Source organism: Thamnophis elegans, chromosome Z (assembly GCF_009769535.1).
Source record: "Thamnophis elegans isolate rThaEle1 chromosome Z, rThaEle1.pri, whole genome shotgun sequence".
In the NCBI taxonomy this organism is placed as follows: domain Eukaryota; kingdom Metazoa; phylum Chordata; class Lepidosauria; order Squamata; family Colubridae; genus Thamnophis; species Thamnophis elegans.
The window spans coordinates 106,267,759-106,556,116 of NC_045558.1; the positions used below are offsets into that span (position 1 = coordinate 106,267,759).

At 40.2% G+C, this 288,358-nt stretch overlaps 8 protein-coding genes and 1 pseudogene across 14 annotated transcripts; 3 read left to right on the forward strand and 6 right to left on the reverse strand.

Annotated features, from left to right (window-relative positions):
• The first annotated feature begins 20,577 nt into the window (after positions 1 to 20,577).
• Positions 20,578 to 48,921, forward strand: CPT1C (carnitine palmitoyltransferase 1C). The gene is made up of 18 exons (XM_032237481.1): positions 20,578 to 20,718; positions 22,822 to 22,961; positions 23,040 to 23,050; positions 23,627 to 23,784; positions 25,707 to 25,808; positions 28,177 to 28,314; positions 28,439 to 28,516; positions 28,632 to 28,739; positions 37,301 to 37,385; positions 38,635 to 38,830; positions 40,158 to 40,346; positions 40,767 to 40,872; positions 41,043 to 41,159; positions 42,418 to 42,582; positions 43,915 to 44,049; positions 47,235 to 47,387; positions 48,460 to 48,573; positions 48,766 to 48,921. Exons 1-18 carry the CDS (start codon positions 20,578 to 20,580, stop codon positions 48,871 to 48,873), a joined length of 2,244 nt encoding a protein of 747 aa, XP_032093372.1. The 3' UTR covers positions 48,874 to 48,921.
• A 3,699-nt stretch (positions 48,922 to 52,620) lies between these two features.
• LOC116522448 (testis-specific serine kinase substrate-like) lies at positions 52,621 to 65,440 on the reverse strand. Its single transcript, XM_032237360.1, has 9 exons — positions 65,274 to 65,440; positions 63,283 to 63,517; positions 61,855 to 61,950; positions 59,737 to 59,820; positions 58,496 to 58,545; positions 57,989 to 58,147; positions 56,640 to 56,777; positions 55,297 to 55,353; positions 52,621 to 54,717 (listed from the first exon to the last, which is right to left on the reverse strand). Exons 1-9 carry the CDS (start codon positions 65,438 to 65,440, stop codon positions 54,576 to 54,578), a joined length of 1,128 nt encoding a protein of 375 aa, XP_032093251.1. The 3' UTR covers positions 52,621 to 54,575.
• A 22,276-nt stretch (positions 65,441 to 87,716) lies between these two features.
• LOC116522449 (testis-specific serine kinase substrate-like) lies at positions 87,717 to 109,733 on the reverse strand. Its single transcript, XM_032237361.1, has 9 exons — positions 108,532 to 109,733; positions 105,414 to 105,648; positions 96,915 to 97,010; positions 94,630 to 94,713; positions 92,798 to 92,847; positions 92,388 to 92,546; positions 91,285 to 91,425; positions 88,510 to 89,629; positions 87,717 to 87,884 (listed from the first exon to the last, which is right to left on the reverse strand). The coding sequence occupies exons 1-8, from the start codon at positions 108,696 to 108,698 to the stop codon at positions 89,488 to 89,490; spliced, it is 1,074 nt and encodes a 357-aa protein (XP_032093252.1). The 5' UTR covers positions 108,699 to 109,733; the 3' UTR covers positions 87,717 to 87,884; positions 88,510 to 89,487.
• A 2,259-nt stretch (positions 109,734 to 111,992) lies between these two features.
• Positions 111,993 to 159,957, forward strand: LOC116522913 (AP-2 complex subunit alpha-1). 3 transcript variants are annotated; one of them, XR_004257011.1, is made up of 24 exons: positions 111,994 to 112,157; positions 120,917 to 120,985; positions 125,218 to 125,360; positions 126,952 to 127,145; positions 127,703 to 127,832; positions 128,722 to 128,823; positions 131,980 to 132,088; positions 132,717 to 132,867; positions 133,672 to 133,840; positions 136,039 to 136,176; positions 136,344 to 136,526; positions 137,115 to 137,212; positions 137,564 to 137,795; positions 138,558 to 138,722; positions 139,433 to 139,593; positions 143,944 to 144,026; positions 147,335 to 147,424; positions 147,554 to 147,677; positions 148,267 to 148,383; positions 150,461 to 150,530; positions 150,972 to 151,106; positions 151,339 to 152,255; positions 155,829 to 156,020; positions 159,930 to 159,957. XR_004257011.1 is itself a non-coding variant. In XM_032238016.1 (22 exons), exons 1-21 carry the CDS (start codon positions 112,091 to 112,093, stop codon positions 150,825 to 150,827), a joined length of 2,655 nt encoding a protein of 884 aa, XP_032093907.1. In that variant the 5' UTR covers positions 111,993 to 112,090; the 3' UTR covers positions 150,828 to 150,863; positions 150,972 to 151,062. The 3 variants fall into 3 exon arrangements, 2 of the variants coding, with proteins under 2 accessions (XP_032093907.1, XP_032093906.1); XM_032238016.1 differs by lacking the exons at positions 151,339 to 152,255; positions 155,829 to 156,020; positions 159,930 to 159,957 and adding an exon at positions 150,768 to 150,863 and having other exon boundaries at positions 111,993 to 112,157; positions 150,972 to 151,062; XM_032238015.1 differs by lacking the exons at positions 155,829 to 156,020; positions 159,930 to 159,957 and having other exon boundaries at positions 151,339 to 152,538.
• Positions 155,935 to 162,788, reverse strand: FUZ (fuzzy planar cell polarity protein). The gene is made up of 11 exons (XM_032238023.1): positions 162,434 to 162,788; positions 161,470 to 161,591; positions 159,951 to 160,035; positions 159,512 to 159,580; positions 159,004 to 159,108; positions 158,360 to 158,557; positions 158,181 to 158,276; positions 157,612 to 157,718; positions 157,373 to 157,443; positions 157,132 to 157,233; positions 155,935 to 156,159 (listed from the first exon to the last, which is right to left on the reverse strand). Exons 1-11 carry the CDS (start codon positions 162,533 to 162,535, stop codon positions 155,954 to 155,956), a joined length of 1,263 nt encoding a protein of 420 aa, XP_032093914.1. The 5' UTR covers positions 162,536 to 162,788; the 3' UTR covers positions 155,935 to 155,953.
• Positions 162,789 to 162,881: 93 nt separating this feature from the next.
• Positions 162,882 to 190,887, forward strand: MED25 (mediator complex subunit 25). 5 transcript variants are annotated; one of them, XM_032238020.1, is made up of 20 exons: positions 162,882 to 162,964; positions 163,913 to 164,058; positions 168,040 to 168,085; positions 169,530 to 169,654; positions 170,833 to 170,931; positions 172,191 to 172,311; positions 176,003 to 176,159; positions 181,077 to 181,204; positions 181,281 to 181,374; positions 181,543 to 181,739; positions 181,866 to 181,988; positions 182,083 to 182,168; positions 184,982 to 185,039; positions 186,775 to 186,882; positions 187,652 to 187,822; positions 188,419 to 188,520; positions 188,677 to 188,745; positions 189,549 to 189,722; positions 189,929 to 190,136; positions 190,631 to 190,887. In XM_032238020.1, exons 2-20 carry the CDS (start codon positions 163,922 to 163,924, stop codon positions 190,738 to 190,740), a joined length of 2,313 nt encoding a protein of 770 aa, XP_032093911.1. In that variant the 5' UTR covers positions 162,882 to 162,964; positions 163,913 to 163,921; the 3' UTR covers positions 190,741 to 190,887. The 5 variants fall into 5 exon arrangements, with proteins under 5 accessions (XP_032093911.1, XP_032093908.1, XP_032093909.1 ...); XM_032238017.1 differs by lacking the exon at positions 162,882 to 162,964 and adding an exon at positions 162,974 to 163,321; XM_032238018.1 differs by lacking the exon at positions 162,882 to 162,964 and adding an exon at positions 162,974 to 163,321 and having other exon boundaries at positions 188,422 to 188,520.
• A 787-nt stretch (positions 190,888 to 191,674) lies between these two features.
• On the reverse strand, positions 191,675 to 193,637 carry LOC116521260 (lutropin subunit beta-like; the record flags this gene model as incomplete). The annotated part of the gene is made up of 2 exons (XM_032235948.1): positions 191,675 to 192,287; positions 193,395 to 193,637. Coding segments are annotated over 2 exons (474 nt in total), but the record flags the coding sequence as incomplete, so codon positions are not given.
• A 6,830-nt stretch (positions 193,638 to 200,467) lies between these two features.
• LOC116521261 lies at positions 200,468 to 220,286 on the reverse strand (annotated as a pseudogene).
• A 20,061-nt stretch (positions 220,287 to 240,347) lies between these two features.
• Positions 240,348 to 240,860, reverse strand: NTF4 (neurotrophin 4). Its single transcript, XM_032237895.1, has one exon. The coding sequence runs from the start codon at positions 240,858 to 240,860 to the stop codon at positions 240,348 to 240,350; it is 513 nt and encodes a 170-aa protein (XP_032093786.1).
• Between the last annotated feature and the right edge of the window lie 47,498 nt (positions 240,861 to 288,358).

Here is a 288,358-nt window from a genome sequence, read left to right on the forward strand (position 1 = left end):
TGTTTCTGCTCTGGCCTGAGCTGTTCTAGTAGAGTGGAGTTACATTTGTATTTGCAGCAGATCACATCAAGAGCCCACTATCCATTGGGGCACAGAATGCACATGAATATGCTCTAATAAGCCACAGATGCAGAGAGAAAAGGGGTTTGGAATCTCCAGAAAGATACTGAAAGAGCATAACTTGTTTCTGCAAAAGAGAAATTGATATTAGCACCATGGGGTGGTGGAGGGGGGAGGGAAACAATTCCCCTGGGGCATTTCTGTCTTGTTGGATTCTGTGTTTCATCTGTGCATAATGGATTTGTTTTGAGAGGAGCTTGTAAGTAAACAGATCGATCAATTTGGAGTTGTAAATGATGCTTTTGTGCCTATCTCTATACTGTATAGCTGAAAAGAGTGGTTCAAAATCAATGCTTTTTTAGCCCTTTCCTGTCTTTAGCTAAAAACCCCATTCTTCTATAGCATAAGGTTGATTAACACTGCCAGGTTACCCCTACTGGAAGCAGTTTAGCTTTGGGTATCATGCTAAGGCTGGAAACGCAGCAGAACCTACACACTAGAAATAAATGAATATTGAATGAATGAATTCCTGTAAAGTGACAATGACCCTACAAACCTTAGTTGCTTTTCTTCTGAAGAAATCCAAAATCAGATGATCTTGAGTTTTTTAGGTTGCACACACCCAAAATCTTGGTGTTCAAATGAATTGATCAGTTGACACTTCACTAATTCTCAAGCTGTTCATTAACACTGGAAGACTCATAATACTTTAAAATAACTTACTTTTTTTTAATCAATCCATCGCTTGAAATTAATTATGAAAAGGTACTTTCCATCATTTTTGTTAGGTAACAAATACACGTATTGTGACCTAATAAAAATGATGGAAAGTATCTTTTGTAAATATATAAAATTTATGGTAAGACTACATAAAATCTTCCAAGTATGAACTTTCTGTTGCCACTTTTAACTATTGGAAAAATGAGAGCGGACCCATCCTAAGTGTCTCTCTCTGACTCGTAAGCCACTGGGCTCCTGCCTCTCTTATCTGATTATTTCTTAGGCCTTTTCCCCTCATTCCTCAAGTCACAAGGTTACCCACACATTCCATTACAGATCCTAAGCCTTAGGAGGAACCGTAACCTGAGTGAACGTCTATGGAGATTCTCAGTCATTGAGGACATGGTTGTCCCAAAGGTACTTTTTCAAGAGGCAACTGGACTTTTAAAAAAAATAGAAAGTCCAGTTGCCTATTGAAAAAGCACTTTTGGGACAACCTGAGTGAATGAACCATGCACAACATAACAAAGAATGTCAATAAAATTTACAGTGTCCTGAGTATTCCTAGTTCTTTGTCTGCCATGATAATCATATGCATTAGAAATTCAACTGTAAAAATGCTTTCACTGTATATAAGACTCTGGAAAAATTGCAGAGAAGAGCAACAATGATGATTGGGGGGGGGCTAAAATATATGAAGAAGAGTTGCAGGAATTGGGTATATGTTGCCTAGTTAAAAGAAGGACTATGGGTGACATGTTAGAAGTGTTCCAATATTTGAGGCGCTGCCATAAAGAAGAAGCAATCAACTTATTTAGATCGGCAGCAGAGCAATGGTTAGAATGCAGTACTGTAGGCTACTGCCTGCAATTTGGGAGATGGAATCTCACCAGGCTAAAGGTTGACTCAGCCTTCCATCCTTCCAGGTGGGTAAAATGGGGAGCCAGATTGTTGTGGGGCAATGTGCTGACTCTGCAAACTGCATAGAGAGGACTGTAAAAGCACTGTGAAGCAGTATATAAGTCTGAGTGCTATTGCTATTTTCCAAAGCAACAGAAGGCAGGACAAGATGCAAAGGATGGAAACTAATCAAGGAGAGAAGCAGCCTAGAACTAAGGAGAAATTTCCTGACAGAACAATTAATCAGTGGAACAGTTTGCCTTTGAAAGTTGGAGGCTTTTAAGAAAGCTGGGGTACTTGTCTGAAATAGTATAGAATCTTCTGCTTGAGCAGAGTGTTAGACTAAAAGACCCCCAAGGTCCCTTCCAATTCTGAAGTTCTATGGAACAAGAAAGAAAACAACTTTGAATAACTAAGTGCTTAAATATGAATATGTCTCAATAAATTTGACAGTATAACCTACAATCACTTTTCACCCCACTGGTTCAGGATCTCTAATTTATGAAAATGTGCTTTATGTGAGGATTTCAGGGTACATCACCTTAGCAAAAAAGAAAAGAAGCTATATAATCAAAATGCTTTGGTTTTGAAAGATTATTCAAAATATAATTCAGCAGTTGCAAGGTACAATATAGCATAGCCTGAAAAATGGCTTAGAGTTTGTGCAGATTCATGAAATATGGACAGACTTCCTTGCTCTACTATTTGCCAGTTGTTAAATGACAAACCACAGCAGGTTGGGAAAAACTGTCCCAGAATTACAGGACATTCACTCCCCCCCCCCCCATAAATGTAACTTCTTTAAATATAAAAGAGCAAGTGAACTACAAAGAGTAGCTTCAATATTTTGCCGCTAACTTACTCTGACAATGAATTTAAAGCCCCCACATGAAACTATGTCAATTAAATTCTGAAAAATGTTGTAATAATAGGGAGAAGCAACTTCATGTTGTTCCCCTCCCCATAATACAGTAACTATGAAGGCCTGAAAAAGCTATTCAAATGGCATCCTGAAGATGAAACGCAAATACTTTGGCCACCTAATGAGAAGGAAGGACTCACTGGAGAAGAGCATAACGCTGGGAAAGATTGGCAAAAGAAGAACAGGACAACAGAGAATGAGGTGGCTGGATGGAGTCACTGAAGCAGCAGGCATGAGCTTAAATGGACTCCAGAGGATGATAGAGGACAGGAAGGCCTGAAGGAACATTGTCAATGGGGTCACGATGGGTTGGATCAGTGGTGGTATTCTGCTGGTTCTTAGCAGTTTTGGTGAACCAGTAGTGGCGGCTGCTGGAGGCTCTGCCCGCCCACCCCGACATAATGCGTGATCTTCTGTGCATGTGCAGAAGGTGGTGTGCATGCTCAGAAGGTGGTGTGTAGTGAGCAAGTGCACTTACATTTGCGAACTGGTAGCCAAGGTAAGTGAATCCCACCACTGGGTCTGACATGATTTTGCAACTAACAACAAGCTATACCTACAAAGATCAAAGCCGTGCAAGCCATTGTATTCTGTCCTATTCTCTGTGGCACATTATGGGAATGAAAGTTGGATTTTGAAAAAGCAAGATAGGAAGAGTATTGACATTTTGATGTTGGGGAAGATTCCTGAGAATACTTGGACAGCCAAGAAAATAAAATAAGTGGCTCATTGAACATATCAACACAGAGTTCTCAGTCAAGGCACAGATGATCAGGCTTAAATTATTCTACTTCAGAGACCTTTAGGTAAAGATCTTTATTTCTAGAGAAGGTTCTAATACTGGGAAAAACGGAAGAAAAGAAAAGAGGATAACCCAGTTACAGTGGAAATTAGTGCATCCTTGAGACTTCAAAAAACAGGTTAGAGATAGGTCGTCATGAAGAAAATAATTCAATGTGGTTGCTAGGCATCGAAACCGACTTGATGGCATGCAATAAATCAACCGATCAATCGGCCACTTCGTGCATACAGAAAGCTGGAAATCCAGGGACTGGCTTTAACCGAGAGCAATGCAACTATCAGACATCACGCCGCGTCGAAATCCGGGAATCCAGCTGTCCATTTGCAAGCGCCATCGAATCTGCTCCGGGCGGTCTCCAAAGCCCGCCGCAGCACTGTTTAATTATTATAGGCGAACCGCTGAGCCGGCCTGCGAGTAATAAAACGGCGCGGGGGATTTCGGGAGAATTATTGGACCTCCGGAGTCGGCATGGGAAGCCGGGAGATGCTGCTGAAGGCCGAAGACCGAGCAAGGGGCGACGAGCTGAAGGACGCAGGCTAAGCGGGGTAGAGGAACACACGGGGTGTGGGGGAGGAGGAGAGAGAACCAGGGAAAGAGAGACCAGCGCAGAGGAAGCGGGGAAAAGAAAGGATGGAAAAGAGGAGGAAGAGGAGGATCAAGAAGAAGGGACCCCAGAGGGCGGGCTGGCAGTGATGGAGGCGGTCCCGAGGTTTGGGCATGGCTGGATCCAGAAGTGAGTCAGGTTGCCCTGAAGTGGAGGTCGCCCCCAAGTCGGCAAGGTGAGAACGGCCCAGGATGCATGATCTCTTGCTGGGAGGGGTCTGGTCCATTGGGCCCAAGATGTGAAGGGGGTGCGGGGGGAGGACCCAAGAACAAAGGCATGTGTGGGCGTCCTGGGTCCCGGAGGAAAAAGGGCTGAGCTAAGAGCCGAGGATGCTGCGTTCCAGAAGAAGCCCATGTATTGTATCTACAGTAAGAAAGAGAGAAGGGTGCTGGGCAGTGGGGGTGGGGGATCTCATGGATTAGGGGTCATGAAAGGCTGGTTTTCTGAATTCCTTAAAAAGAAGTGGGGAGCCTATTGAGAGCAAGTGGATGTCTGTCTCCTGGCTGCCCTGAGAGCAAGATGCTTTGTCTTGTGGTCCAAAGATAACACTCTGTTCTGACTGTTGTCCAGGATTTGCATGGCTACAGCATGCCAATGCTATAGCTGCTTGGTCAGTTTAGAGACAAATGGTGGGAATGCCAAGTGTGTTGCTGCTTCTCATGCCAAGTGAGTTGCTGCTTCTCATCACTGCTTCTTCAAGGCCTAATTACATTAAGAACTAGTTGTGGGAAGGCCTGGGTCACTGCTGAGGAAGGATGGCGGGGGGGAGACACACAGGGAAGTGGAGGGGACTAAACAGTTCTATTAAGAAGATGTTAATTTTTGGTATTATGTTTCTTAGGTTACTGCTTATCTTATTGGTGTATTGGGGGGGGGATAGAAAATGAATATAGTAACTTTTTCTGTACATTTCTCCACAAGCATATTTCATTCTGTGGTGTTTATTTCAAATAAAATAAGAAAGTCTGTAATATTGGTTGCTTTAGATATCTCTTCTCAGTGAATCCCCAGAGCAAATGATATGACCGCGGGGCACATAATGAAACCACTTGCAGAAATTAAATTGACTCAAGTCTATTCAAAGTATGGGAGGAATATCATTGCTTCCTGGCTCATTGAAGGATTTTTATATGGGGTAATCCAGACACTTCATCTTTTGTAATCACCCCCTATTTTCTTACTGCTTTGCTTTCATATGTAGTCAGAGCCAGTTTGGCGTAGCAGTGAATGTGCTGGCCTCAAAACTAGAAGTCCTAGGCCCCTCTTAGGCATGAAAGCCAGCTGGGTGACTTTAGATCAGCCACTCTCTCTCATTCCCAACCTATTTCACAGGGAGGTTTTTGTGGGGGAAATAAGAGGTAAGTGTATTAGGTACATTTGCTGCCTTGAAATGCAGGATAAAATAATAACAGTAACAATCATCATCATCATCATCATCATCATCATCATCATCATCATCTCTTCACATAAAAAGTGCATATGGAGAGAAGAAAAATAGCCATACAATGCCTGGGAGTTAAGCACCATCGGTTTGGAAACATAGTTGAGAACTCCATATTTGTCTGAAAAGTCCAGAATGAGAGAGTTATAAATCTAATGCATATGTAATTAACATTTTTCCTGCAGGAATGGTGATCTCTGCTCCTTACGACACATATTTTTACTATTTGGATTTTATGAAAATAAGAAAGTTGGGGTATACACTAAGATTACATCTTTTTTTCTGCATTAAATAACAGCATTGTCTATACAGAATTTAGTAAAAGTTACCAGTCCATAAAATATTGAGTAGTTTATCTGCTTTTAACAACTTAACTTTTTCTGGTACATCATTGAAAAGTAGAACCTCAAGTTTTCTTATGCGGTTTATAAATATTTCTGTTGAATGGTACACAGGCATACACTCTCGGTAACATATTCAGATTTCATTTTTTCTTCAGCCACAGAAGTTCATTGTATGAACCACTTGCTATTTCTTAGCTGAATCTGCTTCATAGGATTGCTGTGGGCAATAATATGAAGTAGGAATATTATATATGTTGCTTTGAGGATCTGGAAAAAAAGATGGAATATAAATCTAATAAATCTTGCAAATAACAATATGTAAGAACTATAACAAAGTTATCAATTTATTTTCCACTCATAAAGAGAAGTTAATTTAAGGCATCTATTCTGAAAGAATAAATCTAAAATATGCTTTCTGTTGGCTGTTACATACTATATACTGTATCTCTGTTGCGGCACATCTCTCTAAAACAGTCATAATTCTAATTCTAACAAATATAGTACTAGGAAAACCCGAATTAAGAAGGATAGACTTGTGCTTCTTAAATCCTTCTGAACTGATTATAGCAGTACCTGAGAGATTAGAGCAGGCCAGTAATTAGAATGGGCAGGAAATTATCTGCAAAGAATTTGTGGAATTACATTACGGGAATAAGGCATCAAATTGACAAACCTTGACTTTTTTCTTTTCTTTTTTGCACTTTCCTGCAAGTAAAGGGTCCACTATTTTTTTAAGCAATCAAACGTTAATCCATTGGTTCCAATAGGAATTGGCCAACCGACTTGTTGTCTGAGTATGACATAATGGGCTGAAAAAGACCAACTGGCTCAGTCACCCGCCTTTCATGTCTATGATGGGATTAGAACTCACAGTTTCCTAATTTCTATTTGGTCTAATGCCCAATCACTAGACCAAACTGGTTGTCTAACATTGAAATTGAAATTCAGGAACAGTGACATCAGGAAACTAAAGAAATGAGACACTGACCTAAGGAGGCATAGCGGAGATCCTACTGCTACATATATTGCCTGAAAATTTTACAAGCGGGCCCCCTGAAACCTTCAGAATGATTATGGTACCATAATGTTTAATTGAAAGATTTAGGTCACTTAAAACAGTGAAGAAATAGCTGAAAAACCTTTCCCTCTAAATATAAACAGAACAGAAAAAATGACCTCATTTTTGCAAAATCATTGACACAAACACTTAAAATATTATTGTATTAAAAATAAGGCAGATGTTGTCTTGTCCAAAAATTTCTTGCTTCTCTATTAGATAGAGATTTCTAACAAGTTTGTAAATATTACAACTCAGGAATTCTAATTAGTGGATGGCTATAGAGAATATATTAGTAATCCTGAGCAGGAGTCTAAAAACAGGGAATATTCCAAATTGATTATATAACATAAAAAGATAGCACAGAGCATTTGAAATAAAGGAATATAAGTAGACTATGGCGGGGTAAAGTATTACTGTATATTTTGGAATGGATGGGGAATAGTTAGGAGATAGGCAGCATTCCTATATTTTGAGTTGCAGATTGTTTCTTCATCTGACCCTACTTGTAACCTGTGTAGTTCAATGGTTTCATATCTGTCCTTCCTTCCTTCTTCTCTTTCCACACGTAGGGTGTGTGTGTTGAGTAGGTGTACCAGCCAATGCATCAGCTGTATCACAAGGAACAAGTCCAACTTGTTTTAAGGAGAAGATATTTGACGGAAAAGTCTGCAAGCTCATTCCCTGGAGGAGGCTGTGGGTTTTGCATCTGGCTGAAGAGATCCAATCTTCCATAGAGGTAAGAATAAGTTATCAAACCAAAGAAAACGGAACGGATGAAATAGAAATGATATTGCTGAAGAAGGACATTGAAGATGTAGGTGGTAATGTCTCTTAAATGGAATTAATGGGAGACAAGTAGCTGCAGAGGAGAAAAAGGTGGTTTTTAACTTCTTGGGTGCAGAATGGAATCTAAAAAGGAGCTGATAGTTTGACTCCACAGTTCAGAACTTGTGAGCAAATTCAGCTCTTTCCTGCCATTGCCCTGTTTTCTTTCTAATTTGATCTAGTTTTCTTTTAGAAATGTGCTTAATCTTCTTCCTAATAAAAACACAGTCTATGAGTGGGAGTATACTTCCTGATTTCAAGTAGAAGTTATTAGGGAGGTTTTTAAGTTTGCAGGGGCTGCTTATTAATTCCATGCTAAACAAAGATGTAATAGCAATGTGTTGTGTCCCTTTGCGAGAGAAAGAATAGATCCGTAGCCTTTTGCAGTCCTTCGAAAAACTTGCCCTGACCTAAGGAGGCATAGCGGAGATCCTACTGCTACATATATTGCCTGAAAGTTTTACAAGCGGCCCCCCTGAAACCTTCAGAATGATTATGGTACCATAATGTTTAATTGATGGAAGAAGACAATAATTAGATTATTAATTAAATATACTTGTTAAAGAAATGAAATCACGTTTAGCTTTTGCCCTGAATTTGCTTGCCATTTGAGTGATAATGTTTCCAACAGAGCTCCAAGATCCTGCATGCTTCTTTTTTAGAAAAAGGTATACATTTCTGCTCTAATCAATTAGCATAGTTTCTTTTCCAGAAAAATTGCATTTTTAGTTTTAGTGCACTTGATTTATTGTACACAGGGCAGAGGTTAGATTTAGTTAATGGATGAGGATTTAAGAATACAGTCCTACTTTTGATCTGGAGCACTGGTGGGAGATTCATTCCTACTGTATGAACAGCTTTACATTTACATAATTTTTTAAACTTCAAGGAGTTCCTAGAAATGATTATTATTTTGTTTAGGATTTTCAGGGGAGAGGAGCTACAGATATTTTCTATACTAAAGTCAAGCACTAGATATGATCAAAGGATTGTTTTCATTTTGTTTTTGTTTTTGGTATTTAATTTTCCTCGTAATCCAATGTTCTTTTAGGGGGAAAAAATGAATCATGCTGGGCCACAGATAATGTTTCTAATGATTACCCAGAGGAAATATGTTTTTGTCTCCATCTTTGTCTCCATTCTTTTTAGTTCTGTTTCCCTTCTCTTCTTGCATTTTTTTTAAAAATAGGAGTAGAACAGTGCAAATCAAATAGCAAATCTTTTGTTGCAAGTTCAATATTTGTGACACTTCAAACTTTATATGTGATTTTCTAGTACTGTGGCAATTTAGAGTCTTGAAGGTAGGATTTTTAAGGCTCTTTAAAAACAGATAATATTGGATTCCTTCATTAGGGTTTATAACAAGATTACTGTTATTCTCTAACATTCTCTTAGAGAATACAGGTGAAGCACTTTGAATACTTAAAAACACAATATAAAGCATAAACAATTTAGTTAATTTACTAGAGCTGAAGGAAAAGGTGTTTTTTTGTTTGGCATATCCTGTATGAGTAGGTGGGGCTGTGAGCTATGATGCTACTATCTTCTGCCTCTACTAAATGTTTTCTCAGGGTGGTTCTTCTGTTTCAAAACACACCCTCCTCTCTTCTTGGCACTGCTGACAGTAGAGGCCCCAAGGCAAAGAGTCAGAAGCTAGTAAAGTCTTGCACGTGGTCTGACATTTCACCTATATTTAGGCTCTTTTCCTTCTCATTGCTATAGAAGAAGATATATAGTATGCTGGCTATGGAAATATGAAGTTGAAGTCCGATACAGTGGCTGAATTTTCATGATTTAAGCAGGTCAGTTAAAGATGCGGTGACTGTATTTGTTCAACATTTGGTAAACTTGCTTTATGTGTTGTGGCAAGTAATCTGATATGAACTCAACTCACGTCTTAAATTATTCAATATCTTGTACAAATGCAGTTATCTAAATAAATTAATTCTGTAATCAAATTAAGTGTATTTGCAAAAGAAAATTAATGTACAGATAGTATTGAGCTGGATATAACAATAAAGTGGTTCAGTATTGCACAGATTCCTACGTTGGGAGGGGCAACTTTTTGTAGGCTGAGTATCACACATTTTTAGTTCCTTTTTTGAGATTCCCATTGGCTGTAATGGGTAAGGCAGTGAAAATCAACCTAGTTATTTGGAAAGCTTCATAGCCAAGTCAGTGGATGTGTGTGTGAGCTTAATTTCTAGGTAACATTGCAGTCTTATATTTTCCTTTATGTGATTCACAATAAATTGCCTTAACTGGGAAAGGCAATAAGGTGAGTCAAATGCTTTATTTTTGTATTGCTTAATTGCTTGAATAAGAAAATGCAGAAGAGCGACAGAACATTTTTATCCTGTTTTTCACTTAGAAGAAATATTGGACAGTGATTGTAAATATGTATGTATGTATGTATGTATGTATGTATGTATGTATGTATGTATGTATTTATTTATTTATTTATTTAGTGTCACAACCCCTGGTACGCCCAAATATGGGAGGAAGTCCACTGCTTTCATTCTCTATCTATCAGCTCGTCACAAGAGACCATCCAGACAGAAACCCAATATTTTTACTGTTGCCTTTTTTACATTTGTGTTGTATTTGTCAGCACAAATACAACATTATATATATGTATGTGTGTGTGTGTGTGTGCGTATGTACGTACTTATGTATGTATGTATGAATTTTACAACCCCCGTATGCCCAAATATGGGAGGAAGATCACTACTTCCATTCTCTGTCCTTCGGCTCATCACAAGAGACCATCCAGACAGAACCCAAAATTTTTTTACTGTTGCCTTTTTGTTACATTTGTTATATTTGTGCTGATAAATAAAGAAAGGGAGACTAGTATAGATCTATTTCAAGCTATTTAGCTCTCATCAGCTAGCCGATTCCCAGTAAGGGTATGGCTAGCTGATAAGAGCTAAATAACTTGAAATAGATCTATACTAGTCTTCCTTTATTTATTTATCAGCACAAATATAACACACACACATACACACACACACACACACACACATATATGTACATATATACATACACACACACACACACACACATATACATACATACATATACACACACACACACACTTTCATAGCATACCTTCAGAGCGCTTGGAATCATTAACTATGCAGATAAATCTAGCTGTTAGTGCAAAATAATAGCTAAGTCAGGTAAGATTTTTAAAGTATGTGTCCTTGGAAAGACAAGGCAACTTGCAAATGCAGGAAAGGACTCCCTGGTTCTCTGGCACAGGCTAAAAAACCTTTGGGTAGATAGAGGCACTCAATATTTGTTGGGGGTTTGCTCCAATAAACAGTAAATTAGTTTGAGGCATTTGTTACACATAGGCAGGAAGTGTTGCTCATTATTCCAAAGGCAAGAATGTTTATATGAAGCATAATTTAAGGATAGGAAACTAAACCATAAATTTTCAGCAATTACCGGTATGGCTGAAGGGAAGTTCTGGAAAGAACCAAAAAGGAATTAGGTGTTTGTTTTTAATGTGACTATGTGCTCATCTTCAGTAAGATTCTCTTACTGAAAGATCCTCTTTGATAATGAGGCTCTGTAAAATATTCCATGTGTTTCTCTCTGTATAGCATACATATATATTATTGGTATAAAATGACCGGTCCAAAAGCAGAAAATAGTGACAGATGATAAAGTTCTGTTAAATCCAGGAGAAATAAATGGTTTGTAACCTATCCTGGGTTGACTAACCCAAGCAACCAGGCATGTTGATATCAGTGATCTACTGTTAAGAAAAGAATTGATTGTGTTCTTTTTTGTGGCACATCCCTGCTATAAATGATGCCTGTTGACATTGCATTTTGAAACTAGAGTAAAGTCTGATACAGAGAAAAACAACTGGAAGTCAGATTTTTTTTTTTAAAAAAAGAAATAGGCCTTTGTCCATTCGTCTTCTAAAACGCAAAGTAAAGGGGGATTTTTATTTATTTGACTGCTGTATGACAGACAACCAAGTTGGTAAATAATGATCAGTTTTCTTTTCTTGTCTTATAAATTGTCATCCAGATTTTTTAACCAGCCCAAGTAAAGTAATATGAACACACAGTTAAAGACAAAAACTCAGATTCAGTTGTCTCAATCATTCCATCAACCCAGTTCAAAAATAAAACAGAACCAAAAATTGCCTGGGGCAATTCAGCACTAGTTATTGTGGACAGCACCCCAAATAAAATATTGTGTGTAACTATTTGATACCTTCTACTGGGGAAATATATCAAGTTATGCTGATGAAGCGAAAATTAAAGAAAGTTTAGCTTGGATATATCTGACATATCGGAAGCAAGACAATCTTTTTTTACGGGAACTATGAAAAGATTTAGAAAGGGTTTACACACAGGTGTCGCTTATAATCATTCAATGAGATCCCACCCTAAATTTATATATCTTCAAACTGGATGATTAGGTTTGTATACCAATAGATCACTTTAAAGTTACAAGCTTCATAAAGCTTCATTTAAAAGCATATTTATTTCCCACCAGTTCTGTTCATTGATACATTTCTCTAGTTTTATATAAGTTATTAAGAATTGGCAGTGCCTAACAATGAGTAGCTTTTAATACTTATTTAGCAGTTCTCTAAATGATTTGTAGTAAATCAAGATTGTTGAGTTCCAATTTTATTAGCAAAAACTGACATTCTCTTCATCTTCTGTTTTAAATTGAAATGAAAAATGTCTGCAAAATGTCAAGTTTTTCCTACAATGAAGAGGGTTTTTCTTACATTGAAAACAATTTTAATAGCTTTAAATTCTAAATATACTAATTTTGCCCTAGACTTTATTTAATAGATCTTGGGGTACTAGTAACGCAGAACCGGACCTGATTTAGTCCATTTCCCACTTATAGAATCAAATATTTCACTATTAAAGGAGGCTTTAAATTCTAATCCTGTAAAAAGCTAACAGTATAAAACAATATATTTATGGAATCCTTGGTCCCTCTGAATTCAGCTGTTTGCTTGCAAATGACTAGATATTTAGTTGGATAATTAAACTTTCACAAGCCAACAACCAAGGTTAAAGAGCACCAAGAACTTACAGTTCAACTCTGATATGTATATTCTCTTCATTTGGCACATATATTTATATAAATATCTTACTGATTCACTAGTACTTATTCCCAGACATAGAATCTCTTTTTTTAGCCATAAAAGTGGTTCCTGAGTGATCAGAAAATTAAAAGAGAAAATACAGGAGACCAGTTGTAGGATTTGGATTGCAGATTTAATAGTTCACATAACAAAGTCAATTTTGTATGTCAACTTACACTGATTCAGTGGGTAGTGAATTCAGTTAAGACCGTTGGACTAATATCCTGAATATTCTGCAAGTGAAGAAGATAGAGATAGGCAATTACCATGAAGCAAATGTATTTGTCTACACATGTCTTTTCCACCCTGCTAGACTCTACACCCTGCAGCAGTTATTTTTAAATCTGCTGGTGCTGCAGGCCAAGTCCAAGGCAACAATATTTGCTTATGCTGGATGGGAAAAAAGAAATCCGTTTCTTTCTTTATATATCAGCCCAGCTGCATCCGGTTCTTGGCAAGCTGTGTACAGTAGAAGTTAACCAATTAACACCCCCACTCTAAAGTACTGAACATTTTCACAACTGCTAAGATGCTGCTGCTTGAGAAGAGAAAGTTATCAATTTGTGCAAGAAAACATTATATTGGGTCTAAAGATGAGTCAGATTAGTTTAATCAGCTGTATATTGCTTGATGCCTATTTCAATAATCTTGCTAAGTAACTGCTACTCCTATTTCTCATAGGAAGTCGAATAGTAATGGAGAGATAACCTGGGATATTCTTGATTAAGGGGAAATTTAACAGTTTTAGGCTGTCATATTACACCAGGGCTAGTTCTTAAATCAAAGAAGTTCTTTTTTCCTAAATAAAAATATGGTTTATTTGGTTTGGACTTAGCAAGTCTGAGAATTCAGCCCATTGTCATTTAGGTAAGCAAATCATGGCTTTGCAGAATGAATAAACTAAGCTTGATTCACCTTCAAATATCCTGAGCAACTTCTGAGAAAAAACAGAAAGACTGATCTGCCATGGACTCTCTGCTGTAGGCATGAAATGCAGGAATATTATTTTGTGGGAAGAAGAGGGCATACAGGAATTTTTTGGCCCTTTCCCTATCTTTTTAGAATCCCCCAAAATGGGAATACGTTATAACTTGTGAAGCTAAACATTTGAGCATGACGAAGTTCTCCAGGGCTCTTTTCAACCAATCTAAGGCAAAGAGCATCAACTTTTGCCTACTTGGACTTCAGCCAAAACAGTTTGATGCACACCCTGTTGCTTGAGAAATAAATGGTTTGTTTATTTATTTATTTTTCATTCGTCATAATTATATGGCTGCACATTTCACAAACAAGCTACTCTGAAAGGTGAGCAAGAAAGACAAAAACAATACTTACAAACAAGTTGCCGGATGGCTTGAGACTCTTGATAGCATTAGAGCACTGGTCAGAATTCTGACAGAAGTAATATTATTATTAAAAGTTTAAGAATTATGAAAAGCACTAAACTAAAAAATATTGGGCAAAGAGCAGGTGTCAATTACACAGGAGCTATCTGAATGCATCAGCAGTCTCATGGGGGCTGTTGATGCAAGAAAATGTTGAGGGTCTTCTGGAAATTTAAAAGGGATGAAGTCAGCTTCACTTTGGAGGGAGAAGAATGATCCGTAAAGCAGGGACCCAGCTGAAAAGTCTCACCATCTAAGGTTCAAATGAAACTTCCTCTCTAATGTTTTTATTTGTATAGTTATAATGTACATTGAAGATGGCATTTAATGTCGTTGTACCATGTGCAATGACAATAAAGTAAAGTAAATTGAACTAGCTGATGGGACCTGTAGAATGTCCCAGTGCTGGATCTGGAGGAATGCACAGATATAATAAGGGAGATACAGCCTGTCAAATAGTTTAGCCCCATGCCATACAGGGCTTTAAAAGCCAAAATCAGCGCCTTGAATTGGATTCAGAAACAGAATGGTAACCAGTGTAGCTCCCAGAGAAGAGAGATGACACACTATCTAGAAATATATACAAGTGTTCCTGTTGCTGCCTTCTGCACTAGCTGAAGCTTCAAAATACTTTTTATGGGCAGCCCCATGTAAAACTCATTACATAATCCAACCAGAAGGTAATGAGGTCATGAATGACAGTGAGCACAGGAACAATAAAAAGTTGAGCAAAGGTTGTCCTAGCTACAACTGCTATCTACTCCTAGTGCAGGGACTCAATTACATGAGTGACAGATGAGCTCGCCCAGTGGCTTCATGTAGATGTTGAATAGGAACATCTAGAAGCACAGACCCTTGCATCACCTTGCATAAAAGGGAACAAGGACCATCCTTCCTCATCTGATTAGCTACTGATTAGAATTGACTCTGGAGAAAAGAAGTCAACCAGCCTAGTCCCATGCTACCCACCCTCAATCCTCTGAGTTGATCCAGAAGGATACTATGGTTGAGGGTATTGAAAGCTGTCAAGAGGTCAATTAGGGCAATAGATGCACAACGTCTATCTTACCCACCATCAGAGTTCATCCAAAAATTTGACTAATGCCATTTTCATTCCATACCCATGTCTGAATCCTGGCTGAAAAATTTCCAGATCTGCTCATCTAAGGTTGTCTGAAACTGTTGCACAATCATCTTCTCAACTAATTTTCCCAAAAAAGGGAAAGTTAGATTCTGGACAAAAATTGTCCAATATAAAGGAGTTGAGCGATGGCTCCTTGAGGAGGAGGTGAACCAAGGCCCCCTTAAAATGTAATAGAACACCCACTTCATTCAAATTTACCTCAGTTACAACTCATTCACAGGACATCCCACCCCAAGTCACTATTTGCAGACTCAATAATTGTGGGGAAGTTCTGATGCTTTGGCACCCTTACTGCTACAAATTAGGCCTTAATAACAGCTCTAACCCATATCCTATTTAATTCATAGAGTGCCAACTATCTTCTAGGTGTCTTTTCTCTCATTTCAATTCCCTTAACTCCTCCATGAACCACAAGGAGGGCCAGAATCTACAACAGGGGAGAAGCTGCATAGGTATGATTTGACCTAAAGGTTCAGTCACTTTCATATTCTAGGGTTTCATAAAGACTGTGCTGCATACCAGCAGGACTCCAGCTCCCTCTGAAATCTGTCGATCATCAGGATGGACAGATCTAAAGGTCTAATCTCCCTGCAGTAGATAGTGCTGGTGATTTGATCAGGACAAAGAGTACATAAAAGCTCTCCCAATTTCACATAGCACTGCTTTAATAGGAACATCAGATCCAGTTTGTGACCACTGCTCCATTTCAGGCTCTGGATGACCTGGGATAAGCCCATGGCTCTTGTGACAGCCATGAATTCCTGAGCCACCTCAAACCTTATTCCCAGAGAAGGCGGGTTAATAGTTGTTTCATATCAGTATTTCTTGTAGATAATGTGATCCTGATTTATCTAGATATTTTCTCCAAGGCTTATATCTCTCATGACTTTTATAATCTATTTTGCAATCCAACAGATGGATGGAAGATTGCAAATCTGAATTTTTCTATCCCCAAATTAATGTGCTCAACTGAACTCAACTGCTCCTATGAAGCTTATATGCCATTCTTAACTTTTGCTCAGATTCTAATAATTTCCTCTCACCAATGACATTATCACTGGTTCATTCAATCTACTGATTAGAATAAAATGAAATTGAGTACTTTGTGTTTTATGGGAATCTGAACATTGTCTTAATCAAACAGGATGTGTCACATAGTACATCATAATATTAGTTGTTTGCATGTAGCGTGTTATGTGAACCCTATAGGCATCTTATTTTATAAGCCAGGTTTAGAGTTTAGTAACCTATGTGAATATAGCAATAATAGCACAGCTGTTCTTCTTTTCGGTCCACAAACTACAGAAACCTTTTGTTTAATAGAGCCCGATGGTAGAAAGCTATTAGATTCCAACTAAGAGTTCAAAATGGAATAAAATTGAAAAAGAATAGGAAGGAATTGGAAACCAAGGTTTCTGACACACAGTTCAGTGTACTAAATCATTTACACTACATTGTTTTTTCACATGGAATTTTAATTCCTTGTTACTACTGTTATGTTAGCATTGAAATGAAAGTCCTTCCAACAACATGATTGAAATGATTTGCTTTATTCACTGCAATAATGTTTGCTAGCTTGCTATTATTTTTAAACAGAGAATACATTATCATATATTGGGCTACCATACTTGTGATCTGGATAATCACTAGACAACAACCAAGAATGAGAGTTTTCTGTATTTATTTAAAATCACATGTAGTGGGTTTATAGAGAAATCCAAAGCTGGAAAGTGATGAAGCAAAGGATTAAAGTATGGTAGGTAAAAAAATAGCATTGCAAGCAGGTAAGGTAAAATATGTAGTTGTTTACTCCAAACTGTGAAGTAAGAAGACCTGTTGAAATCTCAGTGTACAACCTTTGATCATCAAATACTTTCCACCATTAAGAAACTCTTTGATTTAAATCTCAGTTTTTGATAAATGTGTTAGGTGACTTTAGGCAACCCACTATTTCTCAGCAACCCTTCACTTAACTTGTATGTATGGGAATAACAATTCTGACCTATTATATAAAATTATATTCATTATCTAGGATATCTCAAAGCAGCCACAAAAGATAGCAGCAAAAATGCTGCAATTCTCTGAAGGGGTGCATAATGGTAGTTGGTGTGTGAATATCTTTATTTAAGTGAGGAAATTCTTCAGGATTTGCCTCACAATTCTTCATCTGAGATAAGGTGCTGTTGCAGATGAAATCTCTCCAGCAGATCCCAGTGGCTTTCACTCAGAATTTGAGAATCTTTAAGATTTTAATGCATCTCAGGAATGTCATTGATCAAAATGGTGGGAAATAATGGAGACGTGGGGTGGAAAATTGGGAAATGTTTTGTCCACTTCACAACAGAAAGCAAAAAATAAATCTAAATTAATATTTTGCCTGTTAAAATAGAAAAAACATCTAATAAAACAACAGAGTATTATGCTTCTGTGTTGGGTGTCATAACCTTTCCCTTGAACTATTGTCCCTTGACAATACTGTTCTCCTTACTGTAATCTGTTCTCATTCTGGTCTATAGAGCTACAGTATGTGGCAACTGGGTGGTTTGAATGATGACTAAACAGGACTCCAAGATGCTGTCAGCATTCCACAGTATTTGTTTGATACATTGAGTGAAATCTGTCATCTGCAGCTTATCGAAAGAATTGGATAACCAGAGAATATGGCAGTTGTAGTCCAAGTTATGTAATGGAAATGAGATTGTTATTGGTTGGGAGTGTCCCCTAAATTTTCACTTGTCATGAATTGTGTCAAATAAGTAAGCTTATTTGATCCTTTCCATCTCTTCTTTCAAACTTTCCAGACATTATATTGTGACCTCATATTGGCATAGTGCTGACATCATGGGTACTCTCACCTGTATTAGGTAAACAAAGTGACACTCCTTTCAGGGGATAGGAAAACTGACTATGTACAGCTGGTGAAGTAAGCTGGGTGGCACCTTATGACTTCAACTTATCTCCAGAGAATTTCTGATATTAGTACCAATAGTAGCTTTGAGAACTGATATTCCTAGATTTTCTTTTGTATAAGATAATGAGGTTGAATTGCAGGTGGTAACCAAGATTTTATGTTTTATTTATTGACTCCCTTTCTGTACTGTCTAGTTGTACAACTGGGCTTAGATAGAACTGAATAGGGTCTTTTCATGAAGAAAGGAGAGAATTACTGAAGCTGCAAGCAAAGATCAAGTTAAAACTACTCAAACCAATTGTATCTTTAAATTATTATACTGTTATTACTCCTCTTTTTACTTGCTATTCTCTTTTAATTTCTTGGCATAGAAAAAGGTTGCCATAGCAGCCAAATTTGCAACTGGCAGGATGTAAGTAGAAAAATAGTGTGCAGAAAACCTAAGGTTCTCTTTGGAATTTTTACTCTCTCAATGAAAGCTGGCATCTGTTGGAATAACCCAGATATTTAGGGATTACTTCTTACGCTGTATATAGTAGATCCATTTTGTAGCTATGGATCTTTTTCCTGACAGTTTTTGTGATAGGAAAGATTAGCTTTATTTTATTTTTCATCATTAAATACTTCCACAAGCAGCTTATTTAAGGAGGTACTAAGTGGTGTAATGGGCCAATGCCCACTCCAAAGGACCTCTGAATGGTAGCATATTCTTATTAAATACCTGCTATAGTATAATGGCTGTGGGTGTTTTATTGTGTCATTGGTGGCAAGGTCACAGCATCTTCTGTTCAGTGTGGACCCTATCTATTTTCTATTGATTACCCATAGGGGGGGGGGGCATGTTAAGTCCTTAAACAGCTATGAATAAGCAAATGAAATGCCCGTAGAGTTTGATTAGTTAATGCCAGGACGAAAAATAGAAAGAAGATTAGGAGACAAAATTTTGGGAACTGTATGCAGAACTATTGTCCTTTTTTATTAATGAATTTGATTTGGTGAAAAGAGGGTCTTTGTGGGTGCAGAGCTTTTTCCTTACATAAGTATAAGTATAATCTTTATTGTCATTGAACAAGATAAATACAACGAAATTGGTTTTAACCTCACTGGTGCAAAATTATAGCAGAAACGAAAAAAGAAAGAAAAAGAAAAAAAACCTAGCAGTTCATTAGTCTTGTATGCCGCCCACTCCCGGAGGACTCCGGACGGCTTACAATAAAAAGGGGAAAGGGAATAAATAAGACAAACAACAATTTAAAATACAACAACATTCATAGTTACCGTGGGGCTGGATACTTCAACAGCCCCTGGCCTGCCAGAACAGCCAGGACTTAGTGGCTTTACGGAAGGTTGGGAGGGTCGTAGGGGTACGGATCTCCACAGGGAGCTTGTGTGCATGGAGTGATTGTGGTTATATTTAAAAGTCTGACAGCCCAAGGATAGAAACTATCTTTAAATCTATTTGTTTGGCTGGCTGTATTTTGATGTCTTCTGCCCGATGGTAGAAGTGCAAAGAGGCATTGACCAAGGTGTGAATCATCTCTGAGTATCTTCCTTACTCTGCTAAAGCAGCAGGATCTGGCGATGTCATCCAGTGGTGTCAGAGGGCAACCAATGGTTTCTTGTGCTGAATTGATCACTCTCTTTAATGCCTTCCTGTCCGCAGCTGTTAAACCAGCATACCATACTGTAACGCAATATGTGAGGATACTTTCTATGGTGGACATATTGGTTACATATTGGTTTAACTGACTGTCTAATGGTTCTTTTATCAGATAAAATGGAAAGAACTATGTTTTTATTCATCTCCTTTCAGATTTAAATGTTCTTTTTCAGGGTGTTCCCTTTTCTTCTCATTAATCCATTATAATTTCTAATCTGTTGAAAATCAGTAGTTTTAACTGGTAGTTTTATTTTTGTTTGGAAGATACTGCATGCCTTCTTTGCATTGCATTATTATTATTATTATTATTATTATTATTATTATTGGCTAATGGTAAAAGCTGAGTTATAAATTCTGCAAATAAATATACATTTGGAAACAAATTTGGAGGAATATTAGGGGTGGGTTTGTATCAGCCTTGTTCAGAGTTGCTTAATTTTGTCTGAAAAAAATCTTGTTGGCTACTAGATATCAATGATGAGATACAGAAAATAATTTTTGCATCATCCAGGGGTTGCCTAAACGTTTTGTAGATCTGATAACCCATCAGTGACTGAGCAATGGTAGACGTATTTTCATCACACCTCGAATGTATTAATGAAGGCTAATTATATCACTTGTTTCTGTTTCTTTTAACTGCTTAGCCAACAACTTAATATCCTCCCACGATGGCAGAAGCTCACCAGGCTGTGGCATTTCAGTTCACTGTCTCTCCAGAGGGTATTGACCTTCAGTTGAGCCATGCAGCTATCAAGGAGATTTACCTTTCAGGCCTGCGTTCCTGGAAAAAGAAATTCAACCAACTACGGGTAATGCAGGGGGCAGTCATAATGTTAAAAATACAACTCAAATGCTACTTGAAAATCTGGCTGTGAAATCTTAATTGGGGATTCTCAGAAGGGAACAGAGTTCTGTGTACAGGTAGTCCTTGACCTACAACAATTCATTTAAGACTATTCAAAGTTACAACGACACTGAAAAAAAGTGACTTATGGCCATTTTTCACAGTTACAACCGTTGTAGCATCTCCATGGCCAGGTAATGAAAATTCAGATGCTTGGTAATTGACTCACATTTTGGCAGTGTCCCGGGGTCGTATGATCACCTTTTGCAACCTTCTGACAAGCAAAGTCACAGAGGAAGCCAGATTCACTTAAGAATTATGTTACTAACTTAACAACTGCAGTGACTCACTTAACAAATGTGATCATGATCTTTCTTGCCACATTTCAACAAATGTCTCACTTAGCAACATTTTGGGCTGAATTATGGTCGTAAGTCAAGGGCTACCTGTATTAAGGGTATTAAAGTTGGGTCTTGTTGATTCTTGCTGACACCAAAGTTGTCATCTCTAATATTTTAATAGTAAGGATTGGAGTTCAGTCAAGAATATACCAGAGGACAAAGAAAGAGTTCTTAACATGCAAAAATGAGATCTCAGTGTCAGTTCTTAAGTAGCCAAAGAGCTGTGATTGCTTGGTTCTTTATTAGAGAGTCTAAATTCATTACACTATTATCAACTGCTATACTATGCAATTAATCACATTGATTTTATGTAGAAGATTGAGTAAAATTGTATCACATTTGGCCAATTGGTGGAATAAGTGATTGGTGTTAGAGGGGATTGGAGTATTGTCTGTAGAATGTTGCTCTCTGTTGGGTTGAGGGGTTAGGGTTGGAGAATGGCTAGGGGTTCGGGAATAACGATCAAGAGAATGACAAAGGGAAACTGGTGGGAGGCAGGAACAAACCACTCCCAGAGAATGAGGTACTGAACATCAATTCCCACTTGTGGTGACATGACTTTCAGAGTGAGAGAAAAGATACAGCATCTGTAGAGGCCCTAATCTCTGTTACTGTTGAATGCCAGGTCTGTCTATAATAATTTTTCCTTCAATTTCACAGAGATTTACATTTCCAGATAGCCCAAAGACCAAGCATAATGTTGTTCCTAGTACTTATCCCATTTGGCTGCAGGCATACAAGTAGTCCTGAATTTATGACCACAATTGAGACTAGAACTTCTGCCATTAAGCAAGTCAGTCATTAAGTGAGTTGTGTTAAATTTTATGACCTTTTTTTGCTGTGACTGTTAAGTGAATCAAATGATCATTAAGGAATCCAACATTCCTCATTCACTTTACTTGTTGGAAGCCCAGCTAGGAAGGTCACAAATTGTGATCATGTAATCTCAAGACCGTTACATGTTGGTTGTCCAGTCCCTAAATTTTGGTCACATGACCGCAGGGATTCTGGAAAGGTTTTAACATCTAATGGTCAGTAAACAAATGGTTGCAAGTTGAGGACTACCTGTATTGTATTTGCTTCAATTCATATAGCAAAGCTATTAATGCATGATGTGGCAGGAGTTTTATTTTGCAGCTGGCTTGTTCCAGAGCCTGATGCTGATTAGGGCTGAGAGGAAGTGATGGGCCTCACTGAAAGAAAGCAATTGGCTTTCTTGTCTAAGGGAAAACTAGAGTCTGGGTTTCCTACTGCTAGTGCAACACCTTAACCACTACACAGACTGGCTCTCAACAAAGATCACTAATATTCGAGTAAAAATTATCCTTGAAGAAAAAAATGTAAGTGCCAGTAGATCGGCTTTTAATGCTGGAATTATTTAAATGTGTTGAAATATATTGAAATAATGTAAATTATGTAAATATTTAATATGTAGACGTTCTTGTTGCTTCTGCAAAAAAAAAAGGACAGTTTCGCCTAGGAGGAAAAGAAGTCAGAGGATAATTTGCTAATGTAGGCAAAAGTTCAACCTGTGAGTCAGAGTTCCAAGAAAAGGATTTTATTCCTTCAGAAACAGGTTAGAGTGCCAACGTAGCAGAAAATCAAAACTCTCAAATTCTTTGTTTTCCTACCTCTCACCTCCATTTCCTTATATTGCCTCCAAACAGAATGGTTTTGTGACAGGTGTGTATCCCGCCAGCCCCTCAAGTTGGTTTTTCATGGTTACAGCTATCCTAGTAACCCAGTTCTCTCGTCTTGACCCCTCCATGGGCATGATTGACAAAATAAAGGAACATCTGCCAGTCAGGTAATTAGGGGAGAAAAGGAGACAAGTCTTCATGATGAACTAGAAACTGTTAATTTTGTCAGAGTGGAAGAAGCTAAGATCCGGTCAGAGCTAATGGTTGAGTTCAGATAGCATCCTTAACCTAGCCAGGTACAAACTCACATAGTGCCTTAATTTTGGCTCTAGCAACACACAGTTTCTGTAACTGGGTAAAGAGTTAGCCTTGTGGGGAATACAGAAATCCAATGTTTCCTGATTCCTGTCTGCATTAATGCTTTATTATCCTGCATTATGGGGATAATATCGTGTTTCATCACTCCAGTTATCTTTTTCCTATTAGCAAGACAGACAATATTGTGTATTAGCTAAGCAAAAGAATTAAAAAGTCACTCTCAGCCTACCAAAATGTCTATCCTGGCATAGAAAGCTCTTATACTGAATAAGACCAATAGCCTAATATTTTCTGTACAGAGACATGCTTTTAAAATTAAAACTTTTTCAGAGATTGTACAGTTAATTGAAATGTAAACCAAACAGCTGAATTACTATAACATGTGAACATTCATCCCCCCCCAATCTTTAACAGTTCTTAAGTTAATTTGCAATCTACAAATACAGGTTAGTTTTCTTGAAATGTTGACTTTGTCTTTCTGCCATCCACTTTTTCTCCAGTGATTATCTGTCAGATCAGGGCCTGAATGTCCTCAGTGTCCTGGCCTTTTCCACAGCACTATGGCTGGCTCTCATTATGACCATGCGTAGCATTCTTAAGATGCTGCTATGCTATCATGGATGGATATATGAGGAGCATGGTCGGGTATCCAACATCACAAAGATCTGGTTGGTATGTACTTACAGGAGAAGTGTACTCTTAGAATGCAAGTTGGACATGGGGCCTATTGTTGGTAGACTCAGCATACACAATGTCCTAGTTACCATAATCCTGGGTGGAGTTGAAGCAGGCTTATAGCACAGAGCAGATAGATTTTTCTAGCTAAAAATATGGGAGTTTTCAACACATCTGCTGAGCACCATATGAGCAAGGCTATCAGAGGAGAAACTATAAATGTTGAATGCATTTATTGCAAGTATATCTTCCCTCTCCTCTATAGCACAGGTTACCATATTTATTTGTTTAATTAAACAGTTATGAGGGCAAAGATTTCACACTGGCTTTAAAAGTTAGGCACATTATTATAAAAGGCAAAAACCCTTTTTCAAGTCAAGCTTGATTTCAGGTAACTGTGTGTGTATATATTCATGCTGTTTTATTGGCAAAGTTTCATGGTGCCACTAATTTTTTTCTGGGATGCTTTTTATCTTCCCAGTCTAACTTGCAACCTAGCTATTCCCTGAAAGTTTCTCATCCAAATACTAACCTTAGCTTTTGAGCTCAGTCACATTTAATCAGATGTTGCTACCAAATGCCTGAAGAAAAGAAATGTTGCAATTAACAAAAACTAAAAATAAATGTTCCAGAATACTCCTCCGGGATGTCAGGGAAATAGTTCTGTAATAATATTTTTATAAATAGGATAGGAAAGAAAGAAGGAGGGACTTAAAGTCACCTAATGAGTAGGTTCTCCCTAACATTCTCAGTACCATGCCATCTAGGCAGTATACAATTCACCTACAGAGGGATACGTCCCTGAACTACTTACAGCAGCTATGTTCACGATTAAAGAGCAGATGAACAGGTTTAGCTAAAAAGTTAATGATGGTTTATGGTGAAAAACACCACGGAGCAGCTTTTCCCAATCCAGTGCCTTTTAGATTTGTTGTTTTATCAGAATTCTCATGGTCTGGCTGTATGGGATGATAAGATTTCCATTCAGCACATCTGAGAGGTACACATTTGGAGAAGGCTGCTGGAGAAAAATGAGATGAAATATTGGGCCATATCAGTTGAGAAGAAGCCAAACTGAGGAGCACAGGTACAAATTAAGACAGAGCAGCAGGTGTGTCTGTAATTCCCACCAAGGCATTTAGATGAAAGGGTGATTATACCTAAGAAGATCAGATTAAGATTTAGGGAAGATGTGAAAACATAAATATCCTTGGGGCTTGGTTCTCATATGATTGAGTGTTTTTGCAAACAAACATATAACCAGCTTCCAGACATGTAGTAAACTATGTCAGAAAAGAAGGAAGTTCCATCCAGAGTACAATGGTTTCACTACACCCAGTTGGCATCATTTTTCCTGGGGGGACGGGACACAGACCTACCACATGAGTCCAGAAAAAGGTGCAGTTTCATTAAGGAGGTGAAAGCCATATTCTTGCTTTTCCACTTTGGATCTAAAAATCTGCAGAACCCTTGTTATAACCTTTAGATTAAACTTCTGCGCTGTCAGTAATGAACCTCGGTGGCTGCAGTTTGTAGTAATCCAGTGTCAGAGAAATCTTAGTAATTTGTATTCTAATAAAAAAAACAAGATGGACTTTCTGCTTTCCCTTTTTTTCATAATAAAAATAATAGAACTGGCAGTTGAATTTTGCTTCAGCATAATTTATTGAAGGGTGTAGGAGGATGTAGGACAGGCTACTAAGCATAGATAGCTGTGCCCCACAATATTTTTACTAGTATCTGCTACCTGAAGCAAATATCTCACTCTGTTTTATAGCAGGATACACCATGTCCTATTCCAATATAAAACAGGCCACTTTATTGTGAATTAGGCCAAAGAAAAATGGTGGAGGAAAAAAATGAACACGTTGAAATGTGGGGGTCTTGCTCACTTCTCCCTTTATCCCCTCACCTCATAGGCTTTGGTGAAAATCTTCTCTGGTCGTAAACCCATGTTGTATAGCTATCAGGCGTCACTGCCTCGTCTGCCTGTTCCAGCTATTGCGGATACAATGAGGAAGGTGAGTCTGCAGCTTTTGTCCATATACTTCTTACTTACAATAGGGCATTCAAAGATTGTAACATTTCTTGGACACTTTGGTTTGAAAGTGAAGGAATGCATCTTTGAAGTAGTGGTGTTCGCAGGAGAAATTGAAACAGGGAAGACAGAGGCCTACATTTGCCCCCATCCTTTGTATTCCAACCGTAGATTGTGATGTTATAGTTAGGATAATACCACCATGCATTGGCTGATGCTTTGAAAGTCTGCTACTTGATAGAAACAACTATTTGTGCAAACTAACCATGATAGGTGTTCCTTTGAACTAAAGCAGGGAAGGAAAAAGATCACACATTCTCCCCATCCCTGGCTGCTGATCCTAATGATCACTAATACAGGTAGCCCTGGAATTCCAGTTTTCAGCAAAACTGCATCCATAGCAATCACTGATTTACTTACTGATTGCAGTATTTTTAATGACCCCTGCAAAGATAATAATAAAATTGATTCAGTCATGTGACTGACCGATTTTACAATCTTTGCAACATATGACTGTAATATACAGGCTCCATTATGGATATATCTCAAGAACCATCTGTAACTCCCTTTCCTCTCTCCAGAAATGCTAGAACCTATTGCCCATTGCAGCAGGACCCAAACAAAGAATATTCCATGTTGACTGATTCCACCTCCCCTCACTGGTCTTTGGATCTTCTGGAAAGGGAGGAAAATCAAAAGCTTTGCATCACAGTAGGCATCTCATTATTTTAGCATGCCTGACATTTCTGGTACTAATTTTTGGTCCTGACATTTGGCATACCCTGTGAACTCTTTTTTAGTAATTATTTCAGATGGTGTTCATTTCCTAGCTCTGATTATAGGTTCCTAATGTGGGACTCTTTGCTGATTATTGGAAAGAAAAGTTCTGGCTAGAGACAAAGGAAGAGCTGTAAAAAGGGGCCTAACATGAGAATCAGGTTTTTCCATTGCTTATTTGCTGTGGGAGTGATTCATTTGCATTCACTTAAGATAACACATTTGAGTTATTCACTGAGTTAATTAGACAGCATTTATGCATAGTTACAACAGTAAACTTCTGTAGATAGATTTCATAAATTAACAAAAACGTTAACATAGAATTCTTATTTCTATGATATGACGTAATTTATAATCCAACATTGTCAAATGTGCTTAACAGTGATCTTAAACTCTCTTAGGAAGAGAAAGCATTTTCTATTTTGACATGGGAGGATTAATCATGTCATAATCGTAAGAGATAAAAATTAGTATCTGAAGTCCTAAAATTTGCATTAAAATAAAATGATAATCTTTTTTAAAAAAAAGAAATACTGTCTAACTCCAAAAGCAACTGAAGGAATGCTAGAAAACTGTTTATAGGGTAGAAATGGGCAAAGTGAAGAAAGAATGCCATACACGAAATTAATAAATAAGGGAAGAAAGAATGAAGGAGAACACAAGGAATGGAATATCCTTGGGAAAGACAAAGCTGAGATCTTTAAAAAATGTATTTTGGAACTATTGTTGCATAAAAGCCATGGTGGCAGGGTGGTTAGAATGCAGTACTGCAGACTACTTCCTCTGACTGTTGGCAGTTCAAGTCTCACCAGCTCAAGGTTGACTCAGTCTTCCATCCTTCCAAGGTTGGTAAAATAAGGACCCAGATTGTTGGGGACAACATGATGATTCCTTAAACTGCTTAGAAAGGGCTGTAAGCACTGTGAAATGGTATATAAGTTTGTGCTCTTTCTCTTGCTATCTATAGTAATTAAACGAAAGTTTTACATGCAGGGCATCTTGAGGCTACAATGGGATTTCAACAAAAACATATAATACCAGGGTGACCTCAGATGCTGGTGAGCTGGGAAGGATACCTTGAATGTTTCATGTTCTGATAGACTGTTGATTGATAGCTGATATCTCCAAATTTTGGGGACTACAAGATCATAGAATCTCGGGAAGGGTCATGGCGTCGCAGTGGAACAGTCAGACTTTCCTGCAGTCCCAGGATCGCTGCCGAATTCTGGTCGTTTGGACGGTCCATTCGAACCTAAACCATCCTGTAGATACGGTGATAGGTAGGGGTACATCCTGTTGATCCCAGAGACACCCGCAAAGTCTCTGGTGACCCAGGAAGAAGTCCCTTTTCCAGCATCTAAGAGTCAGCCTCACGGCTGCTGAAACTGCTGACTGTCCCGAACGTAAGCGCTGGAGAGAAGCATGTCGATTTGTGAGAGTTTTAATTTTTTTTGTCTTTGGAGAGAGAATGAGGACAAATGTCATCTTGAGTTTGGAATGAGGAAGGCTTTTGGATAAAAGAATGAACTCTGCACTTGCCAAGATCTAATTCCATATTTTTCTTTCTCCCTTAGTATCTGGAATCCATACGACCGCTGATGAATGATACAGAGTTCTATCGAATGACAGGTCTTGTCCGTGACTTTGAACGGACCCTTGGACCACATCTGCAGTGGTATCTCACACTGAAATCTTGGTGGGCATCCAACTATGTGAGTGGGCCTTTTAAAGGGGAGAAGGAGCTCTTTGGGAAGAACAGTGTAGTACACTGAGAATATGCATGTGGTGCTGTCTTTTTAATTTCTTCTTTTCCACCCTCCTTCCATCTCTTGCTAGGTAAGTGATTGGTGGGAAGAGTATGTTTATCTCCGTGGGAGGAGCCCCTTGATGGTAAATAGCAACTATTATGCCATGGTGAGTTACCAACGCTAAAGAAGAATACCAACACTTGAACAGGACATTTTTTCTTCCAGCATTTCTGACCGAACCTTCTCCCCATGTTTTCATTTCTTCTGCACTCATTTTGCAGGATTTCCTTTATGTCATACCTACTCCAGTCCAATCTGCTCGTGCTGGGAATCTTGTTTATGCCATGCTGCTGTACCGACGCAAACTCATCCGAGAGGAAATCAAACCAGTGAGTGAGATCAAAATATAGGGAGGATAGGAAATATGCCTATTAGAGAATGAAAGCTTCCTCTGTCTGAATTAGTTAGTTGGAGTCAGACCGAGAACAAGATTTATTATACAGGTAGTCTTGAACTTACAACCATTAGAACTTCTGTTGCTAAGCAAGATGGCTGTTAAATGAGTCATACCCAATTTTACAAGCTTCTTTTGCTGTGGTTTCAAACAAATCACTGTGGTTGTTAAGTGGTTGTTATCATCCAATGGTTAAGCAAATTCAGTTCTCCCCACAGCCTGTGCTAGTTGGAAACCAGCTGAGAAGGTCACAAATAGCAATCACATGAACCATCATTAAATATATGCCTGTTGCCAAGCATCTGAATTTTGATCACATCACTATGGGGATGCTGCAGTGGCCATAAGTGTGAGATCTGTCATAAGCATGAGAACCAGACTATTTTTAGCATTGGTGTAATTTTGAATGGTTGCTAAACGGATGGTCGTAAGTTCGTTTTACTTTGTAAAGTAGCTGTTATGCCTTCTCCAAACTGAGACTCTCCAGATGAATTGAACTACAACCGCCCCCACCAAACCACCATACTTAGTAGGTTTTGGAAATTATAGTCTCAAACACATGATAGGTTAGAAAAGGCTGTTTTTTCTGAAAGGCAGAAAAAATACAGGCAGGGGTGGCCTGCTACAGGTTCGTCTGAGTTTGGGAGAACCGGTAGCTAACATTTTGGCCAGTTCGGAGAACCTCCAAATCCCATCCTGGCTGGCCCCTCCCATCTCTCCCCTCTCAGGAGTCTCCATAAGGGGCATTTTTGATGCGAGGTAAGTGCAGGGCCCATGCAGAGGCTCGGGGAGGGGGGGAATGGGTCTCTCATAAGCTCCAGAAAACAGCCTATTTCCAGCCTCTGTAGGGTCCCCGGAGCCTGGGGGAAGTAGTTTTCGCCCCCCCAGAGAAGCCTGGGGAAGGCGAAAACGGCCCTCCTGCCATGATGCAGAAGGCTGACTAGGCCACATCCACCATGGCCATTCCTATCCAGCAACCAGGCAGAGAACTCATTGCTGAAATTTTTGAAGCCCACTCCTGAATACAGACATGTTTCTTGTACCATTTGATAGTTTTGTCCTTATGGTCAGTTTAGTTTGCTGCTGTGCTTTCAAAAGTGGAAGAAATTATAAACTAATGTTAATGATAAACTAACCATATCATTTGTGTAGCACACATCAATGAAATTTTTTCATTTGCCTAGACTAGACAAAGGGGAAGTGGAGATGTAGAAAGAGCCAGGTCTGTGGTGCAAGCATAGTCTAGAAAATCACAACGAATCCCACATTTTCTTCCAGGACTCATGCTAAGGAACTTCTGGGGTATGTTGGTGCCCTGGAAAAAGAATAGCCATATTTGCATATTATAACATCTCATTTGCTTATGAGACTAAGTTAAAACTAAACATATACAGTACGGTTTAGTTTCACATGCTGATCAAGCCAATTATTTGCAAAGTATCTCAGTGAAATTCACAGATGAACATCAATTTTACTCCTCGCCTTGCTGATCCAAGGGCTAAAATGATAATACATTCTTATGCTACATGTTTTTCTTTAGTATCAAGACAATTGCATGATATTCCAGTTCTGATGAGGATGGTTGTTCTTTTCCTAGACCTAAACTGTTTAGTTGTTCCTCCAGAGCAAGCAATATATATGAATTTCTCCTACTATGGGGGCAGGAGCTACTCTGGATTGATATTTCTATAGTTCATTGGAAGTAAAAACAAAACAAAGGAAATCACAACCAGGAGATCAAATCCTGTATTCACCGCGTCACAACTGTTTTGAGTTTGTCTTAAGCGCAACTTAGTGTTCAAATACTGAATTGATTCTTTGCAAGTATGCAGCAAAGAAAAGATCAGAAAAGAGGCTTAAAGCAAAGCTAAAGGGGAATAAAGATGGGCCTGCCCCAATGTATTTGGGCTGAGTATTATACATGCTTAAATGCACAGGTAGCTTTGCTTTGTTTATTAAATGTAAGATAGCACAGCAAGCTATATTGTAAAGTCCAAGTCATGCTTCTTTTTCTCCAAAGTTGGGGCAGACAACGGTCATGCATGGGTTAATTCGGCCAGTAACCAATAGAACTGAGTCTACCAAAGTGATGTCATCATCTGTGAGGAGTGTCCTCCCGCTTTTGTTAGACTCAGTTCGATCAGAATTGGCTGTGCTAATTGCTCTCTCCTCAACTTATTTATTTAAAAATACTGAATTGGCTACTCTAATTGGTTTTAATTGGCCTTCCTCGAAAAATTTGGCTTCTAAATTACTGGTGGAGGGCGGATCGTCGCTGATAGCTCCTCTCGGAGTCAGGGCTCTCACTTAGCCCCAGGGCTACTGAGAGGGACTGCCAGGGTTTCTTTCAAGGCTTCAGCCTCCTGACCTTGCCTGCGGCTTACAAAGGCTTCCCTGGACGCAGCACTGCCTAGCACTGGCCATTGGAGGCTACGCTCAGTGCTGCTACCTCTACTGGTTCTCCCTTGCCACCAAACGCCGCCAAACGCCGCCGCCGGTGGGAAACTGCCGCCGCTACTGCATGCTGCCACCACTACTCACCATTCCTGCCACTGCTAGATCACCGCTGATGCTGCCATCACCTCCGCAGCCTCTCCGCAGGGCCATCAATGCCCTTATTTCTTCCGCGGCCTCGGCTACCTCATGGCGCCCCACTCATAGGCTCTGTAGCTTCAGCGGCCATTTTGTTTTGGTGCAAAAAAGCTCCAGCAGTCATTTTGATTCCCTCCTTCGGACAAGAAGACATGAGTACAAGCCACAGCTTTCTCTCCTATCCATGAGCCACAAGTGTCTCCACCTGCCTTGGCCCCTGCTCCCCACCACCAAGCCCCCTCCATCCGGAACCCACAGGTGCAGGCCTGCCCCAGAGGCTCCCCTCACTGAGCCCACTTCCAAGACTCCCAGGTCTAGTCACAGGAACACAGCCAATTCACCTTCTTGGGAGGAAGGCGATGTCACTCAGGCTCCTCCTAAAAAGGCCAGGGGCAATACCAAAAACACAGAATCCCATCTGTTCAGCCCCAGAGGTCTATTCATCCTAGTCCTCCTCCTCACCCATCTTCTGATTCAGAAGATGATCTCTCCCCTGCTGCATCTATTATCCAACCTGAAGAAGCCAGGGGCATGGGCGATCTGGCCTGCAGTGGGGATGAATCCGAGGGTGGCAGGAACGTCACTCATGATGAGGAGCCCCTTTATCAGGAGGACATCTCTCCCCCATCCCGCTGCCATTCTTACTCTCCTGGCATGGCTGATATCATTTCTGAGGCCATCGAATGAGGCGTAGCAGCGTTACTTAAACACAGGTCTTCTAACCATTCCACTCCATGCAGGTCTGCTTCTTCTTCTGGTTCCAGACGCAGAGATGGTGATCTCTTGGCTTCTTCATCGCATGAGTTACCAGTCAACCATTGGTTTTCAGAGAGGAGGAACGTCTGGCAAGAGATTCAGATATCTCGGAAGACGAGGGCCTTCCCCCCGACCATCCTACTTTTGTCAGTCTCTTTAAACCTTTCGGTCCCTTCTCTTTAAGGCCTAGAAGATCGCTGGCATCCCTTCACCCAAGATTCCTCAGGGAAGGGAAACAGACAAGACTGATACCACTGACCCCCTCTTCATCCAGCCTAAGGTGGAAAAGGAGGTGATTTTATCGCCCAGACTCTTCATAGATGTGGTCCAGAATCAATGGGCATCACCAGATACAGGCACCCTCCCCAATACCTTGGACAAGCACCTGTACAAGGTGGGACCAGAACTCACCAAGGCTCTAGAGGTATCTTCCATTGACTTACCTATAGTTAGCCTCTCCTTTCCTAACGCACGCTCAGCAGCTCCTGAGGAAGCTCTTCGCCCTGAAGACAAGAGAATAGAACAAACTCTGATCAAGGGACATCAGGCCTCGGCCTGGGCCGTCAGAGCAGTTACCTCTGCTTCTTTCTTTAGTCACTTTGCTCTCTTATGGCTAAGACAACTTCAAGGGAGACTTCTGGCCCGGAATTCTAGGCCTCACAGGGACATTAACAAATTGAAAACAGCCCTAGAATACATCGCAGATACCTCCTTAGACGCAGCTTGTTTGGCGTCCAAAGCCATAGCATCCTCTATCACCACCCTCCGGCTCCTTTGGCTGAAGCAGTGGCAGGCAGAAGCCTGAGCCAAGTGGAGGTTTGCCTCCTCTCCCTATTCTTCCTCCCTTCTCTTTGGTCCTCCTTTAGAACCTCTGCTAGTAGAGTCCAAGCGGAAGGTCTGGTAACCGGCCACTAAGAAGCAGGAGGGTCGGAATCAGTCCTTTTATCATAGGCAGCCCTTTCGTGGTCAGGACGGGGGTTCGTCCAACTCCCGTCCACAGCGTCAGGCTCCTCCCAGACAGGGCCCCTCCTTCTCCAACAGACCAGGCAGAAACAACTAGAGATTCCATCCCAGAAAGTCATTCAAGGACAATACCAACCACCCCTATAAGATGCAGAAGTGGCTGCCTGGAGGATCTTCCGATCGTGGGACGTCTGGCAAACTTTATGGATCATTGGGACGACATCACCAACGATGCGTGGGTCAGGTCCACTATCAGATTCGGCCTTCTCTTGGACTTGCTCTCCAACCCTCCGAATCACTTTGTCACGTGCCCTATTTCCAGGGATCCTCACAAGAGGCTAGTTGAGCAGGCCATCCATCATCTGCTCCTCATTTGGGCCATTCAACCTGTGCCTCCAGGCCAGGTGGGGCGGGGTTTTTACTCTCATCTCTTTATCATGCCAAAGTCTTTGGGGGGCTGGAGAGCAATCCTTGATCTCAAATTTCTAAATCGATTCATCAGGTACAGGAGATTCAAAATGCACTCTCTCCTGTCAATCCTAGAGAGTGTGCACAAACACGATCTCCTCACATCAGTGGACCTCATGGAGGCTTACCTCCACGTGCCCATTCACAAGCAACACAGACGATTCCTACGCTTTGTCTATGTGGGCCGTTCACTTTCAGTATTGGACCCTCCCCTCGAGCTGTCATCAGCCCCAAGGATTTTCACCAAATTCCTGTCAATCGTAGCAGCCCACTTGCAAGCCAGACCTATTCGGATCATATGCTACCTGGACGACATCCTCTTGTTGTCCAGGTCACACAACCAGGCTCTTCGGGACCACCAGGACACCTTACAGGTGTCTCAGGGGAGTGGGATTCTCCATCAATCAGGAGAAGAGTCACCTTGTCCCCACCTCACGTCTAGTACACTTAGGAACCCTCATTGATTCCTCCAAGGGGAAGGTCTTCCTGTCTTGGGAACGCCAGATCAGCCTCAGAGACTTGGCCAACAAGGTGCGGAGGAGATAGCTGGTCCCTCTTCTCCAGCTGTCTCAACTGCTGGGGAAGATGGTCTTATGCTTCACCATTGTTCCTTGAGTGTGGCTTCACAGCCACTGCCTTCAGTGATTTCTTCTGCCATTCCAGAAAACCAACAGCAGCTGGTTGACTTCAGAGGTAATACAATCTCTAGACTGGTGGATTTCTCCAGCCATTTCTCGGGGATTCCTCTTCAGGAACTTCCACGTCTCGTAGTCACGACGGACGTGAGCTTAACGATGGGGTGCTCACCTGGAGGATCAAGTGGCTCAGGGTCTCTGGTCCAATTCCGACCTTTCCCACAGTATGAACTGGCTAGAGTTGAGGGCCATTCATCTGGCTTTCCTTCATTTCCAATCCTCACTTTGCAACACATACGTGCTGATTCGGACAGACAACAGCCAAGCACATGTCAACCGCCAAGGGGGGATGAGGGCGGTATCTCTCATGGAGTCTGCCTTTTGCCTAGGAATCTGGGCAGAGGCTAATCTTCTCTCTCTCCATGCCGAACACATCTTGAACACTGACAACACTCGGGCAAACTGGTTGAGCCGCACAACAATCGACCTGCGGAGTGGAGCCTGAACCAGCGCATCTACAAACAGCTGTCATCCAGGTACAGGACTCGGGTGCTAGATCTATTTGCAACGGCATCCAACATGCTGTTGTCCTTGTACCTGTCTCATTACACGACACCAGATGCGAAAGGACGGACGCCTTAAGGTGCAGGTGGCCTCATGGTCTCCTATACGCTTTCCCTCCCTTTCTCTTGATACAGAGGGTGATTCAGAAAATGATAAAGGAAGAGGCCGAGCTCATCCTAATCGCCCCTCATTGGCTGCGCTGACCCTGGTATGCGGACCTGATTAATCTCTCAGTAGGCCCAGCGTGGCACCTTCCAATGATAATGTCCCTTCAGCAGGGATCCATTCACTGTCCTGGCTCCGCCTAACTGCATGGTGGCTGAGTGGGCGGTCTTGAGGGCGGCTAATCTTTCTGAGACTGTAATTCAAACTATTCAGGCTTCTCGCCGCCCAGCCACTAACAGAACCTACGAATCAATGTGGCAGATTTTCATTACTTGGTGCCTTTCTCAAGATGCCATCCCACTGGAGGCTTCGGTTCCCCAGGTTTTGGAGTTCTTGCAACAAGGGCTTGATAAAGGGCTCTCGCCAAACACCCTTTGGCGACAGGTGTTGGCTCCGTCCTTCGAGCCTCTCAGATCAGTCTCATTGCATCATCTTACACTGAAGACAGCCTTTCTGGTGGCCATCACGTTGGCATGGTGGGTCTCGGAACTGGCATCCCTCTCCATCCGATCGGATCTGTGTGTATTTCACCCAGACCATGTGGTCCTTTGTCTTGATTCCACCTTTGTTCCAAAGGTAAATTCAGCCTTTCATCAATCTCTAGACCTCACTCTTCCAAATTTCTGTCCTAATCCTTCTCACAGACTTGAACGCAAATGGCACAGGTTAGATGTAAGACGTGATCTTAAGATCTATATCGCCAAGACGGTCATCTTCAGTCACACTGAAGGTCTCTTCGTGTCTTTCCATCCCACAAATAGGGGACTAAAAGCTTCTCCCTCTATGGTTGGGCGCTGGATCCAATCTCCCATTTCAAGTGCCTACCTGGCACATCACCTCACTCCTCCATCTGACATCACAGCGCATTCCACACGCAGTGCGGTTACATCGGCAGCATGGACAAGGCAGGCCTCGGTGGAGGAGATCTGCAAGGCGGCTACCTGGACTACTACTACTCCCTTTATCTGCCATTATAAGGTGGATAGATACGCTTTGGCGGATGCGGCATTTGGTCGGCGGGTCCTTCAACAAGTTTTTCCCTCTTCAAGCTTCTAGTCCAGTTTCATTCCCACCCGGGGACAGGCCTAGCTTTGGTACATCCCATGCATGACCACTGTCTCCACCAACTTGGGACAATGAGGTGTTGGTTCTTACCTGATATGCCCCTTCTCTGGCAGGTGGAGACAGCGGCCATCCCCACCCTCTAAGGATCTGGCCTAGTTCGCAGAAGGAGTTCTGGAAGAAATGCTGGAGCATCAAGGAATTGAGAGCAATCGAAAAGTGCACAGCAGTCTTCTTATCTCTTTGTCAAGAAAGTGGGAGGACACTCCTCAGAGGCGATGACATCACTTTGGTAAACTCAGTTCTATTGGTTACTGGCTGAGTTAACCCATGCATGACAGCTGTCTCTATCTGCCCAGAGAAGGGGCGTATCAGGTAAGAATCAACGCCCCATTCTCAGTTACCTTTCTAAAGTTTGTTCATTGGGTTTTTGCTTGTTACATTTATTTATCCCTTGATTTTAAATGTTTTAGGGTCACTGAGTATATTAAAGATAACAACAATAAATCTCTTCCCTGTTTCCCCATCTAATTTCGGGGTTCCTTCTCACCTGATATCAGAGCATGGTTCCTAATTCCACCATCCCCCTCTGTTCGGCCCAGTGGCAGCGCCTTTTCAACACCACCAGGTTGCCTGGGGAGGGGCAGGGTAAGTGAACTGGAAGACCCCGAGAAATAATCTCCTTCTCACATCTGGCTATGGGAGACTTGTGCAAGATGAATCTCCTCTATGGGGTCTTTTGCTGGATTGTCTCATTCATATCTTCAGTGTTGCATTCTATGATTTCAGGACTTACCCATAATTCTCTAAATCCTTCTATCTTAACCATCCTTTGACAACTTGGTGCCTCTGTGAGTGTTGTGTCAAGAACTTTCATCATCTCCAGCAGTGCAGTGTTATTTGGCTAAGAATGATGGTAGACTATTGCAGTCTACTTCATATTGGGTGGTAGAAGTCATTCAAAGGTACCAAGTTGGCAATCAGTCCCTGGCTTTAAAGGAAATCTGGTATCTCTTCTTGCTCTTCTCAACATGGGTAACTCCCACCTATTCATGAAGTTAGAACCGGAGCTTGGCTACCTATTGAAGTTAGAACTTTTGGAGCTTGGCTACCTATTGGATTCCTTTCTTAGCAGGACTGTTCGAGTTGCTAAGAGAAATAAAAATTCTCCTTGGGTTCTTTTCTACTTCTTTCAAAGCTTCATGGCAGGCAAAGCTTCTTGATTATTCTTTCGGTCTCTCTCTTTCTCTCTATCGCTTTCTTTTTTTTCTTGCTTCCCTCTGCTTCTCAGATGCTGCTTCAAGGTTGCCTGCCAACGTGCTCAGCTCAGTTTGAACGCATATTTAATACAACTCGTGTGCCTGATCTGGAGGGAGGTAGGACGCTTCTGCATACCTTGTCCTCCTTTTCCAAAAAATGCCTGTACACTGTCATGTGGATCGTAGGGGGGATGAATGGACTCCTCCCCCCACCTGCAGCCATGTTTTGTCCTGCAGCCATGTTTTATTTTAAAGCAGGGTGGTGAACGTATGCTTCTCCAGATGTAAAGACTTAAAAGGTGAGGGATGGGTCCAAACTTCTCAAAGGTCTTTTTGATAAGACTTTTAGAGAACCAATCCTGGTTACCATACTTGAGAATAGTTCTTAATAGCTTCTTTTTGGTGTTCAAAACTTGGACACCTGAATCAGCTTTTACTGTTTCCTTAAATTAAGAGTGGGCAATTATGTTAGTAGTTGGAAGCCCCCCTTAATTGATAAAAGAAAGGCTGTTGTGGGCAGAACACAATGATGCAAAGTAAAAGAGCTTTATGAAGCAAAGTTATTCTAGTATTTCCCTTTTGTTTTTCCTTTCTGGATTTTCATTATTTATTTGTGGGCTTCTAAGATTTTTAAATTAAGCCTACTTAGTTTAAGTATTTAACTTCAACAATTGTTAGATTTGTGTATTGTTTAAATCGGACTGTTGCATCAATCGTGAACTGCTCAGAATCTTTTGACTAGAGTAGTGTAGATGTCTGAGCAAGTACATTTGCATGTATGGCAAAGTGTGGCAATGTCCAATAAGGGGGGATTGCTACCAGTTTCCAGCAACTATGTAAAGAGGGTCCAAGAATTTTTTTAAAAAACCCTCCCTGACAATATTAAAAGATTGAAGGTCTTGTGTGCACAGGTCTTGGACACAGGACGGCAAAGAGAAAAATGGGGATTAGTTTCAGCTCGTGTTCATTCTGTGTGGCCTTCTTTTACTAATCTTTGACTACTGCAGCTTTCCTTAGTTGGTGCACTTTAGAGGTATAAGAATTTCCACTCACATTTTGCTGGCTGGGAATTTTGGATATCCCAATGCAAGGTTTCACTTTGTGAAAATTTAACACCAGAGAAACTGCAAGGGTTTGCTGCAATTGCTTGAATGTAAGGTGCTTGACCTGTTACTATTTTTATTAAAATTAGAATTAATAGCTTGGGATGAGAGATAAATTTGAATTACGGTACAGGACATAACCTTTCACGGAGTTATGACTTCCTTGGGGAGCCTTGGGGAGGAGGCAAGTGGTTAGGCTGCCTATATACGTATTGAGTGAGACACAGTGGAGTTTTTATTTTGTTTATGTCCTTGCTTCCCAGATAAGATCCAACATCTACAAGACAGTGATCACATTGCAGTATACCATGCAGGACGCTTATTCCGGGTATCGTTGTATTACAAGGGGAAGCTGCTGGAGCCCTGTGAACTTCAGGCACAGTTTGAAGCTATTCTTGAGGACCCTACACCCCCTCTGCCTGGGGAGGAGAAATTGCCTTCAATGACTGCAGGTGAAAGGTAAGTTGGACCTGTGGCAGCTAATACTATAGATGGGCTGATTCACACTATGCTCTTTTTCATTCAATGAGTTTGAAGAGAGTAAGTTTAGATAGAAATTCAAGTATGTCGCGGGAGCAGAGGTGGTATTCAGCCAGTTCTGACTAGTTCTGGCGAACCAGTAGCGGAAATTTTGAGTAGTTCAGAGAACCGGCAAATAGGCTGGCCCCGCCCCCGCTGCCTCCCAGCTGATCTTCTTTTGTTGCCCTGAACAGGAGAATGGAGCTGTAAAGCAAGTTAGTAGGGTGGGAAGGGAATAGGGATTTTGCAGTGTCCTTCCCCTGCCACACCCACCAAGCCATGCCCACAGAACTGGTAGTAAAAAGAAATTAATCCCACCACTGCCCAGGAGTGTTGTGTGGTGTGACCTTCAAGGCCTCTACATCCCATTAGTCATCCTGCCTCTCCACTTAACTGTCCTGCTCTACCCTCATGCCATGCTGCCTTGCTTCCCTGCCCCTTCATGGCCCTACTATTCTCTGCCACTTCTTTATGCTGTTCTTTACTTTTGCTCCCCACTATGTGGGTATAATTATATATTTGAGTGTGCTTTTAACGTCTTTATTTCTTATTTAAGGAGTACTTTGCATACCTGGTTTGCACTCTCCCTCTTAGATGGCTCTGCCCACTTCAGGAGGGTAACTCCCATGCCTCTCAGAAGCGTCTGGGGCCCTCCATTCACTGGGAGACAGTGAAAACCCTAGCTTAAGACAAACTCATCCTTTTTCATGTTTCCCTCCTTCTGAATAAAATACTACAGGGCAGTCTCTCAGAACCCTTGCTGTGGTCCTCATTATGGTATTATGCAACCCACAGAGCTAAGGTGGCTCATGCACTTCCATAGCTGACTTGGTAGAGCGTGAGAAAGGGAATGGCAAAAAGATGGTAGAAAAGAGTGAATGAACCTCTGCTCACTTTGGAATCTCTACCATCTCCATATCTATCTTTCCTCCTTCCGGAGGAAAATGAAAATTGGACTTGGAAAGAATCTGTTGTTTCTTTCTTTAGCCCTGCCATAAGAACTGATCTTTGGAGTTCAGATAATCCTTTTTTGCATCTTTTCACTGTTGCTGCTTATGAAGCAAAAAGAGATACGAGTCCATGCAGTGACTTCGAAGGGGGTAAAAGAAGGGGTATCCACTATGTCCTTCTTTAATATGGAACAGACTATGTTAGAATTAGGAAATGATTACCCATTCTCACCAAAGTCAGTTGTTACTTTTTTGGATCAGGACATCCATAATAGCCACCTCTCCTAACTCTGATGGTTTAATGTTTTTTTTTGTAGAGATGCCTGGGCCCGGGCCCGCCAGACCTACTTCGATTCTGGGATTAACAAGCAGTCCTTGAGTATCATTGAGAAAGCTGCTTTCTTTGTCACTCTTGACACAAGTGAACAGGGCCTGCGAGGGGACAATCCAGGTCAGGCTTTGGATGTCTACGCAAAATCCTTGCTACATGGGCACTGCTGTGACAGGTAGGTATAGCCTCTCTGCAACCAACCTGCAAAGATTGTACACCAGAGGTCATAAGGATCTTGGGTCACATATCCCTTGCATTTCTTGAACAGAGAAATCGTACCATAATATCACTTCCTTCATACTTTTCCCATAAGGACTGGTTTTGTTTTCCAAATAATTTTCTGCTGGCTGTGATACTCTTCACAGAACCCTATTAAGTTCCTTGTATGCCAGTAAACATTTCCCCAGTATCAGTGGTAGAATGAACATTTTGAAGTGCAAGAGAGAGAGAGAGAGAGACGTCATGATCTGCTCTGTTGCCAGGCCTTTAAACAAATTGTTTTGTGCCCTCATGATGGAGGCATACCTGTCCATGTGTGCATCTTTGATTATGAGAAGAATAGGGAGCAGCCTATGGAAAAACTCTTTTCTCACAGGTGGTTTGACAAATCTTTCAACTTGATTGTTTACCGCAACGGGAAAACCGGAATCAATGCAGAACACTCATGGGCTGATGCACCTATTATTGGACATCTTTGGGAGGTAAATCTCCAGTTGGGTTCTCCAGCATAGGATTGGTCGGAAGGAAGGGGGTGAAGTGGAGAACACTTGGATTCCCCGGGGTGCTAGGGAATGGGGTGCTAGCTCAACATGAATGATGCCGCAGGGAATCAAAACAGTTGAGCTTTCTTTTGGCCGCCCTTTTTTTACAGTACACACTTGCCACAGATGTATTCCTGCTGGGATATGATGAAGATGGGAACTGCAAAGGCAAGATGGACCCCAGCATCCCTCCACCCCAAAAACTGGAGTGGGAAATATCATCAGAGGTAAGTTTAGGCTCTGGTGAAGACAAAAGGGTTGACACACTTACATGCACGTGCACACACACTCACACAATGGTATGTCAACTGAGTTGTGATAGGACAGTGTTTATTGATGGAAGTGGCCTCAGTGAAGGTATTACAGGAAGAATTGTAGCTGAGGCCCTTTTTAATGTCTGGGAGTGGCCTTCTTTATTTTGCTGCCTTTCTTCAACAACGCTAATTGAAAATTTATTACTTAAAAGCCTTTCAATTAAGTTTGTACAATATGCTAAACCTGGTTCTAACCCTTTGATTTTTTTTTTCTCATTTATCGTATTGTGGGTAAACCTAGCTCTTAAACAATGTACTATTTTTTTTTCTTGATACAATTTGATGGTTTGCTGCTGAATTTAATGGTGTGAAGTTTGGAGACCAAAGGATTGCAAAGAAAAAAGAAAAAAAAACAGTGAAAGAGATTTGAGATATACATGCTGCCTATGGATTGCCCATCCCTTGACTTTATTTATTTTTGATTTGAATTGAATTGAATTGGAGCTGCTCCACTCTGTAGTCACTCTAGGCCAGTGTTTCTCAACCTTGGCCACTTGAAGATGTCTGGACTTCAACTCCCAGAATTCCCCAGCCAGCATTCGCTGGCTGGGGAATTCTGGGAGCTGAAGTCCAGACATCTTCAAGTAGCCAAGGTTGAGAAACACTGCTCTAGGCAGTTAACAATACATTAAACACAATGTACAGGATATAAGCACATTGCCCATTGCTGGTTAATTTAGTTACCCCTGCTGAAGACTAAAGTTAGTAAACACTTTAGACCAGGTGTGTTAAACTCGATTTCATTGAGGGCCACATCAGGGTTGTGTTTGACCTTGGGGGGTGGTGTGGGGGTGGGGGATGGGGTAGCCAGGATAGGCATGGCTAGCTCGAGATCACTTGTGTTGGGGGTGCCTGTGGTGGCCTGAGCATTCTGCCAACAAAAACAGGCTCCTGAGTTCTGTTTTTGGCTGCAACAGCCTCTTGCAACACTCTGCCAGTGAAAACAGAGCTTGCAAGGGCCACACAAGGCCCTCCCTAGCTCCATTTTTGCTGGCAGAGGCACCACAGGCTGGTCCTTCACTGTTTCCAGGACGTCCCATGGATCAAATCTAAGTACCCCATGGGCCAGTAATGAGCTATTGCGAAGGGAATTAGAAATAAGGGAAAGCTGATTTTCCCATGACATCTGCTCTATGCTTTGTTAATCATTTCTGTTTCTTATTCTTGACAGTGCCAACAGGTGATTTTACAGTCCTTTATTGTGGCCCACGCTTTGGCCAGTGACGTTGATTTTCACGTCTTTACATTTAAGGACTTTGGCAAATGCGTCATCAAGAAATGTCGCACTAGTCCGGATGCTTTCATCCAGCTTGCCCTTCAACTAGCACATTTTCGGGTAAGACACTTGATTAACCAGTTGTAAATATGTTGTTTATTTTAAAACATTATAATTAGGAAATTATTGGAGAAGATAATTGAAGAAAAAGTCTTTTTTTCCTTATAGCAGAATAAGTAGTAACTTTGATAGCATTTATACAGAAGAAATGAATTGGAACTACCATATTTTTCAGAGTATAAGATGCACCTTTTTGCCTCAAAAAAAGGCTGAAAATCTGGATGCTTCTTATACACCGAATACAACATTTTTTTGCCTCCTGAAACCCCGCCCCTTCACCAAAATGGCCGTGCATAGCCTTATAGAGGCTTTCAGAGAGCTCCTGGGAGCTGGGGAGGGCAGAAATGAGCAAAAAACAGGCAGTTTTTGTCCCCACCCCCGGCCCCAGCAGCACTCTATAAGCATCCATAAGGCTATGCATGCAATTTGTTTGACAAAAAACAGGCCCGTTTTTGCGAAAAATGGGCTGTTTTTTGCTCATTTTTGCCCCCCCCCCCCAGCATTCTGCAAGCCCCCCCAAGGCTATTCATGCCTTTTTTTGAAAAAAACACAAGCCCATTTTCGTGACAAACGGGCTGTTTTGGGGAGGTTTGCAGAGTGCAAAAACTTTTTTCCCCCTTTTGGAAAGCTCTTTAACTGATTGATGAGAATTACATTGATCAAGTGCTGTGCCAGCAGAAACACCTACCTATCTACTGTATTTCTCTCTATCTCTATTTCGCTCTCTCTATCCCTCTACCTACCTACCTACACCACACACACACTCCTTCTCTCCCTATCTACCTACTGTAATTCTCTCTTTCTTTTTCTCTCCATTTATCTACTTACTTACCTACCTAACTACTCTCTCTCTCTCTCTCCCCCTACCTATCTACTGTATTTCTCTCTCTCTCTCTCTATTTCTCTCTCTATCCCTCTACCTACCTACCTACTCTCTCTCTCTCTCTTTATCTACCTACCTAACTACTCTCTCTCTCCGTACGAATCTACTGTATTTCTCTCTCTCTCTCCCTCTCTATCCCTCTACCTACCTACCTACTTTTTTTTAAAATTGCCTCTTCAAAACCTTGGTGCATCTTATACTCTGAAAAATACGGTATTCTGATTCAGGGTTGTTCAGTGTTCTTGTAATCTCAATTTTGTTAATGGAATACCTTGGGTTCTTGCTTCCAGAAGAACATTTTGCCTTCTCTGGTCCAAGGGGTTGTATTTTTCCATTATATTTTTCCACCTCTATGGTATCAACGTTTTACTTTGCTTAATTTTCAGAACCAATACACAAATAGAGAGCCCTTTCTTGTTAGTCTATATGTCCTCCTCTTGCTGTTCTAGGACATGAACAAGTTCTGCCTTACTTATGAAGCATCTATGACTCGTCTTTTTCGGGAAGGCAGAACAGAAACAGTTCGTTCCTGCAGTATTGAATCTTGCAACTTTGTGAAGGCAATGATGGATCCTACTCAAAGTGTGAGTTCTGATGTCTAGTAAGAATGATTTTGGAGAAAGTCAGTAAGTTATAATGATTTATAACACTATGTTGCAAATGAGAATGTTAAGTTTGATGCTTCTACAGATAGTCCTCGATTTATGACCATTTGTTCAGCGATTGTTTGATTACAGCCAGAAGAACAAAGAAGGAATGGAGATGGGAGGCAGTCCCTCATCTTATTCAAGATTAGGGTTGAGAGAAATGACTAGGATCCTCTGATAACAACTGATAAAATCTACTTAATGATGGCAATGGAGATTGCATTATAATCCAATAGCAGGAGGGTTGGAGAAAAAGAAGAAAATAATTAATGAGGGAAAAGGAAGAAAGATACCTTTAGGACTGCTCCATTGAGACCTAAGACCTGATATCTTCGAGGTCCTCTAAATTTAATAAACATATTTTTTCTTCGCTCCCTTGCTAAATATCTGTTTCTATCATCATTTCCCCATTCCTTGATCTTTCCTGTGGAGAAAAAAAGGTGGCTGAAGGTGGGAGTTCAGGTTGATGTTGGAGAATCAGAGCAATTGGACAATAAGTGGGCTACTGGAATAAATCAGATATAAACAAGACAAGAGAACCTATAATTGATGTAATACTAGACTGAATACAGTAGAATGTCAGCGTTCATGCAGGATTAAATCAGAGTCCAAGGCAGAGTCATCCTTAAAGTTCCAATTTAATAAAACAGACATGTTGGCATCATGCTATGAAATCCCAATTCTAAAACTTCCTGGGATTCCACCCAGTTTAAAGTTCATGATCTTGTCCCCACACCCACAAATCCATCACATGGTCCAATCCTCTTCTTCCTCACTAGGACTCCACCCAGCTTCTTCTGGTCAGGTGCAAAGGTGTGGAGACAAAGAATAACCTTGAGCTTCTAGAAAGGATTTTTTAATTTTGAAAACAACACATTCTACCCCTTGCTATTCCCCCCACTTAATGAGAGTGTGGCAGGCCAAAGATTCTTAAAAGAACCGCTGCAGGCCTGACATAGACCTAATGAGAGGGGAAATATAAATATATGAGGAAACTATGGATGAAGTAAGATTTTCATCCACACTAACTGAGAAATGGTTAAGCTCCAAATAGTGAAAATGAAACTTTCCAGTTGCCTTTTAAAAAGATGCTTTTCAAAAGGCAACTGGATTTCCTTGGGGGTTTTTTTCCTTGAAAACATTTCACTTTTTAGCTTCTTGGATGAGAATTGAAATGTTTTCAAGGAAAAAACAAAAAAAAAAGTCCAGTTGCCTTTTGAAAAGCACCTTTGGGACAACCATGACTTGGATGACATCCATAAAAAATGTTCTAGCAAATAAAAATGTCTTATTTTAACTTTCAAATAAGCCAACTTGATATTCCTTCCTTTTAACATTCTTAATTAAGTATTGCCACGGGATTTGATTTGTCTTCAAGTCTTTTTCATCTCATCATATAGGTTTTATCAAGGTTTAACAAGTCTCTTTTGTGGATGCTGTTAAAAACATTTCCAGGGCATTTTCTTGATTCAACATTTTTATTTCCCTTTTTATTTTTAAAAATTGAGTCATTTTCTTTTGTTGTCCAGTTGAGTAAAATTTGGCAGCTTTCATTTCCTCATTAACATATTTTAGACATAATCTAGTCATAGAAACAGAATCATTGCTGAAACTGTTGATATTATGGTTAGAATTTCTGATTCAATCTTCAAAGACTTCCCTTAATATTTCCAATTTTATAAAATATTGTTTTGTATGTCCCAGTATTAACTGACATTAATTGCAGGCTTTTTTTTCTGTTTAAAACTTATAGTTGCTTCTAGTTCCATTTTCTAAAATCATTACTTATCTTTTTAATTGCAATATCCAGAAAAACTAATCTACTTATATTTCTCATAGCAAAAGCTTATTTCACTTTTTGCTGTTTATTTAAACATCAAACATTATAATTAATTTTTCTTTTGTTCAAAGTTGAAGATAAATTCACCAATGAACACTTTGCAATATTGTCGTTCTGAAGAGCTAAAATACATTATGATGGTTGGTAGGCAATTTCTATAAAGTGAATAGAGGTTTACCATATCTTCCTTGAAAGTCTCATTTACATTTTGAAAATTAAATACATTTTTTAAAAACAGTAACTATATAATAAAAAGTAATGCAGCATAGGTTTAAGAAACACTGAAAAAGTTGGGAGAAGTAAAAAGTGTCAGAATATTCATGACTGGCAGAGACATGGTAACAAGGTCAGCCAATGAGGGCTGTTTAGAAGCTGAAACAGTATTGGCTGCAGACATCTAGGAGCCTGGGCATGGTTTAGGCTTAGCTTAACTGCCCTGTATAGAGGAGGTTCTTTTTGTCTGTATTATGCTCTGAACTGAAACGGAATACCATGTTCTCTCCTCTCCCTGTGAACCAGCTCTTGGTATTGGTATTGTGTATCTTACTTCATATGTTGATATATATATAAAGAGAAGTTAATGAATGCCACTGAATCAGTTATCTGTGTGTGCTTTCTGGATGTGATTTCTGCAACAAACTCTGACAAAAAAACCCCCTTATTTTGGCAATGGTGGGGGGGATGCAGGGGTGGGTTTCTTGCCCCGTTCCAACCGGTTCGGTTGGAACGAGGCCGGCGGCGTCCTCGCGCATGCGCGCGGTGCGCGTGTGCACGTGCGCGGCGCGTGCATGCGTACTAGCGCCTGTGCGATGCTCCAGCTGCTCCTGGAGGATCGCGCAGGCGCTGTATGCGTCCTGCGCATGCGTGGAAGCGCAGAATTCAGCAAAACCAGGTAAGGAGCGGGCGCGCGCAGGCGCGGGGGGGGCTTCGCCGTTCCCGGAAGTTACTTACTTCCGGGTTCGGCGACCAACCGGATCGCGGGGACCACCGCGAACCGGTTGAAACCCACCCCTGGGGGGATGGGACGACGACAAATAGAACAAGAAAGTAGATTCTTGATAGGGAAGCCATTCCAGATATGCAGTGCCACCACTGAAAGTTCCTTTTCCCTAATTGCCACTGGACCACCTGATAAGGTGAAGAAAAATCTAATAGTTTGGGCAGCAGATATGTGGAGTGCTGGTCCTCCAAGCTAGATTTGAAGGACTATTCAAGGGGGTGTAGAATATGAAGATCTACAGTAAAACCTGTTACATCATGCCAAATCAATTTCTCTTTCCAGGATAGTTCAAGGTTACGTCTCTTCCGAGTGGCAGCTGAGAAACACCAGAATCTTTATCGGCAAGCCATGATAGGTGATGGCATCGATAGACACCTTTTCTGCCTCTATGTTGTCTCTAAATACCTTGGCCTGGATTCTCCTTTTCTACGTGAGGTAAATTCTGCTGGCATGGTTTATGGGAAGATCCCCTAAGACAATTGTTCTCAGAAAGTGAGGTGAAGAATCAGAAAAATAAGTCACTTTTTCCTCTCAGGTTATATCTTGAATCTTGCATGTTTTTGTCCATGCATTTCTATTTCTAGGGATAGAACTTCCTATAAGTATGGTCAAGGTTGTTCCCCTTTTAAAATAGGTGTTTATATTTTTATCACTAAAGGAAGTGAACTCAGCCAGCAGTAGTCCTGAAGGCTTTGTTTTAAAGCTCAAGGTCTATGATTTGACTCATTGTGAATGCCATGTGTCAGAATATTTTATCTGCTGGATTTTTTAAAACCTAAAGCAACTCTGCTGATTTTTATTCATCTATTATTCACGATTAACTAACCAAATAAATATCATTATAGCACTCCATATGGTTGTTTGAGGTTTAAATTTCTATATTAAAATATAACTATGACATATAGTTTTTCTGCAGTGAGTGTGAAGGATTTTAACCGATTTTGCATGTTTTAGTACTTAGTTTCAGTGATTTTGAAACATGCTAGAGTTGATATTTACTGCAGGTAAATTGCTAATTTTCCTTTAAAAGTGACAACCATCAATTTGGAGATTTCCTAATGTACTGGGAGGCATGGCTTGATCTATGTATATTTTCTTAAATCAATACAATACAATAGCAGAGTTGGAAGAGACCTTGGAACTCTAAATCCATTAGAATCTGGGAACTATTTTATCTATATGTATCTAAACATCCTTTTGCAGTCTAGAACCTCCAAATCTGACAGGTTCTCCTATATTAATTTAGAACCCCTTATTCTAAATTATTTTTAAATGTTACCTTTTAATTATATATTCACAATAAATATGTATGGACTAAAACTGTTCACCTTTGGATAGAGTGTTGGTTTTTATAGAGACGTTTAAGGCTGAATATGTTTCTAAAGCATGTTTTCTCTATATTTGCATAGTTTTCTTTGAAACTCTATGCTGCACAAGTGAGGAATGGAGTACAGTCAATGATAGTAGAGCTCCCTCCTTATTCCCTGATTTCTTTCTTCTTTGTCAGGTATTATCTGAACCATGGAGACTCTCCACTAGTCAGACTCCCATTCAGCAGATAGAGCTATTTGACCTCCAGAATAATCCTGACTATATTTCTTGTGGTGGTGGATTTGGACCGGTAAGCAGTGCCAAGATTCCTGGATTTTCTTGAGGGAAAATCCATGGTTGGGTTAAAGTTGGGGGGGGATGCATATTTATAAAACCCAGGTATACTGGATTCACTAGGAATGCTGGTTTGATATGGAAAATAGTGGGGCTTTGGAAGCAAAGGTCCTGCCTCATGTTGCTTTTTCTTCTGTGCCAATGAAAGGTCGATGACAATGGATATGGAGTATCTTACATCATTGTCGGTGAAGATCTCATCAATTTCCACGTGTCATGCAAATTCTCCGGCCAAGGGACAGTGAGTCTGGACTAATAGTTTTCCTAGCAGGGGAGATGATGATGTATTGGGGAATAGGATACTTTGGTGATTTGGGTAGGGCATCAATGGTTTATGTACAGTAGGTAATGGTTATGGTCTTATGCCCCCCAGCCCTCTGCCAGTTGAGTGCCAATAGAAAATGCAGTTTAGTTTTAGACAAAAGACAGTTTAAAAAACTCTAATACACATATGCAATCATCTGTCTCAACTGTAAATGTTCATCGGGATATGCAATGGCAAATGCCAGATTTATCATGAGCTTGCTGAGCTTGCTTATTGGTGCCTAATTCCCATGCTGATTTCATGACCTGTTTCTTCCTCAGAATCAATTGTTTCATGGATTATTTTTCTATTGTTGCTTGGGTCTTCTAAAAGGCTAAAGCGGGGGGTGTCAAACTCATGTCATCACAGCATGTCACGTGACATATTGGGACTTTTATTCCCTTCGCTAAAATGTGGGTGGGGTGGCAGGGCGTGACGCATCCGGCCCACGAGCCAGGAGTTTGACAGCCCTGGGCTAAAGTGATGCATGTTAAATGTCAGGTGTTCTCAGGCCCCAAGAACAATTCGTAATTGCTTCTGAACAGTTTCCTTTATTGTTGCCAAACTAAATTTTGCCAAACTAAAGTAACTGCTTGCATCATTAAAGATATAATTTGAGAATTGCTAGGGAAGAGCCCTCTTCACTCTCTTTCTCTGGTCAAACTATCTAAACTATCTACTACCTCTTGGCCATGTGGAATGCAATCCAAAGTACATTCCCCCATAAGTGTTGAAGTATACGGGTCTTTTCTTATGACAGCAAGATGTTGGAAATAAATGGCTAGGTTCTTTCAACGCACTCTTACTTTTTGATGAACCATGAGCCATGATTTGTTGAATAAAGCAAAGTGGGGTGAGTTCATATATGTTATGCAAAGCATAAGCAAGCATCTAATTGTTTTGGTAGATATTAGGATTATATTAGATGGGGTTGATTAGCTATTAGGAGCCCATACAATTAGGGTGCATAGATAGGGATTAGCTGTCTGCTCCCAGAATTCCAAGTCAGTTTGCCTGAGGAACCACCACCACCTATCCCCAGCCGCAAAATATGAAACTGTTTGTCTGCCTTCTAATGCTCATCTCCTATTAAGATGATACAATTTGAATCTTGCATGGATGTTTTTATCTATGTAATGCTACATCTATGTTTTGAAATTTCATTGATATGCGATTCTACTTTCTTAGCTAAATTTCTTTATCTTTCTTCCTCTTTCCTACAGGATTCACACCGTTTTGGGTTTAATATCCGGAAAGCCATGAATGACATCTTGAATCTTTTCCAAGAGAACAAAATGGCCCATGCCACAGCTGGCAAGTGACTGAATAAATGCCAGCAATATTGTACAGTTAGTTATCAACGACACATGTTGAGTGTGTTTTTTTGTTCGCTAATCAGCAGGGATTTTTTGGAAAGCGGGGGAGGGGAAGCCCAAGGGCCAGTCCCGAAGGTGTCTGCAAGCACAGTGGAATTCACCTTTGGATTTAGAGGCCTGAATTCTACTGTATATCAAATCCCACAGATCTTTAGGCAAATAAGAGTTCTTATCCACCCGTCCCACATTTCTCTTATTTCCTAAAGATCTGATGGGGAAGATTGCTAACTAAGGCTTGTTTGTGGATGAAGAAGCCATCCGTTGCTGGATTAGAATGGAAAAGTTGGGAGCTTAGCTGATTGTGATTTCTGCTCCAAGCTCCCACATGGATTTTCTGAAGCTGTTTCTCCTCATCCATTTGCAACCAGCTGCTAAGAATCTCTTCTCCCTGTGCTCCAGCCACTTTAAGACCAGTGGTTGATTGCCTGCCTATTCTGTACTTCATACATGAAGGACTCAGTCCCTGTGGCTGTGATTATACTATTCCTATATAAAGTGCTTCAAATAGGTTGATGGTAGGTGATATTTTTGAGAACTGAGTTCCTCATTCTCACCCTTTAATTCCTGAGGTAATAGGAAGTCACTATAAATTCATTGTAGGGGAAAGGAATCTTAATGTAAGCCAATCAGTTGGTCTATCTCTTAGCATTATAAATGTTAATAAAACTCCAGAATGGGAGTTCTTGCCAAAAATGTCTGGTTTTGGTCAACTGAAGGGTTAGAAAGCAATAAGGAGCATGTTTAAAATCCAAGAGGTTTTGAAGAAAGCCCTCCGTTGCAGAAGTGCTTAATACTGCCTCTTTTAAATGTCCTTTTATCAGACAAGCCAGACTTCTCCCTTCCAGAGACCTTTAGTTTAGTTTACCATACTTTTGCAAAACTTCTGTCATTTGAAGACCATTTTTTTAAAATATAAGGGCTGACCTGTGGAACATACAAGAAAGAACATTAGGGAAACTATGTGAAAAATGGGGCACGCTCAGACTGCAGTTAGAAAAGTAGACAGTGTTATGACCACATATTCAGATTTTCTATTTTCATGCAACTTCCAAAAAAGCTTTTGCACTTCGTTGTCTTCTAAGGGTTGATAGCAAGATGGGGAAGTTTTTCAGCTCCTTATTGTGTTGAATGCAAACTTATTAGATTGGGACAATGCTTGACATTTGAATGGCATGCTGCAGGACATACTGGTTTAAGGTGGGTGGTCTTACAGCAGGGCTTCTGTTTGTGCATGAGCCTCCAAGGCTGTTTAAGATCCTGCTTCCATTGATCAGGGCAACTGGATGTTGGAAAAGGGAGAGAAAAGGAAGGCCTACAGAGCTCATTAACCCATTGGGGCATCAAGCCAAACAAACAGTATGTGCAATACTGGTAATCATGACACTGTAGGTCACCAAACAAACGAGTTCAGTTGATTTGATCTAAGGGAGCAAAGTACCACAGGGAAAAGCACCCTGCATTCTCCCAGGGCTGCCTCCACAGGATTCTACTGCCTCCTGATGGCTTGCATGCATTGGGTCACAAGGCATGGTCAGGCCTGTGACTGTAGCAAGTGATGGGAACAGCAAAGTCAAAGAAAAAAATACTAAGGGATAGATTTGGATCTAATGACTCAGATCACTTTCTAGAGTGGTAATGCTTGAGGCAGAGAGCTATTGGCTCCTGACAGTCCTTACATGGGAAACATCAGCTCTCCTCCCACCACCGGTCACCTGAGTTTAGTAGGTATTGTGTAAAAAAAGATAGTAACCAAGGAGAATCTAAAGCAAGTGATTACCCATATATGTAAAGCCCAGTCCTGAAAATTCAAAGGTTGTGCTATGAATTACATACTATAGAGACTGAGCAGGAAGCTCTTTAGAATATAATAGCAATAGCAGATTTATATACCACCACACAGTAGTACAGCCCTCTCTAAGTGGTTTACAGAGTTTGCATATTGCTCCCAGCAATCTGGGCTCATTTTACTGACCTCAGAAGGATGGAAGGCTGAGTTAACCTTGAGCCAGTGAGAATTGAACTGCTGAACTGCTGGCAATCAGGAGTCAGCAGCATTAGCCTGCAGTACTGCATTCTAACCACTGCACCACCAAACTATAAGATGGGTTAAAAACAAAACTATTCATAGTTTAGTTTAAATCTTAGGGCAGGGTTGAAAACAACTATTAAGCAGCTGAAAGATTCCCTTTTAGTTTATATTTTGGATGTCTTGAGAACTATCATAGACAGAGAAATGGCAAGGAATATCAAATGGGGGTGTGAGAATTGAGTTTATTTTTTAAATGACTCATACCTTTTAGCTGAACAAAAACAGCAGATACAAGTAGACTTCAACTGACAATCACAATTGGGACTGGAATCTGCATTGTTAGGTGAGGTAGTCATTAAGTAAGGTGCACCTGATTTTAAGACCTTTTATGCCCTCAACTTCCAGGAAACTGCAGCTGTCATAAATACATGCTGGTTGCAAAGCAGCCAATTTCAATCACATAACCAAACCACAGGGATGTGCAATTGTTATGTGCAAGGATCAGAATAAATCACTTTTTTTAGCACTGTCGTAACTGAATGATTGCAAAATGAACCCAAGTACCTGTAACTTACATATTTCTGACATTTGGCAATTAATTATAGCCAACAGAAGTAGCATTCTGTTCTAACAGAAGTACATGTTTATCTCTGAAGAGGGGAAATACATGGAACCACCATTTTTGTGCCTTTCCATCACTGGTCTTAACTTGTGGTTTATCAAGAGATTCATTATAGCTCAGTTTGATTTGCAATAGCTGATGTTCAGGTTTTTTTTTTTTTAAATGCTTCCGACATAAAATAACAATTTGCTGAAGACTGCTAGCCTAGTTACAAGGCTGCAGAAGGATCTGAAATGATTAAACAAATAATGCCTGCCCCAGCCAAATGCTGGGGTTCTCTTGAGAATTTCAGCTACATGACACAAAAAGCTGGAAGGGAAAGAAAGAGCAAAACTAAATTTCTCTTCACATACAATTTCATTTAGCAACTCCTCAGTGATTCTTTTTCCTTTTCTTCCACCCTACTGTTTCTCAGACTCCCCCCCCCCCCGCCTTTTCCCTTATAGAAATACCTGGGAAGAGACAGATCAATTACAAAGGATTTTTAAAATTAGGCCATGTAGAAATTGTCCTTCATAAAGCCACCAAGAGACTAAGATACTATGTCCATGGAATAAATAACAGTGCAAAAATGATGGCTTTCCATATATGCAAAATATGTGTTGATAAATAAAATAGAACAAAACTGACATTCTAAACTTGCAGTAAGCAAGTTTCGCAAGAAGAGTGAAGAGAAAACTGGAGAGACACATATGCTAATTTGCCTATTAATGAAAAGGAAAACACTGTTTCTGAGCTCATGTATCCCAACACCTGAAGCTTGAACAGGCAATCAGCTATAATTCACTATTTTTGTGAATGCCCTTAGATTTATTCAGCTGGACATGGGAAGGTTTTTTTCCACTCCCCAAAGTTAGTTCACTGTACTACACCAACCTCAGTGCTATTATCCTTCCTACAAAATACAAAAAAAATATTTATAGGAAAATAGATGGAAATGAGAAAAAGAGCAACATGGAAGTAGACAGGAAGACCACTCAGAAGCTAGTGCAAAACTATAGCTGAGCAATTTGTAGCATTATTTCCCTCTCAGTCACATTTGGACTTGCAAAAAATATATGGAGGTTGCACTTGTCAAAATCAACAGGGCCAGGACAAAACAGAATTTAATTAACACATCATTACAATTAATATTGTTCGTTATGACTTTCATTTTTAGTCACATTAAATTTACCATTCAGCACTAATGGAAGTACTCAGGAAAGTACATTAAAGGTTTTCAAAGGCTGCATTTAATTGTTGGACTATGTTCTCAGACTGTGGAATTCCCATTATTAGCCAAGATCAGAGGAAGAAAAGTTTAGTGTCAAAGCTATTGTGCTTTGCCCACTGAAGATCACAAGTTCATTTTTCAAGGTCTCAAAATATTTTTAGCAGTGTTTAGAAAAATTTCTGAAAGAAATTTTGATGAACTAATGTCCGATCAGAATGGGAATAGAACTCAGGGTAAGGCAGTTTTGAAGATTGTATATCCATAGCCAAGGTGGCCTGTCTCCAGACTTTCCAGCATATGGCCATCTCAATCTGGCCTGCATCAACTTAGGATCAGAAAATTGCTCCAGAAAGACTGCACTCTGGAAACATTTTATTGGGGGCAGGGGAGTCTGGGGTTAGTCTACTCTGTGCCTCACTGTGACATCGTCTTCTGCAAACGCTGGCAGCTGGGGCATTTGCCTTCTGATTGGCCCCGCTGCTTCAGCTCCTCCAAAATGGGTGCCATCGCATGTTCAAACATCTTTCTCAGCACCTCTGTATTCACAATGCTGTAGCTGTGGGTGGGAACCAAGAGGTGATAAAGAAGAAAATAAAAAAGATGCCGTTTGCACAGTCATTCAATGTAGAAAATATGACAGGTTTAAATCTTGAAAGAGAGAGTAACAGCCCAGGTACAGCATCAAGGAATTCCCTCCATCAATATCAGAAGAGTGCATTTTGATGCACTGAAAATAACATTAAAAAAAAGATATCTCTGGAAGTGAGCTTATTTAATAAAAATATGACAAAGAAGCACTGGTCCAACTTAATATTGCTTTAGGACAATTTCCCTTTTTTCCAGAACTAGTGAAGGGAGTTTCAAAATATCATTAGAAGAAAAGAGAGGTGGTAGACAATATATGTACAAAACATCTAAACTGGAAAGAGAGTTTTAAAAAGCATTTTAAAACCCAACTCTTCTTGATTGTTTTAAATATGCATGCCAATTATATGAGTTTTAGGAAATTGAATTTGAAAAAAGAAAACAGATGTTCTCAGGAATCTAAAGCCAATGCCAAAAACTGGATTTTGTAGAAAACTGCATTTTCAATAGCAGACAATTATCTGTTCATGTAAATAGTCAATTCACTTACTTCTGTAATACTGAACCTTCTCTTCTGTGAACTGGAAAACTGCAATTACCTGCTGGTCTATGAAAGGAAAGCTATAATATCAAGTCAGTCTTTCTAGCTGACATACTGTTCATAGATAAAGCAAAAATTATGGTTAGTCCTTGATAGAAAAATCATAAAGTTTGTAGCTGTCCTGATACATCATGGCCATCCAATAAGAGCATTTCTCAACCTTGGCAACTTTAAGCTGGATGGATTTCAACTCATGCTTGGCTTGAGAATCAGGAATTGGCTCAGGATTCTGAAATCCATACAGCTTAAAGTTGTCAAGATTTGGCTTCTTCCCCAAACATGGGATGGAAGATTTTGTGCCATTGGACTGTTTGTGGATTGGTTTTGATTAGATGAAGCTACTTTGGGAATGTTTTACCCTGTTTTAATATTGTGGTTTTTTTATCGACGTATACTGCCCAGTTCCATGTGCCAACTGGGAAGCTGTTAAATTGATATAATGAGTCTATCAGGCTAAGCCATAATATGCTATGTTTGGTTTTATCTTAGCTTTTGTGGTCCTTGGAAATTACAAACCATAGGTTATGCCAAGTCCCACATGCCAAAAACAATCCACAAATATATATTTGAGTAAAAAAAGCCAAATGACGTGGGAATTGGAACCCGACTCCCAGAGGTAAAAGATGTTGCTGCTTTTAATAATTTCATCTGTCATCAACAATCTCTCTGACACATCCCTTCCTTGGATAAGGAAGTCATTGAAAGACTTCCTGCAGTCCACCAGCAAGTTGGGAATTCAACCAGCAGTCCAGGCCCAACTATGATTTATGGCTTAATGTGTGAATGTCGTCAATAGGGGGAGTCCCTATTGGGGACTTAACAATGGCATCTCACATTTAGAATTGCTTGCTCTAAATTTTTCAAGATTTTTGCTGATTTCTGGCATTTATATCTGATTACTAGCAAAAAAAAAGCCCAAATAAATAAAATAGATTCATTTAATGACTATGGTTTCACTTAATTACCATAGCATTTCCTTAAGGACCTCTGCAAAAAAGATAAAATTGGGTACAGTTGCACAATAATCAATTTAACAGCCACTATGACTTGTAACCATAATACCAGGTTAAGTTATAGTCATAAGTTGAGGACTACCTGTAATGCTTTGTTTAATAAATTGTGATTAAACAAAACATTACTTGGAGGCTTTATGACACTGACCTGTGTGAAATCAGGGAAATCAAACCTAACTTTGGCCTAATCTCCATATCCTTCCTTAGTTTAGCCTTCTGAGTCTCATTAAAAAGTTGGACTGTATTCTTCAATTCTGACCCGGAGGTTTAACTAGGTACCTGGAACATCTAGCACAATTAGGAGGCCGGTCGGATGCTTCCATATTCTTCATTGTTGCAAGATGTCGGGATATGTCTTCCAGGAGTCCATCAAGGTCTGCCCGAAGCTGAGTGAGAGATACTGAAGTCCGTTTTGCCCTATCAAAGAAGAAAGCAGCTGTAAGTAAAAGGGAAAATTTCCAAATTCATAGCCCTGTAACAATTCAGAGAAATGTAACTTTGACTACCACATAGACTGATAGAGTTCCTTATCTCTCGATCAAGTCTTGAGATTGGAGCAATTCCATTTTACACAGTCATGGGTTGGCAGAAGATTAGTGACTTTCTGATTTGGGGGCATTTGTCTTCCAGGAGTCCCTGTTCCCCTGCATTTTATTCGCTCTTACTCTTCATTACAATGGGGCATGGGGTGGGGAGCTCGATATGGAATTTTATCTAAAATTGTAGGTCTTTATTAAAAAACATACTAGAGGACCCACCCTCTTTTATTCTGAATCTGAATTTTTGCACCTCCTGGTATTTTTTAAGCAAAGAATTTGGTAGAGTTAAGTATATATTAATGTGCAAGAAAACCTGCTGAAGAAAAAGGCCAAGAGACCATAGGCACATTCATGAAGATCGCTGTTGGAAGATTCATAAACACTAGAGAGCTTCACTTTTTAAAAGGAAAATTATAGTGATCAGGACATGTTCCAGGACAACAAGACCATAATATACTAATCTTCCCTACTGGATTACAGAGCTACAAATAATTATAACTCTTAATACAAAGTGATGATCATGGAAGTTGTAGTCAACTTTTCTAAAACCAAAACTCTAGGAGGAAAAAGTTCTACTATAAGAATGTAGGGAACAAACCCCATCACATTAGCGAAAGTTATCTAATTGAACCAGTGATAGGATTCAAATAATTTAACCACCGATTCTCTGCCCTAATGACCAGCTGGGTAGGCGGGGCTCAGTGGGCATGGCCAACTCAACATCACACAGTTGATGGGCGCTTTGCCTTAGCTGTTACAATGTAATAAGGGTTAACCGGAGAGGTAGTTTATGTAAGCAGGACAATAAAGATTAGGCTAGAAACTGGAAAGTGGGAAGAAACAAAATGAGATTTCTTCCAACAACTGGTTCTCCAAACTGCTTAGAGAGTTAACAACCGGTTTTCCCAAATAGGTGCGAACTGGCTGACTCCCAACACTGAATTGAACCTCTTGTATTTTAATCTAGGATACAATAAATAATGGGTTGCATTTACTTCATCTCTAAAATCTGGAATTTTCTTTGCTGGGAAAAAGAGGGCTCCTTGGAGGAGAGAAAGGGAAGCCTGTTTGCTCAGGAGAAGCACATACGTGGTAGAGACTTCATCCAGTTCCTCCCGCAGCATCCTGAGCTCCTGGCCTTGTTCCACCTGTGTCCTTTCCCGCTGGGGAAGAACACCCTCCAAGCGCACCCCCAGCTGAGCCAGCAGCCGCAATGCCTCCTTCTGGGCCAGGTCCAGCATACATTTCCTAGAGTGGGGAGTGATGGAAAGAGACCAGGTTGATAGGTTGGTGCCTCTAGCAAAGCCAAGGCTCTTCCACTCCCACTTCACAGTAGCTGATCTCTCCCAGCAGAGCAAGGCAAGCCGAGGTGGAAGCCATGCTTGGCTTTTCAACTATGCCCATCTTATCCCCAAAACCTGCTCGCAATTGCCCACTTCCCATTATAGGCCATTGAGGGATGCCAACCGAACAGCATTACTTTCTTCATAGATGACTGATATTGAGGGTATCATGACTATTCTGCCTATTACGTCCAAAAGTTGTTTGGAGATCCCACTTGCCACCCTTGTTCTAGCAACTGCTATGAGGTCTTACCAACGAAAGTCTTCTACTTGAACTTGTTGCTGCAAATTACGCAGTTTCTCCTAAACGGAGTGGGGGAAGTGATAGGGAAACAATAGCATTAATTTGGTATTGAACATAATTATTATAACACTCATAATTCCCGATCAGTCTAGCTGGGTTAGTTAGAAACTCTAGTTGTAATCCAGCAGATTTGGAGGAAAATACAGTGCATCCATAGAAGAAAGCAGTTTGATGTAGATCCCATCCTTTTCAATTTAATAAGATGGTAAATAATGGGGCAAACAGCTGAAGCTGTTGCAGCATTTAAAGAAGAAACAATACTATGGCGGAAATGTAGCAAGACAACAACACTGAGTTTGCAATATTATTTTATCACCATTGCACACACACACACACACACACACACACACACAGAGAGAGAGAGAGAGAGAGAGAGAGAGAGAGAGGAGAGAGAGAGAGAGAGAGAGAGAGAGAGAGAGAGAGAGACTGACAAAATGAGCTTCTACAGGTAAGAGTGGGATAAGATTTGAGCATCTTTCCCTTCAATGCCAATCCAAAGCTTAACAATGCTGGTGAGACACAATTCAAAAAGAAAATTCCAGAAAAGATAACAACGAAACACCTTCATATTGTTCCAAAAACATTATGCCAAAAGATATCAAGCATGATTGAAGAAGGTTATTTTTCTGGTGTATAGCTCTTCAAATTTCCCCTAAAACAATTATCTTGTGCTATAAGCCAGCCTGACAAAGACTAAATTATTATAGTTGCCAATGGAACTTAATTGCCGTCTTAATTTAATCCCTATGTGACAGTGGCTGTCTTTTGCTAAATGGTCCATATTTTTTAATATTTGAAAAGAATCCCTTGACGAAGATGAAAAGAGGAAAAGATTTAAAAGGGACAGACGGAGAGATGATGAGTGGCAGCGAGATGGTCAGATGACCAACCCAGCCCAGTAGTCTGACCTTTGAAAATCTGCACATAAAATTGCTTTTGTTTCTATTTTGCTACCAAAAGATGTAGAAACTTGAATCGCAGCCTCTGTTCATGCTAGAGGAAACCAGTCTTGGTTCCTTATGAGTGGTCACTCAATATAATAGTTTCTGCTCATAATCTTACTTTCTGACAACTGTTCTCCATCAATCTACTAGCTCATAGCAGCTTTGGTTACCTTTCCAAATGCTGTGAATTACTTGCACTGTTGATACCACCCCATATTCCTGCAAGTCTCAAATCTTCTCCCTCACCTCCAAGAGGGCTGAATTTTCTTCCAGCACACTGGTCTTAATTTCAGCATCCTCCACAGATTTGGTCACCTTTCGACAGCTTTCCTATAAGAGATTTTAGGGAACGAGGAAACTTAGAAGCCAAGAAGCAAATAAATGGAATCAGCTAATATGGATTTTCAACTAGTGTTGTGTTTCATTTTTTGAAAGTCTTTTCAAGAAATGGAGGCTGGGAAAAAGCTGAAAAATCTCTCTTTTTTTTTTAACTTGGTATTCTAAGGCTGATTTTAACTGCTTTACATTGGAAATGTGGTTTGTCACAGCCAAATTCCTAGGGCTGAGTGAGTGTGACATCCAAGGACACCTAGCTTGCTTTATGCATGGGTCAGGATTAGAATTCATTCCCCTGGTTTCTAGCTTGATGCCTTAGCCCAGTGATTTCAAACTTGATTTCATTGAAAGCCGCATCAGGATTGTGTTTGACCTCCGGGGAATATGGGCGGGGCATGGCCAGCTCAACATAACTTGTGTCAGGGGTGCCTGTGATGGCCCGAGTGTTCTGCCAGCGAAAACGGGCTCTGAAGCTCCATTTCCTACTGTGACAGCCTCCTGCAACCTTCTGTCAGCGAAAACAAAGCTTGTGAGAGTCACATGCAGCCCTCATGAGCACTATTTTTGCTGGCAGAGGTACTGCGGGCCGGTCATTCACTGTTTCCAGAGTGGCTGCGTGGGCCAGATCTAAGCACTCCATGGGCCGGATCTGGCCTGTGGGCCTTGAGTTTGACCACTACCTTAGCCACTACACCAATTGGCTTTCACCCTTAAGCACTACACTGGGCTGTCACCCTTGATCTACATGCCTCTTCCGTTACTTCTCTAGCGGGTTCAAAACAATCAACAAGGTTCTTCTTATCCCTCCTTCTTTGTAAGGAAGATTCAGCCAAATGAAACCGGCTGACTCGAGTGTCCTTTCATACCTGTGGGGCAGTGGAAGGATTCAAATTTTTTTACTACCAGTTCTGTGGGTGTGGTTTGGTGGCCATCCCATGGCATGGCTCGGTGGGCATGGCAACGGAAGGATACTGTAAAATCTGCATTCCCTCCGCATTCCAGGGGAAGGTTACTGCAAAATCCCCATTTCTTCCCAATCAGCTGGGATTCGGGAGGCAGAGAATAGATGGTGGTGGGGCCAGACAGAGGTGGTATTTACCAGTTCTCAAACTACTCAAAATTTCCACTACTAGTTCTCCAGAATTAGTCAGAACTTGCTGAATACCACCTCTGCTATGGGGACTTCTTTGACACAGAAGCACCTCAGCTGCAGGCTGCCTTGACTTTAGTGTAGATCAGATGGAACAAATGAAAACTCTCTTCCAATTGTCTTAGAAAATTTCTGCCACACTCATCTAGAATCTTCATAGCATTGTCCAGGGCTACTACATAGAGCCATGCTCATTTTTGGGTTTTGGGGGTTGGGCAATTCTAGAAAATGCTCTACCTCATTTCTGACAGTTACATGTGCTGCCACATTATTTGAGCAGAGACATATATATATATATAAAATCCCAAACCAGTAAGCCTAAGTGATGGCAATATCATTGAAAACTAAAATGAAAATTGTACATAATCTGACTAAAGCAAACCAGCAAATGTTAATCTTGTAGATAACATGCATAGTCTACTTTTAAATCTTTTCCCTCATTCCAACCCTGCCTTTCCCCACCCTTTCTTCTGTTTTTTCCCTATAATTCTGTCTGATTAAGAGTACTGAAAAACTCAGATGCTTGCACAATTAATGGTTCTAGGCAAAATACTGCCTAATTCTGAATTTATTTTCTTAAGGATCAACATACCTTGCTTTTCAATTTTTAGCTAGACAGTTTTTGCCAACAATATTGTTTTTAAAAAATTAAACAATAAAGCCAAGGCAAAGTCAAATCTGATTTTACAACAAGATGGACAGAATTTAGCGCCTTCTACCTCAAATTGGCCCAGTAAGTCAGGCTGAAACATTCTTGCATTGGCAGCCTTAAAAAAAACAAATTAATTCTACATTCCTGTCTATTAAAGCAGAAATAGACATGATCAATGTGTAAATCTACCTGTTCAGCTATGCAGTCTATACAAACAAAAACAGACCTGCAGATTCTGAAGATGGTGGTTGACCTTAGATGTCCTCTCCTTGAGACTGGTAATGGAGTCCTTGGCTCGCAAAAGGCCACTATTGCTCACTTCCTATTGGGAGAGAATATAAGAAGGGACCAGATCAAGCAAATCATCATCCACTTACTCGTGACTTCTTCACACTTTCCAATAATTTATTTCAGTCTCAGTGTCAACTGAAAGGTCTTTATAGAGACCTACGAAATTCAGTGGCGGATTAAGGCTCACTGGTGCCCTAAGGACTGACAAATCTTGGTGCCCCCCCCCCCCATATTTGTATATACTGTACAAATCTTCATTGTTTTTTTTTTTCTTTCTCAACGTTGAGATACCTCCTTGGATCTAGTCTCCTAAGCTTGTGCTTAGTCCGCTTAATGGTTAATACACCACTGACGAAATTCATTACTGAAAGTGACAGAAGTAGTTAGTGACATATTTGAGGGACACAAGAGACATAAAGTAGAAATTTGCTTGTTGCAATGAACCTTTTGCAACTGCGGGTCAAGGAAAATAAAGGAAGAAATACTTTGAACAATATAAATGAAACAAACAAAATGTTAAAAAATTATATTTGTGTAGTTACTTATTAAGCACATTTAAATTATATTAAAGTAATCAAAATATATTTACAATCCTCAAGGCATATCACAACTTTTGAGCGCCCTAATGTTTGGAAATTGAAAGGGGAAAAATTTGACATGCCCGAAAAGGCCATGCACAGAAAGCAAATTAGGAATGAAAAATGACAGAAACAGATCACTGCAGAAGGAGGATCTCACGAGAACAAAATCTTGTAAAAAAACGAACATAGGCTCTGTTTGAAGGGATTATGTTGGGAAATTCTTTCCTAGTCCTAAATAATCAAGTGATATGAAGATTTTTTTAAAAGGATATTTTTTCTTGAAAAGAATAATAGCAAAAAAAGCCCTTGCTATAAAAAAACCCCTTGATTTTCTTTAAATTTTGTCTAATGCAATATTATCAAAGATAAAGAAAAAGAATGAAATAAAAATAAATTCAGAATTTTATTTTTATATCAAAGATTTCATTTAGTTTTTCTTTACTCCAAATTACTCTATCATTGAAAATACATTGTTTAGTTCTGACTGCCACTCCATTTTTAAACCACATTTAGAATTTATTTTACAGCCTGATAAAAGTTTTGTTTTACAACAGGAAAGTACATTTTTGGATTACAAATTTATAAAAGATTTAAATATTTAATCTTTAAACATACTTTGCAAAAAAAGCTTGACGAGGAATGATGGATGGAAAATTTAACAACTAAGAAGGTCTAACACAAGGTTTTCTTCTTGTCTATTATTAGAACAAGACTAACCCAAGGCACGTTAATTATCTAGGAAAGCAGCAACAAATACATGAGACTGTGACTCATTGCCTCACCTGCTGGCTAGAAGTATCATCTTCATCTTCTGACCATGCTGGCTTGATGGGAAATAGAGGATCCCGTCTTTCGCCTCCTGCTCCCCCTGGTAAGCCTCCATCATCCGTTGATTCATTCTCAGTGGTAGAGTCATCACGTTCCCCATCAGTTAGATTCAGAAGAGAAACATTAGTGCAAGCAGAAGAACGCTTCAAATTCAGATTGGGACTTTCACTGGTAAAATGGGGCTCGACTCTGGTTGGGAAAAGGGGCATATGTTATCCTTAGATTCAGCTGTTGACTATTTTCTTTCCCACATAATATATGGCGGAGAGATTGCAGCATTACTTTAATATAGCACGGAGCCTTAGGATGCCTCAATGACTAATATATTATTTGACACATATTCTTTTGAAAACTAAGAGCGACCCTTGGCTGGTCTTAGTTTTATTATCATCTACTAAATTTTCTAAACTCCTTTCATGAGCAAATAAATATTGATATATGAAGATATCAAAACAATATGAAATCCTAGCTCAGCTCTCCCAAATATGATGTTTTTATGTGTGTGTTGGTCTTCAACATACTCAATTTAAGGGATTACTGTATTGAAATAGTAGAATATTGCTCTGAAAATTTTGAGAATTAAATTGCAACATATTGATAGGGTATCTACTCTTATTTATTCTATAACTTACATCCTGCCCCCAAGTCAACACATTAGCCAATAAAATCAAACAGAACAGGGGGGAGAAGGGGGCAGGCTGTTCCAAAAAGATAAGGTAATTATCAAAAAGGCTCTCATGCCCATCATTTCTTGAAGTGGGAGAGAATCTAAAGAAGCTCCTCCCAAACGCACTGTACCTATTTCAACAAGATGGGTCATAAAGCAACATAAAGGCCTCACAGATCAAAACCAGCATTTTATACAAAAAATGAATTGTTAACCAATGCAGAGCCACAGGACAATGCTATCCTATTGAAACGGATTGCACTCCCAGCCAATGAGCGCCAACTAGTTTTAGGACATCTTCAAAAGCAGCCCAACAAAGAATATACTGGAATAATCAATGTTATAAAGATGACTATTGCCAAGATCTCCCATCCCACAAGAAATTCAAATGAAACACTAGACAACATTGTCTTCTCTGATAAAAAAAATATTCCACCTGCTAATTAAATAGCAGGATCTCCATTTTCACACTAACCCCATCAAGAAATATGGTCCTCTCTAAACCCAATACAGGAGCTCAATTGTTTCCAAAGAAGCAGTAACACCCTCTTGCTTTGATTCAATTTCACCTTGTTTCCATCCATTCCATTCAATCCCTAACCTTTCACACCCTGGGAGAAAATGCATCTCCTGCTCAGTTCAAAGCTAGCTATCAGGAAGATATTGTTGAACTGCAAGCCAAGAAATGACCTTCCCCATTTAAATATTAAATAGGATAGGGGAGAGAATAAAGTCCCGAGGCACTGCATATAAAAAATGCCCAAGGTTTTCATTTCTTCTCTTGGCATTACCAAGTAGAATCACTCACTTATGAAACAGTGAACACTGCAATTAATGCCACACATCCAACCACTCACACACAAACCCATTTCACAGATAGTTTAGAAAACATCTAAATGATTTTTCACAATGCTTGGCCAGAGTTGTCAGCAATAACCACTGTTGTAGTACCTTATTTAAATCAGATGAGAATCTTATCCACTTAGCCAAGTGTTGGGCTACAAACATTCATTATTTTTGGCCAGCTTTATGCAGACTACAAGTTCTGTAGTCCAACAAAGGTGGGGTCTCATGGCAGTAGCTCTCCATGAACTTAAGGAGAAAAGGAGGGGGTGTTGCATACTCTCTTCCCAGAGGCCTTTCCAGATATCTGGAACTGAATCCGAAACCATCTATGAGCAAAGCAGAAATTCTACTCTGCATCCCCCTTTCCTGTAGGTTTTTACTTGCTACAACGATTGCACTGAATTTCACTTCTACCCTTCATAGGTTACTCACCCATGGAAAGAGACGGCTTTCTTTTTTTTGGGAAAGCCCTTGATGCTAGCAGACTTTCCAAGCTGATCCTTGCTGCTCTGGGCCCGACTTTCAATACCTGATGGTGTGTCTCCGGCCTCATTTATTTCCTTGGATTGCCAGATGGTCTTCACCACAATGTTGGCCATTATAGATTGGGAGTCGATATCTGGTATGAGCACAGATTTTCTTGCCTGTACCACACCAGGAAACCTCTACTATCTACAAGCCAACTGGCTCTCCAGGTAGGGCAAGGATCTTCTAGTTGATCTCATGACCTCACAATGGCTGCCACGGGGATGCCAATCATATGACCCCATTCTTCCATCAACAATTTGCACCACTAACATTCTATGGCATTAGTATAGCCCTCGATGGAAAGAAAACTAATCCAATGATGTAATGCTGATATTGAAATAATTGCATTGACTGAGCTGAACAAATATGCTGTACAATGAACTTCTCTTTTATACCTTGTCCAGGAAGGCAATGTCTAGATTCAACTGCTACACTAGTTTATAGGTTTTCTACGAATGATAGTTAAGCAATCAGTCATACTTATGCCACACAAAGTGAGGTTCACACAGTACAATGAACCTAAAACAAAAATACATTATGGCTTAGTTATAAGTAGACTCAAATATTATATAAACTTTCAAGCCAATGTATTAAATGAAATTGTTTTTTATGCTTTACAAATAATCTGTCTATATGACTTTTGTGTTGTTTGCTGCTTCCTACCTCTTCCACAAGCTTCAAGGATATAACATCCTTACAAACCTACAAAGATAAAGTATTCACATGCTCCATATTTTCCATGTCTACTTGGTTTTTTTTATTTCCCAATCCTACGGCCATTAGCTCATAGGTAATCACAAAGGGAATTTGGGAAATAAACTTTAAGATCATATATAATTTCATTACTTACAGCTGCAATTCAGTAAAGATTATAATCTCCTCCTCCTCCTCCTCATCCTTCTCTTTTTTTTCTTTTTTTGCATCAAGCTGATATCAGCATTTGTCAGTAAAAAGCATGAAAAAAGTCACAGCTGAGATTCTGTTGGGCTAAAAATGAAATAACACGATAGGATGCTATCAAAATGTATTATCTTTGAAAGATCTAGCTATTTGTTAAACAAAAAAGATAACTTGCAAACAATTCAAAGCATTTCACTGATTGCTCTGGCTACGAGATGGGTTAAATGCAATTCTAAACCAAAGGCTAGTATTGTCTACAGTTAATCAAAGGAAACATTCGTAATTTCTTTCTTTCTTTTTGATCATCATGAGGTGTCAACTAACCACAACTGTTGAGTTGATTAACTATTATATATTTATATATAAATAGCTTAACTATTATTTACTGAATCAACCACAACTGAATCAACCACATCTGAATGATTCACATTCCACAATATGCTCGGATCTGATTTTATCAAGTTGTTCTTTCTCAGCTTAACATATTGGACATGATTGTTGTGTTGGATATAACATGAAAAAACAGCTCCATACATGTCAACTTGTATTTCCAAAGAAAAGTAAGTATATGAATGCAATAACTATATTCATTAGTTAGTTTCCACATAACATTAAAAACCACACACCAATGTTGGTTTTATCCAAGCAAATAAAAATGAAAAATTAGCATCTGGTTCACCCAAATCGGTCCGAACCGCCAGAATCTCATTCCTGGGAACAGTCCCAAGTATGCGGGAGCTTGCTGCAGAGGGGTGCCTGTTTCGATGTTCTGGAGTAGACATAAACCTGCTCCTTTGCCTCAAGGAGGCCCAGCTCTTGAGCTGAATCCCATGCCTCCCACCCACCCAAAACAAGAAGAGGCAATGCCTCCATGGTTTGTTCTATTTGTTGATTGTAAGCTCCTTAAGGTTGAGAAGAATTGCTGCAAAACTGAGTTTCCTGAAGTGGACCACTAGACTTCTAAACATCTTAAAAAACAAACTAGTAAAAAGAAAAGTCAACCAAAAGAGCAACATGGAAACAAAAGCAAATAAAACATCCCCCAGGAACAAAACAAATTAAAGTTTAATTTGTGTGTATTGTTTAATGGACTGCTAAATTGGCGAAATGGACTGCTAAATTGGCCACACCCATCCAGTCACATGACCACCTAGTCACACCCACTGTCACATGACCACCGCCATACTACCAGCTGGTCCAGCCCCCCCAACAGTCTGAGGGATCGTGAATTGGCCCTCTGTTTAAAAAGTTTGAGGACCCCTTCAGAAGAGGAGATAATAAGGAAGATATTAGTCTGTGCAGAAATGGATAGATTAAAAATAAAAGACTAAGGAGAGACAGAATATTATGACACATGGAACAGATTCTATCAATGACTAGAAGTATGAGGTGGAAGTTGAGATATGGAAAAATTAGATTAGGTGGACTCGGAAAAAGATACTATATATGCATCTGTGTATTAGAATAAATATGATGGTCAAAATAACTGTACAATACTAGCACTGTTTATATATTGTATTTGGTTTTCACTTTGGTTTTCATGGAAAGTGAAATGCCAGGACAATCACACTATATATATGTGTGTGTGTGTGTGTGTGTGTGTGTGTGTGTGTGTGTGTGTGTGTAAAGTTTAAGGATCCCTGAGCTATATCAATGCAATTCCTTTGATGTCAGCATTAGAGTCTTGGATTAATTTTCTTTCTATTGAATGTTATGCTGTGGTTTCTCTTCAGATCGTATAAATCATTTGCCTATACTGACATCATAGAATGTTGGTGATATAAACTGTTGGTGGGAAAATGGGATCACATGATTGTCAGCCCCATAGCAACTGTTGTGAGGTCATAGCAGCAGCTGGGAGATCCCTGCCCCCACTTGGCGAGCAGACTGGATTATAACTGATAGATGTTCCCAGGTGCAGACAAGAAAATTTGTGCTCATACCAGGTATTGCCCCCCCCCCCCAAACCCAGTAATGGCCAACATGGTGAAGACCATCTGGCAATTCAAAGAAATAAATGAGGCTGGAGACACACCGACAGGAATTGAGAGTCAGGCTCAGGAGAGCAAGGATGAGTTTGGAAAGTCTACTAGCATCCCCCAAAAGAAGAAAACTATCCCTTTCCATGGGTGAGTTACCTGGGAAGGGAAAGCATGGAAGTAGAGTTCAGTGTATTTGTTGCAGCATGTGGGGATATACAGGGAAGGGTGTGAGTATGCCCAGTAACACACCTGTTTGCCTACAAATGTTTTCAGATTCAGTCCTAGGCATCTTCAGGTGAAAAGACCAAAGCAAATGATACAAAAAATATTTTTCTCCTATGGATTATGAAGAGCTGATGCCCTCAGATCCCAGCTTTGTTGGACTGTAGCTTCCAGAATTTGTAGCCTGTATGGTCAAGTTGACTGAGAATAATGAAAGTTTTACTCCGACATTAGGCTAAGTAGAATAGAATAGAATAGAATAGAATAGAATAGAATTCTTTATTGGTCAAATGTGATTGGACATACAAGGAATTTGTCTTTGGTCCATATGCTCTCAATTACATAGAAGAATAAAATACTTCCATCAAGAATAAAAAGATACAACACTTAGTCATAGGTTATCAATAAGCTATCAAATCATACTAGGAAAGAAATAAAAACAATACAAATTAAAAGTAGATAACGAATCTCATCTGATCTAGGGCAGGTTCCATAACCATAGTTATTGGTGACAATCGCGGGGTAGGTGTTGTGAGAATGAATACAGCCTGGAAGGGGGGGGGCGTATTTGGCAGCAGCAATAATTAGATTCTATCAAATCAAATTGGTTTTTGGTTCCAACAACATGAAACTCAAAAGCCAGTCAGCCCTTCTACATACATTGTGCTGATTCAATCTCAGGAGATCACACTTTAGCGACCAATTAGATCACATATATTAGGCCTCCTCCGAGTTCCATCTGCCAGTCAGTGCCGACTGGCAACTACAAGGAGGAGAGCCTTCTCAGTAGTAGCTCCGACCCTTTGGAACGATCTCCCCGTGGAGATTCGTACCCTCACCACCGTCCAGGCCTTCCGCACAGCCCTCAAGACCTGGCTAGCCCATCAGGCCTGGGGACAAAGATAATTGCCCCCACCCGAATGATGAATGAATGTGGCTTATTATTTTACTCTATGTATTGTTATGTGTTACTGTTTGTATATCCCCTTCCCTCATTTTATGTAAGCCGCCCTGAGTCCCCTCAGGGAAAAGGGCGGCCTATAAGTATTAATAAATACAAATACAAAATACAAATACTTTTCTAGTAAAGCATATGAATCATTGCTTCTTTAAAAAACTCATTTCTGATTCCTGCCCAAGCAAGTGGTGGGGGGAAAGCCCTCTTCCCATTCTTTTCTTCATTTTCTGGTCCCAGTTATAGTACTGGAGAAAAATCCAGGTTTTATATACATGGCGGTTAATTACTGCTTTCTTAAGTGACTCATTTATTCACTCAGCTAGATAAAAAATTGCACCTTGATTGTCACTGAGATCTCAGAAATCCTGGCTTTGTATGTGCCTGATTTATTTTCCCCAGTGACTTTTTCTAAATGTAGCCTTTTCTATAGAGTTTGACTCCCTATGGGTAGAATCCAGCAGAGTGGCTGAAGCAGTATCTTAAAATTTGGGCTTGGTTTGATCTTCTGAACTCTGAGGTAGCAGGCAGGAGTCTCTGTGACATTAATTTTGCGACCAGCAGCTCGAAATCCTTGTCCAATTAAACTCCTCAGTAATGTTCTGTACCACTGGCTATGAAATTTTTCTGAATTATCTAAGAGTTGGATGGATGTGATGTGAGTGCATGCGTGGGTGGATGGGTAGGTGGCATTATTTTGCAGTGGTTCCACTCTTTGGTTATATTTGTAATGTCAAGAGAAGTGACACCATAAGTCACTTGGATATGTAGTGCCCCAGGACTTGATTCTCTCTGCTGTTTATTATTTAAATGAAACCTCTGGGATAGGTCATTTGTTGGTTTGGAGGGAGAGTTCAACAGTAGGTACTATGCATAATGACACCAAACTTTATAGCCTGAACATAGCAGGAAATGCAGAGGAGATCCTCACCCAGGGTGTGAAAAGTGAGAGATTGAATGTGATGGCAAGAAACTAGGTTAAACCGAATCACAGCAAGCAGAAGTTATTGCTGGTTCAGAAACAATTGGTCTTATTTTGTGCCCCAGTATTGGCTTTAAAGATGATTGCATTCCTTGATAGAGTTAGGATAAAAATAGGGATCCTTCAGTATGATTAGCAGGTGGATTCTGTTACCAGGAAAGCCTTTCCCAAGTGTTACCTAGTGTTTCTGTTGTGTCCTTTGGGAGTGGAAGACACTGACAGTAGACACTCTTATCTTTATTACTCAACATTGTTTATTCCAATATATTATGTGTGGGCTGTATTTGAAGATTACTTAAAACTGGACTTCCGGGGGGGCGGAGCCTATCGCCGAGGAGGGCTCAACCGAGCTCCTCTCAGAGATCTGGTCTGTATATCTAAATAAGATCATAGATATCACCCCTTTTTGGCTATAAAGGGGCAGGGAGTAGCTCTGTGTGCTAGGGTCTATTCGTAATTCACAGCCTTTCTCTTTTTTTTTGGCTGTGGATAGAGATTAGATCCAGCGTGAGCGGAGCTTTTATCTCCAGCCAGTTCTTCTCAGCTGCTTTTTTTTTTGCAGCCCTAGACAGGCGATCCCCCCCCCCCAGGACAAAGCAAAGTTGTTTGAAGCTAGGATTAATATGGGCGGGTCCCACTCCTGTGAGATTTATGCTTTTATTACTATCTTAAATACCAGCACCATTTGTCTTAGAGGCTTCTTTGTTTAAACGGACTTCAAAATGGCGATTTCTCTCCGTTGGTGACTGATAGGGGATGTACGTAGCCGGTTTTACCTTCCTGCAGACCGCTCCTTAACAAAATAATTTTTTTTGTTTTTTTGGAAACAGAGGGGAGCGAAAGCGCTGTTTATTTGTTTATTTATAATGGCACCCAGGTCAAAATCGAAGCGTCTCTCTACAAATGTGCCTAAAGAATCTATGAATGAACTTAAAGAATTTACACTGGAATCGCAGCCCTTGTCTCCTACGCCCTCTACTGGAGAATTCTTAACACAGGAATTTTTTTTTCAAATGTTTAATGATTTTAAACAAGAAATTAAGGAATTTGTATTGGAGCTATATGGTGATTTAAAGTCTAAAATTGACCAAATGAAGGCGAATACGTTTGCAGCCGTGTCTGCCCTGTCAGATTATACCGCTGAAATAGAGAATAAATTGGAAAGCTTGGAGGAGGCTAATTCTAATTTGACTACTAATATTCAAATATTACAACAAAAAATTAGAGACACTCAAGAACAGCTCGTTATGATAAACTTTAACAAGAAGGCATTCGCAATAAGAGTCAGAGGATTCCGCGAAAAGGAGCGAGAGAATCTGAAACAGACCTTTGTTGAAGCCCTCAGCCATGCGGTGGGAAGCCCGGGACTTAACTTTGATTGGCAGATTCGGAAAATCTATCGCCAGAATTCGTTGGTAGCGGAACAGCGACAGCTCCCAAGGGACATAATTATATATTTCTCCACAAAAGAATCTAGAAACGCGATTATGCAAAAGTTTCATAATAATAGTTTGCGAGTTGATGGCCAGGATCTGATTGTCTTTAAAGAAATACCATTCCAGATGTTAAAGGCAAGAAGGGAGTATACTTTCCTAACTAAACTGCTTAGAAATTATCAGATTCAATATAAATGGGAGGCCCCAGCCGGTATTACTGTCACATTTGAGAATCAAAGATTTCGTCTCAATTCTGTTTCGGAGGCTCGAGACTTCTATTACAAGATCTTGAAGGCGGGGCTTCCTGATTTACTTGGAAAAGAGAAGAGACAAGTCGAAGGAGAAGGCAAGCAACGGACCACATGGCTGCAAGATGGAGGGGGTAGCTTTTCCTCCCTCGGAGAAGCAGAAAAGCGGAGATCGAGGATTTAGACATTCTAAATTACTCGCCAAAGTTGTGGATTGAATGGGGTTTTGCGACCTCTCTCCGGTAGAAAAAGCGGAACTTATTGGTGGGGTGATACTGAATGTATATATGTAAAATGAATGCAGAATGATTTATGTTGTTTAAATTCTGTTAGAAGGGAAAGTTTGAAGAGATTATTTTAAAATAGAAGGTAAACTGATTCTTGTTGAAACTATTATTTGAATATGTGGAATGATCTATGCTATTTAATTTTTATTAGAAGGGAAAGCTTGGTGAAATTATTTTGAGCTAGATTTTAAACTAATGTCTGCATAAATTTGATAGTGGCAAATATCAGAGAAGCAAGGGATGAGGGTAAAATGCATGCGGAATGATTTACGTATATTGGTGGGGTGATACTGAATGTATATATGTAAAATGAATGCAGAATGATTTATGTTGTTTAAATTCTGTCAGAAGGGAAAGCTGGATGAGATTATTTTAAAACAGAAGGTAAACTGATTCTTGTTGAAAGTATTATTTGAATATGTGGAATGATCTATGCTATTTAATTTTTATTAGAAGGGAAAGCTTGGTGAAATTATTTTGAGCTAAATTTTAAACTAATGTCTGCATAAATTTGATAGTGGTAAATATCAGAGAAGCAAGGGATGAGGGCAAAATGCATGCGGAATGATTTACGTTGTTTAAATCCTATTAGAAGGGAAAGCTGGTCGGGATCATTTTAAGATAGAATGCAAACTGATTTTTGTGTAAAGTAATATATAGCAGCAATAGCAATAGCAATAGCAGTAGACTTATATACCGCTTCATAGGCCTTTCAGGCCTCTCTAAGCGGTTTACAGAGAGTCAGCATATTGCCCCCAACAATCTGGGTCCCCATTTTACCCACCTCGGAAGGATGGAAGGCTGAGTCAACCCTGAGCCAGTGAGATTTGAACCGCTGAACTGCTGATCTAGCAGTAGCCTGCAGTGCTGCATTTAACCACTGCGCCACCTTGGCTCTTGACCAAATACTTGATCCACGCTGCTTAAACTTTACTAAGAAGAGAAAGTTTGGTCAGATTATTTTGAATTACTGTTTGAAATTAAGGTTAAGAAAGATTATTTACGCTGTTTAAATCCTATTAGAAGGGAAAGTTTGATTATTCTTCTGTAAAGTAATATTTGAATATGTGGAATGATCCACGCTGCTTAAATTTTACTAGAAGGGATTATTTTTGAGCTAGATTGTATATTGATGTCTATACAAATTTGGATAAATGTTTATCTGAATACAAGGTTAAGGAAGAGGAATGGGAGAGTCTACAGGAGGTCGGGGTAAATAACAAAGAAGCAAGAGACGAGAATAAAATATAGATAGAATGACTTATACTATTTAAGCATAGATAAAGATGGGGGGCTGAGCTTAACACAAAGAGTTTCTTTTTTTTTCTTTTTTCTTTGTTCTTTTCTTTTTTTGTTGTTTTTTTTTTCCCTTAATATATTACTTTTATTTTTAATCCATACGAACATAAGATACTTTAGATAGAAGGCAGTGCCAGGTGTGGGCCCTGGGAAGTCGGGAGGAGTAGGGATGGGGATTTATGGGGGGTGGGTGGGTGGGTGTTAACATAGTCTCAATAAGAACAAGAATGCACTTATATACGGTTGTTCTTTTTTTCCCCTTTTTTTTCTCTTTTCTTTCTTTATATTTTTTTTTCCTTGGTTTATTTTACTTTTTATCAGATTATAATAAACAACACTTGAATAAAGGAATACACCAAGGAGGGAGGTAGAGGGAAAGAGGAGGGAGGAGTAAGGAAGGAGTAAGGGGAATGTAAGGAGGGCGTGTTGGGGGTAAGGGGAGAAGGAAGGTTTGAGGGGAAAGGGAAGTAGGAGGGGAGCGTTAGAGGGAGGAAAGGAAAGTTGGAGGGGGTAGATGGGGTGTATGGAGGATGGAAGTGTCAGGTGGGGTTGTGAATGATGAGTTGTGTTTTCTTTTTTATTTTTTTTATTTTTTTTCTTATAGCAAATACCCTGTATATAAGTGATTGTAAAATGGAATGTGAAAATGAATAAAATATATTTAGAAAAAAAAAAAGATTACTTAAAACTTGTGTTGGTGCCCATAGGCTGTGAGCCGTGATATGCTTCAGCAGGGTAGCATTGGGCTGTGAACTATGAATTGGTTAACAATAAATTTCCCTGTATAAAATCCTTATTTTAATCGATAAAGCCTTCCCCCTGTTGGGCTTTATATGCTACTTTATGAGCCATCTTCTTTACATAGATATTATGGGTCCTATCTGGGAGGGGCATCTTTGGACTCTCCCCCCCACTTTCAAAAAGTGATGGGTATGGGAACCTTTTTTGATAATTGCCCTATCTCTTTGGAATAATCTGTTGTTTAAATTTATTGGTAGAGGGATATGATAGTATGTGAGTCATTCAAAATATGTTAACTTGGCTGCAGTATATAAATGATGCAATGCATAAGTAAAACCGGGTGCTCTAACAATGCATTGGATTTCAATTCTCAAAATTTCCAGGATGATATTTCAGAATTTCCATTTACTAATCCCATAAATTGAGGATATTAACAACAAACACCCAATTAGAAAGCATCATGTTTGGGACAGGCTAGAATTTTGTCATTATTTTAATATGTTCATGTATTAACATGTTTGCTCATGAAGGGAGTTTAGAAAGCATAGCAAAAAATGATAAAATACCAGCCAAGGGGTTTTGTTTTGTTTTGGTTCCCAAAAGCTTAGGTTGCCAAGAAATATGTTAGCCATTGAGGCATCACAAGGTTCTTTGATGTAGTAAATTATCAAAACTACCTCACTGTGACATATTATGTGAGAAAAAAGTCCATTACTATTATCTAAGGATAATATGTGTACTTTTTCCCAACCCAGAATTGAGCCCCATATTACCAGTGAAAGCCCTAATCTGAACTTGAAGCGTTCTTCTGCTTGTACTAATGTTTCTCTCCTGAATCTAACTGATGGGGAACATGATTCCACCAGTGAGAATGAACCCACAGATGATGAAGGCCTGCCGTGGGGAGCAGGAGATGAAAGACGGGATCCTCCGCTTCCCATCAAGCCAGCTTGGTCACAAGAGGAAGATGATACTTCTAGCCAACAGGTGAGGAAATGAGTCACAAGCCCACATACCTGTTTCTGCTTTACTAGATAATTAATTTTCTTGCCCTGAATTAGTATTGTTCTAATAATAAACAAGTAAAAATGCTCCTTTTCCCCTCCCCCCCAAAGATAACTAACTTATGGCTCTTTAAATAATAAGGTGGTTATCCCAATAGCTATTGTATACTATGATAGTTATTTAAGTGCACAAAAGACTAGTCTCCTTAGTGCTACAGTAGATTAACAAGTTCTTTTGCAAGTGTTCCCAAAAATCATTTGTACTTTTCATGTGCTTGGAGTCTGTATAACTTTTAAGTGTACAGTATATTCCACTTGGAGATGCGACTCCTCATATTTCTCTAGTGAAGGGAAAGTGTCTGTTCTATTGGAACATCTAGTCTTCTCTGTGTCTGCTACTTTAGATTTATCACATTATAACTTCCATTCTCCATATCCAGAGGAAAAGCAAGCTGATATTGAAATACAGCAGCCAAATTTTAAGTCAAACGCAGAAACCATTATGGCGTTTCTCTAACTTCAGGGATGCTTCTATGAGGCACGCTGGATGTCTGCCTAAGGTAGCATCTGATTCAAGGGCCAAAGAATCATAGTAGTATAAATGGAAGCTGTACTGTTTAGCTCCATGGTAGACTTCATGTAAGGTCCCAGAAAATAATTCCATTGTGGGCTTCCTATAATACTCATAAAATAATTCCAATGTCTTTTTGTTGGGCCTAGCATTTATTTGGGCGAGCAACCTTAGATGCTCATTCTGAGTTTGTTTTTCTTTTAATTTATTATTAACTTCATGTACTGCCCAATCCAGTCCTTCCTCCATAAGGGACATTTTGCATCTCAAACTGAGAAGATAGTCAGAAGTATTTATACATATATTTCCCAAATTTATCATTAGAAAAAAGGGAAATTGGAGAATGTTCAGCTTCCTCTGTGCCACAACTTCTTAAAAGACTTTTATAGAAAAGGAGATGTACCACATTTAATGCAAATTTCATGCTAGCTAATTCCAATTGCTTAATGCTTGGCCTCCTGAGTTTCTTCCCCACCCCTGAAATTTCTTGAAGGAAAGCTGCCAAAAGGTGTCAAGATCTGTGGAGGATGCTGAAATTAAGACAAAAGTGCTTGAAGAAAATTCAGACCTCTTGGAGGTGAGAGAGGATATCCAGTTTGCCCCTAAATATCTCTTTTTTAAGCCTCTTTTTTTAGTTAGTCCAGCTATATGGTTGGGAATTAAAAGCATTGTGATCTATAACATCTGGAGGGTGTCTGGTTGGAGAAACATATTTTGTTGCCTCTGTTGCTCCCTGTTACTTTCTTTGTGGATATGAATTCTAAACCATTTTATTCTATCGGAATGCTAATTGGAAAAGACAGCAGCACATAAATATATTCAATCCCCAAGTTAATCTTATTCTTTCCCTGTCACTTCCCCCACTCTGTTTAGGAGAAACTGTGTAACTTACAGCAACAGGTTCAAGTAGAAGACTTTCGTTGGTAAGACCTTGTGACAATTGGTAGACCAGGGGATGGTGAATAGGGTCTCCAAACAACTTTTGTACTTAATAAGTAGCATGATGGCAACATCCCCAAGGTTGCCCATCTTTGGGGAGAGGGAAGTAGTGCACTGCTGCTCTTTTGGACTTCTCTGAGGAGGGAATGGAAGGGGAGGAACATTGATTTTGATAGAGGCACAAAGATATCCCCAACCTGGTCTCTTTCTATCACACTCTAGGAAATGTATGCTGGAGTTGGCCCAGAAGGAGGTGTTGCAGCTATTGGCCCAGCTGGGGGTACGCTTGGAAGGAGTGCTTCCCCAGAATGAAAGGACACAAATGGAACAAGGCCAAACACTCAGGATGCTGCGGGAGGAACTCGATGAAGTTTCTGCCACGTATGTGCCTCGCTTGAGCTAGAAGGCTCCATTTTCTTTGACAAATTCCAGTTGTGGCTTCTTATTACAAGTGAAAGAAGTACCAGATTTAAGAGATGATGGAGAGAAGAATAATCCACTGTTTACCGCTCCCTAGAGCGAAGATCTATATGGAGAGGCAAACTTGTATCTGTCTGAGCTGTTACAGGGATTTGAATTTGGAATTTGTGGTGGAATTTGATATTTTTACTTATTGTCACTGTCATTTTCCATTCTTCTCATACCAGAGCAAAGCGGGCATCAGTATCTCTGACTCAGCTCCGTGTAGACCTGGATGGACTCTGGCAAGTGAATCCACTCCTGGAAGATGTATCCCAATATCTTGGAACACTCAAGAACATAGAAACACTTAATTGGCCTCCTCCTACTTGTGCTAGATGTTCCAGGTACCTAGTTCAAACCTCGGGGGTCAGAATTGAAGAATATAGGCCAACCTGATAATGAAAATCAAAAGGCTAGATTAAGAAAGGATGTGTAGATTGGGGCAATGTTAAGTTTGATTTCCTTGATTTCATGGAGGCTAATGTCATACAGCCTCTAAATAATGGTCTTCTTAATCACAATTTATTAAACAAAGTATAGTCCTTGATTTACTGCTTAACTAATTGAACCTGGAATTAAAGTCGTATGTCATGTTGGCTGTTAAGCAGGTCACTATCTCACCGCACCTGCTTTTACAATTTTTGTAGAAGCTATTTAGCAAACACCACAGCTGTCAAGTGGTTCAATTTTACTCAATGAGCATTTTTACCAGAATCCAGAGATAAATGACAGAAATGCAGTAAAAAACCCTCAGAAAATCATGGTCCCACAAGTGTGGAACCATGCAAGCATCCATAAACATGGGTGATGTAGTCATTAACGAGGACTATCATCATTGGCTACTTTTCATGTGTTAAGCTATAAATCAAAGGTAGGCCTGGATTACTGCTTGAATTTTCAGCCTGCTGGTGGGCTGCAGGAAATCTTCCAATGACTTCTTATTCAAGAAGGGAAGTTATAGAGGGGTTTTCTGCTGCTGCTTCTGTTAGAGGAAATTGTTAACAAATATAAATATTTCATCTTCTGGACTCAGACTCCCATTCTCATCCTATTTGCCATTTTTGGACTAAAAAATAATAATTTAGCATTCTGCATTTTAATTGTGACATTTTGTGATGTTTTGGGCATGGCAGATTGGGTGCTGGATTTGGTAATCCCCAAGTGCCACAAAAACTGAGATAAAACCAAACTCACTATATTATGGCTTAGCATGATTGACTGATTAAATCAATGTAATCACTGTCCAGTTGACATGTGAACCAGAGCAATATACACTAATTAAAAAAACAAGTAATAAAATCCTCAATATTAAAATACAATAAAATATATTCCCAAAATAACTTTATCAACTAAAATCAATCCAGAAACGGTCAACTGGGGAAAAACCTCCCTACTCAGTATCTGAGGAAGCCAGGTCTGAAAGATATTGTCTCAAAGGCCTGAAATATATTGTCAGGGCCATTTGAATCTTGGGAAGAATGCTGTAACAGGGTAGACACAGTGAAAAAGTAGTCCTGTTTGCTCCAAATAATGTAACTTAAGTGAGGGGTCTCTAAACATGCGTACCTCTGCCATAGCTTATTGTAGTGATTCTCAAACTTGACAATTTTATGCATCTTATCCAGATGAGGTGGACCGGTTGCTTTCGTGGTGTGGAAACAATAATTTGGTCCTTAACACCAATAAGACCAAGGAGCTTATAGTGGACCATAGAAGGAATAAATTAGACATCCAGTCCTTGGTTATCAGTGGAGACCGAGTGGAGCAAGTTACCAGGTTTAATTTCTGGGTGTTAGCATAATACAGGACCTGACCTGGGGCACTAACATTACAGCACTGGTCAAAAGGCCCTGCAGAGATTATACTACCTGAGACTTCTCAGGAAACAATAATTGAATGAAACACTCTGGTGACCTTCTACCTCTGCATCATAGAGACTATTTTAACTTACTGCATCTGTGTATGGTTTGCCAATTTGCCAATTGCACAAGAACAGCACTCCAGAGGGTCACGTCACTGCCCAGAGGATCAATGGTTGCCCTCTCCCCTCTTTGGAAGATCTTTATAGCTCCCGCTGCCTTAAGAAAGTTCAAAACATTCTTACAGATCCATCTCATCCTGGGCACCCTTTTTTTTAAAACTATTACCATCTGGCAGACGGTACAGGATTATAAAAACAAGGATAAATAGGCTGAAAAACAGCTTCTATCCCAGGGCAGTAACCATATTGAATTCTATGGTATAGTGCAATATCAGGTTTTCAATTTCAATTATATAGAAAGTAAAGGATGCATGTTGTGTTTTTATTTTTATAATTATAATGTACACTGAAGATGGCATTTAGTTTTGTTGAACAAGGTGCAATGATAGTAAAGTAAGGTAAACTAAGATATGGTAAACTAAACTAAGCTAAGCTAAGCTAAACTAAGCTAAGCTAAGCTAAGCTAAACTAAACTGTATGAACCTCAATTCCCAGATTTCCCTAGTTTTCATTAGCTAAAGCCTCTACAGCTTGACATTGCCAAGGGTGAGAAACACACTCTAGTTGGATGGACATGATGAAGAGAACAGTTACAAACTCTTAAATTTTTTCCATCATTACTCCCCCCCCCCAAAAAAAACCTTACTTAAGCAGTCCAAAAGCAGTATGTTAACAAATAAAACTGACTTAATATTACAGATTTCCTTTCATGGACAAGCAAGTAATTTCAATTTTCCAGTTCACAGAAGAGGAGGTTCAGTATTACAAAAGCCAGCAAATTGACTATTCACATGAACAGTTAATTGGCTGTTGCTGAACAGTGGAGTTTTCTACAAAATTGACCATCTGTCATCGGCTTTATATTTTCGAGAACATCTATTTCCATTTCTTTGAAAAAGGTCAAGTTGCTAAAGCTCATGATAATGGCATGCATGTTTAGAAGAATCAAGAGGAGCTGGATTTTAAATGACTTTTTAAAATTCTCTTTTAAGTTTAGAATTTTCATACCTTCTCTTCTCCTCTCCCCTGTGTCCCCTCCCCCTTGTTTTTCCTGCTAATAGTATTTTTAAATCCTTTTCCAATTGACTTTTTTATTTCACTTCCTGGTTCATTTCCTACCCACAGCTACAGCATTGCGAATAGAGAGGTGCTGCAAAAGATGTTTGAGCATGCAACAGCACCCATTTTGGAGGAGCTGAAGCAGCAGGCCCAATCAGAAGGTGTATGCCCCACCTGCCATCATTTGTAGAAGACTACGATACAGTGAGGCACAGAGTAGAATAAGCTCATACTTTCCTGCCCCCAATAAAAAGATTTCAGAATGCAGCTTCCTGGAGTATTCTTTTGATCCTAAATCAATGTAGGTCTGATCAAGATCTGGGAGATTTGGAGCAGATCCAGCTTCATTTTGGATGTACAAACTGCCAAGCTGCCTACCTTGAATCTTGTACCCATTGTAATATGACATCAGTTTACCAAAATTTCTGGCAGAAGTCAATTTCAAATATTTTAGTTTTAACAGACTGGAGGTGATCGTCAGTTTGCAAAGAACATTTGCTTTCTGACTGATTGGTTCCCTTCTTGCTATGTTCATAGCAGTTCAAGAGTTAAATACAGTCTCTGAAAGTCTTGAATGAGTTTTCTTAAGCTCCTCTGTTAGTGTATCTTCTCCCTTTTGGCCAGCCGCCATCTCTATCCCACCCACCCAGAATGATCTATATTTCATTCCAGTTTCTCACAAGTTTAGGACTATCCATTCTCTGTTGATCTGAAAGGCTCCATTAAGGAAATGCAACCAAAGCTCAGTGTTTCTGGAATGTTACAAAAATGACAGATATTATCAGGGTGTCTTCCTTCATCAAATGCAGAGAAAGAGGAGAATAGGAAGGGTGTGAACATAACGATTGTGCAGGCTTTTTTAGTAGAGGAAGAAAAAGGAACTTCCTTAGGCCTAAGAAAAAAGTTTTTTAGTAGAGGAAGAAAAAGGGACATCCTTAGGCCTAGGAAAAAAGTAATGAAGAGAAGCTAACTTTTATTTATTAAATTCAGGAAGCTGGCATATTCAAGTACTATCTGCGGCTTTATCAAGTATGTTTGTTACCTGGGGAAGAGTAACACCGCAGCAGCCGCAGAAGCTTGACTTGAGAGCCAAGGGACTGGCACAAAGTAATAGTCCTGGAGGTCTGTGGAGGCTGAAGAGACCTTCTGAAAGGAGATCATACAAGCAGGGCAGCCCAGAGAGCTGGTCAGAATCTCCATATCTGGTCTATCAAAAGAAACATATTCTCCAGGAGGAGGAAATGGAGGAAGCTATCTGACAGGAAGAGAAACTTTCATTAAAGGCAAAAGTTTAAGGGGAAAACTACAGAAAATCCTCCTCCACATCCTGTAGCAACTGTCCATGCTTTTAATCTACTGCTCTGCTCCCAAGTGGATACTTATTCCAAAGGAGGCAAACTCATAGCTCTGTAGAAGGAAATGATTAAGACTCCACATCTGCTTTTATGGTGTATTTCTTGGAACACTGATGCTACCTTCTTTTGTTCTTCCACCATTCAATGACAGGAGGATAAAGCCATTTATCACATCCATGACTTGGATGCTGTCCTCCCTTTCATCCACTCAAGTACTCCTCATTGCCCTCTTTTGGGTATCTAAACTCAACTTCTGTATCAGACAATCCACGGCCAACAAATAATAGAATGCATAATGGGAAAAAAGAACAGTCACTGTACTTTCTTTGGAGAATTAAGATGTCGCAGCTTTCCCAACAGGCACAAACTTTACCACAAATGTAAAAAATATATATGCTGAAACAAAACATGATGATGCAATAATACTAAAAAAAGGAAAGGATTCTTGGCTCTTCTTTCCTCACTCAATCTGCTGGATATTGCCAGAAAGACATATGTCTTGAAGTTATTGGGATTCTTCAGGCAAACAATGAGGCTGACAGCAGTTGTGACCACACCACATTTCCCCACTATAAATACTTGGCCAATGCCGAGTTATCAGTTAAGCATAAATCCCAATAAAGCACAATTGCAGTGCTCATATTATAGGGCAGTAAGGGTTAACCTTTTTTTGGCTCCTGTGCCAAAAGCTGGGGGAGGGGGGAGTGCAGTTGGGCAAGTGCAGGCGTGTCACACCTATAATGCTATGCACGTGATTCCAGCGCGCATGTGCATGCTCCCCCCCACGTGCGCATGACCAGTGCTCCCCCCCCACTTTTGGCACATATTTTTTCTCCCCAGGCTCCAGAGGCTTTCTAGAAGCCTGGGGAAGGCCAAAACAATTTCCTCCGGCCTTCCCAGAGGCCCCCCAGAAGCTTCAGGAGCTTCCCTGAAGCCTCTGGAGGGCGAAAAATGGCCTCAAAAGAAGGCTGAAGTCAGCTGCATGCATACTAGAACTGACAGGGCAACACTTCGCATGCTCTAACAAATGGCTCCTGTGCCATAGGTTCGCCATCATGGTTATAGGGTATGCCGAAATCAATAAAGAATGCTAAAACATGAAGTAGTAGTTCACCACAACCTACTGGACATAAACCACCATACTGGTTTTAGCCTAATTTACTGTGCAACGCACAATACACACACAGCTCAGGATATGTGAGCTTTCAAGATAAGGAATCAAGGATTTCGTGTCAAGATACTAAAAAGGTATATCCATACTACTTCATTCTGATTTAGTCTAGTTGTTAAGGCAGCAACCTAGAAAGCTGGAGGCCGTGAGTTCAAATCCTGTCTTAGCTATGAAAGTCAGCTAGGTGACTTTTGGGCAGTCACTCTCAGCAAAACCCATCTCATAGGATTTTTGTGGGGAAAATAGGAGGTGGAAGTTGTGTTGAATACATTTGCTGTTTTGAGCAGGACACAAACAAATACTCAAGAAACTTGTTAGAGATGTTCATTACCTTTCAGCCAGCAAGCCTCACTTCCAGCAAAATATGAAATTGGCTACCTTCACATTAGTTCTTGGTATGTACCATTTCCCCAAGCAAATACTTTCTTCTACAAAACTGCTTTTACTCATATAGGGGTAATGTTCATGACTGCCCTGTTTAGTGATCATTTGAAATTACCACAGCACTGAAAAAATGAATAGTATAACTTGTTCTCATACTTCCTGCAGCATCCCTGCAGACATGTGATCATGATTTGGACACTTGTCAAATTGGGCATTTGTGATAGTCACCCACAGTCATGCTTTCAGGATTTGTACATTTTACAGCCAACTTCCCAAAAAGGAGAGTCAATAGAGTAAAATCCAGCAATAGCATAGTTGTCATGTGTTGTCTTGTTTAATGACCACAGGTGAATCACTTAACTACTATGGCAGAAGTGATGCCATAAAGCTAGTCACATGATTGTTCACTTAATGACTGTATTGCTTAGTGACGAATGAGAGTTTTTCCTAATGGAAAGTTTCAGGTTCAATCTTTGATATTACCAATACCATACTTTATTAGTTAATAATACTTCACATCTCCAATATATATGCAGCACTTACCAAGGATCAAGCAGCTGACAATGGAGAAAATACTTGTTGCTTAGGGTATTGGAGAACCTCTTGTAGTCTTCCCCAATTTGACGTATGAGCAATTGAGATCCTGCAGGTATTGCTGAACCACAATTCCCAGAAGCTTCCATTGAGAGACACTTGGTGGTGTACTACCTCCAGATACTACAAAACATTGCTAAAGCCTGCCCTAACACAGGCCTTTTGGGTATATCTGGGCTATAATTAAGCACTGTAGGACAAACGGCATTCCTTTATTACAAGGGTATGGCTCTCCAAGTCTTGTTGCACTACAGATTTCAGCAGGTCTAACCAGTATGGAAGTGGTGAGGAATGCTGGGAGTTGTAGTTAGGAACAATTGCATTTCCCCCAATCCTGCTTCAATGAGGCAAATGGCATGTTAAGGATCTGTTTGTTCTTTAGCAGATAAGGGTTATTCAAAGGCTGGCTTGATGCCCAAAAGTGATAAGAATATGCTAGTCAAATTAATTTTGATTTCCATTCTGGAACACAAGTTTGCAGTTGCTCTTCCCCTAGCACTTTTATTAGCCTCCCCATTATTTTCCTCCAAAGAATAGGGAGTATTTTTTCCCATTCTCTTCAACTGCCAACAAGCTTGGCTACTGCTTTTAGTGAATAATACTTCTCATCTCGTCTCCAATGTATATGCAGCAATTGGGTTTTGTTAACATGTTAAAGGCATATGCAGCTATTTGTGTTTTAAGGCATAGCATGCTGCATGAACCTAGTCATTTGACTGTATCAGTGGTTGGTTATGACCGGTATGCCCCAGTACGGGCATACCAGTGCCTGCTGGGAGCACCAGGTACCATTCTGATACGGTGCTCTGGAGGACTCACCCGCCCGCCTGCACTCCTTACCGATATTTGAAGTTTTCGGGGCTTCCACGCACGGAGCGTATGGTGCCTGTGTGACACTCCCGGATCCCATCCCTCCAGCCCTCATGTTAGAGAAACCAGCGTTGGTCGCGGCCAGGTCAGGTCAGTATCTTGGGGTGGAGAGCAGGTTGCGTATCTCCCCAAGTGACCGAGGCACACTTAGCACCAACAAGGAGTGGAAGAAACTCCAGCAAGTGAGGCGCTGCAGAATCAGCCCTGGCCGCTTCTCCATCCCCCGCCATTGTCCTTACCTTTTCAGGCCAGGCAAGGAGTGAGTGGGAGGGGAGGGCGAGGGGTGGGGCCACCCAGTGGTGGGATCACCCAACAGGGAGCCACAGCAGAGGGCCCAAAGAGCCACATGTGGCTCTGGAGCCGCAGGTTGCCCACTCTGGAAATGCTCCAGAGGGCAGGTAAAACAGCAGAATCGCCCTTTTCCTAGACCCCACTGACTGGGTGGGGGGCAATCAGGGCGACATGCTTGCAACAGGACTCCTCTGCTGGTATAATCCACATTATCATATATTCTTTCATTTGTGCTTTTTTTGTTTCAAATCTCAATAATATTGTATACATTTATGTATGTTCATCATTTGTAGTTTTTTTAAATTTTGTCTTGAAACATGTTCAAGACCTGAAGATCTTTATCTACTTTAATTTTTTGTAATAATTGTACATCAAAAAACCATATATATATGTGTGTGTGTGTGTGTGTGTTATATTTGTGCTGATAAATAACACTAAATATATATGTGTGTGTGTGTACACACACACACACACACACACACACACACACACACTAGCAGAGTTGGAAAGGACTTTGGAGGTCTTCTAGTCCAACCCCCTGCCTAGGCAGGAAACCCTATACCATTTCAGACAAATGGCTATCCAACATCATCTTAAAGACTTCCAGTGTTGGGGCACTTTATTTCACATTCTCCATGAAACAATTCTACTCTCAGAGTAAGTTAACCATTTTATCTTCTGTAGAATGATTCATGTGCTGAAAGCCACAAAGATATTTTAAGACACAACTTAGAATTATATTTGGTCCATGTTCTCAATATAGCTTCTAACAACATGATTTTTAAACTCTACTTTAACCTAAATTTTGTCATAGCATAACTATCAATGCTCCCCAAATCTCAAGTGATTTTAAGACAAAAACCCTTCTGTTTCTCAGTAACTCCCATTCTTTCATCCTAACTAAACCAGCTAAAGAGTATAATCTCAAATTACGTATACCCAATCTTAATATTTCTTTTGAATCTTGAATCATCTTATATAAAGTTTTGGTGTTTTTTGTCATGCAAAGTTTAGATGAATTTTAATATTTTTCTCAGATGTTTTGCCAACTGTGGAAAAACCACTCCATTTTAATCCCCCAGCAAACAATTTTTGTTAAAAAATAGTATTAATTGCATGTCAATTGGAAAAAGAAAATACCCTTCATTATCCTCATTTAGGCTATACATTCTGAATACTAGTCTTAATCCTATTAGTTAAACTTTCACCTCAATGTTATCTACCATGTTCTTAAGTCAATACAAACTATTTTAGTTGAGGACCCAAAACTTTTTTTAGGGGTTGATAAAATAAATTCTTCATCCAAATTTTTATTAATTAAATATTAAATTAAGTTTTATATTTTTCTGCCTAATATGAGTTTCTTGCAAACAAATAGTATTTTGTTTCAGTTTTTTAAAATAAAGAAAAAAGTTGCTTTGGGAGAGCATTTGCTCGTTATATTCCACATTAGACATTTGTAATCTATGGTCAAGCCAAGAATGTAGACAAGTCAATATCTACGGCACTCAATTCAGTATCATCTCTTTAAAAATCCTTTTGCATTTGCTGTAGTGATTGTAGTGAAGTCTGCCTTGAAATCTCCAGATTCCTGTTCATCCTTGCCATCTGCCCATCTGATTCCAGATGATGTGCAGAAGTGGATCTAGACCCCATGACTTTTGAAAAGTTTTTATCAGAACTTGGTAGTAAATTGTGGGCTACAGTCTGAGACCAAGGGGTCAGATAACTCATGTAAACAGAAGATACATTGTAAAAATCGTTGCGTCTTTGATAGGGGGCAGCCCTGAGACTATGAAATGAACCATCTTTGTTAAAGTGCCCACTATCACCAAAAAGCCCCTTTCGCCCTTGTTAAATGTTATAAAGTTTAATGATACAGTAGTGGCCCAAGGATATATTGGGATGGGTGATGGCACCAAAAGCCCTCATTACTTGTCTGGTGTGTCTTTTGTTCTATGACAGGCTGAGCAAGTGGTGACATACCGCCTTGCATCATCCTGATCCATGGTAATCAAAGATCCCATAATTAAATTGTCTTGAAGAGTCCAAGGGGCCTGCAGGAAGTATGCACTAACCACCAGAATTTAAGAGCATCTACAAACATGCTGTCAATTCCGGGGTCAGTGCATACTTACATAGAATATCATGCTTTCTCTAAGATATATCTCCATGTTTCAAAAGCTTGCCTATTTGCTACTTCTACTAGTACTACCCATGGTTCCACCACAAAACCGCGGCCGACAAAATCGCGGTCGACGAAAGCGCGTATGTGACGTCATCACAGCGCGACGAAAAAGATCGAAAAATGTAAAAATAAAGCGAAAACCTTACCCTAACCCCCCCAAACCTAACCCTAAACGTAACCCTAACCCTAACCCTTAACCTAACCCTAAACCTAACCCTAAACCTTAACCTAACGAAAAACCTAACGCTAACCCTTAACCTAACGCTAAACGTAACGCTAATGCTCTAAACCTAAACCTAAGCCTAACCCTTAACCTAACCCTAACCCTAACCCTAAACCTTACCTTTATGTGAATCGGCTTGCTGTAATTTAATTTTTATTTCAATTTTTTGATCTTTTTCGTCGCGTTGTGATGACGTCACATACACGATTTCGACGACCGCGCTTTTGATGGGTCACGACTACCCATAGTCATATCTGAAGGATGGATTCTGATGCAAAAGCAGTCTTTAAAGCTCCAAAAACATGCTGTGCATCTTCATTCCAAATTAATGTTTTCCTGAGCAGTGGGCGGGGAGAGAGGTGCAGTGAGATCTACAAAAGAATGTACATATTTTCAATAGTAATTGACAAAGCCAAGCAAGTCCTGGCAGGGTATGTGATGCCCACAGTATAATACAACCCTCTCTGCAGCTTTGAGCCTTTCCTGTTTCAGTTGAGGGTAAGTACCCTGACCTGTGTGGTTTCCTCTGAAGATGCATATTCAGAGATAGGCATCGATCCACAGGGAGACCACAGGCTTGAGAATATGTTGTTGGCTTAAGATCTAATATTCCATTACTGTAAACACCCGTCAGTAGCTATAACCATGTTTCTTGTATCATTACAATTTATATGGTTTTATTTCCAATATGATTTGATTGCTTATTAGTAACCTATGACTATCACTAAGTGCCGTATCTTATAGATTCTTGATGAATATATATATATTTTTCTTTTTATGTAGAATGAGAGCATATGTACCAAAGACAAATTCCTTGTGTGTCCAATCATACTTGGTCTTCTATATGAAGACACAGCTATATTAATTCTTTCAAAAGATCTGGACATTCGGTTTTAGCTAGATCATCTAAAGTTTCATCTATCAAACCTCCTTTAAATTGATATATGCAGTATTATTTTATGTCAAATTCTTAGAAATTAGCTTAAATGTACTTACATATTCAGCCACTGCGTGGCACCCTCGTTTAAATTCCCAAATGTGGTGATTCCTGCTTTGAGTTTTTATGGGATCTATCTATATACATAGCCCCAAGCTGAGGAATGAATTTGGCACAGTTGTCCAGCAGAAGTCCAGTAATGGGGTCACAAAAACAAACAAACAAACAAAAAACATCTTTTGAGATCCCATATCTAAAAATCTGACAGAGAATATGTTGCATCACACAGAATTCACTATTTTTGAAAGGCTTTTTTCCTTCAATGGCTTTAGATTTATTGTCCAGGAGCAAACCCTGATGTTTAGCTAACATTTTTTTCACATTGTTTTACTGTGCTACACCAATCTTAATGCTATTATCCTCCCCATAAACTTTGGGAACAGTTATTCAGAGGAGAAGAAGAGCAATAGAGAAGTGCAGAGGAAAACCACTCATTGAGGACTTGGTGCAAAACTAGCTGAGTGATATGTGGCGCTAATCAGATTTGAGCCATATTTGGACTTGAAAAATAACAAGAGGTTGCACTCTCCAAAATCAATAGGACTAGGAAAAAGCACATTTTAATTTATGTTCATCTTTACAATTAATATTGTTGATTGTTCCCTATCAATGTAATGAGTTTCACTTTCAGTCACAGTGAATCTATCATTCAGCATTAACAGAAGTGCTCAGGAAAGAACATGCAGGATTTGCATTTAACTTTTGGCCTGTGGACTGAATTCCCTGTATCAGCCAAGAGGAGAGAAAGAAAAGCTTAGTGAGTTATCGTACTTTGCCCTCTGAAGATCCTGAACTTTACCTCCAGGATTTATATTTTTCTGCCAGAAATTTTGTTGAACTGATGTCCGATTAGAATGGGAATAGGATTCAGGGTCTGGCCTGCATCAACTTAGGATCAGAAAATTGCTCCAGAAAGACTGCACTCTGTAAACATTTTATTGGGGGCAGGGGGGTCTAGGGTTAGTCTACTCTGTGCCTCACTGTGACATCGTCTTCTGCAAACGCTGGCAGCCGGGGCATTTTCCTTCTGATTGGCCCCGCTGCTTCAGCTCCTCCAAAATGGGTGCCATTGCATGTTCAAACATCTTTCTCAGCACCTCTGCATTCACAATGCTGTAGCTGTGGGTGGGAACCAAGAGGTGAAAAAAGAAAAGAAAAGAAGAGATGCCATTTACATAGTCAGTCAATGTAGAAAATATGATAGATTTAAATCTTGAAAGAGAGAGAAACAGCCAGATAAAGCATCAAGGAAGCTCCCTCCATGCAATGTCAGAAGAGTGCAATTTGCTGCACTGAAAATAACATAAATATGACAGAGAAGCACTGGTCCAACTTAATATTGCTTTAGGACAAATTCCATTTTTTCCCAGAACTGATAGGATGGTCTCAAAATACTTATTAGAACAAAGGAGGGGAGGTAGGCAATATGTATGAAACATCTAAGCAGCAAAGAGAGTTTTAAAAAGCAGTCATTTTAAAACCCAACTCTTCTTGATTCTTTAAACATGCATGCCAATTACATGAGCTTTAGCAACTTGCTTTTTTAAAAAATAAATGAAAACAGATGTTCTCAGGAATCTAAAGCCAATGCCAGATACTGGATTTTGTAGAAAACTGCATTTTCAGCAGCAGCCAATTAACTGTTCATGTGAATAGTCAATTCATTTGCTTCTGTAATACTGAACCTTCTCTTCTGTGAACTGGAAAGCTGCAATTACCTGCTGGTCTATGAAAGGAAATCTATAATATCAAGTCAGTCTTTCTAGCTGACATATTGTTCATAGGCTGCTTAAGCAAAAAATTTGGATAGGCCTTGAAAGAAAAATCTTAAGAGTTTATAGCTGTTCTGATATATCAGGCCCATCCAGTAAGAAAGTATTTTTCAATCTTGGCAACATTAAGCTACATGGATTTCAACTCAGGCTCAGGAATTGTGAACTGGCTCAGGAATTTTGGGAGTTGACGTTCATACAGCTTAGTTACCAAGACCTGACTTTCTCCCCCCCCACCCCCGCCTCTCAAATCTTGGGTGTGAGATTTTTGTGCCGTTTGACTGCTTGTAGATTGGTTTTGGTTGGAAGAGATTACTTTGGGAATTTTAATGTTGAGAGTTTATTAGACATTGCTTTCTATTTGTGTACACTACCCTGTGTCAACTGGGAAGCTATTACATTGATTTAATCAGTCAATCCATCATGCTAAGTCATAATATGGTATGTTTGGTTTTATCTAGTTTTTGTGGCCCATGGAGATTATAAACCAGAGGTTATACCAAGGCCAGCATCCATCTGCCATGCCAAAAACATCCCAAAATGTACTGTCACACTTTAAACACAGAATACCAAATTTCTATGGTATAGATTTTGAATCAAAAAGGGAAAGTAAGTCTGGGAATAGAAGCCAGAGATCCATAGATGAAATAAATTTTTTCTCTTAACAATTTCAGACACAAGAGGAAATCTCTCTGGTATAGCATCTGGGATAAACAAGTCACCGGAAGACCTGTTGCACCCACTAGTAGGCTGAGAAGTCAAGCAACAGTACAGGTCCATCTGTGGTTTATGGCTTACAATAGTAAGACACAGACTAATCTAATGCTTTGTTTAATAAACTGTAATTAAGCAAATCATTGCTTAGTGGTTTTATGACACTGCCCTGAGTGAAATCAAGGAAATCAAACCTAACTCTACATCCTTCCTTAGTCTAACCTTCTGATTCTCATTATCAGGTTGGTCTGTATTCTTCAATTCTGACCTACAGGTTTAACTAGGTACCTGGAACATCTAGCACAATTAGGAGGAGGCCGGTCAGATGCTTCCATATTCTTCAATGTTGCAAGATGTCGAGATATGTCTTTCAGGAGTCCATCCAGGTCTATCCGGATCTGAGTGAGTGATACTGATGCCCGCTTTGCCCTGGCATAAAAGAAAGGGAAGGCAACAGCTGTAAGTGCAACAGCGAATTTCCACAATTTCCAAATTCATAGACCTATATCAGCTCAGAGAGACATATATTTTGCCTGCCACATGGAACAATAGGCTTTCTATCTGTGGAGCATGTCTTGAAATTGGAGCAATCTCATTTTACACAATCCTCTCACATCATAGGTTGACTGAAGAATGGTGATTTCCTGGTTTGGAATATTTGTGGAGAAGCTGCACACTCCCTGTTCCTTTACATTTTATTCTCTCTTACTCTTTATTACAATGGGGGAAGTGGGGGAGCTGGATGAGGGATTTCATCTGGAAGTGGAGACTTGTCAAAATAATGCTGGAGGATTCCCATGCACCCTATTTATTCTCAACCTGATGTTTGAATGTTTCTACCATCTGATATTTTTGAAGCAAAGAGAGGTAAAATTAAATGTACACTGTTACAGAAGAAAGATCTGCTGAAAAAAAAGGCAGAGACAAGGGATCATTGGCAAATTAATGAAGCTTGCCCTTGGAAGATCCACAAACATTAGAAAGTTTCACTTTTTAAAAGAAAAAATACAGTAATCAGGGCACTAACTACTAATATACTAATATTCCCTACAGATGTGTAGCCCATAATACTTCATCAATACAAAATGAGGATCATGGAACTTGTAGTCAACTTTCCTAAACTACACCTCTATGGGAGAAAAAACTCTAGTATAAACCCCAGCACTACAAAGACTTGTTATCATTATCTAATAATAGACCTCTAGTTGAACTGGAAAGATTATCTCTAAGCAACAGTAATCAATGGTTTGTTCTTGACTCCATCATCTCTTAAATCTGGTCCTTCTTTCACTGGGAATAAGAGGCCACAACTCAGAAGAGAACTGGAGATTGGAGGAGAGACATGGCTGTCCAGCTTCAAGGGAGCCTCTTTCCTCAAAAAAGGCACATACGCAGCAGAGACTTCATCCAGTTCTTCCCTCAGCGTGCTAAGCTCCTGGCCTTGTTCCACTTGTACCCTGTCCCTCTGGGGAAGCACTCCCTCCAAGCATAGCCCCAGCTGGGCCAATAGCCGCAACACCTCCTTCTGGGCCAACTCCAGCATGCATTTCCTAGAGTGGGATGTGATAGAGAGAGACCAGGTTGGAGGATATCTTGTTGCCTCTACCAAAAATCAAGGCTCCTCCCCTCCCATTCCCTCCTCAGAGAAGTCCCAAAAGAGCAGCAGTGCACTACTGGAGTTCCCTCTTCCCAAAGATGGGTGATCTTGGGGATGTAGCCATCATGCTACTTATCAAGTACAAAAGTTGTTTGGAGACCCCACTAGCCATCCCCTGGTCCACCAATTGTCACAAGGTCTTACCAACGAAAATCTTCTACTTGAACCTGTTGCTGTAAGTTACGCAGTTTCTCCTAAACAGAGTGGAGGACAGAATAAGTGAAAGAATAAGATTAACTTGGGGTATTGAGTTTATGTGCTGTTCTCTTTTCCAATTAGCATTCTGATAGAATAAAATGGTTTAGAATTCATATCCACATAGAAAGTAACAGGAAGCAACAAAGGCAACAAAATATCTTTCTCCAACCTGGCATCATCCAGATGTTATAGATCACAATGCTCTTAATTCCCAACCATATAGCTGAGTTAGCTAAGCAGTCCAGTTGTAGTAGTCCAATATCTGGAGAATGCCAGCCTGGGAAAGGCTAACATAGAACAAAAGTATCCTTGCTGGTGTGTGTGTGTGTGTTTGTGTGTGTGTGTGTGTGTGTGAGAGAGAGAGAGAGAGAGAGAGAGAGAGAGAGACAGAGACAGAGACAGAGAGACAGAGACAGAGAGACAGAATGAATGAATGAATGAATGAATGAATGAATGAATGAATGAATGAATGAATGACTTTAATTTCACTTGGAGGCATCTGGCAGGGCAGGGATCAAAGAAGTAATCACTTGATTAAATCCATTTTGTTATGTATATTGCAACAAGATTAAAACTGGGCCAGAACTCCAATTTGGTGATTCCAACTATCTTATTTAACAGGCTAATCTTATTTAACAGGCTGATCTATTCATCTTTTCCTTCCTGCCCAATGGGCTGCTGGAATAATTAGCCACCTTGGCTTGGCTTGGTTGCAGATTTGATACACAACTGGGATAAAGCAAGAGAAGGAACACATTGTTCATCTAAAAGTGAACCATTATAAAAGGCAACTCAGCAAATCCTGAGAAGGATGCAGTCTTGTGTTGCTTTCTTTGTGAGTGTTGGTGATGAAATCCAAATAATTCCAAACCTTTTGAATTTAATAAGAGGCTAAATGAAAGGGATAAACTGCAGGATTACTTACAGCATTTAAAAAAGGGGGACTTCATCTGCCACTAATCCGAGGATGGGCAAGATGCAGAATTTGTGCTAACTTTTCTTCCTCCTCCTTCTCTTCTCCCTTTTATTAAGAGTCTACAGAGGTCAGCAACTAATTGAATGTGGCTGTCTTGACAGAACCATATATATGCAGATAACCCACCAGGAAATGATATGACCATAAATAACTATAATGATTAATTAGATTTCTACCCCAACTTTGAATGAGAAACTCTAGATGGCAAGCTTACGTCTAACTCCTCTGGTTCCTTCCAGGGCTATTCTTTTCAGGGGACTGGGCTAATAGGGTAAAGGACTGGCCCAAAGACCCCCAGTCCCTCCTTCCCTCACCCCAGCCTCCTCAAAGGGATGTGGTTGAAGAAATCAACCATATGTGCTTCTTGGGGTAAGGAGAGGGCTAGAGCTACAATCTCTTTAATGCCAGTCCAAAATTAACCCCTATACAATGCTGGTGAGACTTTAAAAGCAAAATCTCAGAAAAGGTAACCACAAACCATTTTCATATTGCTATTTTAAAAAAAAGCTATACCACAAGAAATCAAGCATGGTTGAGGGTGCTTATTTCTCTTGTGCGCAGCCCCTTTTCCAAATTTTCCAACTATCATCTTGTGCATAGGTGAGCCTGGGAGAGCTTTGATGATTGATAGCGGACCTGAATTATAATCTCCTTGATCCCTAATAGGGAATGGTTTTCTTCTGCTAAAAGGTTTGTGCTTTGTGGTTGTTGTTGTTTTTTAAATTTGAAAGAGAATCCCTTGATAAAAATGTAAAAAAGGGGAAAGGCTTAAAAGAGACAATGGGCATCCTCTCTCTCTCACCTCCAACTGGGCTGAGTTTTCTTCCAGCACGCTGGTCTTAATTTCAGCATCCTCCACAGATTTTGTCACCTTTCGGCAGCTTTCCTTCAAGAAATTTCAAGGGAGGGGGAAAAAAACTCAAGTGGCCCAGCAAGCAAGCAAGCAAGCAAGCAAGCAAGCAAGCAAAAGGAATGAGCTAATATGGATTTGCGTTCAATGCTAGCCATCTCCTTTTCTATAAAAGTCTTACCAAGAAGTTAGGGCAAGGAGGAGATTGAAAATTCTCCCATTTCTCTCTCTTTTTTTAAATGACAAATCTGATCACTTGAACTTCTATTAAAGGACGAGTTCGATATCCATTCCATTACAGCATTGGAAACAAACATGGCACCTCAGTAATTTTCTCCCACATCCAAATCCCCATTCCTAGGGATTTCTTTTTAAGGAAAACTATTTTAATATTCCCAATTGTCCCTGCTGTTTCACTGAATACATAATAAAAGCAAAAACAAATCTTTAATTCTGCTCCTAACCTCTAAAAGCAGGCACTGTACCTGCTGCCTAGTGTGCCCTGAGCTATCTGGCAGCATTTGCCCATGTTCCATGCACTGTTTTCTTCTAGAGAAGAAATGTACTTGGCAAAGAGGTCTGTTTCAGCTATCTGGTTCTGCAAAGCTGATGTTAACTGTCTTACAATGGAGCAATGCCCTCTTACAAAGAATATCACATTATCATGAAACGTGCATTGATCCAGGTTACCGGATGAATCACTTTGACCAGTTAGGACAAGCCCATCCTACTGACATGAGGGCCTACTTCAGAACTCATCAGTCAAAGAACTCTGACTATCAGGATCCGAAAAAGACTCTTCTCCACTGCAGTGCCCATCCTTTGGAACACCTTATTGTCTAGGGTAAGTTTTATCCACAGCTTCCTATCCTTTCATAAGAGCTTGAAGACCTGGTCTGCCGGTTGGCCTTGAGACCAAATGAGGGGAATTCCACACTGGAGGTGGTTGCTGAATTGATGGCAGACTCCACCTCCCCTCCCCCCTTGCCCTCTGCTCTCCACCCACCCATTTTTGGTTATCATATTGATAACTTTTTATTCTCTTGTGCTTCTTTTTCATTGTTTATTGTATGAGTTATATTATTTTACTTCTGTTCTGTTTACATTCTTTTCATTTGTTTACATTCATTTGCATTTCATTACATTCTTTTCATTCATGTACCCTATGACTATCATTAAGTATTGTACCTTATGATTCTTGACGAATGTATCTTTTGTTTTTATGTACACTGAGAAGGATATGCACCAAAGACAAATTCCTTATATGTCCAATCACGCTTGGCCAATAAAGTATTGAATTCTATTCTATTCTATTCATTTTTATTATAGTAAGCCACCTAGAGTAGCCCCACATGAGAGAGGCAGCAAATAAATGTAATAACAAATTAAATAAATAAAATAATCATTGCATGTAGAAGCAATAGCTCTGTGACAATGCCTGCAGTGTAGACTTCAGAACCAGGATGGGGAAAAATAGACTCAGTCTGAAGCCAACCACGATAATGTTAATTCAAAAGTCAAGGAATCTTTCTTGACCTATGGCTCCTGTTGGAAGATAGCCAGGAAGGATTTTGCCTTGAGAAAATAAGTGCCTGCAAATTAGTTTGGAACAAATATATTTGGTTTGTGGATAATTGTGTTAAGACTTTGTATGAATTATTCCATTTGCTTATAATGTATTAATTGTACGCTTACTCCAATGGATTATGCAGTAGAAAACTTAAGAGTGTGATCTCAAAGGGCTCCAAGTTGGTTTCTGGAAGCCTGATATATTTTACACAAAAAGCCATATCACTGTTAAAATTCTCTCATTCTGCCTAAACAAGCAGCTGTGAGCTTGACCAACGTTTGGAGCAGGGCCTGATAGGAATCTAGTTGGGTAAATGCAAGCCCATAGCTTATACATCCAAAGCTGAATTGTTGTCAGAACTTGCTCCCACACTGCTGGGACATCAGCAACCAGCTTTTCCAAGCAGAGCTCAAAAAATAAAGCCAACCAAATGAGGCAAAATTAAATTGAATTAAAAATTAAATTAAATATGATTTCACAGGATGGACAGGATTCCCTCAAATTGGCCAAGTGAGTCAGACTGAAGCATTCTTGCATTGGTAGCCCTGGAAAAGAGACTAATTCCATTCTATATTCCTGAGTATAAAAGCAGAACGAGAATGGTGAACCTGAGAGTCTAAAACTTCATTTACATAGTAGCCTATACAAATAACCTATAGCTCCAGACCTGCAGATTCTGAAGATGGTGGGTGACCTTGGATGTCTTCTCTTTGAGGCTAGTGATAGAATCCTTGGCTCGTAAGAGGCCACTATTACTCACTTCCTGCTGGGAGAGAATGTAAGAGAGAACTGATCAAGCAAATTATAACCCACTTACTTCTGACTAATACACACTTCCAGACATTTATTTCAGTCTCAATGATTTTAAAATGGAGGGGGGGCAGCTTTCAGATATGAACACCACACCCACACAACAAGGGGTGGGATTCTACCTATTCGGACAGGTTCGGGCGAACCAGTAGCTCTGAAGATCAGCTGAGAGCAAACAGGTTCCCTCCGACCTTCAGTTTTGCTTTCAGCTGTTCTTCTGAGCTATTGGTTCACCTGAACTGGTCCGAATTGGTAGAATCCCATCAAGCTAATTCCCTGCTTGCTTACCAGCATCATCTGAAAAACATTCTCTATATCTTAAGAGACTTAAGCTGGGTCTTGTTAGGGATCTAAAAGTTAATTACTGATAGTTAGAATCTTTCAATGATAGAACAGCCAATAAAATAGAAATTAAGCTTGTATGTACAATACACTTTACATAGCTGGGGTTTGGGTCAAGGCAAAGAAATATTTGGAACAATATAAAAGGCCATGCGGGTGTAGAAAGTAAATGAAGAAAAAGGAATGGCACAAATATAGAAGTCGTACTGCAGAAGAATAAAATCTCCAAGAAAAGCCCTTTTCAGGAAAAAATATACAAATACATTGTTAAATTCAGGGTTGGTTAAGAACATGAAGTTAACAATAAAATTTAAAAAAACTAAGATAAACATCCAAATTGCTTGCCCAAACAAATGCTAATACCAACATAAAGAAATAGGAATTATTTTCTAAAATGTTGTAGGAGGCCCACAGATTGGATTTTTCTTTAAAAATACAGTGTTATGATCCTCTGGCTCTTGAATCAATTGCAACTTCTGACCAGACATTCAAGATGCCCTCAGGAAGCATTCCTGAATTTGCAAAAGCATCAGTAAGGAATTCTTTGTTTGGCTTAAACCTTGGTTGCTATATATTAATACCAAACTAATTTTCCTCTGAATCTAGAATGTGGAAGAGAGAATAGCAGACATAGACAAGACTAGAAGTTCCAACAGGATTGACCCTTTCTGTTCACTAAGGAAAGATGAGAGACTTGGAAGTAACATCTTTAAAGTAGAATGTGGACTGAAAAGATAAACTAACTCAAAGCCCATCAAAAATACAAACATTTGGGGGGGATTTGTTGAAGGAAAACCTTAGTCAATTATACCATTAAAAAGGAGTTTTATTAAATCTATTTGCTTTTTTAAATATATATTTTTGTGGCTCCTTCTGTAATTCTATTGGAAAAAGATGAATTGGCACAAAAAATTAAAAGTGCAAAACATTTTTTTTTTGAAAATGTGAATAAACTAGGAAGATGGTTGGCATATAAACTGAAACAAGAAAGGGGAAAAGTGATACATCAATTAATCAATGAGAAAGGAACTTCCATTATCAGAATGAGGAGGAAAAGAAAACCTATAATAAAAAAGTACTATGAGAAACTATATAAGGAGAAAATTCTGGAAAATAAAATACAACAATATTTGGAACAATCGGAACTCCCTCAAGTACATGAAACAGTTAAAAATATGCTTAATGGCTTCCGGGGGGGCGGAGCCTGTCGCCGAGGAGGGCTCAACCGAGCTCCTCTCAGAGATCTGGTCTGTATATCTAAATAAGATCATAGATATCACCCCTTTTTGGCTATAAAGGGGCAGGGAGTAGCTCTGTGTGCTAGGGTCTATTCGTAATTCACAGCCTTTCTCTTTTTTTTGGCTGTGGACAGAGATTAGATCCAGCGTAGCGGAGCCTTTATCTCCAGCCAGTTCTTCTCAGCTGCCTTTTTTTTGCAGCCCTAGACAGGCGATTCCCCCCCCCCCCCAGGACAAAGCAAAGTTGTTTGAAGCTAGGATTAATACGGGCGGGTCCCACCCCTGTGAGATTTATGCTTTTATTACTATCTTAAACACCAGCACCATTTGTCTTAGAGGCTTCTTTGTTTAAACGGACTTCAAAATGGCGATTTCTCTCCGTTGGTGATTGATAGGGGAAGTACTTAGCCGGTTTTACCTTCCTGCAGACCGCTCCTTAACAAAATAATTTTTTTTTTTTTTTTTTTTTTGGAAACAGAGGGGAGCGAAAGCGTTGTTTATTTGTTTATTTATAATGGCACCCAGGTCAAAATCGAAGCGTCTCTCTACAAATGTGCCTAAAGAACCTATGAATGAATTTACACTGGAATCGCAGCCCTTGTCTCCTACGCCCTCTACTGGAGAATTCTTAACACAGGAATTTTTCTTTCAAATGTTTAATGATTTTAAACAAGAAATTAAGGAATTTGTATTGGAGCTATATGGTGATTTAAAGTCTAAAATTGACCAAATGAAGGCGAATACGTTTGCAGCCGTGTCTGCCCTGTCAGATTATACCGCTGAAATAGAGAATAAATTGGAAAGCTTGGAGGAGGCTAATTCTAATTTGACTACTAATATTCAAATATTACAAGAAAAAATTAGAGACACTCAAGAACAGCTCGTTATGATAAACTTTAATAAGAAGGCATTCGCAATAAGAGTCAGAGGATTCCGTGAAAAGGAGCGAGAGAATCTGAAACAGACCTTTGTTGAAGCCCTCAGCCATGCGGTGGGAAGCCCGGGACTTAACTTTGATTGGCAGTTTCGGAAAATCTATCGCCAGAATTCGTTGGTAGCGGAACAGCGACAGCTCCCAAGGGACATAATTATATATTTCTCCACAAAAGAATCTAGAAACGCGATTATGCAAAAGTTTCATAATAATAGTTTGCGAGTTGATGGCCAGGATCTGATTGTCTTTAAAGAAATACCATTCCAGATGTTAAAGGCAAGAAGGGAGTATACTTTCCTAACTAAACTGCTTAGAAATTATCAGATTCAATATAAATGGGAGGCCCCAGCCGGTATTACTGTCACATTTGAGAATCAAAGATTTCGTCTCAATTCTGTTTCGGAGGCTCGAGACTTCTATTACAAGATCTTGAAGGCGGGGCTTCCTGATTTACTTGGAAAAGAGAAGAGACAAGTCGAAGGAGAAGGCAAGCAACGGACCACATGGCTGCAAGATGGAGGGGGTAGCTTTTCCTCCCTCGGAGAAGCAGAAAAGCGGAGATCGAGGATTTAGACATTCTAAATTACTCGCCAAAGTTGTGGATTGAATGGGGTTTTGCGACCTCTCTCCGGTAGAAAAAGCGGAACTTATTGGTGGGGTGATACTGAATGTATATATGTAAAATGAATGCAGAATGATTTATGTTGTTTAAATTCTGTTAGAAGGGAAAGTTGGATGAGATTATTTTAAAACAGAAGGTAAACTGATTCTTGTTGAAAGTATTATTTGAACAGGTGGAATGATCCATGCTAATTAATTTTTATTAGAAGGGAAAGCTTGGTGAAATTATTTTGAGCTAGATTTTAAACTAATGTCTGTATAAATTTGATAGTGGTAAATATCAGAGAAGCAAGGGATGAGGGTAAAATGCATGCGGAATGATTTACGTTGTTTAAATCCTATTAGAAGGGAAAGCTGGTTGGGATCATTTTAAGATAGAATGCAAACTGATTTTTGTGTAAAGTAATACTTGATCCACGCTGCTTAAAGTTCACTAAGAAGAGTAAGTTTGGTTAGATTATTTTGAATTACTGTTTGAAAATAAGGTTAAGAAAGATTATTTACGCTGTTTAAATCCTATTGGAAGGGAAAGTTTGATTATTCTTCTGTAAAGCAATATTTGAATATGTGGAACGATCCACGCTGCTTAAATTTTACTAGAAGGGATTATTTTTGAGCTAGATTGTATATTGATGTCTATACAAATTTGTATAAATGTTTATCTGAATACAAGGTTAAGGAAGAGGAACGGGAGAGTCTACAGGAGGTCTGGGTAAATAACTAAGAAGCAAGAGACGAGAATAAAATATAGATAGAATGACTTACACTATTTAAGCATAGATAAAGATGGGGGGCTGAGCTTAACACAAAGAGTTCTTTTTTTTTTCTTTTTTCTTTTCCTTTTTTTCTTTTTTGTTTTTCTTTCCTTTAATATATTACTTTTATTTTTAATCCATACGAACATAAGATACTTTAGATAGAAGGCAGTGCCAGGTGTGGGCCCTGGGAAGTCGGGAGGATTAGGGATGGGGATTTATGGGGGGTGGGTGGGTGGGTGTTAACATAGTCTCAATAAGAACAAGAATGCACTTATATACGGTTGTTCTTTTTTTTTCTTTTTTTTCTCTTTTCTTTCTTTATATTTTTTTTCCCCTTGGTTTATTTTACTTTTTATCAGATTATAATAAACAACACTTGAATAAAGGAATACACCAAGGAGGGAGGTAGAGGGAAAGAAGAGGGAGGAGTAAGGAAGGAGTAAGGGGAATGTAAGGAGGGTGTGTTGGGAGTAAGGAAGGTTTGAGGGGAAAGGGAAGTAGGAGGGGAGTGTTAGAGGGAGGAAAGGAAAGTTGGAGGGGGTAGATGGGGTGTATGGAGGATGGAAGTGTCAGGTGGGGTTGTGAATGATGAGTTGTGTTTTCTTTTTTATTTTGTTTAACTTTTTTTTTTCTTATAGCAAATACCCTGTATATAAGTGATTGTAAAATGGAATGTGAAAATGAATAAAATATATTTTAAAAAAAAATATGCTTAATGAAGTAATAACAATGATGGAATTGACAAAAGTGATTAAGAGACAAACGAATAATAAAATACCAGAGCCAGAGGTGGGTTCCTACCAGTTCGGCCCAGTTCGGCCAAGTAGATAGTAACTTGGCCTGGTACTGATTCTCTCAGCGGCACCATAGGCAACGCCATCTTGTTTTTTGCTTCTGCGCATAAACATTTTGTTAGTACTGCACATTCATGCATCAAACACATCAAATGTGCGCACAGTGCGTCCCTGAGTGAACTGGTAGTAGCAGCAGCCAGAACCCACCCCTGACCAGGGTCTGATGGGCTACCGGCAGAATTTTATATACAACTAGAAGAGATATTAAGCTTAGTGATGTTGGAAGTTTATAATGAAGTACTGCTAGAAGCAAAAATACCAAATTCATGGATGGAAGCAAATATTACTCTTATACCGAAAGATGACACAGACTTAACGCAGATAAAGAATTATAGGCCAATATCTTTATTGAATGTGGATCATAAAATATACGCTTTGATAATAGTAGAGAGATTTAAAAAATACTTGAATGAATGTATCCATTTAGACCAGAATGACTTTTTGCCAAAGAGACAGATTAAAAATAATATAAGAATTATTTTAAATACAGTGAAGCATTATGAAATACACCCTGGAAAGCAAAAGATGTTGATGTAAAAGATGCACAGAAAGCATGCGACAACGTTAATTGGCAATTTATACTATTACAATTAAAATATATGGACTTTGGTGAGAGATTTATTAATATGATTAAAGCAATATGTTACAAACAATCAGCTAAGGTGATGGTAAATGGGGATATGACAGAGAACTTTGGTATTAAAAAAGACACTAGACAAGGATGCCCACTGTCCCTGCTATTTATATTGACTTTAGCCAGGAATATTTGACAAGATGAAGAAATAAAAGGAATGGAAATTAAAAAAAAGAGAAATATAAGCTATAGGTGTTTGTAGATGATTTGATTTTTATATTAAAAGACCCCTTAGAAACCGGACCGAAGCTAATTAGAAAGATAGAAGAATATGGGGAAATTGCAGGACTAAAAATAAATAAAGACTTTAGTCTTGCCTTTAGAAAAGATTTTAGTTAAAAATCTTACAGATACACAAAAGAAAGTGCTGATGGAAATAATTAATAAATAGTCAAAAAAGTAAAGTACTGTATTTTTCGGAGTATAAGACACATCAAGGTTTTGAAGAGGCAAATTTTTAAAAAAGTAGGTAGGTAGATAAGAGGGATAGAGAGGGAGAGAAAGAGAGAGAAATACAGTAGGTAGGTAGGGAGAGAGAAAGAGAGAGTGAGTGTAGTTAGGTAGGTAGGTAAAGGGGGACAGAGAGAGAGAGAGGAGAGAAAGAGAAGTTAGGTAGGGAGAGCGTGTAGGTAGGTAGGTAGATAGGTAGAGGGATAGAGAGAGAGAAATAGAAAGAGAGAAAGTAATACAGTAGATAGGTAGGGATAGATAGATAGATAGATAGATAGATAGATAGATAGATAGATAGATAGAAATACAGTAGATAGATAGGGAGAGAGTGTGTGTAGGTAGATAGGTAGGCAGAGGGATAGAGAGAGAGAAATAAATAGAGAGAGAATGTGTGTGTAGGTAGGTAGGTAGGTAGGTATACATACATACATACATACATACATACATACATACATTCATTCATTCATTCATTCATTCATTCATTCAATAGGTGGGTGGGGGAGAGAGTGTGTAGGTAGGTAGGTAGGTAGATAAAGGGATAGAGAAATAGAAGGAGAGAGAGAAATACAGTAGATAGGTAGGGAGAGAGAGAGTAGGTATGTAGATGGAGGGATAGAGAGAAAGAGAGAGAAATATAGTAGGTAGGAAGGGAGCGAGTGAGTGAGTAAGTAGGTAGGTAGAAGTTTCCAGGTGTATTTATCCATGTGCTGGAGAAGGAAATGGCTGAAAATCTACAGCACCTAAGACTTTGTGTTTGCTGGCACAGCACTTGATCAATGTAATTCTCAACAATCAGCTAAAGAGCTTTCCAAAAGGGAAAAAAAAAGTTTTTGAACTCTGCAAACCTCCCCAAAACGGGTCATTTTTCGCACAAACAGGCCTGTTTTTTCTTCAAATAAAAGGCATGAATAGTCTTGTGAGGCTTGCAGAGTGTTCCTAGGAGGATGCAGGGGACCAAAAACGAGCAAAAAACAGGCCCATTTTTTGTCAAAAAAAATTGCATGCATAACCTTATAAAGTGCTGCTGGAGGCTGGGAGGGGCAAAAAATGGTCGGGTTCTTTTTGCTCGTTTCTGCACTCCCCAGACCCCAGGAGCTCTCTGAAAGCTTCGGGAGGCAAAAGATGCTGTATTAACAGCAAAATGTGTAACAATTAAAGAAGATAATTATATGAAACTGATGCGGCATATTAAACTAGATTTGGAGAAATGAAAAGATCTGCAACTATCATTAACAGGAAGAATAGCTACTATAAAAATGAATATTTTACCAAGACTATTATATTTATTTCAAACAATTCAAACACACTAGGGGAAACATTTTGAAGAATTAAATAAAATAATATCAAGATATATTTAGTTAGGAAAAAAAGCAAGAATAGGTTTGAAAATGTTGCAAGACTCCAAAAAAGAAGAGGGGGCTTTAGGCTACCAGATTGGGAATTGTATTATCATGCCTCGGTTCTTATCTGGGTGAAAGAATGGATCAACTTAAGGCATATAAGATTAATAATTTTAGAAGGTCACAACTTTCAACTAGGTTGGCATGCTTTTTTATGGTATGGGAAGAATAAGATACATAGCTACTTCTAAAAATATCACATTAGGAATGCATTGTTATCAGTACGGCTTAAAATAAAAGAACAACACTATTCGAAAATACCAGTCTGGCTTTCCACAATGGAAGCATTGGTACATCAAAATGTTATTAACATGGAAAAAATTGTATGATATAAAGATACTTTGAACAAAAGAGGGGAATTAAAAACTACTAAGTCCCTGCTTAGTTTTTAATATGTATATTAGTATCCATACATACTTAGTTGAAAAAAAAGATAAAATAATACATAGACTGGAAACCAGGGATATTTTTATTGGGCATTTTACTGGAAAAATATGATGAAGGGACTATATAATCGATTTTACATGTACTAACTGCAGCCAAAATTGTATTTGCACAACAATGGAAGAATGATGAGATCCAGGCAGATGAGCGTGTAATTAAGAAAATATTAGAATGTGCAGAAATGGATAGACTAACACTTATTGTTAAGGATAAAAAAGAAACTGAATATTTTTTAATATGGGATTTATTTTATCAATAGGTAGACAACAGAAGCAGAAGTTAGAAATGGGGAGATGTAATAAGAGGAAATGTTAATATGAAGTTGTTAAAGTAGATAATGTTAAATATTATTGTTATTATATTATCAATATTACTGTGATGAATACTATTGTAAATATTTTATTATGTTTGCTTAAAAAACAATTGTACCCAGACTACACACTGTTCATGGAAATTGAATTTTTATATGTTATATCAATAAAATAAATATGTAAAAAAGGAGTTTTGTTCATCTCAAAAACAACTATATTATGGCATAAAAGTAGCTCTAGAGACCTAATTAAGTTATTATTTAAAATGTCATAGATTCTTTTTTGTCTATTATTAGAACAATGTTTCAGGGCTGGATTCTTAATTGACAAAGCAGCACCAGGTATGTATGATTGTGACTCATTGCCTCACCTGCTGGCTGGAAGTATCATCTTCATCTTCTGACCAAGCTGGCTTGATGGGAAATAGAATATCCTGTATTTCGCACCCTGCTCCCCCTGGTGGACTCCCATCATCTGTGGATTCATTTTCCGTAGTGGAATCATCACGTTCCCCATCAGTTAGATTCAGAAGAGAAACATTAGTGCAAGCAGAAGAACGCTTCAGGTTCAGATTGAGACTTTCACTGGTAAAATGGGGCTCAACTCTGGTTTTGAAAAAAGTACATTCATTATCCTTAGATATAGTACCAGACTACTTTATTTCTTACATAATATATTGAAGAGAGATAGCAATAGCAATAAGACTTATATACCACTTCACAGTGCTTTACAGCCCCCTCTAAGCAGTTTACAGAGTGAGCATATTGCCCCCAATAATTTGGGTCCTCATTTTACCCACCTCGGAACGATGACTCAACCTTGAACCTGGTGACATTTGAATTGCCAAATTGCAGTCAGCCAGCAATCAGCAGAAGTAGCCTGCAATACTGCACTCTAACCACTGCACCACCATGGCCCAGATAGGTACAACAAAGGACTTTCTGACACCTTGATGCTAACATATTATTTGGCAAACTAAGATTTTGGGATTACTGTATAGAAATCCCAAAAAATTACACTGAAATTTGAAATCCAACATGTTGGTAGGCATCTGCTCTTACTTTGTTATTGCATCATTTATATTGCACCCCCAAGTCTAACAAAATGTTGGTGACTCACATAAAATCCTATTCATCTCTCCAATAAATTGCAATAGCAGAACAGGGAGTAGACTGTTCCAGGAGATAGAGCAATAGTAAAAAAAAAATGTTCCCATTCCCTAACTTCTTGAAGTGGAAGAGACCAAAGAAATAGCACAGCACCTATTTGGAGGTCAGTCATAAAATAGCACAGTCCAAATCATGGAAGGCTTTAGCCTTCAGCATTTTATACAAGGACATTTATTAATTAATGCAGAGACCACAGCATAATGCCGCCCTGCTGAAGCAGATCTCAGTTTGCAGCCTCGGTGCTCCAACTATAATTTTAGGTCATCTTCAAAGGTAATGTGATATTCCAACACATTGAAATAAACAGGTAATGAGAATAAGGGGGACTATTGCCAATGTCTTCCCCTCTCAAGGGACACAACAGAAAACTAGGGAACACTTGGAAAAGGCTTTCCTGATAATAGAATTCACCTGCTAATCCTAACTCTTTCAAGGAATGTGAACCTCTCTAAAACCAACACTGGAACACAAAATAAGACCAATTGTTTCTGAATAAGCAATCACATCCTCTTGCTATGATTCAGTTTAACCACATTTCTTGAAATTGAATCTATCACTTTTCACACACTGCGTGAGGATCGCCTCTGCATTTCCTGCTCTGTTACAGCTACAAAGTTTGGTATCATTATGTATAATAACTTCCCCTCCAAACTAACAAATGACCTCTCCCAGTGGTTTCATTTATATAATAAACAGCAGAGGGGAAAGAATCAAGTCCTGGGGCATGTATATTCAAGTGTCCCAACGTCTCACTTTTCTTCTCTTGATATTACTAAATATAACCAACCCTCGGTTATGAAAGAATGGAACCACTGTAGAATAAGGCCACCCACCCATCCACTTGCACACACACACACCCATCTCTCAGATAGTCTAGTAGAGTATCACAATCAGTGGTACAAAACTTTACTGAGAAGTCTAAATGAACAAGGACATGACCAATGCAATTCCACAAGAGCAACTGAAACAGTTTCTATACCACAGCCAGATCTGAGAAAACTGGAACGAAAGGTATCAAATTATTCACTTTATCGAGTGTTGTCTGCAACTGACACCCCACTATTTTCTTCAAGATCTTCCTGGGGGGAAAAAGAAAGTCTGGAGACCTAGCAGAAGGTATCCAACACAAGCAGATCATGAGCCACCTTCTTCAGGCTATGCCATTTCCTCCCTTAAGGAAGCATTAACTTCCGCTCAAATATGACCCCAAATACATGCATACAGAGGAGCTAGTGGAACATGAATTCAAGTTGCTGATGGCAAAATTAATGTCGCTGAGAGCCCTGTCTGCTACCTCAAAGTTCACAAGATCAAATCAAGCCCCAAAAGACCTTTTTTAGATGCTCTCCCTGTCATTCTATTGGATTCTGCCCAGAAGAAATCTAAGTTAGTTCGAAATCTTTAGGAAAAGCTGAATCTATGAAGTCATTGGAAGAAATAAATCAAACAAATACAAAGCCAGGATTCTTGAAATCTCAGTAACAACTATCTTAAGGTGCAATTTCTTATCTAGTTGAACATACATATGTCTTACTTAAGAAAGCAATATTAGGAGCAATGTACATAGAAACCCTGGATATTTCTCCAGCATTATGTTTGGAACCAGAAGATGAAGACGAGACCAGGAAGGATTTTTTCCCATTTGCTTGGGCTAGAATCAGAAATAAGTCTTTAAAAAGCATAGGAAGAGAGCAAAACTTTTCCCCAAAAAGCAAAGTAAGAGAGTGAATTCATGGGTTTAAATCCAGGCAATGTATGCAGAAGAAGGGCTGACTGATTTTTGAGATATGAGCAAAGGCTCTGCATGTCATTAGAACCCCAAACCAGATCTAGCTAGAAACAAGCCAATGCTGGTGTGAGATGCTACCTCCAGGCCTAAGTTAGGCTCTTTTAAGCTTGGGTTAATAGTAATAACCACTATTGCAGTACCTGCTTTAGATCAGATGAGATCCACTGCCCACTTCGCCTAATGTTGGACTACAAATATTCATTATTCTCAGCCAGTTTGGCTATACAGGCTAAAAATTCTGGGAGTTATAGCCAACGAAGCTGGGATCTCAGGGCAGCAATTTTCCATGATCTGAAGGAGAAAAATTGTGTGTGTGTGTGTGTGTGTGTGTGCGCGCGCGCATGTGTATGTGCGCGCGCGCATCTTCTACTACCAGAGGCCTTTTCATCTGGAGATGCCATGGATTGAATCTGAAACACAATCTGAACACAAAGCAGATGGGCTACTGTGCATCCTATGTTTCCTATATGGTCTCACATGCTGCAGCTACTGAATTCTACCTCCACCCTTTACCTTCCCAGGTGACCCACCCATGGAAAGAGACGGCTTTCTTCTTTTTGGGGAAGCCTTTGATGCTAGTAGGCTTTCCCAGATGATCCTTGGTGACCTGAGCCCGACTGTCAATCCCTATTGGCGTGTCTCCAGCCTCATTTATTTCTTTGGACTGCCAGATGGTCTTCACCACAATGTTGGCCATTATTGGCTGGGTCGATATCTAATATGAGCACAAATTTTCTTGCCTGCACCACACCAGGAAACATCTATTACCTACAAGCCAACTGGCTCTCTAGGTAGGGCAGGAATCTTCCAGCTGCTTTCATGACCTCATAACAGTTGCCACGGAGCTGGCAATCACAATCTTCCATCCACCATTGTATCACCAACAATCAGCACAGTTCTCAATGAAAAGAAAAGTAATTCAAATAATTCTTTCTTAATTTGAAAGAATTGCATGGATTGAGCTGAAGAAATATATTGAACTGCTAATTGCCTTTTTCTCTTTATACCTTGTCCAGGTTAGATTCAACTACTAGTTAGCTATAGTTTGTTAGATTTCTACAAATCACAGTTAAACAATTAACCAGATTTACATATCACACACAAACGTATGCATCAAAGTTCACCCCATGTAATAACTCAAAACCAAATAAACTATATTACCAGTATGATTTTTATACATAAAATCCAAACATTATATAATATTTCAATATAATATAATTATATGATTATTGTGTTCCTTACTATTTTATATCTCTTCCATAGCTTTCAAAAGTATAACATCTGAACAAGACTACAAAGATAGTGTATCATTTGCTGTAGATTTTCTATGTCAACTTGAAACTGTTTCCAGTCCTCTGGCCATGTTAAGGTCATATTTGACTGCACTGCTTGCAATTGGAATTCAATAAAAAATTATAAGCTGCATCCAATTGATTGTCAGCATTTGTCAGTACTGTAAACCGTGTTGGACTTCAAAATCACAGCAGAGATTCCAGGTTGGGCTGAAGATGTAATGACATTATTGGATATTACCAAAAAATAATATCCAAAGCATTCTTTGAAAAATTTATTTATGAAGTTAAACACATAACTCATAAACTATCGAAGACACCTGACTGATTGCTCAGACAGTGGGCTGGTTCAAATGCAACAATATTAAAGACTAGTACAGGTAGCCCTCAAGTTATGACCACAAATGAGTCCAAAATTTCTGTTGTTAAGAGAGACATTTGTTAAGTTAGTTTTGTTCCATTTTACGACCTTTCTTGATAATTGTTAAGTGAAGCACAGTTCTTAAGTTAGTAACACAGTTGATAAGTGAATCTGGCTTCCCCATTGGCTTTGCTTGTCAGCAGGTCATAAAAAGTGATCTCATCACCCCAGAACACTGAAGCCATCATAAATGTGAGTCAGTTGCCAAGCATCTGAATTTTGACCACGTGACCATGGGGATGCTTCAATGGTTGTAAGTGTGAAAAATGGTCATGTCACTTTTTTCAGTAGTTATAATTGTGAATGGTCACTAAATGAATTGTTGTAAGTAAAGGACTACCTGTATTGCTCTACAGTAAATCAAAGAAAAAATTGTATTTCTTTTGATCAATATTAAGTATTGACTAACCACAATAGTTGGGTCGATGTTATGTTTAACCACCTGAATCTACCCAACTGAATGGGTTCACATTCCACAATCAACTGACCTGATATCGTTATTCCGTTTCAACACAATCTATTTAAGATTGTTGCATTGGCAATAAAATGAGGAGACCGCTCCAGATATGCCAATTTGAACTCCAAAAAGAAAAGGCAGGATATGAATGCAATAAATATATTCATTGGTTAGTTTTCACATAATACAAAACCATAATCTGACCCTTTGCCTTAATAAATGAAAATCTACCTATATCTTAGCATAATATACATACCGTGCTATTATGATATGTCAAAGCGTTGACATTTCTCCTTAGCGCTGTGTGTTAATCAAACTGTTTCAGTCAGTTTTAGAAGCTGTATTCAGGTAACTTAAAAGGATCTATGTAGCAAATAATCTAGATTGCAGAAAATACAATAGAATGGTCAATGCATGGAATGCACTACCTGATTCTGTGGTTTCATCCCCAAACCCCCATAACTTTAACCTTAAACTGTCTACTGTTGATGGCACCCCATTCCTAAGAGGTCTGTAAGGGTGTGTGCATAAGCGCACCAACATGCCTACTATCCCTGTCCTACTGTCCCCACTTATTTGTATCCATTTCCTGTATTCATAATCATGTTTATATTTATATCTGTTATCTTATTCATGCTTGAGAAAATAAATAAAATAAATAAATAGATGAACCACAGTGGTGCAGCTGATCACCGGCTGACGCAGTTTGGCAGATCGAATTTCACAAGGCTCAAGGTTGACTCAGCCTTTTATCCTCCTGAAGCAGGTAAAATGAGCACTCAAGATTGTTGGGGGCAATATGCTGTTTCTGTAAATCGCTTATAAAGGGGCTGTAAAGCACAATGAAGCGGTATATAAGTCTAAATGCTATTGCTAAGCCACAGGTTTGCATGGCCACCATAAAAACAATACTCGCACCTTCAGGTTTCCTTAGTTCCTATACTCACATGGAAAGGTGGGACAAATGATTTATTAAAAGTATTACAGGGAAAACATTTCTCCAACAGGAAAAAATAAATAAATGAATGGGAAAGGAAACATGCAAATACTGGATAATATGTAACGTTGTGGCCCACCCTAAAAAAACGGAATATACCTATGGTTTTTATCCAAATGAAATAAGAGTTACATTTGATTCTTTGCTAAAGTAAATTCTGCCCTTAAAGGAGAAGGGGGGGAAAATCCACTGAGCAACTGAAAGGCAGAAATCTTTCTACATCCGACCGCCCTTGCTTGTCGTGCCTTCTCCTCCCGAAGCCAATTGGCTGAAACTTGATGACGGTCCCCGCCGCTCTTTTCCAAGCAAAGCAGCTCCGTTTCCAGGCCTCTCTCCTCCGCAGCCTTTCTTTTGCCGCCGTTCCACCGCCAGCCCTTTCGGCCAATAGACCGGGGACTTGGGCTCGGAGGACGCGGACGTCTCGCCCAATACACAGCTTCCAAGAACTCTTCCCCGCCCAATAGCGGGCCGAGATTCAGCCTGCTGATTTCGCAAGAAGCATCACTCAAGCTGAAGAGGAAGTGGGCGGGGCGACCTTTGAGTGACATTTCTAAAAATCTATCAAGATATTCAAACCGAAGGGGAGGCCGGATTAGGTGGGCTTCTTGTGGGCCTGCATCCAATAGAAAACGCAGAGCTGTAGAGGGGACTTATTTGACATTAAGACTCACCGGGTCCAATAGGGAGAAGGGCAGGCGGGATTTAAACCTACCGGCCAATCCCTTAGAAGGCTGGGTTATTTCCGCCCATAGAAAGCACCGCGGGTTTGAAAAGCGGAGCCTCTGTCCAATAGCAAGTGGAAACGTTTCGTGACGGATGGGACAAGAGGCCAATCGGATATGTTTGGGTCGGTTCGGTGCAGCTGGGCCAGGTTCGGGCGCGGAACGGAGCATCGCCGTGGTCCCGATCCTCTATCGTCACCATGCCGGCCGTTTCCAAGGGAGACGGGATGCGGGGCCTGGCCGTATTTATCTCCGATATCCGAAACTGTAAGTGGTTGCGGCTATGGGGAAGACAGGGAGGTCAGAGGGGGATCCTTCAGCACCGAATGGATCGTGTATATGCGCGGGGAGGGAGGCAGGGAGGCATCGGACCTTGGGGAGAATTAGGCTGAGTGGGTGGGTGGATGGAAGCGGCCCGTGATTGTCCTTGGTGGCGGAAGATTTAAGTGTGGTGATGGGTTTAGGGGGCTCGGGGGGGGGGGGGGGCTCAGTCGACTGAAGGCAAAAGACTTGAACCTCCGGGAGAGGCGCTTGCTGCCCGATCCTCTGCCCAGCGTGGCTTCGGAAAAGAGAAAGCAGGTAGGCTGGGAGAAGGAGGCCACCTAATGTCAAGGTAAGGGCGAGGCTGCCAGTCACCAGACATGCCCGCCGTTTGGGTAGATAGGCAGAGGCCTGTCAGTCATTGGAGGAGGGTACAAGTTGGGTAAAGATGGCACAGGCAGCGAGGATGCTGGTTAATTGAAGCGCCTCCCCCCCCCTCCCCTGAACGTGGAGATCATTCAACCTGAGATTTGTATTTGCTTTGGCTATTTTGCTTAATCCTGAATTATTATTATTATTATTATTATTATTATTATTATTATTATTATTTAACAAAAGAGGGCGGTGGGGAGAGAAGTGGGAAAAGTTGTTTAGAGGGGTGGAAATTGGGGATCTTGGCCATTATAGGGAAATTATAATATCGATTATAGGTCATTATAGTGGTTGAGAATAAAGAAAGGGGTTCTGAGATTTGCTTAGAGATAAGGTTCCATCCCTTCTACTTCCTGCTGCCCCTATATATAAATATAATCCAAAGATGGAGGTAGGCAGCTGTCATATGACAGATGGATAAATACAGTATGCTTGCTAACTGCGATAGGCTAGGGCTTGATTTTGTAAATTTGGAGGAAAGATCGTATGTATTGGGAAGTCTGTGTGTGATGACATAAAAAAGAACTCTTGGACCTTTGCAGAAGGTCTTAAATGTAGGCTCACTATATATGATATAGAACTCCTTGAAATTTGTACAATATTTCTCATCTGGATTTTTGCAGCCTAAATATAAGCCTTATTGCAGGCATGTTGCTGAAAAATAAGAGGTTGCTATTTAGAATCTCCATAAGAGAAAGAAAGATTGAGGAATTCAGATTGTCCTATGGAAAACAAGTGAAAACCGGGGAAGGTTTCTAATCACTATAAATTGACAGCTTTTCTATTTCATTCATGTCCCATTAATATCAATTTGAAATTGGAGAAGTTTTAGTTGTCATTGAAGCCAAATGGGTGAACCTGATGGAGCATGGTTAAAGCATATATTTGTAGCTTCCTTCAGTAATGCTGAAAAAAACATCCAATTACTGGCTTTGATAGCCTGTATTAATTGCCCTTATTTTTCAGATATGCTTCTTTAGTCATGAAAAAGCTCTAATGATCAGGAGACCAAGGATGTTACAGAGTATATTTTAAAATGTAGAGATTTTAAGTCAGATCTAGATTTTTTTTGTTTAGATTTTGGTATGGTTGTTTCATTGTGGCTGAATACTAATATTACATTTGATTCAGTTCCCCCCCCCCCCCCCCCAGTTCCTTCTCAGGAATCCTAATCTTTGCCCTGGCCCTTTCTTTTTTCAGCAAATGAAAAAACATTGTTACTTTTGCAAGAATAATATATTCAATAAGGCTAAATAGCAGTCCTAGAGCAGTTTTCTATAGAGTGAAATCAACAGAGCTCACAATCTTTTTAAGGCTCTGACTGATTTTCCTCTAGCCTAAACCATCCCTGCAGTTCATTGAAAAAATGTTGGACCTCAAGGGTCAAGTGGGCTTGCTGTTAACGTACCTGCCTCCCAACAGTGTTGCAGCAGCCCTCCTCTCGCTCCTCGAGTCAGTAGCTGAGCTGGCAATTGAGTTTCCCAGGCTTATGGTTCTGGGGGATTTCAATTTGCCTTCGCTTGGTGAGCACTCTGAAGGAGCGCAGGAGTTCATGGCTTCCATGACAGCCATGGGCTTGACCCAAGTAATTTGGGGCCCGACTCACTCGGCGGGTCACATGCTCGACCTCGTATTCCTCTCGTAGCAGTGGAGTTGTGATCTTGGTTTGAGGGGTAGCGAGATCTTACCCCTGTCATGGTCGGACCACTATCTACTGAGGCTTGACTTTCGGAGACCAAACCCCCACTGTAGGGAGGAGGAACCAATTAAGTGGTTCCACCCCAGGCGACTTATGGACCCTTTGGGCTTTCAGACGGAGCTTGGGGTTGTTCCTGATACCCTCGTCCGCAGTCCGGCGGAGACTCTGGTTGCTGCTTGGAATTCAGCAGCATCAGGGGCTCTTAACCGGATTGCGCCTTTACGGCCGATCCGAGGCAGTGGATCCAGGAGGGCCCCTTGGTTTACTGAGGAACTCAGGGAGATGAAGCGCCGAAAGAGACGCCTAGAGCAACGATGGAGATCCAGTAAGTCCGAGTCAGACCGAGCACTTTTAACATCTAGTATCAGAGCTTACCTCCGGGCAATTAGGACGATTAAAAGAACACACATTGCCTCTCTGATTGCTTCCGCTGAGTCGCGCCCAGCCGCCTTGTTCAGGATAACCCGTTCCCTCCTAAATAGGAGGGATACGAGCGATCCTTTGCAAGGCAGAGCTGAGGATTACGTCCAATTCCTCGCGGATAAAGTTGCTCGGCTTTGGGCGGACCTGGACTCCAATTGCGCAGAACCAGCTGAGGCACCAGGGGAGAATCTGGCAGGACATCACTGGATTGATTTTTAAGCTGTTACCCCTGAGGACGTGGACAAGGCCATGGGAGCTGTAAGTACCTCCACATGTGTACTGGACCCGTGCCCCTCCTGGCTGGTCACTAACAGCAGCGAGGTGACACGGGGCTGGATCCAGGCGGTTGTTACCGCCTCCCTTTGGGAGGGGTTCTTTCTCCCCGCTCTAAAGGCGGCGGTGGTGAGACCCCTTCTGAAGAAGCCATCTTTGGATCCAGCCGTCTTAAACAACTATCGTCCAGTCTCCAACCTCCCCTTTGTGGGGAAGGTTGTTGAGAAGGTGGTTGCCTTTCAGCTCTGGCGGTCCTTGGAGGAAACTGATTATCTAGATCCCTTCCAGTCGGGATTTAGGCCTGGCTACAGCACGGAAACCGCTTTGGTCGCATTGATCGATGATCTCTGGAGAGCCAGGGATGGAGGTTATGCCTCCGTCCTAGTGCTCCTTGACCTCTCAGCGGCTTTCGATACCATCGACCATGGTATCCTTCTGCGACGACTGCGGGAGGTGGGGGTGGGAGGCACTGTTCTACGGTGGTTCTCCTCTTACCTCTTGGACAGGTCGCAGTCGGTGTTGGTCGGAGGGCAGAGATCGACCCCTAGGCCCCTGACTTATGAGGTACCGCAGGGTTCGGTCCTGTCCCCCCTCCTGTTTAATATCTACATGAAACCGCTGGGTGAGATCATTCGACGGCACGGGATAAAATACCATCAGTATGCGGACGATACGCAGCTGTATCTGTCCACCCCGTGCCAACTCAATGAAGCGGTTGACGTGATGTGCGAGGTCCTCGAGGCTGTTAGGAACTGGATGGGGGTTAACAAGCTTGTACTCAATCCAGATAAGACCGAGTGGCTGGTGTGTTTCCCTCCTACTAATTGGCCAAGTGTTCCATCTCTCAGGCTGGGGGGTCAAACAGTACTCCCCTCAGACAGGGTCCGCAATTTGGGAGTCCTCCTGGACCCACAGCTGACTTTTGAACACCACTTGTCAGCTGTGACCAGGGGGGCATTTGCCCAGGTTCGCCTGGTGCACCAGTTGCGTCCCTACCTGAACCGGGAGGCCCTCACAACAGTCACTCGCGCCCTTGTGACCTCTAGACTGGTCTACTGCAACGTGCTCTACATCGGGCAGCCCTTGAAGAGCATTCGGCAACTTCAGCTTGTCCAGAATGCAGCCGCGCAAGCGATTGTGGGTGCACCTCGGTTTACCCACGTAACACCTATCCTCCGCGAGCTGCACTGGCTGCCTATTGGTCTCCGGATACGCTTCAAGGCGCTAGTCGTCACATAAAGCCCTTCATGGTATTGGACCTGGGTACTTGAGAGACCGCCTGCTGCCAATTACCTCCACCAGACCGATTAGATCCCACAGACTAGGCCTCCTCTGAATTCCATCCGCCGGCCAGTGTCGACTGGCGACTACCCGGAGGAGAGCCTTCTCTGTGGCTGCTCCGACCCTCTGGAATGAACTCCCCGTGGAGATTCGCACCCTCACCACCCTCCAGGCCTTCCGCAAAGCCCTTAAAACCTGGCTGTTCTGACAGGCCTGGGGCTAAAGAACCATTGCCCCTATCTCGAATGGTATGATTGTTGCATGTTTTAAATTATGTATTGTTTTGTGTTGTTGTTAATTTGTCTGTATCCCCCTTCCCTGGTTTGAGTTGTGAGCCGCCCTGAGTCCCCCTTCGGGGGAAAAGGGCAGCATACAAATGAAATAAACATTCAAACATTCAAATAAACATTCAAATCTAGAAAAAAGCATAACTCCCCTGTTCTGGAAAACATATTAAAAGCTGATTTGATCAGGTAGTTTTAATTATGTTGCAACAACTTCTGTATGCTGAAATTTCAGGGAAAAGTCATTCTGTAGCCATGTGAATTGGCCTAGCACCAGCAGACCATATAAGCCAATTTGCTTGGAGGCAGAGGCTTTCCATGTGTGGGATTTTTGGCCCTAGTTCCACAGCAGCTAGTCTCTTTAACATCTCTGAAAATATTACCAGAAGAGATTTTAACTCCATGGTGGTGGTAATGCACATTCTTTGCATGCAAAATATTTTATGCCATGGAATTATTTGAAAGCTTCAACTAAAACAGGATTAGGCTATCTAGTGGTCTCCAGATTTCAGGTGATAACTCCCATTACTCCCAGCCAGGAATTATGGGAATTGTTGTACAAAAGATTTTGAGGTTGCTCACAGGAGTGATTAAAAGGGTAAGATCTTTTATCTAAAGGGGAAAAAACATTATAGAGCAATGGTGCTTTATAATATGAGTATAGTTTCTTCTGTTTTTATGCAAGTAGACAATTCAGCATGCCTCTTTTTAAATTGCTTTATATAACTATGTTTTCTTACCCATCATTTATATCTGATTAGAGATGTCAGAACAATTTGGGAAGGGATTGTGACACATTTCCAGAAAGGTATTGTCCTAAAACAGCCAAATTGGAAAGGAAAGTTCTGTGGCTTTAACAGCTGTGAGGAAGATGGTATTTTGTTAGATGCAGCTTGTAATGCATAGACATCAAAAGCTGCTTCTGCCAACATTTTTTGTAAAAGCAATTAAAAATGAAGAAGCCATGTCCTTCTTGTGCAATGCCCATCCGGTGTTTCAGAAAATACTGTTTATAAATAGTGTAGATTGGTGAATGAATAGGACCTGATGTTTTTTGGTGTTGTATAATCAGTAGAAGTCAGGCATATATTTCCCATGGCTTGGGGGTCCACATTTTAGGATGTTATGTGAGATCTTTGAATCACTAAACGAGCAGAAACGGGGGGCTGGAACTTGTGGGAGAGAAATTTCAACAGAGAACAGATTGGATTGATTTAGACTTTATTTAGCAATAGTAAATGAAGCAATAAGAAGCCAGGGAAGCATTGAGGAATAATTGGGAAGAGCTATGTTCAAAAAGTTAGACAAAAGACTGCATCTTATATTAAACACATATATTTTTTGGGGGGGTTGTAGGGAGATGTAAGAGGCCTTCTAACAAAATTGAATGAGATCTGATGGCCACATAACTAAGGAATGTCAACTTCAAACTGAGTTTAGGACTTTCTGATGTGCAAGAAAGCATAGCTATGGTGAAATCCAGGCCCTTGGAACTTCTGTGAACTTCCCGTTGGATGAGCAGGATGTGATAAATAAAGTAAATACGTTTTTACAGATATGGTGGCCACTGATTGTTGTGGCATGGATTGTTTTAGATATGCATTCATATATTCTTTGATCTTCTTATAAAGTGGAATCTGTTTCTAGATTTTATTGAATTCTAACTCAGATAAGCCTGACCATAAGCCACTGGACAAGGATTATGGGAATTGTAATACAACATGCCCTGGAAAAGGAATTTCCCACTTCTGAATACAGTTGCATTTACCCAGAGAGATGAACAAAGAGCTCTTACATTGCCGATTCTTAAGGAACTGCAATTCTTAAGCAAAGAAAAGTTGGCAGGCCTCAGATATCCTCAACAGGGTGCTATAGGGACAAAAGGAGAGACCCCTATGAGTGTGATTTTTGTTTTAACATCCTATGAAGGAAGGAAGGAAATGTTTGAGGGAACACAGCTTTCTCTTTTTAGAGGCTGATTTCCCTGCCTCAAGACAGGGAATAGAAGTAGTAGTATTTGGATCATTTGCTTTTGGCAGGTCAAAGAAGGAAGCATGTGTTTTGGGTTCTAATGCCTTCTTTGGTCATCTTCCTTTTATCTGTGGAATATGCAAACCAGGAAATAAACAAAGAAATATGATAGCCTTGAAAGGATCGCCTCCATGGTGTGATGTAAATAATAGCATCTACCTTGTGGTAACTCTCCAATCGCATTGTCAGTTAATCTGAAACCCAAGATGATGAACTAACATGGGAATAAACTGCAGGATAATACATGCACGTATCTCAATATTCTTGTCTTTTGTATGAGTGGCTAATTCGTGGTTAAATTATGATTTAAAGAAAGTATTTCTGGTTTGAATTGACATTTTAGGAGATACTTCTGTGATTGGAAACCCAAAGAGTAATCTTTCAAGATGGTGATGGTTTTTTTTTTTCTTTCATTGAAAGAAGAATGAATGAATTAAATGTACTAGTACGTTGTTTCACACTTAGAGACGGATGGATCTACTTTAATAATGTTTCTTAAATTATTATGTCTTCTGAAGTAATTTGAGACATCTCAAATCAAATAATATTCCCTCTCATTTTCATCCTTCACTTATTTTAGCACAGCTTTCCCCACTATTAAAACAGATCGTGCTGTACTTGTTGGTTGCATGGTGTTAAATAAGGGAACTTTATAGAAGAAATGGAAGGAAAGATACAGCAATCCTAATTTAGCAGAAAAGATATTGGTGGACTATTTAAAGCAAAGGGCTCAAAGCTCTTTACTTCCATTGCAGAATTTAGCAATTTAATTTTCATCTACGTTCATTTAAATAAAGTCCAACAGATGTTATACACTATTATTGATGAATGAAATTGTTACCAGTCTCAACTGGCACCTGAGTTTATTAATATTGTACTTTTAAATTTAAGGTTACAGATGTGGCCTCTTACAGTCAATTTCTCTGAATCAAGTAACTAACTTTCTCTTCCTGTGATGTCATCTTTCTTTCTACTTAATGGTTTAAATCCTGGACAAGGAATCATTTTTCCTCATGTTCCACAGCCACTACTCCTCCTGTACAAAACAGCTCCATCCTAAGGAGCATTTATACATAAAATCCCTTTATTTATTTCAGCCCTCATCCTGCTGAGCTAACTTAATTGTGAACATCTTCTGCCTGTTAGGACAAATGTTCTCTTAACCTCCTGGGAGCATTTACTCTCCAGGTTTGTTAGATGTAGATCTGTATTCTCTGTCTTATGTAGCAATGTTGCAATGGTTTTTGCAACTATCCAAGAATGGGTGCATTGCTCTGTTATACTGATGCCTGAGCCTTATCACCTCAGAAAGTACCAAGGGACTCTAAGATATAGAAAATCCACAACTGCGGAAAAATGATTTTAATTGCAAAACAGCCCCTAGGCCTAGGGTGTGTACACACTAAACTTTTCTCTGAATGTTATTATTTATTTATTTATTATGCTTTTGTTCCTCTGTAACATATTTTTCTACAGCAGCTTACCACACTCTAAAAGCTATTATGAAAACAAATAAAATGACAAAAATATACAACATAAAAACAAAACGTATGGACATCAGATAAAGACTGCTTAAGAAAGTGTCTCAGTATAACATTTCAAATATGAATCATATGTATGAAAAAGAATTAAAATATATTTGCCTAGGGCCAGAAGGATAATAGACACCAGGCCTGACTTACTTGGGAGCCATCCATAGCCTGGAACAATTAGTGGGCATCTGCTAATTGCAGATCAGCATGGCACTGGAGCAGGGCTTTTAAGCATGATCTTACTATAATGAGTTGGAATATATGGAAAGAGATTCCTTCACACACTGTCACAAATAAATGTAAATGTTTGTGTGAATAGACACCAGCACCTTGAATTGGTACCAGAAGCAAATTACACCATTCCTTTCACCTAAATACCTTTTCACTAGCTGTTGCTGAACAATGGCTTGAGAAGAATGTATTTTGATTGAAGAAAAACAGTACAATAATGCAGACTGCCTCTTCCTGTTCTGATCAAAAATATGAGCCTCCTGTTTGACCCTGTAGCTCCTGGGTTTTAATATACAGCAGCCTTCTCTGAGATGGTATTTCCATATATGTGGGAATTGCATCGAATTCATTTAGAGGAGAATAGGTTGGGGGAGGTTTTGCTTTTTCATGCTGTTTTACTCAAGAAGCATATGTGGCAATTTGTCATTATCTCTTGGCATTTACAGATATGCATCTGACCACTTTCTTCATCATATTTATTTTAGTTGTTTCATGCAATCAGCACTATGCAAATACCCAGATGATTATGTATGGAGGTTGGGTATTATCCATGTTTTATTCCTTGCTTCTCATTTCCAGGTAAGAGTAAAGAGGCTGAAATTAAACGAATTAACAAGGAGTTGGCCAATATCCGATCCAAATTTAAGGGTGAGTTCTTGTACTGTATTTTTTCCTTCTTCTCCCCTTCTTTCTTTTGATATTTTGCAGTATAATCCATCTTTTTCTCACCACAAATCCCTGCTCTAGTTCTGTCAGTGACTCAGTCCAGTTTACTCACTGTCTCCTGTTTTTGTTCTCTCTCTCCCTTGACAACCAGGCTTTTCTCTAGCACTTTTCAAGCCAGTTTAAGCATTATCATCTAACTTGTATTATACATATCACTGATGCTTTGTAGAAAGCAACTCTGTGTAGCATTTCTGTGGGATTCAAGGTTCAGATGCTGAAAAGCTAACCTGTTCCAGCTGGAACAATGAAATAAAGTCGAAAATATCTGCTTTTAGGTGGTATTGACTATAATAAACTACAATGATGTCAAAATGATGACACATTTTATAGCATCTTATACATGGTATGATTATTTGTGTCCTACATCTGACAAAAGTAGTTTGTGGATTTTTTGTAATGATATCATTATATAGTAATAGCACTTAGACTTATATACCGCTTCATAATACTTTACAGCCCTCTCTAAGTGGTTTTCAGAGTTAGCATATTGCCCCCCAACAAACTGGAGCCTCATTTTACCCACCTTGGAAGGACGGAAGGCTGAGTCAAACTTGAGCCTGGTGAGATTCGATCTGGCAAACTGCTGGCAGCCGGCAATCAGCAGAAATAACCTACAGTACTGCACTCTAACCACTGAGCCACCGTGGCTCATATATGTGCCGTCATTTGTTTTTCCTGTGGATGCCTGTAATTCTAAGCCCTCAAATTGAACTAGGAGTTTCCTGTCTCTTCTCTGTCCAGGAGTTGCCTGTGTCAGTACCCTACACAGCACTGTAAAGTAAATTCCTATCTAATGAAACTCAAGGGTTATTTCTCCCAGAAGTTATTTCCATTTAGCCCATTAGATGCAACTCTGTCCCTCCTTGATCTCAATATTAATTTCCATATATCTGAGATTTTTGCAGCACAATTCATATTGTTATGGAAAGGAACAACTCCTCCTCCTCCTATATTTCCTTGTTCATCATTCCATGCTTCAGCTTTGATTAGCAAGATTTAACAAGTGTCAGTTTGTTATCTCTAAGGTCAGGACATTAAATCAGGGAAGTAGCTTCTTGGAATGCACACTTCAGCTGCTCATGCCAAAGGTTTAGCTAAAGGCAGGAACAAGAGCTCCATAGGAGAAAGCAACAACAAGTTCAATTATTTTAGGCAAAATCTTCTTATCCAAAGTAGACAGCTATGCTCTTGAAAACTAGCCCAACATAAAGGAAGTGAATTGATTGGACATACATACACACACATGCTAATTCAGATTTCCAAATAACATAATGTCTTTATCCCTCTGTTTGAATCTACTTGACAGGTTTGGATCCAAACATCCGTATCCATAGATGTTCACAAAAAATAAAAATAAAAGAAATTTTAATTACTGGTTTATGTAATCTTCTCTGCAAATCTTCTGCTCCCAAAATGATTATAACTGTGTTACCGTTATTCTGTTAAAAAAGAGAAAATGTAATAACATATATGGAAAGGTTATACCTAATTCTAACAACATTATCTAGAACTTATAAAGGCATTCCAAATGTACGTTGGAAATATGAAACACATGAAGGAACATTCTGTCATGGTTGGTGGGCATATAAATAGCTAAAGTTTTGGATTCAAACACACATGTTGATACATAGAATTTTAAAGATTACTATTCAGTAGAAGACAGAACTTTGATTTTTAGGACCAATGAATGCATACTTAAAAAAAACTTCCTAAGAGTATTTCAATATGTAACATTTCTGCCAGATTATTATATGCATAAATATGGAAAGATTCAACATTTCCCACTTTGGAAGACTGGTTGCTAAAATTCACAAAACTTGTTGAAATAACTAAACTTTTTAATTAAAGATTGTTGTTATATTGACATACATCAATGATTGGAAATCTCTTATCAATTCTGTATAAAAAAGAAAATGATTTTGTGACTTAGGGTTTTGATGATTAAAAAGAACATGCTGTAGGAAGAAGGGAATTATAATGAAATCTAGAGAAAGATGTTCAATTAAAATTGTATCAATAACTGCCAGGTATAAAATCAGAAACCACTTAATTATATTTTTTTTCATGTTTCTCTTCTCTTTTTCTTTTTTCTATCTCTTTTTGATTTTCTTTCTTTTTCCACATTTACTATAGTTTTTTCTTTGAATCTATTTCTTATTATATATACAAATTCTTTTCATAAACATTAAAAAAGAGAAGTGATACTGAATGAAAGAATGCAAAGAAATAAAGAGAAACAAAAGAGAAAGAAAAAAGTTATAAAGAAGTGTGTTCTGATCTTGTTAACAGCAATTACTTCAGGTGTGCACAACATGTGTAAAAGATCAAAATGGGTTATTTTTATTATATGGTTGTCCTTAGACAAAATCTTGCCAAACTAAAGCATAGTTAAATGCCAAGAAGAAATTAGGGGATCCTACATAGCATTGATGCAAGGCTAATAATTCCCTTTACTCCCCCATCTCCTAATTCAGCATCAGATTCTACCACAGTCACAAGTACATTTATATTTTATCCTCTCCTTTTCTAAGGCTATGATATAATCTCCTTTACATAATCTACATCTTCTGAATCATCAAACTCATAAATTATAAATTCATTTTTTTCTTTTTTCAGCAAAAAAGTTATGAGGGGTTTCCAATCATTAATAAATGTGGTTATTGCCCTTTCTCTTATCAGACAAGTTAACTTTTGTCATCTGTGTGAATTCTGTCATCTTCACCAGCCATTCCCCCATTGTGGATATAATTCACTATGTGTCTTTAAATGCAATATTTTCTGGCTTTTTTACCATCAGGCAGGATAAATTGACCCTTAATATTGTCCACATTTTCAACACTTTCATACATTCTTTCAGACAGTTTTTCTGGAGTGTAAAACCAATGTTACATCATAAAAATACCTTTTAAATCATAACAATGTAAATCTCAATACTTTCAGCCACATATTTTCCTATTGTTTCATCAGTATATTATATCCAAAGTTCTTAACCCATTTAGCATCTTAATCATTTCCAAGAAAGAACATCTGGCTATCATTTTTCTTGGTTGCCTTTGATCTCTAATGCTTCCACTTTGGTTATGAATGCCAACCTTTCCTATATGCACTGATAAAAACATTTATGACAACTGTCAAAATTGCAGGAAAAAAGGTACTATTAGGTAGTCATAACAATGCACAAGAATGATTTCTTGCCCCAAAGTTCAAATTATAGTCCATTCATTTTTTTCTACTGTAAATCTTTCAATCGTTGGAGTTTGAGAATGTGAAAAATCCAGTTGCAGTCCAAAATTGATCTGTAGATTGGAGCAGAAGTGTGTTTTATAATACTTTCAAATAGTATTATTTTCTCATTGATGTGTATTCTTATGAATGCATTCACTGATGTCCATAGATAGAAGCAAAACATATCTTTTTTCATCAGAATATAAATGAATGGACAAAAAGAGAACTCTGTTCTTCTCTGCTTCATTGATCAGAGTAATCGAGAATTGATGGGAAGTGTTAATCAAGGCCATTACTGTTCCCCAATGTGACTTTTGTGGTAAACGGAATTTCTAAATCCATTGGCAGCTTCATTTATGCCATTGAGGTATCTGATGAACTAGACTCTAGAGCAGTGGTTCTCAACCTTCCCAATGCCGTAACCCTTTAATACAGTTCCTCATTTTGTGGTGACCCCCAACCATAAAATTGGTGTCTCGGTTCCTAAGACCATCGAAAATACGTGTTTTCCGATGGTCTTAGGCGACCCCTGTGAAAGGGTTGTTCGACTCCCAAAGGGGTCCCGACCCACAGGTTGAGAACCACTGCTCTAGAGCTTTCCCTATCTTGGTACTCCAATCTAAAGATGGAGTATCAGAATAAAATATTATGCCAGTTTGAAGCCCCCTTCAAACTGGGTCTCTGGAGGAGTAATTGAGAAAAGTAATCTATCAGGAAATTTGGCCACATAAAAAGGAAAACAGGAAGATATTACCTGTGACCTTGACTCCTGCTGACAAAAGTGGCTTTCTGAGGGCTTGTAATAGAAGGTCAAGGTGCTGTTGTAGCTGTCCTTTTCCCCTCCAAGTTGCCTTGCAGATGCCTCTCTCCTTCCAGCAGGGCAAGTGATCTTCCTGCCCCACTCCCCACCTGTCACTCTCCCCTCTCAGGAGATAAAGCCTTAGATGGTTACAGCAAGAAGAAATATGTCTGCAAGCTGCTTTTCATCTTCCTGTTGGGCCATGACATCGACTTTGGGCATATGGAGGCAGTCAACTTGCTCAGCTCCAACAAATACACAGAAAAACAAATTGTAAGTAATCCCAATGGTAGTGGGATTTTTAAAAACAAATCCTGGATTTTACTAGCTCGTTATTTTGATTTTTCTTGTGAAAAGTAAATTACACTAGTGATATATTTCAGTGGAGAGAAAAGGCTTTTAACACATTGTATTTGGAAGATTCTGGTTCTGATTTTGAATTATATATTATATTTAGATTATCCTGTTCAGCCTCCAACATTGTTATGCTCAGATTTATATAATCCACACAACGAACCTTTCAGGTTGTAGGAGAAAGGATAATTGGCACAAGATCAGCCTGGGTTCTACTAAATCTAGTCTGACCTTCTAATGATGCACATGCTGGCTCCAGGAATGTAGTCAAATGGCTGAGTTCATGCAGCATGCTATGCTTTAAATGGAAGTAAACAAAACATAGTTGCTGCATATACATTTGTCTAAATAATATTATGGCTTAGTTTACTTGTACTATGGCAATGCCTTCCTCCTGCAAGTTACTGAATGAAAAAAACCAAATTAAAGCACTAAGATGCACAATTCCTTCTAGCCTCACTTTTATAATCTTATGGATTGTTGCCAGAGGTGGTATTCAGCCTGTTCTGACAGGTTCTGGCGAACTGGTAGCTGAAATATTGAGTAGTTCGGAGAACCTCTAACTGTCCCCGCCCAATCTATTTGTTGCCTCCCGAGTCCCAGGTGATCGGAGCCCTAGCTGATCAACTGGGTCTTCTTTTGTTGCCCTGCACAGGGGAACAGAGTTGGAAAGCAGGTTAGTGGAGTGGGGAGGGAATAGAGACTTTACAGTATCCTTCCCCCAGGAGTGAGGTGGAAATGGAGATTTTACAGTATCCTTCCCCCAGGAGTGGGGAGGAAATGGGGATTTTGCAATATTGTTCGCCTGCCATACCTACCAAGCCACGCCCACTGAACTGGTAATAAAATATTTTGAATCCCACCACTGATCATTGCTATCCAGAATCAGTGTTCCCATCTTGATTGTTATTTTATCTTCAGTGGAGATTTGAGCATTCCATTCTTCCCCTTTTTCAAATAATATCACAAGATGCATTTTTTCTTTTTGAATTAGGAGCCATTCTGATAAGATGACAAGTATTGTTATTCCCTAATAAAGCAGTAGCTGAGCTTGTTGAAATTTGAAAAAAGGAAAAAAAATATTCCCCGTGCTTTGGAGGGAAATAGTGGGGCAGTTAATGAAAGTGCCAAAGGAAAGGTTTCTGCAAACTTACGTTCCAGAGGAGAAATCAAAATTAATTGACTACACACTCTTATCACTTTTGTGCATCTGGCCAACTTTACAACAGCCCTTGTCTGCTGAAGAACAAAGTGATCCTTTGCATGCCATTTGCCTCACTGAAGCAGGATTGGAGGAAATGCAATTATTCCTAACTACAGTTCCCAGCATTCCTGACCACAGCTATGCTGGCTAGGCCTGCTGAGATTTGTAGTGCCTCAAGACTTGGAGGACTATTGATTTTCTTGGAGGACCATTGATTGATCCCTTTAATAAAGGTATGCCTCTGGTTGCCCTGCAGTGCTTAATTTATCCTTTGTTCTTTCTGTGCCTTTTGGTCTACTCCTCTAGGGCTACCTATTCATTTCAGTGCTGGTAAACTCCAATAGTGAGCTGATCCGTCTCATCAACAATGCTATCAAGAATGACTTGGCAAGTCGCAATCCCACCTTCATGTGCCTAGCCCTACACTGCATTGCCAATGTTGGCAGCCGTGAGATGGCAGAGGCCTTTGCTTCCGAGATCCCACGAATCCTGGTGGCTGGGTAAGATAGCGTCAATATAGAAAGGACTAACTATATGGAGTAAGTTGGATAGTTTTCATTATTACATTTAGATATATCAGAAGATAATTTATAACAGAAGAGATTATGTTACTCACCAGCATGGCATTATTTACACCATTCGGATCCCACCCTAGACCCTCCAGTTTCATTGAAAATCCCCAGAATTTCCATCCAAAAAGAATGGTGAAAATTCCAAGAATTGTAGCCTTGGATATATCCAAAATATCTGGGTTTGGGCAGATTTTAGCAATGTTCTGTAATATCTGGAGGTAGTACAACACCAAGTGTCTCTCAATGGAAACTTTTGGGAATTGTGGTTCAGCACAATTTTGGGTCTCAATTGCTCATACTTCAAATTGGGGAAGACTACAAGAGGTTCTCCAATACCTCAAGCATCAAGTATTTTCTCTATTACCAGCTGTCTGATCCTTTTATCGGGTAACATCAAAGATTGAACCTAAAACTTCCCAATAGCAAGACATGATCATTCCTCTAATAAAATCCTTGTCCTCATCCTTTTTTGTCCTTGTCCTCAGTGATACTATGGACAGTGTGAAGCAGAGTGCTGCTCTCTGCCTCTTGCGCCTCTACAAAACTTCACCTGATTTGGTGCCCATGGGAGAATGGACGTCACGTGTGGTGCATCTTTTGAATGACCAGCACATGGTATGTTGTCCCTTTCAAGTTCTATTCTTTGGATATGAAATCATTTGTCACCCTCGCAATAATTTGCATATGGTACGTCCTCCCGGTTTATAGTACAGTGTTTTTCAACCACTGTGCCACGGCACACTAGTGTGCCGTGACATAGTGTAAGGTGTGCCGTGGGAAAAACACTTTATATATAGTCAATATAGGCACAGAGTTAAATTTTTTTAACATTTTCTAATGGTGGTGTGCCTCGTGATTTTTTTCATGAAAAAAGTGTGCCTTTGCACAAAAAAGGTTGAAAAACACTGATATAGTAGAGTCCCCTCAACATTCCGTTCTTACTCCCTTAAATGCAGGAACCAAGCTATTAAAAGAGGTGTATTCATACCATATATGTGAAACTAAATGCGACCAATGAAGTTTAATTAATATTAATCTTGTTCCTAGTTTTGTGAATTATTGTATTCCAAATATCAAATTTATTTAATTAATTTACAATATGGCATACCATATATTATGGTTACAAAAATTATTTAATAAAATAAAATAAAATTAGTAAGAACAGAAGTTATGAGAATATTGACCTTCTTCCAACTTAGTACCTTTCAAATTTTTTGGCCATCTGGTCTCATCATTTCTGTCCTACCTGGTAGTCCTCACATAATGGTCACAATTGATCCTGGCAATTCCCTCATGTAGCAATAGGTCACTAAGTGAAAATAATGTGGCTCTGCTAGAATTACTTCTCTTCCTTCACAGTAATTAAGCAACTCACCTGTGATCGTTAAGCAAGATATTACATGAGCACACAATCTGTGATTTTACTGTCAGTTTCTTCATTGATTGCTTGTTACAGTTCTTACAGAAGTGGTCTCAGTTTTTCATCTTTCTCCCCACAATACAGGGTGTGGTCACAGCTGCTGTCAGCCTCATTGCTTGCCTCTGCAAAAAAAATCCTGATGACTTCAAGACATGTGTCTCTCTGGCAGTATCCAGGCTCAGCAGGGTAAGTGAAGAAAGGAGAGCCAAGAATCCATTTCTTTGCTTAGCATGATTGCACTGCCATGTTTTGTTTCAGCATTTTTTAAACATTTGTAGTAGACCCAGAGGTACTTTTCCAAAAGACAACTGGACTTTCTTGTTGCACGCGCATGTATGAGCGAACCAGTAGTAAAATAAATTGAAACCCACAACTGGTCTGGGTGTTTTATACTTGGGTGGAAAAGCATTTTCCTTAGTATATTCTTAGTTTAAAATGTTCATGTATGTTATATCGGTTGAAAATCCTTCTGAGCTTTTCAGATATTCCTGCAACATATGGAATAAACAACAACTTTGGTGTGTTTGATGTTCTCTTTTGCCTGTTATACAGGAGCTCCTACTGGATCTTTTAGTAGCTTTGTTTCCTTGATATATTTTTAATATTTTTCTTTTTCTTTTTTGATGGTAGGCAAACCTTCAGCGTGATGGTATAGGGTTCTACTTACTCCCCATTGGTACTCCAGTGGGTGGTGAGAATCAAAATGTAAACATTGATCTGTGTGTGTGCATTTTCTGTAAACTTCAGTGTTAAGGCTTCAGTCTTCCTTAATATGTACTGTACTGTCCCGGAAGACCAGACTGTTTTCCTTAACATCTTTCCAAGTAAATGTAATGTTCCTGTCAGGGGTGGGTTTAATTTTTTTTTACTACTGGTTTGGTGGGTGTGGCTAAATGGGGGCATGTGACTGAGTGGGCATGGCCAACTTGACATCACTCCCACACACTCAGTCACATGAACCCCTCACCAAGCCATGCCCACCGAAACAGTGGCAAAAAGTTTTGATGGCAGGAGGGGCCTTCAGCCCCGCTGGAGCTAAGGGAACACCTGCATACTTCCCAGTAAGGAAAAAAAAAAGTTTTTATCCTCCCTGGCCTTCAGGAACACTAAACAGGCTTCAGCAGGGCAGGAGGAAGGCAAAAATGCCCCAATTTTTGCAAAAAATGGACAGAAAACAGTCCGTTTTTTGCAAAAACAGAGGCATATTTGTTTTCCCCCCTGCCCTGCTGAAGCCTGCAGGGGGAAGGCAAAAACGCATCCGTTTTTGTGAAAAATGGCCTAGTTTTTTGCCTAGTTTTTGCAAAAATGGGGGCATTTTTCCCTTCCCCCAGCCCTGCTGAAGCCTGCAGAGTGCTTCTGGAGGCTGTGGAAAGGCAAAAATGCATCTGTTTTTGTGAAAAACAGCCCATCTCTGGGACCTCTCTGGGACTGGCATGTGCACACCATTAAAAGGGGGGGGGGGATTACATTTTTTTCAGTGAAGATTGTTTTGCGTATGTGCAGAACAAAAAAATAACGATGGCGACACCCAGGATAGAACCGGTACGGTCACGTGTCCGGCCGAGTTACTATCTATTTGGCCGAACCAGTAGGAACCCATCTCTGGTTCCTGTCCACAAGTTTGATGTATTTGGTGAACGATTCCCCTTTCTATGTTTTAATTTTAACCCAAGTATCATCCACATATCTACACCAGTGAATGGGTAAAGGTATTTAGGACTTTGGTTTCTACTTCTTTCATGTAGAAATTGGCCACAATATGGGACCCCATGATGTTCTGATTCAAGTGACTTGGAGGATAGAGATAAATTCCCAAGTGGCCTCAAAAATTCTTAGAGAGCTAACAACTGATCTTCGGAGTGCCAGTGACCAGATGACTGCACAAAAATATAAATCCTTCAATTCTCTACCATTTAAGTAGAACTGAAGAAGCTTTGTGGATGAGAAGCAAAACAAGGGCGGCCTACAAATGTTAATAAAATCAAATCAAATCAAAAATCAAATCATTTTCAAGGGAAAAAAGCAAGAAAGTCCAGTTGCCTTTCGGAAAATCACTTTTAGGACAATCATGATCGATGACTGAGAATATCCAAAGACATTTGTGATAGAATTTGTGTTTGTTGGAAAACCATAATGGTCTTGGAATACATTGTGACTAATTAACAGAAACAATTATTTATTTGGTCATAGATCAGCAGGCGAATACAGAAATGACAGTTAACTAAAATAAGATACAAAAGAAAGGAAATGAATATTACATAAATATTCTAGAATGTCTAAAATATTAAGGGGTCTTAGAAGCAAATCTAATCTCAGGTGGAGATTTATGAATAGTACTTAATTGTAGACAGATGGAGTCAGATTGATGTAATAATAGCATTTTAAGATAAATCAGAATGACCAGGATATTTAATAAAAAGTGGAAACAACAACACCTGGCATGCTTCTGTGTGACTAATTAAGGAATCTGGGAATGAAGTTGCAACATCTTAATTCTCCAAAGAAAATACAGTGACTGTTCTTTTTCCCCATTGTGCATTCTATTATTTGTTGGGCATGGATTGTCTGATACAGAAGTTGACCTTAGATACCCAAAAAAGGGCAATGAGGATAGGTGATAGAGAGGACAGCATTGTAATCATGGATGTGATAAATGGCTTTGTCCTCCCCTCATTGGATGGTGGAGAGACAAAAAAAGGAGGTCTGATATGGAGTCTTAATCATTTCCTTCTACAGAGCTATGAGTTTGCCTGCTTTGGAACAAATATCCACTTGAGAGTATAGATTGAGAACATGGACAGTTGCCTATAGGATGTGGAGGAGGATTTTCTGGAGTTTCTCCCATAAACTTTTTCCTTTAATGGAAGCTTCTCTTCCTGGCTGATAGCTTCCTCCATTCCTTCTTGCTGTTTTATTAAGATTGTGCAAATTGTTCACATGGTTGCAGTATATGCAATATTTATTTGGACAAAATACAATATAATGATTGAGCAATAATGCATATTGATAGATTTAGTTTGGTGTTCTCCAACTTTTTCCTGACATATCTAAGCACACAATTCTTTGTTCTTTTGCTGAATGACACGGCTGATTTCTTTTCTGACCATAATAGTAGCTTGGGATGTTGGGGCCTTAAATTGGGAGTAGAGGTATAGGGGCCATTTATTGCCCTATAGTTTGCCCCGAATTTTGTGATATCGCTAATTTTACTTAGAGTTGCAAACCATGAACTTTTGTGATAATGGCACAGTGATGATTGGGGAACATGATTGTTTTGATAGACCAGATGTTGAAATTCTGACCGGCTCTCTGGGCTGCCCTGCTTGTATCCTTTCCTTTCAGATTGTCTCTTCAGCCTCCACAGACCTCCAGGACTACACCTATTACTTTGTGCCAGCCCCTTGGCTCTCAGTCAAGCTTCTGCGGCTGCTACAGTGTTACCCTCCCCCAGGTAACAAACATGCTCAATAAAGTCATATAGTCAAGATAATACTGGAATATGCCATATTCCTCTACTGGAGAATAGTTGCCTGAACTTATTGCTGGTTTGCAGTTCCCTCCTTAGTAAAAGGCATATAAGCAACAGTTTATTATTAATCTTTTACCTCTTCATCACAATTTTTATTTGTAATTCAGGATAATTGACTATTTTGAATGCATTTTTGGCAAATAGATGGATATGAATTTAATAAAAGTTAGCTTCTCTTCATCACCTTTTCCCTAGGCCTAAGGAAGTCCCTTTTTCTTCCTCTATTAAAAAGCCTACACAAACATTATGCTCATGCCCTTCCTATTCTCCTCTCCCTCAGCATTTCTCGAAGGGACACCCTGATAATATCTGTAATTTTTGTAGCATTCCAAAAACACTGAGCTTTGGTTGCATTTCCTTATGGAGCCTTTCAGAACAACAGAGAATGGATGGTCCTAACCTTGTGAGAAACTGGAATGAAATATAGATCCTCAGGTGGTGGGGGAGACTGATGAATGACTTAATAGGGATTAGGATTCCTACTTGTTAAACTTGTTAAGTTCCTTCCAAAGTTGCTACTCTTTGACTCCATACTTTGTTTTCTCTGCAGAAGATGCAGCAGTGAAAGGACGACTGGTTGAATGCTTGGAGACTATCCTCAACAAGGCGCAGGAACCCCCCAAGTCCAAGAAAGTCCAGCACTCCAATGCCAAGAATGCTATCCTTTTTGAAGCCATCAGTCTCATCATCCACTATGACAGGCAAGCATCTAACTTTGTTTTGGGGTGGGTTTTTTTTGACTAAAAGTCTATTAGATTGGATGTGGGAAATGCATTCTCTTTCGAGGGCATCTACATTGGCAATGATAATCTCTTTTGGAGGTGTGCTCTCAACCATGGAATTCCAGAGCTGCATTCACACCCTGTTCTCCATAATACTCTGCTTCTTCTCAAAAATGCTCATATTGTTGCACAGCTAACTTTTAAAAACCCTCCATTGATACTGTTGATACATTGATACTATTGGAAACTTTTTGAAAACTAAATTGCAGTGGGATGGTGGAGTGAGGATATGTGTCTTTGCAACATTTGAGGAGAATTAGCCAAAAGAATCGTCCTAAATGCTCCTCAACTCAGAATATCATTTTTATAAAAATAATTTGATTTCAATTAATTATTAAAAGGAAGCAGGTTAAAAGATCTGATCAATTTGAGTTTTCCCAATTTGTGGAGAAGGAACAATATCTGGCTTAGACTTCAGTAGGTTAAATAGAAATAATATAGTCTCTTTGGCCCACAGACCCAAAATTCTTCAGTATTGCTTTGATTGATCAAAATCTCGTGGTAGGTATGGGGGAAAATATTGTATGACTTTCAGGATTTTCTATTAAGTCTCAGCAGAACCAGAGAAACAAATAGAATCATGAAAGAAAGAGTGATTTTATAGAATGAGATGAATAGCTGGAACATTGGAAAAGTTGAGAGACTCATAGTCAGGCTGAGCTATGTATAGAGTACTCCCTGCTGCTCCTACTCTGGAATTAAACCTCACTTCTTGTTCTGCAGTGAACCCAACCTGCTGGTACGTGCATGCAATCAACTAGGCCAGTTCCTGCAGCATCGAGAGACCAACCTTAGATATCTAGCCTTGGAGAGCATGTGTACTCTAGCCAGTTCTGAATTCTCACATGAAGCTGTCAAGACCCACATTGAAACAGTCATCAATGCTCTAAAGGTCAGACTCTGAAATGGCATATGCAGAGAAAAGTGACGTTTATGGGGAGCGAGGGTGTAAGACTGATTGAGAGTGACTTCCCCAAATTTCTTAATTCTGTTTCCAGATAGTGAGGGAGAATGCAAGCTCAGTCACAAAGCCATTTTCCAAAGAAAGATCCTCAGTAACTTCTTTGCTACCAAATATAATTTCTGTTAAGAGTGAATTAAACAGTTAGAATATATGTCACAATCTTAGCCCTTCATCCCCAAGTGATGGGAGGCAAGATTAAAATTACAAGAAGGAACAAACTGAATCATGTGCTGCATGAGGCACCCCAGTTTCCAACTTGAGGTGCCAAGATTGTACCACTGAAATTCAATGGCAGAATTTTGAGTCATTCAATTTTTAGCTTTTTTTCTCAGCAAATAATAGGTAAAAATACTTCTGTTCTTTAATATTCCTCCAAGTCATCTCAATGCTACTTTCAAGAATGGGCTGAAAATTCTCATGTAATTCCTAGTGATTTTGTTGTATCAAAGGGAAATGACCTTTGTGGCCCTTAAAGTCAGAAATATATATGTACATCAGTGGTGGGTTTAGGATCCCGTTGCAACCGGTACGATGCAATGGAGCAGGGTGTCTACCACATGCATGCAAGCAGCACGTACACGCATACTTACTGCCCACAACGCTCTGTGATGCTCCAGCTGCTCAGCGGAGCGTTCCACAAGTGCGCATGCCGTAAGCCCCAATCGGTTCAAATACAGGTAAGGAGGGAGGGCAGGCAGATGGGCCTTTTGGAGCACCGTACCAGAACGATACCTGGTGCTCCCAGCAGGCACCAGTATGCCTGTACCAGGGCGTACCAGTCATATCCCACCACTGATGTACATAAAAAAATGCGGCCCAAAGCTTGCCCACCTCTGCTGTAGAGCATTGGGAAGAAACCTAGGGAAAAACTCAATTGAAGTCAGAAAGAAATAGCCAAGGTTATGTAGAATTTACAGTCATTTGTCAAATACAGCATTTAGATTCAGAAACTAAATTTTGTACTTTTTATTTGATCTATTTGATTGTTTTGGGAAGCAGCTTTCTAACATTATTACTTTAATTACTTCAATATACATTGATGAAATGTCAAAAACCTGGCAAAGATCCAAGAATAAATTTAATGTTTTTAGGCTTTAGTATCCTGCTTGGTTTTTGCATCTTTCTATAGTTTGAAAAGTAGTTAGACAAATCTTGAAAATGTTGGCAATGGGTTCAATTTTTTTTAAAAATGGACATGTTATGTGGAATTAAATCTTATATGCATTTATTTGTCACTTGTTTATTACCTGTACATATTGCCGTTGTAATCTATAGGATTCCTAGAAGTTAACAATAGTTTATATATAATGAAAATTAAAATGTCCACAGTTGCTAAACTAAAAAAATATATAAATTACTTCCCATTAACTGGAAATAGTGTTCTCTAGTTAATCTCCAAATGGCTTTGAAGAATTCAATTTTAACCAACTTTGGCAAGATTACCAAGTTGTTCTAACTTCTAAAGTAAGGCTGTCTCGTTGCTCATTGCTCATCCAGAGTCATTAGTGTAAAAAACTTTAAAAGGGGGGGAGCAGCCCCTTTTCCCCTCACAGGAGAACTACCAGTAGCTTTTTTTGGGAAGAATGTATCAGAAATGTTGACTCCAATAAGAGAAGCAGTTCTGCAAATACTTGGCTACCAAGACATGTAGAGCTTCATTGAGTAAAAATGATCTTTTGATTTCACCTAGAAATGTAACTAGGAATCAGTTTGCATAAATAATAGAAGAAACAGAATCTTAACAGAAAAATTTAAGTCTATAGTGAGTGCCCCTGACTGAGTCCAAATGCTACTTGAGTCTTTCTGACCAAAATTACTTCCTTACTGAAAATTTTGTTTCATATAAAGTATTTTGAGAATTCTTATTAGATTAATGATCAGAGTAATGGAGCACAAAATTGAGATAAAGGGAGAAAAGAAGAAAGGGAAAATCCAATTGAAAGGGCTCATGCATTTTTTAAATATGACATCCTTTTAATTCTTCCTTGTATATCTAATCTTTTGCATTGGTCTCTTTAATACATTTTGCAACTTGTATCTGCTTAAGCTAAATTGGGGGTGTAATTGACTCTTAATTAGTACTAAAGGTAAAAATTTTTGTCTGGGTTTAACTGCCCCTTTCACAGACGGAACGGGATGTGAGTGTACGCCAGCGAGCTGCCGACCTTCTCTATGCCATGTGTGACCGTACAAATGCCAAGCAAATAGTCTCAGAGATGCTTAGCTATCTGGAAACAGCAGATTACTCAATTCGTGAAGAGATTGTGAGTACGGGTTTCCAGCTCATTGGGAACTGGTAGAAGAACCTGGGTCTTTTCATCTTAGTAGATTGCAGAGAAACATAATGAATGCCTGTCTCAACAGGAAAACTGGGCTGGAGAAGGCAGACCAGTTGGGAGTTGGCAGTCACATTTTCTTTTTCTTCTGTCAGGTACTGAAGGTGGCGATCTTAGCTGAGAAATACGCTGTAGATTATAGCTGGTATGTGGATACCATCCTCAACTTGATCCGCATTGCTGGTGACTATGTGAGTGAGGAGGTGTGGTACCGCGTCATCCAGATTGTCATTAACCGGGATGATGTGCAAGGATATGCAGCCAAGACAGTCTTTGAGGTGGGTCGTGACACTGACTATCCCTTCTTCCAAGGAAAGAGATTTATTTTCCCTCCCTTTATGAGTATGTGAGTCTGGATATGAAAACTAGGTGGATTCTCCGTTGTTATTTCATTGTTCAAATATATATGGCCATAGATAAGAAATAAATATCTTCAGAGGACACTAAAAGGGATTTCAGCTTAATGATGACTGAGCATCTTCAGTGTCTAAAAATGCTAAATATTTATTGAGACAAGGGAATGAAATAAAGTATTATGAAGTAGGTTATGGCTGATTGTGAGGGCAATAATGGAGGGTATGACTATTGACCTCCATATGCACATAGTTTTGCAGTATGTTAGATGCTGAATATATCAGATTCTAGAATGTCAGAGGCTGTCAGTCAATCTAAAACAGTCTGGGAAAAAAATTGAATCTGTTTAAGCCTTTGATCTCATGGGATTGGTTAGGAAAGGAGTTCAAAAATATACAACCTGCCCTTTTTTTAAGAGCAATGATATCATAATAAACAAAAATAGGAGCTTATTCTCAAGTTGCATCTATCTAACTGCCCACCATGCACCGTATTTGATTTACTTTTTCTAGGCTCTTCAGGCACCTGCTTGTCATGAAAACATGGTGAAAGTTGGAGGCTACATCCTTGGGGAATTTGGGAATCTCATTGCTGGGGATCCCCGTTCCAGGTAGATAATATGAGAGGAAATGGCTTGACCTGGAATAGGGGGTAGGGTAGAATGGAGTGAGATAGAGCAGCTTCTATGAGGGGGATGGGGGAAAGCAGATGCTGGGATTGTATTGGGACTGTAGCATTCAGAATTCCCAACCAGCCTGACCAAAGAAAATTATAAAAGTTGCAGCCTCAGCACATCTGAAGGGTGGCATCTTTCTCCTGTTTTGCTGATTTGGGGGCATTTAAGGAGATTGTCTCATTCTTTGATGTTGTGAGGGAAGCCTGTGAGAATGTTTCCTTCACATTTCCTCACCTGTAGATCTCAGGGGCTCTGACTCGTCTCCTGTTCTCCTTTCTCCATCAGCCCTCTGGTTCAATTCAACCTTCTCCACTCCAAATTCCACCTCTGCAGTGTTTCCACTCGGGCCCTACTTCTCTCTACCTACATCAAATTCATAAATCTCTTCCCTGAAACAAAGGGCACCATCCAGGAAGTGCTTCGCTCAGACAGCCAAATCCGCAATGCTGATGTGGAACTGCAGCAACGTGCCGTTGAATACCTCAAGCTCAGTTCTATTGCCAGCACCGATGTCCTGGTGAGAGAAGAACTGAGAGGGAGCACTGATATCCCCGTCTCTCACAGGGAAAATAGATTCTTACTTTTTCCTTATTAAAACATTGCAGCCATATCTGAGAAAAGTTGATTCAGAGAGCATTGGAAAAGAAAAAATACGAAACTTCTCTTTTTGGTGGAATGGGTCAAAGTTTCGCATTTTTGTACTTGGTCCAAAGTCAGTTTTTACCCTTTTACCTGAAAGTGGAGTGGGCTAGGGTGGTTCTTCAGCTGAATACACTCTTTTGAGGAGTGTACTACAGTGATGTCTCCAAATGAAATGGAACTAAAAGTTCTAGCTCATTTGTTTCAAGGAGCAGAGTTGGGATTGAAATGCATTGCCTAGAGCTACTACATATCATCCCAGAAAAGCATAATGCAACTATTTGCAATGTTTGGGGGTTTAAAAAGTGCAAAAAGTCACTGCTGGTGGTGGTGAGGGTTTTCTCTAAAAGAGATATGAGGAACCTCCTATAGCTTTCAAGTCACTTACTTGACTTGAAAGCTATAGGTGAACTTAGAGAAGTTCCAGGCAGGTGACTTGCAGAGAGCAAACACTGTAGATAAAGTGGATGGCTGCCACTATAATAAAGCAGATAATCCATATGCAATAGGTGGTTACATTGTCTTTAGGATTTTTTTTTATTTTGTAGAACTTTTGAGTTCCAGTCTTTTTATATATCTACAAGGTTGACTGACAGGGCATGTTGATACTTGTTTCCAATTTTCACCCTTACTGCTTTAGGCTACAGTACTGGAAGAGATGCCACCATTCCCTGAACGTGAATCTTCCATTTTGGCAAAACTGAAGAAAAAAAAGGGTCCCGGGGCTGGCAGCGAGTTAGACGATGGCAAAAAGGATCCAAATTCTGAAATCAATGGAGGCATGGATCCCTCAGGCAGCACTGCTGTGAGTGCAAGGGAAAAAGACACGGCTGGAAATGGAGAGTGGGGGGTCTTGGAAGGCTTCCTAGAAAGAAAAGTAGGCTCTGTGGGAAATCTGTGGGAAGGGAAAGGAAAAATAGAAAGAATGGAAAGTAACAATTACAAATTCTAATCTCTTACAACCTATCAGATAATAAAGCAGGATTTTTCATGCTCTAATTATTTTCTTCAATGACACGAACATTTTGGTACATACAATAAGAAATGTTAGTAGATTTCCTTCGAGGGTCATATGTAATTCATTGTATCACCAATAAGAGCATTCTGCTCTACTCCTGGTCTTGGCTAAAAAATAAATTATTACCTCAGAGGGCAGACAGCAAACAGATGTGTTATCTGAGACTTAATTTCAAATTCAGTTTGCCCTTTTATTCTTTTCACTGTTTCCCCTTGCCTTTAATGTCAACTAAGCATGAAACTTTTGGAAACAGTTTAACAGGCTCGTCAAATCCCAGAGGAAAGAGCTGTCATGAAACTGATATATATGAAGCCCAACTTCTGGGAATACTTTAATTGCAGATATTTTATCTTGACACAGCACAGAAGTAAAGAACTCAAGACCTAATCTTTATTTCTATTCCTAAGATAGAGATAAATAATTGAGTTCAGTTTCTAAGTTAGGATCATGAAAACATTAAAAAATATTTGCCCCTTACAGTGTTCTTTCTCTTGCAGTCAACGCCGTCCCCATCTGCTGACTTATTAGGTCTCCGAGCCACACCAGCGACTGCATCTGGTGCGCCTGCCAGCACTGGCAACCTTCTAGTGGATGTTTTCTCTGACAGCCCATCTACCACAACTGGCCTGGCCTCTGGTGCAGAAGATAATTTCCTAAGGTAATATGATGACTCAGGTCCAGGCTGTCTCTGCCCAAGCCTTCCTAAGAAAAAGGATTGACACATTGGATCAGTCTAAGCATGTCTTGTAGTCAAGGGAATGCCACTCTTTTTTAGATAATTGCTGGGAGGTCATATAGGATACAAGAGATTGCTCTGTCACAAATGCAGATTCTGATCTATAGCTCTCATGGAGGTTTGTGAGGAATGAGTCATAGTGGTTGAGTATCTTATCCAATGGAGAAAGTTCCAGCTCAAAGGGTAGATCATCATCTGCCATCTAATCTGAGTAGCAGTTGATGGGAGGACTTTTTGTGTTCGAGATCCTCATCCAAAAGGGGCAAAGTAGGTAGATATATGTTTGTAATAATAAGATGACCATGTTATACATACATCTTTGTATAGAATAGGCAAGATTGATCTACAGATGTTTGTTTCCAAGTAGCTTGGGAGTTTTGTGCTTCCTTTCTCTAGGTGGGCAATTAGTACATGTCAGTTCTCATGGGTTTGTCTTGCTCTCTCTTTGTCATGGGTGTGAGTCTCTCTCTCTCTCCGTGTCTGTGTCTCTCTCTCTCTCTCTCTCTCTCTCTCTCTCTCTCTCTCTCTCTCTCTCTTTCCTTTTTGGAATGGTTTTCTCTCTCTTTCTCTCTCTCCCTTTCACACCTCTTACCTTGGATGAATCAGTGACTTGGAGACAACTCCTGAGAATCCTGCATCCCTATTGATGGAGGCTGACCTGCCTGCAGAGTAAGGGGTTGAATCTGTTTCTCTTTCTTTCTCTCTCTCTCCCTCTCTTTTTCTCTTTCTGTCTGCTGTTATAACCTTCCCGTCACTATTTGCATTTCATTGGATTTCGCTAAGAGGAGGATCACAGATGTTAGTGTGATAACATTGTGAATTCTCAAAAAGTAAAATGGCAAAGTCACAATGTAACATGTGATGTGTAGAGAGTCTATAAAAGAACTTATAAATGTGCCCTCTGTAACTTTGTCCCATTTCTGCTCCCTTCGGTGTCGGTGGTCACCCATATGCTTAGAACTACCTCCCAGAATACCTGCTGTATTGCTTGCTTTCTTCCAAATTCTGCATCAGAATCCATTTTTAATGAAACATTGGGGATCTCTTTTTATTCCTCATGTTCAGCTGGAAATAGCCAAATGTAAGCATGCGCTTTTAGCATTTTGCTTCTGTTTACCGCACTGCAATTTCTTAATCTCTTTATGATTTCCAAGATAAAGTCTAGACATTAAGACTGCAGGAGCAAGAATCTGTCCATCTGGACATTAGAAACTACTATGCACTTATAAAATAATAGTTTCCACAGAATTGAGTGGAGTGAGAAATACACTTTGCTAGAAAGGTCATTCTTGGTGTGTTGCTAGATTAGGAGGATACAGTCTGTAATACCCAAGTCAACCAGAGTTGCCAAAAATCACCAGTAGGTTTCTTCTTAGTTGATGTGGGGAAAAATGAACATTTTACATAATAGTACTCCTAAACTAATCTTGACATTGTTATAGTAACAAAAAACAAACAAACAAACAAAAATTCCCAACAAAACTGTAAAATAAAAAAGAGACCATAAGCTTGCCTATTTTATGTGACACCTATGCATTTACTAAGTCTTTCCCTGCCTCCCAACTCCTTAAGAACAATCTATACTTATTAGAAACATGCTATAGCCTATAGAGTTGCAATCTATAGCCTTTTCTTCATTTGATCTAATCCTGATCCTTAACTGTCTCAAGCTCCTTCTGTTCTTCATATGATCAGAATTCAGAGCATGAAAATTACAAAGTCATACATCTTTGAGTGGAAACGAGAGAGCCAATGATTGCTTCAATGTGGTGTAGGCAGGATAGGGATTTGAAATAGAGGAATCCTCTTTCAAGGGACTTGAGGAAAACAGCAATTCAGAATTGGGTTTCTTATGGTTGAGAATAGATTGCAGTATTTTGTCAGGAAATCCAGATTTCCAGGTGAAACTAGAAAAATTAGAATATTGTGCAAAAGTTCATTCAGTAATGCAACTTAAAAGGTGAAACTAATATATGAGATACTCATTACATGCAAAGCAAGATAGTTGATGCCATGATTTGTCATAATTGTGATGATTATGGTGTACACTCATGAAAACCTCAAATCCAGCATCTCAGAAAATTAGAATATTACATGCAATCAATAAAACAAGGATTGTACATAGAACAATATCGGACCTCTGAAAAGTATAAGCATGCATATGTACTCAGTACTTGGTTTGGGCATATTTTGCAGCAATTACTGCATCAATGTGGTGTGTCATGGAAGCTATCAGCCTGTGGCACTGCTGAGGTGTTATGGAAGACCAGGATGCTTCAATAGCAGCCTTCAACTCTTCTGCATTGTTCGATCTCAACAGTGGTCCAAAGTCCTGTTGCTCAGTGGTCCAAAGTCCTCTTTTCTGATGAGAGCAACTTTTGCAAAAAGCATCAAAACCTGGTTCAATGACCGTGGGATTACTGTGTTTGATTGGCCTCTTCATTCTTCCTCCATACTCTGGTACTTTGTTTCCAAATGAGATGCAAAAGTTGCTCTCATTAAAAAAGAGGACTTTGGACCACTGAGCAACAGGACTTTGGACCACTGTGCTTCATTAAGACCAGGGTCAATGCAGCCATCTACCAGGAGATTTTGGAGCACTTCATGCTTCCTTCCGTAGACGAGCTTTATGGGGTGCTGACTTCAGTTTCCAGCTGCCCACACTGCCAAAAGCACCAAAACCTGGTTCAATGACCGGGGGATTACTGTGCTTGATTGGCCAGCAAACTCACCTGTCCTGAACCCCATAGAGAATCTATGGGGCATTGCCAAGAGAAAGATAAGAGATATGAGACCGAACAATGCAGAAGAGCTGAAGGCTGCTATTGAAGCATCCTGGTCTTCCATAACACCTCAGCAGTGCCACAGGCTGATAGCTTCCATGCCACGCCGCATTGAGGCAGTAATTGCTGCAAAAGGGGCCCAACCAAGTACTGAGTACATATGCATGCTTATACTTTTCAGAGGTCCGATATTGTTCTATGTACAATCCTTGTTTTATTGATTGCATGTAATATTCTAATTTTCTGAGATGGTGGATTTGAGGTTTTCATGAGCTGTACGCCATAATCATCACAATTATGACAAATCACGGCTTGAACTATCTTGCTTTGCATGTAATGAGTCTTATCTCATATATTAGTTTCACCTTTTAAGTTGCATTATTGAAATAAATGAACTTTTGCACAATATTCTAATTTTTCGAGTTTCACCTGTAGACAGGATTTCTAGATGAAAATCCATTTGAATCAGTACCTTAATTAGGGTGGTTCAGAATTATAGAATATGTACTATATACTGGAAAAAGTCTTGGCTCCCATGAATTTTAAACTTCTTTTCTCTCATTGGCTTTTAAATGTGAGGAATGTGAATATGTTAGTGAAAATATAAAAACATAACCTATAAAAGATAGCTCGGCTCTCATCTTCTACAGAGTTTTTATGCTCAGGAATTCAGATGTTGTGGGATTACAGCTTCCATCATCTCCCTAAAATCTGGTCTGGGCTGATGCAAGTAGGAATCAAACAAATTCTGAAAAGCTAAGATTTGGAATCTCTCCTTTATAGTATTTTTCAGGAATAATCCACAGTTCTCCTTCTGCCTTGGTACCTGCTCTGTGGCATGTTCTCTTTATGTTTAGATGTGTGTGGTTTGATTCCCTCCTCCCTTTCTTTTTCTGATACTAACATGGTGCTATACCAGGTGACTCATCTTTTCTGCTCTTTTTCTTCCCTGCCTCTGTCAACTACTGGCCCCTTTGCTATGCCCCTTCACCTCCACCAGCTCAGGGGCTGCTGCTTCTGTCTCTGAGGACTCTGCTTTGCCTATTGCTGAGGCTGATGAACTGCTTCACAAGTAAGATCCTGGGGTAGGACTGCGGCTCCTGAATGCTGGGATTTGGGGCAGGGGACTGGACTAAATGCCACTCCTCTTTGACATGTGTGGGATGACTTCCTCTGGCCTGAAACACTGAAACCTCAGTGAACATTATTACCCATCGCATAATTTTATTTCCAGGAAATACTCTCCAGATGGAATGGTTGGAAAGAAATTGGCCATCCCAGTATGCTAGATAAATTTAAATGTATGAGCTTGAGGAGTTAATAGGTTGAGCTTGATACCTTAGTGGTGGGGAAGGGATGAGTGGCTTGGTATCAGAATTGGTACATGTGGGAAAAGTGACTGGCATTTCCAAGTAGAAATGACATACACGTTTACAAATAATGGGTAGTCTCTGCCTACATCTAACCAAATTTTCATGAACTATCACAGGTTTGTGTGTAAGAATAATGGGGTGCTCTTTGAGAACCAGCTTCTGCAAATTGGGGTGAAGTCAGAATTCCGGCAGAACTTAGGTAAGTATTTGTAGTAAGTTGAGTACAGTAGTCAAGTTGGGATGTGTTCAAGATTCTAAACAAATCCGATACATCCTGTGACCTTATATGAGGGCAACCTTCTTTTAAAAAATGAATACATTGTAGACAATAAATGGTCTTTTTTCAGTTGAAGACTGGAAGACATGTGGGGCTAGGTGTATGTTAGGTGTGTGTGTGTGTGTGTGTGTGTGTGTGTGTGTGTGTATATATATATATATATACATATAGTTGTTCGGGTTTTCTCCCGCGTAGAATTGGAGATGTCTTGGCGACGTTTCGACGAAGTCACATTCGTCATCTTCAGGCTGCTGCTGACTACTTCAGGTTTGGTGTTTCCAGGAGTAGTGTGGGATCTTGGCTGTTTTGTTCCTTATAACTGCTGGTAGGGGATTAAATTTTAACTGCCAGTAGGGGATTAAGTTTTAACTCCCAGTAGGGGATTAAAACTGATTGAATGGGGGCTTGGGTGTGTCTTGATTAGGTGGAAGTGTGTCCTTATTTGGTGGAGGGGTGTTCTGTTCTGATTGTTTGGGGGGTTGTGTTTCCTGTGAGGGTAGGAGGGGTTTTGAAGAGGCTGATTGTGCTTTAGCAGTCTGGCTTCTGGTTCTGGGTCGTGCCTCCTCATCAGTTTGTGTTATTGAAGAACACAAAAATGCAATCAAAAAAGAAGAACCAACTTCTTCCCTGGTCCAACACCTCAAAGCCACAGGACATAAAATTGACTTCAATAAGACAAGAACCATCGCCAAGGCCGAACACTTCAACAACCGTATAATCAGGGAAGCAATCGAAATAGAAAAACACCCACATAGCATGAACAGGCGAGACGACACCTCCCGCCTGCCAGCCATTTGGAAACCCGCCCTCATCAACAAACGAATCCCAAACATGAAGAATGAGACCAGGCCCACACTCACAATAGCCACACAGAACACTACCAAAAAACATCCACAAAGAAAACAACCAAAAACACAAACTGATGAGGAGGCACAACCCAGAACCAGAAGCCAGACTGCTAAAGCACAATCAGCCTCTTCAAAACCCCTCCTACCCTCACAGGAAACACAACCCCCCAAACAATCAGAACAGAACACCCCTCCACCAAATAAGGACACACTTCCACCTAATCAAGACACACCCAAGCCCCCATTCAATCAGTTTTAATCCCCTACTGGGAGTTAAAACTTAATCCCCTACTGGCAGTTAAAATTTAATCCCCTACCAGCAGTTATAAGGAACAAAACAGCCAAGATCCCACACTACTCCTGGAAACACCAAACCTGAAGTAGTCAGCAGCAGCCTGAAGATGACGAATGTGACTTCGTCGAAACGTCGCCGAGACATCTCCAATTCTACGCGGGAGAAAACCCGAACAACTAGAGACCTACATACTAACACCCGCGAAAACCTCAGAAAATATATATATATACTTAAAGTCACAACCCCTGGTATGCCCAAGTATGGGAGGAAGGTCACACTTCCACTCTGTCATTAGGCTCGTCACAAGAGACCATCCAGACAGAAACCCAATATTTTTTACTGTTGTCTTTTTTGTTACATTTGTTATATGGTTCGATTCCCAAAAACTTGGGTATGGCTAGCTGATGAGAGCTAAATAGCTTGAAATAGATCTATACTAGTCTCCCTTTATTTATTTATCAGCATAAATATAACATATATATATATGTTATATTTATGCTGATAAATAAATAAAGGGAGACTAGTATAGATCTATTTCAAGCTATTTAGCTCTCATCAGCTAGCCATACCCAAGTTTTATATATTTATATATATATTGGTCTTACCGTAACATTTCTGTGAGGAGCCAATATGAAGTGAATGGTTTTATGATACTCAGTTTCTAGTTCCCACTCAGCCATGAAACTCAAAAACAAAATATTCTGTATTTGCTAAGTTCTCTGTTCTAGGATAGTGCTGTAAGTACAGATAGATAGACAAACAGACAGATAGACAATGTATACGGCTGCCCATATTATTTATATTTGATTCTGGTAGGCATACACAATTAAAATTAAATTCAACCATTAAAACCAATTAAACTAATTCAAAACTACAGTTAAAAGCTACAGTAGAAAGGTAAGGGAATGGCTGCACTTCTACACAGTGCAGCCATTTAATGGGTGTCACACTTTCATGGGATCCCCAAGCCCGGTGACACATCCAAGTTTTGAGAGTATTCTGGAAAGCCAGCAGAGTTAGAAATTCCGTTCCAGAGGACAGAAAAGGCTCTCTATTAAATCCTGCTAAATGAATGTCCTTGGCCAATGGGATGCAGAGCATACCCCTTCTGGGAGACCCTCTATTGCTAAATACCCCAATACTTTCCCATTATAAAAAGGTAGAATGACTCATTACTAGGTCTGGCCGGGTCTTTACAGCCTTTCTCCAAACTCTACAATATTTTTTTAAAAAAATTAAATCAACTTTACTGTGTGATTCCTTATCAGATATTTCACTTATAGTTCACTAAAGACAGGAAGGTTTTCTACTCTGCATGTGATACCCATTATCAGCACAAACACACTTAGTCAATAATGTTAATACTGAAATAATGCATTTTTGGATTTGTACAATATATTGAATGGAATGGTTCATAAAACTCTCAAAGCCACAATTAGCAAAAGTGAATGAAACCTAATAGCATTTTAAGATTTTTGTGTCTTAGAGGGTTTGTGTGAATCTATAGTTTTTAATAGTCGGAAAAAGAAAAGTTTGCCTAAATTTCATAATCTTAAGCAAGAGAGGGAAAGTGAAGAAAGGAACTACTAAATAGAAATGACAGTATACAACACAAAGCTAGGTGGGAGGAAATGGCAAAGCCCTAATTTGGATGGATTGTGAAGAGGATGTATTCTTTCCAGTCTAACCTCAGCCAAATGTGCATGAATTCACAAATTATATAAATTGTAACAATTTGTTTATTTAAATTAAATTAGGCAATTTTAATTGTAAATTAAAATTTGTAAATTACAGTTAATCACTGAACACAGTAACCTTTGATGGCACCACAGAAAGATACTTTAATAATGGTTAAAAACTCAGAATAATTAGATTTTTTGGGTGAAATGTTTAGTAGTCCCTCAAAATCACTCTGTATTGTTTTACATTTACTTTTGGGGGTTTGCCAATTGATATCAAAGACATTGCAATACCAATTCTAGACTTGTGTAGTGTCTGAATTCAGGCACTTGTAATTAAATAAACTATGGCACAATGCAAGAAAGTATGGGCCATAGCCATCGCATAATATATTTCCATCCTTCTAGGCCGAATGTATCTTTTCTATGGGAACAAAACATCCGTCCAGTTCCAGAGTTTCACCCCAACAGTCAGTTATCCTGGTGACCTGCAGAACCATATCCTTTTATGAACGGTGCTAGTAGTGAGAAACAGAAGAGTTTGATTTGGGTGGCTTTCAGGCCCTGGGGTATTCTGCTTGTGCACTGCTCAGAAGCAGTGGTAACCTTTTCCTTAGCGCAGTTCACAGCTCAACATTCAGACAAAAACAGTGGAGCCACTGGTGGAGGGAGGGGCTCAAGTTCAACAGGTCCTGAACATTGAATGCCTGAATGATTTCACGGACGCCCCCCTTATCAACATCAAATTCCGGTATTGTTGCTTGACATCTCAGCCTAGTCTTCAGTTCTAAAGAAGGAAGAGTTTCTATATCTGAGCAATCAAAGGCATTTCAAAGTGGTTGCAGTTGGAACCTGCATATCCACCTTTGTGCTTACACAGAGAATACTAAAGAGTCCGAATATGAAAAGCTGGACAGGCTGGGATTCTAACTCTCAGAATTATGAACAAAACTAAACAAGTGGTACTAATAATCACAAACTTGCATTTTAATTTTTGCCTTGACACATGTTTGCTTTGCTTCATCCCTGTCTCCCACATTTCCGTGAGCTGCATTTTCTAAAATCCCATCAGCCACTAATTTATCATCTTATATCATATTTCTGTTAATTATTTCAAAATATGCTTGGATTGGTCAATATTCTAGGAAGCCCCCAATAGAAAACAATCCCCAAAACCTGCTTTTGATAGTCAGGGGCCTCTAATCCTAGAAAATGGATATGATCAGTAATTAATAATAACCTCATTCTTTTGGCCTTTCCCCCCTTTTAAAGTTGTCAATAATGTTATTAAATAATGCAAACTCATGAGTCTGTTTGTCCTTATTTCTCATTTCTGATAGCTATGGTGGGACGTTGCAGAATCTCACTCTCAAATTGCCTATCACTGTCAACAAGTTTTTCCAGGCAACAGAAATGCAGTCGCAAGACTTTTTCCAGCGCTGGAAACAACTCAGCTTGTAAGTTTGCACAATATGAAATAACTGGAAATGAGGACTCACAAATGATATTTTGTATATACTGTAGGTAGTTCTTGAGTTATGTTTTGTAGTTTGTAGTTTTATTAGAATTTGTAGGCCGCCCTTTTCCCTGAGGGGACTCAGGGCGGCTCACATAAAACTAGGAAAGGGGGAATACAGACAACAAAATAGAGACATATCCTAAAAATAGTAAGCAACATCCATACAACATTCGGGAGGGGCAACTATCCTTATCCCCAGGCCTGACGGGCGAGCCAGTTCTTCAGGGCTGTGCGGAAGGCTTGGACGGTGGAGAGGGTACGAATCTCCACAGGGAGCTCGTTCCAAAGGGCCGGGGCTACTGCTGAGAAGGCCCTCCTCCTTGTGGTTGCCAGCCGACACTGGCTGGCCGATGGAATACGGAGGAGGCCTAATCTATGTGATCTTATTGGTCGCAGGGAGGTAATTGGCAGAAGGCGGTCTCTCAAGTATCCAGATCCACTGCCATGTAGGGCTTTATGGGTGATTAATAGCACCTTGAAGCGCATCCGGAGATCGACAGGTAGCCAGCGCAGCTCGCGGAGGATAGGTGTTATGCGGGTGAATCGAGGTACACCCGCAATCACTCGCGCGGCTGCGTTCTGCACTAGCTGAAGTCGCCGGATGCTCTTCAAGGGCAGCCCCATGTAGAGCACATTGCAGTATTCCAGCCTAGAGATCACTAGGGCCCGAGTGACTGTTGTGAGCGCCTCCCGATTCAGGTAGGGTCGCAACTGGCGCACCAGGCGAACCTGGGCGAATGCCCCCCTGGTCACAGCCGTTAGGTGGTGGTCAAATGACAGCTGCGAATCCAGGAGGACTCCCAAGTTGCGAACCCTCTCTGAGGGGTATACAATTTGACCCCCCAGCCTGAGTGATGGTATACTAGTCAGATCTTTGGGAGGGAAACACAACAGCCACTCGGTCTTTTCTGGGTTGAGCACAAGCTTGTTAGCCCTCATCCAGCCCATAACGGCCTCAAGACCCCGGCTCATCACATCTACCGCTTCATTGAGTTGGCACGGGGCGGACAGATACAATTGAGTATCTGATCATAATGGAGTTTGGCCATTATGATCGCAAGTGGTAATGGCCATTAAGCTAGATGATCTTGCTTAACAAACCTTGTTCTTTCTGATGTGGCAGTTAAATAAATGGAGCAAGAGGTACTTTGTGACTAGACAAGGCCCTGAGAGGCCTAGTGCAGGCCCAAGCCTGCCTGTCTTGGCCTTCCCCATCCCGAGATACCCAGTGCCCTGTTTCTCACCCTGGAAACTCCCACAATCTTGCTTTCTCTTCCCCCCCCCCCCAATTCGGTCCCCACAGACCTTTTTCCCCTAATCAGGTTGCCACAGGCCTCCCCCCCATCTCCCAGATATTAGGTCAGCCAGCCATGTGGTGTGATTCCAGAAGCAGCTGCCATTTCTTGAGCAACTAGAATTCAATGCAGTCTTTTAGAAAATGGAGGACACTTCTGGAATTGCGCTATGTAACTATTCATATTACAGCGCTCCAGAAGTTCCTGAAATCTTCAAAAGGCAGGTGTGTGATGGGTGACAGGTGCTAGGGAGGTAGCCCTATCCCTACTGGGACTGGGGTGGGGTGAAGCCTGTGGGGACCTGGCCTGGAGATAGGTGGGGGGGGGGAGTGTTGCAGCACCCCCATAGTCAGTTGTAAAGGCAAATGACTGCAGGAGAGCTGCAACAACTGTAATTTCAGAAACGGTCATAAGTAGCTTTTGGAGGATCCACCATAACTTTAAAAGGTCACTAAGCAACCCATCATTAAGCAAGGACTTGATGTGAGAAAAAAAGAGAATGAGATGGGTTTGTTTCTTGAAGGGGTGGAGATATTTAGAATTCTTCAACTAAATAATCAGTAAATAAGAATACGCATGAATGTGGCAAAGTTCTGCCTTTTTTAAAAAAAAATTAAATGGTTCCACCATCGCCATATATGACTGAGGTGCAGAAAGCATGTAACAGGATAGATGTCTAAAAAATAGGACCTGAATTACTGATCAGATCCTCTTCTGCAGGCCACAACAGGAAGCTCAGAAAATCTTCAAGGCAAACCACCCCATGGATTCAGAAGTGACAAAAGCAAAAGTAAGTTCTTTTGAATGCTATGAAAGACTTGCAAGCTTTTATTTATTTCAGGGCAATTAATTCAGTTAATTTAATTTCAGATCAGTATTAATTTGCTCAGATGAGTAAAGATTAAAGCTTTGGATATTGTGATTGTTCAGGGCAATTATGGAAGACATTTTTTTCAATTGTTTAGTATTAGTTTGGGAATATTAGTGTATTATATTTAGGACTGTTGATTTTTCCATTGATCACCAGATATTTTTTTCTTATGAAAATTGGCATAACATCAAGCTAGAAGAGGCAGCCATTGTATAAATGTCTGTGTTGCAGACTTCTGAAACAGTTTTGCAGGTATATCTTTCTCCCATTATTAGCTTTCTAAGGTGGGTGTAATTTGCAGTGAGACTCTCTATTGCAATTATATAGTTCCAATTAAGTTCCAGTCTATTCCTCCAACAGCTGTTAGGTTTTGGCAGTGCACTCCTGGAGAAGGTGGATCCAAACCCTGATAACTACGTAGGAGCTGGGATCATCCAGACAAAAGCACTGCAGGTTGGATGCTTGCTGCGACTGGAACCCAATGCTCAGGCACAGGTGAGAGCTCCCGAGACCTCTGGGACTGAAGGCGTGAATTCAGGCATACAACTTGGCACTGAAATAAAAGCATAAAAATTGGGAAACAGAGACTTCTGGGAGTTCTAAGGAACTGATGGGAACTATATGAAGAGATGCAGCTGAAAGCTTACCAAAGTACCAAACTGATTGTGGACAACTGAAAGGACATGTTGTTTAAGCTCTAACCAACTTTTTTTTATCCTTCCTACAGATGTACCGGCTGACCCTTCGTACCAGTAAGGAGTCTGTTTCAAAGCACCTTTGTGAGCTGCTTTCCCAGCAGTTCTGAGGCATCTACCACACCATAGGAAGGGGAGGCCATTCCTGCACACTAGATGCCTCTGTACATCTCATCCCAACACTCTCCAAACCAGGGGCCTCCAGAAAGACTGTACTGCTCCCTGCCTGTTGTTGTGATAACCTCTGTGTTTTCATTGCCTAGCCCGGGCCAGCATCAAGAGGGATAAATGAGTGGGGAGCAAAAGTATGGAGCCTTGGTTGGACAAAATCAAATTGGGTTAGGGGAGGGATGATGGGTATTGATGCAGGGCATTCTTTCAGCAGTAACCATCCCCTTGGGCAAAAGGGCAATTTTTGGAAGAAAGCTAGCTTTCGTCCCATGCTGTAAACTGGTTCATCTCATTTTGGGATGAGGCTGAAATCTGTGGTTTTAATTCTTCACCCATTACCACTACTTTTATATGATTTAAGCTGGCATTTTAGTTTTGTTTACAATATGTACCTTTATTTTCTCACCCACGGACTTTCCCCTTTCTGCTGTGGAAAGGGATAGCTTCTCTGGCTCCCCTTGAGCTGGCTGGGGGGAAGGAATAGGATTGTGTGGGCCTATGGGGAGGAGGGGGTATTCTTGTAGGCAGTCGTTTTGTGTTTCTTTGCCTTGTGTGTTTTCCCCATGGATGGGGATGTAAATTCTCCTTTTCCTTTGCTATGATCATTCCAGTGTTACAGTTACGTGTATTTGTGGGAACATAATTTTGACAGCATCCTGCCTCTTTCTTCAGCTCTAGAAGGAAACTACATGAAGATGAGAGGAAAAGAGACAGTTTATTTCCTCTTCTGCCTCCCCTCACCATCTTTTCAATTCCCAGGAAGAAGTGCCTCAAGCAGGTACAAAAGTTTGGGAGATGGACTCCAGAATGCTGCCCTCCGTGCATTTTGGAAAAGAGGGGAAGGGTTCAGATCATGCTAGTTTGGGGTTGTCCCAGCTTCCCATGCTGGCCCGGGCTCCATGTTACTCTGCTGTGTAGGTGTTAACTAGCGCATCTTAGTTTATCTGGGTTTTGAATGCCTGTATCTATCTCCATGTGACTCTAATAAAACCGTGAGAGTGGGGGAGAGCCAGAATCAAGCCAGGCTGGGTCACCCCCACACCGCTGACTGATTTGTTGAATACTGCTCTTTATATGTGGACAGGGTAGAAATGGATAGAGAACAGTCCCATACCATACACAATGTTTTCACACTGTGCCTGGCCTTAGCATTTGCAATACAATGTTCAGCTAAGTTGTATCAAACTAGTTACATGTAAGCTTGAGCCTCGTCAGGATTGCTTTTTCCATATAGTGGAAAGCATGAAAGCTCTCTCTTCCTTTATGCAAATGTGTATGCAGAAGAAAATAATGTTTTCCTTATTTGATGGGGTCCTCATTTGTTTAGTGACCATTGAAACTTACAATGACACTAAGTGGTACTCATGACTGGTCTTTAATTTACAATGCCCTGCAGTCATGCTTTTGCCATTTGCAACATTTTTTGCCAGATTTCTACAAGCAACGTCAATAGGGAGCTAGCAGATGGTAATCACATAACACCCTCACTTCATGACGGCATGAACTTTACTTAACAATGACAACTAGAATTTTGCCAGAATTTTTGTTACTAAGCAGTGCAGTCATGTTGCCCTACTTTGCCATTGTTATTGCCTACAAATGTACTCCAGTCCCAGTTAGTGTTGTGAGGACTACTGGCAGTAGTGGAGGATGGCATCTTGAAAGGTCTGTGCTTTTCCCAGTCCCACCAGTAGATACAGTTTTAAAAAGTGTGACAATTAAGAAAGTGGAAAACACTCTAATCATTCCAGTTACGTTCCTCCTAGGTGTAGAAAGCAGTCTTTGCAAAATCCCACTTTCTCATTGCTTTGCCCTTTGAGATCTCCAAAAGCTAAGCCCAACATAAACAGTGTGTTTCTGTGAGCAAAGTCTTTGGAGAAAAAAAAAATACCTACTCCTTACTATGATGACTCTCTTCCCCCCTCCCAGTCCTATACACTTCAGTGTCAAAGACTGAAGCAAATGAGAGTCTCTCCTCTGCATCTGGCCTGCTGGCTTGGTTAGCTTAACTCCTTCAAAACTCATGAGAATATTTTGAATTGAATTGAATTGAATTGAATTGATTTTATTTGTAGGCCGCCCTTTTCCCTGAGGGGACTCAGGGCGGCTCACAGAAACCAGGGAGAGGGGAATACAATACAATACAATACTAAGACAACAACACATAATAAAAGTAATGCGCAACATGCATACAACATTCGGGCGGGGTAATGGTCCTTATCCCCAGGCCTGACGGGCGAGCCAGTTCTTCAAGGCTGTGCGGAAGGCCTGGACGGTGGAGAGGGTGCGAATCTCTACGGGGAGCTCGTTCCAAAGGGTCGGGGCCGCTACTGAGAAGGCCCTCCTCCTTGTGGTTGCCAGCCGACATTGGCTGGCCGATGGGATGCGGAGGAGGCCTAACCTATGAGATCTTATAGGCCGTAGGGAGGTATATAGATCAAAACTGCCTTGTTCAATATACTTTTTATTATACAGTAAAAATAAACCTTGTATATGATCAAGGCTCTTTGCATGTTCTAAAGAAAAAATAACAGAAACAAATGCATAGTGTATGAACAGCTGGCTATAAATAAGGAGGATAGTAAATTTCTGTAAACATACCGTATTTTTCGGAGTATAAGACGCACCAAGGTTTTCAAGAGGCAAATTTTAAAAAAAGTAGGTAGGTAGATAGAGGGATAGAGAGGGAGAGAAAGAGAGAGAAATACAGTAGGTAGATAGAGAGTGTGTGTAGGTAGGTAGGTAAAGGGATAGAGAAATAGAAAGAGAGAGAGAGAAATACAGTAGATAGGTAGGGAGAGAGAGAGAAAGAGTAGGAAAGTTGGTAGGTAGAGGGATAGAGAGAAAGAAAGAAATACAGTAGGTAGGGAGGGAGAGAGAGTAGGTAGATGTTTCCAGGTGTATTTATCCATTGCTGGAGAAGGAAATCTCTGATAATCTGCAGCATCTGACTTTGTTTCTGCTGGCACAGCACTTGATCAATCTAATTCTCACCAATCAGTTAAAGAGCTTTCCAAAGGGGGGGGGGGAGTTTTTGCACTCTGCAAACCTCCCAAAAAGAGCCTGTTTTTCGTGAAAAGAGGCCAGTTTTTTTTAAAAGGCATGAATAACACCTTGCAGAGTGCTCCTGGAAGGGGGGGGGGAAATGAGCAAAAAACAGCCCATTTTTCATGAAAACGGGCCCACTTTTTGTAAAAAAAAATGCATGTGGAGGCTTATAGAGTGCTGCTGGGGGCTGGGGAGGCATAAAACGGGCCATTTTTTGCTCATTTCTGCCCTCCCAAGCCCTCATGAGCTCTCTGAAAGCCTCCATAAGGGTATGCACGGCCAGTTTGGTGAAGGGGGGGCTTCAGGAGGCAAAAAATGCTGTATTTGATGTATAAGACGCACCCAGATTTTCAGCCTCTTTTTTGAGGAAAAAAGCTGCGTCTTACACTCCAAGAAATACAGTAACTCTCTTCCCTCTCCTGCACTGATTCATACACAGAGTTGCCTTCTATTTATAGGTGAATACATGAGGTAGTTCATGCAGTGGTTAGAATGCAGTGTTGCAGGCTAATTCTGCTGACTGCTAACAGTTTGATCCTGATCAGCTCAAAATTGATTCAGCCTTCTAACCTTCCGAGGTCGGTAAAATGAGAACCCAAATTGTTGGGGGCAATATGCTAACTCTGTAAACCGCTTAGAGAGGGCTGTAAAGCACTATGAAGTGATATATAAATCTAAATGCTATTGAAATGAAATGTATTTAAAAGGAAAACTTAATTCAGTAGTTGTGTCACAGTGCAGCTTCCTTACCTATTTATTTATATCCCACTTTTATTGTTTTTATAAATAATGCAAGATGGTGAATTTATATAATATTTTCTCTTTCTCTTTTCCTCATAACAACCCTGTGAGGTGGGTTAGGTTGAGAGAGTGTAGCTGATCCAAGGTCACCCAGCTGGCTTTCATGCTTAAGGCAAGACTAGAATTTGCAGTCTCCTGGTTTCTAGTCTGGTGCCTTAACCACTGGATCAAACTGGTTCTCAAGATTAATTGCTGTATTCTACATAATTACATCATGGTTAGGGCTAAGACTGGCCCAAGCACCTTTCTTAGTGTATAATATATAATAAGTTATAGGAGACAACATTATGTTAGTGCATAATGTTCATTAAATTATGGGAGACAAAATTCTTACCAATGTTAAACACCTGGAGAATAGAGACCAAAGACTAGTCATCACCTACAGCTGTATTAGCTGTATTGCCTCCTACTTACATAAGAGGGTAGAATTGAATTGCATTGAATTATTCACTTTCTCCTGTTTCTGAAAGTATTTCCATAAATTCAAAATCCTTCTCTGCAGCCTAAATCATCATTTGCACAAAGAAAAGTTCATTACAACATTTGAATGAAAATATGTCATTCTAACCATACTGAGAGGCTCTAGCTCGCCAGTCCAAATTTCATCATCGAGTTCAACAAGATAAATCAAAAGGCCGAATCTTCAGCTGTGAGAGCCTGTAGCGTGCAGGTTGCTAAGGATCGTAAAGCAAAGGTAGGTACATCTGACTTCAAGATTAAGAAGAGCTGGTGCTGCCTCCCATGGATAACATAGGCTTTGTGTGTAGTATAGACCATATAACAGTGCTGAGGACAATGGGTAAAACCAGCATGAAAGTCCTCCTGCAGAGGGACTGGGAGAAAATAAATATTAATGTATTCATTTATTTATATCCAGCCTATATAACTTTTACAAATAATTCAAGACAGTAAACATATCCAACATATTTTCCTCCTCCTATTTTCCCCACAGTACTGAGATCTTTGATTATGTTCTACAGGAACCTCTCAGGTTTGGTATAAATGCTCCAAAGAAATGCAACAAAAAGATCAACTCTGGGATGTACTACTAGATACTAAAGAATGTTGCTATTTACTCTAAAAAGTATTTAAACTTTCAACTATTTTAGGTTTTTTTCTCCAAATTTTTATTTTTTATATTCCTTATACATATCACTGGTGAATGGTGTAGTATCTGGCTATCATACACTTCAGAACAGATAAACATAATTTTATTACTCCTAAATCTTACATTACATTTCCATTATTTCATATTATTTATACATGCCTTTTGTTATCACACTTCATTTCTAAACCTTCTTTCTGTCCTTTTGTATATCTTAACATATTAATATATAATTACTATCATTCCCCTCTATTTTCTATCCCTATTTTAACTTTTTTCCTCCATATCGTTATAATATTCAAAGATGTGTTTTTCACCTATTTTGTTATTCATGTTTCCTTAATTAAATCAGAATTTCATCCTTCATTCTTCCATTATTCAATATCTCCGTATACAGTTTTAGTACCAATCACAATCATTTATACATTTGAAGTATTTCTATTCAGTTTCTTTCCAATTCTTCAAGCCATATAATTTTACTATTAATAAACATATTTATATTAATAAACTATTTTAGTTTTATTAAATAATATATATGGCCACAAAATTTGTCATGTGCAGTACAAGCAGAAATTGGGAAATATCTTAGTGCCTATTGATTCTTTTAGTCACATAGGACTTCTTCCAATATTTATGACCAGTCAGACGTTTAAAAGCTCAGTATGCAAATATTTTTCTCAACAGAAAGATGGGAATATACCTGCGTGTTCTTCTTGCTTCTCACAAGGAAAGTATAAGGAAGTAACTAAAGCATAGAAAGAACGGAGGGCACAAAGCCGATTCTTCATGGACATTTCAGATGCTATATGAAGGAAATCAGGATATTTTAATAGGCTATCCTTTTATATACCATACATTGTCAGCTTTATGATTTTCATAATATTAAAATAGAAGGGATTGCTAATTTGTTCTCCCCCAGTACAAGAATGTATGAGTTATACCTTCAGTTGAAGCCCCATGAGGTTGCACCGTAAAGAGGCTTTTCCTTTGGTCTTGATTAATTAGCAGTAACCTGTAAAAGATGAGCCCATGGTTTATATCTTGGGAAATAATGGTAAAAGTACTGCCCCTGAATGCCTCAGGAGACTTTAAAAAGAGGACAGAATGTGGTTTAACAAACACTGAGTCCATATCCTAAATGAAATTAGTTTCTTAGACCACCCAGAAATTTGAAACTCACCCCAGGATACCAGGAGAAAGGACAATGCCAGGTGGTAGGCATCTGGCAGGGCCTCTGGCAGTTGCCTTCAGCAGATCCAGCAGTGGTTGCCAAAATTGATTAACTAGCTGTGGAAAGAAAGAAAAGCTCCAACAGACATTTGGCCCCAACTTCAAAGATCAACAGGTGTCTTTCTATTTATATGCCCCTTAGGCAACCCCAGCACGCTGAAATCATACCACTGAAAGTCAACAACAAATGACCACTATTGTTAATTTTAAAGGGTATGAGTGAGAGTAAAAGCTACCAAGAAATAAACTGCTCCCATTCCAATCCTTAAAATCTCCAAAGTCAAGAGAAAAATATTATCACACCTTTCACCCAGAAATTTGGGGGGCTGCATTATGGCTATTAATCTGAAGTAGCTGCACACTACTGACTTCAAGCATGCCTCCTCTATTAAACCCAGCATGTAAATCAGCAATGGCCAACAAATAAAATAATAAATTTAAGAAGGGTGCTTTAAGAAGGGTGAAAAACTGCTCTTCTAGATAAAGAGATCAGACACATTTGAAAGACAGCACACACACCTCATCAGTCAGGCACTGTAAGGAGGGATTAGGCCCACAAAGCAATACTATTTCTATATCAGGCACAAGCTGAAAGGTCAGGAAACGGTGCGGAACCTATTGGAACAAAGGGACAGGAAAAAATTTGAAATATGGACTTACATATCCTCACTTCCTCTTCAAATTTTTAACCTGCTCACCGTGGGACTGCCTTGGGGAAGGTAAACAGGCAGATCGCGGGAAGTATGTGGAGGAAGGGAACGTACAAGCCACACCAGCAGCATGGCTTCTGTGGCTGCAAGTTGCCACCACTGTTCAGTTGCACATAAGATACGACTGCCCACAAGTAAGCAACCAAACCGGGATTCTGCTGCAGAGGCGAAGGCTTCTAGGCATTCCTGGAGCAGGAAAGAACAAGACAGCACTAAGATTTGTTTCCAATTCTCCAAATTACCCTTAACTCTCAATTTGTAACTTTCATTATTATGAGATGTAAAACACGATAAGATGCAACTAATAATTTTAGAGTGGGCACTATCAACAGTTCCTTTACTTCCACTTAAATCTTTTTGGGATTGAACAGCTAATCCCAAATCCACTAAACTTGTTGCTTTGGCAAGGAAGCAACAACAGATGTAAAACGTATGTTCATGCCTGAACTAAAGCATCAGATTTGAAATACTCGACATGTCTTAAATTAATTTAAAGTAAGTGTTTTGATGGAGAAATTGTTCATAAATCTATTTTTCCAGGTATTTTTCCATCAGCTTTCAAAATCCCAGACTGAAAGACTGAATGTGTTGAGACATACTGAAGGAGGGAAGAGAAAATTAGATGGTCTCACCTGCAGAATTGCTCTGGAGGGCATCACAGCACATTCCACACACTGGGTCAGATCAGCAGAGCTATTGCCCGGTTCCAGGAAACTGTCAATCAGTTTAAAACACGACTAGAGAATAGTGCAAGAAATAATTAAATGGCAAAGGATTAAAATATTCCAAACGTTCAGTTTATTAGGCAGTGAAATGAACAGTAAGAATTACCACTAATTCACTTCTTCTATTGCTAGAATTTCTTGATATAATACAGGCCTGCAGAAGACATAACTGCCTCAAGCCAAAGGCAGGTGGTTTCAAGGGCAAAGAGTAGGCTAAAATGTTCCTCTATATAAGATTAGATATAAAAGCCTCTCAACTGACCAAAGAGTCTGTTATAGAAAAAAAGGAAACATTTCCTAAAAATGAATCCCAAGTAAAAATTCCTCTGCAGCCCACATTCTTGCCTTCCATTTTCATATGATATACACCTACTCCTCTCTCCACATTTCTAGTGACAGTTGGGTCAGACATTACCTTTAGATCTTTTTTGAGACGTTCAATGTTGCGAACATTTGTTAGTTCCTCCAAGCCCAGTACTAGTACCTGTATTAAAATACATCATGCCATTCAGATGCAGAAACAAGCCCTTGGGGAATTGGGTGAGTTTAGGAGAACAAGAGCATAGAAAGAACGATATTTTCATACTTATCCTAAATACTACTACAAACGTTTCCTGTAAAAATAAACTGGCTGATCTTCTATATTACTAGAAAAAAAACTTCCAGGTACATCACCATTTAATTCCCCATGATGAGAAAAATCTGGCTTGTATAGGCTCATGATTTGTAACCATGTGCACACATACAGTATATATGAACATATAAAATAACTTTTACTTGAAATTATTTTTTTTGCCCAATGGACTAGGTTTATCTTCCAATTTCCTTTACAGAGGTCATTTTTGATCACTCACCATGGCATTGAAAACATTCTCAAGAAGTCTTCCAAGACTGAAGTCACTGGCATCTTCTTCTGAGGACAACACAATGAGGGTGATACTGGGAACAACAAACAAGAGAAATTGATGAGTGCAAAATATTTACAGCAGATAGACAGAAAAATATATTTCCCATATTTTGCAAGTTTTCAAATTATGTAGAAGAAATCCAATATTTCATCAAAGTTTACTGGAACTTGAAAATCATTAAGAATATATAAGATAGCTGCAAGAGATTGATAATTTCTCTGAATACCCCCAACTCAGCTGGAATGTTCACATTCAGTAAAAACTACTTTGTGAAGTACGAAAGAGAATTTTGTTAGAAATTGTCTTATATTTCCTTCTACTCCCTGGCTGTGTTTATAACAACTCTGTAAATAGGAATTTGTACCTCAAGTTGTTTTTTTCTTCCTTCATTCCAACTTTTCCCATTTTTATACTGTGTATTTAAGAGCTCTGGAAATCTAGAAACATATTTACTTGAAAAGATGAATAAAAACTTGATGTGTCCCAATCTGCTATGTTAATCTGAAATAGTTGAAAGAATTTTTCTACATATAAAATACATTTTGAAGATTAATAGAACTGGAGAATGAAATAAGGTTCCCAGTTTTGTTTTCAGCTCTTTTCATTCTAGCCATTCTAGTTTAGAACAGAAGTCTAAAAGAAAGACAGCATAAATAATGTATCTTGAAATGGCAAGAATAAAGAACAAATTTCTTAAACCTAGCCTAACTACTCCTCCTAAACTGAAATAATTGCACTTCAGTGAAACATATTGTACCTCCCTGAACCTAAACAAGTATGAGGAATGAAAAAAAAACCTTTCTCTAGACTGTCTTACCATGCATTAAAAGTTATAATAACATCAATATATGTCAGAATGTCTGCTTCAATAAGAAGGCCCAATGTTGTATCATGAACGAATGGGATATCCAATAAAGAAAATAAAACTGAATTGTGGGTATTTGTATATCAATGTTTTGATTTAACATTATTCAAGACAGAAGTAGTTATGTAATATGCAGCATTCCAGAAAATGATTATTGAGTAACATTAGGATCATGTGTTGTTATTCCACATAATTCAATAGGCATTAACAGCCTATTGAACAGCCGCATATTTAATTCCATATCACACAATTTTCTGCTTTAAGAACTTGAACTGGCATGGAGAGGTCTAGAACACTTTATACTAAGAGAAACTCAGGAATCCAGAGACAATGAAAAATAATTAATTTGTATTGGATAAAGATATTTAGCATCTTGATTATCAGCAGAAGGTTTAGATATCAGTGTTGCAATTACAGAAGCACTGAAGCACTGAAGTTTTCAATATTCTAAAATTACTGATGCTAAGGACATACACAAACCTGACAGTTCTTTTAATTCTTGTAAAAATTAACCTATATGCATTAATGCCTACGGAAGAAACTGACCACCTGCTAGCAACATGGCATCTTGTGGGCATACATATTCCTGATTCTACATACCTATTATGAAACACTTTCCACATCACGTGAGTATTCTCTGTACGGGCTGCTATCAGCTGGACATCTAAATTGGAACCAAACATATGAACCCCATTCAGGGAGCCAATTACAGAAAAGGGTAACTGGGAAAGAGGAGATAAACATTAGTGTACTATTCATATAAGAACATATGAAAATACATTAGACAGTCAGACAATTGAATTATCTATTTAAATTGAAAACAGTTTTCCAAAATATTTAGCACCGTTTTTCTCACTTTTCTTAACATAACTTTTAGCAAAACGGATTAAGGCAGAGCAGTTGCTAAACCAGATATATCATTTTTCCCACCCTCATAACAACCTAGATAACTAGCAATTTTAATTCTTTTATCATGCTAAACTTTAAAAACTTTAATTTTAAAGAATCAAAGGAAGTGTTTTAGCACTATACTATACTGTTCCCAACTAAACTATGCAACGTTAGATTGTTGGATTAAGGTCAATCATTATCTTCTCCCAACATGCAGCCTTTTAGCAAGCATATATTTTCAATAAAAGAAAATATATGTAGCGCAGAGTTGGAATGACGGAAGTACTTGTTGCTTTTTGAGTTTAGTAGTTTATTATCTAACTAGATAACATCATCAGTGCTGGTGAGTGTGGGGTTTGCTCCCCATTTATATACAGTAACGTGCCCTGCCAATGTTGGTGGGGGTATGTTTTTTTTTCTTTGATAGTTCTTTGATTAGAATATTGTTTTCTGCTTGATTGTTTGCCTGATGTTGATATGTGCCTATCTTGAGTGTTGGCTGCTGGAGAACATGGGGCAAACTCCAAATTCATCACTACTGATGATACTTAGTTGGGTAACTGTAAGCAAACAACCCTGTTCAAAAGGCACCGAGACTCCACAGTACAAGTATTTCTTAAAACAAAGTGATTCGCTATAAATTGGAATGAAAAGCAGGATGGACGCCTCTCACCTGCTGCTTTGTAGACCCTCCTCTGCTCCTACAGTATAAGGGCACGCCACTACTGGCGGTAAGGCACAACAAGGTCACGGAATTCTCCGCCTCCTCCCACATTTTGAGCCAGGCAGCCTTTTTCCACACTGAAATGGCAGCGGGAGCAACTCTACCGAGGCTCTAGCAAGACTCCGCTGTTTCTATTCCTTTTGTCTATTATTCCGCACATTTTCACTCTCGGGATTCATTGGCGCCATATTGAGTAACCCACGATATGCCGGGATGTAAGCAGAGGCGATGCTATGGTAACAAGTGCGATCATGCATGATTGGTTCTTTTCTTCTTTGGCCCTTCCCACCTGTGTCTGTGATTCGTTCACTCTTTACGGGGAGGAAGGGAGTGAGTAAAAGAATTCTTAATTATCAAAATAGAATGAAAGCTAAATTGATGACTGTTTCCTGTGCGCATGCGTGCCTAAGCGGACCTGAAGGGAAGCATTTCCTGCGGCTGTAAAAGAAGAGAACTCTAGAAGCCGGATGTCTCTTTCGGGTACGGAGATGGGGAAGTGCAGATGGGAGGGGGAGAGAATTCAAAGTGGGAGAGGCATTTATTGAAGTGTGGAGGGGAGAGTGAAAGAAATTCCGAGTGCGAGGCACAAATAACCTTCCTGCTTCTCCTCCATCGTCTCATTTGAGCAAAGCCAAAACAACACCCTTCCCATTTCTCCTTCGTGGCTTTGGTTTTACTAAATTAAGCTTTGAGAGTAAAATCAGAACAAGCAAAGCCTAAGCTGTCGCGGAAGCAATATTTGTTTTTCATTTTCTTAATTTTCGGAACGCATAACAACTAAAGGGCGTGGCAACTAGCTGCTGGCTTTCAGAATGGCTCTTGATGGGAGTAGTAAAGGTGAAGAATAAGAAGGGGTTGCCTTTATCCTTTCTTGGAGGCTTCCTATAAGTATCTGTTAACTGCTCTGGGAATTAAATATTGGTCTAAATCAACTTTTCCCAGAACCTCTACAGAGTGAGGGATACTGGAACTCATGTGTTGGAGTTCTGGCTGGAAATTAGACAACATTAGGTATGGAGAATGTTGTTTTACAGATCTTTCTGAAGTATAATTCTCACTCATGCCTCATAATCTTAGGTTCAGAAGGCTAGTTCTTCTGGTAATTATAGTAAAACAAGGTCTAGAGATAAAGCTTTGGGTTGCAGGAATCTTTTATTTTGAACTAATGAGGGATGTACTGCCCATTATAGTCCATTTTGTCTCTTCCGTATGCTTTCATTCCACTTTTCATTTATTAGTCTTCTACTATTCTTGTTCTTTCACTTGTCTAATGTAAATAGTTTTCTTATCCAGAAATAATTCACTTATGTTGCACAGCATTTAGTCCTCTTTTAATACTGAATAAACACTAAGAAGTCATTTATTTCAACTGGCTTTTGTCTTTAATATTTTGTTTTACTACTCTTCTATGTTTTCATCTGATGGTAGCTGAAGGAGATGGTGGTACCAATGCTGGACATGCCTGCTCAACCTATCGGGATGGTTGCTGATGTTGTATTCGTTATTGAAGGCACTGCCAATCTTGGGCCTTACTTTGAATCTTTGCGCAAGCATTATCTTCTCCCTGCAATTGAGTGAGTATTCATAGTCTCAGGATACCTTTTGCTTCCCTTGATTTGTCAGTGGAGGCTGTAGGTAGAAAACAATGCTAGTAATATGTGATTGGCTGTTATTGTGTTTTGTATATACAACTTATATTCTGACTTTAGTAAGCCTATGTGTCATGATTTGTAGAAACTCTTCTGATGAGATATATATGATGCATTTCTGTGTTGGAGTATGTTGGAGTAAAGTTGGTAGTAAAACAGAGGACCTATTTTTTTCCTAGATGAAAAAAGGAACTTCAGTCATATAGAAAGAATAAACTTCTAGATTCCAAATTAGATTCACAACATTTAAATTAAATAAAACAATATGTGCAGTGTCAAAATAATCAGTACCATAGCCAAGTGAGGAAGTCTTCTCATGTAGCAGATACTGAGCTTTCCAGCTATATGCCGTGCAAACAGTTCTACGCCTGTAACCTAATCTGAGCCAAGTATCTTGTTATCAGTGTTAAAGTCTCTCCAATCAACTCCTGTAAAACTGGGACAGTGTAATATTATCTTATATGCCTCAAATAAGAATTTTTTTTCAGGTAGCACTAAGAGTTTTTACAATTTAGTCTCAACTTTATCAAACTGGCAGATGATAAAATGTATTAAATAACTCAGCCAGAATACCATTTATGCACTTCAATTATTTCAATGTAACCTGAGCAGGATAATAGCAAAAAATCAGGTATTGGGTTTTATCTATAAAGCCCTGCATGATATAGAGCCATGATGGCGAACCTATGGCACGCGTGCCATAGGTGGCACGCAAAGCCATTTGTCAGGGCAAGTGAGGCATTGCCCAGTCAGCTGGCCAACGTGCATGCGTGCGCTGGCCAGCTGACTTCGGCCTTCTTTGAGGCCATTTTTCACCCTCCGGAGGCTTCCCTGAAGCCTCCAAAGCTCAAAAAACCGGCCCTATGGGCAAGTTCAGGAACAGGCTTCCAGGTTCCCCGTAGTTCCATTTTTCACCCTCCGGAGGCTTCAGGGAAGCTCTTGAAGCCTCTGGAGGGCATCAGGGAGGGGGAGCAGGAGAGGCTGTTTTCACCCTCCCCAGGCTCCTAGAAAGCCTCTGGAGCCTGGGGAAGGGGGAAAAAAACACGGCAAAAGTGGAGTGGTGGTGTCACTGATTGCGCACATGCGCTGGGGAGGGGCCATGCCCATAGCATTATGGGTGTGGCACGCTGGCACACGACCCCCCTGTGCTCCCCCTGCTTTTGGCACGGCAGCCAAAAAAGGTTTGCCATCACTGATATAGAGCCAGATTATTGAGGGATTGCCTAGCTCCCCAAAGATCTGCTTAGGGGCGCTCTCTGGGTTGCTTCAATTAAGCAGTGACCTCTCAAGACCCCATGAGAGTGCCTTTTATGTAGCAGTGTCTGTCCACTGAAACAGAAATTTGGACCATCCCCTTGAGATCCAAATGGTCCCCATAGCTGTTTAGAAGAGGTGTGAAGACCTGGATCTTCATTCACCCAGACCTTTGGTGAGGGAAAGTAAGACCATATGCTTGTGATGTCTTCCTTCAAGGCTGGCTCCAGAGAGGATGAGCTCATTCCTGGCACATTAGGAACTGGGTTAATTAATGATTCTGAACTGTTGGCTAAAAGAGATTTACGGAGCGCTTTGACGGGGGATAGTTCACAGGCTAGTGAAGAGGAGGAGGAGCTGCCTTCTGTGTTGGATCCCCAACAGCACGCAAGGCAGAGAAAAGAGCAAAGGAGATCTGCCAGATTACTCAGGAGAAGGCCCCACCCATCTTGATGAGCTGCACGAGAAAGCTATTTATCACGGCAGACAAAGGGAGACGTTGCTAGGAACAATGTGTTTTGTTTATAGCTGTGTGTGTGTTTGTGCTTCCTGCTTGACTTTATGCCTTGGAGAGACTAATCTTCTGTCAAATGAGTTCTCCTAGATGTACTTTCAGTTTTGTTTGGTGTCTCTAAGTTTATTTGGTGGACTTTCTTGTCGGAGCAACTTTCTATTATTGTATGGACTATTGGCCATTGCCTTGTAGACTAATCTTGATCTGCTTGTGGCTGCAGTTATTTGGGACACTTCTGATGCAGGGTGAAGGGGACTGCTGGGTAACATTAATAAACTCTCTAAAACACACAAGTGTGTGTGAGTATGTGGGGCAGCACAATGCTTCATTATGCTTGCTTCCTTTTAGCTTTTATGTTTTATTGATTTTTTTATTATTGTGATCTGCCCAGAATCGTTGAGAGTTGACCAGTAGTATAGGTCAGCGATGGCAAATGTTTTGGCCTAGTCATGTCAAAAATTCAGAAAATGTCTACTTTGACCCTGCTGCAGGTTAACTCTTATATACCACCCTATAGCAGAGAGGCTTTTCTGCACCTTCTGTCCAGATTATCTGTTCTCCTTCAGATCCTACGCTCCAGAACCTCTGAAAATTGCACAAGAGGGCTCTTGCAGGCCATATGGAGCCATAGAAAAATCACATGAGAATGCTTGCATGGTTTTCAATTGCCTAAGAGACTGCCCAAGAATAAAGCCCTCTTGTGTGACTTCCAGAGAGTCCAGAGGCCTGGCATGTCACCAAAAATTGCTTGGTGTCTCACCAGTGACAGGCATTTTATCAGTTTGTCATTACTGCTACAGTTACATAAAAATGTGAAATCACAGCTGCCAGTTCTTTAGCTGGTATTGGCCTTCATAGACATCAGGTTCTCAAGAATTTAGATTGTAATGTATTGGCATATCTGTCTGCATAGCCAAACAAGCCTTTTTTAATTGACAGATGGAAAATTTGTCAATATGCAGATTTTTTGTGCAAATTTTTTGGTAAGGCACATATTATGCCAATAACCACTGAGACAACCACAGTCAATCTTATGCCATAATCTTTCAGTTGTGATTTTCAGAACTTAGTATTTTTGATCTTCAGTTGTTTTTCTTCTACTGTTGCCTGGTATTGCCACATTGATTAAGTCAATACTTTCTTCTTTCTAATTACAGTTTAATTTTGTGTCATGAGCCAAGAGTTTATCAGTTGTATTTAGAAATAACAATTTAACCAGTTCATTTTCTACTACTTTCTTAATTCTATGTTCCCACCAATTTCTCATTATTGGTGGGAACATAGGCTGATGGCTGATGGTAATTTTTACAAATGGTCCAGTGAATCATTTTTGCTACTGTGTCATTTTGTTTATATTCAGTTTGTGCAATCTTCTTGCATAGGTTGAGTATGATTTACCGTTTCTTCTGCCTGTTCACACAAAGTGCAGTTTGAATCATTTGACAAATTTTCAATTCTGGCTTTGATTGCATTAATTCATATAACTTGCTCTTAATCAGCTAGAATCAAACCTTCCATTTCTTTTTTTTTTAATCTTCCAGTTATAAGCCATTGCCAAGTTTATCTGTTTTCCCCTTGATCTTTTGTAGAAAGTGATCATATAATGTTTTTCCTTGCAAAATTCTGTACTTTTTCATTACATAATTTTGATATTCATATTTTGTTTCCTGCATATTCAGTTTCAATTTTAATATGTATCAATGCCTGTTCTTGGTTGTCTTTTCTAATCAGCTAATTCATGCTTTTCTTCTTCAATATTTTGTTTGACTTGAAGGAAACCTCTGCCTCCATTTCCATAAATTTATTCCCGCAATGTATTGTATCACAGGTTTAGTCCAAGTATTAATCGCTTTGATGATGTTTTCACAATTCAATTTTGTCTTTAGCAGTTTTCTCACTCTGGATATATTCTTTACTAAACTTACTTTTAAGTGCCCCATGTTTGATATTATCTAATTATAAAATGTCCAGAAATCTGATGGCTTCTGGTAATTTAGACATTTGGTATTTCAATTCCATTACCGTTTGCGATTTTACCATGATTTATTATTATCATCATTGAATTTCTGGTGCCATATTTATTTAGGATAACTTTTCTCTCCTTTTGTTTTCTAAGGATTTCTTCTTTTCATTTTCAGGTACTTTAATGGTGGTCCTCCAGCTGAAACAGACTTTGGAGGAGATGTGAGTGTGAAAATATTTTTGAGATTCTAAATTGAATAAATAGGGAGCTGAAAAGTACTGTCTGCTAAGCAGGGAAGTGGGCTTGAAAAGCCTTTTTCAATTCTATGAAATGAATATTCCCCAGAAAAATAAATAGGGGGAAACAAAGGTCTGAGAATAGCCAGTGCCATTTTGGTATACAATAGGCCTCTGCAACTATACATTCATTCTCCAAAAAGTATATGAGAATTGAAACATAGTAACTTAGATGTATTTGTATATTCACATTCTAATGCGGTCTTTTGAATGCAGTGTAAACCATGTCGCGGCACTCATAAAAAAGGTCACCACCTCATAGGACCTGTTTTTATAACCATTTTTGCAGTATTTGTTAACTGAATGCCATTGCTGAAAAGTGAATCCACAATTGTAAAGTAAAGCCATTATTTGCTATCGGCCATTTTTTCAGAAAATCAGAAACAAATGCCAGGTTTGGGTAAAAATATTATTAAACCTGATCACATGATCACAGGACCCTGCAAACAGAAGGAAAATAATTTATTATTTCCTGTTATTGGGAGGTGCTGAAGAGAGAGATGAAATATTCTTTGTTTGGATATGGGAAATTCACTGAGAGTAGTCATTTTTTAAATGGTGGAGGTGATGTTGCTTAGCCTTTTTTAAAAAGTTTCTGACTAAAAATAGTGTAGGATTTGGAAGTTTTCTGAGGTGCTGAGATGATTCAGATCTTGACCTAGACATATATGTTTGCAAGAATTCTCTTATATTTTTCATATATGTCTGTTGCAGAAGGAGATAAAAGGTAGAAAGGGAATTTTTCAGTATATATTACATCTTTGAATAAAATACTAATAGTTTATGTCATAGTGAAGTCATTTTGAATAAAGTAATTCCCACTTGTATAACTGAATAATAAGGAATACTAAGATCATAATTCTTAGATTATCAGAATTATAAGATCCAGAGTATATTGAACTGCATCCTTACAAATTTACACCATATTCTCAAGTATTGTGGTTTTCGTGTTGATGCCAGTCAGTTGACAACCTAGACTGGAGCTACTGTTTATGAGAAAATTGTATATTATATAGATAGAAGATGATATATTCTTCTTGGTTATAGGAAGGACAGCCGTATAGGAAGGTATAGCCTTGCCATACTTGCTAATGTCATAGTTGCTTAAATTTCTGTTTCAATCATAACAACCAACTTTCTCTTTTATGAAGTCAAAATATCAGCACCCAATGTGGGTGAAATTTGAGTCTTGCACATCTCAAGAGCAGCAGATTATATGTATACTGTAAAAGAAGCCAAAATCCTTAATTAGTAATAGTAGTTTAAACTAGGAAGAGTGTTCATGTTCATGTGAATCAGAAATATTGTTGAAAATATCTCTGTCCAGAAGCCACTCTATATCCAACCTATTTTCCAACCTATTCTACAGTATGGTGGTACCCAATACAGTCTGGTGGTGTTCAATACAGTAGACTGCGCTCCTGAATCATATGTACAGTGCCATGCGCCAACAAGCAGTGCGTATGAATTTGTCACATGGCTGGACAGCATTCAGTGAGTATAAGACTGTGTTAATGCTGTTTCTTCTTTAGAATACATTTGTCTGAGTGTAATTTTAAATGTGGCATCTTACTGAGATGAGAAAAATAATCTTGGAAAGCTAGTAGAACAAATGTTTAGTCAGTGTTGTGCCATAAGATTATTTTCTTCTGCTTGTGACATGTTTTAGCCTATAATCTGTTATGGGTAATATATTTGGCTAGATAACTGAACACAATTAATTTAGAAATTTATGTAGATTCCCAGTTTAGGAAAAACTGGAAAGAAAGATTAAAAAAAACCAAAATACCTAAAGTTGAATCATAGCAATTGGATCAGAAGCGAAGACCCCTGGGTTCCCATAAAAATGTGTGTTATAAGGCAAGTGGTAAAATTTACCATTGTACCATCTATGAAGACTAAAACATATCTAAGTGGTCCCTGCAGTATTTTTGAAATTTAGATCTCATAATTACCAGCCATGGAAGTTCAACTCCAGCTCATTTGGGAGACTCAAGTTAAAGGATGTTGGGTAGTTTGATGCTGGAATTCAAATATAATAAGTATTATATAAAGTTTTAAGTTTAAATTCAGACATCTCAGATTAAAAGGTTTTTAGTTGCAGACCAAGAGTAAAAAATGGTGTCTAAAGCCTTTGCAGCTCATTGTTTTGAAATAAATTGAAGTAAACTAGATGGCTCAAGAAAGCTAAGGCACAAGGCTAGAAATTGAGAGACCATAAATTCTAGCTCCCATTTTAGACTTTAACTAGGTGCCCTTGGACCAAGGAGGCAATGGCAAACCACCTCTGAAAAACCTTGTCAAGAAAACTCCAGGAACTAGTCCAGGCAGCTACCTGGACTCAAAACTGATTCAAGCAGATGCACAGACACAAAACTGGATCAGCTGTTGAATCAAATATAGCAGCTTTGTTTATGCTGCCAGAGCATAAAAATAGTTTTGTTCAGATTATTGTAATTCAGTTTACATACACAAAGGAAGAATTAAACTTGTGGACTCATGCCTGAAAAACAAACCAGGATATAAAATCATTCATCATGATTTTCTGATTTGGATGTAACTATACTTTTAGATAGCCTTTTGGTTGTTTGTTTATTACACTAAGAACTGAGCTAAATTGAATAAGGCTTTGGTCTTCAGCACCAGTTTTCGTATCCTTGTTGTCTTTGCAGGTTTGTGGGTGGTGGTGGTGAGAGCTGCAGCCTCATCTCAGAAGGTCTCAGTACTGCCCTACAACTTTTTGATGACTTCAAGAAGATGAGAGAGCAAATGTAAGTGATCCTGAGGGGTGGGGGTAGGTGGTGATGGAACAAAGGGCAGAAAATGTACAAGTACATTCAGTGAATGTGCTTGAGAGCACCCATCTGTTTTTAATATTAGCACAAATGGCCATGACTCATGTTGGGGTTGATTTTGTGGCTGTAATTTTTATGCAACTGGAATTGTTCTACACTACCAGGAATTAGATTAAATAAAATGATTTTTTAATTGTATCTTTTAGATACATTTACTTCAGTAAATCATGCAGTGTCTAGAATGAGAGGTTATGGCATAAGAATTGTGCTTCTGCCTCTGCTGTAATTTTCCTCATGCAAATTTGTTTTCTTTTAAAGTAATGCTACATGCTTTCTTCAAAGAGCTTATAGTTTCAGGGGTCAATTCATGAAAATAGGAGCCTTAATATATGTAATATTTGATCTGTTTACAATTTTAGGGCGGTGAAGAAGTAAAGTAGATTGATAAAACAGTTGACACAGCTCTTGAAACAATTGCGATATAGGAAATCTGTGATCCAGTATATTAGCACTTAAAAAAAATTAAAGCAGCTTATTACCAGTTTGATCAGAGGCATGTGGAAAGGAATATTACATTTTCCACACCATTTTATGTGCTTAAGTGCCGCCCTGCTAAAACTGCTGTGAACTATGAAGCAGGAAAATCCAAATAGCGTGGAGTTTAAAACCACCCAGTATGCAGATAAATTCCATTTCATTCATAATCATACTAAAGAAATATTATGCTTGGTTTGTTAAATCTCTCACTCAGGTGTGGTATTTCTTGAGACAAGATAGTCCCATCCAGAAACATTAAAATAAAGGGCAAATTTGTAACATTGTTGCCTGTGTAGCTTACTTTCTGCAGGTAATCCTAGATTTACAACCATTTGTTTGAGAGTTACAGTGACCACTGACAAAAGTGGTTATTAATTGGTTCTCGCACTGGTGTCTGTTATGACTCCTCATTATCATGTGATCAAAATTGGCAACCAGTATGTAATTATGACAGTTGCAGATTCCTAGTCATGTGATCTCCATTTGCAATCTTTCCAGCTGGCTTCTGATGAGCGAAGTTAACAGGGGAAGCCAAATATCAGACATGACCCACTTAATAACTCTTGCTTAGCAAAGAAAATTCTGTTCCCGATTGTGTTTGTAAGTGAGGGAGTACTTATAATAATGCACTGTGTACTGAATGTGTAATTCCCCAATTTTCATTCATTGTGTCCTTTTTTGCGCTCTCTCCCAAACAGAGGTCCCACACATAAAGTCTGCATCCTCATATGCAACTCACCCCCCTACCTGCTTCCAGCTGTGGAGAGTACCACATATTCAGGCTATACAACAGAAAATCTGGTTCAAAAGATTGGTGAGGTGAGTAAAAAATATTCAGTAGCCATTACTCGTTTTATTTGGGTAAGATATGTTAATGCTGCCAACCATTCCTCCATCTTAGTGGTCCCCAAACCTTTGCGCACCAGGGACCAGTTCCATGCAGAGAGGCTTTTCCATGGACCGGGGGGTGGGTTTGGTTTTTTATATATATAATTTTTTTATTTTCAAACAAACATAAACATGCAAAACCTCTTCAACTACATGCAGTGTGTCGATTGGTTATAAAATCTTTCTCCATCCTTTCCATAGTCATCACTTGAGCTTTATCAAAAATCACTTATTGTCAATCAAATATCTTTGTATACATTATTATTGTACTTCATTTGTTTAAACATCACTATTGTTTCACCATTTTAAACAAAGTATTCTAAATATGTATCTTTTTATATTATAATGATTCATTATATCATCTTCAATATATCTAATAATGAAGAATTTTTTTGTATCCTATTCTAAATCATTCTATTATTTTAGCATTAACAACATTCTCTAATAATTTTCAATTCCGTGTTTTTTCCATTATTAGTATCATCATTCTAATGTACATTTATACAAATTATTGTAATTGTTAAACTTCAATTAACCATAGCTATTATTACATCCTTTTTATGTGAGGCATATTAAATTTGAAGTAAATGATGTAATGCATTCCATAACATCATCCTGAAATTATCCAATGATATTACATCTTTCTATTCTATATAGAATTATTTATCTTTTATAAAAAGACTTTTCAACATTATCTCCATTATCATCACTTACAGTTTATATAAAATTTCATATTATCAATCTAGTATATATAAATGCTTTATTATCATTATTAATCATTTATTTGACTATAGCTATTATTACTTTATCTTATACATAATACAAAGTTTAACTATATTTAACTAAATTTTATTGTGACATTTCATTTCATCATCCTATATCCTTCCAGAAATAGTGCAGTCCAATATCTCTTGCCATTTGTAGAATCTGTATTCTAAGTGTTTTCTTGTTAAGTCTTATGTGGACTTCTCTTGACAACTTGTTTTTCATTGGATATCTTATAAGAATTCAAAACCCTCCATCTGTTCCTTTCCTCTGCTTGACTTTTTTATCACTGGAGCTTCTGCCGAAATTACTCTCATTGTTTCTGCCAAATTTTCTCTCCTTTCTTCATCTATGTTTTGACATCTCAGAGTTCCAGTTCATCGCTTTCCTTTCCGTATTCCACACACATCATTTCCCTCCACACTCGATTTGCCGTCAATGTCAACAATTTTCTTATTACTTTCATATGTCTTTGTAATTTTTTTGTACTTTGTTCTCAAATTTCATCGTTGTTTTATAAGTATTCTCAACTCTTCCCTCCATACTTTCTGTATTTTGATATTTTGTATTTTGATCTATAAATTCAAGACTCTCTTCAATTCTCTCTGTAGTTATTAAGAGTTTTTGAATTTCTAACATAATGTTTGCAATGTTAGTTCCTTTTCTTTTTCATATAGTGCCATTTTTCCAAGTTATAAACACTGCCACTAAAACATCCAAGGCTTTTGCTAGGTTTCAGACAAATTCAGTGAAGCTTTTTCCACTGACCCTTTCAGTAAACCAAGCCGATAGCTTTATAATATCAGATGTTGCCAAGCCTCTAGCCACTAGATGGCAGTGTTATATCTTTTCCCTCTGTTTTTGGCTCTCTTTTCTAAACTCCGAACTCCGGAAAGGGCGGGTCTTGATATCGCTACGACACACAATCTTGGGGCTCCAGGATTGCTGTCGATATCTCTGTTGCTGGACAATCCTTTTTGGATCTAAACCATTCTGAAGGTACGGTAATAGTGAAGGGCATGTCCTGCTGATCTCAGGGGCATCGCAAAGTCCCTGATTGATCAAGGAAAAAGCTCTTTTTGCCAGCTACAAGAGAAGCAGCCAATATGGCTGCAGAAAGTTGGGACAAGCCCCTGAAACGGAAGCAGCACAGGAGAGACTGTGTGTCGAAATGGTGAGAAAAATCTTTATTATTAGAGAAGAGAAAACCTCAGAGTTAAAATAAAATTGAAGACACAAGGAAACAAGTGGCAAATTTACCCTGATTTAAAACTATCGTGTTATCTTTTTCATTTTAATTTTGTTTGTTTTTTATGGATGGAATTTTTACAAATGCCTCTTAAACTGGGCTGATCTCCCTCCCCCCTTCTTTTCCCATTTTTTGTGTTTGTGGATTCAAAACCTCTTTCCTCTCAAAGCTCAGCTGGATCATAATCTTTAAGCAATATTTTTTCTCTTTCCGGGATGGGTTTTGTGTGCTGCCTGCATCCCACAGATGGGGCCTTCCTTGTTTGTGCGGACCAGTTTCTGGAGTGTTCTGCTCTATCCAAATCTTCTCAAATATTGACACATTGTGGCCTAGAGGAAAATGGAGATTTCAGCCAGATATATGAAGAGCTTTTGTTGAAGGAGTATTATGCTGGAATGCCATGGTTGGTAGCAAAGCATGGCCAAAGCCTAATGCAACCAGAGATATCGATCCTCTGACACACCCTTTTCTCTTTCAAACCTCAGGGTGTGAGAAAATGACATATATTCTCTTAGCAGATGTCTGAATTTATCTCCTACAGGGGATTGTCTATCTCTGGTGACCTCAGTAGCTCTTCTTTTGTCTCTTAATAAGGAATCTAGTATTCCCAGGGAGGAAAGTAAATGAATTTGCTAAAATAATATATCCTCAATTGAGAGCATACTTTTAATAATGATGTAAATCAATTCAATATGTACAGCTTCTAGCTTTTATTTTAATCTCTTCTTTTGTTATGAAAACTTTTTATTTATAAATTTGATTCTTGCATTTCCTCTTGTGAATATTTCCTTAAACAAGAAATATTTTATGGTCTTCGCCATATTTATACTTCGTTGTTAAAGCCAAGTCTAGTTCTTCTCCTATACACCCAAGTTAAATATTATCACATCAGATGACAATAAATCTTCTATAACTAATGGAGCCTTCAACATCGTTAGAAAATGCTTAAAATTTACTTTGCAATTAAAAATGACAAGCACCCAAGTGAGAAGACATTTGAAATAACATTGTAATTTTTTTTTTTTTGAAATAGCTAAGACTAAGGAGGAAGACTAAAGGAAGAAAATGGGAAGGAGTAGCGTTAGATATTTTTCTTCAGTTTGCCTAAACTGGGAACACTCCAGGTTGCGGGTTTCCCTTTCTATAGTTGCCATCCATCGCCTTGGTGGTTGGGTGTGAGAGAGTTCAGCAAGTGGGAGAAACAGCACAATGCAGAGTGGGGGCCATTGAAAAGAAACATTCCCCCTTAACTGGTTTACTATAGTTATTGAAAACATGTTTCTTTGAATATTATGTTGATTACTCTGACAAAATGACTATCCAAAATTTGTGTAATTCTTGCTTCTTGAGTTTGCCAGCCTTATAGCATTGGGGAGTTTTGAAATTTACTTCAGAAATAGGGAGGCTATCCAGGTTGGGGAAACAGCAGATTTTTGTACTGGACATGTAGCTTGTCTTTCTACCAATGTTGCTTTCAACATTGAGCAGATCACTACTAGCTTAGCTTTAACAAAGAACAGTGTCTTTACACATCGTCTGCAGTTGTGAGGGAAGAAATGTACTGTATGGTTCTTCTCTCTGTTTATCTACTCTGTTTTTCTTCCCCAGCGGGGAATTCATTTTTCTATTATCTCCCCACGGAAACTGCCAGCTTTGCGCATTCTCTTTGAGAAATCTGTGACAGGGAACATGTTGGAGACTCAATTGAAAGACTACAGCCAGGACCCCCGACACATGATCCTTATCCGTGGTATGGTACTTCCAGGTAAGACCTGATCTTGGAAATGCGGATGAGACTAAAATAGATCATACTGGATTGTTACAAGTTTAACCTAGAGAAGAATGAAAAAAGCAATACAGGGTGTTTAGTATCCCACAAAGGGCAAGGAAGGGAGGAGAGACGGTAATGAGATTTGATATTGGTCCTTGGACTTGCCTGACTCTTTCCCTATTACAACTTGGAATTAATTACATGATCATTAGGTTCATGTTGTAATCATCTGATTAGGTTTCCAGGGAGATTCTCAGTCATCCAGGCCATGGTTGTCCCAAAGATGACTTTTTCAAAATAGCAGCAATAGCAGTAGACTTATATACCGCTTCATAGGCCTTTCAGGCCTCTCTAAGCGGTTTACAGAGAGTCAGCATATTGCCCCCAACAATCTGGGTCCTCATTTTACCCACCTCGGAAGGATGGAAGGCTGAGTCAACCCTGAGCCGGTGAGATTTGAACCGCTGACCTGCTGATCTAGCAGTAGCCTGCAGTGCTGCATTTAACCACTGCGCCACCTCGCCAAAAGGCAACTGGACTTTGTTTTTCCTTGAAACTATTTCACTACTCATTCAAGAAGCTTCTTGAATGAGAAGCAAAATGTCTTCAAGGAAAAACAAAAACAAAGTTGCATTTTGAAAAGCTAGCTTGGGACATCTGATTAGATTAAGACTTGTTGTATTTAGAGTGGATTTATTAAAATTAATGGGTCTAATCACAGCTAATATAACTCCAATGTATTTAATTGTACCTGCTCCTCTTTCTCCTCCTTGAAATTGGGGTGGGAGGGAGATATGGGGAGTACTCTTTGTCATCATTCACCCACACTACTTTTTTCCACAGCAAGCATTTCAATTTTCTGCCTTGTCTCCATGGTAGCCCAAATTTGTTTTCCAAAGGGATCCTGTCTTCAAAGTCAAGAATTGGGCTTGTTTAGGGTTTTTTTTTTTTGCGGGAGGGGGGGGAGACTTTTTATAATCATGAAGTAATTCAAGAGGGAAAAGAATCATGACAATCGTTTTAGATTTCAGTGCTCCAGGAATCTCCAGTTTTCCCTTTTATCAGAAGTCCAGATTATCAGCTTTTATGCACTCTGTTTTACTGTCCAAAATGCCAAGCAAGAAGTCCTGGAAAATAGAGGAATAGCTATTTTTAGAAAAAGGATTTCAGTGCATTTTTGTTTCTGATTTTTCTTTACTAGCATAAGCAGAAGCAAATTTAAATAGGAGACTGATCAGGCTACAAAAATATGCTTGAACTTACACAAACCATCAAATCCAGATATCATAGTAAAAGTATCTATGGCCCTCCAACTAGAAGAAGTAGGAGCTATATCTAACATTTTCATTTGATTCGTTCACATACTTATTTTTCTAATTTAAAAAATTGGAATTCAGCATTTTAGAAATAATGCATTAAATTGTAAAAGCATTACAAGTAATACTGACCAAGGCCAGCTTCGGTTTTTTTATTTTAATTCATTTTTAAGTTTAGTATGCTAGTATGTTTCTCTTGGCTACAATGATTGCATTGGAATGGATAACTTGTTGGTGCCAAGAATGAGCCATAGCATTTTTGGTTGTGGGGAATGGTTTCAGGACATATTGCAGTACAGCTAAGACTTGCTTATTTTATTTTATTTATACAAATATTGTTATAGCTAACTCATTTGAGTGAGTGATTTTATCACAACAGTGAGAGCCAAAATATGAAAATAGTTTTCAAGTTCCAATGTATCATCAAGTCATGTAAAAACAATGATCTATGATCAAATTGTTTTTTAAAAAGGAATTCTGTACCTTCTATTATTTGTTTCTAGGTTTGTTTGTTTGTTTTGTCAAGAGCCACTTATTTCCCTCACAGAGGACCTCTGGGCGGTGTTCAATAAAATATTAAAAGCATAAAAATATATAAAATTTTAAATGTATGTTAAGAATTGGTTAAAAGAAGAGGAGGCTTTTATAGCATCAGCCAGCCTCTTGGCTCCACACTTATATGTGCACCCCAAGCAAGGGTGCAAAGCCACGTTTTTACATCTTTATGGAAGGCCAAGAGAAGGCAGTTCATCTTATCTCAGGAGGAGGCAGTATTTCACAGGGCAGGGACAACAATAGAGAAGGCTCTTCTGGATTCCCACCAATTGGAATTCTTTGGCTGCCACATACCTTCCCTACCTGACTGGGTGGGGCAAGCCAATGTAATGGGATGAAGACTGTTCCCATATGCCGAATGTTTAATGGAATGAAATAATAAAGGATGCATGCTGTGGGTCCCATCAGCCCAATTATTCCAGCTTGTGGGGTCCAGGAGGAAGGCCTTCTCTACTGTTGCTTCTGCCCCATGGAACATCTTGTCCCCCCGATGTGAAGTTGGTCCCAACCCTCCTATCTTTTCATAAGGGCCTAAAGATGTGGTTGTGCCTGTCGGCTTGGGGCCCCAATGGCGGATCAGCCCAATGGAGGTGGTTGATTGAGTAATAACAGATCTCATCTTTCTCCCACTTCACTCCCGCCCTCTTTAGGTCTTTGGTTTCAATGTTCAATTTTAACTTTTCATGTTTAACTTAGATGTAGCTGTAAGCCACCCAGAGTTACCCTATGGTAAGATGGGCGGCCAATAAGTTTTACAAATGAATGAATGAATAACAGCATAACAAAGTTGGAAGGGACCTTGATGGTCTTCTAGTCCAACCCCTGCTCAAGATTAAAGGGGAGGGCAGGGGTGACATCGCTACGACACAACATTCAATCTTGGAACTCCAGGATTGCTGTCGATATCTCTGCTGCTGAATAGTCCTTTTGGACCTAAACCGTCCCGTAGAGAAGGTGATAAAGAAGGGCACATCCTGCTGATCTCAGGGACATCACAAAGTCCCTGATTGATCCAGGAGAAGCTCTTTTTTCCGGCAACAATGAGAACCAGCCATTGAAGCTGCAGAAGGTTGGGACAGCCCTTGAACAGAAAAGCAGGAGAGACAGTGTGTTGAAATGGTGAGATAAATTTTACTATTCGAGAAGAGAACACCCAAAAGACTTAGAGTAAAATTAAAATTGAAGATAGAAGAGAGTAAACGGCGAATTAATCCTGTGTTAATCCCTTAGTGTGTTATCTTTTTTTAATTTAGCTTTTTTTTCTTATGGATGGAATTTTTACAAATGCCTCTTACTTAAATTGGACTGGTTTCATTTTTCCCTCTTCTATTTTTCCTCTTTTTTCATATTTGTAGAATATGATTTTCTTTCTTCTCTTTTTACAACGCTTGGCTGGATTGTTAGTTTTTAAGCACTTTTTCTTCTTAAGCCCAGAATTTAAAGAGAGGGGTAGAGGCAGAGGAAAAAGAAGCAACACTGCCATCTAGAAACTGTAGGCTTTTTTTATTTCTTTTGAACATTTGACTCATATTTAATACTTCAAGGCTCCTGATAATGGGAAGAGTACGAATTGTTTATACAGGTGCTCTTCTGGAGTACTATCAATAGCTGGACTGGAGTAAAGAGAAAACTTTGACTTGAAAGATTATAGTGAACTTGTTTGAAACTTAACAAAAAAGCTTTGGATGTTTTAGTGGCAGTGTTTATAACTTGGAAGAATGGCGCAAATGAAGAAGAAAAACAATTAACATTGCAAATGATTATGTTTGAAATTCAAAAAGTACAAATAAGTGCAAAAACATTGAAAAGGGAATGAAGAACAGAACAAAAAACAGAAAAAATAGAGGGAAGAGTTGAGAATATTTATAAAATGATGAGGAAATTTGAAGATAGAGTTCAAAAAAATATGAACAAAGTGATAAGAAAATTGTTGATATTGACATTAATGGAATGTTGAAAGGAGAGATTAACAAACTGGAACCCTATCTCAAACCTCAAAACATGGAAGAAGAGAAGGGAAAAAATTTGGCAGAAACAATGAGAGAATTTTTGGCAGAAGCACCAGTGATAACTAAAGCCAAGTGGATGGAAGGAACAGATGGAGGGTTTCGAGTCTTTATAAGATACGCAAGGAACAACAAGGTGCCAAGAGAAGTCCAAACAAGACTTATTATACAAATACCACAAATGGCAAGAGATATAGTCTGCACTACTACTGGAAGGATACAGGATGAAGAAATGAAATGTTAGAATAAAAATTAAGTTAAATTTGGTTAAAATTAGAGTATTATGTATAAAATAATAATAGTTATAGCTAAATAAATGATTAATAATTATAATAATGCATATATATACACTAGATTGATAATATGAAATTTTATATAAATTCTAAGTGAGAACTATGGAGAGGATGTTTAAAAGTTCTGTTATAAAAGATAAATAATTCTATATAGAATAGAATATAAAGATGTAATACTATTGGATGATTTCAGGATGATTTAAATGCCATAATATAAATTTATCATAAATTTAGAATACTTTACATAAAAAGAATGTAATAATAGCTATACTCAAATGAATGCTCAATAACCATAACAATTGTATACATACAGATTAGAATGATATGAGTTTTCATGTAAATTGCAAGTGAAGACTATTGTGAGAAAGCACAAAGGTATTGTAACCAATCCACACACTGTAAGTAATTGGAGAAGGATTTTTATTTTGTGTGTGTTTATGTTTGTATGTTTTATGTTTGTCTAAAAATAAAAAACTTTTAAAAAAAGATTAAACAGTTAATGGCAGGATAGGCTTCCTGAACCATAGGGGATGGAATGTTCTATAATGCAGGGGAGCATGATAGAAATAAGGTTTGTGAAGTTTCATCTCCTTCACATGCTTGTATTTGTGTATGTATATGAACGAGATGTAATTGGCAGTAGGGAATGTGTGCCCTTTTGATGATGAATAATATCTCTTGCAAATCCTGTATATTACTTATTGTGTATACTTAATGTCAACCTCTCTTATTTGCATGCAGTAGGAGGAGCAGGAGCAACCAATAACAACCTGCAGCCCAAACAACCTGTATCCCAGCCTCCCCCAGTTCCTCCTCCACTCCCTCCGGCACAACCACAGGTTCTGCCACAGGTTTCTCAGCCGTATCAGGTACATCCTTTGCCCTCAAGTAACAAATGGGTTGGGACCTTTCCTTTCTTTTCCTGATTACTTCTTTCTGGTTTAGGTTACACAATCCACTACTCTTACTGCGGCGCAGGCAGCTGCTCAGTCTGCTGTGGAAGCTGCCAAGAACCAAAAGACCAATCTAAGCACCCGCTGTAAGTCCCTATGTGTCTCCCAGGATTGGGGCTGAAAGCAGTGCTTTCAAAGTTTAGGCTTGGAGTTGGGAAGGATATTAGAACTGAGGACAAAAAAGTATCAGAAGTGGTGATGATTATGGATGGTGATTTACACATCCATGTTTTTTCTTCCTTCCTTCTGAACAGTCCCTTCGTTGAATACCATGCAACCAGCTTTCAGTCAACCTCCTCCGCAGACCCTTCCAACAGGCTCCGTTCCAGCTCTGACTCAAAAGCTCCCTGCCTCGTCCCAGTCTAGTCTGGTCTCCACAGTAACCACAGGCTCTGGCCTGCTGGTTCAGCCACCTGTGCAAGCCTCCCCACAATCTGGTGCATCAGCCATGGTACATATGGGTCCTGATAGTTTTGGCAGTGGGAGGCAGACACTCACATAAATCTTACCATTTTTTCCTTCAGGATGTGACTGGCTTGCCAACTGACTTTTGTGCGTCTCTTCTTCCTCTACCCAGACTAGTGGTGTGCCTCCCAACAGTATGAATGTGACTCAGCCAACACAGGCACAAATTGGAGCACCCCAGCAATCTATCCCAAACAAAGTGATGGCATGGAGTGGGGTGCTGGAATGGCAGGAGGTGAGAGCTGAATTGTGGAAGAGTAAGAAGAAAGATTCATAGGAGCTCCTTACCCTGATGCATTTTGACCATGTATCCCGTCCTCTTTTCCTAGAAGCCGAAGCCAACTTCTGTGGATTCCAATACTAAGCTCACACGTTCCCTGCCTTGCCAGGTGTATGTCAATCAAGGAGAGAACTTGTGAGTGCCTCTGGATCATTTAACAGAAAAAAGACACATTGTTGCTTATTTGAGAGCAGGGAGATGGAATCAAAACTGATGTCCTGATACTGATAGAAACAAGCTGAATTTTGGAGGATTTATGATGGAAGAAGACAGAAAAATATATCAGAGGTGCAATGAGTAGGAAGTAGTCAATCCTAATACATCGCCATTGTGTCTATTTGGATAGTTTTCTTCTAGCCACAGGCTATCTTTTTAATTTATAAGGTCTTTTGTGAAAATGGAGTCTGAATGGAACTAACAAAGGGAGTGGAACTAACTTTCAAAAGTTAGGAATTCTGGAGCAAGTTCTTTTTCCCCTCCCTCTTGAAAAAAAAAAAACCTATACAACTAATCGAGTAGAACTTTTGTCGTGATTATACAGTGGGGCAAAAAAGTATTTAGTCAGCCACCAATTGTGCAAGTTCTCCCACTTAAAAAGATGAGAGAGATCTGTAATTGACATCATAAGTAGACCTCAACTATGAGCGACAAAATGAGAAAACAAATCCAATCACATTGTCTGATTTGGAAAGATTTTTTTTGCAAATTATGGTGGAAAGTAAGTATTTGGTCACCTACAAACAAGCACGATTTCTAGCTCTCACAGACCTGTAACAACTTCTTTAAGAGCTCCTCTGTCCTCCACTCATTACCTGTATTAATGACACCTGTTTGAGCTTGTTAGCAGTATAAAAGACACCTGTCCACAACCTCAAACAGTCACACTCCAACTCCACTATGGTGAAGACCAAAGAGCTGTCGAAGGACACCAGAAACAAAATTGTAGACCTGCATCAGGCTGGGAAGACTGAATCTGCAATAGGCAAGCAGCTTGGTGTGAAGAAATCAACTGTGGGAGCAATAATTAGAAAATGACATACAAGACCACTGATAATCTCCCTTGATCTGGGGCTCCATGCAAGATCTCACCCCATGGGGTCAAATGATCACAAGAACGGTGAGCAAAAATCCCAGAACCACACGGGGGGACTTAGTGAATGACCTGCAGAGAGCTGGGACCAAGGTAACAAAGGCTACCATCAGTAACACACTATGCCGCCAGGGACTCAGATCCTGCAGTGCCAGACGTGTTCCCTGCTTAAGCCAATACATGTCCGGGTGCATCTGAAGTTTGCTAGAGAGCATTTGGATGATCCAGAAGAGGATTGGGAGAATGTCATATGGTCAGATGAATCCAAAGTAGAACTGTTTGGTAGAAACACAACTCGTCGTGTTTGGAGGAGAGAGAATGCTGAGTTGCATCCAAAGAACACCATAACTACTGTGAAGCACGGGGATGACAACAACATACTTGGGGGCTGTTTCTCTGCAAAGGGACCAGACCGACTGATCCGTGTACAGGAAAGAATGAATGGGGCCATGTATCGTGAGATTTTGAGTGCAAACCTCCTTCCATCAGCAAGGGCATTGAAGATGAAATGTGGCTGGGTCTTTTAGCATGACAATGATCCTAAACATACCGCCCGGGCAACGAAGGAGTGGCTTCGTAAGAAGCATTTCAAGGTCCTGGATTGGCCTAGCCAGACTCCAGATCTCAACCCCATAGAAAACCTTTGGAGGGAGTTGAAAGTCCGTGTTGCCCAGTGACAGCCCCAAAACATCACTGCTCTAGAGGAGATCTGCATGGAGGAATGGGCCAACATACCAGCAACAATTTGTGCCAACCTTGTGAAGACTTATAGAAAACTTTTGACCTCTGTCATTGTCAACAAAGGATATATAACAAAGTATTGAGATGAACTTTTGATATTGACCAAATACTTATTTTCCACCATAATTTGCAAAAAAATATATTTCCAAATCAGACAATGTGATTGGATTTGTTTTCTCATTTTGTCTCATAGTTGAGGTCTACCTATGATGTCAATTACAGGCCTCTCTCTCATCTTTTTAAGTGGGAGAACTTGCACAATTGGTGGCTGACTAAATACTTTTTTACCCCACTGTATTTTTGAACCCTCCTTCTCTAAAGAACCTTCCGACTATGTCTCAGATTAAACCATGGCGGGATGCTGATTTCCCACCTAGGAATCTTTAAGCCAGTGTTTTAAACTAGGTTGGTTGGGGAATTTTGAAAACTGACATTGACTCATCTTGAAGTTGCTACTACATGGTGAATATATAGTATAAATGCTCCTTGCTATTGTATTTCCTACTTTGGTTTTTAATTGCTTCCAAATTTGTGAAAATTATTACTTTTAGCTGTATGTAGTTTTGAATGTTTTAATAGGCGATGTTTAAAATAGATGAAACAAGTTAGATGTGTAACAAAATGTTGCAGTATTCAGTGTCATCAGTGTTTCAGTCAGTCATGTCCTTCTCCGTGATACTCTGTCCAATTTCCTCATTTACCTGAGTCGCTTCTCACTAAGACAGTCATCATTCCTCAGCTCTTAAGCACATTCAGTCCTCTGAGCTACCTGTCTTCTATAAGGAACAAAAAAATTTTTGTTCCTCTGCAGACTTTTTATATGATACTATTTTGGAAATATTATTCCCGGCCCTGGTTTTATTCTCCCCAGGCAGTCCTGTGTAATCCTTAGATTTTTTTTTTTAAAAATCTAGCTTTCATAAATATTTGTTGATAAACTAACCAATAAAAGTGAAGCATGCAACAACTGTTAAAAGCAATATGTTAATACAATACCTTGAGTACATTAATATTTGGAAAATTGTATTTTCAGTTGTTTATATTTGTTAGATGATAACAATATCAGAGGTGGGATGAGAAATGCACAGCTGACTCTCCTCTCCTTGTTCTCTTGCAGGAAAGCTGAGCAGTGGCCCCAGAAGCTCATTATGCAGTTAATTCCCCAACAGCTCTTGGTAAGTGAAATGTATGGGGTTTCTGAAGGCAAACACTTCACAGGCCTGTGTAACATTTTGAATGGCACCCTGATATTGTCAAAATCTTTTAAGAGCTACCAAAGTAAATATAGTGGCACTGGTTAGAACTTTGATCTGTACACAGTCATCTACAGGGATCAGTGTGGAGACAAGTGTAAATCAGTGTTCCTCAACCTTAGCAACTTTAAAATATGCAGACTTCAACTCCCATAATTTCCTAGTCAGCTATGATAATGGGAATTCTGGGAATTGAAACCTGCATATCCTAACATTGTCAAGGTTGAGAAATGCTGGTCTAAATTCACTCTCTTCCCATCTCACTTAATCTGCCCTGCCCAGTTTTCAGGATTAAGTTAAAATCTTACTCTCATCCCATGAGTCTTTTTTCTAGTGCCTTTTCCTTCATTATTAAGAACAGCAAAGAAACATTGATATTAAACTTAGCTTTGCAGATGACGTGAGGGGCATTTGAATAAAGAGGGTAGTTCTTAAGATTTATGGTAATATTGAGGCTAGTTCAAACAAATCTGATTTATGCCCTTTATTGGGCATGCTATTCTTGTTGCTATAGTGATCTTAGTTGTAACTATGGATATGGGAACAGCCTTGCCATACTGAACATTTTTTATAAGGATTAAACGGTGAAAGGTGGTCTGCTTCTATGGGCATGACAGATGCCACACTACAGGTGGGCAGGCTTTTCTTCTGGAAGTCTTGTGTGTTATGAGGAAAAAAAGGGTATATTGTTAAGTTGGTGGTGTCTGAAACTTCTAGCCTGCCTATTTTTAAATCTCTTGTATTATTATATATACCGTATTTTTTGGAGTATAAGATGCTCCAAAGTATAAGATGCACCTAGATTTTGGGGAGGAAAACAAGGGGAAAATATCTGCCTCTGTCTCCCAGCAATTCGCCTCCTTGCAACAACAGTACAGACAATATACACTGTTTGTAGTGTTATATTTGAGACTATACTTGTACAGACACTGTTAAAATGTATTTTCTGGAAGTACAGTTATTCTCTGCTATTTAAAAGAATAGCACTTTTTAAAACAATAGCACTGGGCCTCTTCAGATCAAGCATTTATTTTAAAAAGCCTCTTCATTTTGTTAAGTTGTCTCGAATAATAATAAAGCAGTCTTTAAAAAATAAGTACAGTCCTTAAAAAATAATTTGAACATTCTATAGGCATTTATAGTTATTGACTTACCTCCTTGCAGCAAACAGCCTGATTAGCACAAGGGGGAAAAATCTGCTTCCCACCAATTTGCCATGTGGATCAAACAGCTAGTTTCACTTTCAATTTCTCTGGATCATCAGCTGTTACAGGCTGCAGGGATTGCGATAGCTTATTGAAGCCCAGTTTGCTGCAAAGAGGTAAATTGCTAGTAAATTGCTAGAAGGCAGAGGCCAAAGGGTTGGGGCCGGTGGGTGGGTGGGACTACATTCGGTGTATAAGATGCACCCAAATTTTCACCCTCTTTTAGGGGGGAAAGGTGCATCTTATACTCCGAAAAATACGGTAAGTTCTTGTATTTTTACAGTAAGTCTATAGAATTAGTATTATAGGATAGTTTTTGTCCTTCAGCTTTATTTTTTAGCATCGCTGGATTTCCCAGAAATTTGTCTTAATTGAAATTATTGACAAATTAGCATGGCTTGGAGTATATACAGATTCGGTTCCACCTGAATTAATCCATTTCTTCTTCACAGACAACTCTGGGTCACCTGTTCCGCAATTCTCGCATGGTGCAGTTCCATTTCACCAATAAAGACTTGGAATCCCTCAAGGGACTGTATCGCATCATGGGCAATGGATTTGTAAGATTCTACAATTGCTGGGATGTGGACATGGTTAAAAGAGATTCAACTAAGTTGAAGAAGTAGAGGCTTCCAGTTGAGGCTTGGTCATGATGGACAATTTAAGGCAGCCTGTTTTTTTTTCCTGCTTGGAAAGCTGCCTGATGAGTAAACTGATACATATAACTGTATATACTGATACTCCAGTACATAAAATTTCTAATATTATTGACACTTTTTAGAAAGTGATTTTAATGGAAAATGTCTTAGCATGTTGGTGAAGTTACTTGCCTGGGATGTTATAAATCCCGGAATTGAATTCACTTGCTCAGGATAATATAAATCCTGGAATTATAACTGGTAAATCATGACATATTACTGACATATCAGTGGGGCTCCTTATTCTCTCAAGATTGCTAGAAGAGATCCTTTAATGGTAGTGTTGAAGTGGGATGATTAGTGAGGATCTTCTCAGTTTGGGTGACATTATAGAGATCCCTGATTTTGAGGATTCATTAGTAGTACAGTTTTATAAATTGCATTAAATTGCAATTCATCTGTGTTCTTCCGTTTTTCCTGGTGCATTTAGTTTGGGCCAATGTAGTTTTTTTAAAATTTCTTCTTGACTTTTATATCTTTTTCTGATATTAAATGACTTTGTGATCCCTGAGAGAAAAGCAATACAGCATACAAATGTAAATAACATGGGGCAAAAGAATTTCATCTTGAAAGAACATTTCTCAGAAACCGCCACCCTTTAGCCGATGCACTTTTCTTGTCACATGAGCAGGCAGGCTGTGTCCACTTCCCTCACACAACGCCTTGTGAGGTGCGAGTTCTGATGCTGCTGTACTCCTCCAAGAAGAAAATCTTCATGGGGCTCATTCCTTATGACCAGAGTGGTTTTGTCAACGGGATCCGCCAAGTCATCACTAATCATAAACAAGTTCAGCAGCAAAAGGTCAGTAGCTGATTCTCTTGGTCTTATTTCCCTCCTCCTCCTTCAGCTGTATGTTCAAGCTTTTCAGCAGACTGAATCTGTTGAATTCTAGAGCTATATCAGGTGTGTTCCCTAAGAGAAATACCAGTTTTGTCTCCAAAATTATAGGCTTCCCTGTACTTCTAGTTAGTATATTTTGTGTTCATAATTTGTTAATAAACTGGGAGATAAGATCTATTGATATTCAGCTATTCTGTATCAAATTTCTGCCTTGGAATTCTATGTAATGAAAAAACAGAAGAGAAATTTTATAACTGAAAATTACTTCTGGGTGTCTTGAACAATTACCACATTTCATAAGTTTCATTTAATACATTACTTACAGTATTTTTTGCTTGGTAATAAATTGAAGCTGTGCCATTTCTAAGCATATAGCACCTTTAGCTTTAATTCCTCGACCAACATTTTTGCGTTTGTACAGAATGTTTTATTTGTGCTTCTGTATGGGAGTACATTCAAAATATTTTGGACTATGAAACATTTAACACTAGCATTGTGTAATGCTACAGTTAACTCCAGAAGGCTGTAATTTATTTATTCTCCATCTCTCTTTATAGCAGATGGGGGGTTCTCAGCCCATGGGGTCCACACCCAACACACAATCCTTCCTGACAAAGCAGCCTGGCACTTTGCCAGTAACTCCAGGAGTCCAGCAGCAGGTAAGGCATTAAGCAGAGTAGATTTTGCCCTGACTGCCTTTGGGCAACAGTCACAGAAGAAAGCTACATGATCTTGGTATCAGAACTGCATTACCTGTCTCCTTGCCTTATTGGCCATTCCTTATTGGATTTGCCCCTCCCTTTATCTTTTTGCAGATGGGTGGGCAACAGGTGAGCCCCGGTATGCCTCAGGTGGGAATCATGGAAGAACGGCAACAGGGTTTGGTGAGTCCTTTGTGGAGGTGGAAGCTGTTGCATTTTTTCTAAGTGGATTCATCCCATCTTTGAATCATTATTTTCTTGCAGCTGCACTTCTTTGGTCCTATAAGATTGTGCTCTGGATGGAAAGAGGATGGAGGCTAAGCAAATTTATCTCTGGGTTAATTCAATACTCTCATTTCATAACTGAGTGGTACACAAGCTAAGACCTCGGGACCCTGCACATAGGCTCCCATACCCTGCCAAATATTGCCAACAAACTAAATTTAAGATGATAAGTGGGAAAGATATTGTTTAAGAAAGAATGTCATTTAACTATTAAACAAATTTAATGTATTTTTCACTACGCTGTAATTAGAAAGATGGCCTTCAGCATGTTATATACCACATCACCCTAAGGGAAAACACTATTTTGGTTGGAGTTGCCCCATACTTCTCTGGCTTTTCATATACAGGCCCTCATTCTTTTTTTCAGTCTATTGATGAAGAACACAAATATGTTCCTATTATGGTTCATTTTCTCCCAAATATTATTTTGGCTTGAAATGACTTTCCCTTATTTAACTGGCCTTCAGGCAAGGTCTCTTTGTGTCTTTAAATTATTTGGTCACTGCAGAAGTCCTTCAGCTGCACTCCACATAGTGAGATCAGCAAATCCCTGTCAAAAAGTCACATTCTTTTTAGCACTAACCCCATGTTTTTTGGTGGTTACCTACAATACCTTTGCATTGGTCTTCACATTTATGGGAAATAATCAATTGCTTTGTAGATTCTTGCAAGCAATGAAATATTTCTTTTCCTTTTCATAGTTGCAGCTCCGAGTGCAGCAACCTCAGCCAGCTGCCCCACCTACCAACCAACCTCCACAAGCACAGGGTCCCCCACAGGCTGGGCCACAGGCCACCCAAGGAGGGGCCATGCTTAGGCCCCAAAACCCAGGAGCCAACCCTCAGCTCCGAAGTCTTCTTCTAAGCCAACAACCGGTGAGTGCTATCTTTTGCTCTCCGCAAGCCCCCCCCCCCCATTCTTTTCCACTTTTTAAAACTGAAGAAGTTTGCTGGAATATTAGAGCAGTCCAGCACCGCAGCTCCTTTGCTTCTAAGAGCAAAGAGAAGTGGCTGCATTGCTTAGCTTAGCACTTGTAATAGTCCGAAAAGAATGCTATGCTTCCCTCTTCTTTTATATACAGCCCCAAGCTGGAGTCCCTCAATCCCAGCAGCCCCTTCACCACCTACAACAAGGGTCTTCAGGAATGTTACCACACCAGTCCATGGGGCAGACTCTTGGGCATCAGCCTCCTGGGCAGCAACAGCTCCAGCTTCCAGGACAGCCTCTTATGCACCAAGCTCCTGGACAGCAGTGGCCAACCCAGATGGCACCACGGCCACAATTGCAAGGTATGGGCAGGCTTGGTCTGAATTAATCAAAAACAAAAACTGCTACTCCCCTCCCAGAAACAGCTGCAAGCTGCTGAGAGTTAGGATAGGATTTTTTCTTTTGGCGAAAGGAACTATTTCTTTCATCAAGGAACATTAACTTGCAGCTGTGGGGGAGATAGGTTGGACAGGAGCATATGTCGCTATCTAGTTGAGCAGGTTATTATCTATAGAACACGGGCAACAGATGTGAAATATAGTAATGTATAGAGGTAAAAGCTGTGATGATGCTATTTCCTGATGTTCTAGCTATCTTAAGAGGGATTCATACATAAGCTATTTCTGGGGATGGAAGAGAAACAAAGGCACAAATCTTTTATTCGACTTCTGGGTAAAGCATTTGTTCAGAATGCCCCAGTGGATATAAAACTAAGCAGAATACTATAGCTAATCCTGTAACCAAAGTTTCTTCACTGCTGTTCTAAAGCCTCTTGGTGTTGTCCCTTCTCTCCCAGGTCAAATGTTAATGAACCCTGGTCCCCGGGGGCCTGTTTCTCAACAAGGCCTGCAGCAGGTTCCTGCCCCCAGCATCATGGAGGATGACATCCTCAGAGACCTCATCTGAGGACGCAAGAGGATATTCCTCCAATGTCACCCAGTGCTGAAATCATCTCTGTAAACTGGGAAGGTACTTCCTTTCCAGAGAATATTTTTTTCTCATTTGTAATTTTTTTTGTTCTTCTATTAAGAAATATTACACACTTTCATTGAAGTTGGTCTTTCCTGAGATTCATTCTGTTTCTCACTCCATCTGCTGCAATTTTAGGAATGTCACCCAGTTCTGCTGTGTTGTAGGGCACACTAAGAGTTCAGTCCAGCTTCCCAAGTTCCTCAGTGGGTTTTCAATTAATATTGGTATGGAAATATAATTGAATGAAAGGAGAGGGAAAATAAAAATGATCCTGTTGTGAGGTATGTTGTGAGATATTGGAAAGATCCAATATCTCTCAGAGTATATATCTAATGATCCAAAGCATGGGTGTCAAACTGACAGCGTACAGACCAGACCCATGTACAGCCACACCCATCCCAGCTCAGCCAAGGAAAAAATGTTGATACATCATGTGATGGCAACATGATGTGGCGAGTTTGACACTCGTCTTTCAAAGGAGGAGTTATTTTAATAGGTATATCAGAGGAAAAAAGGCATGAGAAGTTTATTTTCCTCAGCATCTCACATTTGAGATGTGAACCTTCTGCACCTTCCATTCTCCTCAGCAGGCAGGAGTTCAAACCCTGATTGGAACCCTAATTCAAATATCACTTCCTTATAAATCCCTACAGTAACCCTTCTTTTGGTTTACAACTGTCCAAATTATAGCAACCCATATACATTGTATTCAAATTCAGGAATGGAGCAGTGGCCTAGAAGTGGAACTCTCGCCTCACAATCAGGAGGCTGAGAGTTCGATCCTAGGTAGAGGCAGATATTTCTCTCTCTGGGCACACTGAGAATATATCTGTTGAACAAAACTCTGCATTGGTGACAGGAAGGGCATCCAGCCATTAAAACACTAGATCTTCAGCTATCCAGACTCCACCCTGCAAGGGATTATGGGGTCATTAAAAGATGATACATTGTATTCAAATTAGCTTTCCAAACGCATCTGTTTGGCTACAACAGAGGCTTTCATAGGGAAGAAGTAAAAATCTAAGTCCAGGATGCTACATTTCATTTTAGAGTTTATCCTTCTCAGAAACAGAGATAATATAAGATTATAATCAGAGTGAGTTCCTTTAATATATGAACCTGATGGAAAAGTAGATGGAGTGAACATGCAAGGACTGGATTGAAGTATGTCAGTTACATTCAATAAAGCATTTCTACAAGCATATGCACTATTGTTGGCCTAGCAGGCATTTATTAGTCACCCTTCTTTATTAGGCAAGGAGATTTTGGTTGCTACAGGAGTCAGGCCCAATGCCCTGAACAGTACAGTCACTGGAATCCATGTTACATAGGTCACAATGACAACTGAGAGCTACAGGGTAGATGAAAGATGGATCAACATCTGGGGGACAGCCTTGCAGAAGTGCAGTCTCATATTGTATTTCTTTGTAAGTGCAGACCTTTTGTCTGAAGGAGGAGAAGAGAGGCTTCCACAGTATATCCTGTAAAAGACAGAGAGATTAGCTAGACATGACAGGCTTTTTCATGGGGCAGCACCCAAAAATGTCACAGGTGCCATCCTTCTGCCTAGTGTTAGTCTAATTTCGCTTACCTGCCTATTTGCGTGTGTATGGCTTGCTACTACCACAAACATGCTGCTACCAGAAACCTCCTGAGGTCCCTTCTCAATGCTATCAAAACTGGGAAATTGGTGGGACATTCACTGCCTTTCTGGAGAGTAGTAGGACAATGTAATGGCACACTGGGCAGCAAAGTGGTCATATAAAAGCAAATAATGAAGAACTAAGGCTCTCCAAGTGACATTTTCTGTCTGGGAAACTAAGGCTGCACAAAGCCTCTTGATAGAAAGAAGTTGCCTGTTCTTCTAGGATGGACTGCAAAGCCTGCTAGGCTGTAATATGTAACAGGAAATCCACTGTTCAGGGGTGTCTGTATTTTCCCCCCAGTAGTAACCAAGCAAGTGAAGAGCAGTTATCTCCTTGAGTCAAGTAACGCCCTATTTTATGAAGATTACAATGCCCTTAATGTTAAGGCGCCAAATGGTTAGGAGACTGAGGAGTGGGTAGCTGCAAAGCAAGCTCCTCCCAACCTCCTTTCTGTGCTAATGCTTAAATACCCCCATGCAGGATTCATGTGCCCATCAACTGAAGTCAACTCTCAAGAGCATCCCCAAAAAGGCATTTTGTCAAACCACAAAGTAACAGTTCCAATAAACATAATCTACATCTACAAGATTTTAGAATTCTCTCCAAAAGTCACCAAGATGAGAAAACTATCTGCTGTAAACCAAGGCCATAGTCCCTTTCCTGGCAACTTTATATTACCTGTCCATTATGTCTCTGACTGCAGGAAACAAACAGTAGCAGCCCCTATTTAGGGAAATGTGTAGCTATGACTGAATGCAGGTTTTTTTCAAGTCATTGCGTTGGCTTGAGTCTTAAAAGGGTGCTGGGATAGAGGATAGCTTTCTCATACAGGGCCCTTCTAGGCACATAAACTCACCAGGCATTATGGTCATCTGTGCTACCTTGGGACAAGGAATGTTGTTCTAACACTTCTCAATGGTGATTTCTCCCTCATATACCTACCTTGGTATTACAGTAGCCACTACAGATGGAAGTGGTGATGGCCATGCAGACAGGGCAGCCATCCTTCTCAGCTGCAATGGTAGCATTGATAGGACGGCAGGCTTGATTGCTGCTGGCCACGCCACTTTGGAGAATGGAACAGTGAGTGGCAACCAGGAACAAGAAAGTTGCTAGCAACTGATTCTTTGCCTGGATGTAAAAGAGGGAAGAAATGAGAAAGATTTCATTACTTTGGCATCGGTATCAGAACATAGTTTAGCATATCTAAGGGATGTTATGCAAATGGGACTGATATTGTTGGGCAGTATGCACATTTAATAAATTATTATAGCTTCAACAGGTATCTGGTCTGCTGGATCTGCCTTTTATTACTATTGTTTATGAGTCATAGTCATAAGAGACAAACAAAAGAGAATATCTCTGAGCCCAGGATTTTTTGGCAGCACAAATATTGAACTGCATAGATTACAAGGTTTTCACACAAAAGTTCATTCACTGTTCCTCCTAAATTTAGCATCTAATTTAAATATGCAAATATTTGTACTGCTTTCTCTTTAACTATTCATAGTAACCATTTCCAGGTTTCTGATCACTGCCAATTGCCCAAATCTCTGCCCACAGATCGTGACCTGTTTTACCAGTCACTAGTATACCTAAAAAACACTCAGATGCTGAATTTAAAATACTACCAAAATTATTTAATAAATGGACAAAGGTGCCAGAATTGTATTTCTATACTAATTCAAGGAGAGAGCATCAGGGAGGGGGAGGAAAGAGGGAGGGTGTAGGTAGCTGCAGCCTATTTATGAGGGGGTTGGGTGCTCTTCCTGAACTAGGCCTTCTGTAATCATTTAATTTTCAATATCACATAATTGAATTAATATATATAAATCTAAAAACTTAACATAAAATATACTTTTTTTCTGGAAAGATATGGAAACCTTTGAAAAAGATCTGTTTTGTCAATAGTCTCAAGCAGGTATTTTCTCAAGAGTTCATATACCCAATCCCTGCTTGCTAAGTAGTGCCTAGTGAGAATACTTCTTTTCACCAAAACATGTAAAGCAAACTTTCCCCAATGTTGACTGTGTTTATCACAACTTTAGAATTCCTAGCCTGCATGGCTATTTTAAATGTGTCCATCTCATCCTGAAGGCACTCAGAGAAAGCAAACATAAACTTGTTGGATATGAATTGGAAAAAATTGTTCAACCTGTTAGTAAAGACATGTATTTACAGTATCCTCAACAATGCCTAGACTGATTAAAGTGAATCCACCAACTCTTCATGTAGGTAATTCCTAACCATTGAGAAGCCAATATTAGCCAAGAATTAACTTCTTTTCAATGTCCTATTATGCCAAAGCAACATACCATGATCTGAAACATTAGTAGATTATGTTAATGTGCAAGAAATATCATTGACCCAGCTATCTGCCGCCTCATTTGTACATACCTGCATTAACTTCATAGCGTCTCCAGGGCTGTCCTCCAACTGTGGTGTATCTGCCTCTCTCTTGCATTTTTATAGGGCTTTCCCCCCTCCCATCATACGCTGATAAAAAGACTCAAGGGCAAAAATCTAATAACCAGGATGCAAAAACAACGAAGGATTTTAACAGCATCATCACAGTTCCTGCTGGAAATATTGGTTAACTATTGGCTCCTAGATTAAGGAAGCAACATTTAACCTATTTCATTTCAAGTCTGTATATTGATGTATCTTCATTTAATCAGAAAGTTGCCCAGCTGCTGGACTTTCTCACTCGACTTTACTTCTCCATCTTTGTAACAATATTGTCAAGTGGATATAGTTGAAAGAGACTGAGCTAAGCTCACATTCGTAATTTCAGATGGGGAAAACTAAGCTTCCCAATCTGCTATGGGCAGCAACCTGGATACTATATTACAGTAGGGTTACCAGATTTGAGCTGCAAAAATCCAGATCACCAATTAGGGGAAAGGACTTTTCTGTGCTTTTTTGCTACTATCTAGTGATGATTGATAGTCAGATCACAATGGCTTTTCTAACTAGGATTTATATCTGGCAAGTTTATTCATTTGACACTCTGAAGATTAGACAGAACCCACATTTTATGAGCAGTAATTGGGATCAAGAATGGTTAGAACATGAAGATCGGAACATACGTTGTAATAATAAAAGTCAATGAGTTTCAAGCATAAGGTAGGTTTTCTTAGAGCGAGAAATGCACTGAATCCTTTGTTAGTGGAAAGATGAAATGTGTAAATAACAATAATAATAATATCAACCCGTATCAATCAGTAGCACCAGTCAATGGCATTTGTCTGCATTTTTGAATGTTCAGTAACTGAGTTTCATGTTTAATGAATAAAGTATATAATAATGATATGGCAAAGGCAAGCAATGGTAGTACCAATAATAATAGGCATCTTGGGAGCAATCCCAAAACAACTGAAGCACCACTTGAACACCATAGGCATTGACAAATTTGCCATCAGTCAATTACAGAAGGCAGCTTTATTTGGAACAGCTTCCATTCTGTGACAATATCTGTAACACTGTTAAACATCCACATTTGCCTATACCAGGTACTTCATAAGTACTCGATATAGACAAAAATGCCAAACCCAGTCTGAACATCTGACTGGCTGTGCGATGATCAATAATGATAATAAATTATGATAATGATAACAACAGTAGTTGTAGTAGTAATAGTATTAATAATATTTCGTGGTTGGAAATGTTGCATTCTGCAAAATTGTTTGAATGACCATTCTAGGTGAAGGAATAAGAGTACACTGCTAGTATTTGACACTAGTTCTTGACTCCATCTGCTCTTAATGTAGTAAATGCTTAGATTGGTGAGTGCATGTTCTAGGACAGAAATGAGGAAATTAGACACAGACGACCGTTTTTACTAAATTTGGTGAATTAAAACACTATGAGTTTTAATTCCTTCTGCTTATAGATTGAACTTTGATCTCTACTTTAAGTCCATGATCAGTGATCTGAAAGGAACAAAAGAAGTAGTTTTTCCGAGTTTGGTATTTAAAGCATCATTTTGCCCTTTAAATTTCTTCCCAATGAAAAGAAAAAGGGAACTTCATCTCTGCCCACAATACATAGGAAGAGGGCTCTTAGAGTCACGAATTGGTTTCTAAAGAACTTGATGGGGCCCATAGTTTGCTGCTCCCACTCCCATGGTAGTTGCCTTCTCCTAAGCCCTATTTGGCAATAGCTTCAGAACCATGCAATATTTTCCATCAACCATGCTGTTTGCGTCTTCTCCAAGGCCGCTACTCGGGGCTACACCAGATGTTGCTAGGTAAGAAATCTCTTTCTGCCTTAGTTGCTTTCCACTTGGATTGCTGAAATATGGTGTCCTTGATGTCAAAGTGAGCTTCAAGGACCCAGTGGGATTGGAGTCAAGGCTAGCTGAGAGCTGCAGGGGAACTGAGGGACACCAGATTCTGAAAAGCTGCCTTAAAGCATTATGGGAAATTCTGCTCCCTGTCCCCCAATAGATTATCTGTCAGATTCCCACGTACACACTGGACTCATATATTTCATACAGTATTTTTATCATTACCTCCACATAACTTTTATTTAATAAGTGAGGTGAAGGAGTCCCTGCAGATTTTACTCTGCTAGTCATTACTGACAATAGAGGGCAGTGCTCATCTCCATTTCAAGGCCATTGGGCCAGCACTGTCCTAAGACATTTCTGTGGTCATGTGCCAACATGACATCACACAGCACTGTTACCTTCCCACTGAAGTGGTACCTATTTATCTACTTACATTCAAACTGCTAGCTGGCAGGAATTTGGGCGTGGATGGGAGCTCACCCAGTCACAAGGAGCTTGGATTTCGGCCCTGGGCTGACAGCTTTCCAGCCATAAGCCCAGCATCTTAACCTCTGAGCCACCACACCGCTCCTCTATATATAAGGTTCCCTTTTGATCAGGAGTGTCAAACTGGCTGCCCAAGGGCCAGATGCATGACACGCAGGCTACACCCACCCAAGCTCTGCAAAGGCAAAAAAAGTTATGATACATTGCAATATGTCATGTGACGTGATCAAATTTGACATCCATGCCTTGGATTCATTGAGAAAAACAACAGTAACGGAAGGAGCTTTTTCTCTTTCTTTTTAACTGACAACCATTCTTCAGTGTGAGAATTGGCTCAAATTCAGTTTCCCAGTTGAGAGCCAGGCAAACACTTGTAGAGGATGTAAAATGTCAATTTTGCTTCCATAAATGACGGGGCTGGTCAGTTAATTGTCGGACCTAGGGAAGAAAGGACCTGACTAACAAATCCACTGTACATATCTGATATTTTTGGCGACCACATGGCCTCCACAGTTCTTGGCAGGGTTCTCTCTCAAGGCCTATTCTGGTCCTCATTGTGATTAATTACTTAAGTATTTCTGAGCAATATGATAACTAAGATATGGATACAATTTCTCCCATTTTCCTAAACATAGTTTTGCCAGCTAAAGTATTGGTTCCTCTGTGGGCACCGTAACAGTTTTAAAAGTTGGCCCTTACAACTAAGTCAAGCCAGCAAGGTTTATGAACTGAGGTAAGTTGGCCTTGGGTACTTGGTGATTTCTCCCAAGAAAAAACAATACCTCTGTGAAGGTTTGCAGAAAGGTTGCTAGCAGTAATTTCCTACCTATGAGCGGTGGTGGAGGCATTGTTTACGTCAGATGAATGGGATAATGGATTTTAAGAGTACAGGACAACCTCCAGCTGGTTCCAAGTCCTTCATCTGCTTAGAGATATCTGCCTTGGGGATTATTTTGCAGCCTTGGATGAGTCCTTCTTCCTATGTAATGCACTTCACAGGGCTATTGTGAGGTTAACATGAGCTGTTTTCTTTGCTGCTCTAAGGTCTCTGGCAAAAGGTGGAAATGCAAAGATGAAGAACAAAATCATGGTGATTATCAGTGGTCCCTCCTTGCAGACCTCTTGAAAGATAACCTGTGGATCAATAAGATCAGTTGGAGCTGGACCTATCAGTATTACCAGAACCACTACACATACTCAAGATCCATAATTCTCAATGCTTCTCCTTGGCCCACTAGGGAGAAAATTCTGCAACTATAGTTCTCGCACTTACTAAAAAAAAACACCAATACATTTATGTCACCAAAATCATGGTCTATTTGAGGCAGACAAATCATTCTAATTAATGCCAGGGCCAAATTAAGTCCATAATACTATTACTTTTATCAGTGTTTCTCAACCATAGCAAATTAAGAGGTGTGGAAAAGCCAGCATTCATGCTCAACTAGTATAAAATGGGAAGCTTCATGCTGCCCCAATTAATTTCTTGTTACTTACTGTTAAAATATTTAAATTTAATAGCTGGAACAGTGGGGTTGCACAATGAGCCAGAACACCCAATTATAGTTGATTGATTGGAGAATGCTGGGTCCTGCATGAGGCAAACTGCACTGATTGGTTGCTGTGCATGTGAAGAGGGAGTTTCTTCCCCTCTTGCTGCCCTTTTCTTCTGCAGGCTCTGCATGCGCTGTGATTTACCTCATGCTGTTCCTGTTTGCCTATCTTGCTTGCTGTAAATAAAGATGTATAATATATTTATAGTAAATTTCTCTGAGGTAAAAGTTTCTTCATGATACGGAGGGAGGTTGAAGTAGATTGTCTTATAAAGACAACATGATGCTATCTGTTACAGAAATGGGAGGAGGATTTCCTTTCCTTTCCACTGCTTGACTTAATGAGAAAAATTATCTCAAATGGAGGCCAAACATGGAGATGTTTCTGTGGAGGAAGGATTTGTGGACAGTTGTAAGCAATCTTCCAGAAAATTTCAAAGAGAAACAACAAAATGAAAAAGCACTAGGTAGCACAATTTTGTGCTTGGAAGATAGTCAGGCATAATACCTGTGCATGGTTTAACATCTGCTAGAGAATGCTGACTTGCCTTATGCAAAATAGAGAGATGGCAAGCAGCAAAGTAAGTCTCACCAGAAAATTTAGAGAACAAGGCTAAAGTCTGGAGAAAGTCTGTCAGATCACCTCCAGTTCATGAGGAAAACTTTCTTGCATTGGAAGAGTGAGGATGTTTTCAGAAGCTCACAAAGTATATGTTGTGCTTAGTTCCCTTGATGTTACTTGGGACATTTTAGTAGCAAGACTTGAGTCCATGGATGAGCATGATTTAACTATGAATTATGTAACTGGGAAGCTTTTGCAACAAGAACAGAAAAGATTTGAGAGAAATGTACACGAGAGAAATGATAGTAATTTACAATTCAGTCAGAAAGGAACTGCATTCAAGAGAGATAAAAAGGCGGATGATAAAAGTCTGTGGTGAAACACTGATTTGCATGTTGATCCACTCAACATATTGTGAGAAATTGCTCAGTAAGACAACTAAAACATACAAACATAAGAGAGACAACACAACAACAGAAGAAGGAAGACACATTTCTTTGGGGAAGGCAAACAACAAAGACACTAAAGATATTTGATTGTTGGACAGTGGGGCAAGTGAGCATATTGTAAATAACCCAGTTCTATTTTCTAGTTTAGGACCAGCTGCCCAGGAATATGTAAACCTTGCAAATGGTAATCATTCTTTTTTACAGGGCAAGGAACAGTATGTAGCATGGAGGGGTGGGTTTCAAAATGTTTTACTACTGGTTCTGTGGGCATGGCATATTTTGTGGGTAGGGTTTGGCGGTCATGTGACTGGCTGGGAGTGATTGGTATCATATGACCAGGTAGGAGTCGCTTGGCAATCATGTGACCAGGGGGGAGTCACCAAGTCGATGTCACTGAATTCTTTGCCACAATGAATAACCTACAAAAAGGAGATATAAAAACAGTAAATTTATTATTTTGTGAACTTACTATTTAAATAAGAATAAAATAAGTACACAAAACAATAAAAGAGCTACTTACAGAAGGAAGATAATTGTCCTTGCCTGTCTTCAACATCGATGATTACCTTGCTCCAATGAATGGCCTGCACAAGGAAGAGACACAGAAATGAACTCTTCAATTGCATGCACTACAGAAGGATGAAACCAGCATACAAAAAAAATAAAACAGCTACTTACAGGATGAGACTGTCCTTGCCTGTCTTCAACATCACCGACTGACCACCTTGCTTCAATGAATGGCCTGCACAAAGAAGAGATACAGAAATAAACTCTTCAATTACATCCACTACATAAGGATGAAACAAGAGCACACAACAGTAAACAGTTACTTACAGAAGGAAGATGATTCTCCTTGCCTGTCTTCATGGTTATTCTTTTTTATTATTTTTTTCCCTTCTACACCTTACAGTCATTATATCAACATTATGTGATCATACCTGTACATGTATATATTATTTCGCTTCTATGTTTACACATCTTTATACACAGTTCTATATATTTATATATATTGTTTTTGGCTTAATTAATTTTATTCTTGTTTTGCAGACATTTGTACCAAATGTTCCAAATTTCATAATATTCCGACTCTATCTTTTAATTTTAGTGTTAATTTGTCCATCTCTGCACAATCCCAATTTTTTTGTATCACTAATTCGTCTGAGGGGATATTATTTTGTTTCCAGTATTGGGTAAATGCTATTCTAGCTGAGGTTAGCAGATGTGTTAATATATACTTAATTTTCTTTCTATATTTCCTTTTGATTATTCCCAGCAGAAAGATTTCGGGTTTGTATTTTATCTGTTCTCCTGTAATTTCTTGTACCCATTTCCAAATTTTTGTCCAATATTTTTGTGTTTCTGGGCAGTTCCACCATATGTGATAAAAAGTCCCTTGCATTTTTTTACACTTCCAGCAGGTCCGCTTCATGTTTGGATACATTTTAGCCAATCTTGTTGGTGGTAAATGCCAACGATAAAACATTTTGTACATATTTTCTTTAAGTGCTGCTCATCATTTTAGTTTATAATTTGTGTTCCAAATTCTTTCCCAATCCACTAGATCTATATTGTAACCAAAGTTTTTGGCCCACGCTATCATGCAACCTTTAACGTTTTCTCCTTCTAATGTTACTTCTAATAAATATTTTTAAATTTTTGTTATGAATTTATTTTCTGGGCCAATTAAAATTTTATCTATTTGTTGTCATTCTGTGTATATTCCACATTCTTTTACAGCTTGATTGTAGTTGGAGATATGGCCACCAATCTATATTTATATTTTGCTCCTTTAATTTCTGATTTGTTTTCAAATTTCCTTGGATGTCTAAAATTTCACTATATCTAACCATTTTTGATAGATCTAATGTATTGGGATGTGTCATGGCTTCCATAGTGGAAAGCCATGTCGGTATTTTCATGTAGTTTTTTTCTCTAATTTTATTCCAGACCTGTATCAGTGCATCTCTAATATAGTGTCTGTGAAAGTATTTTTGTTTTCTTTTACCCTCTTCCCATAGGAAAAAATGCCATCCCATTTGCAAATCGTGGCCCTCTAATGTTAGTATTCTTTTATTTTTTAAATTTATCCAATCCCTGATCCATGTTAGTGCTGCTGCTTTGTAATAAAGTCAGGAAGTTCCATACCACCTCTGCTTCTGTCATCCTGCAGAGCTTTCAACTTTATCCTGGCTCTCTTTCCTTGCCATATAAATTTTAATATAATGTTATTCAATTCAGTAAAAAAAATGTCCTAATTTTATGGGGATTGTTTGAAAAAAAAATATAATAGTCTTGGTAGTACATTCATTTTTATCACTGCTATTTTCCCTAATAATGATAGTTGTAGTTTCCCCCATAATTCTAGATCTTTTTTTATTTGTTGCACTAATTTTGTATAATTATTTTCTTTTATAGTTGAGCACTTTGCAGTTAGCCATATTCCAAGATATTTAATTTTGCCACTTGCAGTCCTATTATTCTTTCTAATTCTTTATTTTGTTCTTCTTTCAAATTTTTAGTTATCAGTTTAGTCTTTTCTCTATTAATCTTTACCCCTGCTACATCTCCATATTTTTCTAATTCTAGCATTAAGGCCTGAATTTTATACTCCTCTTTTTAAATTTTAATTCCTCTTATCTCCTAATTTTGTCTAATTCTTATTAAGAAACTTTCAAGCGTCAGGATAAAGAGCAGAGGTGATAGTGGGCAACCCTGCCTTACTCCTTTCATTATTTTAAAGGTCTCTGTATTTTCCCCATTTAATAATATATTTGTCCTTTGGGTGGAGTATTTCGTTTCTATTAATCTTTCAAACTGGTCCCCTAATTTCATATTCTTAATTTGTTGTGTTATGAATTCCCAATTTAAATTGTCAAATGCCTTCTGTGCATCCAGAAAGACAAGTGCCACTTGTTTCTCTGGATGTGCCTCATAGTACTCTAAAATATTTGCTATTATTCTAGTGTTATTCCTGATTTGTCTTGTTGGGAGAAATCCATTTTGGTCTGGATGTATATAGTTTTTTAATAGTTTTTTCAATCTCTCCACTATTATTGTTGTGAATATTTTATAGTTGGCATTTAACAATGAGATTGGCCTATAGTTTTGAATCTGTTTTTTATCTGCACCTTCTTTAAATATTAATGTAATATGTGCTTCCCTCCATGATTCCGGTATTTTTGCTTTCATCAGTGCCTCATTATACATCTCCAACATCAAGGGTTCTATCAATTCGTTCAATTCATCTATTATTTTATACCATTCTGCTGAGAATCCATCTGGGCCTGGCGTTTATTATTTTTCTGTTTCTGAATTGCCTGTTTCAATTCTAGTTTCGTTATTTTTTTTATAACATTTCTTTCATGTCTTCTGTTGACGGGGTTTCTTCTCCATTTAGATATTCTTTTATTTGTTGACCAGGGGGGAGTCACCAAGTCGATGTCACTGAATTCTTTGCCACAATGAATAACCTACAAAAAGGGGGTATAAAAACAGTAAATTTATTATTTTGTGAATTTACTATTTAAATAAGAATAAAATAAGTACACAAAACAATAAAAGAGCTATTTACAGAAGGAATATAATTGTCCTTGCCTTGTCTTCAACACCAATGATTACCTTGCTCTAATGAATGGCCTGCACAAAGAAGAGACCCAAAAATGAACTCTTCAATTGCATGGACTACATAAGGATGAAACAAGCACACACAACAATAAAACAGTTACTTACAGAAGGAAGATGATTCTCCTTGCCTGTCTTCAACATCACCAACTGACGATCTTGCTCCAATGAATGACTTGCACAAAGAAGAGACACAGAAATGAACTATGCAATTGCATGCACTACATAAGGATGAAACAAACACATAAAATAATAAAAAAGCTACTTACAGAGGAAGAATGATTTTCCTGCTCGTTTTCAACACCACCAACTGACCACCTTGCTCCAATGACCTACACAAAGAAGAGACACAGAAAGGAAGACTTTAATTGCATACACTTACACCTTACATAAGAAAAACCAAAGAAAGAGATACACTCAAATACTTACTTGTGTTATTGGTTTTATGGTTGAAGATATTGCTACATCGTTCTTTCATTTCTGGCTTCTTCAGTTACATTTTTCTTGCTCTTCACTTGTGGATCATCGGCCATGTGATGGTGGACTCTGAGCCACTTTTTGACTGAAGGAAGTGGGTCCCATCTTACAGGCATGCCAATAACCCTTATTGTCATCAAATTGCTAATGTTTGGAATAGTCAGGCGGGTTCTAAATATATGAGGTTCATTTTTGAGAACCCCCTTTCTGCCTCTGCTGAACTAACAGCAATATCTCTAGCTTTTTTGATACTGTCAGGAATTGTGTAGTTCTTTGGATCTTTGAGTATGTTTTCCAAAAAATCTCTGTAGTCATTCAGATCAATTTCATAATTAAACAACACCAAATTCAATCAATCCTTCCTCTGCTTCTGCCTATAGAACAACTACATCTTTAATGTTCCAGTTATCTGGCTCCAAATATGTAAGAAATTGTAATTTGTTTGCATCTGGCAATTGGTTACCTGTTTTTAGATATTCATAATCCATCAGCCTTTTCTTCCAATTGGTGATGATGCTTTTCAAAAGATTTTCATGATGAAGTGCAACAAATTATTGATTTTGAACAAATTTTATATTTTGGGGCTTCTGAAGCTATTATTCCATCAACCTTTTTTTTCATATGGGCCCTTTCCATGTCTAAGCATTTCAAATGCTTTAATTGATCGCAATACCAATTTTTCTGCCTTAATGATGTCTGTGTTTCTCCCTTGCAGGGCATTTGACAGAAGAAATATCTCATTTAGAATATCAATCATGAGGGCCATATCAGTCAAAAAATTAAAAATTTCAAAATAGGCAGCTGTGCCTGGATATTTTTCGTTGCCCAGAAAAAACTGATGTAGTGCTGGATAAGCATGCCACACAGCTATGGTTGACCTTAAACTACAGGCTTGGTCCCAAAACTCTGCCAATCTTCACGATTTCAATGCCCAGTTGTTCAGAGATTTGGAAAAGTTCCATCTGGCTCTTGCAGGATTTATGGAAAGTGGTGTGCATCTTGTCAAGGAATATTTTGAAGTGGTTCAGTTGGTTGATGTCATATATATATATATATATATATATATATATATATATATATATATATATATATATATATATATATATATATATATATATATATATATATATATTTGTTATATTTATGCTGATAAATAAATAAAGGGAGACTAGTATTATAGATCTATTTCAAGCTATTTAGCTCTCATCAGCTAGCCATACCCAAGTTTGAGAGCTAAATAGCTTGAAATAGATCTATAATACTAGTCTCCCTTTATTTATTTATCAGCATAAATATAACAAATGTAACAAAAAGGCAACAGTAAAAAATATTGGGTTTCTGTCTGGATGGTCTCTTGTGACGAGCCTAATGACAGAGAGTGGAAGTGTGACCTTCCTCCCATACTTGGGCATACCAGGGGTTGTGACTTTAAGTATATATATATATATATATATATATATATATATATATATATATATATATATATATATATATATATATATATATATATATACACATACATACATACATACATACATACATACATACATACATACACATACACACACACACACACACACAGTTTTTTTATTTTTTCATTTTCATAACATACAACCACATGTATACTATTACATATATACACAGTTTTTTTATTTTTTCATTTTCATAACATACAACCACATGTATACTATTACATAACCAACATCGTATTGTATTATTAAATCTTTACATCAATTCATCTTTCCATCAACTCCCAAAAACAATTATTGGCTCTTCTGCTCTCCATATACCATATTTGTACCATATCCTTCACTTTCTTCTCCCTCTCTCCTCCTCCTCCCTACCTCCTTTCTTACCTCTTTTGTCACCCTTTTCTTCTCTATTTCCCCTTCCTCTCTCCTTCCCCTCTCCTCTTTCCACTCCTCCTTTCTCTCCTCCTCTTCTCCCCTTGCCCTCTACCCTATCCCTCTCTTCTTCCCTTACCTCTCTCTACTTCACATTCTTCGTCTCATTTTCTTGGTGTATTTCAGCTTCTGAGCGAGCTCCATTTTATGTTGATGGTATTTTTAATTCCTTTTCAATATACATATTTAATTTTAACATATATCCTCCTCCTTTTTTTAAAGAGAGAGAAAAAAAGTATACATATATAGTCATTGTGCTTTTAACGCCGCCCCCCCCCCAGCCTAATTTTGGCCGAGATGTAGACCTGGTTACAATTCCCAGCTATTCTCATCATTATATTTATATAATTAGACATCCTTACATGCCCCCACTTTGTGATTCTGTCTTTAAATCTCAATAGTTTCCCATTGTAGGCATGTTTAGTTCCCTCTCCATTTTTCCATATCTTGGATTAGATTACCCCTTAGTTGTCTATAAATGGCAATTCTTACTGTTCAATGTTCATTACAATTCCCTTAATCTACTATATAGCATAACAAGCAGTATACATCTCACTTTGTTCATCATCTTAAAAGTTCTATATATGTGCATCTTTCATATATTTTAACCTTAATTGCTTAATTGTCCTTCTATTGTCATATTCAATCAATTAGTAACTCAGTTTAATTATTATGTATAAAAGTGAATCACAATCTTCTGCTTTACAATCTCCCCATATAAGTTTCATATTTGTCCATATTCCACATGCTTCAACCTTTATTTAATTATCTTTCCATTATCATATTCAATCAGTTAGCAACTCCATTTTATTGTCATATTTAGGAATAAACCCATTATCTTAGCTTTATATTTTCCCATATAACAATTTCTAGTTGTCTGATTTTTTTCCTAGTAAGTCTTTTGTCCCACTTCTCTATTCCTGCCTTCTACCTTTTGTTTGTTTTGAAATGTCTACCCTCTTCAATTTTCCCCTGGCCACCATCAGAAAGATCTTTTATATTTCCCTTTGTTGGGGCATAACCTCCTACTTCAATTTTCCTTATGCCACTGTCAACCTCCTAAACATCTTTTGTCTGGTTTTTATTCCCTTTTGTTGGGATACATCTCCCCTTTACATTTTTCCCTATACCACTGCCAAGCCCAATGGAGATGTTTGTCTGCTTTTTATTTCCCACCATTTCTACCCCTTCATTATCTCTCCCCACTTCTTCTTTCCCTTCTTCTTTAAATACCTGCTTCTCCAAATTCAGAATTCTATTTAGACTTGATTTTAATGATCCAGTGGTGGGATACGACCAGTACGTCCCAGTAAGGGCATATCGGTGCCTGCTGGGAGCACCAGGTACCGTTCCAGTACAGTGCTCCGGAGAGCCCACCTGCCCTCACCTGTATTTGAGCCGATTGGGCTTTCGCGCACGGATCATACGGCGAGCAGCTGGAGCGTTGTCAGCAGTAAGTATGCACGCATGCACATGGGGGATGCTGGGCCTCGTTGCAGCATACCGGTTGCAACGAGATCCAGAACCCACCACTGGTCCAGTCCCAAAGTTACAGTTAGTTATACAGTTCTTATTTCAGAGTTCTGGTCCACCTTAAATTCATCTACTTTGGCTGTTGTGAAGAAGAGCGACGGGAGCCATCTTTGTCTTTTGTTCTTCCTTAATGTCCAGTTCCAAAATTGCTAAAGACTTCGTATTTCCCAGTTCTTGATTTTGTTATTATTTTTTTCCTTGCTATTTTCCACCTCTCGTTAGTTATAATTGCTCAAAATACATTAATTGGAACAAACGTGCCTACAGCCAAACTCAGGTATGTTTCTCTTCCCTCCTGCCCTCCTCCTAAGTTTTGATTTATGACAGTTGGTTAATTAAAAGTTCCCATACAGGCATGATTAGGTTATCAGTTGTCAGTGAGGAGATAGTATTTTTTTCTTGATCTTTCTCCCTTGTTGCATTCCACGTCTCGTTAATTGGAGTTGCTTAAAATATGTTAGTTAAAAGACACTCTGATGAAGCAAATCTTCACACTCCTAGACTCCTTTAAAAACAATCTTTTCAAGTCCAAAACCGAATTTAAAGTTAGTATTTGAGTGGGTTTGTCACTTCTGTGCTTTCTTGGGGTGGTGGTGGTAATGTTTCAACCCTTAATTTTCCTTTTTTTTCCCCTTTCTTTTGCAAAAATCCCGATCCGTCCATCAATATTATTTGTGCTCTCAAGAGTCTTTGCCTTTTCCAAATTTTGATTTATGACTGTGGGTTAGATAAATTTTCTTACCGGTCTTTCATCTTGTCCTCACACTACTGTTCAGTTGCTTTGGCTGGAAGCTAACTTCTTGTGCAGCCATGTTGTCATGCTGCTGCCCCTACTCTGATTCAGAGGGCAAATCTCCAACCTGCGAGGAACCTGTTGCCTCTCCCTGGGTCTGATGTGATGTTGCCCCTTCTTCGTCACCCCCCTCCAAGGGAGTTCTGATCTAAAAAGATCTCGGAATTGGTTTGTCAGACAGGGTTCATGTGATACTCTACAGAGCTCACATTGGTCGTGTTGGTTGATGATCTCTGGCAGGCCCGGGACAGGGGTTGCTCCTCTGTCCTGGTCTTATTAGACCTCTCGGCAGCTTTTGATACCATCGACCATGATATCCTATTGCGACGACACAGGGAATTGGGAGTGGGGGGCACCGTTTTGCAGTTCGTGTTGACTGGAGGGCAGAGGTGCCTCACTTGTGGGGTGCCCCAGGGGGCGGTTCTCTCACCCCTCCTGTTCAACATATATATGAAACTGCTGGGCAAGATCATTCGTGGTTTGGGGGATGGTATCATCAATACGCTGATGATACCCAACTTTTCGTCTCTATCCCAAACCACCCCAACGATGTCCTTGATGTGATGTTCCAGTGCCTCGAGGCTGTGCGGATCTGGGTGGGGACGAACAGGCTTAAGCTTAATTCCTCCAAGACTGAGTGTCTGTGGTTCCCGTCAGCCCAATTTGTGCATCATGTACCATCTTTGATGATAGGGGGAGAAATTTTAGTCCCCTCAGAGAGGGCCCGCAATCTGGGCGTCCTCCTGGATACACGGCTTAGTTTGGAAGAACATCTTATGGCTGTGACCAGGGGGGCCTTCTACTAGGTCCTCCTGGTATGCCAGTTGCGCCCCTTCCTGGATCGGGATGCCCTGTGCACAGTCACTAATGCCCTTGTCCTTTCTCGCCTGGACTACTGTCATGGTCTCTACATGGGACTGCCCTTGAAAAGCACCCGGAGATTCCAGGTGGTCCAGAATGCGGCCACGCGGGTTGCCATGGGGGTACCTAGGTGCTCCCAAGTTACGCCCCTTTTAGGCGGCCTGCACTGGTTGCCGGTTGTTTTACGGGTTTGATTCAAGGTGTTAATTATGATCTTTAAAGTGCTCCATGGCTTAGGCTCAAGGGTACTTGCGAGACCGCCTACTGCCAACGGTAGCCTCCCACTGTCCAGTACGATCCCAGAGAGTTGGCCTCCTCAGGGTGCTGTCAGCCAGGCAATGTCAGCTGGCAACCCCCAGGGGGAGAGCTTTCTCTGAGGGAGCACCTTCCCTTTGGAATGAGCTGTCCCCGGAGCTTCACATAATCCCCAACCTCAAGTCCTTCTAGTGCGCCCTAAAAAGTTGGCTTTTTCAGCAAGCCGGCCTGGCCTGAAGAGAATAAATTAAATTATTAATTTTAATTGTTAATTTTAATTTAATCCTAAATCTGATTTAAATTGTCAATTGAAGGTTATTGGATTTCCTATTTAATCTTTTTTACCTTTTGTTATATGTGTTTTTATGTTGTACGCCATCCTGAGTCCTTTGGGAGAAGGGTGGCATATAAGTCCAATAAAACAAACAAAATAAACCAACCTCATAATTACCTCAAAAACCAGTTATCACACACAAACACAAAAATCTCACAAAGCTGCCTTGAATCAACTTGCACATATAAAAGCAGCCATTTTGAGGCACATAAAATTTATGTGCCCAAAATGGCTGCTTCTATATGTGTAGATTTGTGCAAGGCAGCTTTGAGAGATTTTGTGTGTTTATTTCTGTAGTGATTCACACTCACTACTAAAACACACAAAATCTTGCAAACCATGCACCAACCTGCACACTTAAAAGCAAGATATGCATCACAAATAAAACATTTCCTAAAATCAATAAAATTTCTTTTAAAAACATTTCCTCAAAATAATAAATTAAAAAAAACATTTCCTCAAAATAATAAATTAAAAAAAAAACATTTCCCAAAAAGAGTAAATTAAAAAAAAAATCCTAAAAACAATACAATTTCTTTTAAAAAAACATTTCCTGAAAACAATTTTTTTAAATCCTAAAAACAATTAAAAAACATTTTCTCAAAACAATAAAATTTCTATTAAAACATTTCCTGAAAACAATATTAAAAAAAACAAAACATTTCTACAAAACAACCAAATCTCCTGAAAAAAGTTAACAATAAAATATCCTTTGAAAAAAACATTAAAAGCATAAAGAAAAAAATCCCAGCCACTTACCAGCAGGCAGAATTAGCTGCTCTCCAATGTGATAGATGCTGGAGTAGATGTAGGCAGCAGGCAACCAGGCCAGACACTCCGGCTGAAGGTAAGCTGGACTGGAGGCAAATAGGGACAAACCAGTCAGCTAGGCCTGCCTAGCATGGAGCCAAAGCGGCTTAGCCAGCCAGGCGAGGCTGGGGACTGGCGGGGCATGGCAAGAAAGGCCTCAGCCAAGCGCCAGCAGGCTTCATAGTCTATGCGAGCCTGGGGACTGGCTGAGGCTTTCCTTGCTACCTCTCCCCAGGCTCGTTAGACCACGAAGCCTGCCACCACTCTTGATAGCTTCGTGGTGCCCCAAGTGTGCCCCATGAAGTCACCCTCCTAGCACCAGCGGGCTTCGTGGTCTATGCAAGCCTAGGGAATGGCAGCAAGGAAGGCCTCAACCTGTCCCAGGACTCGTGTAGACCATGAAACCCACCGGCACTGTTGGTTGCTTCTTGCTTCCCCCGGTGCCCCCTGCAAAGTGGCCCTCTGAGCACTGGCGAGCTTTGCAATTTAAGTGAGCCAGGAGACTGGCGGTAAGGAAGGCCTCAGCCAGTCCCTGGGCTTTTGTAGACTGCTAAGACTGCCAGCGCTCTTGATAGCTTCTTGCATCTCCTGGCGCGTCCCACAAAGTAACCCTCTGAGCGCCGGCGGGCTTCGCGGTTAAAAAAACACCTGATTTCTTGTAATGTTTGTAAACACACTAATTGATTAGATATTTAGAAAACAGACTTCAGGGATCAGGGATTGGATAAATTTAAAAAATAAAAGAATACTAACATTAGAGGGCCATGATTTGCAAACGGGATGACATTTTTTCCTATGGGAAGAGGGTAAAAAGAAACAAAAATACTTTCACAGACACTATATTAAAGATGCACTGATACAGGTCTGGAATAAAATTAGAGAGAAACATTACATGAAAATACCGACATGGCTTTCCACTATGGAAGCCATGACACATCCCAATACACTAGATCAGTGGTTTCCAGTGGTTTTCTATCGAAAATGGTTAGATATAGTGAAATTTTAGACAGCCAAGGGAATTTGAAAACAAATCAAGAATTAAAGGAGCAAAATATAAATATAGATTGGTGGCCATATCTCCAGCTACAATCGAGATAGACAAAAGATGTAAAAGAATATGGAATATACACAGAATTACAACAAATAGATAAAATTTTAATTGGCCTGGAAATAAATTCATAACGAAAATTTACAAATATTTATTAGAAGTAACATTAGAAGAAGAAAAAGGTAAAGGTTGCATGATAGCATGGGCCAAAAAGTTTGATTACAACATAGATTTAGTGGATTGGGAAAGAATTTGGAACACAAATTATAAACTAACACGATCAGTAGCACTTAAAGAAAATATGTACAAAATGTTTTATGGTTGGCACTTACCACCAACAAGATTGGCTAAAATGTACCCCAACATGAAACCGACCTGCTGGAAGCGTAAAAAAGTACAAGGGACTTATTATCACATATGGTGGACCTGCCCGGAAACACAAAAATAGTGGACAAAAATTGGAAATGGGTGCAAGAAATTACAGGAGAACAGACATAATACAAACCCGAAATCTTTCTGCTGGGAATAATCAAGGGGAAATATACAAAGACAATTAAATACATTTGCTAACCACAGCTATAATAGTATTTGCCCAATGCTGGAAATAATATAATACTCCCTCGGATGAATTAGTGATAAAAAAAAAACCTTTGGATTGTGCAGAGATGGACAAATTAACACTGAAATTAAAAGATAAAGAAGAGTCGGAATATTATGAAATTTGGAACAATTGGTACAAATGTCTGCAAAACAAGAATAAAATTAATTAAGCTGAAAAACAATATATATAAATATATATAGAACTGTGTATAAAGGTGTGTAAATATAGAAGCGAAATATTATAAACATGTACAGGTATGATGACATAACGATGTTGATATAATGACTGTAAGGTGTTGTAGAAGGGAAAAATAATAAAAAATCTGCTTAAAAAGAGAGAAAACATACTTCAGTTGCCATTTCCACAGCTGAAACAAAATTCATAACATTGTCACAGTTGTATTTAGAGATAACATGGTATATACAGGTGAAATTCAAAAATTAGAATATCGTGCAAAAGTTCATTTATTCCAGTAATGCAACTTAAAAGGTGAAACTAATATATGAGATAGACTCATTACATGCAAAGCAAGATAGTTCAAGCCGTGATTTGTCATAATTGTGATGATTATTAATTATTATTAAAGGATCTGGATATTGAAGTGAAAGGAGCTATACCGGTATTTGAAGATAACACAACATGTGTACAAATGGCAACAGGTGACAGAAGCAAACACGTTGGAATAAAATATTCTAATGTCAGAAAAGCAGTTTAAAGAAAATGTAATATTATTGTCCGTCAGAGATAATTTGACTGACTTCCTAACAAAGCCATTGGTATACAAAAACATAAGGCTCTTGTGTGTGTAAACAACTTGATTTAAATGTTGTCCAGCTATAAATTGGAGGGGTATTAAGATATTTAAATTTAGTAGCTGGAAGAGTAGGTTGTACAATAAGCCAGAACGCAGTTATTCTTTGGTTGGAGAGTGCTGGCAATCTGCACTGATTGGTTGCTGTGGGGTGCTTTGCCACATTTTCCTTTGGTGTGTTTTATTGCTCTGTGATTTACCTCATGATGCTTCTGTTTGTCTATCTTGTTGTTGTAATTATAGATGTAATATATATTTATTTATAAAACTGCAAGTTTGTGTCAGCATCTCTGACTTCATTTGGACATCTGCTGCACAATTGCCTGACATTTACTATTTTAGGTCTACAGGTCAAAAATGACGTGACCAATCACTTGGTGTTGCTATGCCTCGAGTAAAATCTTCCTGTCACCTTCAAAAGTCCACATGGATTAAGTGACCCTGCCTTAATTCTCTTTTCTTCCCTGCTACAGGGTTATTATCAATAATTATCACTATTATCATTGCTCTATGGAAAGAAGGAAAGGGAAAAGATGAGAAAAATTGGGCGAATGAATATTAAGAATATCCTCAGAGCAGAGAGATTCAACTTCTTATTGCTTGAGGGCCATACTGATTTTTGCAGAGCATGTTAAATGGTCCTTAACTTATGTTGGTAAGAGTTGAAGATGTTTAAAGATGTGCAATAAGTTTCTTAAACCAAGCCTTTTTAAATTCCTCTCTCATTCCCCCTAGAACGGAGAATAATTAGGGGTTTTTCTGCTCCAGTCTGCAAGGTAGTTAGCTGGTGATGTGTGGGTTTGGCTCACAGTTTGCAATTCTGTCCAACTACTTTTCTTTCTCTCTTCTGAGGCCGTCTTTTGAGCATAGGTGTGTACAAACTACAGAGGTCCCCTTGCCACCCTTTTGATCTTCTTGGCAGTGGAGCAGTTCCACATTTTTGCACATAGCCTGTGCTTCTCAAGCCTGGCCTGCTTGAGACTTCCGGTGGGCGGGGCCACATAGAGGGTTGTTATCTCTAACAGCTCTGGAATCTTGGCGTCGTTAATCTGTCTAAACAGCAATCTATCAAGCTGTTTAGCAGTTTATTTAATCTTAGAAGAGAGAGATGAGCAGCTATGCATCGGAAGTTTTCCAACTAGCTCTTTCAGCATAAACGCTGGGGAGGAAAGTGGGGAAAGCACCAGCTGTAGCATGGCAGCTCCGTGCCAGGATTTATTCTGCCTTTTGTTGCAGAACGAAGGTTTTCGCTCATCCTCAGCACAATGATTTATTATGGACTTCAAGCCGAGCTGAACCAATACTTGTGAACTTCTTAATTGTATGTATAAATCCTTAGCTCCATTGTAAAGAATTCCTTCTGCTGATTGCTTGCTGAAAGTTCTATAAAAATGGCGTCGAGCTGTGTAGGAGGGGTCGTGCCTTGGGTAGAGCTTTTGTGAAGCCTAAAAGTGTTTTACTATCAAGAAGAGATTTATTATCAAAACAAATAGCAATTGCTGTATAATTGGACTGCCTGGACTTTTTAACTGACTAAAGAAGATTAAGTTTGAGGTGGCTTCTAAGCAAAAATCCCCCCTCCTCCCCCGCATCGAAAAGTGCCGGAAATTCACCAGCGCCTTCTGCTAAAATACAATCATCACTCCCTTCTACATCTGCAGGGGACCCCCTGACAAGGGAAATTCTGCAGAAGGAATTAATCGATGCGTTAAAAAATCATGCTGTTATGATAGAAACAAAACTTAAGGAAGAGATAGCTGGTTCTAACAAACAGATGTCTGAAAAACTTATGACATGTACCAAATGATTAGAGGGGACTTGGTGACAGCTCTGAATTCAATAGTTGGTTATGGACAGGCCCTTGAAGAAAAGTTAGAAGAACTTAGTGACGCTAATACGAACTTGGCAACCGAAAATGGAGGCGGTCCAGCAAAAGGTTAGCGATGCAGACAATGAAATCATAATGCTACAGTATAGGCAAATGGAATTGGCTTTAAGGATAAGGGGCCTCCCTGAAAATACACAAGAGAACGTGAAACAGACTCTCTCTGAAGCCTTCGACCTGATGGCGGAAAGGTCAGGAGGGAATCTTGACTGGCAAATCGAAAAGGTTTATCACATTAATTCCTCACTGGCAAAACAAAACAATTACCAAGAGATATAGTGGTCTACTTCGCCACTAGAGATGTGAGAAATACGATATTACAGGAATCCTACAAAAAATAAGCTTCAAATCCGGGGTCGGAAGGTGACTGTCTTGAAGGAGATACCACCTAAAATGCTGAGATCTAGGAAAGACTATGCCTTTCTAGTGGAAGAGCTCAAAAATTGCCAGATACAGTTTAGATGGGACGCACCAACCGGCATCGCATTTAGCTATCTTGGAAAAGACATCGCCTCAATACAGTATGGAAAGCTCAAGATTTCTACACCAATGTACTGAAGGGTGTACAACCCTCTTCCTCTAGATCTAGACAAAGAGAACAAGAAGGATATGATAGAAAGCAAGCCACTCAAGTTTTAACAAGGGGGGGGGGTCAACTTGTTCTTTCAGAGGTACAAGAAGCTAAAGAACAAAGACAAGACCACGTGGTTACCAGACGAATGGAACAGGAATTAAGAAAGCAACGTACACAAGCCACCGTTCAGGAGCATACAGGTGTTACATCAAAAACAGTGGGAGGAGCTAGGCCAAAGGTTAAATTTCAAGAGGTTCAGATGGCTATTAAAAAGTTTCAGGGGGCTAATGATGGTAACTTAATCTCTAATATGGAATGTTAAGCGATTGGATTAATTTAGCAGGAAATGGAGTGCTCAGTATTGAAGGGTTTGATTTGGTGTATGGCTGCTTGTTTGCTGTATAATAAAGAGGTGGATGAGAACTTTAAAGGTCATGCTCTGGGGAATGCCTTGCTACGGGTTGGGAAAAAAACATTAATATTAATTACATGGTAGATTTATAAAAAGGTTAAGGTATTCTGGACAAAAATATGATGGATTATGTAAAATGCTCTTTCTCTCTCTCAAAAAAACCCCACCTATTCTCTGTTATGTGTAATCACTGACTGTACAGCAGTAGAGATTAACTTGACTTTGCATTTGATAACTGCAGCCAGATTGTTGGTGGTGCAATACTGGAAGAAGGAAGATTTGTTTACTGTCTAGGGATGGATATTGAATATCACAAACTTAGCAGAGATGGCTAAAATAGTTGCATATCTCAAGGATAATTCAAATGAGAGATATAAACGAGACTGGGAAAAATGGATTCACTATATTCAAAATAAATATGGGTCTAGGAAATTTCAGATAGTTTATGACTAAGATCAGAAATGATACAAATTGTTTATAGTTAGCCTAGCAAGGAGGAGCTAAGATCAATTCAAAGATGTTAGTAATTTTCTACGTTTTCTCTTAAGTATATCTTAAACTGTTTTTGTTAAAGATTTATACCTTGTATTGGTTTCTGGGGTCAGGGTGGGGGAAGGTTGGGGGGGTTGGGAGGAGGGTAGGAGGGAGTGGAGTTTACTAAGTTGGAGGAGGGATGTTGGATGATTGTACATGTATACTGCTATTTTTTCTTTTTTATGTATATTGAAATGGAATTATAAATACCATCAACACAAAAGGGATTTTGCTCAGATGCTGAAACACACCAAGTGAATTAGAGGAAGATTGGGAAGTAGAGAAGAAAGATAGGAAGAGACGGATAGGAGAGAGGGTGAAGGGGAAAGATGAGGTGTATAAGGAGGAGTGGTAAGGGGAGAGAGAAGGAGAAAGGAAGGGGAAGTAGAGTAGTATGGAAGCAGAAATACACCAATGAGAGGAAGAGTGGGAAGCAGAAGGGAGAAGAAAGGTGGGAAGAGAGGGATAGGAGAGAGGGTAAGGGGGGAAGATGAGGAGGATGAGGATAAGGAGGAGTGGAATGTAGAGAGAGGAGAAGGAGAAAGGAAGGGAAAGTAAAGTAGAAAAGGAAGATGGAGCGAAGATAGGAAGTAAGTGAGAGGTAGAAGAAAGAGGTGTATGGAGAGTAGAAGAGCTAATAATGGGTGTTAATCTTTTTGGGGCATTGAGGACAAGAGGAACTGATGTAATCATCATTTATTACTATATAATACTGGCTATGTATAGTATGCATGTGATTGTATGTTATGAAAATGGAAATAAAAATATGTTTTTAAAAAAAAGCCTGGCCTGCTTGGTTAGAACAGTTCTCTGTTCGCTTTTCCTACAACTGAGTTTGGCTCCACCATGGTCCTGATCACAGAAGCATTGGGTTCCAAGACCTTTGGATGAGCACTCTGACTTCATTATCTGGATCATTTTTCCTCATCCCAAGAGAAATAGAAATGATTAAAACTAACAAAAGCTGCAATTCTTGCTTTATCCATCTATATACTGTTTCTCTATTTGTAAGCATCAGCTGGCAAAATGGTACATTCTTCTTCTTCTTGTGCCATATCCATCATCGGACATGGTGATCATGTTGGCAATCCTATTTTTGTCAATAGCCATATGAAAAAAAATGTTGCTGAGTTTTGTCCAAACCAGTTCCTTAGATTTTGAAACCATGATGTTCTTCTTCCTGGCCCTCGTTTGCCTTCATCTTTGGTACATTATAAAATGGTACATTATAGGGCAACATTTTAAATTAATGTATCTCAACTGAACTTACTAATAGAATGCATCCAAAATCTGAACCCAATGTATTGCCAAGCAATTGATTCTTTTTTAGGAGCCAGAGACACTAAACACCTCAGTTAGTAAAAAACATTTTAAGTTTATTATTCACTTTAAGCAGACAGAGCTTAAACAGAAAAAAGAGCATAACATACCAAGCAAAATGTGTTCTGTTCAGCTATCTTGAGTCCCAGTGAAACAACAGCAGAAAAAACCCAAGCCAGGTAATTAACCCACTGCACCTGACAGCAAGCGTATGAAAACTTCAAACTTGAGGACAATTGAGTCTCTTTATCCCTATCTTTCACCAGACTATGTGTCAAGGTTGATAGTTTATACCTGATACCAAAGCTGTTGACCTTATTTACATGATGTGACCTTAGCTACATGGTACACCTGTTGTTCATAATGCACTTTGACACTTTGGAATTTAGACCAAATGCCTGATAACTGTATAAACAGCTGTCAATTTAAGTAATCTTGGGCTCCTCCCTAATGTACTAAAATTTCTGTCAGCAGGAGTGGGGAAAAACAAGAAAATTGGGAAGTATCTTAGGTCAAATGAATCCCAAATTTCTAGAATCTTCTTAATATTAAAGAAAAATTAAAGGATGTTTGCTTTGTTGTTCAGTCACATGATCCCATGAACCACAGCACACCAGGCACGCCCTCTACTTTCTCCCAGTTCTACGTTCTCCCCAAATTCATGTTCACTGTGTCAATGACATTATAATGTAAGTACTTCGTCCTCTGCCGTGCCTTCTTTAGCTTTTAACCCCTACTTTCCCAACATCAAGGTCTTCTTTCCAATGTCCTCTTTTCTCATTTGGAGCCAAAGTATTTGAGCTTCAGTTTCAGTATCCATTCTTCCAAAGGACACTTAAGGTTGATTTCCTTAAGGATTGACTGATTTTATCCCCTTGCAATCCAAGTAACTCTCATGAGACTTCTTCAAAACCACAATTTGAAAGCATAAATTCTTTAGCACTCAGCCTTCTTATAGTCCAACTCTCACACATACACTACTCATAGGAAACTATAGCTTTGATTATAGAGGAATTCATCAGCAAGGTGATGTCTCTATTTTTTAATATGCTGCATAGGTTTGCCATAGCTTTTCCCCCAGGAGCAAGCATTTTTTTTTAATTCCTGGCTTCAGTCACCATCTACAGTTATCTTGGAGTGCATGATTTCATTCTTTTTAATGTTGAGTTCAAACAATTTTTGCACTTTCCTCTCATTAAGAGGATCTTTAGTTCCTTTTCATTTTCTGCCATTTTAGAGTGGTATCATCTGCATATCTGAGATTGCTGGTATTTCTCCAGACACTCTTAATTCTGGCTTGTGATTCATCCAGCCCAGTATTTGCATGATGTTCTCTACATATAAATCAAATAAGCAGAATAACAATATAACCCTTGCATTTTATTTCTTTCTCCATTTTGAAACAGTCAATTGTTCAATGTCCAGTTCTAACTGTTGCGTCTTGGCCTTCATATAGGTTTCTCAGGTAACATGATCTAGTATTCCCATATATTTAAGAACTTGCCACAGTTTGTTGTGATCCACACAATCAAAGGCATAATCAATGAAACAGAAATAGTTTTTTTTAACTTTGCTTTTTTCCCTATAATCCAGCAATATTGACAATTTGTTCACTAGTTCCCTCTGGCTCTTTGAAACCCAGCTTGCATTTCTGGTAGTTTTCATTCATATACTGCTGAAGCCTAGCTGATAGGATTGTGAGCATCACCTTACTAGTATGGAATAAGCATGAAATGAGTACAATTGTATGATAGTTTGAACATTCTTGGTATTGCCCTTCTTTGGATTGGAATGTAAACTTGACCTTTTCCAGTTCTGTGGCCATTGTTGAGTTTTAAAAATTGCTACCATATTGAGTGCAGAATTTTAACAGCATAATCTTTTAAGATTTTAAATAGCTCATCTGGAATACTGTCAACTGTCCTGGTCTTGTTGATAATGCTTTGTAAGGCCTATTTGACTTGACACTCCAGATCTGGTTCATGATCAGCAATCACACCATTGTGGATATCAGGGACATTAAGATCTTTCTTGTATAGTTCTTCTGGATACTCTGCCACTTCTTTTAATCTCTTCTCCTTCTGTTGGTCTCTATCATTTTGTCCTTTACCATGCCTTGTATAGACTGTATAGACTCCATTTGACTGCAAAGTACAAATCAATCTGATTTTGGTATTGGTTATATGGTGATGTCCCTCTGAGAATCACCTCTTAAATTGTTGGAAAAGAGTGTTTGCTATGACCTGTGTGCTCGCTTGACAAAACTCTTTATTAGCCTTTGCCCTGTTTCATTTTATACTTTAAGGCCAAACTTGCCTGTTATTTCAGTTACCTTTTGAATTCCATCTTCCGCATTCCAATTCCCTATGATGAAAAGGATATCTTTTTTTGATGACAGTTCTAGAAGGGTTGTAAGTCTTCATAGAACTAGTCACTTCAGCATCTTTGCATCAGTGGTTGGGGTGTAGACTTGGTTTATTGTGAATAGTTTGTCTTGGATTCAAATCATCATTCTATCTTTTTTGAGACTGTCCACTAGTACAGCTTTTCCACTCTTTTATTGACTATGAACACCAGTCCGATATTCTAAGGGATTCTTGCCAGTGGTGGATTCCGGGCGGTACCACCCGGTACCGGCATACCTGTGGCAGCTGGGAGCAGCGGCCACCGTACCAGAATGGTGGCTCGTAGGGCCCATCCGCCCGCATTCCTTCCCGCATTTTGAGGAAAACACGCCAATTACACATGCGTGCACAGCATACGGCGCGTGGACGACCTCCGCCAAACAGCTGGAGCATCAGGATGGTGGCATGTGCATGCGTGCGCTGACTGCGTGCCCAAGGTTGCCGCCCAGCCCTGGCGCAGCATACCGGCTGCAACGGGATCCAGAAACCATCACTGATTCTTGCCCACAGTAGTAGATATAATAGTCATGTGAATTAAATTCATCCTTTCATGTCACTTTAGTTTGCTGATTCCCCAGATGTTGATATGCCATCTCATCCAGCTTACCTTGATTCACACCTTACATTCCAGATTTCTATTCAATATTGTTCTTTAAAGCAGTTTTCCCAACCATTTGGCTTCGTGGACCTGTGGGGGAGGGGGAGAGGGGAGATGGTTCCATGTATGTGGCGGGCAAGCAGACACATGCAGCAGCTCCATTTGCATGATAAGGCATTGATCCAAAGTGAAGGATGTTACTACCCTCCTTGTAATACAAGTAATCTTCCACAATGTCCCCACAATGAATTTCAGACAATTGAATTTTGGCAAATTTTTAGCTGCTTCATGTTACTTATACCACTACACTGCAGGTAGCTGCCCTGTGCAACCATAATTTCTTTACAGTTTCCCACAAGGCAATGGAGAAGACAGCAGGGAGTGTTGCAAGTTCTTTGGGCAAGTCTCTCCCACCTGTGCAACTTAACCATAACTCCTCTGCGGTCAGAAGGCTACTTGTCCTTCCCATTTACCACTGTATGCCCCCTCTGAATAACATGGCACCTCTCAGATATTTGGCTATTCCTGCAGTAGTGCAAATCCTTGCCAATTCATGTTGTATCTCATGTGTCCATCCATCCGTCCCTGCCTCCTCCCCTGGTCCATATAACATCTCTCTCTCACTCAACAGCCATCCTGATCTGTGCCATACCCTTGCATTCCTCCTCAGTGCATGAGAAGTCCATGCAGGAGGGCATTGCAGAATAGGTTATGATGGATGTATAGGAGTGTGCAAGAGATGTTACATAGGTTGGGGAGGATGTATGGGTATAGCACATGCTGTAATAGTACAAAGGGGTCTAAAATGGTCAATGCAGCAAAAACGGGGGCTATAAATATTGAATGAGCAGAAGAGAGTTACCAGGGCAACTTTTGACTTTCCTGTTGGTTTCCCCATTGCATTGTGGGAAACTGTCAGAACCACTGGAAATGATAAATATGTGATTGTGGCTGACCATGATGGGTGACAGCGCAGCAGTGCTGAATGGCCATAAATTTCCTAAATGCCAATCTGTAGGAGTCATGAGGGCCAGATTTGGGCACATTCTATAAACTAACTCATTGGTATATGTAGATTCAAAAACTGTTACCCTACGGGTACGTTTTGTCTAATTCAAGGTTGCAAAAAAAATCCCACAAGATTTTTTAGTAGTATAGAGATATAGATAAGGGGGGGAAATGAGAATAAATCTTAAAGAGCAAGATGACATTATCATCACCTAGGGGCCATAGTTGCAATACCAATTAACGGAGGTACAGAGAAGGCTAGCTGTGGATCTAATAGGTTGTTATGGCAGCAGTTTGAGAAACTCAGAACCTCTTTCTCAATCTTATTAAAACCCTATAATTTTGCAGACTGAATACAAGTGAGCCAATGGAATCTTGGTAACTCTTTAGGAGTTCTCATAGATGACTGTAATCAGGAGCCAGTACCAAGGACAGTGGTCAATCTGCCGCAATGGATGGATGGTGCATTGTTCTTTCAAAAATTCAAATCAGAAAAAAAGACTTTGGGATGCATTGGCTTCAAATCCAAAGTTGTAATTGCCATATTATTGCTCTGGGCACAAGAAATATTTGGATGCTATCTTCTCCCTAAATTGTAGCAGTAGAAAAAGAAGATCTAGGACAGTGATGGCAAACCTTTTCAACACTGAGTGTTGAAAAGGGAGCTCATCTAGGCTACAACCAGAAGAGAAGCTGCCCGAAGGGCATGCACATGCCAGAAAATGAACTTCTGATTTCCAGCACGCACATGTGTGCCAGCCAAATAGTCTTCTGGTTACTGGCTTGCATGCATGTGTGACGATCAGTTGGCTGGCGGTGCACATGCTCACACCAGAAAACGGAAGACCAGCTCTTCCAGTTTCTAGCACTGCCGCACACATAAAGGCCAGCTGATTGTCATGTGCAATGTGTGCCAGAAACCCGAAAAAAGGAAGAGTGACTGAGCATGCCAGGCAACATGGCTCCATGTGCCACTTAGGGCACACGTGCCATAGGTTCACCATCACAGTTCTAGGACAACTGCTGTGGCCAGTTCATCACTACCAAGTTGCCTCTGTCAATTTACCGCTATCAAGTTACCGCAGGACAACTACATATGCAAGTCCAACTCACTATGAGGATAACTTGACATGGGTAGCCAGAGGCAGAGCCAGGCAGGCAGGCGAGAAAGCAGGTGTAGAGTGCAAAGTGATAGTGGTAGCTGGAGACTTTCCATTTTCACATGTACTCACTGTTGCTGCCAAGCTCTGGCCAAAGAGGCCAGGAACAGTGGTGGCAGCAGCAATAGGATGGGTGAGTGGGTAAAAGGGAGGTGGTGACAGTCAGGAGTGTCAGGTTTTCACACACAACCTGCTGCTGTCCCCACCCTTTTGGCCTATAGGTCAGTATGGCAGCAATGGCAGCTGTGGGGTTGTGAAAAATGGGGTGCTCCCAGCTGCTACCACCACTCTGCTCTGTCCACCTGCTCAGTTGCCCATGTAGTCTTTATCTGACTGCCTGCAGCAAGTTATCCCCGTAATGAATTGGCCATGTTATGACTGCAGTGGCAGTGGTGAGTTGGCAGAGACAACTTGGCAATGGCAAGCTGGCAGCAGTGAGCTAACTATGCTGAGCTCACTGTGGCAAGATGTCCTATTCTGGAAAGGGAAGGAGACCAAGAGGATGGAACAGCCAACACTGAGTACACAGGGGCAGGAACAACCAACAACTTTATCTATGTAGTAAAAGTCACTAGCCTGTAGGCATCAAATATCTGAACATGCTTGACTATCAGGGAAATCTGGTCTCCTCCTGAGATAAACAGCACATGGAAATTGGGATGGACATCCATCTCCCCATGGCTGGCTTCACTCTTAAGATCAATGGAAGTTTGCTTGGTGCAGCTGAGCCGAGAAGAAAAGGCTGAAGACTGTGTGGCTTGATGCAGCAGTAAGAAACTCCTATATCGTTGCAAAAAATCCCAGAAAGGTCTACGACAACTTACCATGGCCCTTCGCTTGGGCCAACTTACCACAGTCAACTCACCGTAGGATAAAAGTTATGCTAACATTGAAGAAATAGTGGAATAATTAAAGAAAGGGTGCCAAAGGAGAGACAAAATGAAATGTGACAAAAATTAAAATAATGTTTTAATAATTTAAAATAGTTAAATTGAATTATGGAATTGTCCCGTGGTGAGCTGGTCATGGCAAGTTGGCCCATGGTGAGTTGGCCAGGGTAAGTTGGCTGCGGCGAGTTGCCTTATTCAGCCTTCAGAATCTCTTCATCTAGATTAATTTGGCCAGGCAATCCATGAGATTTTGTATATCACACTCTACAGCAGAAAAGGAAACTGTATTAAGGTGTCAAGCTTACCAGGGATCCTCCCCACCCCTCTCCATAGATTTGCTTACATTTTGGAAATCTTGTGATATTAAAAAACAAAGCTGACATTTGCAAAAAAAAAAAGTGTGAGAATGGGGAGACAAATGCAAAATAAACTGTACTTGTTTATTTAAAAGAGATAAAATTCACCCTTCCATGAAGGTATTGAGGAGAAGCAATCATCCTCCTGGGAGGGTGGCATCTGTGCCAGTCTCAGCTGTGGATCTCTCCTTGGGTTTGCTGCACTAGACCTGGGCAGGGAAAGAAAAGCAGGGATGGTGACAGCGATCTGGCGACTGTGAATGACTCCCGTTTAGCCTGCCTTTTGCTGGGGGAGAGGGGGCAGGAAAGTGAAGTAATGAAAGCTTCAGAGAAGATAAAGCCCTTCTCCTCCCACACTTGAAAGCAGGCCAAGCGGGGTCATTCAGTCACCGGGGGGAAGGGAAGCAACAAGTGGGACACACATCTTGCATGCAGACAGCCATGCAAGTGGATACACTCTGACCTGACATAGTGGTCATGCTCGTAGGGTGCCAACCCTGCATGGGGAAACATGGCCTGTCATAATACCATGGTTGACCAACCACCTCCTATTAAGGTAGGTGTGAAGTTTTTGTCAAGTTGTTTCTTGATAACGTTCCCAGAGCAATTTATCCTGTGTCAAAATGGCAAGCCAAGGTGGCCATGGTAGCATGGTTGTCACAGCTGGCATGGAAATGTCATAGAACTGTCTGAAATGCAATCATGTATGGGGGGCGGGGACGGGATTAGCAACAGAATTTTGGAACTGGATCATTAGCCACAGGAGAGCCTTTGTTACTTGGTCACTAAGCAACTGATCATAAGTCAAGGATTACCTGTACACAGAGATTTCCAGATAAATGTGCATACGATCTGTTCTTCAGCTACTAACCTCAGGTCATCAGCCCGAGGATTGGTCTTCTCTACAGCAGAATACTGTGCCTGTATGGCTTAACAGCTGTGATATCAGTAAATTAGATGTCATAAATGATTTACAAAAAGGTGCCAGGCTTTGAACTACTAAGTCAACAACGAACAATCCTAATAGGATTCACATCTCGCCTGGCCTCTGCTGGGACTCTCTGTATAAATGGGACATAACATCCTCCCCCCCCCCGCCCCCGGTATGACTGTGGGGTCCCACATCAAACTATAGATCACATTGTGACCGGCTATAAACTGAGGGAATATATCTGCCTAGTATCTGATTTTTTAAAATTTAAACAGTTCTGTACTTCAATGGTTAGATGGCCTAGACCAGGGGTCCCAAACCCTTGGGCCGCAACCCACTACCGGGCCATGCCTTGTTCAGAATTGGGCTGCACAAGTGGTGGGTGAGCACACACATGCAGCTCGATTTGCGCTGATTATGGTCATTTGTGCTCACATGTGCAGTTCCATTTGTGCAAGTGCCAGCCACTTGCGCTCACAAAGCTCCATTTGTACAAGTGGACATGTGTGCCTGCTTCTCACTCAATGGGAGTTGTTGAGACTGCTGGCCTAGACATTAATATTTGAACATATTTTTTTTTTACTTTTATATTTTATTGGGTTCTGCTAAACTAGTTAAAATATTAATTTATATTAAGAAAGACTTAATCTGCTTTCTACCTTTAAGAACATGTTTCTCCATTTCTCCCTTTGGGAAATAATATTCCGCCTTTTTAGTATTTCTCAAAATATTTCATTCTTCTAGAGGGGGTGTTCCTACAACCACATTCAGAGTTTTTTTTTGTTTTGTTTTGTTTTTTAAAGCTCAGAATGGATTTAGTTCCAAATCAATTCTTATCCCTGAAATCTGGAAGGCGGTGTCCCACACCTTCCTGGATCTCAGCAGAGATCGGTTCAGATAATTTCACGGTTGTTCACTCATGGCCAGATCATCTGCCAGTGTGACCTGTTGCGGGTCGACACGTCCTTCTAATGTGTGAATGTAGTTGACAATTTGACTAACTCAAATGCCCAAAAGGACGCCGCTAAAGCAAACGCGAGCGCTCTGTTGAAGCCGCTCCCGCTCCAGTCTTCTAGCGAACTGAAGCCGCTGTGCGCGAGGCCACGCCTCCAAACGGCGCTTCGTGGCTAACGGTTTTCCATTTCAACCGGCGGGGCTGGTCAACGGCTTCCCCTGACCTCACACCCCGGGCCAGTCCCTGGGTTTATGCATCTCTCGGTACCTGGCCGCAGGAGGCCAGGGCATGCTGTTAATCGATTGAGATTTATGAATGAAAAAGGTGAGAAGCCCCAATCAGAATTGGTGCAGGGAAGGTATATCGAGGGGAGAGGGTGCAGCTCTCGGATTTCTGGAGTGGGTGATCCGGCTCAGGGAAGGATCCCCCAATAGTTACTATTATTACTAGGATTTTAGGCTTTATTATTAGCCTTTTAATAAAGTTGATATTAAGATTCGCATGGCATCCATGCCTCCTTTTCAAATTTAGGAAACCATATTTATTAACTGAAAATTGGCATTGGGTTGATTTTCAAAATTGCTCTCATATAAACCACTGTTTCACTTTATGACTGCCCCAACCTACAATGGACAGGCTCCATTCAAATTTATCTCTACTAAAAATCTCGTGTCTGTAACCTGGGTAAAAGGGCGCATCAAGTCTAATAATTTTTAAACCAAGGTAATTCAGATGGGCCACATACAGAATGCTTTTAGAATCTAGGATCCATGAGTCCTGTTAGACTGAAAATTTGGTAATTTATGAGTCACTTCAATGCTGCTGCTTTGATTGGTCCACTTAAGTTATCTAGCCCTCCAGAGGCAGGTAAATTGGCTTTTCCTTCAGCTTCTGGCGATCAGGTAGACCAATTCTGGCCTAGACCTCCAGAGTCAGGGTAGACTGGTGGTTTTTTTGCCTGCCCATGTCAATATGTTTCTCTGCAATCAAGAGACAAATGCAGTAACTAGTTTAGTAATAAGAGATAGCCCTCAACTTACAAAGTTACGACAACACTGAAAAAGTAACTTAGGACCCATAGCCTCATTTACTATGGTAGTATACAATCACATAATTAAAATTAGGGCCCTTGGAAAACATGTGGTTACGATTATAACATTTTGGAGTTATGTGATTACCATTTATGACCCCTGGATGGCTTCTGACAAGCAAAATCGGGGGAAGCCAGATTCCCTTAACAAAGATGTGATTCCCTTAACGGTCACCATGATTCACTTAACAACTGCATCAAAAAAGATTATATGAAAGGCATGACTCAAGAACTGCATCCATTTAGCGATAGAAATTATGGTGCAATCCATTAGCAATAGAAATTATGGCCTTAATTGTGGTTGTAAATCAAGAATCTCACTACACGATATGCCATCTCCCTTCCAGAAGCTCACTCATAAATACTGTTTCTTTCTCTCACATATTATTCATACCACTCAATATAAACTATAAAGTGTATTTTTTAGAAGATATTCACCTTGTCACCATTGTTTAGCAAGGATTGAATCTCAGTTTATTGTCAATCCAAAATTTTATGTGGCCTTCCAGCGTTATTTATTGATAATGGGGCTGAAGATAAATATCTTAAGAGCCCAATGATGTTCCTCACTTCTCCTGAGAACTCTATATGATCTATTCTGGGTGTTGTATCCAAATATAGAACTGGCTAGAAAATCTGTTTAGAACAGTACAATCCATGCAATGTGCCATTAAGCAATCCAAGTCACTGTCTCTGTAGCTAACAACCCTCCCAGGTGATATTGAGAGAAAATAGGAACAAACCTCATATAAACCAGGAAACATGGAATATGGAATGTGAAAATATATTGTTTCATCTTTCACATTTGGGTTGAGTCCATTGTACATCAAATGATTGCTAAGCAACTGGTCGTAAGTTGAGGACTACCTGTTGTTCTAGTGTTATTATGTATGAAGTGAGATTAATCTACTTTATAAGAAGACAAGAAAGACAGATTTATCTCACTTCAGAGTCCCACCTGGTTTCCTTTATATACAAGTAATGCAAGAATCAATTCTTGCACATTAATCCTGAACAGTTTGCTTACTTCTGTGGAGTTAATATTCAAGTGAGTGCACACGCATGGCAACTTTTTTTTTTGTTTGATCATGCTGTCTGAGGCTAAAATTCTAAGACAGTATGGCAAAGTCAAAATGTTCCGTTTTTTGAATGTATCTAGAATTTTTTGTTTTTGTTATTTCAACAAATGATCAAAAACTAAACATGGTGATATATATATATATATATTTCTTTTTGGATGAAGTAGGAGAAAGTGAATAGTGAAGGAGTGCAATCTCTGTCCATCTCACACTGGCATAGGTTTTCCACTTCCATAGCATTTATACTCTGATCTCATACATGTGTGGCACACACATGATTTCCACCACAGGCACCTGGCAGGAAAATTTAGGTGGCTGCTGCACAGGACAGAATCGATCCCAGGTACGCTTGTGGTCATTGGGGAGTTGGTAGGTTTCTTGGGCCAGGCTGAATAAACCTCGGTGAGGCTACAGCTGGGTTCAGGATCAGGTGGGGCACCCGGGTAGCCTTTGGAAACGTCTGAAGATCCCGCATAGGTCCAGGTACACGAATCAGAGGGTAAGTATCCAAATTGAGAATTTGCTTCCGAGTACACCCTTGAAGTCTTTCCTATGGAGACAGAACCAAAAAAAAAATCATTTTTCAGGAAGATAGACAAAAGCAGGAAATATGTGCAATGTTATGTAAGAAGTGAGATTAAATTACAAGAGGACAAGAAAGGGATTTATTTCACTCCAGAGGTTACCTCTGGAGATGCTTGTTTTCTTTATATGACAATGCAAGAATCAATTCTGCTCAAGTTTGTATGTGCTGCTTTGAGGGCATTAAATACAGCTCTAAACTTAGAATTCAACTTCCTAAGAAACTAATCTTTAATTTCAAAAAGGAAATATTTCTAGTCTCTATGACTTCAGTGAAACTGGATGATGTCTACTAAAATTATAGGTTTTATGAGCTTTTATGGTAGTAGAGAGATTGAGAGCTCCTCACCTTTTCCTCGTTAAATAAATAGGATGAATCAAAATGTATTATGGTTATAGACTAGCATAGGTAGGATGAATTCAGCAAAACAAGATACAGGTAGTTCTCAACTTATAATCATTCATTAATGACTGTACAAAATTACAATGGCACTGAAAAAAGTGGCTTATGACCATTTTTCTATGACCAAATTTGGACCCTTGACAACTGGAATAACTTTCTGACTGTTGCAATGTCCTAGAGTCATGTGATCAACCCTTTTCAACTTTCTGACAAGCAACACTCATTGAAGAATCCAGATTTACTTAATACCATGTTACTAACTTAAGAACCATAGCAATTTACTTAACAACTTGGCAAGAAAGGTCATAAAATAGGATAATACTTAACAATACGTAGCTAAGCAATAATACTTAGCTATGGAAATTTTGGGCTCATTGTTGTCATACTTATATATTGATCAAATTAGGCATATTTTGCGCAATTGGCAAATCGAACCTAACCGTGATTAAAGTGACACTTCTCTCCATGGGCTAATGAAGAGATTGCAAAAATTCAGATTATCAAAAATAGAAATACAAAAGTACAGCTTTGTCAAAGCAAAATCCTAGGGAGCCCAGTTTCCTTTTTCCAACTGTTTTGAAGAACCTTAAAGTGCCTCCCACTTTACTCCCCAGCAATTAATAGAGGTAGTCCATGACTTACAACCAATAATTTAACAACCATTTAAAATTATGACAGGTTCAGACAGATGTTTTGTAGTCTTGACTGTTGGCATGCTAATCCTAACCTATAGTCATTTGATCCACGATTACAACTTTTTTGCTTGTTGTCTGGCAAAAACTCCCAGTGGAAAGAATGGATTTACATTTATGACTATAAAGATTGCTTAACAAGTGCAGCTTAATGAGAGCCGAGGGTGGCGCAGTGGTTAGGGTGCAGTACTGCAGGCCACTTCAGCTGACTGTTATCTGCAGTTCAGCGGTTCTAATATCACCGGCTCAAGGTTGGACTCAGCCTTCCATCCTTCCGAGGTGGGTGAAATGAGGACCCAGACTGTGGGGGGCGATATGCTGACTCTGTAAACCGCTTAGAGAGGGCTGAAAGCCTATGAAGCAGTATATAAGTCTAACTGCTATTGCTATAGTGCTGTAAAAAAGTCATAAAATTGGGTCTGGTCGCATAGATACATCAACTTAATAACTAATGAATTACAACCAAATCCAGTCCAATTACGGTTGTAAGTAAGAATTACCTTTACGTGAAATACAGATTCTGAAGGTGTTATGAAAGCTAGTAGTATCACTGAGACCCTTAAACAACCACAATGATTATGACTGAAATTCTGGCCTTCATTGTGTTCTTAAGTTGACTATATATATGGCTTTGAAGGAATGGGGAAAAGATACTACAGATGGTTCCACGAACTGTGTGAAGATTCGGGAAGTCCTGAGCAGTGGTACGATAAGTAGGGTTCATTAAGCTGACACACTGTCTTGTCACAGATGTAGAAGGGTCTTCCAGCGAGGTTGTGTTTTGGTAGGTGGCTACCACCGCTAAAGTGAAAAGACTAAGACCGCTATGGAGAGGATTTGTTCTGAATTTGCTATGCAACATTTTCTCTGCTCCAGGAGACATCTTAAGAAAAGCGACACTTCAGTCAGGCCCAGCAACAATTAGCAAGGGCATCTAATCTCCCTCCCCCCTGACAACTGTTTTTTAAAATTTCCACATTCCCGTAGTAGACTATGGGAAATTTAAATAGCTATCTATTGCCCCTATCAGATAAACTAACAGAGGTCTATCAATGTTCTGCTATCCAGCTTCCTCCGGAGGCTGTTCCTCTGTGAATCGGAAGTCATCCCTTCTCCTAGGCCACTCCTAGTTTTTGTGCCTCCAGTGTACACAAGCTGCAAATATATCTGACAAGAGACCTAAATGGCATTAAACATTCAACAGTATCAAAAAGATAGAGACACATGTGCAAGAAAACTTCACAAATGTGCATGACATCCTTTATTTGGAGATCCTGACTGGCAAGAAAAAATGAGTTCAGGGGGGAAAAGGTATCCCTTTATCCTGGAATTCAAGATACCTTGGATGCTCCATCTGTGTGATGAGCTGCCAATTTTGAATGGCTGAGGCCCAGCATGAAAGGTAGGGTTGTGCGGCAGATTGGGCCACCCACGAAAATTTGCTTGTATCTCACTCTTCTGGTTGCCCATAGTCAAGGGAACCTCCATTCTCTAAGCTTATCTGTCAGTGAGAAGAGCAGGTTGAGAGTCCAGAAAACAGAACATATAGTAAAAGGACAGGTGAGTTGCTTCCTTTGAGGAGTGACAGTTTGGATACTTTCCAAAGTGAGGAGCACTGCTGTAGCCTTTGAAAGCCAGCTGGGAATGATTTCTAGATGGCTTTTATCTCCCTGGATCAAGGGGAGATTGAGATATTAACTACATTAGTTCTGGATGGCAGCTCCTTTTAATTAAACTGCAGAAACAAAAAGGTTTGTAGCCAGATCAGGAGTTGAGCTGCTGGGAATCCTAGAATTTCATCTACACTTCTAACTACAGTGGAGCCGCTAGAGACTTTACAGTCTTACTCTCCCCATCTCTTAATCACTTTAAGAACTAATCAATTACAGCTGAAGACATTCCAGACTACAGAAATACAAGAGAGACTTTGATTTAAAGATTTGCAAAAAACTAAGAGAGGACCTATGAAAGATTTCAATGACTAAGGAACGATCTTTAATTTTTACAGTGCTATTTTTATTTTTGACAAATTAGAGAAAAATAACTACATTTATGGTGGACTAGAAACCATTTATTTTTGCCTGAAACAGAAAAAATGTATAGGTGATTTTGTGGTTTTGATGATTACACAAAAAGAATAGACAAAGGCAGGATTTTTGTAATCAGAGTAAGAGAGAATTTGTAAATGTAATATTTCTGTAAAAGAAATTGAAAACTTCTTTGTATTTGTTTTTTTATTCTTTCTTTCTACACTTTCACTTTTTTATTCTTTCCTGTTTCTGCATTTTATTAGTTGGTGTTAGTTTTTCATATTTTGTGAAACTAATTTTAGAAATTATATTAAAAAGCAGAAAGACAGATGATTTGACCTAATGACAATTATTACTGGTCCTAAGGCTGGGGAGTGAGTGGAGAAATTGCTTATTTCTAAGATTATCTGTGTTGATTCTATTCATGTTAAGTGTTGGTTTTTTAAAATCTTTATTATTCAAAGTAGAAAAGTTATTTGTGTTATTCACAAATTACCTCTGTCCCTACAATCATCATTGGCTGGTAATCATTTAGAGAGAATATATTACTTTATTATAGAATGTAACATAAAAGTTATAAAACGGAAGGTTGTGAGATGCTCTAACTTCATATGCCAGAGTAGCCTTGGGTAATTTGCCAATTTGATTTTACTTTTGGTGGCAAAATATCTTTGGCCTAATGCATTTTGTTATTATCACCTATTCCTTCCAGAGTTTATGGTAATTGAAACAAAACAGACTTCCATTTTTTTTGTTTTGGAAAGTTGAAAAAAGCATGTAGGGAAAATACAGTACTGTTTTGATAAAGATGTAGGCTCTGCCTTCAGGGTTGCAATAAAGAGTTTTGCTCAAAGGAAAAGGGGTCAGGAGGAAGAGGAAAAAGCAAGCTAATAATATAAGTGTGTTCCCAGAGCTCTTCCTTCTGGGGCTGATTGATATCACTATCAGGCTGTTCATCCTGCTGCATTAGAGGTCTTCCTGGAAACCAGATAGGATCTTAACTAATTATCGAGCAAAATCAGAAATCTGCTTCTTAATGTTTTCTCAAAACACTTTCTGAAGAGCACCTTAGTTGCCAAAACTCCCTCAGAACCACTTACCTTTTCTCTCAAATCTTTATTGTAGTGGACGTCCTGATATGAGGCAGCGACAGAGTAGCGGGGTTGAGCTAGCAGTTCCCTATGAGTTTTCATGCAGTGGGCAAGTTGTGCAGTGGTAGCCAGCCGGGGAATGACTTCGTCCCGCCATATTTTCTGGGAGGCAGGTGGCAACGGTTCCTGGATCGTGGACTAATAATAAAGTTAGGAGGAACAGTGAGTACACAGAATGAACAATAAAAAAGGGGGATCACGTGGATCTGCCTTAAAAGAATCCCGCGTCCTATTTTTGGTGTCATTCCGGCCCTCTCGCGGAGAACCCAGGGATCTTACCCTCCTCATTTCCAAGCCTTAATGTTTACAAATAATCCGGATGTATCAGCTACCCCGCCTAAAAATTAGCTTGCTTACTAGCGCATAGGGCGGGCGGGAAAGGCAATAATGGACTGTAATTGAGCCCCACTCCACTGCTTGTCAGTCTCCAGTCTTGTCGGCGGACTTCGGGGGGTACCAGCGCGCCGGAGGTCCACCTCCCATCCGAAGGGAAAGGCGGAGGAAAGTGCCTGCCATGTTTGCCCCTGCCTTTTTGGACATGTTTGCTAATGGATTGTTGCCTTAGCGGCAGCGGCGGATACAACAGAATCACGAAAGGGGCTGGACTTTCTAGAATGTTTGTGATAAATGTTGCCCGGGTGATAGAACTCTTCAGCCTCACATTTTGCGGCGCTTCTTTTGATTCACTTGAGGGAAGTACAGCGATTAGAAGAAAAAAAATGTTCAGTGACAGTTTCAACTAGCCATATTTGACAAAAAGTAATGTTCGCTTCCGGGATATTTTATCCCTTTTCTTTGCCTCCGGTCCCTTCCCTTTCTGCAACCAGGTTGCTATTTAATTTATTATTTTCCCAAGAAATTGGGATCGGCGATTAAACATATGTTGAAGTGCAATCGATTTCTCATTCAGTCCGAAGATTAATGACAATAATAGCTCCTTCCCAGCACCCTACTCATTTAATATTCTTCTTTCGCTTTTGGCGCATGTTCTGCAACCCTTCACCGATTATAAAAACGTGAAATTCCAATGATAACCATTAGATGGCACTTAGGACCAAATAATGCATATTTGATCTTGCGCTATGTGCAAAGATGCTGCATTAGAGCCAATTCTGAATAACCAAATGCAAGATTATATTGCAAAATTTTAAAAAAAAAAATAGTTGATGTTCATAAGCCAATTTGGCAAGACTACAATTATATCAAGTGTCTAGACCAGTGTTTCTCAAATTTGACAATTTGAAGATTTCTGTACTTCAATTCCTAAATTCTCACTGAACTCAATGGAAAATGTAATGAAACTGTTATGATAGTGACAACTATGTTGAAGTTTAATGCCTATGTTATCCTACATTTAAAACATTTGCTAATCTTTAAAGTGACTTGAGACTCTGTATAGTGTCCAAGTCCAAGTGATTGGTTTTTGTCTTAAGCATCCCAGCCTTTTAAGTACAGTGCAGCAGTTCTGAGCCAGTTTTATGTAGTGGTTAAGGCATCAGTCTAGAAACCGGAAGACAAAGCTAGCTGGTTGATCTTTGGCCATCATTTCCTCTCAGCTTTAGGAAGGAGGCAATGACCAAATCATTTTGAAAAACCTTGCCAAGAAATGGCAGGGACTTGTCCACTATGTCCAGGCCAGGGGTAGTCAACCTTTTTATACCTACCGCCCCACTTTTGTATCTCTGTTAATAGTAAAATTTTCTAACCACCCACCGGTTCCACTGTAATGATGATTTATAAAGTAGGGAAGTAATCTTACTTTATAAAATTTATAAGCAGAGCTACAGCAAACCCCTACCGCCCACCATGAAAGGTGGAACGCCCACTAGTGGGCGTTAGGGACCAGGTTGACTACCACTGGTCCAGGCAGACTCTGAAAATTGGACACAATTGAATAGAAGGAAAATAGCTGTATTAGCAACAAAAATGGATCAAGGAAGGCCATAAGAATATATTAATGGATATTTTGCAAGCAATTAATGTAGTATCTCATTTTTCAATATCAAAAAGATATTTGCAAATTCATAATGCAAAGTATCCAGTCACCTTGTGCATAATGAATGAATGCATTAATGCAGAAAAATTAATTCAGAAAAATTCTGAATAAATTAGAGATCTGGATGCACAGAAAAATATAGGTACTGGGAGGAATGAATTAAGATTATAGCACTGCAACTGGCTCTTTTCCAGATAGAAATTACTATCTGATTATGCCCTTTGTTGATGAGAGCCCAAGTTGCAGCTTGGAATGATACATCTTTGGCTGAAAATGTTTTATGCTATGTAGTCTAAAGGGGGAGTTGTGATTCAGGGGTGTCAAACTCAAGGCCTGTGAGTCAGATTCAGCCCATGATGTGATTATTTCTGGTCCATAGGGCTGCCCTGGAAACAGCAAAGAACTGGTCTGCAGTGCCTCAGGCTGGGCAAGCTGCTAATCTGCAACCTGATGGTGGCCATCCGGCCTAGAACGTGGTCAGCTTTAGATCTGCAGGGCTGCCCTGGAGTTGGCAAGGAACCATCCCCACCCGGCCCACTGGGCCCTTGCCAGGTGGTGAGCACACAGGATCTGGCATCCCTGGGGACTGTCTTGCCCTGCAGGCTGATTGCATTCTGAGTGCATCCCTTTCACCCAGGATACCAGTGCTTGCTGTCTCCTGTGCACATGCCCAGGCCCCAGGGGGCAGGACGGAGGCAGCAGGGTGACCCCTCGCTAGCTCCGGGGGTGGGTCAGATCTAAGGCTGACTGCATTCTGGTCCAGATGGTCATCACAAATTGTAGATCAGTGCTGCTCCAACCACCAGCACCTCCATTGCACACTTGCCACCCTGGCCTTGAAGCACGCAAGGCTTCCCTTTCATTGGTACTGTTCCCGCCTCCACATAGTAAAGCCACAGCTGCTGGTGGGCATCACTACCGGCAGCGCTGCCAATCTCTCTCCCTCATTGCTTCCTGAGTGTGGAGGAAGATGGCAATGAGAAGGAGGGGAGGAAAAAAGGAAGGAGGGAAGGAGATGGGAATGAGAAGGGGGAAGGATGGGAGGGAGAGAGGGAGGAAGGAAGAAGGAAGAATGAAAGAAAGAAGGGGAAATGTTAGGAGGAATAAGTGTGGGGGGAGAAGGAAAAGGAGGGAGGAGGTGGAAGAAAGGAAGGAAGAAAGATGGGAATTAAAAGGAAGGAAGGAATGAAAACGGGACTGAGAAGAAGGGAAGGAAAGAGAGATGGAATGAGAAGGAGAGAAGAAAGGAAGAAAGATGGAAATGAGAATGAAGGAAAATGAGACTGAAGAAAGGAAGGAGGGAGGGAATGAGAAGGAAGATTATGAGAGGGATGGAGGGTTTGAGGCAGTAGTGGGTTCCGGATCCCGTTGCAACTGGTACAGTGCAAAGGGTCTGGGCATCCACCACATGAACGTGCACGCACATGCGTACTTACCGCCCGCGACGCTCCAGCTGCTCAGTGGAGCATTGTGCAAGTGTTGTATGCTCCGTGCACGGAAGCCCCGAAACCTCAAATACTGGTAAGGAGCATGGGTGGGTGGGTGGGCCCTCTGGAGCACCATACTGGAAAGGTACCTGGTGCTCTTGGCAGGCACCGGTACGCCTGTACCGGTTGTAACCCACCACTGGTCTGAGGGAAGTCCTACCTTAGTACTTGGCCATCAGCAGCCCTGCTGCTCTTTCGCTATCCCTTTGCCACCTCCTCTCCTGATGGTCTTCCATCCTATAGCTGAGGATGCTTTGGTTACAAAGTTGGGTCTCCTCGCAAGGAGGGGGAGTGGGCCTTCCTCTGACCCACACACTTTGCCTCCCGCACACATCACGAGCAACCTGGTCAAGGAGATAGCAGCAGCAACCTTGAGGTGCTTAAAGTACCAATAATGGGGGCAAATAATGTCTGACTGAAATGAGGATGTAAGAAATCACTTCATGATATCCAGCAATACTGAAAAGTGGGGAGGTTGTGCATATTGATAGCAGCAACTGTTTAGGACCCTATAAGGATAAAATTGCCATGGTCAAGCTGGTAAATAAATTGAACAGTGTTGGGGAACTGAGTAGGCAAAAATGGAGTTAGATAGTTGCACCAAATGAAGCTTTTTTGGTCTAATTCAGCATAAAACAATTTTGACTGCCCAGATTTTCCCAAAAATAAATTCTTATTCTAGTCTGCATAGTATTGGGAAAAAAGCCAACTAAAATCCAATTATTCACCTTTCTATATGAAAATGTTATTTAAGGAGCAAATATATGTAACTGCTTGAAAAGATTTTGGGTCAAAAAAATGGTAGTTTTGCAGTTATTTGGCAGAGTACAGTAACCTTCAACTTACAACCAGTCACTTAGCAGCCATTGAAAGTTACATGGGACCACCCAAACCATACTAATAACCTGATTCCAAAGTTCTGACAGTTACCCCCTCCACATGGTCATGTGACTGCATTTCAAGTGTTGGGGACTGACCCACATTTATAGCTATTTGCAATATCTTGCAGTCATATGATCACAAACCAAGACTGAAAACTCTAAGTTACTTCCACTTTTCTGCACAAGCAGATCATAGCAAATAATGGAGTTACTTAATACGTTCATAAAAAAATGGGTCCAGTCAAGTGGTGATCCACTTTACAACCATCATGATTTACAATTGTAATGAGCAAGTTGCATTATGGTCAGCGACTACCTATATCAAGTTTGTTACCACGTAAGCAATCATTCTTATAATTCCAAAGTGAGTGCCTAGTGCTCCATTTTGGGGTACTTCAAATTTATAATAAAGGAAACCTGATTACAAAGATGTGGAGCATACATCTATCCTGTTAGAACCAGACTTGTCCTTCTTAATAAGTTCATTTCATTTTTTTTCCTGAGATGCCTTCATCTTACTGGGTGTTTTTCTTTTCCCTTTTAAGTTTTCTTTTCCTCACAGTGTTTGCAAAATTTGGGATATTTGCTGAGCTTGTCAAAACTGAGTTGCTGCTTCTTCATGGGAGATGCTATTCTGACTATATAACATATATAATGATCCACACTTATCCTCAGTAGTATTAAGAAAGGAATTTTTATTAAGCCTTTCTAAATCATGTCTACAGTACCACCAATTCTGTACCCTGAGATCCTTTTTAACATTAATATACATGTTTACCTTCAGTCATTAGGCTATACTTTCCTCCAGTTTGTCCATTAAGCTGTATCCTCTTCTTCTCACTGTTCTTCCTATTCTATCAGCTTTTAAACCCAAAAGACATTGAAGGGGTCATAGTTGACACTTGCATTAAGTTTTTCTGTTCATTTGATACAAACAAAAGGTCAGAATCTCCAGTGTCTCAGTAGGGTACTATGATGTTTAGCACTTTGTATTTGTTGAAGTGTTTCCTTTGATAGCTTCAACAATTCTTCAAAGTAGGATCCTATAATAATTTGGTGAGATTAAACAATAATCTGTTGCTGTAGAATCTAGTCAGATTAATACTGGACATAAATTCATACATGATTTCTCTTAAGTTTGGTAATGTTGGTTTTAGCCCACAGCATGCATGTATACTAAAATATCCATACCTAAACCAGAGTGGGCAGCAACATCTAAATTATATGTTTTTTGTACTTCATCTGACAATGATTACTGAAAATTGATAGTTCTGACAGAATGTGTGCAGCTCTCAGCCTCCCTCACTCCCAGAATGTTAAATATAGCACCTGTACAGAGGAAGGTTGTTTACCTTTGAGGGAAGCATCTGGTTGATCTCTAGTTTCAGAAGCTAAATAGGGTTGAGTCTGACTAGTACTTTGATGGGAAACTTCAAGAAATCCAAGGGCAATGTTTCTCAATCTCAGTGACTTTTAGATGTGTGGACTTCAACTCCCAGAATTCCCCAACCTAGGAGTTGGTCCATACATCTGAAAGTCACTGAAGTTGAGAAACATGGGTTAGATTTAAAAGTTGAAAGCTATTTCAGAAAGTGGCAATGGCAATTGATTCTGTACTGTTTCTAAGAAAATTCCTTGAATGGTGATCATGAAGACTCAACTCCCATTAGGACTCTGCAATGTTATTTTCAGCCTCCAGGTGGCATTGAAAGTCACAGAGCAATCTAAACAGTGACTCAGGTGGAAAGCCTGTGGACACTTCAAATGTATTAATAACCAAGTTTTGCTTTCTTGACTACTGGCTTCCTCTCCCCCCCCCCCCCCCCAGCTCCCAAAGTAAATATTCATGACAATGGAAAGGGAGTTGAGAACTTTGTTTTTAATCCCTCCAGCCAGCACGCGCACACACACGCACACACACAAGCACTCTCCTAGAAATGATTTCCCACAGAATAAATGCGCACAAATAAGTTAATAATATGAAGGATTGTGTCACAGACAAACTCTTAAATGGAGATGCGGCAATAAATAGGAAGAGCGGGGTAAAGGGGGGGGGGAGAGGGGAAATTCCGGAAGTAAATATTTTCTGCCTAAGAGACTGCTTTTCAAAACTATTCCAATGACTTTCAGTCGTGAATCAGATGTTTTTTCAAGACATAGCTTGGTAAAAGTGGACAAACCTCCACGTCTTAATTTCCCTTCCAATGCATTCTCTAAAGTTCTTAGCTGAATGGAGGTGAGGCTCAGCAGGTGTGGCTGCTGGCCACACATGTACAGACAATGCACTTTCAAACATGCCCTAAAAACTTTTTAATCATGTGCAGGGAATCCTTGGCAGATGTGTGGAAATGGGAAATGTTCCCGGAGGGTAGACATTTTGAAAAACCCTGAGAGTGCACAGAAGGAAAAGCATGGGGGGAGGGGAGGCCCTTGTGGTTTGCAAGGTTCCTGAGGATTGTAGAAAAAAAGGACCTTGATATTCATGCCTGGATCACAAGTAGTAATCACTGAGATCCTCTTTGATTGCAAAAGACCCACTAATCTCTTTTGAACTACCCACCAATTTGCATGGATAATGGAATCCTCCAGCCATAACAGTACCTAACTTTCCACAAGTAGGATTTTAAGTTCCTCTTCCGGCCCTGTGAACAAGAGAAACCATGCTTCCACTAAGGCAGCAAATGCCAGAACTTATAGCCATAATGGCGTACTTCCCTCTGATTTTGCTGCAGCACAAATGGAATCAGCAGTGTAGCCCAGAAACTGTTAATCACTAGAGACCACCTTCTTCTTTTTTCAACACAGGCATATGTACGTGCAAACACACACACACACACACACACACACACACACACAACACACACACTTTGGCCAATGAAAGCTGAGTTAAATTTAAGAATTATTCCAATTGATGATTGAACATATTAGACAGCTGGCCGTGCTTTGATTGGTCAAAATGAGTTCATGATCTATGCCCTTTTCTTTCCTACGTTCGACCAGTGCGTGTGAGTAGGGTGCAGACACAGGAAGTATCAATCCGGATCCAGCGCCAACCAACAATCTTGTCAGAATCCATAGTCAAAGCCCTCACGTAAGACTGTTAGCTTTGCACTCAGAGATCCAATGGCGTCGATCAACACCCCGGCAGCCACCCACAGTTCCGCCAGCTGGATTACACTTGGTCTCAAAGAAATACTGCCTGAGGGGGCCTGTAAGCGTCTGGACCTCAGACAGCACTGTCACCGTTTTGCCACGGATGTCCACAGCTGTCCGTTTGTCTGTCACCCACACGTTAACACTGTCACATACAGACATTTCTCCCCGGCGTAGGGACCCTTCCAATGACCGTTTGGACTTGAATGTTCTATTAGCAGCGTGTCCAGGTAGGGTATTGGAGTCCTCCATGAGGAAAAGCATGGGGGGCTCTTCAGGAGCTTGGTTAGATAGAGTGACACGTGGAGAGAAGAGGTCCCAATCCCTCAGGGGAGTCTCAGCCCATAGAGTATCAGTGGTGTTAAGGAGGATATAGGTGTTGGGAAGGGGGGCAGCCTGGATGACACAGAGCAATGGGGTGACCATGGCATGGAACAGAATAAGCATCACTCTGCACAGCGGGGACCTATGCAGAAAAAGAAAGCAACAATAAATTGATATTGATCATCAGCTCTCAGCTCCTTTCTTCTCCTTTTTTCACCATCCTCCACTTTTCTAGCTGAGCCAATTCCATTTTAAGATTGAGAAAATTCTTATCTAAAAGGATCTCATGTGGTACAATTGCAGCAGCCATCTTAATTCTTCCCAGAATGCAATTTCTCAGATATACCATCAAAGTATCTCACTGCAGGCAAAATAAGCATGGGTAGTTCATTCAGAGGCATACCAGCTGACATATTTGCTTTTCTTCTTATGTAAAATTCCTGAAAACAGTGGAACTTTCAGTATATCATGTTTTCCAGCAAGTGCCCCCGATGGTTCAGACTGGAGACTCAGTAAGGATGTCCAGACTGGACTCAGTTTATAAAAGAATCTGATGTTATCAGCAAAGGAACCACAAGATTAGCAGACAATTAGCTAATATTGAGCTAAACACAGCTCAGTATTTCCAGTTCGTAGTTGTCAGTAACCAGGTATGAAGTGCTAGAAGTATTAAATGCTGAAATAAAACGATTAAAGCCAGTCTCACTTGTATACTAAATCTCAGTCTATGCCAGATACCAGTAAATTTATGTTCTCACATTCCCATAAAAAGTCCAGTAGTTTTTCATCTCACAAATTCTTTTCATTAGCATAATTATAATAAACACTGTATACTTAGAAATGATCAGAAATCTTCAGACCACATATAAGTACATCTCTTTGGTATTCATTAAAGAAGCTTTAAAAGTTAAAGATGTACCCTTGAACAATTTGTTTGTTAAACTTTTTAAATTCAGGTTAAAAAAAAAACTCCTACATGCTTTCATGAGAGGTATTGTCCTCATGTGGGATCTGAAGCCATTCTGCATGATGAAAATGTACATCATTTTCAATGTGTGTGCAATTCTAATAAATACTATATATGCTTCCCTCCAAAAGGAAAGGAATCCAGCTTGGTTTAGGAAAGCTGCAATAAAAGCACATAGACAAAAGTGGGTGGGAGGATTACCTGTGGTTCAAGCCTTCCTTCGGCCACAGTCAAGCAGATCCTGGGCTTTATTCATGACCCTCCAGAGTGGGGTCTTGCTTGGATATTTGGTGATGCAAGCCAGCCTGTGTTGCAATGGCAGTCTTTTTGTTGTCGTGTCTCACAGGCACTTGTGATTCTTGCTGTACATGTGTCTGAAAGACGGGACTTCTCAGGTCCCATCAAATCTCATGCTGCATCCTTGCTTCTGCTGAGATAGCAAAGAGAATGGTCCCTCACCCAGAGGTACAAAAATTGTCTCACTGTTGATAAGGGATGGTAATAGAAAGATGTGGAAGAATATGGATTTGGCTGAGAATTGATGTCACTCATAGGATCTGGCAAAAGAGGGAAACAACACCCTCTTAATGAAGAGAACATTAAACTATCATCCGGCCAGTTCTAGTCTTCCAACAAAGTCTCCTGTAATCATTTGCCATCTAGATATGTTGGATTGCAATTTCTATTTCCCAAATGAGGAAAGGAGGGAGGGGCGTACAGGATATATATATATATATATATATATATAATATATATATATATATATATATATATATATATATAATATATATATATATATATATATATATATATATATATATATATATATATATATATATATATATATATACCAACAGCTAGAGTACATCAACTTGTAAAAGTTGCTAAGACTGAAAAATCCTAAAGGTTTCTAATATTCTACAAAACGTAGCAGGCTAGAAAAACTATATACTTATAAAATCTGACTGACATATATCTCAGTAGGTTGGACAGATTGAGGTTGGTCCTATTGCTTGAATATATATGAAAATTAATGTAAATTACATTCTTTTACATTGAATGCTACTGGTATGCGAGCTCCTAACTGGAACATGCTATTTTAAAATTGCTCATACAAAACCATGTCCCAGACTTAAATGACTACAATTTAGATCCAGGTTAAACCTGGCTATATTTGTTCCCACTGAAATCCTGAAGTAATGTTATCTTTTTCAACTATCATCTTTATAAAACCACTGCCTTCCAGCCCAAAGCATGAAAGTTGCAATTGCTGCATCTGGAAAAGCCAAAGGGGACAGAAATATAGGTTTTTCAGTGAGAATACATTCCACAATCACATCTGAGACAATGGGCCAAGACAAATGGAAATGCTCAAAAGGTGCTGAGAAATATGCTGCAAATATTTAAAGAAACTGCCTTTTACAAGTTGGATTCCTGGCACTGACTGGACATTCGTACAACTGCTATAAAAATATTCTTCACTGAGTCTCTTGTGTGTATGTGCTTTTGAGTAAATGTTGACTCCTGCTAACTGCCTGGAAAAGTCCCTCAAGTTTTCTTGTTAATTTTTTGGGGGAGTAGTTTGCCATTGCTTTCTTCTTAGGAGTGAGAGAAAGTGACTAGTCCAAAGGCATCCAGCTGCCTTTATGCCTAAAACATAACAAGAACTCATGCTCTCCCAGTTTCTAGTCTGATGTCTTAACCATTACATCAAACTGGCTCTTGGAGACTCCTCTGCACTACCCAATTATTTTTAATAACAGTCTCACTAAATGGCCAGCCTCCAAATACGTTAGATTACAATTCCTGCATCATGTGTGCCCCTCCCCCACACCAGCCAAAAGAGGCTTTTAGTATTCTGGCAGGGATGCTGGGTGTTACACTCAAACTTTAAAAGGTTCTCCCCCTCCTCCAGTGTAAAAAAGCATCCAGGGGATTTACCCTTAATCCCCCAATTGGTACTACTTAACTCTCAATATACCTAGTCAACAGGACATTAAAGATGAGCAAAACTGGGAGAGCACTACTGAGAAGAAAGATGTGGCAGAGAGAATAGATTCTTTGAAAAATCTTTCTTGTGCCACAGGTTAAGAATATTCTCTTAAAGTCACAGGTCAAGAAGCTAAACAAGCCATGAAGGTAGTGACTCTGCCTAAAAGCATCCCCTCCTGTGGCACCTGCCCCTGGCCACTGGAAAGGGGGACTGATAAAGCATCTTTTTTGCCCACTGATCCCAAGGGCAGCTGGTGATGCCTGAAAATTCTACAGCTGCTGACGGGAGCCACAGGAATGGGATCCAGATGTAGTAACATCTGGAGAGAACTACCACAGGGGGGATGGGTTTGGAGGGTAGCTAATCCCTCCTGCCTTTGAAACTGACACTGGGTCTACCTCCCCTCCCTTTCTCCCCCCCCCCTAAACTAAGCCCAAGCAATGTGCATCCTTGCTAATGCTGGAAGGGGGAGAAATAGGATGGGAGGGAATGAGTGTGTGGATACAGAGAATCAAGTTCCCTTATTCCATCTGAATGGCAGGGAGAGAAAAGGAGAGCAGAATAAAGAGAATGTAATACCATATAAGAAAAAAGTTTGCTTTAGAACATATGCAAGTACATGTCTGTCTCTCTACCTAATTTGCTAAATCTGGTCTCCCAGAAAGAGTGTGAACTAATGGGAAGAAGAGTGAACCAAAAGGCTGGTAATGAGCAGTCCATATTCCTACTGTGCTTAAAGGAGGACAGGATACTGAAAAAATAAAAAGAGGTCTGTAGAAAAGTAGCAAAAAAGCTCTAATAGGTAAGGCAGAGAGAGAAAAGGACAAAATTTCAATTTTTGCTTTCCTTGCTTTCCCTATTAACAAAGACAGTCTGGGAAAGCCCCCAGAATATGTTGTTCTCTGACTTACAAAAGGGTGAGACTTGGACTCTTCAGTTTTGTGAAAGAGGAGTGGTGCCTAGTGGCTAAGCAAACAATGTTAAGCCTGACCCTTAGGCTATTTGCATACACATTTTTCCCACAATGCCCGACGCTCATGACCTTGCTCCCTCCCATGGGAAAGAGAGGGGGCTGTGATGTGAAGCTGCAGGCACTTAAGGCAGGGGAACCAGCCCCTGCTTCAAGGAGGTATGTGTAGCTTAGTGCTGGGCAAGCTCCAACGTGTTCTACCACAACGTGTAATACCACTCAACAAGGAAAGAGCCTTAGCTATGTCAAAGATGTCCACAGTTCTGGCTTGAAGTTCTATAGCGAAAGTTTTGGTATGCCATTCATTCTTTCTTTCCTCTTTTTTCCTGTCTGGTAATATGACAGGGAGGGATCTTGGCTTTTTTAGATACTTTGGCAAGAATCGCATCTTAGATGTGAGTTTCTTTCTTTTTGGGGGGAGGGAGGTTGTCCTTTGGTAGCCAGCTTTGGTGGCAAAATCAGCTATTCATTTGTGGGAGAGAGAGAAAAAAACCCTGCTGTTCAGCACACCACCTCTTTAGCCTATATGAGTTTCTGCCTGAAGGAAGCATAGAACTCTGTATAATAACAATCAAGATCCTGCTATTGATTTAAATGAGATGAGCATTCAGTGCTTTTTAACTCCAAAATATAGTAGGAGACTCATCACTGGCTTCCCATGTACACATTAACATCAGTGGAGTTCGCATCCTGATCTTAAGTCTCCATATGGTTTGATTTGTTTTGGCTTAGTGTCTTGCCTTATGATTTGCAATCATGGTTAATAGTTAATGTAGTCTTTCATCCCAGCCAATAATGTTTTATTCATTAAATTACAGTTGAGTCTTGACTTGGCATGGTGGGTAAACCAAACTAACCTTTGCTTAAAAGGAAGTTGAAATTTTAAACATTTAAATTACCGCTATATGCCTGATATGATCACTTGAGACATTTGGACCATTTAGGTTTTTATGCAAATAATTATTTGCATAAATTGATTTAGAACTCAGATAATCTCTTCATAGGATCTATTTATCCTATCCTATTTTTAACCATATCTTGTGGGACTTTACAAGATTTGCTTTAAAATGTCAAGAATTGGCCATAATGATGGGATCAAAATCCACCTTTTAATCTGCATCATGGTGTATACAAAAACAATCACAATCACACTATTGTTGTCAACCCTTCGATTTTTTTCACCATAGCTTGTTGATAGTCCTTTTCAAATCTCCATCCTGGTTTTATCTACAAATCTCTTTTCCCCTTTATATGACAACATAGCCTTACCTGACTTTCAGGCATGAGCCAAAAAATCTGAGATACCAAAATGAGGTAATATCAACTCCCATTTAACTCTGTACAGCAGAAATGTCAAATTCGATTTCATTGTGGACCGCATCAGGGTTGTGTTTGATCTTGGGGAGGCATGGGTGCATGGCCAGGGGGGGCATGGCCGCTCAACATCACTCATGTGGGGTGTGCCTGTGGTAGGCTTTGCCAGTGAAAATGGAGCTTAGCAGAAGGCCGTTGCAACTGAAAACAGCTCAGCTGGCAGAGGCACCACAGGTCAGATCTAAACACTCCACAGGTTGGATATGGCCTGCAGGCCTTGTGTTTGATACCTCTGCTACACAGGAATGCTCTGGCTTCCCCTTTTGTAGTAACCCTTGAGATACACCAGTCAAATAGTTCTGCATGCAGATCCTAGGGACTCCTAGAGGATTCAGGGTCAGAATTTAGACTGCTTTGAAGCTGAGAATGACTTTGGGACATAAGGAGTCACTTAAAGAAAGAGTCCAAACCTGTGGATTACACATCTCAAAAATCTTTGAGCAGTTAGGGCTAAGATGCAATCTGGATACACAGGATCCAAGAACTGCACTGAAAGTTGACCCCAAGTAACTGCTAGTGGATATCTGGTTTCAGGGTAAATCAGATCAGCAAAAAAGGGCTTCTGGGGTTCTACGGGCTTCATGATAAGAACATTGAATTTTTTTTTTCTTTACCTTAATTAAGTGGCAGAAATGAAGAAAAAAATGGGTGGCTAATAATGGGCCTTAGGCGAAAGTAATGGTGACCTCAGTTCAATTTGGATATTGAAAGTCTAAAGTCTAAATATGCACAAAGTATTCTTGAATTCTACATTGTTTGCAACATTCTCTGATTCTAACAGGTAGACATTCTAAATAGATCCAGCAAGCATTCTTAGTCACACAGTTGGGTTTCTAAGAATAATTAAGATTAATTGAAGATTGAAAATTTGAGTTTATTGAGAAGACCAGCAGGGATAGGGAATCTAGGAGTTATTTTTTTCCTTAGGATTCCATTTAAGCAGTAATCTAAATCTGGGAGCACAAATTAGGAAGAACATGAAAGAACCATATCAACACTTCAAACTTTTGTTTCAGCCTTACCCAGTTATTCCCATCTATCTTTCTAGCACTATTTATACATTCCAATGATGAATACATATCTCAGAAGCACAAATGTATATGTACGTTAAAGGAAAAGTCACCAGCTGACCTGTTCTGAATATGTAATAGATAGATTGTAATATCTCTTCCAGGCCTGATCACATATTCTTAATAATTAATATGCTATCTACAATTTGTATAAATGTATTTCATTACAGTATAAATGTATTTCACTGCTACTGACTAATGTCTTAACTATAAAATACTCTTGAATCTTATGTCCCACCAGCATTGCTAAGAAATTGTTTCACCTTCACTTAATGTGTTTCAATGAAACAACATTCTTGCCCATCCAAATTAGAAGATGGGGAATGTGGATGGATTTATCTCCCCATATACTTGTTTCCCAAGTAATAAGCTTATTTGGAAGAAGGTCACCCCAATGAATTTTTTTGTATCTTTTTATTGTTTTTATTCTTTTATAGTTTTAGAATTGTAAGCTGCCCAGAGTCACTTGATTGAGTTGGGTGTCTATAGAAATTGAATGAATGATTAAATGAGCACCCAGGCCTATCCCCCTTCATCAAACTCATAAGAATTTCACCTATTTGCTTTCTGTTCCTCACTGGTGTTTTTCAGATGCATCACCATATAATACCCGAAGTTTCCAGATAATATGGGAATTAGTTCTGCTAGTTAATTAGAATTGGAAAATTAAAATTATTTCTCCACACTGGAGAAAATGGGCTTCTAACCTATCATATCCAACCTATCTGTAACCCCACTTCCAGTCTAGCAATTGTAGTGATTTAAGTACAAGATTGTCTTTGTTTCTCATCCTATAGAGGTCAAAATTCTCATCCACCTTTCTCATTAACATTATCGAAAGCATGTGCATTGCTAGCATGGCTTGAGTCAAAGCAAAGGGAGGAGATGTTGTAGTAGGGAAGCATCCCTGTTTTCCCTAAGTATTAAATTGCTCTCATTGCAAGGCACCCAGAGATCCTGCTTTCCATCACCAGCAGGTAATCCAAAGCAGGCAGGGATATTTCCGCTTTTCTGTTCCTCTCTCCAGCTGGTTTCCATCTAGTCCTGCTCATAGACAAATGTGGGAATGTGTAAGATGGCATATTGATTATGGCTATATCCTTTCCCTCTCCGCTTGCCACCCATTTACCTGGAAGTAAGAGAACTAAGATAGGTTTCTGAGAGAGGAAAGCAGGACAGCCTCCCAGCAGAGAATATTGGGGAGAAGAAAAGTAGCATCTAATCACTTATTAGTATGCTTTACAGGGAAGTCGCTATTAGATGGGGGTACAGCTCCTGATGCCCTAAATAGAAAATGGGATTTTTGGCCGGAGAGCACCCGTCTTCCTCAACTTAATGCCCCCTGGAGGTTGGGCGACAACTGCCTTAATCTTTCAATCAGTTTTCTAGCTAGGAATCCCACCCAGGTGGAGGGCACCTAGTCGAGGGAGACGGGTTTCGAGAGTTCCTCTCCGCCGCGACTCGCCTCCTACCTTTAAAGTGCCCCGGACGACTTCTTCGGGCTTCCAAACATCAAGAGGAGCTCGGCACCGTCGGGATCCCATTCCCTGCTTTGCAGTTCAGGCGAGCACACTAAAAGCTGCTGGAGTTTGAGGCAGGAGGGTGTGGAGGCGAGAGTCGGCGGAGGCTCCACTCCCCAGTTGGAGGTGGGGGAGTGCGGGAGGGAGAGAAGAGAATGAAGCGACGCCGCTGCGCGTGGGGGAATGGGAAAGACCCCGATGGAGAAGGACCGGCGGAACTGGTTTGGAGGTGCCGGAGATGGGGAAGGAAGGATCGAGCGGGAGGCATCGAATAGAGAAGAAACGCCGAAGGGGGCGGGCGGAAGGTTGGCTGATGGCGCTGAGGTGGAGAGAGCAAACGTGCAGAAAACGACGAGAGAGCGACGGACAGGCGGGCGTGGAGGTGGACGGCGAGAAAGCCCCACTTTCTCTTCTTCCTTCTTAGCCTCTGCCTAGCCTGCCCGCTTCTTCCTTACCTGGCTGAGTCTTTACCGCCTCCTGGCCCGGGGTTTGTCTTGCCGCTGTCACTCTCTGAAAAGGCTTCTCCGCCGTCGCCCCCCTTCCTTCGCCGAAGCCCATACCTGACACACGCCCCACCGGCGTCTTCAAGGTTTGGGGTCGTTGCTCGACCCACTTCAATAGCGGGGCGTGGAGGGGGGAAGAGAAGAGAGCCGAGAGCGGTAGGGATTGATGAGGACTAGTCCCCTGCCTTCTGCAATGGAGACTGGCTTCCTCCTTGGGCAAGCAGTTCATCAGGCCCGTTTCCAGCCCTAAACCCGGAACTCCCCCCTTCAGACTGGGGTTTCCGAGAAGAGACCCGAGGCGATCAGGTTCAAGCTCGTCCCTCTGTAGTCCATGCCCCGGGGCTCCCCCCCTTCTTTTCCCTACGCAGAGGTAGCACTCAGGGCGGGAAAATCGTAGGGAACAATCTTTGCTATAGAAATCCAAAGAGGCCCTAGCCATCTCCCCCTCCTCTTTGTTCTTCACCACCAACATCAAAAAGAAGAGGAGGATGCATTAAAACAAAATAAGGCACATCCAGAATGAGAATACTTGGAGCATTTATTTAAAAAGGGTCTATATTTAACTTTTTAAAAATACTTTGAGGTCCAAGTGAGATGCCTCTTCTGCCTGTTCCTAGGCATTGAGTGGTCCTGACACTAGTGGGTTGTAAATGCCAAATGGTATGGAAAATAAACCTTCTGAAACCTCTAGTTTGAAAATAAACATGCACCAAATCTCATTTATTGGAATCTAAATGGAAAACTAATGAAATTTATTCTGACGCAAACTTTTCTTGTAGCCCTCTGACTTCAGAATATACAGGAAATGTTATCTCTGTGTGGCACTCAGGGAATATAAACACGGGTCAAATGGACAAGAAATGTAATAAATAGAATAAATGACAATTCTCCTCTACTGTTTAAAGATTATTGCTCTTACATGATATAGAACTGGGACCCTTCACCCTGAAATGCAGTCCATAGGATTAATGCAAACAAAACCAATAGACCTCTTCAGGAAGATTGTTGTATACATTTAGACTTGCCCTGAACTGTCAGAGACATGCCATTGACCTCATTGATAACCTTTTCTATCTCATTCATTTTAAGTGCTAGCCCTCTCTTTGGCTAAGAGGAGGCTCCAAGCTTCTGCTTTTGATTTTCATGATAGTGCAAAAAAAAAAACACCCCTCCTCATTTTTTTTAATTTATGAGGATTGCATTTTCCCCTCAAGAAGAGGTGCTCTGAGGTTTTCTGCCCTAGCAAGAGCATTTGGAGCCTGCCTTTTTAATCCTTATATACTTGGCTCTCAATCCTAATTCCTTTTATCAGTAATTAAAGGTCACTGAATGTCTCAGTTTTAAGCAAACACACCAAATTCTCATGATTTTAATCATGTTTATTCCAAAGTTTGTTCTACCCAATTCATTGACTCATTTGTCTTCAGTACTCAGGTATTAAGTACTACTTCATCTGGACATTAAGTGCCAGAAAGTGATTGCTTGATATATATCATAGATGATTCAACCAGTTTATAATATGTACCCAATTTCTGGGATTAATTTATGGTTCAGCATATTGTGTGAATACAGCCAGTGCAATCTGCCTAAATGAGTTTGTACTAGCCGACTAACTTTACTACCTGTCTGCCTGTCCCATCCCACCCACTCCCACCCCGGAATTTGATACCTCTTAGCTTCTGTAATACAAAATAAAGCTGGTATTTGCTACCATGTGCATTTCATTTGAGTGCTTGCTGCAATTTTGCTTCCAGCCAAAAAAAAAAAAAAATCAGGGTGCTTTTACTATTCTGAACAAAAGCTTCTTTACCAAAGTAATGGAAATCAGCCTGAAGTGGTGACAGAAAAATGATTTTTCAAGTGGCTTGCAAACCATCTATAAAATATGTCACACTTTTAAACTTCCTCATCACAGCTTGCCCTCATTCTAACCTATGTGGCATTCTGCCCTTGTCACATAATGATTTATGGATGATTCCCAATGTGAAACCACCTGCAATGGGGCATCTTCAAATAGAACTGTACCTTTATTCTAACCAGATGGAATAAATTAGAACACTGATTTATTGTGTTAATAATTTTAGTTTGCAACCTCTCACCAAATTATTTTTGACTTATTTATTAATTAATTAATACTTCATCTTCCTCCAAAAATTTTACAGCTGCTCCCATTTTGTAATCATAGCAATGATGACTGAGAAAGCTCACCTTCATATCTTAGTTCATCTCTGATGTTCTGATGTAATATTCATCCATCTGGTGCTCTTCAGAAGTGTTAGACTTTTAACTCCTCTAATGCTGCATAGGAGACTTAGGGCACTAAAATCCAGCTTATTTCAACAGTATCAAACTATATCACATCACATTCTGATATTAAAGTCTCTCTTTATAGTTGTTTCTCCTACTTTTAGAGTAGGAGAGTTTGGTCTATCTTAATCGGGTGACAAACCGATTAAAAGTAGAGTTTGGTCTATCGTAATCGGGTGACAAACCAATTCATTTAAAATATACATGAATATATATAATTCAGAAAGATGGGTAGACATGTAAATTATTCTAACTGAGCAAGGTTTGGGATGTGTTTTTTCACAGGCAACAAAATCTTAGTTATGTTCGATCCTGGAACTTCAACAAACCTTTCCTGTACTGGTACTTCCCAGTTATCTTTGGACTACAACTCCCATCAAGCACAATATTGACTTGACTACTATAGTTTTTGAAAAATTTTGAGTACTGTCATAAAATTAAGAGACCAGTAACCAGCAGATATAATAGCAGCAGATATCATATAATTTCATATACTTTCAGGATCCCCAGATTGAATAAAAGTTAATAAAATGTCCCAATCATGAGACTGCCAAATTGCACAAGATTTCAAGTAACCAGCTACTGATTTATATGCATTTACCAACACATTTAGTGGCCCTAGCAAAGGTACTTTTTAAATGATATCATATGTTTAAATCATATGTTTTTCAGCTTTCGGATGTTACTTGTAGCTTTTGAGAAAAACTGAACTGGCTATATTCAGTTTTTTGTGATTACTTAAGTAATAGTCTAGAAGTACACATATACCTATATAAATTGAATTTTACTGATTAATTTTAAGTTAATTTTAATTTCCAGTAACACACAAATGTGCAAGTTTCATCTGCCTTAATAAATTTAAATAAGTTATCCCTTTTGTTCTTTCTCATAAGTTGTTTAAAATTGTTTAAACTGGTTTCAGAACAAGCGAGTGTGTTTAATTAATTTCAGAGGATAAAGTTGCTTGACTTTGTCTAGTTGCCATATTTAGAGCAAGCTAGGCTACAATTTCATGCCAAGGTTTCATGTTTTGGCTGCTTTCAAAACTAACAACCTGTTTGAATTTATTAGATAACAATTATTAATTAAAATTAAAATTAATTAAAACTTCCAGATAACTGGCTCTGTGTGTGTGTGTGTGTGTATGTGTGTGTGTGTGTGTGTATGTGTGTGTGTATGTATGTATGTGTATATGTGTGTGTGGTGTGTGTGCGTGTGTATAGATTTTATCTGGATGGAATAGGAAAAAGAAACTTTATTCTTCGCATTTGGCAAGAAAACATTGTTTTTCTTGGCGTTGCAGGTAGCCAAGCAAATTAATTCATTGCTGAGAAGTTCCATAATTTCATTACTGCTCATTATTCTACATAATTAGAAGAGATACAGATTGATTAAAGCTACCATATATGGACTGCAAAATAGACAACGATTTAAAAAGATATATAAAAAGTCAGCACCAAACAAACAAACAGAAGTAATAGCCCTTTGCTGACATCTAATGATTATCAGGATGTTGGCTATCTAGCTATGTTCTTCCTAAGATTCTAAGAGTAGTAATGCAGTTGAAATTGAGCTCTCCTGACTGCCAATTGGTAGCAGTATTTTGTTGAATTTGTTTAATATTTGGATCAAGGCTCACAACTAGACCAAGAAGTTGAAAAACCATCCCAAATTAACTAAACTAAAAAAAAAAAACTTCTTAGATGAGAAGTGAAACATTTTTAAAGAAAAAAATTAAGAAAGTCCAATTGCCTTTTGGAAAAGCACCTCTGAGACAACATCCCAAATGGTTAAGGCAATAACAATTTCCCTAGCACTGATGATGTTCTCTAGTTTGGTGATGAAATATCTGCAGGAAAACAACCAAGCTCAGAGTACCAAGGACCTCACAAATTCCTTCTATATTTTGCATAGAAAATTGCATGAACAAAGCATGAACATAGCATAGAGATTCAGCCTGACTCGGAAGAGACTTTTATTTTTACTTTTTATTTCTAAATGCCAGCAGTAAAATATGATGAAGAAACAAATCTCTAGAATATTGAATAATAAATGATACTTAGAGACACAAGTAGGTCTGCTACTCGAACAGCTTTCAGGAGACAATCCATTCTTCATCTTCTGGAAGGCTGTTTTACCTAAATTCAGTTTAAACATAACAAAGTCTAAGACAGGAGAGTAAGGTTCTTTAAGAACCCATCAGGAGAATAGTATCTGAGTAGCAAACTGGACAAGTCAGACATGAACCCAGCTTTTCAGTCTATGGTGTGATGTCTTGTATCTCTACTTCAATCATAACAAATATCACTTCCATATTGTTGCCAAGAAAACAAGCTGGCTATGTCTACGTACTCAGCAAAAGCTGTACCTGGCTTGAGGGAGACTTTCCCTTAGTTATTTGTAAATATGCATTATACATATAAATCAATCAAGAAATTGGGTATCTGTCCATCTCTTTATAATTTATTTCCTTTTTTCACAAAGGACATAGAGCTCTCTCTCCTGTCTCAGAACATTTTTTTTCTTTTTTCTTTGGTATAAGTTTTATTTGCATTTTTCTTTAATAACCAACATTTTCTTGTGTACAGTGTAATGACTGTCTCAGAACAAGTGTTATGACTTCCCTAAACATTTCTGTATTGGAGATTTTTAGAAATGGCTGGATTTGGATTTAGTTTCGATTCTACCTCCATGAGACACTTCAGTCCAATCTATTCTCACTTTGGGGGAAGCAAATTTTTCTCAGAATTCTTTTTCTGAGCTCTGTCTGAGTACTGGTGGCACTAGTCTCTCCCCTCCCCATTTTTTATGACAACAAAACCAGCTGCCTCTTTTCAGCACCTCACATCAAACAGTGGGCCGTGCAATACAGATCAGAGACCTGTCCCTCCCTGGCTTTTGTTACCATGAATAGACAGTCTTGTCTGCCTCAAAGAGGGACAGAGACAACAGCAATTAACAAAAATGACTGTCTCTAGTTACCCAGGAAAATACTAAGGGAGACATATTCCTTGTTTCCCCTTCATTTTTCAGAAGAAGTGGTTTAATTCCAGATGGAAACAAAAGCTGATTAAAGGGGGGTTAAAAGTCTTTGGAGAGAACATACCTGATGCTTTCTTTTGAAGCAGCAATGCATGAACAAAAAACCCTAGACAAGACACAAAGCATTTTGTGAGAAAGGAACAGTCTAACAACCAAAAGCAAAACAGAGATTGCTTTTCATAGTTTTTCTTCTCATTATAATGAGATGGATTCATAGAGACAAAGAAGAATTGGAATCCATCACATCCAACCTTCAACTAAAAGCAGAGAGAATCTATTGACCAGTTTCTTCATTTCACTTCAACATATACAATTCAGACAACAGCTTATCACAAACTCTTAGCACCAAAGATGCTCTTTAGTGTTAATGAAGATGATGTGGGTTGTGGTCTACCATAAAGCATTTTTCCATGGAACTGCCTTGAACACATAAACCCTAACAGGTGCAGAATAGAAGTAGAAGGCCTTTGGATTCTTCTATTCCAAATATTTTAATGTAGAATTGCATTGCTTTTTTAACTCTATTTGCCTGAAAATCGACACGCTGACCATCAAATACTTGTTCTCTTCTATTTTGCCACATTTTTTTCCTTACACCATTAAAAATTACTTTTAAAAAGGAACAACAGAACAGCTTTTGCAGAAATGGATCATTCTTAAGGCAACTCATTTCTTTTTCCAAAAGGATATATTTTTGGTAAATGTTTGACAGTTTTTTGCTATTTGCTTTATGGAATGCAGTCCCCAAACTGATGGAACAATCAGCATTGGAGGAGAAGACCTGAAGAAAGTAGAACAATTCAAGTACCTTGGCTCCCTTATATTCAACGATGGCAATAGCGCTCTGTATACCTATACCCGTGTTAACACCACCTGGATGAAGGAGTACCAGGTGATTGGAGTCTGTATGATTGTCAGACTCACTTATGCTTCAAATCAAAGATTTACAGAACGGTAGTGTGGCCAGTTGCCCATTACGGATCAGAATTCTGGCCAGCAACAGCAAAGCATCAGCAGGCTGTACACATGATGGAAATGCGTATGTTCTGATGGTGCCTTGGATTAACGCATTTGACCATGCTATGAACAACGACATCTGATGTCAAATGGGAGTCACGACAATCATAGAAAAACTGTGGGAAGGAAAATTTAGATTATATGGACACGTATGTGATAAAGAGGATTGATTCGGTGGCGAGGACAGCTATTCATCTGGACCCTGATGGTTGGTGGCCCCACAGATGACCCAAGAAACGGTGGATGGATTGCATCAAGGATAAGATGAAATGAGTGGGCATCATTACTGAAAATGCCCTGAAGTGAGCCAAATGGAGACAGATATGCTGACAAGTGAACCTTGCCAGAGCACAGGAATAATGCTAGGAAGAAAAAGAAGACACTGACTTTATATTTAATCAATTTTAAAATTAATTAAAATTAATTTAATTTGATATTAATATTTTCTAATTGCATTTTAAATATATTAAAATAGCAATTAACAATTACTGTATTTAACAGTTTAGATATTGTTAATTCCTTAAAAATAGAGATGAGAGATGCATAACCTTAGTTGGCTTTTTTAAAATTAAAACTTGGAAACTAAAATTTCAGATCTAAAACCACCCTTTTTTGTAATGTGATTATATAAAGGACTTCCTTTAAAAGCCTTCAGGAAATTTCAATTGATATAAGATTCAGTGACCTGGATACTCATGAGTTGTCACCATATAAGACATCTGTATTACCAGCCATACGTTGGTTCCTACTAGCTTCCAGGTGAAGATCAAACTGCTATTGTTAGCCTATAAAGCATTTTCTGATTGGCACTACAGTACCACTGGGCATTATCTTACCAACCATCCATAGAGCCATTAGATAGGTCTATCCCATACCTAGGGTCCCAGGTTCAGGCACAAAGCCAAGTTTTCAAGGTCTTACAAAAGGACAACAGGGATGAGGTCAATCTAATCTCATGATGCTCCAAGGGTGGATGCCATGGCAGAAAAGCGTCTCCTGGGCTCTGTCAACTGAGACTCTTTAGCTAATGGTAGCTGGATCATGCCATTTCTGATCGGGTATGATGGGTAGAAAAAATTAGGAAGAGATGGAACTTTAAGTAATCTGGTCCTAACCCTAAAAAGTTAATTCAAACATTACAATTATGCCCAAGAGAAGTTTGTTCCCAACTTTCAAGAAGTTTCCTAGGAGTTGAACCCAGGAAATGTTGTTTTTCACTCGAGAAGAGGCTGATCCTTTGCCATGACTTCTCATTTGAGGTTACATCTGCCTCTTCTTTGGCTACTTTTCAGAAGATATTGAAGTCAAAGATCTTCCAGACAATGTTTGGATGATAACATTTTTCTAAAATTGTACATTTTATAGTTGTCTATAAGACTATATATAGTCTTTGTATTGCTATATTACAATTTTATTGTTTTAAAATATCAGTATTCCACCAAGAGTTTGTTAGATTATGGCAGAATAAGACTGAGATAAAATTAAGATAGATACATAGATGATAGATAGGTAGGTAGGTAGGTAGGCAGGCGGGCAGGCAGGCAGGCAGGCAGGCAGGCAGACACACAGACACACAGATAAATATTCATTGAATTATGGTGTTGAAAAGCATTTTACTGATTATCTAGTCCACGTGTTATAATTAGAGATGGGCTGTGTTAGTGGAGTCTCAGATCTCCTCATCATGACTTCCCTTGCTTCATCTTCCTGCCTTGGCATCACAACTATGGGTTATGCTGTTCTTCCCATTGCTACTCCCCTTTTCTAGAAGAGCAGGCATCCTCTTCTTTAACTGTAGCTGGTAAGGCAGATGGGATTCTCATAGCTTGAACACAGTAAACTGGAAATTATGATCTATTTGCTATTAAAACTGTCCTGTTTGTCTGCTTGCAATCTTCAATTGGGCAAAATGGTGCATCATATGGTGGTAATTTTGAACCAATTTACCTCAAATTGGCTATCTTTAAAATGTGTTTAAAAATCCAGGACTCAATAATCCAATGGGGATTATTGCAGCCACTTCAATGCTGCTACACTGCCAGGATCAGTCACAATCCTGTGATCATGATTTCCAACGCTTACTGCCCTCTTCTAAAAAGATAGTCATTGGGGAAGCAGGAAGTCAGAAGTCACTCCCATTCCTTTGGCTATTTTGCCCATCTGTTTATCTATTTAGGCAAGGAAATGTTTCCAAAACCATGGCCCAGTGAGTCAAAGGTTTTTTAGTATAATTATAACTCTTGTAGTGTTGTGCTCTGACATAGTAGCTCTAAACCGTGGAGACAAGGAACCACAACTCTTTTTGAAGGGATGAAATCAAAGCACCAGTCTTACAAATCAAACAATTTTATTAAAAACACATTCTTGGAAAAAGAATTTAACTTTGAGTAATTAAGTGTCCAATGTCAACTGAAATAATTAGTCCAATTGATTCGGTTCTCCATCATTTTACTAAATAATGAGGTAGTAACAATAAACATTGGTGAAAGGAAATCAGTTTTTTTCAGGTAGGTGCCCCATTAAATTTCCTCCTAATATCCTAATGATCATGGTCATATCATTTATTTATTTTTCAGTTAATAGATTTATATGGCTACCCAGCTCACACACAATGACTCTGGATGGGATACAATATTAAAAACCAACAATATCAAAATTGCATAAACCCCCATCCAATTTGAGTACTGATGGAACGTAGCAGAATCTGCTCTTAGAAAAGACAATCTATTTTGGACTTCTGAGGCACCCCAATTCCTTTTTGGCAGAATAATCATGATTAAAAAAACTGTTGGAAATAGGTCATCAAGAAGGAATTCTTCCTTAAAGTAAGATTAGATCTTAAAGAGAGTTTCCTTAAGTCTGAAACAAAAGATGATGTCTTTATGGGATGATACAAACAGGCTGCAGCTGGTAGCATTTTAGATGTCTTGTGTAAACTCTCTGACACAAAAAAGAATACAGTGTATCAAAGAAAATACCTTTGATAATGAAGATGAAGCCAGAGGGCATCATTTTTAGCTAGCCATTTCCTGGGGATTCATCAGCTGCTAACTCTCTAATATATATATTTTAAAAGTATATTGCATTCTCTTAGGAGGTACAGCTTTTTGCACTTAGATACCACATGTTTGAATACTATTTTCAACAGATGGCATTCATCTAATGCCCAATACTACAGATGACAAAATTTGAAAGTTTTGTATGTTGCAGTGCACAGTTTTTCTTGTGGAAGTTTAGGTTTCTATAAGATCTTGATGGAATTCTGTGAAATTAAGGGCAAAACTAAAAATTCATTTGAAACAGTTAATGCTATCATTAGAGCTTTGTCTCTTGATCAAGAATTCTAGATTTCTATTTTAAAAAGTGAAAATTTCTGTCCTAGCATATTTTACAACTAGGGTCTGATTTTCAGTTAGGCATATTAAATTGACCTACTTAAGCTATGATTAGGTAAAGTTGGACAAACATGCTTATCTCAATCACTGAAATGGACATGCTTGAAAACTACAAGTTAAAAATACTGTACATTGTTCTGTGTCTTGGGATATGGTCTTTGTTTGAAAAAAAAAGGTTTGCCCTCTTTAAATTAAATATCATCGATAGTCCTGAAATATACTTCAGTATATAAACTTTCTGTACATTAGAAAGGTAAAATGGAATGCTTTATCTGATTTCACCTGATCTAACATTAAGTAGCTTGTTAGGATCAGATACACTAAGTATCAGTGACTGGATGTCTATGGGTGGGAAGATCTTGGAGTTCTTCCTCATTAAGGATTATAAGCATAACTCACTTTTGCTATATGTATTTTGCCATTATGATGATGTGGCTGACTAAATTTATTGTCCTTATCATTGAAAGAAAGGCAAGGAAGAATATTTTGAGAATGCTGATGAAAAACAAATGCATTTCCCCTTCTTCTTCCTACAATATAGACATCTCCCCTTAGAGAACTGCCATAATTGACTGCTTCCATACATTACATTTACCTGATCTAACTTGTAAAAAATCCAGAGGCTCCCTGGAGCAATAAAGAGTTAAAGCTTCTGTCTAGTTTTTAGCATATCTAATAGAAGTATTTCTAATTTTTTAGGTATTCCTTGATTTATATCCATAATTGAGCCTGGCATTGGCTGTCGTTAAGTAGGTCACAATATGATCATGCCCAATTTTTACAATTTATTTTGTGGAGATCATTAAGTGAATGATAAGGTCATTAAGCAAACCCTTTGAACCCAATGGCTTTCTTTTTGCTGGAAATTGGAAATAAATGCTGGTTTCTGGCAAAACAAAATTGTAAATCATCATGGGATTCTGCAGATAGTCATAAATATAGTCTATTTGCCAAGCACTTGTCACCTATCGTGACTGCAAGAGGGCGGCTGTCAGAACTTTGAAACTGGGACATAAGTAGTTCTGTGGAGGTCCATTGTAACTTTGATTGTGAAATGACCAGTCATTAAGTCAAGGACTACCTGTACATATCAAATAGCAACAAAATTTACACATGATATTCTGGCAGTTTAAGTTAGGAAAAAATGGTTGCTCTAAGCTATTCAAAAGATTGGCACATTTAAAATGGATTAAGATAAGGCCTGCGCCACAAGATTAAGTTTGAATGCAGAGTTTGACAAAACATTCTAATGCCAAAATAAATCAAGCATGTAGAAGAAAACCTGTGATAGATTTTCTAGCATTTTTTTTTTTTGCCAATGGAAACACAAGCAAACCAAAATGCTTCCAATGGCTATTAGGTTCTGAAGGGTTAATGAAAACAGCCAAACACAGAAACGGTTTGTAAATGCAGTTTATATTCTTCCTCCGGCACGAACTGACCAACAAAGCACTAAGGCAATGAATAAATTGTCAGAGCTGCCACCCGGTGCTCCCCACTACCTTTTATAGTTACTTAGTAATTAAGATAACCTGCACCCGCGCGTGCGCACACCCATCCCCTTATAACCCAGAACGAAAACCACCTGGCAATTAATCATGGAGTGTTGTCAATCAGTTATCAATAGCTTTGTAGATTACTCAGCTGCTTGTGGAGGAGTGAAGCCTGGTGAGTCTTGGCAGGTGGCCCGGTTTTCTCCCCTGAATGGCAGCTTCAGGCCTCTGGGCTAGACAGAGCTGACATGCGGCCCCCTACCACAGAGACAGCATTTGTGGAGCTAAAAATTACTGTCAGGAGTCGAAGTACCCCTTTCCCCGGTTTTGTGGGATGTCTGCGGTGGAATCTCGCTATCAGGTGGGGCAAGCCACAGTCCTTGCTATGAACCCATGATGCCGACAGGGAATAGCCTTTTCATAAAACAAGATATTGTAACCATCCCCTGTGCCATCTGGTATCTAGTATATCTTGCACTACATAGTGCTCTTCCCCATCTACAGTAACCGGGGCTGGCGGCTGTAGCAGGTCTCCTCTGATATCAGATGCCTGAATTGATTGGAGCAGGCTGCAGTGGAAAACTGGATGCGTTTTCCCCAGTAGAGGGGGGAGTCTTAGCTGCACTGTGACTGGATTAATAACTCGCATGATTGGGAAAGGCCCAATGAATTTGGGCCCGAGTTTCTTACATGGCAATGGCAGCCTGAGATATTTAGTGGAGAGGTATACCCTTTGGCCTATGTGGAAAGGTCCTTGTGCCCTCCGCCTTTTTTTGGCACTCTTTTTATATGTTGCAAAAGAGTGACATAGCGCATCCCTCGCCACTTCTCCTGTGTGCTGCTTGGAGAGTCCAAGCATGGGTTAATTCTGTCTGACTGCCCTGGACTGAATTGAAAGATCTTTAACCACGTCTGGTGCTGACCCTCAGATTTTTTCAATTCAGTCTAAGCGCAGTGGACATGTTCCAATGTGGTTCCTCTTAATAACCTTTCTTGGGCTCTCCAAGCAGCCTTCTATGGATTTTCTTCAGTTTTTTTGCAACCAGCAGGTCGGTGAGCATTTTAAACTTTTTTTCTTTTTTTCTGTCTCACCGAGATTTAAGCTGACATGTCCTGGGCTTTGCTCAGGCGCATGCAGCTGAGGGTGATGTGGGCAGGTCGGAGTTCCGACACCCCTGCAATCTGTTGTAGTGCGGGCACCGCAACAATGGTGTAAGGACCCAGTCGCTTGTGTTCTTGTCCCTCGCTTCACTAAAGCGCTTAGGAAGCCTTCCGGCTGGTCTTTCTCAGCACAGTGACCATTTCCTTGGCGAATTACAGACGGTGGCCATTTTAAGTTGCCAATTTCCCGCCCTTTTGATGTGGTGGGGATTTTAATTGCCTTTCTCTGCCTCACGTCGGGCATAGTCGGATCAAATTTGCACTTCTCCTGATTGTTGTCACCCGCCCAACTCTGCATTCAGCAGCAGAACAGCGGGAGTCTCTCCGTCCGGCAATCCGGCGGGTTTCCTTTTCTGGCTTGGACCTCAGCGGATCAGCAGCAGTTTTGACCACCCCCGGCCATACTTCTGCTTGCCACCTGTGCGGCGCTGGGAGCAACCTTTGCTCGCACCTCGTGGACTTGGCCTGCCGTCGTTGCCATCTTCATTGATCTTCCACAGGGCCTCCATCCAACTCTTCGATCTTTAAGGTGGTGAGTGAGGCGCATCTGCCTGGACAAGAACACACAATATCTCCTACCATGGCAGAGAGACCCCCCCCCATGAGGCTGACAACCAAGTTCCCTCAACTAGTAGGGGGGTCACTAAGCAGGCCAGCACGGCGGCCTCTGAGGCCCGCAGCAGGTCCCATCAAACTGGGGGAAAGAGACAGGCCAGTTCTCAGGACAGGGTGGCGCTCAGGCGACAGAAGGTGCTAGAAAAAAGTTTGAAAAGGCTCAACGAAAATCAGCACCAGCTGCTGAGACCCTATGCAAGAATCCCCGCAGGAGCCACCCCTGTTGTCATTGACCAGTCTGTAGTAGACAGTGAGGATGAGGGCCAACAGTTTTCCTCTCATGGTTCCATAGCATCTGCAGGATCCCCAGGGTCCTCGATGGCTGACAATGCTGAACTTTTCCAATGTTCACTTGAGGCGGAAGAGGATCTTCCTCCTGTCAGGCCCCTGGCTCCTCAGCACCCACTGTCCCAGGCCACTAAAAGGGCCTGCCTGGTAGAGGATCAAAGTCCAACCTTATCTGCAGAAATGTAATAGGTGATTACTAGGACCATCTCCCAGGGTATTGCAGAGGGGCTCAAGCAAAAAGCCAATTGTGCCTGTAAGTCCAGCATTGTTGGGGCTCCATCCCGAGATACGACCCACAGGTCATCCTCTCCGCATTCTTCACTGGACAGCGAAGATTCTGTGGTAGACGAGGATGTCTTACCTGAGCAGGAATTTTCTGGGGACGAGGGAGCCATCCCAGATAAACCAGCCTTTACTGGTTTATTTAATCACACTTCCTTCAAGACTATCCTTAAGAAGGCCAAGACAGCCACCCGTTTAGGGACTTTTGCACCTGAGCAGCCCACTTCTGAAATAGTTGAGCACAGAGAAGGGCTTTTTGACGAGCTCGTAGGTGCTCAGGAGATAGTACCAGTGCCCAAGTTATTTCTAAATGTTGTACAGTGCCAATGGGCCCAACCTGGCACTCTCGCCACGCTTAGAAATACTGACAAGAAACTTTACACGGTGGATACTACCTTGGAGGAATTATTAAAGCTACCTCAGGTGGATCTGCTGTTGCAGGCTCTCATCTCCTCCTCAGTCTTGCCTCAGACCTTCTAGAGGGTCTGAAGGCAGAGGACAAGAGTTCAGAAAAAGCTTATCATAAGACCCTGCTTGGGCCATAAAGATGGCCACTTCTGCTTCTTTTATGTCTAGGGCGTCCCTCCTCTGGCTCCAACAATTAGCTGCTAAACTCCCTGCAGGTAACACCAAGTTGAGGCAGGAATCGAACAAGATTATAGCGGCAGCAGAATACATGGCTGATGCCTCCCTTAACTCTGCAAAATTTGCAATGAGAGCCTTGGCCTCCAATGTCACCATATGTCGGCTCTTATGGCTGTGCCACTGGAACGCCGATATGTGGTCCAAGTGGAAATTGGTCTCGGCTCCCTTCAAGGGAGTGCTTCGGTGAAGCCTTTGACCCAGTTCTCGTTGAGAACAAAGATAAAAAGAAAGTCATGCCTTCTGTTTCCAAAATGGCGGAGCACAAAGGCTCCGGATACTTCCGCAAACAGTCCTTTCATGCCACTGAAGTTTCCACCACCTCAGGTCAATTCCACTGGCCATATGTGCAGGGTTCTAAGTTCCAGGACCATCAGCCATTTCAGGGGCTGCAACCAGTCCTTCTCGAAGCATCCATATCAGGGAGGTTCTGGCTCTTGGCTGTTCCGTCACTATCAGTGACGCCCACAGGATGGCTCCCATCGGAGGCCACTTGCAATTTTTTCAGGTGAGATGGGAGCAGACCATGTCAGACCAGTGGGTGCTCCAAACCATCCGACTGGGTCTGGCCTGGAATTCATCTCCCCTCCCCCCCACTATTTCGTCCATTGTCCCACTCCCTCCTCCCCAACCAAAAGGTACCTGATGGAGCAGGAGAACCTTCGGGAGATAAGGGCCATAGAACTAGTGCCAGCGGGACATGAAGGGTCAGGTTTCTACTCCATTTTGTTACTGGTCCCAAAGAACTCAGGAGAGTGGAGGGGGCTATTAGATCTAAAAAGGCTAAATTACCATCTAGCATAAAACGCTTCAAGATGCAGTCCCTCCAGTGAATTCTAGGCTGCATCAGACCAGGAGATCTGCTAGCATCAATAGACCTCTGAGAAGCGTACCTCCACATCCCAGTCCGCAAAGCCCATAGCAGGTTCATTATGCAGGCAGGCACTATCAGTACAGGGCTCTGCTGTTCGGCCTGTCATCAGCCCCCAGGACATTTACGAAGGTTCTGGTAGCGGTGGTTGTGTCCCTGAGGTCATGCCCAATTCGACTTCAAGCATACCTAGACGATATTCTCATTCAGTTGTCATCCTGTCAACAAGCAGTCAGTGACCTCCAGTTGACAATGAGGGCTCTTCAAGACCATGGCTTCTCCGTCAATCTGGAAAAGAGCCACCTCACTCCCACCACCAGGTTGCTGCACCTCGGCGCCATAAGAGACACTGTCAGCTGCCAAATCTCACTGTCCCAGGAGCGGATCTCCAGCATCAGGGAGCTGGTGCACCAGGTGCAGACCTTGCAGTTGGCGCCCATTGTTCAATTATCGAAGCTCCTTGGCAAAATTATCTCTTGTCTGTCAATAGTGCCGTGGGCAAGGTTGCACTCGAGACAGTTATAATGCCCCACCAAAGGGCCAAAAACAACAATTCTTCCACTCCGATTCCAGTTCCACTCAATGTCCAACAGTTCCTGCAGTGGTGGCTTTCTCCTGCATTGACCAAGGGCAGTCTCTTCCGCGAACAAGATCGACTCATCATCATGACGGACCCCAGCCTCTTTGGGTGGGGAGCCCATCTCGACACTCAAGTTGCAAAGGGCACGTGGTTTGCCAACGATCTCAAGCACAGCATAAACTGGCTGGAGCTAAAAGCGGTGAGACTAGCTCTTCTACATTTTCAGACGACCATCAAAGGTCACCATGTAATATTACTCATGGACAATGTGGCCACAAAGCCATATGTCAGCCACCAGGGGGGCACCCACTCCAAGTCGTTGATGGCAGAGGTGGAACATCTGAGGAAGTGGGTGGAGAAACACCTGTCGTCCATTCGAGTGGAGCACATCTCCGGGGTGAGCAATGTCCAGGCAGATTGGCTGAGCAGGGCCACTATTGATCACTCAGAGTGGTCCCTGCACCCAGACCTCTTCCTCAAGATCACGCAGAGGTTTGGCCGCCCATTAGTCAACCTATTCGCCATCCCGGAGAACACCCATCTCCTTTGCTTCTCCAGTTTCCAGTCCCCAAGAGCAGAAGGAGTCAACACTCTACTTTGCCACTGGCCACCCAGACTTCTCTATGCTTTTCCACCACTACCTCTCCTTCCCAGTATGATACGCAAGATCCTAGTGGAACAAGCAAAAGTGATCCTGGACCATTCTGGCCCAGACGATCATGGTTCACTGACCTGGTGAGTCTCTCCATCGCCAAACCGTGGAGAATCCCTCCAGAGGAGGTCTCTCTCAGCCAGGGGGCCCTATCACATCCAGAGCCCCAGTGGCTGCAATCATCTGTCTGGCTCTTGAGAGGGCGAGAGACTCTCCACCAATGTCATCCAAACCATTGAGGCTTCTCAGCGTCCATTGACTACCAGAATTTATGATGCCACCTCGTCTGCGTTCGCTAGGTGGTGCACACAAAAATCGATCAATCCCACTTCTGCCACCATTCCACAAATATTGGACTCTTTGCAGGAGGGATTGGGCCAAGGGTTAGCGGCGAACATGCTCCAGTGACAGGTTGCAGCACTGTCTATGGCCCTGGCCTCCAGCAACCACTTTTCCCTTGCTTGTCATCCCAGGGTCTGCAGCTTCCTAAAGGGGGCCACCAACCTACGACCCCCAGTCGTCCATCATTGAAAATTGTCTTGAGGGCTCTGATCAGACCCCCGTTCGAGCCCTTTCGATCCTGTAACTTGAAACATCTGACTTTCAAAATGGTCTTTTTGACCATTATTACTTCTGCATGAAGAATCTCGGAGCTGGCGGCCCTGTCTGTCAGGGAGGACCTTTGCCTCATACATCCCGACAGGGTCGTTCTCCGCCTGGATCCTTCGTTCAACCCTAAGGTCAACACCTGGTTGCACCAGAGCCAGGAAGTCATTCTGGCAGACTTTTGGCCCCATCCAAGGCACCCTAGGGAGTGCAGGTGGCACAAGCTAGATGTGCACAGGGCAATCTGCAAGTACATCAAGCGCACGTCGTCGTTCAGGCGGTCTGAATCCCTCTTCATATTGTTTCAGCCTGCCATTATGGGGCACAAAGTCACTTCTGCTACCATCGGCTAATGGTTGCGCGCCTGCATCACCCTTGGCTACCAGCTCCAGTCTAAGCATGTGCCATACCACATCATGGTCCACTCTATAAGGAGCGCCGCGTCCACAGCAGCTAGGTGACTCAATCGCCCATAGAAGAAATCTGCAGGGCGGCAACGTGGGCATCGCCGTCTCAATTTGTTTAGAACTACAAATTAGTTCATGGCAGCAGACGCAGCTTTTGGGAGATGAGTTCTTCAGGGCATTCATTTGGCTGGAGAGACAATTAACTCGAGTTCTCCTGGCCCTAGTGACATTTAGCTTGGGTATGTCCCAAGCTTGGACTCTCCAAGCAGCACACAGTAGAAGTAGCATTTGCTTACCTGAACAGTCTTCTCTGTGCGCTGTGGCAGAGTCCAACCCCGCCCTAGGGTCTCTCACAGTGATAATTTTCATTGACGTTGCTTCTTTCTAACCTGGTCTTATGTGCTCTCAGCTGACCAAAGTTTATGTCTTCTGATGTAGATTTATGACTTCTGTGACTTACTCTTGACTTAAACGTGTGACAGACTTACAGGAACCATTATTGAACAAACTACAGGTCCACGTCTTCATCGAAAAAATCTGAGGGTCAGCACCGGAGGCATGGCTAAAGATGTTTCAATTCAGTCCAGGGCAGTAAGACAGTATTAACCCATGCTTGGACTCTCCCACAACGCACAGAGAAGACCGTTCAAGTAAGCCAATGCTACTTTCCAAACTTTTTGCATTTGGGCTATCCACTCCTATGAGTTTGCGTCATCTGGGTGCACCTAAGGACACTCCGGAATTGGAACAAACTGTTGCCCTGTAGCCACATGAAATGGGGTAAACCCCGTACTTTTGTGCACTGCATTGTTATATGCAACCTCTGCAAAGGGAAAGAGTTCAGCCTAATCAGTCTGTTGGTACTGGACATAACATCTTAAGTAGTGCTCCACCATCGTGTTTGCCTTCTCCACAGCACCATTGATCACGGGGTGGAAGGCTGTACTAAATCCCTGTGAAGACCCCACCATTGCTACGAATCTGCGCCAGAACCTGTAGTGAATTGCACTCCCCTTCTGAAATTATTCTTTTGGGGATACCATGGAGTCTATAGACATGGGTAATAAACAGTTCGGCCAGATTCCTATCAGATGGAAGGCTGGTACATACTACAAAATGAGCCTGCTTGAATAACAGGTCTATTATCATCTAAATGACCTTGTTCCCATGGCTGTCCGGTAAATCCATGATGAAGTCCATGGCTATCTCTTACCATGGCCAAATTGGATCTGCCACCTGCTGTAAAAGTCCAGGAGGCCAGCCAGGCCAGGCCTTCATGGTAGTGCAAACAACACAATTCCTTACATATTCCTCTATGTCCCTCTTCACGTGGGGCCATCAGAACTGGCAATTTACTAAATGCAGAGTCTTGAGGAACCCGAAGCAATCCAGATGCATGGAATTCACATTTAGACAATTTGATGTATAAATGTGCGTCCAGCAGCTTTTTGAGCACTTGACGTAAAAGAATTACATGTTCCTCCATGGTTTTGGTATATATAAGAATATCGTCTAAATAGACGAGTACCCCTTGATACATATGCTCATACAGCACTTCGTTAATTAGCTGCATGAACACCGCTGGAGCTCCTTGCAGTCCAAAGGGCATAACCCAGAACTGGTAACTGCCTAGAGGACAATTAAAGGCTGACTTCCATTTGTCACCAGCCCGAATGTATACCCTATAGTATGCCTCCCTGAGATTTAATTTTGCAAATATGCATCCCTTTGCTAAGCTAGCCAGCATGTCCTTCATTAAAGGGAGAGGGTACAGATATTTGACACAGATGGCATTAAGGCCCCGAAAGTCAATACAGGTGTAAGCCACCATCCTTTTTCTCCTGGAAAAAATGGTGGGGGTGGCACCCTTGATCTAGCTGGCTGAATAAAGCCCCTTTTTAAATTCTTTTCTATGTATGCCCTCATTTCTGCTAGCTCTTGTGGGGTCATAGAATGCATTTGGGGCTTTGGAAGTTTAGCCCCAGGGAATAGTTCCACTGCAGTGGAGCGGTGAGGGGGCAAAGTATCACATTCCCTTTCGCTGCATACATCTTTTGAATTTGCCTATACCTGAGGGAATTGCTCCTCCTCAGCTGTATGTATCAATGGTACTGTAGCTCGGAATCCCACCGGACACTGCGCCATGGTTTGTGCCTCATAAGGAGGGGGGGTCAGGACCAAGGCCTATTCTGAGATGCCTACTACCACCACCCCACCATATTGTGGGTCCTCATTTATTCAATCACACCAGACCTAGTACAATGTCCTCTGTAATGTGTGGAACCACTACAAAATGCAAGAACTCCCGATGGGGTCCTTTCTGCAACACCACCTGTTACATATGTGGTTGGTTGGCCTCCCAATAACGACCCGTCCATCTGTTTAAAACCGATCGGCCTAGCCAACTTCCTGAGGCCCACCCCCAGACTATCAGCAACTGTGGCATTCATTAAGCAATGAGTGCACCCTGAATCGATCAGGGCTGTACATTGTTGTTGCCTGGCTGCTTCCACCACTACCTGTATCACAAATGGTTTGATAGGCTTAGTTATCATCGGGTCGGAACCCTCCGCCCAGTCGCTGCCACCAGTATTGAGCATATCACCTGATGGGCTGGAGTCAACTGGTATAGGAACTGATTGGCTCACCCTGTGTGACTTCTCCTGGCCACCCCTCATGCTCTTCCTGGCCGTTCCTTTTTTTTCCTCGATGTGCACATGGATATGGAGGACCAGTCTCATGGCAGACTGGTGTGGGTTGCAGAGTTTTCAGGGTAGAGTTTCCTCTAATACAATGCATCTGTTGCAGTCTTTGTCATTGGCTATCCCTCTCCCTTCTTGGCTTATTCTCATGGAACTCTAAAGCTAATTCCATGGCGGCCTGGAACTATGCAGTCAGTCTAGGTGGCAACCCTCTGTAGATGCAGGCCCGGCTTAGTGTTCAGTCAAGACCGGCCTTAAAGTAATGCACCACCACCTCTCTGGCCACATCCTCACTTTACTGGCCAGATGCCGGAACTCTGATGTATTCAGCTACTGGCTTCCTTTGTTGTTCTCCATAGTGGGGGGGGGAGGGGGGAGAAGTATCCAGACTGGGTTGACTTCATCCACTCAATAATTGGACTGAGCCTGATGAGACCTTTAAGCCATGCCCCTATTGCCAGGCAGACCCCCAGCTTCAACTCAGTCCATCAATCTGGACAGTTGATCATCTAGTTTCTCCAGAGGAAATTTCATTAGTATTGAATTATTGGTAATTTAATTCTGATACTCTAATTGTGAGTATCTCTTCCTTTCCCCATTGGGGTGCTGTCTGCCTGCCTTTATCCCCTTGGGGGAGTGGCATAGGAAGCCGTTGGAGGGCTATCAGCCTCAATGTGGTATTCTGAGGAGATTTTCTTCTCTGGCTATTGAAAACAGCTCTTGTTGCTTCCAGCTAAAGACTGACTTCCAGCCTATTTGTGTATTGGAGGGAAGAGATACTTCTAAGAAGTGCAGGAGAAAGTCCTTTCAAGGTCGAGTGGAGACTGCGGCTGTTTGAAGCGCTGCAGAGCACCCACACCTCAAATTAACAATTAACTGGGCATTTTAAATAAGAAAAGGAAGTATGTGGCAGCCACTTAGTGGCACAAGCCACGGAGGTGCTTTAAAGGAGCAGAGTGTGATTTGGATTGTCAGAGGCAAGAGGAGGAGTGCGGCAGCCCCGGGAGGCTCAAGCCGCGAAGACGCTCTATTTTCAACAAGGAAGAGTTGTGTGGCAGCTATTAATGGCTCAAGCAGCTTAGTTGACAGTTGACAGTTGATTTTTGGCACGAAACGCCAATTTAAAAGTGACAGCAGCTGTGATCTAAAATGGAGGGTCCTATTGACAGCGCGGATGCTGCAAGGGGCCAGGTCCTCACAGATGCGACCAAAGGCTCTGAGGTGAGAAAGAACAAGTGTCTTCATTGAATACTCCCACCCAAGAGCCATCAAGGGCAGAGGGGTGCAAGGTCACCAGAAAGACCTGTCAAATTCACCTCAGGGCACAAAAGCCTCTAAGCCCAGTTCAAAGTTTGAAAAGAGAAAGCATAAGGCTCTCGAGCGCATATATAAAAAGCCAGCAGCAGGAAAAGTCCTTCTGCCCAGCTGCTGCAAAGGGGTCCTCTCTGAGAGACTAACATAGACAGATCCATCTCTTAACCTAAGAATACCCATTTGACACCTCAGGGATCTGGAGTCCACCCGATGGGGGAGTCTCCCCCCCTGCATCTGCCTGTCGCATCTCAACCTGCCAGGGAATTAGCACAGAATATTCCATCTACCTCTGCAGGGGTGCCACCTGTGCAAATATTTCCTATGGGTATCCCAAATTTTCAAGAGATAATGACTAGAGCCTTTCAGCCATGCCTCGCTGCTGCTTTTCAGCAACTCGGAATCAGCCTCTTATGGCGGTTCCTCCAGCAACATCAGTTGTGGTTGAGGCTCAAGCTCAGGAGCCTCCTGACTCACCTGCCCAGTCTGAGGAAGACCTGAATTCGGATTCTGAGGAAGTGGAGATTAGAGAAGAAAACCTCTGACAAAGAAGGTATGTCTTCCAAACCTAAGTTCTCCGGTCTCTTTCAACCTACTCTATTCAAATCAATCCTATTTAAGGTTAAAGCTTCAGCCAAGTTTGGAGACAAAAATCCAGATGTGTCTGCTCAACCTCAAGGGGTGTCAGCAGAAACTATCTTTGCTGAGCAGGCTGTTGAGGCAGAGACAGTGCCTACGCCAAAAAAAATTCTCGACCTTGTAAAAAGGCAGTGGACAACACCCACTTCTGGGCCCATGCCAACTTCTACAAATAAGATTTTTTTCAATGTAGATAAGGAAATGGCACACTTCCTTCCATTGATGCCCCAGTGTCAACCTTGCATACATCTGCTATCATGCCAGGAGCTCCCGAAGATGCTCTGAAACCAAAGGACAGGAAGATGGACCTCACACTGCAAAGGGGTCATCAGGCGGTGGCCTGGGGCCACGACCGCCTTCTTTTTTAATCGCTCTTGTCTGCTTTGGTTACAGGACTTGCAGCAGAGAGTGCCTATTGCTGATGTCAGGGTCCACCAGGACATTAACAAACTGGTAGCTGCCATACACTTCTCATCGGATGCCACCTTGTCAGCAGCCAACTTTGCCTCCAGTTCTATAGTTTAATTTGTGGCATCCTGTAGATTACTTTGGCTACATCAGTGGCAGGCATATGTACGCCACAAATGGTATTCAGCCTTGGCGCCCTTCTCTGGGGGGTGTCTTTATTTGGTACTGCTCGACCCCTTCCTAGTGGAGGGCAAGGACAAGTGGAAGGTGCTTCCCACTGCTCCAAGGAAGGGTAGCTTCCGAGCGGTGCATTAATCCTGGTGCTCTACTTTCCATGGTCAAGATTATGGGTCATCATTTCAGGGTCAGGACTATGGCTTGTACTTTAGAGGGGGTCTGATTTGGGGTATTCTGGCTTTAGGCAGTATCAGGGGAACTAGGTCCCTAGGCAAAAGTTCCAGCCAGATCGACAACAAAAGGGTAGGCAGCAGAAGCGTCCCTTTCGAGGGGGCAGTGGGGACGACCAGGGGTGCTCCTTCTGCAAGAACTAATTCTAGGCCCAACTCTCCCCCTTTGGGGGGGACGCTTGATGTATTTCGCTAACCATTGAGATTCATCTTTCTCCAATGCATGGGTTCAGTCAATCATTAGATCAGGTCTCTCCATTGAATTTCTCTCCAGTCCCCCGAGCTCCTTTTGGGTCTGTCCGGTTTCCAATAACCCAACCCAGAGGCAGCTTATGAAGGAAGCCATTCAATACCTATTGGACATAAGGGCTATCTAACTGGTGCCTCCAGACCAACAGGGTCAGGGGTTTTATTCCATTCTTTTTGTGATCCTGAAGTCATTGGGCGACTGGAGAGCTATTCTTGATCTGAAGTGGTTAAACTGCTTTGTGTGCTATCAGCAATTTAAGATTCACTCACTGCATTCTAATTTAGAGGGTATTAATCAGGGGGATATCCTCACTTCCATAGACCTTACAGAGGCCTACCTGCCTATACCCATAGGCTCTGAACACAGGCAGTATCTCAGGTTCTGTTACTTTCAGCCTTACTCTTTGGTTTGTCATCTGCGCCTTGAGTTTTCACAAAAGTGATGGCGGCATTAGCAGCCTACCTGAGGCAAGTACCTGTAAGGCTCCAATGTTATTTGGATGACCTCTTATTACAATCATCTTCGGTTAAGGGTGCCCTAAAAGACTTAGACATTACTATGTCAACCTTGGGATATCATGGATTCTCCGTTAATTTGGCCAAAAGTCATGTACACCCACCACAAAACTGATTCATTTAGGGGCTTTGATAGACACTATGTCAGGCACAGTCTGTCGCCGGAGAGGCAGAAAAATCTCATGGAGTTAGCCTTCTAGGTCATCAGGAAGCATAGGGTGTCCCTAGCCACATTGTCCAGGCTGTTAGGCACCATGGTGTCTGCCGTTGGTATTGTCCCCTGGGCGCGCCTTCATACTAGAGACCTTCAATGGTTTCTTTTACCATTTCAGCGAAGGCTCATGAGCTGCTACCAGATCAAGGTCCTTCTACCGGCAGAAGTATTCCGATCCCTGGTATGGTGGAGGTCCCCTGCTATCACCAAGGGGGAATATTTCAGGATTCCAGACTGAGTGATGGTCACAATTGATGCCAGTCTGTTTGGATGGGGAGCCCATCTACAGGCACAGATGGCGCAGGGACAATGGAACCAGGCGGAACTAGCTCACAACATAAACTGGTTGGAACTCAGGGAGGTCCGCCTGGCTCTCAAACAATTTCGCCATTCTGTCAGTGGCAAACATATTCTGGTCCTCATGGACAACATAGCCACCAAGGCTCATATAAACAGGCAGGGAGGAACCAGATCAAAGGCTCTCATGCTAGAGGCCAAGAGACTGGGGCTTTGGATCGAGAAGAACCTACTTTCAATAATGGCAGAGCTTATAGTGGGGGTGGACAATGTCAGGGCCAACGGGCTCAGCTGGACCTAAGTGGACAATTTGGAGTGGCAGCTGCAACCAGCAATTTTCCAGGCAATTGTGGACCTTTTCGGCTGCCTGAAAGTCAACTTATTTGCCACCTCTCTCAATGCTCAACTTCCGAGGTTTTACTCCTGGTTCCCATCGCAGAACACGGAGGGGGTGGATGCTCTCCACTGTGCATGGCCCCAGGGACTCCTTTATGCCTTCCCGCCTTTGCCTTTGATTCCCAGGGTCATACAAAAGTTCTTGCAGGAGGGGGCGGAAGTGGTGATGATTGCCTCACATTGGCCTCAGCGGCCATGATTCGCTGACCTCCGATCACTCTCAGTGAACAGACCATGAAGGATCCCTCAGGAGATGATTTCCCTCAGCGAGGGGTCACTGGAACATCCGGGCCCTCAGTGGCTCCAGTTGACCATCTGGTGCTTGAGCGGAGCATTCTGAAGGAGGACAAATATTACTCCAGGGACTATTCAGGCTGCCTGCAGGCCTTTCACGGAGCACATCTATAGTGCTACATGGTGCTCCTTCTGCACATGGTGCGACACTAAGAGCGGGGACCACTGTTCCCTCTAAGGTGCGCGGCCGCGCACGTGGCAAGAAAACACCGCGCAGCTGTTTCTAACTGCCGCGCAGTGATTTCTGTCACAAGCTCTGGAAGCTGAGGGGCCTCAAAAAATCTGGGGTCAGCACGGGCGCGGGGACGGCAGCAGGAGCTTACATGGCACAGCCGGTCTCCTAGGACCTCCTAGGCGCCAGCTGCGCCGCTCATTATCATCAGTCGCTCTGTGTTCAGCAAAGCAAACGCAGGGAAGTCCTTTGCAGGCGGCTAGAACTGGCTGCCCACAAAGGACCTCCCCAGACTTGTTTTGATGAGCACGGAGCGACTGACGGTAGTTTGCACCGGCCGTGGCCGCTCAAACTAGCATCAGTCACCCCGTGTTCAGCAAAGCAAGCCCGGGGAGGTCCTTTGTGGGCGGCCAATCCTAGCCGCTTGCGCCTGGTGCTACGGCTGAAGTAAACCCCCAAAGCCCCCGCCGCCACCAGAATATCTGCTGCTGCCTCCTCCTCCAACAGCACCACCACATTTGCTGCCTGGCGCTGCAGCTGAAGTGAAGCCGCCAAAGCTCCCGCTGGTGCCCCCGCCCATGGCAGTGGCAGCGGTGCCTCCCCCTCCGCTCAGAGTACCTCAGCTGGAATCCGAGTTACCCCTGCCACCGCCTCCACCTCTGTTGTGCTTTTGAGGAGCCATGAGGCCGCGGGAGCCAGTAGGAAGGTGGCAGAGGGGGCGGGAGCAGGAAAAAAAGGCCTCATGGATTCTCAAAAGCATGACAGAAGTGGAGGCGGTGGCAGGGATAACCCGGAGCCCAGCTGAGATGCTCCGAGCGGAGGGAGAGGCACCGCTGCCACTGCCATGGGTGGGGGTGCCAGCGGGAGCTTTGGCGGCTTCACTTCAGCTGCAGCGCTCGGCAGCAAATGTGGTGGTGCTGTTGGAGGAGAAGGGGCACCAGTTATTGGCGGTGGGGCTCGTTGGCATCTTCAGCAGCAGCCCTGCCCCCTGTGAAAAAAAACAAAGATGGAGCAGATCCACGCAGATGACGTCGCCGCAACATGACTGGAAGAGGAATTCTGGGAGTTGAAGTCCACAAGTCTTAAAGCTGTCAGGTTTGAAGACCCCTGGGTTTTTTTTTCTAAAGGGTTAGGAGTGCAAGGATGGTGTAACAACAGCTTTAAGACTTGCGTGCTTCAAATGCCAGATTTTCTGAGCCAACATTTTAGTTGCTAAGCAGGAGCGTTATTAAGTGATACTGATATTATATAACACTTTTAAATAAGCAGGTACCTTGAATAAACATAACTTTGAGTTTCAAATAATACTGATTTCGTTGTTGTCTTAGGTGACATCTGTGAAAAAAATTCAGGTGCTCAGGCATGAAAATATGCCGCTCAAACACTATACTTTTCTGCTCACACTGAAAAAAAATTAGAGGGAACATTGGCTGGGACACGGTACAAGCCATAATCCCACAGGTCTTGGACTTTCTTCTAGCGGGCCTGGACAAAGGGTTGGCTAGGTGGCTATCTGAACTACAGGCATTGTCTACCAGGGCTGATTTATGTGTATTCCACCAGGATAGAGTGGTTTTAAGTCTGGACCCCTCCTTCATACCCAAGGTGTGCTCTTGCTTTCATTGATCTCAGGAACTGATCTTGCCCAATTTCTGTTCGGATCCTTCTCATCCTTAGAGAGAAAATGGCACATCTTGGATGTGAGGGGGGCTCTGAGGGTTTATCTCAAGAGAACATTGTTGACCAGAAAGACAGAAGCATTGTTTGTTTCTTTCCAGCCAGGATCCCTGGGGAATAAGGTGACATCTACTACCATAGGCAGATGGTTAAGTGCCCGTATTGCTACTGCCTACCAAGCACAGGGGGTTCAGGTACCGGAATCTATCACAGCACATTCCACGAGAAGTGCAGCTACGTCAGCGCCCTAGGCTATGCAAGCTTTTTTGACTGAGATTTGTAGGGCTGCTATGTGGGCTTCTCCTTCACCGTTCATAAAGAACTATAAATTAGACTCTTTTGCTTCATCAGAAGCAGCCTTTGGGTGCAGGGTGTTACAATCTGTGTATAATTTTTGCATACATGTATATGGATTCTGTATAAACCATTCCAAGCTGGGAGTCTGCCTGGCAATAGCGGCATGGTTTAAAGGTCTCATTAGGCTCAGTCCAATCATTGAGTGGATGAAGTCAACCCAGTCTGGATACTCCTCCCCCACTATGAGAATCGGGTATCAGGTAAGAACCAGTGCCTTTTTTATATCCCGCCTGCTGGATCCTGGTGGTATCTTCAAACCTCTCCCGCAGTGCAATCAGGAACAGACCAATGTCCGTGAGTTCCTCAGCATGATCCCAATACAGATCAGGCACCCAGTCAGCAGCCTCTCCGTCCATCCCTGTCATCACCATGTCCCACTCCGATGTATACATATGGCTGTAACGATCCATGTGATTTAATACCTGGCCTAAGAAGAGGGCCACTCGTCCTGGGCTACCGTCAACCGTATTCTGTATTGCCGGTGGGTCCCAGCATCCCATCACTCCGCCCAGGCTGCTGATCTCCTACTCTTGCAACCCCTTGGGCATCATACCATTCTGGATTGGTTATACTGGATTGTCCAATGACTTCCCCTGCCTGTTGGGATCCTTGTTCCAGGGACCCTCTCCAACCACTGCCACATCCATGATCTCGGAAGCCCACTGCCCCAAACCTTTTCTGCAGCATCTGTAGAGTTGGGCTGTCTACCACAGTGGTGTAACTCCAATCGCCATCTGAGCTGCACCTTTCACGCCATTGGGCAAAATGGGTTCCAAAAGAGGCGAGCTGGGGAGCATGGGGTAGTAAGCATCTGTGGTCCTGAGCTGCTGGCAAGCCCAGACACCAATCCCCTGCATGGGCTTGGCCCATATCAGCCTCCATAGGTTCTGCTGTAGGCTTCCATGCCACCAAGTGGTCCTTAGACCTTACAGCCAATGGTGCCTCTCCTGCTGGCTCTGACACAGCCTCTAACACAATTGTATCAGTTGCCACAGCAGACTCCACCAAACCCACCGCCTCCAACTCGAGCATTGTAGCTTCAACTCTGGTGTGAGCTCTGACAAACTGTCAGGTTCCGAAGGGTTAATGAAAACAGCCAAACACAGAAACGGTTTGTAAATGCAGTTTATATTCTTCCTCCGGCACAAACTGACCAACAAAGCACTAAGGCAATGAATAAATTGTCAGAGCTGCCACCCGGTGCTCCCCACCACCTTTTATAGTTACTTAGTAATTAAGATAACCTGCACCCCGCGCGTGTGCATACCCATCCCCTTATAACCCAGAACGAAAACCACCTGGCAATTAATCATGGATTGTTGACAATCAGTTATCAATAGCTTTGTAGATTACTCAGCTGCTTGTGGAGGAGTGAAGCCTGGTGAGTCTTGGCAGGTGGCCCGGTTTTCTCCCCTGAATGGCAGCTCCAGACCTCTGGCCTGGACAGAACTGACAATGGCTACTAAACTAATATGAAAATTCAACAATAGATTGTTCGATGACAGCTTAGTTATTAAAACAAAATATTGCTATATTTTACACAGGTCTGTCCTAGATCTTTATATTTAACTTTGTTGGAAGTTGGATTTCTATTAAGGCCTTCAATGTCAGGAGATTTGGCACAGTGAATTCCAGCCAATGTCTATCCTCAAACCCAATGCCAGTTGGTGACCACTAAAAAACCCTTTTACTTCTATTCCTTCTAATTTTAGCTGTCTGAGAAATCAATGGTGGAGGTGATATTGATTAATAACAGGAGAAGGTCAGAAAACTGAATTTATAATAGTGAGAAGAAGGAATCTAGTAAAGATGAAGGGACTTCAAAGTTCTACAATTCAAGAAATAATCACAGTCTTTCAGTCAGTAGAGCAATTAGGAAAACATTGGAAAAGAGATTCAATTACCATGATGTGTCTATACCTGCAAAGATCAGCATTGTACAAGCCAGGGATTCCCTGTGATACTCTATGGAAAAGAAAGTTGGACTTTAAGGAAGCAGGAGAGGAAGAGTATTGATGCCTTTGAATTTCAATCAATCAGTCAGCTGGAAAGGACCGTGGAGGTCTTCTAGTCCAACCCTCTGTGCAGGCAGGAGACCCCATACCATTTCAGTTAGGTGGCTGTCCAGTCTTTTCTTAAAAACTTCCACTGATGAAGCACACACAACTTCTGAAGGCAAACTATTCCACCAGTTAATTGTCCTCACTGATAGAAAGTTTCTCCTTAATTCCATATGGCTTCCCTCCTTGATTAGCTTCCATCCATTGTTTCTTATCTGGCCTTCTGGTGCTTTGGAAAACAAGTTGATCCCCCTCCTCCTTGTGGCAATCTCTCAAATACTGGAATACTGCTATCATGTCATCCCTAATCCTTCGTTTTTCTAGATTGGTCATACCCAATTCCTGCAACTGTTTTTCATGTTTTTGTCTCCAGGCCTTTAATCAACTTAGTTGCTCTTCTTTGCACTTTTTCCCAAAGTCTCAACATCTTTTTTGTATTGTGGTGACCAAAACTGGATGCAGCATTCAGGTGTGGTCTTACTAATATAAATTGGTACTAATATTTTACATGATTTTGAATCTGTGTCTTTGTTTATTCAACCAAGGATTGCATTAGCTTTTTTGCCTGCTGCTGCACAGTGCTGTCTCATGTTTAACTGATTGTCCACTAGGACTCCCAGATCCCTCTCAAATTTACAGGTTTCATCTAATCTGTACTTGTATCTTTGGTTTTTCCTGCCTAGGTGTAAAAAGTGTAACTTTGGTGTTGAAGTAGTCTTCTGAGACTACTGTAGATAGCCATTCTTATTTGAGGCAAAAGCAACCAGGGTCAAATTATCATCCTTCAGAAACATTATGCAAAGACCCAGTCTCTTTAAAAGGCTACAATTCTAAGAAAGGTGGAGAAAAAGAGAAGATTATGATGACTTGGTAAGGTGGTTGGACTCATTTGCAGTATTAATGAGGCACTATTGGCAGACTTGAAAGAATAGATTAGGGATAAATTGTCATAGAGAAAATCTATCTATATGGTTGATGCCACGTAATCAATCACAATTTTAATAGGATTTCTTGATATCAGCTAAGTGAGAACTTATTTTTTATAGTAGTATCTCCTGCACGACTTTTGGAATAGTGATAAAAGCATTAACAAAAGAATTTCAAGTTGTTCTAACATACGTGGGGAAACTGACATTTTCAATGATGTTTAAATACAACCGCAAGCATTCCTCATCATTTGATATGCTGGCTAGGGTTGCTGGGACTTTGTAGTTCAGCAACACCAAGGAGGCTGCCAGTTTTCCAACACTTGGTTAAAACATTCATTCTTGCCTCCCCTATTCCATATACGAGTGTCTTACTGCTTCTGCTGTAAAGCAACTGCAAGGATTAATGAATGCACTCATAGAAACATACCTTCCCCATTGACCTGTATTCTCACCTAGAAAGTCTAGTTCTGTGTTTGATATTTTTGAATCTATCCTTGGTCATTAATCTAAATAACTAAGAATTCCACTATCGAGCTGGATTTCCCCTTCTTTGTTCTAAGAACAAACAGAAAGACATCATTTGGTTAACGAGTGTGTAATAATGTGTCTAATTATAAGCTTTTAAAGGACTCATTTGAAGGATGGGGCAGGAGGGAGATGAATGAGCCAATCAAGAGCATTGCAGAAGTGGGAGGGATAGGAAATGGAGGGGGGGGTAGTTGCCCACATTTGGTAAATATTAGTGCCCTAATCCACCAATGCACGGCCATATGAACTTTTCTTTTATTGTTCATTTTTACTCTTTTAAAAAGCATTTTCCAAATTAATAAAATTGATGCAGGGAATGGGTGTGCTTGAAGGATATGTTTTTGAGTACTTTGAAGTTTCTTTCTGCTCTTTTAAAAGGATAGAAGGAGAAGGAGAAGGAAGGAAGGAAAGAAGGAAAGAAATATAGGGATTAAGTAAATTAGAAATAAGTGATAGTAAGTAAATAGGCAATAAACATGAGTTTGGGTCATGTACACTTAATGTGACCAACCTATAAAATCCTAACAAATATTTGAGGCATTGGAACTAATGCAAAGTCTTCACTGCATATTTGGCCTGAGAAGCTCCCATCTTCATGAAAATCTTCTGGTGCTGCACAATATATTCTACTCTCTCTCTTCTTTGTTAAGTGCACTCCCTCTGCCATTTAGCCACATTCTAAACAATTAACTCTTTTACCCACTAAGTTTAATGCTGGCTAGAGAGCTCTCTTTCCATGGATTCATCCAAGGATAGAAGTAAATCACTTTCCTATTGAAGAATATAAACATGTCCATGAAATCACAAGGCAGTAAGCTTGACTTCAAAGAGACTGCCTGTTTTATGATTTATGCTATATCAGTATATAATCAGCCACAATATAACAGGAAATAATGATTTGGACTTTTATTAAAGTTGAAAATTCCCTAGTAACTGAAAAATTAATGGGGCCAGGCAGATAAAGCCTTCAGGCCTTCATCTCTGTTGCAAATAATCAACCATCTTACTTTTAGTGCATTTCAGTGTTTATTTGGATACTTAATTGTTCTAATGTTTTATGAAAAACTGAATGAACAATACATTCCACAATATAATTCATTGGTTTTTATTTTATTTTACTATCACAAGCATGAAATGAGCATGTACCTAAACAACCTGAAATAAATTAGTATTAAAACCATTTGGCACTTATTTCTTCTATGCCTAAGTTCTTGGGATGAAATCAAATAATTGGGCAAGATTATGAGAATGTTATAATTGTAAATATTGGAATGTTTTTAGAGAAAAAGACTGAAGCTATTCTGGATTGTTCTTCTCAATTTTTTTTCATATACTTGAAAAGAAAACAGAAGTAAGAAAGCAAGAAATCTTTACAAATGGGAAGCAATGATGCCTAGATTCCATGTAAAATTTATTGTGCAATAAGGTCTTTGTAGAAAGTGAGGCAGAGTTATTGCACAATAAAAATCTCATCTATAAATACCTCTGGGAGAAGAGGGATGAAACATACAGTATAAATAAGCAAGCAGGCTGCCATATTCAGCGTGAGCAACTTTTCTTGTTGAGTGGGATAATTATTTCCAAGATTACCCCCTTGATGGATTTCAAGGCAGTCACAGTGCAGGGATTCAAAATAAATCCTTAAAACAGCACTCACTTTTATCTTTTATTGTGTAATATTTGGACTATTTTAGCAATTCAAAAGTGATCATATATACATCTAGTCTTTGAATTGGGAATTGGGAGCAGGATTGCTGCTGCTATGTGATCTGGTCACAAAGCCCATTGCATCACTTAGCAATACATTTCACTACATTGCTTAGCCAAGGCAGTTCTAGTTGTTGTCATAACTGGAAGATGTATAGGTTATTAGGTTGGAAGCAAAAGGAGTCCCTGCTGAGGAGTACTGCAAAGGGCAGGGAGATGCCCTGGGAAGCCCAACTCAGGCTACACACAAGTTGGGGGTGCTGCTGCAGTATGTTGTGACCTCAGGGAGGCCAGAGAAAGAAGACGGGGACATACATGCACAGGGAGACTAGGAAAAGAGGATGCTAATATAGTGAAACCTCACATCCTGAATGGTTAGACCACAAACAATTTGGGTGCTGACTGAAAAATCCGCGAAATGTTTCACTCATGTCACAAACACATCATCGGGTGCAGAATAAACAGCCACAGCGATTTTCCCTGCCGTGGCAATTTCCCCTTCCACACCATTTTTTTTTTTTTTTTTTTGTGCACGTGCATGCATAGTCAGTTTTTCTTCTGGTCACGACCAAATCAAGTGCCGACTAAAGTCATGGAACAATTACGGTCGGCACCCGAGGTCCCACTGTATATGCATGTGTGTGTGCGAGTGTAGGGAGGCCCAAGAAAAGAGGGTATGATGCATGTGTGTACAGTATATATGAATGAAGAAAGGCGGGATGAGCAAAATATTTACTTGTGACCTTTTTCTGCCAGCTTCTACATTGATGTTGCTTGGGAGTCAGCAACAGCAATCACATGACTGCATTATGTTGCAACCTTAAGTGTTAGAGTAGCTAGTTGTCAATTGTTCATTCGACTTTGGGATATCTGACGTACGACTGGAACATTGGGGACTTGTCATAAGTCTCTTTGTTCAGTGCCATCATAACTTCAAAAGATCATTGAAACAATGGTCATAACTCAAGGGCTACCTTACTAAATCCAGAAACCATGGACCAGCAAGTGGCCAATTCTGTATGGCTGTTACACAGAGCTATCATTGGATGGGAAAGCAGGGCTGAAGTTTTGAGGCCAACTATTTATTTGGAGAATTGTAAACCACACATCAGATTGGAAGAGAGATAAATAGCAGATATTTTACATGATATTTGTTTTTAAAAACTCAGAAATTTCTCCTCTGAATGTTACTTAATTTTAATAATGCAATTTTAGCTATTTTGAGACTAAAAATAAAGAGAACCAGGGACATTGACATCTTGTCTAATCCTAAAACTAGCATAGTACAAAGCACAGTGGTTCACAAATTTAAGATACTGGGCTAACAATTGGCAGGTTTGCATTTGAGACCCGCTTCCTGCTGTGGGATAGGGTGAAATTCCATCAATATGATCCAACTCCTACTAATCCAGCAGTTTGAAAATGGGCAACCATGAATAAATAAATGGGTACCACTTTGGTGGGCAACTTAAAACATGAAAGGAGCCTTCAACTGGACTCCCCTGGGCAACAGAGATGCCATCATTTTTCACCTGGAAGCACTTTGGTGCTCCCAACATGAGTATAGTTGTGGTAGTAGGGTGGTTATTGGGGGGGGGGAGGGAATTTAATAAGGAATTGTTAGGAAGTGTTTTGGAAGAAAGGTATGATATAAAAAGCAAATATCTCAACAGCATAAAAAACAATAGATTGCTGATTCTCAATTGTTTATTGGCAATAGTAGAGAAAAAGTTTTTTCCTAAATTAGGGTGTGAAATTAAGAAAGACTATAAAGAATTGGATTTATTTTGGGGGCAAAGAATTTTAACTATGTTCAAGAGGCATATACAGTTCTACTATTCAAGAACAGACAGTATTTATTTTAGGATATCCTTACATTGTTTCACCAAACAAAAATTATCCTTGTGGGGAACAAAGTAGTAATATGAAAAGCATACAAAGAGCTTGGAAATAGGATATGCTGTGTTTATTACAGAGTGACCTTTGCCTAGAGAGACTCCTTTACATTTATTCATCTGAATAAAGACTAGCAATTCACAATTTATCCACCTTGTTTCTACAGGGCAATTGATCATAACACCAGTTCTGATTTAACAGTATTTTCTTTTGTTCCTAGTCGGCAGATGCCCTAAAGGAAAGGTGAAAGAGCAGGGCCCCAGCCTTATGGGGCTTGAGGTAGGAAGCTAAATAAGCCTCATGATTTGTGAGGGCCTCTGTTCTTTAAGGTTACTATAGAAGGTTGCCTAGTGAAATAAGGGGATAATGGCAACTCTTACTAAATAATGCAAACCATCTTTTTCCAAACCCAGAAGTATGGTGAGGTTGGCTAAAGGATAGGAAGTGAGAATGGCAGGATGGAGTAGGAAGCAATCCCAGAATTGCTGGATCCTGACTGTGGGCAATCCCCTAAACCCACACTCAATATAGTACAAACACACATGTAATGAACTGAGAGCATATGCACTAAAGACAAATTCCTTGTGTGTCTAATCACACTTGGCCATAAAGATTCTATACTATTCTAATACATTTTATGGCTTCAGTGGCTAGATAGTTTAGGTGTGGGAATTGATTGCTTTAGTTGGAAACAAGTTGAATCCACAATCACATTTGAAAAAAAGCCCACTGAAAGTGAGATTTAATTCAGTACTTAATCAGTTGAGTTGTGTAATATTAATAAGCCTGCTTATTAACTTGCAGAGTTAGGTAAAGATTAAAACATTGTGGAAACCAAGAAATGCTGAGCTGCCCCTAGATAGGTCTAAGGCTGTCAACAAGAATAAGAAGTACAAAAGATCAAAGAAGAAAATAATGTATAATAATGCACCCTTGCCCAAAAAACAAGGGTGTGTCTTCATAACTATCAACAGTCTAGGTCAACTTGAGGGAGAATTTATTTTTAGTATTACCGTATTTTCACGACTATAAGCTGCACTGAAAATCCTAAAATTTGATCCAAAACCGGCAGTGCGGCTTATAACCCGGTGCGCTTTATATGTGGAAAAAGATCTCCCAGCTGCTTTCGCGGCTTCCTGGAGCGCCAAGAACCTTCGCGCTCTTCTCCGCTCCTCGTGACTGCAATAGATGTCCAGAAGCGGCTTTTGGGGCTAATGGGGATTGGATTTCCAGCTCGATAGCCCCTGCCGCTTCTGGACATCTATTGCAGTTGTGAGGAGCCGAGGAGAGTGTGGAGAAGAGTGCGAAGGTTCTTGGCGCTCCAGGAAGCCGCGAAAGCAGCTGGGAGAGGCGCGCGGTTTGGTTTCTCCTCCCTGGATGTCGCAGTAGCAGCCCCAAACTCACCGATCTCAGTGTTTTTCGCATCGGGGTGTGCTGCAAGAGCATGCCCCGATGCGAAAAACACAGAGATCGGTGCGCTTGGGGCTGCTGCTGCGACGTCCAGGGAGGATAAACCAAGCCGTGCGCCTCTCCCAGCTGCTTTCGCGGCTTCCTGGAGCGCCAAGAACCTTCGCGCTCTTCTCCGCTCCTCGCGACTGCAACAGATGTCCAGAAGCGTCGGGAAATGTGCGGCTTATAACCCGGTGCGCTTTATATGTGGAAAAAGTTTGAAAAATTAACATTAATTGATACTGCGGCTTATAATCCGGTGCGGCTTTTGGTCGTGAAAATACGGTACATGTTTATTGTAGTACAAATAGTTCTTGTTTTTCCATCTAAGTTGGACCACAGGTTCTGTACCAGTGATGGCAAACCTTTTTGGCACCGCCTCGTCTGACCCCCCAACCCAGAAAAGGAGCATCCCAGGGGACATGAGTGGACCAAAAATGAACTTTTGGTTTTGCGCCAGTCAGCTAGTCTTCTGGTAACTGTTGCGCATGTACCGGTGATGATCAGCTGACCAGCGCCAATGCTGACAGTGGAAAATGACCAGCTCTTCCAGTTTCCGGCATTGCCATAAGCAGGGAGGCCAGCTGATGGTCGCGCACTCATGAGCGCCAGAAACCCAGAACAGACGTGTGCCAGGCGACATGACTCTGCATGCCATAAGTTCGCCATCACAGTTCTATACAATGCTTACCCTATGGATAGATTTTTTATCCTATATCTTGAGCTTTCTGTAGCCTGAGTATCATGAAAATCTGGCTCTATTATTCTGTATATTGTATTTTTGATACTCAAGATAAACAATGTTGGCAGAAAAATTAAAAGACTGCCTTTGAAAAAATTAGGGAGAAGTAAGGTTGAATGATTTACCACTTTGCACAAAATATATTACACTACATAGACTCCAATTCTGTTTTCTTGATACTTGGCTTGGCTAGCTCTGTGGCTTATTGATAACTTCATCCTATTTGTTTGTTGATGTTTTGATAGAAGGGAATGGAAGAAGCATCTCTGATTTCAAGTTGTCTGCTCTGCAGCAGGTATGGATTTCAGGTTGACTTGACTTTACCTCTTACTGCCAAATTATTTAATACCTATCATATGATAGAAGCAAAGTGGGGAAGTGAAAAGTCTAGAAACTAGCTGATATTTGGTGGAGAGAAAGATAGCAATTGTAATAGCACTTATATAGCACTCTCTGGGATACCCAAGGATTATTCTTGCATTGACTGCAAGAATAAACAAATCAGGACAGAAATCCTGATTAACTGCAATACCTTTCTAAGATACTGAGTGATCTTAATGTTAATTTGAGCTTTGCACTTTTTTCCCCTTACTTCTGGAAATTGAAGTCCATACATCTTAAAACTACCAAAGTGGAGAAACACTGCATGGCATCAAACTAACTCTTTAGGGGTATTAGGGTATAATTCCCATTACTCTTCATTTTTACTTTGTTACTAGTATTTATTTATTTTTTTGATTAATAAACAGTAAAACTTACACAAGTTAAAGTGGAAGAAAAGGAAAAGTTCTGAATGTACAGAAAAAAAGAAAAGAAAAAAGTTGAAGAGCAAAGAAAAGTGCAACAAAGACAACAGTGAATTGGCTTCCAATTTCATTACACCAAACATATCATCATTTTTCACTTCTTTTTAAAGTTACAAATAAAAAATTATCTTCATAGCCTTTTCTATCTATATGCAATCCAGAAATTATCTTTTCAAACTTAGTTCATCAAAAAGTCTCTGAGGACTTTCAAGAGGTATCAAACAAATACTCCCACTTTATATTCCTTCTCTTTGTTCTGCCCAATCTTGACCTTTAAAAAATTTTCATGGCATCCCATTCATCATTCTTTGCATTTAGGACAGATCTTCAAAGCTTTCATCAGCCTATTTTGTAAAGAGGTATCATCCAGAATTTCTTGTTGCTTTTGTTGGATGTCCAGATTCTTTTTTTTTAATTTGTCTTTTGTGTCCCCATTTTGATAATCTCAATTTTGTTCTCTTCCATGCCTTTAAGCTCTACAATGTCTATGTCAACCTATAGTTTTGCACATCATCTTTCAAAAATTTATCCACTGCATTTTTTTCTAAGACATCTGAGATGTTAATAATATTTCAGACCATATTTCAAAATCTAAGATAAGAAAAAGTGATAGTTGATTTAGCCACTTTAACTCTTTACTGCCTGGCCTTTAGTTCCCCCTAGTGTCCATTTCCAATTTTCATCAAGCTTCAATTCCTAATACGGTTTTAGTTTCATTTCAGTCATACAATCCCACGTTTTTTACTTAATTATAATTTATATTTCAAATCTTACAGCAAATACAAAAAATATTCTAAATCTTTCTGAACTTCCAATTTGTTTAAAACTTTCTTACATCAAAACCCTTTTTTGTGTTTTTCGTCAATTGTACATTATTTAAAAAAATAAACTTGTTTAAAATTTCTTAAATCTAAGGAAAGTAATATTCATCATATGCATCAAATTAAGCTTGCCATTTTGAAGGTGTCTAATATCCATAAAGTAGTCAAACTGACCATTTCTGAATGCGATTAGAAAGTGAATTTGGCTTACTGTCTTATGAAACACTGCTGCTGCTGAGCTTAAAGAATACCATATATCCCTTGGCTCGTGGTGCTCAACCTGTGGGAGACTATTATCTTATGGTATCCTCACAAGAGCTGCCATTCAGAGTACTTTGGACAATCTCCCCATCTCGCCTCCTACCCAGTCTGGTCTCTGGTCTTTTGTTCTTCACAGCAGTCATCATTTCTACTCACTTGGTGTGGTGTCTTCAGTCTGCCATAACCCATAATGGAAGCATGATCCTAGTAATTATCAATCATTCTTTTATATGATGGAAGAATGCATTTAAGAATATATGGCAACCAATTTAACTCAGAGATATTAAAAATAAATGAAATATGGAGATTAGGTGTGTGGGACAGAAGAGAGAATGGGAAACAAGTATGTGTGGGTGTTGTTGTTGGGAGAAGCCATTAGAATTATTTCCTCAGGATGGCACCATACTGAGAAAGTCTATAATAAAGACACCCACTCTGTAGATACCCATTATGAGTGAACAATAATCTTGCTACTCAAGGGAAGAATCCCCCTCCCTCCAACTATCTTGGCCAGATGTGTCCTGCATTATAGTTCAAGTCAACCTTCTTTATTTTCCCCAGATGATGGGCAGATGGTCCTTTGGGGGAGGGGGGTGGCCATCCCATTTCATTGCATATTTCATTGCAATTTTCCTGATTACAACAGATCAGAAAGCTTGGATTCAAATGCTTGGGGTCAATGGCTATAGGTTTTGGAGCATAGTCTTTTTTTTGTCAGAGAAAATTAAAATACTATGTTTGAGGACTACTTCTAACCCTCAGCATGCTTCTGTTTCTACTGTTGCTTCTTTGCCTGGGGCTTGCAAATTTGTGGCATATGAAGATTAAATATATCCCAGGTGTATTGTTTTAGTAAGAAATAGTATACTAGAAAGTCAGATAATTCTTTATGCTGAAACAGTTGAGTTAAATATATAATGCCTGCAAGCTTTTGAACTGTGCAGAAGTGTCTTGCTACCAACATGAAAAAGTCTCCTGTGGAATTCAAAAGCTCTTAGTCTCTTTTGTCTTAGTCTCATATAATAAGG

What these genes read in the sequence shown, in the direction of transcription:
- CPT1C (XM_032237481.1), top strand. Translation starts at nt 20,578, where the DNA reads ATGGCAGAAGCTCACCAGGCTGTGGCATTTCAGTTCACTGTCTCTCCA. An exon ending in TCAATGACTGCAGGTGAAAG is followed by an intron (nt 38,831 to 40,157) that starts GTAAGTTGGACC and finishes TTTTTTTTGTAG; the next exon opens with AGATGCCTGGGCCCGGGCCC. An exon ending in TTATTGGACATCTTTGGGAG is followed by an intron (nt 40,873 to 41,042) that starts GTAAATCTCCAG and finishes CTTTTTTTACAG; the next exon opens with TACACACTTGCCACAGATGT.
- LOC116522448 (XM_032237360.1), bottom strand. Translation starts at nt 65,440, where the DNA reads ATGGCCAACATTGTGGTGAAGACCATCTGGCAATCCAAGGAAATAAAT. An exon ending in AAAATTCAGCCCTCTTGGAG is followed by an intron (nt 58,546 to 59,736) that starts GTGAGGGAGAAG and finishes CACTCCGTTTAG; the next exon opens with GAGAAACTGCGTAATTTGCA. An exon ending in AATTGTGCTAGATGTTCCAG is followed by an intron (nt 55,354 to 56,639) that starts GTACCTAGTTAA and finishes TTCCTTTCATAG; the next exon opens with ACCAGCAGGTAATTGCAGTT.
- LOC116522449 (XM_032237361.1), bottom strand. Translation starts at nt 108,698, where the DNA reads ATGGCCAACATTGTGGTGAAGACCATCTGGCAGTCCAAAGAAATAAAT. An exon ending in ACCATCTTCAGAATCTGCAG is followed by an intron (nt 94,714 to 96,914) that starts GTCTGGAGCTAT and finishes AATTTCTTGAAG; the next exon opens with GAAAGCTGCCGAAAGGTGAC. An exon ending in AAAACTCAGCCCAGTTGGAG is followed by an intron (nt 92,848 to 94,629) that starts GTGAGAGAGAGA and finishes CACTCTGTTTAG; the next exon opens with GAGAAACTGCGTAACTTACA.
- LOC116522913 (XM_032238015.1), top strand. Translation starts at nt 112,091, where the DNA reads ATGCCGGCCGTTTCCAAGGGAGACGGGATGCGGGGCCTGGCCGTATTT. An exon ending in CAGTATCCAGGCTCAGCAGG is followed by an intron (nt 128,824 to 131,979) that starts GTAAGTGAAGAA and finishes CTTTCCTTTCAG; the next exon opens with ATTGTCTCTTCAGCCTCCAC. An exon ending in CAGCCAAGACAGTCTTTGAG is followed by an intron (nt 136,527 to 137,114) that starts GTGGGTCGTGAC and finishes TACTTTTTCTAG; the next exon opens with GCTCTTCAGGCACCTGCTTG.
- FUZ (XM_032238023.1), bottom strand. Translation starts at nt 162,535, where the DNA reads ATGTGGGAGGAGGCGGAGAATTCCGTGACCTTGTTGTGCCTTACCGCC. An exon ending in TACAGTGCCTGACTGATGAG is followed by an intron (nt 157,719 to 158,180) that starts GTGTGTGTGCTG and finishes TTCTTTCCACAG; the next exon opens with CTAGTTAATCAATTTTGGCA. An exon ending in GAAGCAAGAAGAACACGCAG is followed by an intron (nt 156,160 to 157,131) that starts GTATATTCCCAT and finishes ATTTTCTCCCAG; the next exon opens with TCCCTCTGCAGGAGGACTTT.
- MED25 (XM_032238017.1), top strand. An exon ending in AAACAGACTTTGGAGGAGAT is followed by an intron (nt 168,086 to 169,529) that starts GTGAGTGTGAAA and finishes CCTATTCTACAG; the next exon opens with TATGGTGGTACCCAATACAG. An exon ending in ACCACGGCCACAATTGCAAG is followed by an intron (nt 190,137 to 190,630) that starts GTATGGGCAGGC and finishes CTTCTCTCCCAG; the next exon opens with GTCAAATGTTAATGAACCCT.
- NTF4 (XM_032237895.1), bottom strand. Translation starts at nt 240,860, where the DNA reads ATGCTTATTCTGTTCCATGCCATGGTCACCCCATTGCTCTGTGTCATC.